Genomic DNA, 288,358 nt, shown 5'->3' with positions numbered 1-288,358 from the left:
TTCAATACATCATCTCGAACTTTTGCGGTTAACAGTCTGTAGCGAGATAAAAATCTGCTTTGTTTCCGACATTTATGGTAAGCCTCAGTTATTGTTTAAATACGTGTCGCAATGGTCCCAGTTGGTATCTTTTTTTTCTCGGAGGAAACGGTAGTTTTATAGCGTTTGTTATCCGCCCGATAGCCGGACGGTGGTCGGATGTTAAGTTGTTTATTGTCTTGAGGCGCGGATGAAACCTAATATTTCTCAGAATTGCTATATATAGAACATCCGGTCTATGATTGCTGCTCCGAGATATATGTGTGGGTCCCCCCGGGCATATGCAATTACATGGATCCTCACTTTCAGTTCCTATTTTTTCCCCATTCAGGCCGTTTCGTTTCTTTTCCTTTCAGGTTGTTTCACATCGAGTTCCGCGCGAAGTATTTTGCGTTCAGATCCCCGTATAGTATCACTTTATCAAATCCATCAAACATCTCGATAAGGTCGTTCTCGAGCAGTGGATGGTTTGGATATACATATGCTGCGATCAGCGTTATTGTACTGCAGATCACGGACATGATAACCGTCGTTGTCTATAGCGTATTCATACAGAAAAGTGAAGGAATCGACAGCAGTTTGTAGATCGACGGTAGCTTTGAAATCTGCACAGAGCTGTAGCCCACCCGAAGGCTTCCGCAGAATAACCAAACGGGACGCCCACTGACTCACAGGTCCAGGTTTAAGCACATCGCATTCCTACTAACGCTGCAACTCTGCTGCTACCGGATCCCGCAGAGCATGTGGGCTGTGAATTGTCTTGCCATGGGCCTCGAAGCCAGATGCTTTCCCTAAACCACCATCTAACAAGGAACTGTACTTCTCACACAACGCATCGACATTAGCAAGAGGTGCAGCAGAATTTACTTCCAACACATTGCCTTGAATTTACAATCAAAATAAATCAAACCAACCATTTCAATAATATTTTACCGTCTCGTAAACACAGGATATGAAAGAGAACTGTTTTCGTATGAGCGCGAAAAGTAGCAGGCAGACTAAACACGTCATAAACAGGAATTTTCTGTCCATTAAATGGTGATATTGTGGCGTTTGGCTGCTACAGCTGTAGGCTACCTCAATGTTGATACATGGCACGGCTGAACAACGTAACAGTAGCCCAGTGCCTAATGGAAACTTTACACTTCCATTCGCCGCACGAAAATGTATAAGCAATTTGTCATACTGCCAGCTGATCGCTGGAGACTGCTTGTCTGATAATCAGGTTGAGCTGTCAACTTGTCCGTGTGCTCAGGCATGGCAGAACTGGCACTAGACTGTTGAAGACACACTGCTCGGATGTGGCCCTGCTTGCCGCAAGCGTAACACTTTGCCTGCTGGCCCGGACACTGCGCTCTGTCATGTGCACTAAAACACCGTGGGCATGACTTCCTTGTTCGCGTGTGTTGCGTCGCGCACTGACGGCGGGACTTACTAGCACGAAACTGAAACCTCGGACGGTGCCCTGCCTGTCCTTGGGAGGGGAGGCTGACTTCTGAAGTTGCTCACTCTTCACCTAAGAAATAGCTGGCCCTTGCATTTCAAGTGCAATAACCTCTACTATGTCCTGAGATTCAGTTATCGACAACAAGGTGTTCAAGTCTAGGATCGGAAGCTTCAGTACAGAGGCCAGAATACGAGCGTCCAAAAAATTATGAATGATAACATTTCTAAGCATATGAAATGATCGTGAGTCCCACCTGGGGAAGTTCGGCCACCGAGTTGCAAGTCTTTGCAGTTGACACCACAATAGGTGACGATGATGAGGACAACACAATACCCCGAGCAGAGAAAATCTCCGACCCGGCCAGCGATTGAAACGGTGCCTGCTGCATGGCAGTTAGAAGCACTGACCATTCAGGTAAGGAGGCGGACATTCCTAAGCATAACGCCACTATAACATAAGCCACAAGAACACTTGAACTGAAATTGTCTTACTAACCCACAAAATTCTCCGACCCACTGTTTATAGGATAGTCCAGGTTGTTGTTTGAGGCGAAGCAATTTATACCTAGCAGCTGCCACATTTACTTCGTCAGGACGAACGGCCGAAAATACTTACACAGCCAACGATAAATTTCCACGTCCCCGTGGACAAGAAATGATCAATACACACCTGTGATGCTGTAAGCATGCTGTAAGCGAGGCCACATATTTCTCGTAGTCTTCGCCTTGCTCCACAAACTCGCGCAACTTAGTCACTTGAGCCTCTTGATGCACAGGTTGAACTTGAACTCGTGAGGGCGGCAGTTGTTGCTCTGCTGCTGCTTGCAACACTCCTTGAAGCGCTTGCAAGAGCTGGTCAAAACGCTGCCCCTATAACTCCAATATTTGAGTTAATGACAAGTCCGTCACCGGAATAGGGACAGAGTGCTTTTCACTCTTACTGAACTAACACACAAAAACATTGTTGAAAGAGACCACACTATGCAACAGCGAACGAAGAGAGCTTGCCTATTAGACGCCACTGCTGTATTCTCCTTTTGTGCATCTAGCTGGACGCAGAGAACGTCAGCTGATAAACACACTCACAGTCAGTAAACATGACTCTTTATTTAGTAATGACAGAACACTTACCTCTCATTGCTCTCGTTTCTGCTTTGACTGAAGTTAACAAGCGTGGTATTATATACAGGGTGAGTCACCTAGCGTTACCGCTGGATATATTTCGTAAACCACATCAAATACTGACGAACCGATTCCACAGACCGAAAGTGAGGAGAGGGGCTAGTGTAATTGTTTAATACAAACCATACAAAAATGCACGGAAGCATGTTTTTTAACACAAAGCTACGTTTTTTTAAATGGAACCACGTTACTTTTGTTAGCACATCTGAACATATAAACAAATACTTAGTCAGTGCCGTTTGTTGCATTGTAAAATGTTAATTACATCCGGAGATATTGTAACATACAGTTGACGCTTGAAACCACCGACGTTCAGTTGCGTGTTGTAACAAACACGGACCACGGTCGGCGAGCAGCATCTTCAGGAACATGTTTACGATGACGACCGTGTTTACGAGTGTGGCTGTAGTGCACTGTTGTGGTTTGGTCTAGCTGTCGCAGTGTCCGCATGTAGCTCTTGCTGCTATTGTTATTCTGCATTCGTCTCCGCACGCAGACCAACTGTAGTACACCGTGTTACCAAACGTATGTGATAGTGTAGTGTTGTAGGAACTGTGACCATGGTGTATTCGAACTCTGAAAAGGCGGAGATGATACTCATCTATGGCGAGTGTCGACGAAATGCAGCTGAAGCCTGCAGGGTGAATGCAGAACGGTACCCGGACAGAGAGCATCCAACGTGCCGCACATTGCAAAACATCTACCGCCAACTGTATGCAACAGGTATGGTCGTAGCACGCAAACGGGTCCGTAACAGGCCCGTCACAGGAGAAGCGGGTGCAGTTGGTGTGTTAGATGCTGTTGCCATGAACCCACACATGGGTACACGGGACATTGCGAGAGCCGGTGGACTGAGTCAAAGCAGTGTCATGCGCATACTGCATCGTCACCGTTTTCACCCGTTTCATGTGTCGCTACATCAGCAATTACATGGTGATGACTTTAATCATCGAGTGCAATTCTGTCAATGGGCATTAACAGAGAATGCGTTGCAGTTCTACCTGTTTACCGATGAAGCGGGTTTCACAAACCACAGGGCAGTGAATCTACGGAACATGCATTACTGGTCCGTGGACAACCCTCGCTGGCTCAGACAGGTAGAGCGACAGCGACCGTGAACTGTAAATGTATGGTGCGGAATCATTGGCGACCACCTCAGTGGTCCTCACTTCATTGCAGGGGCCCAAACAGCTGCAACATACATCGCGTTTCTACAGAATGATCTGCCAACGTTGCTCGAAAATGTCCCACTGGAAACGCGTCGACGTATGTGGTATCAGCATGATGGTGCACCTGCACATTCCGCAATTAACACTAGGCTGACCCTTGACAGGATGTTCGACGGGCGTTTCATAGGACGTAGAGGACGCATAAATTGGCCAGCCCGTTCTCCTGATCTTACACCTCTGGACTTCTTTCTGTGGGGTACGTTAAAGGAGAATGTGTACCGTGATGTGCCTACAACCCCAGAGGATATGAAACAGCGTATTGTGGCAGCCTGCGGCGACATTACACCAGATGTACTGCGGCGTGTGCGGCATTCATTACGCCAGAGATTGCAATTGTGTGCAGCAAATGATGGCCACCACATTGAACATCTATTGGCCTGACATGTCGGGACACACTCTATTCCACTCCGTAATTGAAAACGGAAACCACGTGTGTACGTGTACTTGACCCCTCATGGTAATGTACATGTGCGTCAGCGAAAAAGACCAATAAAAAGGTGTTAGCATGTGGACGTAATGTGCTGTTCCAGTCTCTTCTGTACCTAAGGTCCATCACCGTTTCCTTTGGATCCCTACGTAATTCGGTCCTCTCCGATACACACGATCGAACAGCGGAGGAGTGGTACTCAAGCGTCAACTTTAGGTTACAATATCTCCGGATGTAATTAACATTTTACAATGCAACAAACGGCACTGATTACGTATTTGTTTATATGTTCAGATGTGCTAACAAAACTAACGGGGTTCCATTTAAAAAAACGTAGGTTTGTGTTAAAAAACATACTTCAGTGCATTTTTTTATGGTTTGTATTAACCAATTACACTAGCCCCTCTCCTCACGTTCGGTCTGTGGAATCGATTCGTCAGTATTTGATGTGGTTTACGAAATATATCCAGCGGTAACGTTAGGTGACTCACCCTGTATACAGGGTGGTCAGAAAAAATCTGAAACGCTTGTAGTGATATTGTAGGGAAAGTTGTAGTGAGACGTAAATGTTAAGAAAAAATTCGATACGTTGCGACGTTGCCGAATTATTTAGCATTGAAGTTAGCCAATCAGATCGTCGCGCGCGTAAATTCAAGTTTCTGCTAACCAAACAGAGCACTCGTTGGGCAACACCGCCCCTGGCAGGCCGCTTGAATGTGAGCGCGCGACGCCCAGATTGGCTAAATTCTATGCTAAATAACTCGGAAACGGAGCAACGTATAGCATTTTTTATTAACATTTATGTCTCAGTACAACCTGCCCTACAACATCACGACAAACGTTTCAGACATTTTCTGACCACCCTGTATACAGAGTGAGTCAGGAGGAATGGTACATGCGTTGAGGGGTGATACTAGTGGTGATTCTGAATAAAAAAACTCCTGATAAACATATACCCTTTCCTTAACCGTTTCCGGGTAAACCAATGAAAACAACTAGGAACGGGAAACATGTAGCGTCGTACTTACTAATCGTGTCAGTACGCAGTTCACTTGCACTTGGTGCAGTTGTTTACCTCATGTCTCAGTACGACAGTGCTTATCGTAGTACTACAGTGTTGTTACGTGAACAACGAATACAGTTTTGTGTAGTGCAAATGCCACGGATCTTCACACATGCAGAGTATGCTGATGTGGTGTTTGTCTATGGTTGGTCCAATGGGAATTCCAGAGCTGCCTTATGAGAATACCAAAAACGATTTCCGAATCGCAGTGCCAGATAGCAGGGCGTTTCGCAGCGTGTTTCACGGATTGCGTGAGAGTGGTACGCTTCCCAGCGTAAATGTTGTCTCTGAACCTCCCCTACAACAAAATTACAATGACGTTGAGAATATTCTTCAAGTATTGGAACGCAATCCTACTACTAGCTCTAGAAGAATTGCTGCGCAACGTCTTATTCCACAAACACGAGTGATACGCACAGTACACGAGCACGGTCTGTATCCCTTTCATCGGCAGACTATACAACATCTGCATGAAGAAGCTGCTGCCGCCTGGCAAGAATTCTGTCATGGGATCATTGCCAATGAGCGATTAATTCCACCTATTCTGTTCATCGATAAGTTAACATTTACCCGCAATGGAGTCAACAACACGCGCAATTCTCATGTATGGCCAAATGAAAATGTGCACGCTACTGTGGGAACGAATTTTCCAAGACGTTTCTCAGGCAACGTGTATTATTTACGCCTAACTCATCCATCCATTTGTTTTAGATAACCGTCTTACTGGGACACGGTATCTTGAGTTTCTTCAAAATGTGGTACCGGAATACGTGGAGGATATCCCTTTGGCAACGCGAGCTCAAAAAAATGGCTCTAAGCACTATGGGACTTAACATCTGAGGTCATCAGTCCCCTAGACTTAGAACTACTTAAACCTAACTAACGTAAGGACATCACACACACTCATGCCCGAGGCAGGATTCGAACCTGCGACCGTAGCAGCAGGGCGATTCCAGACTGAAGCGCCCAGAACCGCTTGGCCACAACGGCCGGCAACACGAGCTCGTGTACACTTTCAGCATGACGGAGCTCCTACACATTCCGTACGGCCAGTGACGCAGTATGTCAACACAACGTATCCTGGTCGCTTAGTGGCCACTGGAACGCGAGGAAGGAGTCGAAAACACTGTGCTACGAGAGACAGAAAATCTGCAGTTCTCTAACGCTGCAAGTTTTAAGTGCAGTTACTACCAACTCTTGTCTAACTCTTGTCTCCTGGATACAGCTCAACATTCAGTACACTCTTGTTTGACATAAGCTCGGCAGAGTGAGGTTTCGACGATTCCATCCACTAGAAGCAGAAGTAGAACTCCCACGATCTGAACAGTCTCGCCTGTCTCACGTGGCCGTATTTCATAACCACTGCGTAGCGATGGTGCTGCAGAACACCGGCAGGCGTGGCTCAAGCCCCATCTAGATTGGCGCCACCCGTGACATACTGCATTTTTGAGGTGGTTAACTGCTGGCGTGAAGCGATCGACGATGTACGAAGCTGCAAGGCTAAAATAGAAAATGGTAAATGAAATTTCATTTCAGCTCCGGTAAAAGATCAGAATATCATGATTGACGCCTTCAGCGTTAAATATAGCTTTACGTTTCTCCTTAAGTGGAGAAATTAGGGCCACCACCTCCTCCCCTCGCAGCCTGCCTTGCTCATTCCAAATGTGCCTTTCTCGGTACAAACACTAGCTGCTACTTGTACGGCTTACAGTTTAAACTTAAATGCCAATCTTCTCAAGTGTCAATCGCAATGGGACGATGGGCTTTACGGCGCTTGCTGGTGCGGGGGAGCGAGACTGTCGACAGTCCACAGAGACATTATGACTTACTGATGAGTCCATTTCAGTTTCGTTACTATTTCACAACACGTTTACGAGTAAAGGAGAGTGGTATCTATTGAGATACCAGACAAATGTGTAGTTCCTGAGGATGGGTAGCAGCCTTTACAGTAGTTGCAGAGGCCTGGATGATTGAATGATACGCGCTGCTGTTACGGTCGCCGGTTCGAATCCTGCCTCGGGCATGGGTGTGTGTGATGTCCTTAGGTTAGTTAGGTTTAACTAGTTCTAAATCTAGGGGACTGATGACCTGAGATGCTAAGTCCCATAGTGCTCAGAGCCATTTGGTTGACTGACATCAACCAAAATTGCGTTGCTGTGCAGGTATTGTGAACGGCTTTTCCCCGAGGGCATGCAGTTCTACTGTAAGGCTAAATGATGATAGTGTACTCTTGGGTAAAATATTCCGGAGGTAAGTTAGTCCCTTATTCAGACTTCCGGGCTGACCTACTCAGGAGGATGTCGTCGTCAGGAGAAAAACAACCAGCGGTCTACGGGTCAGAGAGTGGAACGTTAGATCACTTAACCCGGCAGGTAGGTTAGAACATTTAAAAAGAGAAATGGATAGGCTGAAGTTATAAACAGCGTGTTTCATGATTCATGTTACACACTTCCAGAGGTTGTAGGGCGAACTTAATAGATCAAACTTTACGGAAGAACCCATGTCCGGAAATGTCTTGCAACGACGCTACAGGGCGTCAAAGTTATAGGCGCGGGCGCCTGTAAATGTATGTACTGGGTGCATCGGAAATGAATGTAGAAAATGAGAGAGCTGGTAGAGTGGGCATAACAAGCATAATCCGGATAGTAACCCATGAACGCATCCCTTAGCGTACAGCGCTAGGCATCGTTAAACAACACCACGCGCTGCCAAGACAGTACACACACAACATGCCATCCGAGCCGTCATAGTAGCAGATCTGCAATGTAACGTTTTCAATGTATTTGTGGCATCAAGGTAAATGAGTAGCGGGATGAAGTTTTATAACCTTTATTTGAAAACAGTTACAAAAAGTGCTCAAAATTACGCCATCCTGCTCGAATGGACTCCGTGCAACGACCTTGGAGTGAATGTCGCAATCTCTCAAACACGCATGTCAACGTTGGAATTGCATTGGAGGCTGCCATATTGCACCCTATCAGCGCTATATCAGTCTGAGTGGGTGCTTCATAGATAACTGGTTTCAGGTGGCCACAGACGAAAACGTCAGCGGATGTCATCCTGTTCTCATGAAAGGTTTCATCCAAAAGCACTCGCACTGCATGTGCATATTCCAACAACTCTGGCGGAGTTTCTCGTAAAAAGATTAAGCATCTGTTTTGCGTTCAGTCGCTTGGGGAACATGTATAGACCAACCAGATTATCGCCTACCAAGCGGCCCCAGATGTTGACAGCGAAGCGTTCTTGGTGGCCACGAACAAAGGCGGAGTGCGGATTTTCTCCTGTCCACACGAGTGGATTGTGGCTGTTGAACATAGCCTCTCGTGTAAAGGATGCGTCATCCGTAAAAGGCACACGTTTGGGAAAGTCCGGTTGAATGGCACACCTTTGCATAAACCACTGGCAGAACTGAATTCCACTTGGAAAATCGTCTGGGTTAGTGGCGTGAACCTGCTGTAGGCATTATGAGTGAAAATCATCTTCGTGCCACACACGCCGAATTGTGGAGTGGTTTGCACACATTTCCCGTGCACAGAACTGACACGTTTACCCGTCTCCATCATCCTTGAAAGTATTTTACGTACTCATGGAACTACCCTGTCCACAGATATTTTTACAGGCGCCGAACTTTGACGCGCTGTAGCGTCGTTGGATGACGTTTCCGGAGATGGGTTCCTACGGAAAACTTGATATACATTTCGAAAGATTTCTCGAAATATTTCCAGGGGCAGGTGTGGACTCTGATCACAATTTATTGATTATGAACTATAGAGTAAAACTGACGAAACTGCAAAAAGGTAGGAAATTAAGAAGATGGGATCTGGATAAGTTGAAAGAATGAGAGTTTAAGAGAGACCATGAGGCGACGGTTCACTAGAACAGGGGAGATGAACACAGTGGAAGGCGAATGGTTAGCTTTGAGAGATGAAATAGTGAAGTCAGCAGAAGATCAAATAGCTAAAAAGACAAGGGTTAGTAGAAATCCTTGGATACCATAGAAAATACTCAATTTAATTGATGAAAGGAGAAAATATAAAAGTGTAGCAAATGAATCAGACAAAAGGGAATACAAACGTCTAAAAAATACGACTAACAGGGAATGCCAAATGCCTAAGCAGGAATGGCTAGAAGAAAAATGAAAGCATTTAGAAGCACATTTCACTAGGGGAAAGGTAGATACAGGCTAATTAAAGAAGCCTTTGGAGAAAAGAGAAGAAGCTTTATGAATATCAAAAGCCCGGATGGAAAACCAGTCCTTTGCAAATAAGGGAAAGCTGAAAGGTGGAAGGAGGATATACATGGTCTATACAAGGAAGATGGACCTGAATGTAATATTATAGAAAGGGAGAGAACTTAGATGCAGATGGGACAGGAGATATGATACAGAACACTGAAAGCCCTAAGACGAAACAAGGCCCTGCAGTAGACGACATTCCATCAGAACTTCTAATAGCTTTGGGAAAAAACTATTCCCACTGGTGTGCAAAACGTATGAGAAAGGTGACAGAAGATTGTAATAATAGCAATCCACAGAGAACTGGTGCTGGCTGTGTCAACTAGTAATTTAATAAGTAATGGTGACAAAATAGTAAAACGAATTATTTGCAGAAGAATGGAAAACCTGGCAGTGGCTGAGTCCGGGGAAAATCATTTTGCATACCGGAGAAATGCAGGGACACGCGAACAGCACTGACCCCATGACATATCTTAGAAGATAGGCTACAGAAAGATAAACCTACGATTATAGCATTTGTACATTTGTAGAAAGCTGTTGACCATGTTGAGTGAATACTCTCTGAAATAAGAGCTGAGTGGCATGAAATGGAAGCAGTGGTTGAGAAGGGAGTTAGACAGGATTGTAGCCTATCCTCGTTGTTATTCAATCTGTACACTGAGCAAGCAGCAAAGGAAACAAAAAAAAATCTGGAGTGGGAATTGAGGTTTTCCGATGACATTGTAATAGTGTCAGAGACAGCAAAGGACTTAGAAGAGCAGTTGTACGGGATGGACAGCATCTTGAAGGAAGAATATAAGATCAGCTTCAACAAATGCAAAACAAGGATAATGGGATGTAGTCGAATTAAATCAGGTGATACTGAGGGAATAAGACCAGGAAACGAGACATTAGAAGTTGTAGACTAGTGTTGCTACTTGGGCAGCAAAATAGCTAATGATGGCCGAAGTAGAGAGGATATAAAATGTGGACTATTAATGGCACCAAAAATTGTTCTGAAGAAGAGTCATTTGTTAACATCGAATATAGTTAAGGTGTTAGGAAAGTATTTGTCTGACGTGGAGCTATGTGTGAGAGTCATTTATGGATGGTAAAATACACTCCTGGAAATTGAAATAAGAACACCGTGAATTCATTGTCCCAGGAAGGGGAAACTTTATTGACACATTCCTGGGGTCAGATACATCACATGATCACACTGACAGAACCACAGGCACATAGACACAGGCAACAGAGCATGCACAATGTCGGCACTAGTACAGTGTATATCCACCTTTCGCAGCAATGCAGGCTGCTATTCTCCCATGGAGACGATCGTAGAGATGCTGGATGTAGTCCTGTGGAACGGCTTGCCATGCCATTTCCACCTGGCGCCTCAGTTGGACCAGCGTTCGTGCTGGACGTGCAGACCGCGTGAGACGACGCTTCATCCAGTCCCAAACATGCTCAATGGGGGACAGATCCGGAGATCTTGCTGGCCAGGGTAGTTGACTTACACCTTCTAGAGCACGTTGGGTGGCACGGGATACATGCGGACGTGCATTGTCCTGTTGGAACAGCAAGTTCCCTTGCCGGTCTAGGAATGGTAGAACGATGGGTTCGATGACGGTTTGGATGTACCGTGCACTATTCAGTGTCCCCTCGACGATCACCAGTGGTGTACGGCCAGTGTAGGAGATCGCTCCCCACACCATGATGCCGGGTGTTGGCCCTGTGTGCCTCGGTCGTATGCAGTCCTGATTGTGGCGCTCACCTGCACGGCGCCAAACACGCATACGACCATCATTGGCACCAAGGCAGAAGCGACTCTCATCGCTGAAGACGACACGTCTCCATTCGTCCCTCCATTCACGCCTGTCGCGACACCACTGGAGGCGGGCTGCACGATGTTGGGGCGTGAGCGGAAGACTGCCTAACGGTGTGCGGGACCGTAGCCCAGCTTCATGGAGACGGTTGCGAATGGTCCTCGCCGATACCCCAGGAGCAACAGTGTCCCTAATTTGCTGGGAAGTGGCGGTGCGGTCCCCTACGGCACTGCGTAGGATCCTACGGTCTTGGCGTGCATCCGTGCGTCGCTGCGGTCCGGTCCCAGGTCGACGGGCACGTGCACCTTCCGCCGACCACTGGCGACAACATCGATGTACTGTGGAGACCTCACGCCCCACGTGTTGAGCAATTCGGCGGTACGTCCACCCGGCCTCCCGCATGCCCACTATACGCCCTCGCTCAAAGTCCGTCAACTGCACATACGGTTCACGTCCACGCTGTCGCGGCATGCTACCAGTGTTAAAGACTGCGATGGAGCTCCGTATGCCACGGCAAACTGGCTGACACTGACGGCGGCGGTGCACAAATGCTGCGCAGCTAGCGCCATTCGACGGCCAACACCGCGGTTCCTGGTGTGTCCGCTGTGCCGTGCGTGTGATCATTGCTTGTACAGCCCTCTCGCAGTGTCCGGAGAAAGTATGGTGGGTCTGACACACCGGTGTCAATGTGTTCTTTTTTCCATTTCCAGGAGTGTAGTATAGGCTTTTGAAATGTGGTGCTAGAGAAGAAATTGAAGATTCGATGGGTAGATCAGGTAATTAATGAGGAGATACTGTATAGAGTTTGGGAGACAAGAAATGCGTAGAGCAACTTGACTAAAAGAAGGGATCTGTACACAGGAATCACAAATTTAGTTCTGATGGGAAGTAAGGGGAGGGGGAAAGGTGGAGGAAAGGTAGAGGAATATCAAGAGATGAATACAATTAGCAGATGCAGATGGATGTAGGTTTCAGTAGTTATTCTTAGGTGAAGAAGCTTGAATGGGACAGAGTGGCCTGGAGAGATGCATCAGATCAGTCTTTGGACTGAAGACCACAGCAGTACGAGTAAAGAAAGGCAGCTGAAATTATTTGTTGACTCTGTTAAAAAGTCACATCGCTGAAATGGAGAAATGAGGGACGCCATCTACTCTTACCGCCCGCCATGCTCACTCCAAATGTGCCTTCCTCGTCACAAACACTAGCTGTTCTTTGCACGACTCAGGTGCTAATCTGAAACGGCAATCTTCTCGAGCATCATTCACATTGGAGTGACATGCTTTAGTAGGTTGCTGGTGGGGATGTAGGGAGACTTTCGGCATCCCAACAAGGCAGGGTGTTGTAGTGACAAATGCATTGCATTGTCATAAGTGTTTTGCAACATATATGCGAATACTGAAAATGGAAGATGAAATTTTGTGTCAACTCTGATACGGTGTGCAACAAAACAACGATATTGACGTCTATGAAATAGCCAACTATCTTGCTTTTTTCCCTATGAGACCAATTACCATCACTTTTCCGCCTGTAACCGAAATGAAAGTATGAAATGATAAGCTGTGGAGGGCAGAGATAAAAATCTCTCCGATGTGGCTGCTTATACTGGATTTCCCCCATGTTTTGTGTATCGATTCTCGGTCTCATGGGTAAGATTAAAAACTAGACACAAAACGTTATCAGGATAGTACCAGAATGAAGTAGTTTAAAACTCTGTAGATAGCCGATTATATCAATTCCCTATCATAAGACATGCTGCCAACGCCACCAGGCCATTTGGCTTAGCTCAAAGTGCAGACCCAAAACGTGAACCGCGAACTGTCACAGAGCAGCGGTAACAACCTGTATAAAATAGACACCTATTTCGTATTTTTGACTATGAGACCAATCGGTCTGTCGTATCTGCACTTCTTGGCCTTTATTCTAAGATGAAAGTGCTAACACAAGGCTTCGCTTTTCGACCTTTTGGCTAAGATCAATGGGTATCCAGGAAACATTATCAGACCAGTGCCGGAAACCAATGATTTCAAACATTGTGGAAAGTCGATTATCTCAGATTTTGCCCATGTGACCTGCTACCCTTGTTTCTAGGCATTTGGCTAAAATCAATGTGGGGACACAAAACGTGAACGCAAAAATTTCGCGGAGCGGTGATACTAGTCTGTATGAGAAACCTACCTATCTTGGTTTTTTGCCCATGAGAACAATTACCATAGCGTTTTGGCCTTGCCATAAGATGAAACTGTAGACACATAGCATGAAATTGAAGGGCGACGAGTCAGACCTATAAGCACTGGCTGCTTTTACCAGGTATCGCTCATGTGCCTTTTATTACCGCTCTTGACATTTAGGCTAAAATCAATGTTTAGCCAGTCAATGATAACAGAGAACAGCCAGAAACCAGTGATTTAAAACCCCGTGGCTAGCCGCCGATCATCTCGGATTTTGCCCATTTGTCGTTTATAGGCAATCTGCCTAAGCTCAAAGTGAAGACACAAATAGTGAACAGAAAAGTGCAGCGGATCAGAGATGAAACACTCTATGAAATAGTCTGTTATCTTGGTATTAAACGCTTGAGATCAATTACCATCACTTTTCAGCCCTTACTCTAAGATTAAAATGTAGACACAAACCATGGAAACGCAGGATCAGAAATGCAAAAATACAGCAGTAGCTGTTTGTACTGGGTTTCGTCTATGTGCCCTGTTACTATAGACCCTCTACCTTTAGACTAATATCGAAGTGTAGACAGTAAACCTTATCAGAGAGGTGCTCGAAAGCTGTGAATTAAAATTCTGTAGCTAGCCGATTATCTCGGATTTCACCCACGTCACCGCTTCCATCGATTCTAGGCCATTTGGCTGATATCAAGATGTAGACACAAAATGTGACCTGAAAACATTCACAGAGCAGTGATAAAAACCTTTAATAAATCTATCTCGTATTTTTGGGCTGATAACAATTACCATCGCTCCTCGAATTTTATTCTAAAGTTAAGTGTAGACACAAAATAAGAAGTGACTAGTTGTGAAGAGCAGCGGTACGAACCTCCATGTACTGGCTGCTTATACCATGCTTCAGCTACGTGTCCAGTTACAGTCTCTTCTCGACGTTTTGGCTACCATCAAAGCGTCGACGCAAGTTATAATCAAAGTGCAGACACAAAACGATATAAGAGATATGGCACAAAGCAGCGATTTAAAATTATGTCTGTAGGAGATTATCTCGGATTTCAGCATGCGACCTACTGCCATTGCTTCTAGGCCATTTGGGTAGTATCAACGTATAGACAGAAATCGTGAACAGAAAAATGCCATAGAACAGCGATAAAAACCTATATTAATTATACACTAAATGCCTACACTTTTTGACCTTTATTCTAGGGTGAAAGTGTAGACACAAAGTATTATGACTAAAAGAACACACTCAGTTACTGACACATGTATGTTTGTTACTCTCACCACAGAAATTGAAGTGAAATCCGCAAGCCAAAGTCCATTCCTATAAACAGTATACTGTTAGTCCATCCTCGCGTCACTTCTTTTCCTTCATTCTAAGATGAAAGTGTAGACACAAAGTATTATGACTGAAAGAACACAATCAGTTACTGATACATATATCTATGTTTGTCACACCACGAAATTCCAGTCGAATTCGGAAGGCAACGTCAGTTCCCATATGACAGAATATGTCAAGCGGTGGTCCAGCGCGTTAGTCGTGGCTCACGGCTCTCGATCGTCGGTGATGCGCGTCGGTGGTCGTGGCTCTCTATTGTTGGCGTCGGTGGCGGGGTGATCAGCGCTTGGTCGTGGCTCGTGGCTCTTGATCGTCTGCGTTAGTGGCAGTGTGGGTGGCCGTGGCTCTCGATTGTTAACATCGATTGCAGGATGGTGCTTTAGTTCCGATATGACAGATTACGTCAAGTCCTGGTCCAGCGGGTAGTTGTGGCTCACGGCTCTCGATCGTGGGTGTCGCGCATCGGTGGTCGTGGCTCTCTATTGCTGGCGTCGGTGGCGGGGTGGTCAGCGCTTGGTCGTGGCTTGTGGCTCTTGATCGTCTGCGCCGGTGGCAATGGGGGTGGCCGTCGCTCTCGATTGTTAACATCGATGTCAGGATGGTGTTTCAGTTCCGATATGACAGAATATGTCAAGCCGTGGTCCAGCGGGTAGTCGTGGCTCACGGCTCTTGATCGTCAGTGTCGCGCATCGGTGGTCCTGGCTCTCTATAGTTGGCGTCGGTGGCGGGGTGGTCAGCGCTTGGTCGTGGCTCGCGGCTCTCGACCGTCGGTGTCGCGCGTCTGTGGTCGGGGCTCTCTATTTTTGGCGTCGGTGGCGGGGTGGTAAGCGCTTGGTCGTGGCTCGCGGCTCTTGATCGTCTGCGTTGGTGGCAATGTGGGTGGCCGTGGCTCTCGATTGTTAACATCGATGGTAGGATGGTGCTTCAGTTCCGATATGACAGAATATGTCAATTCGTGGTCCTGTGGGTAGTCGTGGCTCACGGTTCTCGATCGTTGGTGTCGCGCACCGGTGGTCGTGGCTCTCTATTGTTCGCGTCGGTGGCGGGGTGGTCAGCGCTTGGTCGTGGCTCGCGGCTCTCGATCGTCTGCGTCGGTGGCAGTGTGGGTGGCCGTGGCTCTCGATTGTTAACATCGATGTCAGGATGGTGCTGCAGTTCCGATATGACAGAATATGTCAAGTCGTGGTCCAGTGGGTAGTGGTGGCTTACGGCTCTCGATCGTCGGTGATGCGCGTCGGTGGTCGTGGCTCTCTACTGCTGGCGTCGGTGGCGGGGTGGTCAGCGCTTGGTCGTGGCTTGTGGCTCTTGATCGTCTGCGCCGGTGGCAATGGGGGTGGCCGTCGCTCTCGATTGTTAACATCGATGTCAGGATGGTGTTTCAGTTCCGATATGACAGAATATGTCAAGCCGTGGTCCAGCGGGTAGTCGTGGCTCACGGCTCTTGATCGTCAGTGTCGCGCATCGGTGGTCCTGGCTCTCTATAGTTGGCGTCGGTGGCAGGGTGGTCAGCGCTTGGTCGTGGCTCGCGGCTCTCGACCGTCGGTGTCGCGCGTCTGTGGTCGGGGCTCTCTATTTTTGGCGTCGGTGGCGGGGTGGTAAGCGCTTGGTCGTGGCTCGCGGCTCTCGATTGTCTGCGTCGGTGGCAATGGGGGTGGCCGTCGCTCTCGATTGTTAACATCGATGTCAGGATGGTGCTGCAGTTCCGATATGACAGAATATGTCAAGTCGTGGTCCAGTGGGTAGTCGTGGCTCACGGCTCTCAATCTTCGGTGATGCGCGTCGGTGGTCGTGGCTCTCTATTGTTGGCGTCGGTGGCGGGGTGGTCAGCGCTTGGTCGTGGCTTGTGGCTCTTGATCGTCTGCGTCGGTGGCAATGTGGTTGGCCGTGGCTCTCGATTGTTAACATCGATGGTAGGATGGTGCTTCAGTTCCGATATGACAGAATATGTCAATTCGTGGTCCTGTGGGTAGTCGTGGCTCACGGTTCTCGATCGTTGGTGTCGCGCACCGGTGGTCGTGGCTCTCTATTGTTCGCGTCGGTGGCGGGGTGGTCAGCGCTTGGTCGTGGCTCGCGGCTCTCGATCGTCTGCGTCGGTGGCAGTGTGGGTGGCCGTGGCTCTCGATTGTTAACATCGGTGTCAGGATGGTGCTGCAGTTCCGATATGACAGAATATGTCAAGTCGTGGTCCAGTGGGTAGTGGTGGCTTACGGCTCTCGATCGTCGGTGATGCGCGTCGGTGGTCGTGGCTCTCTACTGCTGGCGTCGGTGGCGGGGTGGTCAGCGCTTGGTCGTGGCTTGTGGCTCTTGATCGTCTGCGTCGGTGGCAATGGGGGTGGCCGTCGCTCTCGATTGTTAACGTCGATGGCAGGATGGTGCTGCAGTTCCGATATGACAGAATATGTCAAGTCGTGGTCCAGTGGGTAGTCGGAGCTCACGGCTCTCGATCGTCGGTGATGCGCGTCGGTGGTCGTGGCTCTCTATTGTTGGCGTCGGTGACGGGGTGGTAAGCGGGGTGGTAAGCGCTCGCGGCTCTCGATCGTCTGCGTCGGTGGCAGTGTGGGTGGCCGTGGCTCTCGATTGTTAACATCGATTGCAGGATGGTGCTTCAGTTCCGATATGACAGAATATGTCAGATCGTGGTACAGCGGGTAGTCGTGGCTCACGGCTCTCGATCGTCGGTGATGCGCGTCAGTGGTAGTGGCTCTCTATTGTTGGCGTCGGTGGCGGTGACTTATTTGCTTTCAACTCTTTCTGTTGCTTCTCGACGCCAGCTTATTTCTATGTCGTCCACACGGGAGTCTGTTCGGTGGCTAAACAACTGTGTTTGTACGATTATCCTGAGTGAGTGATTTCTTAAATGTGAAATTTAAAACTTCTTCTTCTGTTTTGCTACCTTCAGCTGTCACCGCAGATTGGTCAACAAGTCACTGGATAAAATCCTTAGACCCACTTAGCGATTTTACAGAGTACTATAATTTTCTCTTGTTGTCTACCAGATCTTTTGCTAAGGTATGATTGTGGTATTCGTATGTCCTTCACGAACAGATCTTCTCATAGACACACGAATCTCTACTAACCATTGTTTGTTGCCATTTGCGCGTTCTCTTGTGAACCGAGAGTGCTACAGCTTCTGATTCTTCAGCATTTTTCCAAATTTCGTTATTAAACCATGGTGGAACATTTCCATTTTTTATCCACTTACTAGGCACGTAACTCTACAGACCGCGATTTACTATGTGCTTAAACTTTGCCCGTAATTCATCTACATCCATATTATTGGAACTAACTGATGCCAATTCACTGTCTAAATGAGATGTTAATAACTGCTTATGTGCTCTGTCTAGCAGAAACACCCTCCTGGCCTTCCTGACTGTGTTAACCATTCGTAATCATAGTTGCTATAATGACATCATGATCGCTAATCCTCGTTTCTACATAGATTTTGTCGATAAGGTCCGACCTGTTTGTAGCTATAGGTCCTATGATATTACCACTGCGTGTGGATTGCTGAACTAGCTGTTCATCACAGGTTTCAGGAAACATTATATAACAACGAGTCATTGAAAAGGGGGGTTCTCGGTTCTATAGCATTTTTCTCCTTAGTACTTGGTTCTATGCTCGGAGTAATTGTTCTTGTAGACGTTGTAAAAGCTGCGTGCAGTTAAGATTATGACCCGACAGCGAGTTTCTGAGGTACGTTTTATTAATTTTCATCGCAGAGAACCATTGTTCACAAACATACGTGAAACCGAACATTGACGTTGTTGCAGCAGCCTGTTTGAGAAAACGAGGAAATCTATTTTATGGGACGCGTCTATAGAATACCAAGATCTTTTTCTTGTACAGCCATTTGTCTTCGTCTTAAATCATACAATAGGTCAATAATTTCTAGTTGTAGTTCAGACTGAATATTTTCTATATTCGCTGAATGTGGCCAGTAGAACATATCGAAATCACTTTCTAATTCCATCACATCTTGAAAATGTTCCTCAAACTCTTCCTTAACGTAAACTAAAATATGTGAATAACGTTGAAAGTCTTTGTTCAGAACAGCATCTTGCACGGACGATAATTTAGGAAAATGAGGTTGATTTCCTTCTTCAAGCTGCCAATTTGCGTATCTATAGTTTTGAGTCAAAAGTTAATATTCCTCTTATACGGGTTTGAAATACGAAGATATTTCGGTATTACACACGACAGACTCGCCACTGCTGCTATGCCAAAGCTGACCCATATTTCACAGTTGGCGTCTCTCCCTCGTTGTCACGAACGAACGGCGCGGACGCACATTTCCCTCGCCCCCATCACGTCGCCGCTGCTCTGCTCGCGAGTAAGAGCGTGAGTAGGCGCGAGTGTTCAGACTCGGAATCTGCGTGCTGTTAGGCACTGGTCTTCGGTCAAAGCGTAGACACAAAACGTGAAGAGTGAAGTGCCGCAGGCCAGCGAGAAAAACATCTGTTCGATAGAGACATAAAACTTCCTTTTTTCATTGAAATTAAATACACTGAAGAGCCAAAGAAACTGGCACACCTGCCTAACTAATATCGTGTAGGGTCCCCACGAGCACTCAGAAGTGCCGCAATAGGATGTGGCATGGACTCAACTAATGTCTGAAATACTGCTGGAGGGAATCGACACCATGAATCCTCCAGGGCTGACCATAAATCCATAAGAGTACAAGGGGAAAGAGATGTCCTCTGTACAGCACGTTGCAAGGCATCCCAGATATGTTCAATAATGTTTATGTCTGGGGAGTTGGGTGGCCAGCGGAAATGTTTAAACTCAGAAGAGTGTTCCTGGAGCGATGCTGTAGCAATTCTGGACGTGTAGAATGTCGCATTGTCCTGCTGGAATTGCCCAAGTCGTAGGAATGCACAATGGACATGAATAGATGCAGATGATCAAACAGAATGTTTGCGAACTTGTCACCTATCAAAGTCGTATCTAGACGTATCAGGGGTCCCATATGATTCCAACTGCAGACGCCCCATACCATTACAGAGCCTCCGCCAGGTTGAACAGTCCCCTGCTGACATGCAGGGTGCATGGGTTCATGAGGGCGTCTCCATACTCGCACACGTCCAACCGCTCGATACAATTCTAAACGCGACTCGTCCGACTAGGCAGCATGTTTCCACTCATCGATAGTCCAACCTCGGTGTTGGCGAGCTCAGGCGAAGCGAAAAACTTTGTGTCATGCCGTTATCAAGGGCAGCTTATGAGTGGGCTTTCGGCTCCGAAAGCCCATATCGATAATGTTTCGTTGAATGTTTCGCACGGTGACACTTGTTGATGGCCCAGGATTGAAATCTGCTGCAACCTGCGGAAGGGCTGCACTTCTGTCTGGTTGAACGATTCTCCTGTCGTCGTTGGCCTCGCCCTTGCGTGATCTTTTTCCGCCAGCAGTGATGTCGCAGATTTGATGTTTTGTTGGAATTCTGATATTCGTGGTACTCTCGTGAAATGATGGTACGGGAGAATTCCCATTTCATAGCTACCTCCGAGATGTTGTGTCCCATAGCTCGTGCGCCGACTATAACACCACGTTCAAACTGTTATGTATGAGGCGAAACTATGGGCCTCATGGAAAAAGGGTGACCCGGCTGAGTCATGCAATTTGACTCTTAGTCTGATCACGAGGTGTGGCCATTAATTGCACGCGTTGATCACGTAGGCTGCCGTGAGGATCAATGAACTATACTTGACGGGATGTATCTGGAACATCTTAGGTGGTTAGAAAGTTAGTAGGCAGGAATACAATTAAATACTTAGGTTTAATTCAGCATCAGCAGTGAACGTCGATTTTGACTTTGCACAATAATATTTACAAGTGCAGTTATATACTGAACTGCGAATACTTCTTTACAATTCTGATTGCTTCACACATATAGATCAGTTGTCAATGCATAAACTGTATGTGGCGCCTGGCTAGGTCGTAACTACTGACTTGGCTGAAGCTTATGCTAACTACCGTTTCTGTAAATGAGATCTCTGAAGCTATAACAAGTGAACCATTCCTATTAAAGTGGTCTGTAGAACTGGCCAGTGCGCTAGCTTGTCTCGTAAGACCAGCCAAGTGGCGGCGCTCCGTCTGCTACCGTCGACAGTGGCGACTCGCGGGTCCGATGTGTACTGACGGACCGCGGCCGATTCGAAGCCTGCAACCTAGCAAGTGTGGTGCCTTGCTGTGACACCACGTTCAGACTCACTTAATTCTTGATAACCTGCCATTGTAGCAGCAGTAAGCTATCTAACAACTGCGTCAGCCACTTGTTATCTTATATAGGCGTTGCCGACTGTAATGCTGCGTTCTGCGTGTTTACATATCTCTGTATTCGAATACGCATGCCTATACCAGTTTCATTGGCGCTTCAGTGTATAATCCCTATTCTGAATTTGTTCTAGTATGAAGGCGTAGATATAACCCATGATAAATCAAGTCCTGATAGCAGCGGTACAAACCACTCAGCACTAACTTCTCACAGTAGGTTTCGATCGTGCCTGCTGTTACTTTCGCTTCTGGGAGTTTTGGCTAAGTCAAAGGAAGCTTCCAAAGTGTTATCAGGGAAATTCAGGAAAGCTATGGCTTCCTCTTCACCTCGTATTTCACCCATGTGACTTGCTAACATCGTCTTTTTGGCCATTTGGCTAAGATCGACGCATAGACGCAAAATGTGAACCGAAAACTGCCGCAGTGGAGCGATAAAAACCTCTGTGAAGTGATATGGTATATTGGCTTTTGGGCCGTGACACCAATTAACGTAGCTTTTTGCCATTGTTCTGTGATGTATGTGTGTCCCATAAAGCACAAATAGAGGAGTTCTGAAGAGCAGCAACACAAACCTCTCCTCAAAGGCTGCTTAAGTCCGAGTTCGCTCGCGTGTCCTGTTACTATCGTTTTTCCACCTCCTGGATAAGGTAAAAGTATAGACGCAAAACGCTGTCAGAACAGTGCCAGTATACAGTGATTTAAAATTCTTTGCCTAGCTCATTAACTTGGATTTTACCCACGAGACCTGCTCCCATTGCTTCTAGCACGTTTATCTAAGATCGAGGTGTCAACACAAACGTGAACAGCGAATGCTACAGAGCAGCGATAAAAACCTATATTAATTAGACATCTGTCTAGTTAGTTTGACCACGAGACAAATTACTTTCGCTTCTTGTCCTTTAATCTAACATGAATAAGTAGATACAAAGCAAGAAAGGACAAGTTCTGAAGAGCAGCGATACACTCTTCTATGCACTGGCTGCTAATAGCGGGTTTCGCCCTTGTCTCCTGTTTCTGTCACATCTCGCCCTTTTGGCTAAGATCAATGAGTAGGCACGAAATATTCTCAGAGAAGTGCAGGAAAGTAGCGATTTAAAACTCTATAGCTACCATAATTTCGGATTTCTTCTATGTGACCCGCTACCATCGCTTATAGTGCATCTGGTTAAGATCAAAGTGTAGATACAAAACGATATCAGAAATGTGCCAGAAACCAGTTATTTTAAATTCTGTGGCTAGCCGATTATGTCACACTAGCTTAGCGGCCGCTGGTTCGCTCGCGTAGACTTTATGGTCTGCAGAGATTTTTTTTTTTTTTGGTTTAATCAAATTTTTATGTTCACAACTTTCAACACCTACGTTTTTCACTCTAATAAGGCCATATGAACATAGTCTATTCCGAATGTACTTCTGACCAAAACGCTGATAGCTGGAGTCCAAAGTTTTAGTTAATCATGCCTTTTGCATTCTTGTGGAGACATTTCCGTACCAAGTTTCATCACCTAACAAATATTTCTCTACATATAACAGAGAAGTGAAAAACCAATTTTCATAAATTTAGCTTTAAAATTTATTTAACGTAACCAAATATTTTCTTAAAAATTTTAATCCTGTATTGCACTCCCTTAGGGGTTGAATTTCTACTAACACAGAAACAAATATTTTTTTTAAATTTCTAACCGAGAAGTCAAATACCTATTGTCGCAGATGTAACTGGAGAAATCCTTTGGTAGTTCTTTAGTAATTATTTATTTTCAAAAAAGGTTTCATCCACTGTTTTACCCCCTTAGTGGTTGCATTTCCAAAAATGCTGAAACATGTATTTTTTTGTTTTCTGACTGAGAAATGAAATACTAGTTTTCGTAGTTCTAGTTAGCTTTAAAATTTTTCTTAACAGCGACATTTTTTCATCCATTATTTCACCCCCTTAGGAGTGGAATTTCAGACAATCCCTTCTTAAACGATGCCTACAGCATAAGGTCCACACGCTCTCCAGACTTCAAGTTTCTATCGTTAGCGGTTTTGGCTCGGCGATGATGGCTCAGCGAACCAGCCCTGACCCTATTTCACCCCCTTAGGAGTTGAATTTCCAAAAACAGTGGCATGTCAATGTTGTTTTTTTTTTTTTTTTCTAACGGAGAAGCCAAATACAAATTTTCATAGATTTAGCTTCAAAAATGCTTGCAAGATGAAATATTTCCATAAAAACTTTCATCTCCCATTTCACCCCCTTAGGGTTTGAACTTCTAAAAACAGTAGAACACGTATTTTTCTTTTATTTCTGTGAAGCCAAATTTAAATTTTCAGAGATTTAGCTTTAAAAGCGCTTTCACATAAAATATTTTCATAAAAAAGTCTCATCCCCTATTTCAAACCCTTTGGGGTTCAATTTCCAAAATCCCTGACACACTTATTTTTTATTTGTAACCGAGAAGTCAAATACTAATAATCACAGATGTAGCTTTAAATTTACTTTCACCCACTTTTTCACTCTTATAGAGTTAAATTTCCAAAAATGGTGAAATACGTATTTCTTTATTTCTGACCGAGAAACCAAAAAACAGTTTTCATAGGTCTAGCTTCAAAATTGCCTTAATAGCGACACTTTTTTTTAAAAAAAGCCCTTCATCCCCTATTTCACCACCTTAGGGCTAGAGTTTCGAAAAATCCCTTCTTAAACGACGCCAACAGTACAAGATCCACACCTTCTCCAAACTTCAAGTTTCTATCGTTAGCGGTTTGGGCTGGGCGATGACGAGTCAGTCAGTCAGTCAGTCAGGACATTGCCTTTTATACATAGAAAAGTAGAAGATTTCACTCTCATGACCTGCCACTATTGCTTCTACGCCATTTATCTAAGATTAAGGTGTAGACACAGAACGTGAACAGAAAACTGACACAGAGAAGCGGTAAACCTCTGAAGTAAAGAGAAACCTATTTCTTTTCGTGTCCATCAGAGTACTTACCGTGGCATTCACTCTAAGATCACAGTATTGACACAAAGCATGAAAAGACAGGACATGATGAGCAACGATACGAACGTCTACGCATGGGCTACTTGTGCAGCGTTTCGTCGACGTGTTGTGTTGCTATCACTTTTCGACTTGCTGGCTGAGATCAACATGAAGACAAAACAATGTCAGGAATGTGCCAGTATGTAGTAATTTAAAATTCTGTGGTTATCCGATTATGTTGGATTTCACCAAAGTGGCCTGTCATTAATCGCTTCTAGACCATTTCTCTAAGGTAAAGGTGTAAGACGCAAAACCTGGACAAAATGTGCCACAGAGCTTTGCTAAAAATCGCTGTTATATTGACAAACATCTTGTTTTTTCCCCCATCGGACCAATTTCTATCGCTTCTTGGCGTTTATTCTTATATGACAGTATAGAGACAGAGCTTGGAAATACAAGTTCAGAAGAGCAGTGATACAAACGACCATGCATTAGCTGTTTTTACCGCACTTCGTCCATGTATTCTGATAGTATCGCTTCTCAGAATTTCGGTTGTGATCAAATTGTAGAAAAGAACCATTGTCAGAGAAGTGACAGAAAGCAGTAATTTAAATTTTTCTGGCTAGCAGATTATTAAGATTTTCCGTCAATGTGGCATGTTAGCATCGATTCTAGGCTATTTGCCTAGGATCAAGGTGTATACATAACTGCCTCAGAGCAGCGACAAAATCCTCTGTTAAATAGACATCTATCTCTTCGATTTTTCATATGAGGCAAATTGCCATCGCTTCTCGGCATTTGTTCTAAGATGATAGAGTAAACAAAAACCATGCAAAGACAATACAAATTGCTGTGAACATCTACATCTACATGGATACTCTCCAAACCACATTTACGTACCTGTCAGAGGGTTCATCGAACAATCTTTAAAATATTAATGATATAGGTTTGTGATTAAGTGGATTATTCCTACTACCTTTCATGAATATTGGTGTGACCTTTGCTACTTTGCAGTCTTTGGGTACTGATCTTCCGTCCAGCGAACGGTTGTATAGGATTGTTAAGTATGGAGCTAATGCATCAGCATACTCCGAAAGGAACCTAATCGGTATACAGTCTGGACCAGAAGACTTTCTTATATTAAGTGATTAAAGTTCCTTCATTAATCCGAGGATATTTACTTCTACGTTACTCATATTGGTAGCTGTTCTTGATTCGAATTCTGAAACATTAACTTCGTCTTCTTTTGTGAAGGCATTTCGGAAGGCTGTGTCTAGTAGCTCTCCTTTGGCAGCACTGTCTTCGATAATATCTCCATTGCTATCGCGCAGAGAAGGCATTGATTATTTCTTGACGCTAACATAATTCACATAAGACCAGATTCTCTTTGGATTTTCTGCGAGGTTTCGAGACAAAGTTTCGTTGGGGAAACTGTTATAAGCATCACGCATTGAAGTACGCGCTAAATTTCGAAGTGGGTGCTTATAACAAGTTTCACCAATATGTCCCGTTACTATCGCTTGTCTACCGTTTGGCCAAGGTCGAAGAGTAGACAAAAACCATTATCAGCGATGAGTCATTCTGTGGGCAGTCGGCTATCTCAAATCTGCCCATGTGATCTTTTACTATCGCTTCTAGTAAATTGGATGACATCATAGTGTAGACACACAACGTGAACCGAAAACTGTCTTATAGGAGCGATAAAAGACCTGTATGAAGTAGCATGCTATCTCCATTAACTGCTCACAAGACCAATTAACATAGCTTTTCGCCCTTTTCTAAGGCGAATATGTAGCCCATAAGGCATAAGAGGTAAAATCTGAAGAACAGCAACACATATCTCTGCGCATTGGCTGCTTACAAGGGGTTCACCCACGTGACCCGTTACTACCCACCCAAACTCTTCGGCAAGAATTAAAGAGTTGACACAAAACGATACCAGAGATGTGCCACAAAGTAGTGATTTAAATTTCTTTGTTAGCCAGTTATCTCGGATTCAAACCATGTGACCTGCTATAATCGCTTCGAGTCCATGGCTAAGATAAAGCAGCCGGCACGAAACGTCAACGTAGAACTGCTTCGGAAGAGCGATAAAAATCTCGATTAAATAAACTCCTATCTTGGTTTTTTTTTGTCCATGAGACTAATTACCATCACTTATTTGTCTTTATTTTAAGATGAAAGTGCAGACGCAAAGTCTGTAGAGCAGTGACAGGAAACTCTATGCACTGGCTGCTTATAACGAGTATCGCCTATGGGTCCTAGTACTACAGCTTCTCGTCCTTTGGTGAAGATGATAGTGTAGACACAGAATGTAGCCAGAGATGTGCCACAAAGCAGTGAGTTAAGATTCCGTGGCTAGCCGAGTATCACAGACTTCATTCATGTGACCTGCTAACATCGTTTCTAGGGGGTTGGGTTGGGTTGTTAGGGGGAAGAGACCAGACAGCGAGGTCATCGGTCTCATCGGATTAGGGAAGGATAGGGAAGGGAATCGGCCGTGGCCTATCAAAGGAACCATCCCGCCATTTGCCTGGAGCGATTTAGGGAAATCACGGAAAACCTAAATCATGATAGCCGGACGCGGGATTGAACCGTCGTCCTCCCTAATGCGAGTCCAGTGTGCCAACCACTGCGTCACCTCGCTCGGTAAAAGTCGCATGTTTCTAGCGCATGTGGCTAAGATCGAAGTGTAGCCACGAAACGTGAAGAGTGAAGTGCAGCACAGGAACGATTAAAACCTCTATTTAATAGTCACCTGGCTCATTTTTTTGCCAATAAGACCAATTACCATTGCTTTTCGACATTTATTCTAAAACGAAAATGTAGATATCTTGGATGAAAAGGCAAGTTCTGAAATGAGCGCTAAAAACCTCTATGCACTAACTGCTTATACTGTTTTCGTTCGTCCCTTCTGTTATTATCGCTTCAGGTACTTTTGGCTGAGATTGAAGTGTAGATAGAAAACGTTATCAGTGAATTGCAGCAACTAATATTCTTGTGGCATACTGATTACATCTGATTTCAAGCGTGTGACCTGCTAGCATAGCTTCTAGGCCAGTTGGCTTAGATCACGTTGTAGACACAAAACGTGAATAGAAAATGCCGCAGAGGAGCGACAAAACATATATTTAAAAATCCGTATCTCACTTTTTCCCGCATGAGAACAATTGCTATTGCTTCTTGGCCTTTATTCTGAAATTAGAGTGTAGACACAAGACATATAAAGGCAAGTCCTGACGAGCAGCGATACAAACTTCCATGCAGTCGTTGCTCATACCGGATATCACGCATGTGTGCTGCTGCTGTCGCTTCTCATCCATCCAAGATCGAATTGTAGAGACGTGCCAGAAAGCAGTGATTTAAAACCCTGTGTGTAGAAGAATATCTCCGGATTTGTCCGTGTGTCTAACTGCAATCACTGCTTTTTGTCTAAGATCAAAGTAACTCGAAACGCAAACGCAAAAGTGACGCAGAGCAACGATAAGAACATCTGTGAAACAGCTGCCCATGTGGGAGTTTTGCCCATGTGACCACTAAAATCAGTTTTCGGTTTTTAATCTAAGACGAATGTCTGTAATCAAAGCATGAAAAGACAAGTTCTGCAGAGAAGTGATACTAAAGTCTATGCACTAGATATTTTACGGAGCTTGACCCATATTTCTTGTTACTATCACTTCTCGACACTTTGGTTAAGATCAGTGTGTAGACAAAAAACGTTATCTGAAAAATGTTGGGAAGCAGTCATTAAAACTCTGTGACTAGTAAGTTATCTCGAGTTTTTGCCCCCGTAACCTTCTACAATCGGTTATAGGCCATTTCCCAAAGATCAAAGTGTAGACACAAAACGTTGAAGCGGTACTGTAGTACGCTCCATTTGAGCCTTTGAGGCTAATTTCTTTCACAAATTAATGTGCATTACGTGCAGCTACCTCTCTGGACATGGAAGGTTGTCATTGTAGTTTTATTTTTTTGCACACTTCGTTTATTCCTTCTTCATCCTTCCCATATGGACGTGAGTGACAAAAAGTAATTATTTTTGGAGTAAAAGTATGGATCATTAACGAAAGATAAGTGGTGGTGGTATTGAATTAGCAAATCTTTGGCGTCAGTTGGAGCAAGAGTAGAGTGGCAATAGCTTGCTCTAGTTTCACCTGTTTCTGGAGAACAAGGCAGGAAACAACCAATGAGCGGCGTATTCCTCGTTTCGTGTGAATAGGTGGTCGTTGGGGTTGCTTTCCCCACATGTTTGGCACTCTGCAGTGGGAAACCTAGGGTGAGGACGTGTCCCAGAAACTGGTGGAAATGCTGAGATAACCTGTTTAAAAATGACGTATATTGTGTTAGATGTTACGCGGAATCTTGCCTTTCAAGTAGAGCTTGGACAGCATACATCGAGAGATTCGACAATTTTAATTATTTTGCGATATTGGACTAGCTGCGGTAGCGAGAGCTCACCTATAGCAGACGGCATTTGCCTTCAGCATAGGACTTTAACTTTTAGTGTTTCTGTTATTTGTGTTTGTTAAATTAATAGTTCACATCAAATAATTCACGTTGACATGTGTTTTGAGAATATCTTTTGAGTTTAGAGGTATTTTTCCTTGTGGGTGACTGTTTACAAATTTTCGCGCCAAACCACTGTGGGTACAGAGTCGAGCACATGCATGGTTAGCGACACCTTCAGTGCTTAATTACGTCAATACGAACCAGTAAATAAAAATGCTTCTAGTCAGTGTGTGTGATGATATTTTCAGTGTTCTGCTAAATTATGTATTTTCGTATGTGTCCTTGGGTGACTGGTGGAGCCATGTGCTTTGCGCCAAATCATATTAAGGGATGGATGGGTTCTCACTCAATACTAAGGGGTTGATTATTAACATCGTAATGCTCAGGCAAAATTTTGCATCAAAATATGATGAAATTGTGTGTGGCTTGTGAAATGTGCCGTAGTAGAATTTTGAGTGCTAAGTGTGTTGATGTTGTTTGCGGTAGTTTTCAGAAGAGCTAATATGATGTTTAGTGATCATTACCTTCTGCTTTCTTTCTTTCTTTCTTTCTTTCTTTCGCTTACGCCATAGTCCCGCAGCGATCGCAGGGTCAGCGTGGTTACAACGGATTTGGCAATGTTAGTGTTAGGGTTTAGTGTTAGGTATGGCCGGATGCCCTTCCTGCCGCCACCCCGTACCCCCCAGGATGGAATCAGTGTACCCCGACTGTCTGCGTCTAGTGTAAATCGTGAAACAGTGCGGACGTGTTTCAAATGTCTGGGACGCGTGGAACGGAGGCGGAACGTGGGGACCAGCCCGGTATTCACCTAGCGGGATGTGATAAACCGCCTAAAAACCACATCCAAGCTGGCCGGCACACCGGCCCTCGTCGTTAATCCGCCGGGTGGATTCGATCCGGGGCCGGCGCGCCTACCCGAATCCAGGAAGCAGCGCGTTAGCGCGCTCGGCTACCCTGGCGGGTCTGATCATTACCTTCTGCATGATGCGGAAATGCAGCTGTGCTTGTGTGGGTCATGTTGAAATTTGCGAAAGTTAGGGCAGAATTTATTGTAACTCACACAGCCACTCCGACTCTCCTGCTGCACAGCTTATCCCACGTCTTTATTAGCCAGCAAAGCTTAGCATTTGTATGCAGAGTGTCTAGTGAAGAGTCTTAAATGTGCTCGGTATGCGTGGCACCCATACTTAATTAAATAAGGTCACCCTTTCGGTCCTAATAGTCCGGCAACCATTTTATTAACGTAGGAGAGCAATGGACGGTTGCTGATATATTTTATGGTGTCATCATCAGTTTGTCTATATTATTATGATTGCTGTTGAATTTGATTTGTGGAAGAACCTTTTTAATAGCTTGCTTGCCGAAAGTAATATTCGAATGATCATGTGACATTTAACTTTTATATAATAAAAACCAAATTTTGTTACTGAGCCAGCTGGTAAGCGCGATGTTACAGAGGAATTGCTGAACATTTTCCAGTTACAGATCATATAAAAGATTCGTTGCACGTTACGGGAAAGATTAGGTCTAGGTTTCTTAAAGAGCTCGTTCCGTGAAAGATCGGGCAATATATTACTTCACTTTCTGCAAAATACGTTACGCAAAATCGCCGTGACTCGAGAATCAGTTAAATTAGAATCTTATGCGGAGTCTTTCTGACAGTCACTCTCGCTATACACCCATCGCTGACTGAACGCGGAACGGGTAGGAAGATGTTCCTGTTACCAAAAGTATACTCTGCCAGTCCTCTTAGGGGACATCAGAATACAGATGAACTTAAAGATAATGATCAAGATGAACTGTATGTGGATTATGAAACACTGATGTAAATTTGCATGTGATGTTAGATAGCATGTAGAGTGTGCTGACAATACAAATGTAGATGTTTTTGCAGATACACTGTGAGGTTTCTTGTTAAGTACAGCTGTATATTTAGATGCTGATGAAAATGTAGGTGTAGGTGTAAGATGAAGACGAAGATGTAGGTGTAGATGGAAAGTGTGATATCTTGCAGAGTGCAGATGTGGATGTAAATGTAGACGTAGTAATTTAGCTTGTAGTGTATAGACAAAGATTTAGATGTAGAAGAATTGTACTTTTGTTTGCAAAGTGTAGATGTAGTAATTTAGCTTGCAGTATATAGATAAAGATGTAGATGTAGCAGAATTGTAAAGATGTCTGCAAAGAGTAGATGTAGATCTATGATGAAAATGAAGATATAGAAGTGGATGCAGTGGAAGTTAGCTTCCAGAGTATAGAGAAAGATGTAGATGCTGATGTAGCTGTAAATGTCAGCAATCATCTAACCATTAGTCCATTTGCTGAAGAGGAATACGATTGACCATCAATGGTAATAAGTAATCTGTCATATGCGATGTAGCGTAGTGGCTTGCTGAGTGTGGTTACCGTGGCTTGCGCCTTTCTGTCCTGCCACCAGCCAAACAGCACTGTGCCGCGTCGTGACGACTCGTAGGCGCTTGCAACTCACATGCAGCACACCAATCTTGTAGCAAATATTGCGGTAACTTCTGTCACCACATCCGACGGATACAGCTCTGGCAGTAGCTCGCGCCTCCACGATCCACGTAACGGTGGCAGGATATCCGGGTATTCCTCCGCCAGACGACCTCATAGGATACCACTCAGCCACTCTTTAGTCAGTCGGCACCGGGATTTCACAGTTACGGTTCTCTAGGTCAAGAGCCGACTGCGCAAACGGTCCCACAATCAGTCGGAGCGCAGCGTACGTCAGTCGGACCCAGAGTCATCGCACATCGCATTTAACTCCCCGGGGCATCGCTAGTGCATCGTTCACGGACTATACGGACTTGCCTTTGTTAGTGTTACTCTACTACAGGTCTGGCCAAGATTTGCAGGGACCGATGACCTCGCAGTTTGGTCCCTTCCTCCACTCTTTTAAACCAACAAACCAAGTTTTGCGCTTCGGGAGCGCGCTCGCGTTCCGCGAGCACAGTCAATTCTAACGCTCCAGCTTTCCCCGTCAATGCGCTACCCCGAGTAGGTGTCGAATGGGACGGCTATGTGCCAAAGGCTGTATACGCGGGTAGCTTAGGGAAACACCTTTTGAATACAGTGTACCTACTTCTAAGAGGCGACAACTGCAGCATACTTCTATTGAAAGGGTACAGTACCACCCGACATTGAAAATAGGTACAACATACTTAATTATTCTTGTCAGAACAACACATTTTTTTTGGTAAAAATAATTCAATTTCAATTAATACTGTGAAGCCGGATACCAGTGTGGGAAAGAATGACAATTTATTTATTTAATTGATCACATGTGCACTCCCACAAAATAAATCCATACATCCAGTTTTGTGAGATCTGTGAAATGAATGAATGTATGGTCGTCTGCTAACTGCAGATAGTGAATGTGAATATATGATCATCTTTGAGACGATCCTTTGGCCACCTTTGGTGGGACCAAAGAGATGAAATTTACCTGAGCTCTGAGCGCCTGAACTGTGGCTGACTAATACGGTATCAAGGTACTCCCCCACTTCGACAGAGGTGCGAGAGAACCTGAAGAACGGCCATGTTTCAGCACTCTGCCGCTGGATCTTGTGCTGTTAATACCTGTCTTAGTTGTGCTCCGTAAAGACAAGAGTGGAGACATGGTATGCATGTGGAATATTTAAGAGTAGTTTGAAATAATAATTTCTCTATTTCAGCAACTTTTGTGGGGAGAATTAAATGTCAGGCAGGTAATATTAATGGGATCCTATTAATCTTCAGAAGTGACCAACGGTCACAATGAAACCACGTGTAGCAATAAGATGAAATATTTCCGTGTGCTTAAGTTAAGCTGAATTACTAGCGTGTGTGCTATAAGTTGAAATATTTAAGAAATAGCGTGTGCAGGACTTGAAATTAGAGGCGAGTACTTCCACGTGGTGAGTACTGTGTGAGTCTCAATCCGTGTATGAGACAAAGGATAAAGATAAGTACTCGTCCATGGTATCAGTTGAGGACTCGTGTGTGTAATGAATATGTTCTTAATATTACTTTGCGAGATATGTTTCCGTGTGACGCTTGATTCAAACTATAATACTCTGAGAGAGAAACAAGGTGAGTCAGCCGTCTATCCAGCAACGCCACTTGGCTTGCATTGCACAGGAAGACGTGCATATATCTCCAGAGTTCATAGTAGGAAAGTAGAATTACGAAGTGGGGCAGTGTCGTGTGAAACTGGGATAAATATTAATTGAAGTGGGAAAGCTGAAAGTGATAATGTTGTGACTATTCCCTGTGTTGTATTTCATGTTGTAGTGTGGTGTATGTCATGTAATTTAAGTATGTGTAGTTTGCATGGGAGAGTGGCAAGGTAGTTTCAGAGATAGTGGGTTATTCGTGTTCCTTTTGTACTGCTCGGTCTGGAGGAAAGTTTCGTGATGATGATTGTGAGAGTCGAAGTGTGAGAAATAATAAAAGATCCACCATCCTATCCAGAAGGTGCAATGTAGCGTTAAATAATTACGAGATCATAAGATAGTGATTCACTAATGTAAAGCCAAGCCCACTGGGCGGAATTTCTCATGTGTTATTGTTGTAGGTTATAGAATTTGTGTGTTTAGGTTATAGAATTTATCGGAATAAATAAGATAGTGAAAAGAAAAAGATTGGTGGCCTTTTCCTTCGAATTGTACGTCGTCATGATATCCAGAATTTATAATGTGTGCGCCACTCACATTCAGTGCGATGGCCATGTGTTGATAAAAGCCGTTAAATAAAAAAAAAAAGAAAATGTGGTATTGCCAGTGCGTAGTGAACAGTCAGAGTTCAGTAAATTACTGATAGTCAGATGTGCGTTTCCGTTGCGTATTATTCATACAGGAGGATAATTTTTAACTTAATTGTGAGTACGAGAGTTCATGTTACTCGATAAATAAGAATGAATCCACTCGCTTGGCAGACCACTCATCTTGCAGGCCTGACTGCTTGATGCCACAGTATGAGCAAGGCATGTGGGTGCCTCTCATAATTTCGACCCTGCCAGGATTATTGCTGTTAAGATTTTTTTTGATGGAATATATTGTGATAGCGCTAAGAAGTAAAATTTTATTTGTTTGCAATTTCTTTCTGGATTGGTGAGGATCTTTTATTTTTTTATGTAATTAATTGCTATATCGTCCAAGGCTGGAAGATCGTTGCATAATTTTTGGTTGCGTAATGTCCGTAGTAACTAGGTTGCAGTCGAAAAGAGTAGTACCCATGGAGAATAGTGATTGTGGGGTGAACGTAGCAGTACAGGAGGAAGTAGGTGTCGATCTTGGGTTAATGAGCGAGAACGGCAAACACTCGGAAGGGGCTGAATTGTACAGCGGACCGCGGCTAGGTGATCCTTTATGCGGCGGGCTTTGTCCACGAACGGGGGCTTTTCTCGACGACGCGGGCGAGCCAGGACTAGGTCAGGTATGCAGTGAAGGTGAAGCTACCCTTGGCGAAGCTACGGTTTCTCAGGCGAACGAGGTGAGCGCACAGAGAGTAGCAAATGACAATGTGCTACTGCAGTTTTTACAGAGGATGGATAGAGATAATAAGGAAAGATTGGAAGCGATGAATAGAGATAATAAGGAGAGAGATAGGGAGATTATGGAAAAATTGGATGCGATGGATAAAGATAATAAGGAAAGATTGGAAGTGATGGATAAAGATAGTAAGGAAAGTATGGAGGCATTGGATAAGGGAAATAAAGAGGCAATGAGGAAGCTACACACAGTTATCGATGAGCGTCTGCCCGTAGTTAATAATCGGTTAGATGAGGGGGAGAAGAATCTGGGTGCGTTGAAGCAAGTATGTGGCACCGTGAAAGAAAAAGCCAATAATCTGGAGGTACGAATATTTGCAATAGAGAGTGATATTACAGAACGTAGGGACGTGTTGCCGGATGAGCGAATCAAAGAGATAGTGGAGGACTTACTTGCAGATAAACAAGGGGCATTAGACAGCGTGGAAGCTCAAGTCACCCGGCAGGAAGTGGCGCTAAATAAACACAGGGTTGAAGTTGCGGAGGTAGTGGTCAGAATGAATACGATTAGCGCAGATGTAGAAAAGATCAGTATAAGAGGCGAAACAGGCTCTGACAGTACGCAGCGAGAGGTTTATGCCGACCAGGAGGAGATACAATCACTATTACAGTTTAAAGAGGCACAATTAGAAACAAATAGGAAACATAGGGAAGAACTAGCACAGTTGCAATTAGTGTGCAGAAGCGAAGGTGAAACACCACCAGGTAGACTGCAGAGGGAGAGTGAGATAAATTAAAAAAACGAAAATAGGCAGAAAGAGAAGACGAACTCAGAGAGTTGGTAGAACGGTTGTGTCGGATAAAACAGGTGGCAAACCCAACTGGGTATAGTCCAAGGTCGGAAAACACAAATGCGGAAGAAGAATGTAGAAGGCACTTCGTGTCGGTACAAACGTACACTTGTTTTCCGGATCCTGATAATTACCAACATCCATGCCTGTGGCTGTCTCAATTTCAAGGTTCATTACCGTCATCGTGGGGACCGCTCCTCAAAATGAAGTTTGTGTGTAACCATTTGAGCGACGAGGCTAGAGCGAAAATGCAGGAAATTATTAAAGACTGTAGTAGCTACAAGAATTTTTGTGACAAGTTTTTAAATGAATTCTGGTCGAAAAGTAAGCAGGACCAGGTTAAGCAAAGCATATTGATGATGCCAAATTGTAACGAAGGTGGTATAAGGGATCCAGTGGCGTGCTATCAGGAAATGCTGAGACGAAATAGGTATTTGGATGTGCCATACGAAACTGGGGAGCTCATTAGGATCTGTATAACGAAGTTGCCAGTGAGATTGCGCAGAGATATAGTGATAGCAGGCAGAGGCTTAGACGATTCCGCGTCATTTCAGCACTTGTTACAGGAACTGGGCAATGAGAGCAACATTGTGAACGGCGGCACGACTCATAGGTCAGACAAGAGTCGAGGACAGGAACGGCAGAAACTATCAGAATGACAGGAGAGCATGGAATCCTGGCATTTCATTCTTGTCATAATGGATTGAACGATAGGAACGCAAATAGCATACTTCTGATCAGAGAATGAAACACCAGTAATGGCATCTGTTAGGCTGGTCTCTCAGAGCAAAATTTGCAAATTTTTATTTCGAACACTAAAGTAAAAGGACTGTTTCCTCAAAACAAACCAGTTACTAAACATGTTATGTAATAGTGCCAATGAGTCCAGTTTAATTAGTGCGATTTGACTATTGCAGGTACTTAACATGTAATATAAAAAGTCAACATTGTGATCGAAGTTTTTAGATTAGCTGCCATCTGATCGGTAGTATGTCATTGTCGTGGTGACAGTTATAATGAAGTGCTGTGTGTGGTTGTTCGGAATCTGGTGTTAGGGAAAGAGGCCACTAGCACCTAAGTTTCTAACACTTGGGCTGCCCATTTCTCCCAGCTTGTATATTCTCTGCACACATTTAATTTTCATGTAAGCTCAGATTCCTAACTAGCAAATTCTTTACTGTGTATAGTGGACCATTCAGAGTGAGGCGAATTGTCCAGGAAAATGCTGTACTGATTGAGACGATCAAGGGAAAACAATCTAGTGGGCTTCATCACATTTCTAACATCAAATTATGGAAAAGTTAAGGATAGATCGAAAGTAGGCAATTTATGGTAGATAGTCAGTGTATTTATTTGTGGTGTGTAACGTTGTGCAGGGTCAAAATCGAACATAAGAATTTTCAGGCGGGATGTCAGGAAGTATGACGGAATAGACTGGTCGAATGAGTCCTGAACAGGAGTCGTCAGAGTGGTGTATGTACGTAATTTTTGTCATATGAATAAGGATCAAGCAGAAACGACGTGATGATTAATGAGTGGATAAAGATGGTAGATAGAGAAGCGATGTGATAAATAGTAGTGGATAAAGGAGATATTTAAGGAGAGAAGCGACGTGAAGCAGTGTGATTAATAAAGAGAGATTCGACGTGATGAAACAAATAAAGGTGAGTAGAATTAATAATGTGGAGATGTCTTAGATGTATGTTACAGAGAGGCCTGGGTATGCTGCAATCGAGATTGATGCGAATGGCGAAGGAAGACCAGGAATTGATGGAGTAATGGATGGACAGAGAGCCGAAATACGAATGAAGAGATGAGGACAACTGCACAACGTGAAGGGACATAAAGGGAGTATGAGCTCCAGGTGGTGAACGTTGTGGAATACTGACGTAAGATGTAATATAAGTGTAAATCTAATTCTTACCATAACATTTGCAATATGAAAAAAAGTAATTTTTGTTGTTGTTGTTGAAGCCTGGTGCCAGTATAACTATTCAAAACGGTACCAAGAATGTGTACAGTTATTTTGCAGGATGAATAATTTGTGTATTTTTTGTTCTTAGATAAAATGTCGCAATTCTAAGTTGATGTTTAGCAGGATGAATAATCGGTAAAGTGAATGCAGAGGTAAGCCGATGGAGAGAGGTGCCAGAGTGAAAGGACGAATTCGGAGACTGGAATGCTATCTTCGAAACAGCTTAATGTGTTATGTGGTTGAGAATAAGGGAGCAAAGGTATGGTATGTTGTCGTGAGTGAGGTGGTGTTAAGGTTAGCTGACTTCTAGACCTATTCTGTTAGTGTATTAATGGATTGAATGACAAGGAAAACGTGATGTCTGGTGAGTGAGAGTCGTAGAGTAGTGTGATCAATGCACACACTACTGTAAAGGGGATGCTACCGATCTATAACTGAAACATTATTGGGCTTTATGGTTTGATTTGGATGAACTTCGATGGCAGGTGAGGATCTGACATCATGTGGATGGTTCATACATGTCCTAGAAATGTTGTTATATATAATAAAAAGGTAAAATATATAAAGAGATACTAATTTCAGTCTGTCACAAGCACAAAGGTGCATTGTATGTTGTAAATTTAGAGTCATCAGTTTCTAAAATGTTTATTGTGTTAGGATGTTAAAGTAGTTTACTATTTAATAACATGTGGTAGGTAATTGTGAGCTGTGTAGATTATTTCTTATTTTTTTGTTAGAACATTTTCAAGGGGTATTAATTTCAGTCTGTCACAAGCACAAAGATTCACTGTATATTGTAGTTTTAGAATCAACAGTTTCTAATATTTTCACTGTGATAGGATGTTAGAGTAGTCTACTATTTGATATTGTAATTATGAGCTGTATAGATTGTTTCTTATTCCTTTTTTTAACACTTTCATGTTTTGTATGAGGGACGACAGGTACAATCAGTATCACAAGTGTGGGCTGTATATAGAAAAGGGATAAATGTTGATGTTGTATGTGTAGAAAACTAGGGTGTATAATTTTATGCTTTTAGAACAAAGATTCTTTTATTACCAATGTATCTAATAGATCATACATGTAATCAATGAGTATTTAAATAATGTAAGAATATCCTTTTGTCTGTAATGTTGCGAGATGCACGGAAGGGTCTGACTGATTGGGTGTCGTAGTGCTGAGGTGCTATGCAGAACGCGCCCATACCGCTAGCGGGGCCAAGCTGACGTCGCCATGGGAGAGGCAACAAAGCCGGAGCGCTCCCCACTCCACTGCCGGTCGAGGTACACTCCACGCGCACACTACAGCAGGTCAACGGCCTGGGGCGACACGCACATACCACTGGCTGCCATTCATAAGTTCCGCCCGCCACCCTTACGACTGGAGACAGTGTCCCACGGAGGCAACAGCGGGTGGTTTCTTCTGCTCAACGGCGGAGCGACGGCAGAATGAATGACGCGCGGCAGAGTCCGGCAGGCATTTTTTACCAGCAACTATTAACTAGTACTGGACTGTGGAGCTGTGAAGCAAGATGACTGCTCGTATGTCTCCATAAGGTGGAAAGTGAAAGACTGGTGTTTCCACGTTGTGAGTGGTGGAAAAGATTTTGTCTTTAGCAGACAGGACGATTGTTTTGTTTTGTCTTGACCACTGAACGGTGGGATCCATAAACTTTTGGCAGTGACTTGTTAAGTGTGCTTTGTGAATTGCATGTGGGACGCTTGGTATACTTAAAGAGGACAGTTGTCGTTTGCTGACTAATTATTGTATGAACGCAAGAAACTAGAGTGGGACATTGACATTTGCGTTTGTAGTAGGAGACATTTCTTTAATTGGTGCGGGAATAAGTGCTGTTTGTTGGAACTGACGACTTTTAATTACACCATGAACTGAAAGGACAGAACCGTGGGTAATAGTAGTGGTAGGGCCATTTCTGGACGACCAGATTCGTGTGGATGGTACTCTGAGAGTGACTATGACATTTGTGTTTAATGTGAGATACAGTTTACTGTTCAGTGCGTGTTGAAAATGCCGATTTGAGTGACTTAAAGACTTTCGTGCGGGTAACCATGGGAGAGCTTTGACACCGAAGACAGAGTTTCTAGGGAACCTGTCAGCAACTTTTTTGACCCCAAGAAAATCACAGAATGAAATGATTCTGTGTGACTCGCGAGATAGGGAATAATGTATTTGTACTTGTAATTGTGTAAATTTTTTTATATGTTTCATTCCTGAAGGGGCAGCAAGTGTAATTGTATTTCATTAACATTTGTGTTTAGAATAGTTAGTGTTTTTTTTGTTTGTTCTGGGTTATCAAGTTCACGTAGCATGTTTATTAGAATATTTGGTACAATGATGCTTTAATTATTAGCCAGTGGCGTAATACGAACGTAGCGGCTCTTGTTGCATTGGTCAGTAAGGTTGTCACAGGGGACAAGAGTTTGCATTGCACAACAAATATCGGAATTAACTGATGCATTTTGATGTCGTGGACAATAATAATCTTGTTGGTGTGTTGACTGAAGCCACTTATTTGCATTATCACAGTGGTGATATTTCACATTAAAGTGTAATGAAGGCTAGTCGAATTGCAAGTTCTTGTCGCCTAAATGGGTAACAACAGAGAAATGAGCAGTAGAGTAAGATACGAGAGCTACTGGTGGATTCAAACTAACTATGTATTGCATGTATTGATCAAAGTTGATGGACTGACCAGCTCAGCAGCAGGTATTTGTACTGGTGGACAAGGATAAGGTTAAACTCACAGTCGAGTAGTGGTGGCAATTGCTTAAGTGATGATAGTTAATGAGGTATGACATGATGTCTTAGGTTGACTATATTACGTAACCAGTATGTAACTTGTGGTATATTTTATTGTTTTTCCTCAGTTTTATTTCTCTGTAGGTTTGATGTATATTTTAGAGTACTGATATGGAGCCTAACATTATACATGGAACTAGTGTGCGCAATTTTTTCTTTTGTTGATTTTGTTTTGTATTTAGACATTGCCGGGTAAAGATTATTACAACGCAATTTATGAATGTCAGATTACTTGTTCTGTGTTTGGACGGTGAGCTATTTAAAATTTCATGAGTACAATTAGTACGTTTTTTATTTGTCATAGAATTAGTAAAGTTTGGATTACTCATAAAAATAACAAAGATCCCAGTAACTAAGCAAATTTTTACCTCAACATTATTTTTTTATTTGTATGATGTAATGTTTTATTTGTCATGTGGATTATTGTAAATTTGTATGTGTACGTTACTCCGGATTGTGGAGAGTACAATAATGCAACAACTGTGTCAATAATTTGGTAAAGTAACAGCATTTGGTCGTCTATTTGAGGTCACCAGGGGCTAAGGTCTCCTCCTGGTTATTTTGATGACTTGCTATGTTTGTTCTAATACAGCTTTCTAAAAAAAAATGTTCGGAACTACCCTCCCATTGCAAGGATAGTACCGTGCCATATTTTTTGCATGGGTAGCCAGTGGTGAAGGGGTTCAGTACCGCCCGACATTGAAAATAGGTACAACATACTTCATTATTCTTGTCAGATCAACACATTTTTTTGGTAAAAATAATTCAATTTCAATTAATACAGTGAAGCCGGATACCAGTGTGGGAAAGAATGACTATTTATTTAATTGATCACATGTGCACTCCCACAAAATAAATCCATACATCCAGTTTTGTGAGATCTGTGAAATGAATGAATGTATGGTCGTCTGCTAACCGCAGATAGTGAATGTGAATATATGTATGATCATCTTTGAGACGATCCTTTGGCCACCTTTGGTGGGACCAAAGAGATGAAATTTACCTGAGCTTTGAGCGCCTGAAACGTGGCTGACCAATATGGTAGCAAGGTGCTCCCCCACTTCGACAGAGGTGCGAGAGAACCTGAAGAACGTCCATGTTTCAGCACTCTGCCGCTGGATCTTGTGCTGTTAAGACCTGTCTTAGTTGTGCTCCGTAAAGACAAGAGTGGAGACATGGTATGCATGTGGAATATTTAAGAGTAGTTTGAAATAATAATTTCTCTATTTCAGCAACTTTTGTGGGGGGAATTAAATGTCAGGCAGGTAATATTAATGGGATCCTATTAATCTTCGGAAGTGACCAACGGTCACAATGAAACCACGTGTAGCAATAAGATGAAATATTTCCGTGTGCTTAAGTTAAGCTGAATTACTAGCGTGTGTACTATAAGTTGAAATATTTAAGAAATAGCGTGTGCAGGACTTGAAATTAGAGGCGAGTACTTCCACGTGGTGAGTACTGTGTGAGTCTCAATCCGTGTATGAGACAAAGGATAAAGATAAGTACTCGTCCATGGTATCAGTTGAGGACTCGTGTGTGTAATGAATATGTTCTTAATATTACTTTGCGAGATATGTTTCCGTGTGACGCTTGATTCAAAGTATAATACTCTGAGAGAGAAACAAGGTGAGTCAGCCGTCTATCCAGCAACGCCACTTGGCTTGCATTGCACAGGAAGACGTGCATATATCTCCAGAGTTCATAGTAGGAAAGTAGAATTACGAAGTGGGGCAGTGTCGTGTGAAACTGGGATAAATATTAATTGAAGTGGGAAAGCTGAAAGTGATAATGTTGTGACTATTCCCTGTGTTGTATTTCATGTTGTAGTGTGGTGTATGTCATGTAATTTAAGTATGTGTAGTTTGCATGGGAGAGTGGCAAGGTAGTTTCAGAGATAGTGGGTTATTCGTGTTCCTTTTGTACTGCTCGGTCTGGAGGAAAGTTTCGTGATGATGATTGTGAGAGTCGAAGTGTGAGAAATAATAAAAGATCCACCATCCTATCCAGAAGGTGCAATGTAGCGTTAAATAATTACGAGATCATAAGATAGTGATTCACTAATGTAAAGCCAAGCCCACTGGGCGGAATTTCTCATGTGTTATTGTTGTAGGTTATAGAATTTGTGTGTTTAGGTTATAGAATTTATCGGAATAAATAAGATAGTGAAAAGAAAAAGATTGGTGGAATTTTTCCTTCGAATTGTATGTCGTCATGATATCCAGAATTTATAATGTGTGCGCCACTCACATTCAGTGCGATGGCTATGTGTTGATAAAAGCCGTTAAATAAAAAAAAAAAGAAAATGTGGTATTCCCAGTGCGTAGTGAACAGTCAGAGTTCAGTAAATTACTGATAGTCAGATGTGCGTTTCCGTTGCGTATTATTCATACAGGAGGATAATTTTTAACTTAATTGTGAGTACGAGAGTTCATGTTACTCGATAAATAAGAATGAATCCACTCGCTTGGCAGACCACTCATCTTGCAGGCCTGACTGCTTGATGCCACAGTATGAGCAAAGCATGTGGGTGCCTCTCACTATAACCAGGATTTAATCGGGGGTGCTTATTTTTAACTATTCATTTTTTTGCCAAAGTAATAACTTTTGTTACTTCAGTAAAGAAGTACATTACATAGTGCTAATACAGTGATTGGAACTACAAAAACTTTAGATACAGCAGATTACCATTAAGCTGTGATGTTTATACGTCTACACACATTTCGATTTTACAACATGTAATGTATCCGGTCTTAAGGTTCGCGATACAGTCAAGTACATGAAATTATACAGATTAAAATCTGTTAAAACTCGAACTTTGGTGGGACTTGATCAGTTATATAACAGATGAACAAAAATTCGCACACATGTTTTGAACCAAAACTGAACTTGACCGGCTTATCTGTGCGGTCGAGGACACTGCTCTTGGGGTAAAATTTTACAAAAGTCTTGCATGTCACTGGATTGGAAAACCGGTCGTTGCGCTTGGTATGTCTATCAGCTAAAGTTGGAAGTAATGAGGTGCATTATCAGCCAAAAGCGAGAACAATCTTACATAAATGGAAATCAGTCCTCATTCGTGCAGTGTCTTAGAATCTCTTTGAGAACTCATGATGAAACAATTCAATCATGTCTGGTCCACAAACGACTGCCTTGAGTCATGGTAAATGTTCCACCTCATGAACTTGGAGCTGATTTTTCAACTGAATTGGTTTTTGTTTGACAGAACGAATCTTGTCCGCCAAATCTGCTACTAAATGAGCCTCCCCTTGCATAAAGACATTTAATGAATTCAAATAACAGGTGATGTGGGCCACTTTAATTACAATTAATCCAGCTTTTTCCCTAATGGTTCAAATGGCTATGAGCACTATGGGACTTAACATCTGTGGTCATCAGTCCCCTAGAACTTGGAACTACTTAAACCTAACCAACCTAAGGACATCACACACATCCATGCCCGAGGCAGGATTCGAACCTGCGACCGTAGCAGTCGCGCTGTTCCGGACTGAGCGCCTAGAACCGCTAGACCAGCGCGGCCGGCTTTTTCCCTAATGTACGCCTTCAGTTCAGGCAGCATTCACTGTCGTTCGTCAGAAGACAAGGGCATCGTACCATCTTTCAGGCTGGTCGTGCAATGACGTTGCAAGGAATGTTTCCCCAGCTCATAACAGTGCGGGAGCTTATTAAGGAATTTGCACGTCCTTTAAATGCTAACTGGGACTGTTGATAGTTTTAAATATGTCGGGAATCCGATATATCGATATTTACTAAATTTCATTACCGGTCCACTATGTACTGGAAAAAGTATCGATTTATCGACGAAAAAATTATCGGCGCACGGGCCTATAAAAATATCGGCTGCACATTGTAAATATACTGCCGGTTTAAGCTCTATATGTTTAAGTACTGATTTAATGTTAAATGTTTTGTACATAAACAAGCTAGCCGCCAGCTTATCCCCCTCAGAGCGAGAATTGAAAGGCAAACAATGCACGTTCATGCTTGGTGATAACCACTTTGCTAACAATGGCAGCTGGCTGTAAGTGGCACAGTAATAGGTGTCCGATGGGTGTGTTCTTCGGTTTCATCACGTATCGGATTTGTCTGGAGCACTTCATGTCGACTTCTCTGTTTTTTCATTTCTGCAAACGTCAGTGACCTAGCAGCTGTTGGGACTAAATTTACGTGGTGAAGTTAAACGCTGCATTTCCTGCTCGTAGACTCGAGCCCCGATTACGTCAGCATACCTCTCACACGTCTCCGCCCATCGCAAAAACCAAGTCTTGTCATTTAGATTATGGTCCTCTTTCTCAGTAACTGTTTTTGAGTAATGCCAATGTGAAGAAATAGCACACTAAATGCGTTAAAATTTTTTAACGCAACTGGTGCGATATTTCTGCACGTGGGAAATCTTGTTATTCCAATCACACACCCAGCACCCAGTGCCACCTATACCTTCTTTGTGCCACCCATCCCTGCTTCACACAGTGAAGGAGAAAGACTGGACGTGATGGGAGGTGAAAAAGTAGTAAGATTCCTTCTCACAATGAAAGTCAAATTTCAGAAGAACAGTTGCATATATTTACTGAATATAGCAAAAAAAATAAATAAATAAATAAAATAAAGCGATCGGCACGGATATGGCCATTTCGATATCGATACACTGGTGAAAGTAATATCGCCGATTTATATCGATACAGTCGTGGAAAATATAGATCTATCGATACTTTCTCAACAACCTATTACTAATGCAGAACGAGGATCTAATTTAACGCAAGCAGTATTGTCAGCGAACTGCTTGAAGTCTGAATTGGCGAATACTTGGCTGTAGTGGCGCCCGGTTGCTGTCTTCATTTCCTCCTCGCCTCTTCACCTCACTCACCGCTGCGCTCCGAACGCTAGGCATGAGAATGGCCGGAGCGCTCCCGGACGCGGAGCGCTGTTTGGCCGGGCCTGCTCTAATAGGAGAGACAGTGTACTTCGCTTTGATACGTAGGGACTGTTGTAACGCTGGTGTTAAACTCTTATCCTCATATCACGACGATCCTCAGTTTTACTAATTCATAAACTGTTTCAGTTGTACTCGCATGCCGGCCAGTCTGGCCGAGAGGTTATAGGCGCTTCAGTCTGGAACCGCGAGACCGCTACGGTCGCAGGTTCGAATCCTGCCTCGGGCATGGATGTGTGTGATGTCCTTAGGTTAGTTAGGTTTAAGCAGTTCTAAGTTCTAGGGGACTGATGACCTCAGAAGTTAAGTCCCATAGTGCTCAGAACCATTTGAACCATTTTTGTACTCGCATTAGGTATTGATTAATAAAGTTCTGTAGTTTTTTGGCTGCCTGGGTACATCAGTTCATTGTAGCGTGCACCACCCACAACAGGATTTAGCATTTTCTGAAATTTTTTGACGTCAACAAACATTCCATCACTGTACTCGACGTTCCTAGACCTCTTGAAAGCGTCTAGAAAGATTATTCCATTCCATATACAAAAACAAATCATTCTAGCTCCAGTACCTGAGTTAGTACAACACATTACATTATTAACTGTGTAACAAAATGGTCTTCCTGCCTAGTACCACTCGCGGAATCTCTTGTTTCGATGGCTTGAACCATTCAGGAAATACACTGAAGGGCCCAAGAAACTGATATAGGCATGCGTATTGAAATATACAGATACGTACACTTCTGGCCATTAAAATTCCTACACAATGAAGATGTGCTACAGACGCGAAGTTTAACCGACAGGAAGAACATGCTGTGATATGCAAATGATTAGCTTTTCAGAGCATTCACACAAGGCTGGCAGTCGAGTTCGCGATGCCGACGAGCGAGGACGATGCGCGCGCGGCCGGGGCAGCTGCCTCGGACGCGCAGGAGTCGGCCGCTGGTCGGTCGGTTGGGCCTGGCCCGCCGGACGCTCCAGCGGCCGCTCCACACAGGACGGATCCCAGGTTGACGACCCAGGCTACGGCACCGGTTCATGACAGGATAGAACGACGATCGATAGGCGCTATTCGACCGCAGAAAACTACACACCACACGACGAAACCGTATTCGGACGTCGGCCATACATCACATCACGACGGACGCAGCAATGAAGACGACCGCCAGGACTACGCCAGAAGACTCGATATATGTCGGGAGGAGGACAAAGAAACGCTGAGGGACATACAACGCCTTATCCGCTATTCACGGGAAACGCAAGAGCAGGATAACGACACCTGTCTGGCATCTCCATCTGTGGACTCAGATGTCGAATCACAGCACTCCCACCAAACGGTCGACGACGCGGAGATGGCAGCGGCCTTTCCAGCAGACAACGACAACGACTCCCTACACGCAGAGGGGGACTTTACGCTCGTGCACAACAAACGGCGCAGAAGCAACGCATTAGCCAAGGTTAGGTTAGGTTAGGTTAGTGTTGTTTAACGTCCCGTCGACAACGAGGTCATTAGAGACGGAGCGCAAGCTCGGGTTAGGGAAGGATGGGGAAGGAAATCGGCCGTGCCCTTTCAAAGGAACCATCCCGGCATTTGCCTGAAACGATTTTAGGGAAATCACGGAAAACCTAAATCAGGATGGCTGGAGACGGGATTGAACCGTCGTCCTCCCGAATGCGAGTCCAGTGTGCCATTAGCCAAGGACTTAGCCAACCCGGCTAAGAGACGAACGGAGACCATCCCCACAACGAACCGATTCGCCCCACTGACACCTCAAGCTGCGCCTCCATCAACCACCAACAAGCCGCAGGCACAAACTTCTAATGCCGCAGAAGCCGTGGACAGAGACAAGAATGTGCTTCGCAAAGTGCCCCCAGTCACAATTTATTACACAAAGGATTACGTTCACCTCAATGAAACGCTCAACGGACTTCTAGAGGGCAACCTTAAAGCTATATACCAAAAGAACCGCATCAAATACCACTTTGAGTCCTTCGAAGACCAAAGGCGTGCAATAAAATTCGTCACGAACCACAACTTCTCCTATTTTACACATCAAGCGCCAGACGACAGGGAACTGAAAGTAGTTGTCAAACGCCTTCCGGCAACTCTACTATGCCCTCAAGGAAAAAGGCTTCAAAGTGCTACAAGTCTACCAATTTAAGGAACGCGACGAGAAGACGAAACAATTGATACCGCAACCTGTGTACCGAGTCACCCTCCCATCCGGAAAAGACAGTGACAAGATATATGATGTCAAATACCTGCTCTACACACGAGTGATAATCGAAACCTATAATAGTAAAGAAGGACCAGTCCAGTGCCGACACTGCCAACGTTTCGAGCATACAGCGAACTACTGCAGCATGCCAGCACGCTGCGTCCGCTGCGGTGGATCCTATAAATCATCGAATTGTACCCATCCTAGGACGGCGCCCCCAAAGTGCGCCAATTGTGAACAAGAACATCCAGCGACCTTCCGTGGCTGCCCCAAATTTCAAGAACTCCTACGGAAATATACTAGAAGGACACCAAAGAAGTCGACCCCACAACGGCCTATAATTTTTAAGAACTCGGCCATGGCAGCGATTCCGGCCACCCAACAACAAGCGGCACCTCTCCCTGTGGAAACAATCGCCTCTCGACCACAACCGGCACCCAGAGTGACCCTACGACAGACAAGACAACAGCGCTCGTACTCCGAAGCAATACATGCCCATCCGCCGACTCCAACCCCAGCGGAGACGTCATCTGCCTGGTCGACCACCTTTACACCAGCGTTAACAGATATCCTTCAACTACTCACCGCCCTCCAGCAGAAGCTGACGTCTATCCTCTCACTTGTAGAAAGCGTACTGACAGCTTTTCAAACACCCTAAATGGATAGACGGCATCACGCGAGGAATCTTAGCTTCTGCATTTGGAATGCCAACGGCCTGAAACTGAAGAAAATAGAATTCACGGACTTCTTACATCGCCACAAGATAGACGTAGCATTTGTCTCCGAAACACATCTCCGCGAGTCAACCGATCTCCGCTTGAGGAACATGCACATCTACCGGACGGACAGACGGGACCAACGGGGTGGAGGGACCGCAGTTCTGATCAAAAAATGTATTCGTCACCACCAAGAACGTTTACCCCAACTCCAGACTTTAGAGGCCACGGCAGTAACAATCCACATGACGCTCGGAAACATTACCTGTATTGCGGCTTACCTTAGCCCAAAGAAGCCTCTCCACCCAGAAGATCTTTACTCCGTTACAGAGGGTTACGACAAGACCCTCCTTGGAGGGGATCTTAATAGTAAACATGTTGCCTGGAATTCCCGTAAGACTAACCCAAAAGGACATATGTTGTTTGCACTGGCTGAGAATTTACATGTTTCCGTCCATGGACCACGGGAACCGACGAGGATACCTTACGTCCAGACACAAGACGCTGATATTCTAGACATCGCCATAATCAAGAACATCAATCCGAATCTCCATCTGCGGACGCTGGATGATCTTTCGTCGGACCACAGACCGGTGTTAGGACTCATAGAGAGGGCTACTTTGCAACTCCCACTGCCGACGACAAGAACTTACGACTGGCAGCAGTTCCAAGCGTACCTCAACAACAATGTGCGACCAACCCAGGTTGTTACTACCAGAGAAGCGATTGATGTGGCAGTCGCAGTACTCACGAAGAAGATTACCAGTGCGAAACAACGAGCACTCACGGAGCACCTGCAACCAGAAGTCAATTATGATGAGTTTCCACCACCACTGCAGGAGCTTAAGACAAGGCGCAATCGCTGTCGGAAACGATGGGTCCGTTACCGCCATCCGGACGATAGACGGGAAACTCACAGACTAACCCGAGAACTCCGGCGGAAGGTTCAGGACTGGAAGCAACACACGTGGGAACTCAAAATGGACAACTTTCTATTACGCGCCAAAGATGAATGGCGAATAGTTAAAAGTCTCAGACAGCAACAGCCCCCCAAAAGGGCAATTCGCGGACCCCATGGCCTCTTGTACGACTCACTGGCGCAGGCGGAGCTGTATGCGGATACATACCAACAACAGATGACTACGCCCCCCACGGAGGATGGAGATGATGCACTCCACCGTGCCGAGGAGGACACAGCGGCGGAATGGGAAGCTATTCGGGACGCCCCGACTAACACTATGCCCCGGCTGACAACGCCGGAGGAAATTCGGAGGATTATCTAGTAAACACACCTCACCTGGAGCAGATAGAATCAGCAATACGGAATTGAAACACCTCCCGAGAAAGCCTGTTGTGCTTCTCACCCGGATAGTGAACAGCTGCCTCAGGACTGGATACTTCCCAGAGGCATGGAAGATTGCCAGAATAGTGCCAATACCAAAACCGGGCAAGGATCTCTCACACCCTGACAGCTACAGACCCATACGTTTACTGCCGACGCTGTAAAAGGTACTGGAACGTGTCCTACTGAAACGCATGCTGGACATCCTTGTGGCACACAACATCATCCGATCGGAGCAGTTTGGCTTCCAGGCGAAGCTGTCGGCTAAGTTACACTACTGCGCATCACGGAATCTATCCAAGACAATTTCAACAAGAAACGACATACTATTGGAGTCTTTCTCGATATAGAGAAGGCTTACGATAAAGTACGGCGACGCAACTTGATCGTCAAGCTCCGACGAACCACTCCCCTACCAGACTGCTATTTAAAACTTCTTGACAATTTTCTTCAGGATCGTAGATTATATGTTCGCATTGATGACAAGAATTCAACAACACGGCCTGTCCTTGAAGGACTTCCACAAGGATCGGTCATCTCTCCACTGCTGTTTAATTTATATATTAACGACCTTCCGACGGTGCCACATGTTACTGCCAGTTTCTATGCCGACGACACAGCGCTCCTGACTGCAGGCACCAGAATGGCCCACCTCACCACACGGATGCAGCGCCAACTAGATTTAGTGGACCACTGGACCCACATGAACAAAATAACGGTCAATGCAGAAAAAACCAAAGTTATTGTCTTCACACGTCGGAGACCCATCGTCAATGACCGCCTGCGAATATCAGACCAGCCACTCCCCTGGGCAACAACTGTAAAATACCTGGGAGTGCATCTAGACGCCAAACTGTTGTATAGTCATCACATTATGGAGAAGAAGACGTCTGGCCTCAAAATGCTGGGAACACTCCTCCCCTTTCTGAAGAGCTCATACCTCAGCCAACGCACGAAACTCCAGTTTTACCATGCCACAGTCGAACCATCTATTTTGTATGGATCGACCTCTTGGGGTACTACGTGTGCCACTAACTACAAGAAGTTACAGGTTGTACAAAGCAGATGCCTACGATGGATCACAGGAGCCCAATGGTGGATCCGAAATCATGACATTCATCGAGCCTTACACGAATCTTACCTCTCAGACAAGGTCAAGGAGAAGGCACGAACCTTATTTCGGAAGTTGGACATGATACGTGACAGTACACCACAACTCACCACAGTAGGTGCGGTAGAACCCTTACGCAACCACAAATATAAAGTACCGAAGGCCATAGTATTTGAGCCTCCGTAAATGATATCCCTACGTAATTCTCCATAATTTAAGGACATATCGTCCTTTAGCACTTCTACACACATGTTTTCAAACACACACCAAAAGCAGCGAGTTAAAGGACCCTTCTGTGTGCCCAAACTAAAGCTGAAAGAAGAATAAATAAATAAAGAGAAAATTTTTACCCCTTCCATTCCCTACAGAAGTAAAAATCAACGAAGTTGATCAGACTTCAGCACCACAAAAAAAAAAAAAAAAAAAAAAAAAAAAAAAAAAAAAAAAAAAAAAAAAGGCTGGCGCCGGTGGCGACACCTACAACGTGCTGACATGAGGAAAGTTTCCAACGGATTTCTCATACACAAATAGCAGTTGACCGGCGTTGCCTGGTGAAACGTTGTTGTGATGCCTCGTGTAAGGAGTAGAAATGCGTACCATCACGTTTCCGACTTTGATAAATGTCGGATTGTAGCCTATCGCGATTGCGGTTTATCGTATCGCGACATTGCTGCTCGCGTTGGTCGAGATCCAATGACTGTTAGCAGAATATGGAATCGGTGGGTTCAGGAGGGTAATACGGAACGCCGTGCTGGATCCCAACGGCCTCGTATCACTAGCAGTCGAGATGACAGGCATCTTATCCGGATGACTGTAACGGATCGTGCAGCTACGTCTTGATCCCTGATTCAACATATGGAGACGTTTGCAAGAGAACAACCATCTGCACGAACAGGTCGACGACGTTTGCAGCAGCATGGACTATCAGATCGGAGACCATGGCTGCGGCTACCCTTGGCGCTGCATCACAGACAGGAGCGCCTGCGATGGTGTACTCAAAGACGAACCTGGGTGCACGTCATTTTTTAGGTTGAATCCAGGTTCTGTTTATAGCATCATGATGGTCGCATCCGTGTTTGGCGACATCTCGGTGAACGCACATTGGAAGCGTGTATTCGTCATAGCCATACTGGCGTATCACCCGGCGTGATGGTATGGGGTGCCGTTGGTTACACGTCTCGGTCACCTCTTGTTCGCATTGACGGCACTTTGAACAGTGGACGTTACATTTCAGATGTGTTACCACCCATGGCTCTACCCTTCATTCGATCCCTTCGAAACTTTCAATTTCAGCAGGATAATGCACGACCGCATGTTGCAGGTCCTGTACGGTCTTTCTCTAGATCTCTGACCAATTGAAAACGTCTGGTCAATGGTGGCCGAGCAACTGGCTCGTCACAATACGCCAGTCACTACTCTTGATGAACTGTGGTATCATGTTGAAGCTGCATGGCCAGCTGGACCTGTACACGCCATCCAAGCTCTGTTTGACTCAATGCCCAGGCGTATCAAGGCCGTTATTACGGCCAGAGGTGGTTGTTCTGGGTACTGATTTGTCAGGATCTATAAACCCAAATTGTTTGAAAACGTAATCACATGTCAGTTCAAGCATAATATATTTGTCCAGTGAATACCCGTTTATCATCTGCGTTTCTTCTTCGTGTAGCAATTTTAATGGCCAGTAGTGTAAACAGGCAGCATACGGTGCTATGGTCGGCAACGCCTATATAAGACAAGTATCTTGTGCAATTGTTAGATCGCTTACCGCTGCTACAATGGTAGATTATCAAGATTTAAGTGAGTTTGAAAGTGCATTATGGTCGGCGCACAAGCGATGGGACACAGCATCTCCGAGGTAGCGATGAAGTGGTTCTTTCCTGTACAGCCATTTCACGAATGTATCGAGAATATCAGGAATCCGGAAAAAACACATCATCTCCGACATCGTTGCGTCCGGAAAAAGATGCCTCAAGAACGAGACCAACGACGACCGAAGACAATCGTTCAAAGTGACCGAAGAGCAACCTTTCTGCAAATTGTTGCAGATTTCAGTGCCAGGCCATCAAAAAGGATCAGCGAAACATGATCGAAATGATCTTTCACAGCCGAAGGCCCACTCGGTGCACCCTTGATGACTGCATGACACAAAGCCTCGCCTGGGTCTGCCAACACCGGCATTGGACTGTTGATGACTGGAAACATGTTGCCTGGTCGGATTGAAACCTTCCCGGCTCCTCTATATGTCTTTTTTTTTGTTACGCAACTTTTCCTTCTACAATAACCTATGAAACCTTTCCTTAGGATTTCTATCTCTTGCTTAATAATAACAAATGAAATCTTCCCTTTGAAATTTATTCTCTTCCTCAATCTTCGCATACAAATTTAATTGTTGCTTATTAAAAGTGATTTTCTGATTATTTCGACGAAACATAGAATGTGTCGTCGTCTTGGCCCTCAGTCGTTATCTGCAATAACCCAAAACTGTTCCTTACCTTTTTTATTGTTACTGGATCGCCATCTGACTGCTACATCAAACTGCGACATGAATATACTTACTTTGGTTTACTATAACCTATTAACTGCTGGTGGGCTGTCATAATAAATGGCTGTATTTATTACCAAAGCTGACATTATTCTTTAATAGCAAAGCTGACGTTACTCTTTAATTAATTTGACTGAAGTTACGTAATTCATAGTTACACTTTTTCTTGACAACAATAAAATTTTTGCAAAGTTTTACGTTGATGGTTTTTGGGTTGGATTATAATCAGTAACGCAACATTGCTGGCAAAAATTAATTATATTCTGAAAACGTTTCTTCAAATATTTACTGCTGGTAATGAAATGATTTTACAAACGTTCAAATGGGACTTACTTTTTACAATAATCTTACAACCAGCATTGCGCAAACATACCTTCAGTAGTCTTGAGTTTCGCAAAGAAAATAATTCAATAACATTAGTTCCTCTTATGATAATAGTTAGCTGATGTCTCTGTACATCCGATTATAATCTCTTGTAAATCATAGCTGGTGGCTGGCAGGCACACCGCTCCTCTCAACCTCTCGCTTCAGACCTGTTACCGACTCGCTTCACTTCTCGCTTACTACTGATTTCCTACGAACGCTAAAGTGCGGTATCTCCTGCCAACAATGCTTTCTGGTGCAGACAATCCCTGCTACCATTAAAAAAATGTATCAGTACGCGGTCTTTCCCGCTCTTTTCTTAAAATGTATTCATACGCGGTCTCTCCCGACCTTTTTTAAAATTAAATCAATGTGCGGTCTTTCCTGCCAACAATACTTTGGTGCAGACATTCCCTGCTATCACAATTATTTCCAACATTCATAAATTGTGGTTTGACAATAGACAATAGAAATATACACGTCTTACAGGATGAGACTCATTTCAAATTGTATCGAGAGGATGGACGTGAATGGGTATGGACAATCCATGACCCCGCATGTCAGCGAGTGACTGTTCAAGCTGGTTGAGGCTGTGTAATGATGTGGGGCCTGTGTAGTTGGAGTGATATGAAACCCTTTATACGACTCTGGCAGGTGAGACGATCGTAAGCATACTATCTGATGAGCAGCATCTGTTTATCTTTGTTGATCCATTATGGACTGTGGGACAACGGTTGACATGTATTTCTTGATACAATAAGTTACCAACAGCCGTACAGATTGTAGAAATTTATTTCATGAACTTCTTGTATGCAACCAGTTTCGGCATTACATTGATGCCATCTTTAGGCCCTTGTACAATGAGTAGCACAAATGTACTGTTATAAAAATATAGAACATACGTTAAAAATTGACAGGTATCTATGTTAACTATGTAAGTGGCTCAAAAGGAGATATTGTATATCATTAAAATTATATGTAATACTAGGGCAAATATGCTTCTGCTTATGTCAAGTTGTTGTTAATAGTTTGCATCGTTTTACTCGAATATAGCATAATAGATGAACATATCTATACGCTATTATTCATAAATCCGTCCCACACAGTTGTAATAGGTCATGCATCACAACAATCAAATGTACTGTATACAATCATATGCCCAGTGGAATAAATAATTTTTTTATATTGTAGTAATTAACTAATGAGTAATAAAATAAATTAAAATACAGTAAAATGTGACGTAACCATGTCAGAATACATAAGTTACGTTGTGTAACCTAGGTCGTGTTATGTGTGGTACAATTAATAGCTGCCGCAATATTAACGATAAGAAGTTTAAAAAAGTTTGTCTTCAAATCCAGTTGCATTCACGAATTAAACCAGTGCAATCGTACTATAAGTCATCAAAACCTAGTTCCGTAGGCACCATATTGGAACCCCTATGTAAGACCATCTCGCAGTGTGCTGAGTGGATTAATGCAACGACAGTAGAGGCCTCATATAGTCATAGTGAAAAAGAAGATTCTCAATCGATATACACTCCTGGAAATGGAAAAAAGAACACATTGACACCGGTGTGTCAGACCCACCATACTTGCTCCGGACACTGCGAGAGGGCTGTACAAGCATTGATCACACGCACGGCACAGCGGACACACCAGGACCCGCGGTGTTGGCCGTCGAATGGCGCTAGCTGCGCAGCATTTGTGCACCGTCCGTGGCATACGGAGCTCCATCGCAGTCTTTAACACTGGTAGCATGCCGCGACAGCGTGGACGTGAACCGTATGTGCAGTTGACGGACTTTGAGCGAGGGCGTATAGTGGGCATGCGGGAGGCCGGGTGGACGTACCGCCGAATTGCTCAACACGTGGGGCGTGAGGTCTCCACAGTACATCGATGTTGTCGCCAGTGGTCGGCGGAAGGTGCACGTGCCCGTCGACCTGGGACCGGACCGCAGCGACGCACGGATGCACGCCAAGACCGTAGGATCCTACGCAGTGCTGTAGGGGACCGCACCGCCACTTCCCAGCAAATTAGGGACACTGTTGCTCCTGGGGTATCGGCGAGGACCATTCGCAACCGTCTCCATGAAGCTGGGCTACGGTCCCGCACACCGTTAGGCCGTCTTCCGCTCACGCCCCAACATCGTGCAGCCCGCTTCCAGTGGTGTCGCGACAGGCGTGAATGGAGGGACGAATGGAGACGTGTCGTCTTCAGCGATGAGAGTCGCTTCTGCCTTGGTGCCAATGATGGTCGTATGCGTGTTTGGCGCCGTGCAGGTGAGCGCCACAATCAGGACTGCATACGACCGAGGCACACAGGGCCAACACCCGGCATCATGGTGTGGGGAGCGATCTCCTACACTGGCCGTACACCACTGGTGATCGTCGAGGGGACACTGAATAGTGCACGGTACATCCAAACCGTCATCGAACCCATCGTTCTACGATTCCTATACCGGCAAGGGAACTTGCTGTTCCAACAGGACAATGCACGTCCGCATGTATCCCGTGCCACCCAACGTGCTCTAGAAGGTGTAAGTCAACTACCCTGGCCAGCAAGATCTCCGGATCTGTCCCCCATTGAGCATGTTTGGGACTGGATGAAGCGTCGTCTCACGCGGTCTGCACGTCCAGCACGAACGCTGGTCCAACTGAGGCGCCAGGTGGAAATGGCATGGCAAGCCGTTCCACAGGACTACATCCAGCATCTCTACGATCGTCTCCATGGGAGAATAGCAGCCTGCATTGCTGCGAAAGGTGGATATACACTGTACTAGTGCCGACATTGTGCATGCTCTGTTGCCTGTGTCTATGTGCCTGTGGTTCTGTCAGTGTGATCATGTGATGTATCTGACCCCAGGAATGTGTCAATAAAGTTTCCCCTTCCTGGGACAATGAATTCACGGTGTTCTTATTTCAATTTCCAGGAGTGTATATCAAAGAACGTCTACCTGTAGGTATACGATCCCCATGAATAAGGGTACCACATATAACCATGTCAAACCATTCTCAAGGTTGAATTCAGGCCGGGTGTAGTAACGCATAAGATGACTGTCAGGATCTTAATTGCATCATTCAATGTCGTCATATTCTGTCTAATGATCTTAATGAGTTGGGGACTGCCTGCATGGGCCTAAATATCCCGGTACCTAAAACCTAGACAGATTATTTGACTAGCTAAAATCAAACAATAACGAATTTATACCCATCAGCTAAGTATCAAGGAAATTCAATGTTACATCAAGTATAAAACTGCTTAAGTAGGATATTCAAGAGTGCAACGACAGGTGAACAGTACAGTAGTCCAACGGGGTTAGAAAATGATGTTGACAACATTTGAAAGTTAACGTAGTGGACAACCTCCACAGGAGGTAAAAAAGTAAGGTGTTGACCCATATATGCCTTATATTGGCAAATATCAAAATAGCATCTAACTATAGTACGCAGAGTTCCAAAATATTATACTAGAGTACTCATAATCATCAGTATTCAAGTATTATAAGTATCCCATTTGAAGATGTATGGAACCTTGACCTAACAATATCTATGAAAGTGTAAGTAATTTTGCTGATGCTACAGTTTTCTAGTAATATTCAATAACGGATTGCTTTCCTATTTTTCCAGGACACTGGATTTCTAAAAAAATTTCAAGCCTACACTTGGAAAGGGCGTCTAGGCACACGTTGGTCAGTTGCACACACTCGCCTGTTTCTGAAGCACAAAAAGTCATTAGGAATTAAAGGTGACATTTAATTAGGTAGTTTAGAAACTTGAGTATTTCCTTATCTAATTCTTAAACAAACGTTATAAATCATTGTTTATTTCTACTGTACAATAGCAATTGCGTCCCATATAAAAAGAATTCAGAATTGAATTTTTGAGTTTGAAGTTTCCTTGGGGATAATTTATTTGGTTAATGCTCTCAAAATATAGTGATTAGCTTCAAAAATGTGTCTCGGCATCCAGACACTTCCCTCGAAGGTTGTTTGCGGGCGAATTATTGCGCTAGTACCGAAGAATGTCAACGTTTGGTCGTTACTGATTCTACAGCGTTTACATCGTAAGTTGCGTACAAAAATCTGATAATTATCAGTATGCCAAATAGAACACAGATGTATACTGAGACCTTATGACGATTCTCAAGAACTAATTGCTAATGAAAGAAAGCCTTTGATGAGGAGTTACATGTTAGCAGCGTAAGCAGTTTCAGTGTACATTAGGTCTATAGAGCAATTCATCTCCAGATTCAAAGCTATGGAGTAAGTATCCAGATATCCTGCGTTTATTCGTAATGTCGGCGATCACACAAACTGCAAGACTGTCACGACCGCCGTGGCTCCAGAAATACTCAGGCCAGGGCGAGGACGGCCGAGTGGAGAGCTCAGGCACACACAGTAGTCCGCGGAAGTGGCTGCCAGCGCAGGTACACACATTAGGAGGCCCCAAGGGCAGGCTTGGCACGGCCAGCAGCACGCACCGGTGCAGCACTCAAAGGGTTAAAGAAATTTTTACTAGTCCACCTTTGCTAATATATCAGGATTTTGAAAAACCTTTCATTCTTTAGCTGGACGCATCAGATTACACTGTTGGAGCTGTTTAAGTCGGGAATATAATGGTGACGCAATACCAATTGGTTACGCCTCCAGACAAATCAACTCAGCAGAAATAAATTACAATACTACCGAGAACGGGTCGCTAGCTCTCATGTTTGGAGTAAATTACTTTAAGTAGTACATGTACGGACCTCATTTCAGTGTGGTCACGGACCACGCTAACACCAGCCCAATGAGGTTTCCGAAAGCATCGTTCTGCCGTTGGGCATCTTGTTGCTCTCTCCACTTATATCATGAACAATTTTCTCAGGAAACGTCAAACAGCAGCAATATTTTTTGATCTGGAGAGAGCATACGATACCTGTTGGAGGACAGGCATCCTCCGCACACTGTTCTCTTGGGGCTTTCGAGGTCGGCTGCCCCTTTTTCTTCGTGAATTTATGGCAGAGCGCACATTTAAGGTGCGGGTGAACACTACTCTCTCCCGTACTTTCTCCCAAGAAAACGAGGTACCCCAGGGCTCCGTGCTAAGTGTTGTACTGTTCCTGTTTGCCATTGCCATAAATCCAATTATGGAGTGTCTCCTTCCCGATGTCTCGGGCTCCCTCTTTGTGGACGATTTTGCGATCTACTGCAGCTCTCAACGTACCAGCCTTCTTGAACGACGTCTTCAAGGATGTCTCGATCGCCTCCACTCTTGGAGCATCGAAACCGGCTTCCGCTTTTCTCCCAGTAAGACCGTTTGTGTCAGTTTTTGTCGTCGTACGAAGTTTCTTCAACCTTCCTTACATCTAGGTCCTGTCAACCTTCCGTTCGCGGACGTCGCTAAATTCTTGGGTCTTATGTTTGACAGAAAACTGTGCTGGTCCTCCCACGTTTCCTATCCTTCGGCTCGCTGTCTGCGATCCCTCAACACCCTCTGTGTCCTGAATGGTACCTCATGGGGAGCGGAACGAGTCGTCCTTCTCCGCCTCTATCGCACCTTAGTGCGCTCGAAGTTGGACTATGGAAGCATAGTTTACTCCTCTGCTCGGCCGTCTATTCTTCGGCGTCTAGACTCTGTCCACCACCGTGGATTACATTTAGCGTCTGGAGCTTTTTACACCAGCCCTGTGGAAGGCCTTTATGCTGACATGGATATGTGGTTGCATCCATTTACTCTGTTGCCGACTGAGATCTAAATTCGGAATTACGATGACATACATAGAGAGTTTCACTGAGAAGTGTAGAACTGAGTATTCTTTCCTTTACTTTCTTTGGAAGTAATATACTATATTTTAATTTTTTATTAATTATTTACTGCTCTTTCCATAAAAGTGTAACTGACTCATACAAAACAGAGTTAGAACTTTGCCTATTTTTCTTTATCGGCAAGTGGAAGTTATGATATTGTCGCATCCTTTCACTGATCTTCCGACAGAGATTTATATGTAGAATAAACGTTACATACGCAGAAATCATCAGTGATATTCGTCGAACTGGGTATTCCGATGTTCTCTTGGTAATATTGTTGATAATGCAACATTTTTAAGAATTATACGCTATATATTCATTCAGTAAACAGTAACACGACGTAGTAAAAATTTCATCTCCATTCCTTGTTCAACATGTTTAAATGGATCAATGTTTGCTTGTATTTGCTCGGCTGCCGACTGAATTTTAAGTCCATAATGAGGATGACATGCACAGAAAGTTTCACTGAGACGTGTGGATCATGAGTATTGAGTTCTTTGTCTTTGTATGTATTTAACTATATTCTAATATTATAAGTATTATTTATTGATCGTCCTACAACATATAGCTGACACCATACGTATTAACAGTTTCTCCTATTTTTCTTCATCAGCTGGTTGACATTGTTATATGGTTGCATACTTTAACTGACCTTCCGACTGAGATTTATATGCAGAATAAGTGTAACATGCATAGAAATCGTCACTGATTTTCGTCGAACTGAGTATACTGATCGTTTCTCCAGTTTGTCTGACGAACCGGTTTCAGGCTCTGTCTCCGGCTGATACTGATCTTCGGCTGGATATGGCTGCTTGTCCTGTTCCAGAGGTTGCCCCTCAGTCTGCAAGATCCGGGCGGTCGCAGAGGGTGGGCTTACTGGTAGTTGGGAGCTCCAACGTCATGCGCGTAATGGGGCCCCTTAGGGATATGGCTGCAAGGCAGGGGAAGAAACCCAATGTGCACTCCGTGTGCATACCGGGGGGAGTCATTCCAGATGTGGAAAGGGTCCTTCCGGATGCCATGAAGGGCACAGGGTGCACCCATCTGCAGGTGGTCGCTCATGTCGGCACCAATGATATGTGTTGCTGTGGATCTGAGGAAATCCTCTCTGGCTTCCGGCGGCTATCTGATTTGGTGAAGACTGCCAGTCTCGCTAGCGGGAAGAAAGCAGAGTTCACCATCTGCAGCATCGTCGACAGGAAAGACTGCGGACCTTTGGTACAGAGCCAAGTGGAGGGTCTGAATCAGAGGCTGAGACGGTTCTGCGACCGTGTGGGCTGCAGTTTCCTCGACTTGCGCCATAGGGTGGTGGGGTTTCGGGTTCCGCTCGATAGGTCAGGAGTCCACTACACGCAACAAGCGGCTACACGGGTAGCAGGGGTTGTGTGGCGTGGGCTGGGCGGTTTTTTAGGTTAGATGGCCTTGGGCAAGTACAGAAAGGGCAACAGCCTCAACGGGTGCGGGGCAAAGTCAGGACATGCAGGGACCAAGCAGCAATCGGTATTGTAATTGTAAACTGTCGAAGCTGCGTTGGTAAAGTACCGGAACTTCAAGCGCTGATAGAAAGCACCGAAGCTGAAATCGTTATAGGTACAGAAAGTTGGCTGAAGCCAGAGATAAATTCTGCCGAAATTTTTACAAAGGCACAGACGATGTTTAGAAAGGATAGATTGCATGCAACCGTTGGTGGCGTGTTTGTCGCTGTTAGTAGTAGTTTATCCTGTAGCGAAATAGAAGTGGATACTTCCTGTGAATTATTATGGGCGGAGGTTATACTCAACAACCGAGCTAGGTTAATAATTGGCTCCTTTTACCGACCTCCCGACTCAGCAGCATTAGTGGCAGAACAACTGAGAGAAAATTTGGAATACATTTCACATAAATTTTCTCAGCATGTTATAGTCTTAGGTGGAGATTTCAATTTACCAGATATAGACTGGGACACTCAGATGTTTAGGACGGGTGGTAGGGACAGAGCATCGAGTGACATTATACTGAGTGCACTATCCGAAAATTACCTCGAGCAATTAAACAGAGAACCGACTCGTGGAGATAACATCTTGGACCTACTGATAGCAAACAGACCCGAACTTCTCGACTCTGTAAGTGCAGAACAGGCAATCGGTGATCATAAGGCCTTTGAAGCATCCCTGAATATGGAAGTAAACAGGAATATAAAAAAAAAGGGAGGAAGGTTTATCTGTTTAGCAAGAGTAATAGAAGGCAGATTTCAGACTACCTAACAGATCAAAACGAAAATTTCTGTTCCGACACTGACAATGTTGAGTGTTTATGGAAAAAGTTCACGGCAATCGTAAAATGCGTTTAGGACAGGTGCGTGCCGAGTAAAACTGTGAGGGACGGGAAAATCCACCGTGGTTCAACAACAAAGTTAGGAAACTACTGCGAAAGCAAAGAGAGCTTCACTGCAAATTTAAACGCAGACAAACAGAAGGTAAACGATGTCAAAGTTAGCGTAAGGAGGCCTATGCGTGAAACCTTCAGTGAATTATAAAGTAAAATTCTATGTACCGACTTGACAGAAAATCCTAGGAAGTTCTGGTCTTACGTTAGATCAGTAAGTGGATCGAAACAGCATATCCAGACACTCCGGGATGATGATGGCACTGAAACAGAGGGTGACACGCGTAAAGCTGAAATACTAAACACCTTTTTCCATAGCTGTTTCACAGAGGAAGACCGCACTGCAGTTCCTTCTCTAAATCCTCGCACGAACGAAAAAATGTCCGACATCGAAATAAGTGTCCAAGGAATAGAAAAGCAACTAAAATCACTCAGCAGAGGAAAGTCCACTGGACATGGGATACCAATTCGATTCTACACAGAGTACGCGAAAGAACGTGCCCCCCTTCTAACAGCCGTGTACCGCAAGCCTCTAGAGGAACGGAAGGTTCCAAAGAGGAACGGAAGGTTTCAAATGATTGGAAAAGAGCACAAATAGTCCCAGTTTTCAAGAAGGGTCGTCGAGCAGATGCGCAAAACTATAGGCCTATATCTCTGACATCGATCTGTTGTAGAATTTTATAACATGTTTTTTGCTCGCGCATCATGTCGTTTCTGGAAACCCAGAACGTACTCTGTAGGAATCAACATGGAATCCGGAAACAGCGATCGTGTGACACCCAACTCGCTTTATTTATTCATGAGACCCAGAAAATATTAGATACAGGTTCCCAGGTAGATGCCATTTTTCTTGGCTTCCGGAAGGCGTTCGATACAGATCCGCACTGTCAACTGATAAACAAAGTAAGAGCCTACGGAATATCAGACCAGCTGTGTGGCTGGATGAAGAGTTTTTAGCAAACGGAACACAGCATGTTGTTCTCAATGGAGAGACGTCTACAGACGTTAAAGTAACCTCTGGCGTGCCACAGGGGAGTGTTATGGGACCACTGCTTTTCACAATTTATATAAATGACCTAGTAGATAGTGTCGGAAATTCCATGCGGCTTTTCGCGGATGATGCTGTAGTATACACAGAAGTTGCAGCATTAGAAAATTAAATGCAGGAAGATTTGGAGCGGATAAGCACTTGGTGCCGGGAGTGGCAACTGACCCTTAACATAGACAAATGTAATGTATTGCGGATACATAGAAAGAAGGATCCTTAATTGTATGATTATATGATAGCGGAACAAACACTGGTAGCAGTTACTTCTATAAAATATCTGAGAGTATGCGTACGGAACGATTTAAAATAGAATGATCATATAAAATTAATTGTTTGTAAGGCGGGTGCCAGGTTGAGACTCATTGGGAGAGTCCTTAGAAAATGTAGTCCATCAACAAAGGAGATGGCTTACAAAACACTCGTTCCGCCTATACTTGAGAATTGCTCATCAGTGTGGGATCCGTACCAGGTCGGGTTGACAGGGGAGACAGAGAAGGTCCAAAGAAGAGGGAGGCGTTTCGTCACATGGTTATTTGGTAAGCGTGATAGCGTTACGGAGATGTTTAGCAAACTCAAGTGGCAGATTCTTCAGGAGAGGCGCTCTGAATCGCGGTGTAGCTTGCTGTCCAGGTTTCTAGAGGGTGTGTTTCTGGATGAGGTATCGAATATATTGCTTCCCCCTACTTATACCTCCCGAGGAGATCACGAATGTAAAATTAGAGAGATTCGAGCGTGCACGGAGGCTTTCCGGCAGTCGTTCTTCCCGCGAACCACACACGAGTGGAACAGGAAAGGGAGGTAATGACAGTGGCACATAAAGTGCCCTACACCACACACCGTTGGGTGGCTTGCGGAGTATAAATGTAGATGTAGATAAGTATTGTCGGAAATGCAGCATCTTTAAGAATTATATGCTACATATTCACTGAATATTTAACTGGCTGACATGCATCTTTGGTTGCATCTATTTACTCTGCTGTCGACTCATATTGAAATCCGAAATGAGAAAGACATATACAGAAGATTACACTGAGATGTGTGGAGATGAGTATTACGACCTCTTTTGGTTGTGTAGTTTACTATATTCTGCTTTTTAAGCATTATTTACTGCTCTTTACACGGCGGCCGCTGGTGGCCGAGCGGTTCTGGCGCTACAGTCTGGAACCGCGCGACCGCTACGGTCGCAGGTTCGAATCCTGCCTCGGGCAGAGATGTGTGTGATGTCCTTAAGTTAGTTAGGTTTAAGTAGTTCTAAGTTCTAGGGGACTTATGACCTCAGCAGTTGAGTCCCATAGTGCTCAGAGACATTTTGAACTGCTCTTTACAAAAATATTACTGACTCTTACAATACGCAATACCAAAGTCTCCACTTTTTCATCATCAACAGGTTGACGTCGTGGAATGGTGGCATCCTATCACAGACCTTCCAACTGAGATTTATATGCAAAATTAACGTGACATACACAGAAATCGTCACTGATTTTCATCGAACTGACTGTTCTGATCTTCACTTGGTAACTATTGTCAAAAATGCAGCATTTTCTAGATTTATATTCTACATATTCACTCAGTAATGAATAATGTTACATGACGCATTAACAATTTCACCACCATCCTTCATCAGCATGTTGACATGGATCTGTTGTTGCATCTATTTACTCTGCTGCCGAGTTAGAATTAAATCCGAAATGAAGATGAATTGCACAGAAACTTTCACTGAGATGTGTCGAAGTCAGTAATCCGTTCTGTTTTGGTCATAAAATTTATTATATATTCTACATTTTTAAGTATTTTTTACTGCTCTTTCTATAAAGTATAACTGACTCATACAATAAGTAGTAAAAATTACTCCTATTTGTCTCAATCAGCAGGTTGACGTTGTGGTATGGTCGCAATCCTGTCAGAGACCTTCCGACTGAAATTTATATGAAAAATAAATGTGACATACACAGAAATGGTCACCGGATTTCAGTTCCTCTCTTGGTTAGTACTGTCGAAAATGCAACATTTTTAAGAATTATATGCTACATATTCACTCAGCGAAGAATAACTGTCAGATGACGTATTTACAATTTCATCTCCATTCCTTCATCAGCTGTTTGATATGAATCTGTGGTTGCATCCATTTACTATGCTACCTACTGAGAATTAAATCCGAAATGAGGATGACATATACAGAATACCTCACTGTGAACTTTGGATCTGAGTATTCTGTCCTTTTCTTGTTAGCGATTTACTATATTCTAATTTCTAAGTATTATTTACTGCTCTTTCTATAAAGTATAATTGACTCTTACAATCCGTAGTAACAACTTCTCAAATTTTTCTTCATCACCAGACTGACATTGTGATATGGTCTCATCGTCCCTCTGACATTACGACTCAGTTTTATATTCTAAATAATCGTTACATACATAGAAATCAACACCGATATTCGTCGAACTCAGTATTCTGATCTCCTCTTCGTAATTATTGCATAAAACCCAACATTTTAAAAATTGTATGCTACATATTGACTCAGTAATGATTAACTGTCACACGACGTAGTAACAATTTCATCTCTATCCCTGCATCAGCAGGTTGACATGTATCTGTGGTTGCATCCATTTACTCTGCTGGCGACTGAGATTAAAATCCGAAATGATAACAACATACACAGAAAGTTGCACTGAGAATTGTGGAATGAATTTTCCGTCCTTTTCTTGGTAAGTGATTTCCTATATTCTAATTTTTTAGTGTTATTTACTGCTCTTTCTGTGAAATACGAATGACTCTTAAAACATGTAATAACACATTTTCCTGTTTTTCTTCATCTACATGTTTAGGTTGTGATATGGTGGCATACTTTGACAGACCACCCACTGAGATTTATATGCAAAATAAACGTGTCATACACTGAAATCATCACTGATATTCGTCGAAATGAGTATTCGAATTTTATCTTGGTAAGTATTCTCGAAAATGTAATATTTTTAAGAACTGTGTGCTACATAATGACACAGATATGAATAACTAACACATTATGAACTATCAACTTCACTTCATCTCCATTCCTTCATCAGCAGGCTAAATAGGATCTGTGGTTGCAACCATTTACTCTGCTGCTGACTGAGATGTAAATCCGTAATGAGCATGATATACACAGAAAGTTTGACTGAGAAGTGTGGAACTAAGTATTCTTTCCTTTACTTGGTAAGTAATTTACTATATTCAAATTTTTTAAGTATTATTTACTGCTCTTTCTAGAAAGTATAACTGACTCTTACAATACATTGTAACAACTTCTATTTTTCTTCATCAACAGGTTGACATGGTGATATAGTCGCATCTCTTAACTCAGCTTTAGGCTGAGATTTAAATGCACAATAAATGTGACATTCAGAGAAAGCGACATTGGCATGCGTGGAGCTGAGTATTCTTATATTCTCTTCGTAAGTAATGACAAACATTGGAATTTTTTTTAGGTATTATATGCTACATGTTCACTTACTATTGAATAACTGTCGCTACAATATGGTCCAATCCTTTCACTCACCGTTTGAATTGGGAAAAGGTTATCTATGGTGCAGTATTTCAGAGCGCACATTTACAGCCAGACGCAGGCCTGTTGACAGTAAGTTACACTACCAGCGGTTTTGAAGTAGAATGGAGGCCACAGGGCCGTAGACCAGCAGAAAAGAGTGTACGCAACAGTTTGCATGGCGCAAGTTACAGGGAGAAGGGGCCCACTGGCCAACCCAGGTGTTTTGAGTACGTACCGCAGAGCGGCGTGTTAGCAAAACAGAGGCGCACAGCCACGTATAAATACGCGCCAGTTCACTAACAAGGCATTCCAGTGTGGAAGCTCACCCAAGGCGGTTGGGCGTGTCCCAATACTGGCTATATGCAGCAGCAGATAGAGCACGAGTGCTCCAGTGCACAGCAAGTCGCTGGTTCGACCCTCTGAGACCAACGTGGGGTCCGCAGTCAGCCAGTGGTGGGCCATGCCACGGCTTGCTACTGTGGGCAGTCATGTTGGCTCCCGACACACACTGGAGGCATTCCGAGGCGAGGGCCACAGCTTTGGACCCTGGATCGTGGGTGCATGCTGTCACCATGATTTTAGCCACACCAGTGAGGAAGCACGCCGTATCACTGAGGCGGCAGGGATGGAGACCACTGAGTTGACAGCCGGTGCATCCTGGCATCATCACAACTCTGTGGTTGTACGAGGAGGACACACTGCATGGCATTGCATGGGTCCTGAGGCAGCCATTTGGCGCCAAGCCGTTTTACAGACAGCGAGTGGTGTCCACAGCATTGCGGAACCCGGTGATATAGACCGAGAGGAACAGGGCCACTGTAGCTGGAAATAATAAATCACTTGGGAAACTCGGACAGTTTTAATATGGCACATCCTGACGGTTTCCATCCTCGTCCAACATTCCTGTACAATATCACATGGTCAACATGCAGATGAAGAAAAGTAGGAGAAATTGTTACAAAATGTTGTAGCAGTCAGTTATACTTTATGGAAAGAGCAGTAAATAACACATAAAAATTACAATATTTTAAAATACTTACTAACAAAAGAACAGAATAATCATTTCCACAGATCAAAGTCAAACATTTTCTGTATGTCATCCTCACATCGGATGTAAACTCAGTCAGCAGCAGAGTACATGGATGCAACCACAGAATCATGTCAACCCGCTGATGGAGGAAAGGAACAGAAAGCATTACTATGTCCTGCGACAGTTATTCAATAGTAAGTGAACATGTAGCATATAATACCTAAAAAAAATTCCAATTTTTGTCATTACTTACGAAGAGAATATAAGAATACTCAGCTCCACGCATACCAATGTCGATTTCTCTGAATTTCACATTTATTGTGCATTTAAATCTCAGCCTAAAGCTGAGTTAAGAGATGCGACTATATCACTACGTCAACCTGTTGATGAAGAAAAATAGAAGTTGTTATAATGTATTGTAAGAGTCAGTTATACTTTCTAGAAAGAGCAGTAAATAATACTTAAAAAATTTGAATATAGTAAATTACTTACCAAGTAAAGGAAAGAATACTTAGTTCCACACTTCTCAGTCAAACTTTCTGTGTATATCATGCTCATTACGGATTTACATCTCAGTCAGCAGCAGAGTAAATGGTTGCAACCACAGATCCTATTTAGCCTGCTGATGAAGGAATGGAGATAAAGTGAAGTTGTTAGTTCATAATGTGTTAGTTATTCATATCTGTGTCATTATGTAGCACACAATTCTTAAAAATATTATATTTTCGAGAATACTTACCAAGATAAAATTCGAATACTCATTTCGACGAATATCAGTGATGATTTCAGTGTATGGCACGTTTATTTTGCATATAAATCTCAGTGGGTGGTCTGTCAAAGTATGCCACCATATCACAACCTAAACATGTAGATGAAGAAAAACAGGAAAATTTATTACATGTTTTAAGAGTGATTCATATTTCACAGAAAGAGCAGTAAATAATACTAAAAAATTAGAATATAGGAAATCACTTACCAAGAAAAGGACGGAAAATTCAGTTCCACAATTCTCAGTGCAACTTTCTGTGTATGTTGTTATCATTTCGGATTTTAATCTCAGTCGCCAGCAGAGTAAATGGATGCAACCACAGATACATGTCAACCTGCTGATGCAGGGATAGAGATGAAATTGTTACTACGTCGTGTGACAGTTAATCATTACTGAGTCAATATGTAGCATACAATTTTTAAAATGTTGGGTTTTATGCAATAATTACGAAGCGGAGATCAGAATACTGAGTTCGACGAATATCGGTGTTGATTTCTATGTATGTAACGATTATTTAGAATATAAAACTGAGTCGTAATGTCAGAGGGACGATGAGACCATATCACAATGTCAGTCAGGTGATGAAGAAAAATTTGAGAAGTTGTTACTACGGATTGTAAGAGTCAATTATACTTTATAGAAAGAGCAGTAAATAATACTTAGAAATTAGAATATAGTAAATCGCTAACAAGAAAAGGACAGAATACTCAAATCCAAAGTTCACAGTGAGGCATTCTGTATATGTCATCCTCATTTCGGATTTAATTCTCAGTAGGTAGCATAGTAAATGGATGCAACCACAGATTCATATCAAACAGCTGATGAAGGAATGGAGATGAAATTGTAAATACGTCATCTGACAGTTATTCTTCGCTGAGTGAATATGTAGCATATAATTCTTAAAACTGTTGCATTTTCGACAGTACTAACCAAGAGAGGAACTGAACACCGGTGACCATTTCTGTGTATGTCACATTTATTTTTCATATAAATTTCAGTCGGAAGGTCTCTGACAGGATTGCGACCATACCACAACGTCAACCTGCTGATGAAGAAAAATAGGAGTAATTTTTACTACTTATTGTATGAGTCAGTTATACTTTATAGAAAGAGCAGTAAAAAATACTTAAAAATGTAGAATATATAATAAATTTTATGACCAAAACAGAACGGATTACTGACTTCCACACATCTCAGTGAAAGTTTCTGTGCATTTCATCTTCATTTCGGATTTAATTCTAACTCGGCAGCAGAGTAAATAGATGCAACAACAGATCCATGTCAACATGCTGATGAAGGATGGTGGTGAAATTGTTAATGCGTCATGTAACATTATTCATTACTGAGTGAATATGTAGAATATAAATCTAGAAAATGCTGCATTTTTGACAATAGTTACCAAGTGAAGATCAGAACAGTCAGTTCGATGAATATCAGTGACGATTTCTGTGTATGTCGCGTTAATTTTGCATACAAATCTCAGTTGGAAGGTCAGTGATAGGGTGCCACCATTCCACGACGTCACCCTGTTGATGATGAACAAGTGGAGACTTTGGTATTGTGTATTGTAAGAGTCAGTAATATTTTTGTAAAGAGCAGTAAATAATGCTTAAAAAGCAGAATATAGTAAACTACACAACCAAAAGAGGTCGTAATACTCATCTCCACACATCTCAGTGTAATTTTCTGTATATGTCTTTCTCATTTCGGATTTCAATATGAGTCGACAGCAGAGTAAATAGATGCAACCAAAGATGCATGTCAGCCAGTTAAATATTCAGTGAATATGTAGCATATAATTCTTAAAGATGCTGCATTTCCGACAATACTTATCTACATCTACATTTATACTCCGCTAGCCACCCAACGGTGTGTGGTGGAGGGCACTTTACGTGCCACTGTCATTACCTCCCCTTCCTGTTCCACTCGTGTGTGGTTCGCGGGAAGAACGACTGCCGGAAAGCCTCCGTGCGCGCTCGAATCTCTCTAATTTTACATTCGTGATCTCCTCGGGAGGTATAAGTAGGTGGAAGCAATATATTCGATACCTCATCCAGAAACACACCCTCTCGAAACCAGGACAGCAAGCTACACCGCGATTCAGAGCGCCTCTCCTGAAGAATCTGCCACTTGAGTTTGCTAAACATCTCCGTAACGCTATCACGCTTACCAAATAACCATGTGACGAAACGCCTCCCTCTTCTTTGGACCTTCTCTGTCTCCCCTGTCAACCCGACCTGGTACGGATCCCACACTGATGAGCAACATTCAAGTATAGGCCGAACGAGTGTTTTGTAAGCCATCTCCTTTGTTGATTGACTACATTATCTAAGGACTCTCCCAATGAGTCTCAACCTGGCACCCGCCTTACCAACAATTAATTTTATATGATCATTCTACTTTAAATCGTTCCGTACGCATACTCCCAGATATTTTATAGAAGTAACTGCTACCAGTGTTTGTTCCGCTATCATATAATCATACAATAAAGGATCCTTCTTTCTATGTATCCGCAATACATTACGTTTGTCTATGTTAAGGGTCAGTTGCCACTCCCGGCACCAAGTGCTTATCCGCTGCAAATCGTCCTGCATTTCGCTGCTATTTTCTAATGCTGCAACTTCTGTGTATACTACAGCATCATCCGCGAAAAGCCGCATGGAACTTCCGACACTATCTACTAGGTCATTTACATAAATTGTGAAAAGCAGTGGTCCCATGACACTCCCCTGTGGCACGCCAGAGGTTACTTTAACGTCTGTAGACGTCTCTCCATTGAGAACAACATGCTGTGTTCTGTTTGCTAAAAACTCTTCAAACCAACCACACAGCTGGTCTGATATTCCGTACGCTCTTACTTTGTTTATCAGTTGACAGTGCGGAACTGTACCGAACGCATTCCGGAAGTCAAGAAAAATGGCATCCACCTGGGAACCAGTATCTAATATTTTCTGGGTCTCTTGAATAAATAAAGCGAGTTGGGTTTCACACGATCGCTGTTTCCGTATTCCATGTTGATTCCTACAGAGTACGTTCTGGGTTTCCAGAAACGACATGATGCGCGAGCAAAAAACATGTTATAAAATTCTACAACAGATCGATGTCAGAGATATAGGCCTATAGTTTTGCGCATCTGCTCGACGACCCTTCTTGAAAACTGGGACTATTTGTGCTCTTTTCCAATCATTTGGAACCTTCCGTTCCTCTTTGGAACTTTCCGTTCCTCTAGAGCAGGCTGTTCCAACCGAGCTCCAGGCAGCCGGAGCGCTCCGGAGCGCTCACTGCGTCAGCTCGGAGCCCGTGTGGAGGGGGAAAGCGAACTCACTGCCCCCTGGCCGCATGCAGCCGCAACTGACGCAATAATTCGTGTTCAATGACAGCTATGACTAGCCGTGGGAGCCCTGACCTCTATTGAAGGATATCTTTCTATTCATTGAGAGGGATGGTCGTCCGCAGTGTCTTGTATGTCATAAAGTATTTAATTCTGCGAAGAGGTACAATATACAACGACATTATACACGTCTTCACGCAGTGCACTACTATTAGGTAGAAGGTGTTGCTTGCAGAGAACTGGTAGCCAGGCTTAAGAACGACATACCAGAAGAAGTAAGTTTAAAAACGGTTTCGTAATACGGAGGGTATCAAAACATGCAACATAGTTCGTGTTCTGTAATGCGTTTATAATTTTCAGGTGAATGAAAGAGGAGAAAACACAACTGAATCTGCAATTCGAGCAAGCTACAGGGTCGCTCACATTATTGCGACGAGTGGCAAGCCGTTTTTGGTGGGACCACTCGTAAAATCGTGCATGGTAGCAGTTGCAGAAAGTTTGTTTCCAAGGGAGGTGCAGGCAATTGAAGGGGTAATTGAAGGGGTTTGCCTGTCGAAACAAACAATGTCTCGTCGAATCCTGGACATGATAGCAGATTTAGAGACACAACTCAGGAAAAAGGCGGAGAGCTTTGTTGCATTTTCGCTAGCGCTTGACGAAAGCACCGACATATCGGACTGTGCTCAGCTTGCAGTCTTTGTGCGTGGTGTCGACATGGAGCTGCAAGTAACTCAAGAACTCTTGGATGTGGTACTACTCGATTACACCGAAACAGGACGTGACATTTTTGAAGCTGTTTGTGAATCAGTGGACAATATGAATTTGCCGTGGGATAAGCTCCGTTCTGTAGCGACAGACGGTACACCAAAAATGATCGGGCGTCACCAAGGTTTGGCTTCTCGTTTGAAAAATAAACTCACGGACAAATTCTGGAGAGACATTTTGACTCTTCATTGTTTTATTCACCAAGAGGCACTATGTGCTGAAACAGTAGAGCTAGGTGGCGTAATGAAAGATGTCGTGAAGTGTGTGAATTTTGTGCGGCGTCACGGTATGAATCATCGCCAAATCAAAGGATTCCTGAAAGATATGGAAGCTGAGTATGGGGATATACCTTACCACAGTACAGTTCGTTGGCTGAGTCGGGGAAAAGTTCTTGATGTTTTCTTTGCCATTCGTGAGGAAATATCCTTTTTTCTCGAAATGAAACGGGAAGAAATGCGTTGTCTCAAAGATACAAAATGGATGTCAGACCTGGCGTTCCTAGCTGACATAACTATGCATCTGAATAATTTAAATCTGTCATTTCAGGGCAAAGAGCAGCTAATCGTTGACATGCAGACCAGATCAAAGCGTTCATGGAAAAGTAACGTATATTTGAGAGGCAGATTAGTGGACATTTAACGTTCTTCAATCGTCTTGCTTCTTTAAAACTACCTGAAGGTACTACTTTCGGCTATTACTAAGCAAAGTGAAAGCAGCTCATCGCGTCGTTTGAAACACGATTCCGAGACCTCACTAGTTTGAAAATGGAACTTCAGGTGTTCAGCACTCCTTTTTCAGTTTCCCCCGATGATTTATCATCGTCACTTCAATTATAGATTACTGATTTGCAAAATTCAACTTAGTTGAAAGAGAGGTACTAAAACACATTGGATTTGTCACGATGGTATCGTACATTACAGCGAAAAACATTTCCCAAGCTTCACAACAATGCCGCTCAGATCATGTGCATGTTTGGATCTACGTATTATTGCGAGCAGCTTTTCTCAGCAATGAAAAGAGTAAAAAGTAAGGAACGATCGTTTCTTCAGGATGCAACAATGAAGGCCATCCTCCGCATTAACCCTCCGAACACTTTGACGCCAGTTATTTCCGATCTTGTAATGAAAAGAAAATGTCAAGCATTTAGTATGCAACTTCTTGTAAAACAGTTGTTTCTTACTTATTTCCTGAACATCGTATTTCCTGGTCTAGCATGTCACCACGTCGTAGCAGCAGAGAGTATGAGGTTGTCAATCTTGTAAGACGCAGCTGGCACATCAAAACGCTTGCCTTGCCGTGCCGGCCCACTGGAATGGTCACAGCGAGCGACGCGGCTCCCTGGAGCAGGGAGCGCTCCACGGCTCACAACGGAGCCGACGAGCTGGAACAGCCTGCTCTTAGAGGCTTGCGGTACATGGCTGTTAGAAGGGGGGCACGTTCTTTCGCGTACTCTGTGTGGAATCGAATTGGTATCCCATGTCCAGTGGACTTTCCTCTGTTGAGTGATTTCAGTTGCTTTTCTATTCCTTGGACACTTATTTCGATGTCAGCCATTTTTTCGTTTGTGCTAGGATTTAGAGAAGGAACTGCAGTGCGGTCTTCCTCTGTGAAACAGCTTTAGAAAAAGGTGTTTAGTATTTCAGCTTTACGCGTGTCATCCTCTGTTTCAGTGCCATCATCATCCCAGAGTGTCTGGATATGCTGTTTCCATCCACTTACTGATCTAACGTAAGACCAGAACTTCCTAGGATTTTCTGTCAAGTCGGTACATAGAATTTTACTTTCGAATTCACTGAAGGTTTCACGCATAGCCCTCCTTACGCTAACTTTGACATCGTTTACCTTCTGTTTGTCTGAGAGGTTTTGGCTGCATTTAAATTTGCAGTGAAGCTCTCTTTGCTTTCGCAGTAGTTTCCTAACTTTGTTGTTGAACCACGGTGGATTTTCCCATCCCTCACAGTTTTACTCGGCACGTACCTGTCCTAAACGCATTTTACGATTGCCTTGAACTTTTTCCATAAACACTCAACATTGTCAGTGTCGGAACAGAAATTTTCGTTTTGATCTGTTAGGTAGTCTGAAATCTGCCTTCTATTACTCTTGCTAAACAGATAAACCTTCCTCCCTTTTTTTATATTCCTGTTTACTTCCATATTCAGGGATGCTTCAATGGCCTTATGATCACCGATTCCCTGTTCTGCACCTACAGAGTCGAAAAGTTCGGGTCTGTTTGCTATCAGTAGGTCCAAGATGTTATCTCCATGAGTCGGTTCTCTGTTTAATTGCTCGAGGTAATTTTCGGATAGTGCACTCAGTATAATGTCACTCGATGCTCTGTCCCTACCACCCGTCCTAAACATCTGAGTGTCCCAGTCTACATCTGGTAAATTGAAATCTCCACCTAAGACTATAACATGCTGAGGAAATTTATGTGAAATGTATTCCTAATTTTTTCTCAGTTGTTCTGCTACTAATGTTGCTGAATCGGGAGGTCGGTAAAAGGAGCCACTTATTAACGTAGCTCGGTTGTTGAGTGTAATCTCCACCCATAATAATTCACAGGAAGTATCCACTTCTATTTCGCTACAGGATAAACTACTACTAACAGCGACAAACACGCCACCACCGGTTGCATGCAATCTATCCTTTCTAAACATCGTCTGTGCCTTTGTAAAAATTTCGGCAGAATTTATCTCTGGCTTCAGCCAACTTTCTGTGCCTATAACGATTTCAGCTTCGGTGCTTTCTATCAGCGCTTGAAGTTCCGGTACTTTACCAACGCAGCTTCGACAGTTTACAATTACAATACCGATTGCTGCTTGGTCCCCGCATGTCCTGACTTTGCCCTGCACCCGTTGAGGCTGTTGCCCTTTCTGTACTTGCCCAAGGCCATCTAACCTAAAAAACCGCCCAGCCCACGCCACACAACCCCTGCTACCCGTGTAGCCGCTTGTTGCGTGTAGTGGACTCCTGACCTATCCAGCGGAACCCGAAACCCACCACCCTATGGCGCAAGTCGAGGAATCTGCAGCCCACACGGTCGCAGAACCGTCTCAGCCTCTGATTCAGAGCCTCCACTCGGCTCTGTACCAAAAGTCCGCAGTCTTTCCTGTCGACGATGCTGCAGATGGTGAACTCTGCTTTCATCCCGCTAGCGAGACTGGCAGTCTTCACCAAATCAGATAGCCGCCGGAAGCCAGAGAGGATTTCCTCAGATCCACAGCAACACATATCATTGGTGCCGACATGAGCGACCACCTGCAGATGGGTGCACCCTGTGCCCTTCATGGCATCCGGAAGGACCCTTTCCACATCTGTAATGACTCCCCCCGGTATGCAAACGGAGTGCACATTGGGTTTCTTCCCCTGCCTTGCAGCCATATCCCTAAGGGGCCCCATTACGCGCCTGACGTTGGAGCTCCCACTACCAGTAAGCCCACCCTCTGCGACAGCCCGGATCTTGCAGACTGAGAGGCAACCTCTGGAACAGGACAAGCAGCCATATCCGGCCGAAGATCAGTATCAGCCGGAGATAGAGCCTGAAACCGGTTCGTCAGACAAACTGGAGAAACGATCAGTATACTCAGTTCGACGAAAATCAGTGACGATTTCTATGCACGTTACACTTATTCTGCATATAAATCTCAGTCGGAAGGTCAGTTAAAGTATGCAACCATATAACAATGTCAACCAGCTGATGAAGAAAAATAGGAGAAACTGTTAATACGTATGGTGTCAGCTATATGTTGTAGGACGATCAATAAATAATACTTATAATATTAGAATATAGTTAAATACATACAAAGACAAAGAACTCAATACTCATGATCCACACGTCTCAGTGAAACTTTCTGTGCATGTCATCCTCATTATGGACTTAAAATTCAGTCGGCAGCCGAGCAAATACAAGCAAACATTGATCCATTTAAACATGTTGAACAAGGAATGGAGATGAAATTTTTACTACGTCGTGTTACTGTTTACTGAATGAATATATAGCGTATAATTCTTAAAAATGTTGCATTATCAACAATATTACCAAGAGAACATCGGAATACCCAGTTCGACGAATATCACTGATGATTTCTGCGTATGTAATGTTTATTCTACATATAAATCTCTGTCGGAAGATCAGTGAAAGGATGCGACAATATCATAACTTCCACTTGCCGACAAAGAAAAATAGGCAAAGTTGTAACTCTGTTTTGTATGAGTCAGTTACACTTTTATGGAAAGAGCAGTAAATAATTAATAAAAAATTAAAATATAGTATATTACTTCCAAAGAAAGTAAAGGAAACAATACTCAGTTCTACACTTCTCAGTGAAACTCTCTATGTATGTCATCGTAATTCCGAATTTAGATCTCAGTCGGCAACAGAGTAAATGAATGCAACCACATATCCATGTCATCCTCCTGATCAAGTAATGGAAATGAAATTGTTACTACTTTATGTGACAGTTATTCATAACTCAGTGAATATGTAGCTTTTAATACATAGAAATGTTGCAATTCCGGCAATACTTACCAAGAGAAGATTAGAATACTCAGTTCGACGATTTCAGTGACAATTTCTGTGTATGTCGCCTTTATATTGCATATAAATCTCAGTCGGAAAGTCGGTGAGAGAATGCGACCAAATCACCACACCTAACTGATGATGAGGAAAAATAGGAGACATTGTTATTACGTATTGAAAGAACCAGATTTACTTCATAGAAATAGCAGTAAATAATACTTAAAAATTAGAATGTAGTAAATTACTTACCAAGAGAAGGACAGAATACTCAATTGCACACTTCTCAGAGATACTGTCTGTTTATGTCATCCTCATTCCGGATTTAGTTCTCAATCAGCAATACAGCAAATGGATGCAACCACAAATCCATGCAACCTGCTGATCAAGCAATTAAGATGAAATTGTTACTATTTCACGTGACAGTTACTCGTTACTGAGTGAATATGTAGCATATAATACATAAAGATGTTGCATTTTCGTCAATACATACCAAGAGAAGATCAGAATATTCAGTTCAATGATTATCAGTGACAATTTTTGTGTATGTCGTGGTTATATTGCATATAAACCTCAGTCAGAAAGTCAGTGAAAGTATGCGAAAATTTCACAACGTCTACTTGCTGATGAAGAAAAATAGGAGAAGTTGTTATTACGTATTGTAAGAATCAGATATACTATATGGAAACAGCAGTGAATAATACATTAAAAATTATAATATAGTAAATTACTTACAAAGAGAAATACTTAAAAAATTATAATATAGTAAATTACTTACAAATAGAGGGACAGAATACTCAACTTTACACTTATCAGTGAAACTATCTGTTTATCTCATCCTCATTCCGGATTTAGATCTCAATCGGCAAAAGTGCAAATGGCTGCAACCACAGATCCATGCAACCTGCTGATAAAGTAATGGAAATGAAATTGTTATTATTTCATGTGACAGTTATTCATTACTGAGTGAATATGTAGCATAAAATACATAAAAATCTTGCATTTTCGGCAATACATACCATGAGAAGATCAGAATATTCAGTTCAACGATTATCAGTGATGATTTCTGTGTATGGCGCGTTTATATTGCATATTTATCTCAGTCGGAATGTCAAAGGATGCGACCATATCACAACATCTACCTACTGATGAGGGAAATTAGTACATATTGTTAATACATGTCGTAAGAGTCAGATTTACTTCATAGCAACAGCACTAAATAATACTTAAAAATTAGAATATACACTCCTGGAAATTGAAATAAGAACACCGTGAATTCATTGTCCCAGGAAGGGGAAACTTTATTGACACATTCCTGGGGTCAGATACATCACATGATCACACTGACAGAACCACAGGCACATAGACACAGGCAACAGAGCATGCACAATGTCGGCACTAGTACAGTGTATATCCACCTTTCGCAGCAATGCAGGCTGCTATTCTCCCATGGAGACGATCGTACATATGCTGGATGTAGTCCTGTGGAACGGCTTGCCAGGCCATTTCCACCTGGCGCCTCAGTTGGACCAGCGTTCGTGCAGGACGTGCAGACCGCGTGAGACGACGCTTCATCCAGTCCCAAACATGCTCAATGGGGGACAGATCCGGAGATCTTGCTGGCCAGGGTAGTTGACTTACACCTTCTAGAGCACGTTGGGTGGCACGGGATACATGCGGACGTGCATTGTCCTGTTGGAACAGCAAGTTCCCTTGCCGGTCTAGGAATGGTAGAACGATGGGTTCGATGACGGTTTGGATGTACCGTGCACTATTCAGTGTCCCCTCGACGATCACCAGTGGTGTACGGCCAGTGTAGGAGATCGCTCCCCACACCATGATGCCGGGTGTTGGCCCTGTGTGCCTCGGTCGTATGCAGTCCTGACTGTGGCGCTCACCTGCACGGCGCCAAACACGCATACGACCATCATTGTCACCAAGGCAGAAGCGACTCTCATCGCTGAAGACGACACGTCTCCATTCGTCCCTCCATTCACGCCTGTCGCGACACCACTGGAGGCGGGCTGCACGATGTTGGGGCGTGAGCGGAAGACGGCCTAACGGTGTGCGGGACCGTAGCCCAGCTACATGGAGACGGTTGCGAATGGTCCTCGCCGATACCCCAGGAGCAACAGTGTCCCTAATTTGCTGGGAAGTGGCGGTGCGTTCCCCTACGGCACTGCGTAGGATCCTACGGTCTTGGCGTGCATCTGTGCGTCGCTGCGGTCCGGTCCCAGGTCGACGGGCACGTGCACCTTCCGCCGACCACTGGCGACAACATCGATGTACTGTGGAGACCTCACGCCCCACGTGTTGAGCAATTCGGCGGTACGTCCACCCGGCCTCCCGCATGCCCACTATACGCCCTCGCTCAAAGTCCGTCGACTGCACATACGGTTCACGTCCACGGTGTCGCGGCATGCTACCAGTGTTAAAGACTGCGATGGAGCTCCGTATGCCACGGCAAACTGGCTGACACTGACGGCGGCGGTGCACAAATGCTGCGCAGCTAGCGCCATTCGACGGCCAACACCGCGGTTCCTGGTGTGTCCGCTGTGCCGTGCGTGTGATCATTGCTTGTACAGCCCTCTCGCAGTGTCCGGAGCAAGTATGGTGGGTCTGACACACCGGTGTCAATGTGTTCTTTTTTCCATTTCCAGGAGTGTATATATGTCGGAGTCGGAAAGTCAGTGAAAGTATGCGACCATATCACAGCGTCACAGGCTGATGAAGAAAAATAGGAGAGGTTGTTGAAACACCAGTAAATAATACTTATAAAAATAGGACATAGTTGTTACTTAGCAAGAGAATAACAGAACACTCAGCAGTACACTTCTCAGTGAAACTGTCTGTGTATATCATCCGCATTCTGGATTTACATCTTAATCGGCAATAGAGCCAATGGATGCAACCACAGATCCACGTCAACCTGCTGATCAAGTAATGGATATAAAATTGTTATTATTTCATGTGACAGTTAATCATTATGAAGTGAATACGTAACTTATAATACGTAAAAATGTTGCATTTTCGACAATACTTAACAACAGAAGTTCAGAATACTCAGTTCGATGAATATCAGTGACTCTTTCCGTATATGTAGCGTTTATACTGCACATAACTGTCAGTCGGAAAGTCACTGAAACTGTGAGACCATATCACAATGTCTAAGGGCTGACGTACAAAACTAGAAAAACTTGTTATTACGTATTGTAAGATATACATTTACTATATAGAAACACCACGAAACAAAATTTAAGTAATTAAATAATAATATATTACTTACGAAGAGAAAGACCGAGTTCCCAGTGGTAAACTCTCCGTGTGACTGTCTCTGTATGTCTACCTCATTCCAGATATAGATCCCAATCATCGACAGAAATATCGGAAGCGAACATAGATCCATGTAAACCTGACGATCAAGTAATGGAGAAGAAATAGTCATCATTTCATGTGACAGTTATTCATTACTGTGCGAGTAGTAGCATAAAATACATAACATTTTGTATTTTCAACAATACTACCCAACAGAAGGTCAGAATACTCAATGCTGCGAATATCAGTGACAATTTCTGCGTATGTCGCGTTTATAATGTATATAAATCACAGTCTGAAAGTCAGTGAAGTTATGTGAACACATCACAACGTGTACCTGCTGATGAAGAAAACTGGGAGAAGTTGTTATTACGTACTGTAAGAGTCAGATTAATTTATAGAAATATCAGTGAATAAAACTTAAAAAAATGGTATCTAGTAAATTCCTTTCCAAGAGAAGGACAGAATACTCAGTTGTACACTTCCAGTGATACTGTCTGTGTATGTCATCCTCATTCCGGATTTAGATCTCAATGCAAACAGAGCAAGTGGATGCAACCGCAGATCCATGTCAACCTGCTGATCAAGAAATTGAGATGAAATTGTTACTATTTCATGTGACAGTTGTTCATTAGTGAGGTGACTTGTACCTTGTTGTTGTTGTGGTCTTCAGTCCTGAGACTGGTTTGATGCAGCTCTCCATGCTACTCTATCCTGTGCAAGCTTCTTCATCTCCCAGTACCTACTGCAACCTACATCCTTCTGAATCTGCTTAGTGTATTGATCTCTTGGTCTCCCTCTACGATTTTTACCCTCCACGCTGCCCTCCAATGCTAAATTTGTGATCCCTTGACGCCTCAAAACATGTCCTACCAACCGATCCCTTCTTCTAGTCAAGTTGTGCCACAAACTTCTCTTCTCCCCAATCCTATTCAGTACCTCCTCATTAGTTACGTGATCTACCCACCTTATCTTCAGCATTCTTCTGTAGCACCACATTTCGAAAGCTTCTATTCTCTTCTTGTCCAAACTGGTTATCGTCCATGTTTCACTTCCATACATAGCTACACTCCATACAAATACTTTCAGAAACGACTTCCTGACACTTAAATCTATACTCGATGTTAACAAATTTCTCTTCTTCAGAAACGATTTCCTTGCCATTGCCAGTCTACATTTTATATCCTCTCTACTTCGACCATCATCAGTTATTTTACTCCCTAAATAGCAAAACTCCTTTACTACTTTAAGTGTCTCATTTCCTAATCTAATCCCCTCAGCATCACCCGATTTAATTCGACTACATTCCATTATCCTCGTTTTGCTTTTGTTGATGTTCATCTTATATCCTCCTTTCAAGACACTGTCCATTCCGTTCAACTGCTCTTCCAAGTCCTTTGCTGTCTATGACAGAATTACAATGTCATCGGTGAACCTCAAAGTTTTTACTCCTTCTCCATGAATTTTAATACCTACTCCGAATTTTTCTTTTGTTTCCTTTACTGCTTCCTCAATATACAGATTGAATAACATCGGGGAGAGGCTACAACCCTGTCTCACTCCTTTCCCAACCACTGCTTCCCTTTTATGCCCCTCGCCTCTTATAACTGCCATCTGATTTCTGTACAAATTGTAAATAGCCTTTCGCTCCCTGTATTTTACCCCTGCCACCTTCAGAATTTGAAAGAGAGTATTCCAGTTAACGTTGTCAAAAGCTTTCTCTAAGTCTACAAATGCTAGAAACGTAGGTTTGCCTTTTCTTAATCTTTCTTCTAAGATAAGTCGTAGGGTCAGTATTGCCTCACGTGTTGCAACATTTCTACGGAATCCAAACTGATCTTCCCCGAGGTCCGCTTCTACCAGATTTTCCATTCGTCTGTAAAGAATTCGCGTTAGTATTTTGCAGCTGTGACTTATTAAACTGATAGTTCGGTAATTTTCACATCTGTCAACACCTGCTTTGTTTGGTATTGGAATTATTATATTCTTCTTGAAGTCTGTGGGTATTTCACCTTTCTCATACATCTTGCTCACCAGATGGTAGAGTTTTGTCATGACTGGCTCTCCCAAGGCCATCAGTAGTTCTAATGGAATGTTGTCTACTCCCGGGGCCTTGTTTCGACTCAGGTCTTTCAGTGCTCTGTCAAACTCTTCACGCAGTATCTTATCTCCCATTTCATCTTCATCTACATCCTCTTCCATTTCCATAATACTGTCCTCAAGTACATCGCCCTTGTATAAACCCTCTATATACTCCTTCCACCTTTTTGCCTTCCCTTCTTTGCTTAGAACTGGGTTGCCATCAGAGCTCTTGATATTCATACAAGTGGTTCTCTTCTCTCCAAAGGTCTCTTTAATTTTCCTGTAGGCAGTATCTATCTTACCCCTAGTGAGACAAGCCTCTACATCCTTACATTTGTCCTCTAGCCATCCCTGCTTAGCCATTTTGCACTTTCTGTCGATCTCATTTTTGAGACGTTTGTATTCCCTTTTGCCTGCTTCATTTACTGCATTTTTATATTTTCTCCTTTCATCAATTAAATTCAATATTTCTTCTGTTACCCAAGGATTTCTATTAGCCCTCGTCTTTTTACCTACTTGATCCTCTGCTGCCTTCACTACTTCATCCCTCAGAGCTACCCACTCTTCTTCTACTGTATTTCTTTCCCCCATTCCTGTCAATTGTTCCCTTATGTTCTCCCTGAAACTCTGTACAACCCCTGGTTCTTTCAGTTTATCCAGGTCCCATCTCCTTAAATTCCCACCTTTTTGCAGTTTCTTCAGTTTCAATCTGCAGTTCATAACCAATAGATTGTGGTCAGAATCCACATCTGCCCCTGGAAATGTCTTACAATTTAAAACCTGGTTCCTAAATCTCTGTCTTACCATTATATAATCTATCTGATACCTATTACTATCTCCAGGATTCTTCCAGGTATACAACCTTCTTTTATGATTCTTGAACCAAGTGTTAGCTATGATTAAGTTATGCTCTGTGCAAAATTCTACAAGGTGGCTTCCTCTTTCATTTCTTCCCCCCAATCCATATTCACCTACTATGTTTCCTTCTCTCCCTTTTCCTACTGACGAATTCCAGTCACCCATGACTATTAAATTTTCGTTTCCCTTCACTACCTAAATAATTTCTTTTATCTCGTCATACATTTCATCAATTTCTTCATCATCTGCAGAGCTAGTTGGCATATAAACTTGTACTACTGTAGTAGGCATGGGCTTTGTGTCTATCTTGGCCACAATAATGCGTTCACTATGCTGTTTTATAACATATAAAATGTCGCATTTTCGGCAATACGTACCGAAAGATCAGAATAGTCCGTTCGACGAATATCAGTGACGATTTTTCTGAAGGTCGCGTTTAAAATGTATATAAATCACAGTCGGAAAGTTAGTGAAGGTTTGCGAGCATATAACAACGTCTACCTGCTGATGAACAAAAATAGAAGAAGTTGTTAATACGTATTCTAAGAGTCAGATTTAGTTTATAGAAACAGCAGTAAGCAATACTTAAAAAATTAGAATCTAGAAAATTACTTACCAAGACAGAGACAGAATACTCAGTTGTACACTTCCAATGAGACTGACTGTGTATGTTATATTTATTGAGGATTTTGATCTCAATCGGCAATAGAGCAAATGGATGTAACCTCAAATCCATGTCAACCTGCTTATCAAGGAATGGAGACGAAATGGTTACTATTTCATGTGAAAGTTATTCATTACTGTGTTAACATGTAGCATATAACACATAAGATGTCGCATTTACGGCAATTCTTACCAACAGAATATTAGCATTATCAATTCGACAAATAACCGTGCCGATATTTGTGTAGGTCACGTTTATAATGAATATAAATCTCAGTTGCAAAGCCAGTGAAGGTAGCGACGATATTACATCGTTTACAAGCTCATGAAGAAAAATAGGAGACGGTGATACTACACATTGTATGTTATACTCATTGCGGATTAGAACTCAATCGGCAACAGAACAAATGGATACAACCACAGATGCATGTCAACCAGCTGATCAAGGAATTTAGATGAAATTGTTACTATTTCATGTGACAGTTATTCATTACCTAGTTAACATGTAGCATATAATAAACAAAATGTTGCAAGTTCGGCAATACTTACCAACATAAGATCAGAATAATCAGTTCGACGAATATCAGTTACGATTTCTGTGTAGGCTGTGTTTATAAAGTATATTAATCACAGTCCGAAAGACAGTGGAGGTATGGGACGAAATCACAACGTCTACCTGCTGCAGAAGAATAATAGGAGAAGTTCTTAATACGTATTGTAAGCGTCAGATTTACTTTATAGAAACAGCAGTAATTAATACTTAACAACTTAGTATATAGCAAATTACTTGCCAAGAGAAGGACAGAGTACTCAGTTGTACACTTCTAATGATACTGTCTGTGCATGTTATACTCTATCCGGAATTAAATCTAAATCGGCAACAGAGCAAATGGATGCAAACACAGATCCATGTCAACCTGCTCGTCAAGGAATTGAGACGAAATTTTTACTACTTCATGTGACAGTCACTCAATACTGAGTTAACATGTGGGATATAACACGAAAAATGTTGCATTTTCGGCAATACTTACAAAGAGATGATCAGAATAGTCAGTACGACGAATATCAGTAGCCACAATACGAAGCTGGAATAGAAGGGAGAACCGATAGAGGTACTCAGGGTACCCTCCGCCACACACCGTCATGTGGCTTGCGGAGTATGGATGTAGATGTAGATGTAGATTACTGTGTATGTCTCGTTTCTAATGTGTATAAATCTCAGTCGGAAAGACAATGGGATTATGCGACCATATCACAACGTCTACCTACTGAAGAAGAGAAATAGGAGAAGTTGTTAACACATATTCTAAGAGCCAGATTTACTTTATAGAAACAGCAGTTAGTAATACTTAAGAAATTAGTATGTAGTAAATTACTTACAAAGAAAAGGACAGAATACTCAGTTGAACATTTCCAATAATACTGTCTGTGCATAGCATCCTGATCCTTGATTTAGATCTCAATCGGCAACAGGGCAAAAGGATGCAACCACAGATCGATGTCAACCTGGTGATCAAGGAATTGAGATGAAATTGTTACTATTTCATGTGACAGTTATTCATTACTGAGTTAACATGTAGCATATAACACATAAAATGAGCAATTTTGGCAATACTTGGGAGAAAAGATCAGAATAGTCAGTTCGACGAATATCAGTGACGATTTCTTTGTAGGTCGAGTATATAATGTATATAAATCTCAGTCAGCACGTCTATGAAACTATGCGAACATATCTCAACATCTACTTACTAATCAAGAAAAATACGAGAAGTTGTTAATACGTATTGTAAGAGACAGATTTAAATTATAGAAACAGCAGTAAGTAATACTTAAAAAATTAGTATCTTTTAAATTACTTACCGAGAGAAGAACAGAATACTCAGTTGTACACTTCCAGTGAGACTTCTTCTGTATGTAATACTCGTCCGGATTTTGACCTCAATCGGCAACACAGCAAATGGATTTAACCGCAGATCCATGTCAACCTGCTTATCAAGGAATGGAGATGAAATTTTTTCTATTTCACGTGACAGTTATACATTACTGAGTTAACATGTAGCATACAACACGTATAATGTCGCATTTTCGGCAATACTTACCAACAGAAGATCAGAATAGTCAGTTCACCGAATATCAGTGACGATTTCGTTGTAGGTCGCGTTTATAATGTATATAAATCTCTGTCGGAAAGTCAGTGGAAGTATGCGACCAAATCACAACAACTACCTACTGATGAAGAAAAATAGGAGAACTTGTTAATACGTTTTGAAAGAGTCACATTAATTTATAGAAACGGCAGTAAGTAATACTTAAAATGTTAGCTTCTCGTAATTACTTACTACGGCTACCTGCTGATGAAGAAAAATAATAGAAGTTGTTAAAACGTATTGTCAGAATCAGATTTAGTATATAGATACAGCACTAATTAATACTTAAAAATTAGATTCTAGAATACATACCAAGACAAAGACAGAATACTCAGTTGCTCACTTCCAATGAGAATGTCTGTGTATGTGACCCTACTTCCGGCTTTAGATCTCAATCGGCAATAGAGCAAATGGATGCAACCGCGGATCCATGTCAACCTGCTGATCAAGGAATTGAGACGAAATTGTTATTATTTCATGTGACAGGTATTCATTACTGAGTTAACATGTAGAACATAACACATAAAATGTCGCATTTTCGGCAATACTTACCATCAGAAGATTGAAATAATCAGTTCGGCGAATATCAGCGACGACTTCTGTGTAGTCCTGGTTTATAATGCATATAAATCTCGGTCGGAATGACAGTGAATATTGTGACCAAATCACAACGTCCATCTTCTGATGAAGAAAAATAACAGAAATTGTAAATAGGTATTGCAAGAGTCAGATCTACTTGATAGAAACAGCAGCAAGTAATACTTGAAAAATTAGTTTCTAGTAGATTACATACCAAGTGAAGGACAGAATACTCAGTTGTACACTTCCAATGAGATTTTCTGTGAATGTAATACTCAAACCGGATTTAGATCTCAATCGGCAACAGAGGAAATGGATTCAACCACAGATCCATGTCAACCTGCTGATCAAGGAATGGAGATGAAATGGTTAATATTTCATGTGACAGTTATTGGTAACTGAGTTAATATGTAGCATGTAACACGTTAAATCTCGCATTTTCGGCAATACTTACCAACAGAATAACAGAATAGTCAGTTCGTCCAATATCAGTGACGATTTCTTTGTAGGTCGCGTATATAATGTATATAAATCTCAGTCGGAGAGTCAGTGAAAGTTTGCGAACATATCGCAACGTCTACATGCTGTTGAAGAAAAATAGGAGAACTTGTTAATACGTATTATAAGAGTCAGATTTAGTTTAAGGAAATAGCAGCAAGTAATACGTAAAAATATAGTATGTAGTTAATTACTTACCAAGAGAAGGACAGAATACTCAGTTGTACACTTCCAATGAGACTGTCTGTTTATGTCATCCTCATTCAGGATTTAGATCTCAATCGGCAATAGAGCAAATGGATGCAGCCGCAGATCCATGTCAACCTGCTGATCAAGGAATGGAGGTGAAATTGTTACTATTTCATGTGACAGTTATCCATGTAACACCTAATATGTCACATTATCAGCAATACTCACCAACAGAAGATCAGAAGAGTCAGTTCGTCGAATATCAGTGACGATTTCTTTGTAGGTCGCGTTTATAATGTATATAAATCTCAGTCGGAAAGTCAGTGAAACTATGTGACCATATCACAACAACTACCTGCTGATGAAGAAAAATAGGAGACGTTGTTAATATGTATTGTAAGAGTCACATTAATTTATAGAAACGGCAGTAAGTAATACTTAAAATGTTAGTTTCTCGTAATTACTTACTAAGAGATGGACAGATACTCAGTTGTACATTTCCTATGAGACTGACTGTGTATGTCATCCTCGTTGCGGATTTAGATCTCAATCGTCAATAGAGCAAATGGATGCAACCGCAGATCCATGTCAACCTGCTGATCAAGGAATTAAAATGAAAATGTCACAATTTCATGTGACAGTTATCCATTACTGAGGTAACATGTAGCATGTAACACATAATATGTCACATTTTCGGCAATATTGACCAACAGAAGATCAGAATAGTCAGTTCGTCGAATATCAGTGACGATTTATTTGTAGGTCGCGTTAATAATGTATATAAATCTCGTTCGGAACATCAGTGTAAGTATGCGACCATGTCACATCATCTACCTGCTGATGAAGAAATATAGGAGAAGTTGTTAATATGTATTGTAAGAGTCACATTAATTTATAGAAACGTCAGTAAGTAATACTTAAAATGTTAGCTTCTCGTAATTACTTACTAAGAGATGGACAATATACTCAGTTGTACATTTCCTATGAGACTATCTGTGTATGTCATCCTCATTGCGGATTTAGATCTCAATCGTCAATAGAGCAAATGGATGCAACTGCAGAACCGAGTCAACCTGCTGATCAAGGAATGGAGTTGAAATTGTTACTATTCAATGTGACAGCTATTCATTACTGAGGTAACATGTAGCATGAAACACATAATATGTCACATTTTCGGCAATGCTCACCAACAGAAGATCAGAAGAGTCAGTTCGTCGAATATCAGTGACGATTTCTTTGTAGGTCGCGTTTATAATGTATATAAATCTCAGTCGGATAGTCAGTGAAAGTATGTGACGATATCACATCGTCTACCTGCTGATGAAGAAAAATAGGAGAAGTTGTTAATACGTATTGTAAGAATCAGATTAATTTTTAGAAACAGCAGTAAGTAATACTTAAGAAATTACTTTCTAGTAAGTTACTTACCAAGAGAAGGCCAGAATACTCAGTTGTAGACTTCCAATGAGACTCTCTGTGAATGTAATACTCGTTCCGGATTTAGATCTCAATCGGCAACAGAGCAAATGAATTCAACCGCAGATCCATGTCAACCTGCTGATCAAGGAATGGAGAGGAAATTGTTACTATTCAATGTGACAGCTATTCATTACTGAGTTAACATGTAGCATATAACACGTTAAATGTAGCATTTTCGGCAATACTTACCAACAGAAGATCAGAATAGTCAGTTCGTCGAATATCAGTGACGATTTATTTGTAGGTCGGGTTTATAATGTATATAATTCTTGGTCGGATAGTCAGTGAAAGTATGAGACCATATCACAACAACTACCTGCTGATGAAGAAAAATAGGAGAAGTTGTTAATATATATTGTAAGAGTCGCATTAATTTATAGAGATGGCAGTAAGTAATACTAAAAGTGTAAGTTTCTCGTAATTACTTACTAAGAGAAGGACAGAATACTCAGTTGTACATTTCCTATGAGACTGTCTGTGTATATCATCCTCATTGCGGATAGATCTCAATCGTCAATAGAGCAAATGGATGCAACCGCAGATCCATGTCAACCTGCTGATCAAGGAATTAAAATGAAATTGTTACTATTTCATGTGACAGTTATCGATTACTGAGGTAACATGTAGCATGTAACACCTAATATGCCACATTGTCGGCAATACTCACCAACAGAAGATCAGAACAGTCAATTCGTCGAATATCAGTGACGATTTCATTGTAGGTCCCGATTATAATGTATATAAATCTCGGTCGGAAGCCAGTGAAAGTATGAGACCATATCACAACAACTACCTGCTGATGAAGAAAAATAGGAGAAGTTGTTAATATATATTGTAAGAGTCGCATTAATTTATAGAGATGGCAGTAAGTAATACTAAAAATGTAAGTTTCTCGTAATTACTTACTAAGAGAAGGACAGAATACTCAGTTGTACATTTCCTATGAGACTGTCTATTTATGTCATCCTCCTTGCGGATTTAGATCTCAGTCGTCAATAGAGCAAATGGATGTAACCGCAGAACCATGTCAACCTGCTGATCAAGGAATTAAAATGAAATTGTTACTATTTCATGTGACAATTATCCATTACTGAGGTAACATGTAGCATGTAACACATAATAAGACACATTTTCGGCAATACTTACCAACAGAAGATCAGAAGAGTCAGTTCGTCGAACATCAGTGACGATTTCTTTGTAGGTCGCGTTTATAATGTATATAAATCTCAGTCGGAAAGTCAGTGAAAGTATGTGACCATATCACATCGTCTACCTGCTGATGAAGAAAAATAGGAAAAGTTGTTAATACGTATTGTAAAAATCAGATTTAGTTTTTAGAAAGAGCAGTAAGTAATAATTAAGAAATTACTTTCTAGTAAGTTACTTACCAAGAGAAGGACAGAATACTCAGTTGTACACGTCCAGTGGTACTGTCTGTGCATATATTACTCGTTCCGGATTTAGATCTCAATCGGCAACACAGCAAATGGATTCAACCGCAGATCCATGTCAGCCTGCTGATCAAGGAATGGAGAGGAAATTGTTACTATTCAATGTGACAAGTAATCATTACTGAGTTAACGTGTAGCATATATCACGTTAAATGTCGCATTTTCGGCAATACTTACCAACAGAAGATCAGAATAGTCAGTTCGTCGAATATCAGTGACGATTTATTAGTAGGTCGCGTTTATAATGTATATAAATTTCAGTCGGAAAGTCAGTGAAAGTATGCGACCATATCTCAACATCTGCCTGCTGATGAAGAAAGATAGGAGAAGTTGTTAATATGTATTGTAAGAGTCACATTAATTTATAGAAACGGCAGTAAGTAATTCTTAAGATGTTAGTTTCCCGTAATTACTTACTAAGAGAAAGACAGAATACTCAGTTGTACATTTCCTATGAGACTGTCTGTGTATGTCATCCTCATTGCGGATTTAGATCTCAATCGTCAATAGAGCAAATGGATGCACCCGCAGATCCATGTCAACCTGCTGATCAAGGAATTAAAATGAAATTATTACTATTTCGTGTGATTTCTATCCATTACTGAGGTAACATGTAGCATGTAACACATAATATGTCATATTTTCCGCAATACTTACCAACAGAAGATCAGAAGAGTCAGTTCGTCGAATATCAGTGACGATTTCTTTGTAGGTCGCGTTTATAATGTATATAAATCTCAGTCGGATAGTCAGTGAAAGTATGTGACGATATCACATCGTCTACCTGCTGATGAAGAAAAATAGGAAAAGTTGTTAATACGTATTGTAAGTATCAGATTTAGTTTTTAGAAACAGCAGTAAGTAATACTTAAGAAATTAGTTTCTAGTAAGTTACTTACCAAGAGAAGGACAAAATACTCAGTTGTACACTTCCACTGATACTATCTGTGCATGTATTACTCGTTCCGGATTTAGATCTCAATCGGCAACAGAGCAAATCGAATCAAACGCAGATACATGTCAACCTGCTGATCAAGGAATGGAGAGGAAATTGTTACTATTCAATGTGACAAGTAATCATTACTGAGTTAACGTGTAGCATATATCACGTTAAATGTCGCATTTTCGGCAATACTTACCAACAGAAGATCAGAATAGTCAGTTCGTCGAATATCAGTGATGATTTATTTGTAGGTCGCGTTAATAATGTATATAAATCTCGGTCGGAAAGTCAGTGAAAGTATGCGACTATATCTCAACATCTGCCTGCTGATGAAGAAAAATAGGAGAAGTTGTTAATATGTATTGTAAGAGTCACATTAATTTATAGAAACGGCAGTAAGTAATTCTTAAGATGTTAGTTTCCCGTAATTACTTACTAAGAGAAAGACAGAATACTCAGTTGTACATTTCCTATGAGACTGTCTGTGTATGTCATCCTCATTGCGGATTTAGATTATCGGCAATACTCACCAACAGAAGATCAGAAGAGTCAGTTCGTCGAATATCAGTGACGATTTCTTTGTAGGTCGCGTTTATATTGTATATAAATTTCAGTCGGAAAGTCAGTGAAAGTATGCGACTATATCTCAACATCTGCCTGCTGATGAAGAAAAATAGGAGAAGTTGTTAATATGTATTGTAAGAGTCACATTAATTTATAGAAACGGCAGTAAGTATTACTTAAAGTGTTAGTTTCCCGTAATTACTTACTAAGAGAGAGAGACAGAATACTCAGTTGTACATTTCCTATGAGACTGTCTATTTATGTCATCCTCCTTGCGGATTTAGATCTCAGTCGTCAATAGAGCAAATGGATGTAACCGCAGAACCATGTCATCCTGCTGATCAAGGAATTAAAATGAAATTGTTACTATTTCATGTGACAATTATCCATTATTGAGGTAACATGTAGCATGTAACACCTAATATGCCACATTATCGGCAATACTCACCAACAGAAGATCAGAAGAGTCAGTTCGTCGAATATCAGTGACGATTTCTTTGTAGGTCGCGTTTATAATGTATATAAATCTCAGTCGGAAAGTCAGTGAAAGTATGTGACCATATCACATCGTCTACCTGCTGATGAAGAGAAATAGGAAAAGTTGTTAATACGTATTTTAAGAATCAGATTTAGTTTTTAGAAACAGCAGTAAGTTATAATTAAGAAATTACTTTCTAGTAAGTTACTTACCAAGAGAAGGACAGAATACTCAGTTGTACACGTCCAGTGGTACTGTCTGTGCATGTATTACTCGTTCCGGATTTAGATCTCAATCGGCAACAGAGCAAATGGATTCAACCGCAGATCCATGTCAGCCTGCTGATCAAGGAATGGAGAGGAAATTGTTACTATTCAATGTGACAGGTATTCATTACTGAGTTAACATGTAGCATATAGCACGTTAAATGTCGCATTTTCGGCAATACTTACCAACAGAAGATCAGAATAGTCAGTTCGTCGAAAATCAGTGACGATTTATTTGTAGGTCGCGTTTATAATGTATATAAATCTCGGTCGGAAAGTCAATGAAAGTATGCGACCATATCACAACAACTACCTGCTGATGAAGAAAGATATGAGAAGTTGTTAATATGTATTGTAAGAGACACATTAATTTATAGAAACGGAAGTAAGTAATACTTAAAATGTTAGTTTCTCGTAATTACTTACTAAGAGAAAGACAGAATACTCAGTTGTACATTTCCTATGAGACTGTCTGTGTATGTCATCCTCATTACGGATTTAGATTATCGGCAATACTCACCAACAGAAGATCAGAAGAGTCAGTTCGTCGAATATCAGTGACGATTTCTTTGTAGGTCGCGTTTATATTGTATATAAATTTCAGTCGGAAATTCAGTGAAAGTATGCGACTATATCTTAACATCTGCCTGCTGATGAAGAAAAATAGGAGAAGTTGTTAATATGTATTGTAAGAGTCACATTAATTTATAGAAAAGGCAGTAAGTAATACTTAAAATGTTAGTTTCTAGTAATTACTTACTAAGAGAAGGACAGAATACTCAGTTGTACATTTCCTATGAGACTGTATATTTATGTCATCCTCCTTGCGGATTTAGATGTCAATCGTCAATAGAGCAAATGGATGCAACCGCAGATCCATGTCAACCTGCTGATCAAGGAATTAAAATGAAATTGTTACTATTTCATGTGACAGTTATCCATTACTGAGGTAACATGTAGCATGTAACACATAATATGTCACATTTTCGGCAATACTCACCAACAGAAGATCAGAAGAGTCAGTTCGTCGAATATCAGTGACGATTTCTTTGTAGGTCGCGTTTATAATGTATATAAATCTCAGTCGGAAAGTCAGTGAAAGTATGTGACCATATCACATCGTCTACCTGCTGATGAAGAGAAATAGGAAAAGTTGTTAATACGTATTTTAAGAATCAGATTTAGTTTTTAGAAACAGCAGTAAGTTATAATTAAGAAATTACTTTCTAGTAAGTTACTTACCAAGAGAAGGACAGAATACTCAGTTGTACACGTCCAGTGGTACTGTCTGTGCATGTATTACTCGTTCCGGATTTAGATCTCAATCGGCAACAGAGCAAATGGATTCAACCGCAGATCCATGTCAGCCTGCTGATCAAGGAATGGAGAGGAAATTGTTACTATTCAATGTGACAGGTATTCATTACTGAGTTAACATGTAGCATATAACACGTTAAATGTCGCATTTTCGGCAATACTTACCAACAGAAGATCAGAATAGTCAGTTCGTCGAAAATCAGTGACGATTTATTTGTAGGTCGCGTTTATAATGTATATAAATCTCGGTCGGAAAGTCAATGAAAGTATGCGACCATATCACAACAACTACTTGCTGATGAAGAAAGATATGAGAAGTTGTTAATATGTATTGTAAGAGACACATTAATTTATAGAAACGGAAGTAAGTAATACTTAAAATGTTAGTTTCTCGTAATTACTTACTAAGAGAAAGACACAATACTCAGTTGTACATTTCCTATGAGACTGTCTGTGTATGTCATCCTCATTACGGATTTAGATTATCGGCAATACTCACCAACAGAAGATCAGAAGAGTCAGTTCGTCGAATATCAGTGACGATTTCTTTGTAGGTCGCGTTTATATTGTATATAAATTTCAGTCGGAAAGTCAGTGAAAGTATGCGACTATATCTTAACATCTGCCTGCTGATGAAGAAAAATAGGAGAAGTTGTTAATATGTATTGTAAGAGTCACATTAATTTATAGAAAAGGCAGTAAGTAATACTTAAAATGTTAGTTTCTAGTAATTACTTACTAAGAGAAGGACAGAATACTCAGTTGTACATTTCCTATGAGACTGTCTATTTATGTCATCCTCCTTGCGGATTTAGATGTCAATCGTCAATAGAGCAAATGGATGCAACCGCAGATCCATGTCAACCTGCTGATCAAGGAATTAAAATGAAATTGTTACTATTTCATGTGACAGTTATCCATTACTGAGGTAACATGTAGCATGTAACACATAATATGTCACATTTTCGGCAATACTCACCAACAGAAGATCAGAAGAGTCAGTTCGTCGAATATCAGTGACGATTTCTTTGTAGGTCGCGTTTATAATGTATATAAATCTCAGTCGGAAAGTCAGTGAAAGTATGTGACCATATCACATCGTCTACCTGCTGATGAAGAAAAATAGGAAAAGTTGTTAATACGTATTGTAAAAATCAGATTTAGTTTTTAGAAAGAGCAGTAAGTAATAATTAAGAAATTACTTTCTAGTAAGTTACTTACCAAGAGAAGGACAGAATACTCAGTTGTACACGTCCAGTGGTACTGTCTGTGCATATATTACTCGTTCCGGATTTAGATCTCAATCGGCAACACAGCAAATGGATTCAACCGCAGATCCATGTCAGCGTGCTGATCAAGGAATGGAGAGGAAATTGTTACTATTCAATGTGACAAGTAATCATTACTGAGTTAACGTGTAGCATATATCACGTTAAATGTCGCATTTTCGGCAATACTTACCAACAGAAGATCAGAATAGTCAGTTCGTCGAATATCAGTGACGATTTATTTGTAGGTCGCGTTTATAATGTATATAAATTTCAGTCGGAAAGTCAGTGAAAGTATGCGACCATATCTCAACATCTGCCTGCTGATGAAGAAAGATAGGAGAAGTTGTTAATATGTATTGTAAGAGTCACATTAATTTATAGAAACGGCAGTAAGTAATTCTTAAGATGTTAGTTTCCCGTAATTACTTACTAAGAGAAAGACAGAATACTCAGTTGTACATTTCCTATGAGACTGTCTGTGTATGTCATCCTCATTGCGGATTTAGATCTCAATCGTCAATAGAGCAAATGGATGCACCCGCAGATCCATGTCAACCTGCTGATCAAGGAATTAAAATGAAATTATTACTATTTCGTGTGATTTCTATCCATTACTGAGGTAACATGTAGCATGTAACACATAATATGTCATATTTTCCGCAATACTTACCAACAGAAGATCAGAAGAGTCAGTTCGTCGAATATCAGTGACGATTTCTTTGTAGGTCGCGTTTATAATGTATATAAATCTCAGTCGGATAGTCTGTGAAAGTATGTGACGATATCACATCGTCTACCTGCTGATGAAGAAAAATAGGAAAAGTTGTTAATACGTATTGTAAGTATCAGATTTAGTTTTTAGAAACAGCAGTAAGTAATAATTAAGAAATTACTTTCTAGTAAGTTACTTACCAAGAGAAGGACAAAATACTCAGTTGTACACTTCCACTGATACTATCTGTGCATGTATTACTCGTTCCGGATTTAGATCTCAATCGGCAACAGAGCAAATCGAATCAAACGCAGATACATGTCAACCTGCTGATCAAGGAATGGAGAGGAAATTGTTACTATTCAATGTGACAAGTAATCATTACTGAGTTAACGTGTAGCATATATCACGTTAAATGTCGCATTTTCGGCAATACTTACCAACAGAAGATCAGAATAGTCAGTTCATCGAATATCAGTGATGATTTCTTTGTAGGTCGCGTTTATATTGTATATAAATTTCAGTCGGAAAGTCAGTGAAAGTATGCGACTATATCTCAACATCTGCCTGCTGATGAAGAAAAATAGGAGAAGTTGTTAATATGTATTGTAAGAGTCACATTAATTTATAGAAACGGCAGTAAGTAATTCTTAAGATGTTAGTTTCCCGTAATTACTTACTAAGAGAAAGACAGAATACTCAGTTGTACATTTCCTATGAGACTGTCTGTGTATGTCATCCTCATTGCGGATTTAGATCTCAATCGTCAATAGAGCAAATGGATGCACCCGCAGATCCATGTCAACCTGCTGATCAAGGAATTAAAATGAAATTATTACTATTTCGTGTGATTTCTATCCATTACTGAGGTAACATGTAGCATGTAACACATAATATGTCATATTTTCCGCAATACTTACCAACAGAAGATCAGAAGAGTCAGTTCGTCGAATATCAGTGACGATTTCTTTGTAGGTCGCGTTTATAATGTATATAAATCTCAGTCGGATAGTCAGTGAAAGTATGTGACGATATCACATCGTCTACCTGCTGATGAAGAAAAATAGGAAAAGTTGTTAATACGTATTGTAAGTATCAGATTTAGTTTTTAGAAACAGCAGTAAGTAATAATTAAGAAATTACTTTCTAGTAAGTTACTTACCAAGAGAAGGACAAAATACTCAGTTGTACACTTCCACTGATACTATCTGTGCATGTATTACTCGTTCCGGATTTAGATCTCAATCGGCAACAGAGCAAATCGAATCAAACGCAGATACATGTCAACCTGCTGATCAAGGAATGGAGAGGAAATTGTTACTATTCAATGTGACAAGTAATCATTACTGAGTTAACGTGTAGCATATATCACGTTAAATGTCGCATTTTCGGCAATACTTACCAACAGAAGATCAGAATAGTCAGTTCATCGAATATCAGTGATGATTTCTTTGTAGGTCGCGTTTATATTGTATATAAATTTCAGTCGGAAAGTCAGTGAAAGTATGCGACTATATCTCAACATCTGCCTGCTGATGAAGAAAAATAGGAGAAGTTGTTAATATGTATTGTAAGAGTCACATTAATTTATAGAAACGGCAGTAAGTATTACTTAAAGTGTTAGTTTCCCGTAATTACTTACTAAGAGAGAGACAGAATACTCAGTTGTACATTTCCTATGAGACTGTCTATTTATGTCATCCTCTTTGCGGATTTAGATGTCAATCGTCAATAGAGCAAATGGATGCAACCGCAGATCCATGTCAACCTGCTGATCAAGGAATTAAAATGAAATTGTTACTATTTCATGTGACAGTTATCCATTACTGAGGTAACATGTAGCATGTAACACATAATATGTCACATTTTCGGCAATACTCACCAACAGAAGATCAGAAGAGTCAGTTCGTCGAATATCAGTGACGATTTCTTTGTAGGTCGCGTTTATAATGTATATAAATCTCAGTCGGAAAGTCAGTGAAAGTATGTGACCATATCACATCGTCTACCTGCTGATGAAGAGAAATAGGAAAAGTTGTTAATACGTATTTTAAGAATCAGATTTAGTTTTTAGAAACAGCAGTAAGTTATAATTAAGAAATTACTTTCTAGTAAGTTACTTACCAAGAGAAGGACAGAATACTCAGTTGTACACGTCCAGTGGTACTGTCTGTGCATGTATTACTCGTTCCGGATTTAGATCTCAATCGGCAACAGAGCAAATGGATTCAACCGCAGATCCATGTCAGCGTGCTGATCAAGGAATGGAGAGGAAATTGTTACTATTCAATGTGACAAGTAATCATTACTGAGTTAACGTGTAGCATATATCACGTTAAATGTCGCATTTTCGGCAATACTTACCAACAGAAGATCAGAATAGTCAGTTCGTCGAATATCAGTGATGATTTATTTGTAGGTCGCGTTAATAATGTATATAAATCTCGGTCGGAAAGTCAGTGAAAGTATGCGACTATATCTCAACATCTGCCTGCTGATGAAGAAAAATAGGAGAAGTTGTTAATATGTATTGTAAGAGTCACATTAATTTATAGAAACGGCAGTAAGTAATTCTTAAGATGTTAGTTTCCCGTAATTACTTACTAAGAGAAAGACAGAATACTCAGTTGTACATTTCCTATGAGACTGTCTGTGTATGTCATCCTCATTGCGGATTTAGATTATCGGCAATACCCACCAACAGAAGATCAGAAGAGTCAGTTCGTCGAATATCAGTGACGATTTCTTTGTAGGTCGCGTTTATATTGTATATAAATTTCAGTCGGAAAGTCAGTGAAAGTATGCGACTATATCTCAACATCTGCCTGCTGATGAAGAAAAATAGGAGAAGTTGTTAATATGTATTGTAAGAGTCACATTAATTTATAGAAACGGCAGTAAGTATTACTTAAAGTGTTAGTTTCCCGTAATTACTTACTAAGAGAGAGACAGAATACTCAGTTGTACATTTCCTATGAGACTGTCTATTTATGTCATCCTCCTTGCGGATTTAGATCTCAGTCGTCAATAGAGCAAATGGATGTAACCGCAGAACCATGTCAACCTGCTGATCAAGGAATTAAAATGAAATTGTTACTATTTCATGTGACAATTATCCATTATTGAGGTAACATGTAGCATGTAACACCTAATATGCCACATTATCGGCAATACTCACCAACAGAAGATCAGAAGAGTCAGTTCGTCGAATATCAGTGACGATTTCTTTGTAGGTCGCGTTTATAATGTATATAAATCTCAGTCGGAAAGTCAGTGAAAGTATGTGACCATATCACATCGTCTACCTGCTGATGAAGAGAAATAGGAAAAGTTGTTAATACGTATTTTAAGAATCAGATTTAGTTTTTAGAAACAGCAGTAAGTTATAATTAAGAAATTACTTTCTAGTAAGTTACTTACCAAGAGAAGGACAGAATACTCAGTTGTACACGTCCAGTGGTACTGTCTGTGCATGTATTACTCGTTCCGGATTTAGATCTCAATCGGCAACAGAGCAAATGGATTCAACCGCAGATCCATGTCAGCCTGCTGATCAAGGAATGGAGAGGAAATTGTTACTATTCAATGTGACAGGTATTCATTACTGAGTTAACATGTAGCATATAACACGTTAAATGTCGCATTTTCGGCAATACTTACCAACAGAAGATCAGAATAGTCAGTTCGTCGAAAATCAGTGACGATTTATTTGTAGGTCGCGTTTATAATGTATATAAATCTCGGTCGGAAAGTCAATGAAAGTATGCGACCATATCACAACAACTACTTGCTGATGAAGAAAGATATGAGAAGTTGTTAATATGTATTGTAAGAGACACATTAATTTATAGAAACGGAAGTAAGTAATACTTAAAATGTTAGTTTCTCGTAATTACTTACTAAGAGAAAGACACAATACTCAGTTGTACATTTCCTATGAGACTGTCTGTGTATGTCATCCTCATTACGGATTTAGATTATCGGCAATACTCACCAACAGAAGATCAGAAGAGTCAGTTCGTCGAATATCAGTGACGATTTCTTTGTAGGTCGCGTTTATATTGTATATAAATTTCAGTCGGAAAGTCAGTGAAAGTATGCGACTATATCTTAACATCTGCCTGCTGATGAAGAAAAATAGGAGAAGTTGTTAATATGTATTGTAAGAGTCACATTAATTTATAGAAAAGGCAGTAAGTAATACTTAAAATGTTAGTTTCTAGTAATTACTTACTAAGAGAAGGACAGAATACTCAGTTGTACATTTCCTATGAGACTGTCTATTTATGTCATCCTCCTTGCGGATTTAGATGTCAATCGTCAATAGAGCAAATGGATGCAACCGCAGATCCATGTCAACCTGCTGATCAAGGAATTAAAATGAAATTGTTACTATTTCATGTGACAGTTATCCATTACTGAGGTAACATGTAGCATGTAACACATAATATGTCACATTTTCGGCAATACTCACCAACAGAAGATCAGAAGAGTCAGTTCGTCGAATATCAGTGACGATTTCTTTGTAGGTCGCGTTTATAATGTATATAAATCTCAGTCGGAAAGTCAGTGAAAGTATGTGACCATATCACATCGTCTACCTGCTGATGAAGAAAAATAGGAAAAGTTGTTAATACGTATTGTAAAAATCAGATTTAGTTTTTAGAAAGAGCAGTAAGTAATAATTAAGAAATTACTTTCTAGTAAGTTACTTACCAAGAGAAGGACAGAATACTCAGTTGTACACGTCCAGTGGTACTGTCTGTGCATATATTACTCGTTCCGGATTTAGATCTCAATCGGCAACACAGCAAATGGATTCAACCGCAGATCCATGTCAGCCTGCTGATCAAGGAATGGAGAGGAAATTGTTACTATTCAATGTGACAAGTAATCATTACTGAGTTAACGTGTAGCATATATCACGTTAAATGTCGCATTTTCGGCAATACTTACCAACAGAAGATCAGAATAGTCAGTTTGTCGAATATCAGTGACGATTTATTTGTAGGTCGCGTTTATAATGTATATAAATTTCAGTCGGAAAGTCAGTGAAAGTATGCGACCATATCTCAACATCTGCCTGCTGATGAAGAAAGATAGGAGAAGTTGTTAATATGTATTGTAAGAGTCACATTAATTTATAGAAACGGCAGTAAGTAATTCTTAAGATGTTAGTTTCCCGTAATTACTTACTAAGAGAAAGACAGAATACTCAGTTGTACATTTCCTATGAGACTGTCTGTGTATGTCATCCTCATTGCGGATTTAGATCTCAATCGTCAATAGAGCAAATGGATGCACCCGCAGATCCATGTCAACCTGCTGATCAAGGAATTAAAATGAAATTATTACTATTTCGTGTGATTTCTATCCATTACTGAGGTAACATGTAGCATGTAACACATAATATGTCATATTTTCCGCAATACTTACCAACAGAAGATCAGAAGAGTCAGTTCGTCGAATATCAGTGACGATTTCTTTGTAGGTCGCGTTTATAATGTATATAAATCTCAGTCGGATAGTCTGTGAAAGTATGTGACGATATCACATCGTCTACCTGCTGATGAAGAAAAATAGGAAAAGTTGTTAATACGTATTGTAAGTATCAGATTTAGTTTTTAGAAACAGCAGTAAGTAATAATTAAGAAATTACTTTCTAGTAAGTTACTTACCAAGAGAAGGACAAAATACTCAGTTGTACACTTCCACTGATACTATCTGTGCATGTATTACTCGTTCCGGATTTAGATCTCAATCGGCAACAGAGCAAATCGAATCAAACGCAGATACATGTCAACCTGCTGATCAAGGAATGGAGAGGAAATTGTTACTATTCAATGTGACAAGTAATCATTACTGAGTTAACGTGTAGCATATATCACGTTAAATGTCGCATTTTCGGCAATACTTACCAACAGAAGATCAGAATAGTCAGTTCATCGAATATCAGTGATGATTTCTTTGTAGGTCGCGTTTATATTGTATATAAATTTCAGTCGGAAAGTCAGTGAAAGTATGCGACTATATCTCAACATCTGCCTGCTGATGAAGAAAAATAGGAGAAGTTGTTAATATGTATTGTAAGAGTCACATTAATTTATAGAAACGGCAGTAAGTATTACTTAAAGTGTTAGTTTCCCGTAATTACTTACTAAGAGAGAGACAGAATACTCAGTTGTACATTTCCTATGAGACTGTCTATTTATGTCATCCTCTTTGCGGATTTAGATGTCAATCGTCAATAGAGCAAATGGATGCAACCGCAGATCCATGTCAACCTGCTGATCAAGGAATTAAAATGAAATTGTTACTATTTCATGTGACAGTTATCCATTACTGAGGTAACATGTAGCATGTAACACATAATATGTCACATTTTCGGCAATACTCACCAACAGAAGATCAGAAGAGTCAGTTCGTCGAATATCAGTGACGATTTCTTTGTAGGTCGCGTTTATAATGTATATAAATCTCAGTCGGAAAGTCAGTGAAAGTATGTGACCATATCACATCGTCTACCTGCTGATGAAGAGAAATAGGAAAAGTTGTTAATACGTATTTTAAGAATCAGATTTAGTTTTTAGAAACAGCAGTAAGTTATAATTAAGAAATTACTTTCTAGTAAGTTACTTACCAAGAGAAGGACAGAATACTCAGTTGTACACGTCCAGTGGTACTGTCTGTGCATGTATTACTCGTTCCGGATTTAGATCTCAATCGGCAACAGAGCAAATGGATTCAACCGCAGATCCATGTCAGCGTGCTGATCAAGGAATGGAGAGGAAATTGTTACTATTCAATGTGACAAGTAATCATTACTGAGTTAACGTGTAGCATATATCACGTTAAATGTCGCATTTTCGGCAATACTTACCAACAGAAGATCAGAATAGTCAGTTCGTCGAATATCAGTGATGATTTATTTGTAGGTCGCGTTAATAATGTATATAAATCTCGGTCGGAAAGTCAGTGAAAGTATGCGACTATATCTCAACATCTGCCTGCTGATGAAGAAAAATAGGAGAAGTTGTTAATATGTATTGTAAGAGTCACATTAATTTATAGAAACGGCAGTAAGTAATTCTTAAGATGTTAGTTTCCCGTAATTACTTACTAAGAGAAAGACAGAATACTCAGTTGTACATTTCCTATGAGACTGTCTGTGTATGTCATCCTCATTGCGGATTTAGATTATCGGCAATACCCACCAACAGAAGATCAGAAGAGTCAGTTCGTCGAATATCAGTGACGATTTCTTTGTAGGTCGCGTTTATATTGTATATAAATTTCAGTCGGAAAGTCAGTGAAAGTATGCGACTATATCTCAACATCTGCCTGCTGATGAAGAAAAATAGGAGAAGTTGTTAATATGTATTGTAAGAGTCACATTAATTTATAGAAACGGCAGTAAGTATTACTTAAAGTGTTAGTTTCCCGTAATTACTTACTAAGAGAGAGACAGAATACTCAGTTGTACATTTCCTATGAGACTGTCTATTTATGTCATCCTCCTTGCGGATTTAGATCTCAGTCGTCAATAGAGCAAATGGATGTAACCGCAGAACCATGTCAACCTGCTGATCAAGGAATTAAAATGAAATTGTTACTATTTCATGTGACAATTATCCATTATTGAGGTAACATGTAGCATGTAACACCTAATATGCCACATTATCGGCAATACTCACCAACAGAAGATCAGAAGAGTCAGTTCGTCGAATATCAGTGACGATTTCTTTGTAGGTCGCGTTTATAATGTATATAAATCTCAGTCGGAAAGTCAGTGAAAGTATGTGACCATATCACATCGTCTACCTGCTGATGAAGAGAAATAGGAAAAGTTGTTAATACGTATTTTAAGAATCAGATTTAGTTTTTAGAAACAGCAGTAAGTTATAATTAAGAAATTACTTTCTAGTAAGTTACTTACCAAGAGAAGGACAGAATACTCAGTTGTACACGTCCAGTGGTACTGTCTGTGCATGTATTACTCGTTCCGGATTTAGATCTCAATCGGCAACAGAGCAAATGGATTCAACCGCAGATCCATGTCAGCCTGCTGATCAAGGAATGGAGAGGAAATTGTTACTATTCAATGTGACAGGTATTCATTACTGAGTTAACATGTAGCATATAACACGTTAAATGTCGCATTTTCGGCAATACTTACCAACAGAAGATCAGAATAGTCAGTTCGTCGAAAATCAGTGACGATTTATTTGTAGGTCGCGTTTATAATGTATATAAATCTCGGTCGGAAAGTCAATGAAAGTATGCGACCATATCACAACAACTACTTGCTGATGAAGAAAGATATGAGAAGTTGTTAATATGTATTGTAAGAGACACATTAATTTATAGAAACGGAAGTAAGTAATACTTAAAATGTTAGTTTCTCGTAATTACTTACTAAGAGAAAGACACAATACTCAGTTGTACATTTCCTATGAGACTGTCTGTGTATGTCATCCTCATTACGGATTTAGATTATCGGCAATACTCACCAACAGAAGATCAGAAGAGTCAGTTCGTCGAATATCAGTGACGATTTCTTTGTAGGTCGCGTTTATATTGTATATAAATTTCAGTCGGAAAGTCAGTGAAAGTATGCGACTATATCTTAACATCTGCCTGCTGATGAAGAAAAATAGGAGAAGTTGTTAATATGTATTGTAAGAGTCACATTAATTTATAGAAAAGGCAGTAAGTAATACTTAAAATGTTAGTTTCTAGTAATTACTTACTAAGAGAAGGACAGAATACTCAGTTGTACATTTCCTATGAGACTGTCTATTTATGTCATCCTCCTTGCGGATTTAGATGTCAATCGTCAATAGAGCAAATGGATGCAACCGCAGATCCATGTCAACCTGCTGATCAAGGAATTAAAATGAAATTGTTACTATTTCATGTGACAGTTATCCATTACTGAGGTAACATGTAGCATGTAACACATAATATGTCACATTTTCGGCAATACTCACCAACAGAAGATCAGAAGAGTCAGTTCGTCGAATATCAGTGACGATTTCTTTGTAGGTCGCGTTTATAATGTATATAAATCTCAGTCGGAAAGTCAGTGAAAGTATGTGACCATATCACATCGTCTACCTGCTGATGAAGAAAAATAGGAAAAGTTGTTAATACGTATTGTAAAAATCAGATTTAGTTTTTAGAAAGAGCAGTAAGTAATAATTAAGAAATTACTTTCTAGTAAGTTACTTACCAAGAGAAGGACAGAATACTCAGTTGTACACGTCCAGTGGTACTGTCTGTGCATATATTACTCGTTCCGGATTTAGATCTCAATCGGCAACACAGCAAATGGATTCAACCGCAGATCCATGTCAGCCTGCTGATCAAGGAATGGAGAGGAAATTGTTACTATTCAATGTGACAAGTAATCATTACTGAGTTAACGTGTAGCATATATCACGTTAAATGTCGCATTTTCGGCAATACTTACCAACAGAAGATCAGAATAGTCAGTTTGTCGAATATCAGTGACGATTTATTTGTAGGTCGCGTTTATAATGTATATAAATTTCAGTCGGAAAGTCAGTGAAAGTATGCGACCATATCTCAACATCTGCCTGCTGATGAAGAAAGATAGGAGAAGTTGTTAATATGTATTGTAAGAGTCACATTAATTTATAGAAACGGCAGTAAGTAATTCTTAAGATGTTAGTTTCCCGTAATTACTTACTAAGAGAAAGACAGAATACTCAGTTGTACATTTCCTATGAGACTGTCTGTGTATGTCATCCTCATTGCGGATTTAGATCTCAATCGTCAATAGAGCAAATGGATGCACCCGCAGATCCATGTCAACCTGCTGATCAAGGAATTAAAATGAAATTATTACTATTTCGTGTGATTTCTATCCATTACTGAGGTAACATGTAGCATGTAACACATAATATGTCATATTTTCCGCAATACTTACCAACAGAAGATCAGAAGAGTCAGTTCGTCGAATATCAGTGACGATTTCTTTGTAGGTCGCGTTTATAATGTATATAAATCTCAGTCGGATAGTCAGTGAAAGTATGTGACGATATCACATCGTCTACCTGCTGATGAAGAAAAATAGGAAAAGTTGTTAATACGTATTGTAAGTATCAGATTTAGTTTTTAGAAACAGCAGTAAGTAATAATTAAGAAATTACTTTCTAGTAAGTTACTTACCAAGAGAAGGACAAAATACTCAGTTGTACACTTCCACTGATACTATCTGTGCATGTATTACTCGTTCCGGATTTAGATCTCAATCGGCAACAGAGCAAATCGAATCAAACGCAGATACATGTCAACCTGCTGATCAAGGAATGGAGAGGAAATTGTTACTATTCAATGTGACAAGTAATCATTACTGAGTTAACGTGTAGCATATATCACGTTAAATGTCGCATTTTCGGCAATACTTACCAACAGAAGATCAGAATAGTCAGTTCATCGAATATCAGTGATGATTTCTTTGTAGGTCGCGTTTATATTGTATATAAATTTCAGTCGGAAAGTCAGTGAAAGTATGCGACTATATCTCAACATCTGCCTGCTGATGAAGAAAAATAGGAGAAGTTGTTAATATGTATTGTAAGAGTCACATTAATTTATAGAAACGGCAGTAAGTATTACTTAAAGTGTTAGTTTCCCGTAATTACTTACTAAGAGAGAGACAGAATACTCAGTTGTACATTTCCTATGAGACTGTCTATTTATGTCATCCTCTTTGCGGATTTAGATGTCAATCGTCAATAGAGCAAATGGATGCAACCGCAGATCCATGTCAACCTGCTGATCAAGGAATTAAAATGAAATTGTTACTATTTCATGTGACAGTTATCCATTACTGAGGTAACATGTAGCATGTAACACATAATATGTCACATTTTCGGCAATACTCACCAACAGAAGATCAGAAGAGTCAGTTCGTCGAATATCAGTGACGATTTCTTTGTAGGTCGCGTTTATAATGTATATAAATCTCAGTCGGAAAGTCAGTGAAAGTATGTGACCATATCACATCGTCTACCTGCTGATGAAGAGAAATAGGAAAAGTTGTTAATACGTATTTTAAGAATCAGATTTAGTTTTTAGAAACAGCAGTAAGTTATAATTAAGAAATTACTTTCTAGTAAGTTACTTACCAAGAGAAGGACAGAATACTCAGTTGTACACGTCCAGTGGTACTGTCTGTGCATGTATTAGTCGTTCCGGATTTAGATCTCAATCGGCAACAGAGCAAATGGATTCAACCGCAGATCCATGTCAGCGTGCTGATCAAGGAATGGAGAGGAAATTGTTACTATTCAATGTGACAAGTAATCATTACTGAGTTAACGTGTAGCATATATCACGTTAAATGTCGCATTTTCGGCAATACTTACCAATAGAAGATCAGAATAGTCAGTTCGTCGAATATCAGTGATGATTTATTTGTAGGTCGCGTTAATAATGTATATAAATCTCGGTCGGAAAGTCAGTGAAAGTATGCGACTATATCTCAACATCTGCCTGCTGATGAAGAAAAATAGGAGAAGTTGTTAATATGTATTGTAAGAGTCACATTAATTTATAGAAACGGCAGTAAGTAATTCTTAAGATGTTAGTTTCCCGTAATTACTTACTAAGAGAAAGACAGAATACTCAGTTGTACATTTCCTATGAGACTGTCTGTGTATGTCATCCTCATTGCGGATTTAGATTATCGGCAATACCCACCAACAGAAGATCAGAAGAGTCAGTTCGTCGAATATCAGTGACGATTTCTTTGTAGGTCGCGTTTATATTGTATATAAATTTCAGTCGGAAAGTCAGTGAAAGTATGCGACTATATCTCAACATCTGCCTGCTGATGAAGAAAAATAGGAGAAGTTGTTAATATGTATTGTAAGAGTCACATTAATTTATAGAAACGGCAGTAAGTATTACTTAAAGTGTTAGTTTCCCGTAATTACTTACTAAGAGAGAGACAGAATACTCAGTTGTACATTTCCTATGAGACTGTCTATTTATGTCATCCTCCTTGCGGATTTAGATCTCAGTCGTCAATAGAGCAAATGGATGTAACCGCAGAACCATGTCAACCTGCTGATCAAGGAATTAAAATGAAATTGTTACTATTTCTTGTGACAATTATCCATTATTGAGGTAACATGTAGCATGTAACACCTAATATGCCACATTATCGGCAATACTCACCAACAGAAGATCAGAAGAGTCAGTTCGTCGAATATCAGTGACGATTTCTTTGTAGGTCGCGTTTATAATGTATATAAATCTCAGTCGGAAAGTCAGTGAAAGTATGTGACCATATCACATCGTCTACCTGCTGATGAAGAGAAATAGGAAAAGTTGTTAATACGTATTTTAAGAATCAGATTTAGTTTTTAGAAACAGCAGTAAGTTATAATTAAGAAATTACTTTCTAGTAAGTTACTTACCAAGAGAAGGACAGAATACTCAGTTGTACACGTCCAGTGGTACTGTCTGTGCATGTATTACTCGTTCCGGATTTAGATCTCAATCGGCAACAGAGCAAATGGATTCAACCGCAGATCCATGTCAGCCTGCTGATCAAGGAATGGAGAGGAAATTGTTACTATTCAATGTGACAGGTATTCATTACTGAGTTAACATGTAGCATATAACACGTTAAATGTCGCATTTTCGGCAATACTTACCAACAGAAGATCAGAATAGTCAGTTCGTCGAAAATCAGTGACGATTTATTTGTAGGTCGCGTTTATAATGTATATAAATCTCGGTCGGAAAGTCAATGAAAGTATGCGACCATATCACAACAACTACTTGCTGATGAAGAAAGATATGAGAAGTTGTTAATATGTATTGTAAGAGACACATTAATTTATAGAAACGGAAGTAAGTAATACTTAAAATGTTAGTTTCTCGTAATTACTTACTAAGAGAAAGACACAATACTCAGTTGTACATTTCCTATGAGACTGTCTGTGTATGTCATCCTCATTACGGATTTAGATTATCGGCAATACTCACCAACAGAAGATCAGAAGAGTCAGTTCGTCGAATATCAGTGACGATTTCTTTGTAGGTCGCGTTTATATTGTATATAAATTTCAGTCGGAAAGTCAGTGAAAGTATGCGACTATATCTTAACATCTGCCTGCTGATGAAGAAAAATAGGAGAAGTTGTTAATATGTATTGTAAGAGTCACATTAATTTATAGAAAAGGCAGTAAGTAATACTTAAAATGTTAGTTTCTAGTAATTACTTACTAAGAGAAGGACAGAATACTCAGTTGTACATTTCCTATGAGACTGTCTATTTATGTCATCCTCCTTGCGGATTTAGATGTCAATCGTCAATAGAGCAAATGGATGCAACCGCAGATCCATGTCAACCTGCTGATCAAGGAATTAAAATGAAATTGTTACTATTTCATGTGACAGTTATCCATTACTGAGGTAACATGTAGCATGTAACACATAATATGTCACATTTTCGGCAATACTCACCAACAGAAGATCAGAAGAGTCAGTTCGTCGAATATCAGTGACGATTTCTTTGTAGGTCGCGTTTATAATGTATATAAATCTCAGTCGGAAAGTCAGTGAAAGTATGTGACCATATCACATCGTCTACCTGCTGATGAAGAAAAATAGGAAAAGTTGTTAATACGTATTGTAAAAATCAGATTTAGTTTTTAGAAAGAGCAGTAAGTAATAATTAAGAAATTACTTTCTAGTAAGTTACTTACCAAGAGAAGGACAGAATACTCAGTTGTACACGTCCAGTGGTACTGTCTGTGCATATATTACTCGTTCCGGATTTAGATCTCAATCGGCAACACAGCAAATGGATTCAACCGCAGATCCATGTCAGCCTGCTGATCAAGGAATGGAGAGGAAATTGTTACTATTCAATGTGACAAGTAATCATTACTGAGTTAACGTGTAGCATATATCACGTTAAATGTCGCATTTTCGGCAATACTTACCAACAGAAGATCAGAATAGTCAGTTTGTCGAATATCAGTGACGATTTATTTGTAGGTCGCGTTTATAATGTATATAAATTTCAGTCGGAAAGTCAGTGAAAGTATGCGACCATATCTCAACATCTGCCTGCTGATGAAGAAAGATAGGAGAAGTTGTTAATATGTATTGTAAGAGTCACATTAATTTATAGAAACGGCAGTAAGTAATTCTTAAGATGTTAGTTTCCCGTAATTACTTACTAAGAGAAAGACAGAATACTCAGTTGTACATTTCCTATGAGACTGTCTGTGTATGTCATCCTCATTGCGGATTTAGATCTCAATCGTCAATAGAGCAAATGGATGCACCCGCAGATCCATGTCAACCCGCTGATCAAGGAATTAAAATGAAATTATTACTATTTCGTGTGATTTCTATCCATTACTGAGGTAACATGTAGCATGTAACACATAATATGTCATATTTTCCGCAATACTTACCAACAGAAGATCAGAAGAGTCAGTTCGTCGAATATCAGTGACGATTTCTTTGTAGGTCGCGTTTATAATGTATATAAATCTCAGTCGGATAGTCAGTGAAAGTATGTGACGATATCACATCGTCTACCTGCTGATGAAGAAAAATAGGAAAAGTTGTTAATACGTATTGTAAGTATCAGATTTAGTTTTTAGAAACAGCAGTAAGTAATAATTAAGAAATTACTTTCTAGTAAGTTACTTACCAAGAGAAGGACAAAATACTCAGTTGTACACTTCCACTGATACTATCTGTGCATGTATTACTCGTTCCGGATTTAGATCTCAATCGGCAACAGAGCAAATCGAATCAAACGCAGATACATGTCAACCTGCTGATCAAGGAATGGAGAGGAAATTGTTACTATTCAATGTGACAAGTAATCATTACTGAGTTAACGTGTAGCATATATCACGTTAAATGTCGCATTTTCGGCAATACTTACCAACAGAAGATCAGAATAGTCAGTTCGTCGAATATCAGTGATGATTTCTTTGTAGGTCGCGTTTATATTGTATATAAATTTTAGTCGGAAAGTCAGTGAAAGTATGCGACTATATCTCAACATCTGCCTGCTGATGAAGAAAAATAGGAGAAGTTGTTAATATGTATTGTAAGAGTCACATTAATTTATAGAAACGGCAGTAAGTATTACTTAAAGTGTTAGTTTCCCGTAATTACTTACTAAGAGAGAGACAGAATACTCAGTTGTACATTTCCTATGAGACTGTCTATTTATGTCATCCTCCTTGCGGATTTAGATCTCAGTCGTCATTAGAGCAAATGGATGTAACCGCAGAACCATGTCATCCTGCTGATCAAGGAATTAAAATGAAATTGTTACTATTTCATGTGACAATTATCCATTATTGAGGTAACATGTAGCATGTAACACCTAATATGCCACATTATCGGCAATACTCACCAACAGAAGATCAGAAGAGTCAGTTCGTCGAATATCAGTGACGATTTCTTTGTAGGTCGCGTTTATAATGTATATAAATCTCAGTCGGAAAGTCAGTGAAAGTATGTGACCATATCACATCGTCTACCTGCTGATGAAGAGAAATAGGAAAAGTTGTTAATACGTATTTTAAGAATCAGATTTAGTTTTTAGAAACAGCAGTAAGTTATAATTAAGAAATTACTTTCTAGTAAGTTACTTACCAAGAGAAGGACAGAATACTCAGTTGTACACGTCCAGTGGTACTGTCTGTGCATGTATTACTCGTTCCGGATTTAGATCTCAATCGGCAACAGAGCAAATGGATTCAACCGCAGATCCATGTCAGCCTGCTGATCAAGGAATGGAGAGGAAATTGTTACTATTCAATGTGACAGGTATTCATTACTGAGTTAACATGTAGCATATAACACGTTAAATGTCGCATTTTCGGCAATACTTACCAACAGAAGATCAGAATAGTCAGTTCGTCGAAAATCAGTGACGATTTATTTGTAGGTCGCGTTTATAATGTATATAAATCTCGGTCGGAAAGTCAATGAAAGTATGCGACCATATCACAACAACTACTTGCTGATGAAGAAAGATATGAGAAGTTGTTAATATGTATTGTAAGAGACACATTAATTTATAGAAACGGAAGTAAGTAATACTTAAAATGTTAGTTTCTCGTAATTACTTACTAAGAGAAAGACACAATACTCAGTTGTACATTTCCTATGAGACTGTCTGTGTATGTCATCCTCATTACGGATTTAGATTATCGGCAATACTCACCAACAGAAGATCAGAAGAGTCAGTTCGTCGAATATCAGTGACGATTTCTTTGTAGGTCGCGTTTATATTGTATATAAATTTCAGTCGTAAATTCAGTGAAAGTATGCGACTATATGTTAACATCTGCCTGCTGATGAAGAAAAATAGGAGAAGTTGTTAATATGTATTGTAAGAGTCACATTAATTTATAGAAAAGGCAGTAAGTAATACTTAAAATGTTAGTTTCTAGTAATTACTTACTAAGAGAAGGACAGAATACTCAGTTGTACATTTCCTATGAGACTGTCTATTTATGTCATCCTCCTTGCGGATTTAGATGTCAATCGTCAATAGAGCAAATGGATGCAACCGCAGATCCATGTCAACCTGCTGATCAAGGAATTAAAATGAAATTGTTACTATTTCATGTGACAGTTATCCATTAATGAGGTAACATGTAGCATGTAACACATAATATGTCACATTTTCGGCAATACTCACCAACAGAAGATCAGAAGAGTCAGTTCGTCGAATATCAGTGACGATTTCTTTGTAGGTCGCGTTTATAATGTATATAAATCTCAGTCGGAAAGTCAGTGAAAGTATGTGACCATATCACATCGTCTACCTGCTGATGAAGAGAAATAGGAAAAGTTGTTAATACGTATTTTAAGAATCAGATTTAGTTTTTAGAAACAGCAGTAAGTTATAATTAAGAAATTACTTTCTAGTAAGTTACTTACCAAGAGAAGGACAGAATACTCAGTTGTACACGTCCAGTGGTACTGTCTGTGCATGTATTACTCGTTCCGGATTTAGATCTCAATCGGCAACAGAGCAAATGGATTCAACCGCAGATCCATGTCAGCGTGCTGATCAAGGAATGGAGAGGAAATTGTTACTATTCAATGTGACAGGTATTCATTACTGAGTTAACATGTATCATATAACACGTTAAATGTCGCATTTTCGGCAATACTTACCAACAGAAGATCAGAATAGTCAGTTCATCGAAAATCAGTGACGATTTATTTGTAGGTCGCGTTTATAATGTATATAAATCTCGGTCGGAAAGTCAATGAAAGTATGCGACCATATCACAACAACTACCTGCTGATGAAGAAAGATATGAGAAGTTGTTAATATGTATTGTAAGAGACACATTAATTTATAGAAACGGAAGTAAGTAATACTTAAAATGTTAGTTTCTCGTAATTACTTACTAAGAGAAAGACAGAATACTCAGTTGTACATTTCCTATGAGACTGTCTGTGTATGTCATCCTCATTACGGATTTAGATTATCGGCAATACTCACCAACAGAAGATCAGAAGAGTCAGTTCGTCGAATATCAGTGACGATTTCTTTGTAGGTCGCGTTTATAATGTATATAAATCTCAGTCGGAAAGTCAGTGTAAGTATGTGACCATATCACATCGTCTACCTGCTGATGAAGAAAAATAGGAAAAGTTGTTAATACGTATTGTAAGAATCAGATTTAGTTTTTATAAACAGCAGTAAGTAATACTTAAGAAATTACTTTCTAATAAGTTACTTACCAAGAGAAGGACAGAATACTCAGTTGTACACTTCCACTGATACTGTCTGTGCATGTATTACTCGTTCCGGATTTAAATCTCAATCGGCAACAGAGCAAATTGATTCAACCGCATATCCATGTCAACCTGCTGATCAAGGAATGGAGGTGAAATTGTTACTATTCAATGTGATAGGTATTCATTACTGATTTAACATGTAGCATATAACACGTTAAATGTCGCATTTTCGGCAATACTTACCAACAGAAGATCAGAATAGTGAGTTCATCGTATATCAGTGACGATTTATTTGTAGGTCGCGTTTATAATGAATATAAATCTCGGTCGGAAAGTCAGTGAAAGTATGCGACCATATCACAACAACTACCTGCTGATGAAGAAAAATAGGAGAAGTTGTTAATATGTATTGTAAGAGTCACATTAATTTATAGAAAAGGCAGTAAGTAATACTTAAAATGTTAGTTTCTAGTAATTACTTACTAAGAGAAGGACAGAATACTCAGTTGTACATTTCCTATGAGACTGTCTATTTATGTCATCCTCTTTGCGGATTTAGATGTCAATCGTCAATAGAGCAAATGGATGCAACCGCAGATCCATGTCAACCTGCTGATCAAGGAATTAAAATGAAATTGTTACTATTTCATGTGACAGTTATCCATTACTGAGGTAACATGTAGCATGTAACACATAATATGTCACATTTTCGGCAATACTCACCAACAGAAGATCAGAAGAGTCAGTTCGTCGAATATCAGTGACGATTTCTTTGTAGGTCGCGTTTATAATGTATATAAATCTCAGTCGGAAAGTCAGTGAAAGTATGTGACCATATCACATCGTCTACCTGCTGATGAAGAGAAATAGGAAAAGTTGTTAATACGTATTTTAAGAATCAGATTTAGTTTTTAGAAACAGCAGTAAGTTATAATTAAGAAATTACTTTCTAGTAAGTTACTTACCAAGAGAAGGACAGAATACTCAGTTGTACACGTCCAGTGGTACTGTCTGTGCATGTATTACTCGTTCCGGATTTAGATCTCAATCGGCAACAGAGCAAATGGATTCAACCGCAGATCCATGTCAGCGTGCTGATCAAGGAATGGAGAGGAAATTGTTACTATTCAATGTGACAAGTAATCATTACTGAGTTAACGTGTAGCATATATCACGTTAAATGTCGCATTTTCGGCAATACTTACCAACAGAAGATCAGAATAGTCAGTTCGTCGAATATCAGTGATGATTTATTTGTAGGTCGCGTTAATAATGTATATAAATCTCGGTCGGAAAGTCAGTGAAAGTATGCGACTATATCTCAACATCTGCCTGCTGATGAAGAAAAATAGGAGAAGTTGTTAATATGTATTGTAAGAGTCACATTAATTTATAGAAACGGCAGTAAGTAATTCTTAAGATGTTAGTTTCCCGTAATTACTTACTAAGAGAAAGACAGAATACTCAGTTGTACATTTCCTATGAGACTGTCTGTGTATGTCATCCTCATTGCGGATTTAGATCTCAATCGTCAATAGAGCAAATGGATGCACCCGCAGATCCATGTCAACCTGCTGATCAAGGAATTAAAATGAAATTATTACTATTTCGTGTGATTTCTATCCATTACTGAGGTAACATGTAGCATGTAACACATAATATGTCATATTTTCCGCAATACTTACCAACAGAAGATCAGAAGAGTCAGTTCGTCGAATATCAGTGACGATTTCTTTGTAGGTCGCGTTTATAATGTATATAAATCTCAGTCGGATAGTCAGTGAAAGTATGTGACGATATCACATCGTCTACCTGCTGATGAAGAAAAATAGGAAAAGTTGTTAATACGTATTGTAAGTATCAGATTTAGTTTTTAGAAACAGCAGTAAGTAATACTTAAGAAATTACTTTCTAGTAAGTTACTTACCAAGAGAAGGACAAAATACTCAGTTGTACACTTCCACTGATACTATCTGTGCATGTATTACTCGTTCCGGATTTAGATCTCAATCGGCAACAGAGCAATTCGAATCAAACGCAGATACATGTCAACCTGCTGATCAAGGAATGGAGAGGAAATTGTTACTATTCAATGTGACAAGTAATCATTACTGAGTTAACGTGTAGCATATATCACGTTAAATGTCGCATTTTCGGCAATACTTACCAACAGAAGATCAGAATAGTCAGTTCGTCGAATATCAGTGATGATTTATTTGTAGGTCGCGTTAATAATGTATATAAATCTCGGTCGGAAAGTCAGTGAAAGTATGCGACTATATCTCAACATCTGCCTGCTGATGAAGAAAAATAGGAGAAGTTGTTAATATGTATTGTAAGAGTCACATTAATTTATAGAAACGGCAGTAAGTAATTCTTAAGATGTTAGTTTCCGTAATTACTTACTAAGAGAAAGACAGAATACTCAGTTGTACATTTCCTATGAGACTGTCTGTGTATGTCATCCTCATTGCGGATTTAGATTATCGGCAATACCCACCAACAGAAGATCAGAAGAGTCAGTTCGTCGAATATCAGTGACGATTTCTTTGTAGGTCGCGTTTATATTGTATATAAATTTCAGTCGGAAAGTCAGTGAAAGTATGCGACTATATCTCAACATCTGCCTGCTGATGAAGAAAAATAGGAGAAGTTGTTAATATGTATTGTAAGAGTCACATTAATTTATAGAAACGGCAGTAAGTATTACTTAAAGTGTTAGTTTCCCGTAATTACTTACTAAGAGAGAGACAGAATACTCAGTTGTACATTTCCTATGAGACTGTCTATTTATGTCATCCTCCTTGCGGATTTAGATCTCAGTCGTCAATAGAGCAAATGGATGTAACCGCAGAACCATGTCAACCTGCTGATCAAGGAATTAAAATGAAATTGTTACTATTTCATGTGACAATTATCCATTATTGAGGTAACATGTAGCATGTAACACCTAATATGCCACATTATCGGCAATACTCACCAACAGAAGATCAGAAGAGTCAGTTCGTCGAATATCAGTGACGATTTCTTTGTAGGTCGCGTTTATAATGTATATAAATCTCAGTCGGAAAGTCAGTGTAAGTATGTGACCATATCACATCGTCTACCTGCTGATGAAGAAAAATAGGAAAAGTTGTTAATACGTATTGTAAGAATCAGATTTAGTTTTTATAAACAGCAGTAAGTAATACTTAAGAAATTACTTTCTAATAAGTTACTTACCAAGAGAAGGACAGAATACTCAGTTGTACACTTCCACTGATACTGTCTGTGCATGTATTACTCGTTCCGGATTTAAATCTCAATCGGCAACAGAGCAAATTGATTCAACCGCATATCCATGTCAACCTGCTGATCAAGGAATGGAGGTGAAATTGTTACTATTCAATGTGATAGGTATTCATTACTGATTTAACATGTAGCATATAACACGTTAAATGTCGCATTTTCGGCAATACTTACCAACAGAAGATCAGAATAGTGAGTTCATCGTATATCAGTGACGATTTATTTGTAGGTCGCGTTTATAATGAATATAAATCTCGGTCGGAAAGTCAGTGAAAGTATGCGACCATATCACAACAACTACCTGCTGATGAAGAAAAATAGGAGAAGTTGTTAATATGTATTGTAAGAGTCACATTAATTTATAGAAAAGGCAGTAAGTAATACTTAAAATGTTAGTTTCTAGTAATTACTTACTAAGAGAAGGACAGAATACTCAGTTGTACATTTCCTATGAGACTGTCTATTTATGTCATCCTCTTTGCGGATTTAGATGTCAATCGTCAATAGAGCAAATGGATGCAACCGCAGATCCATGTCAACCTGCTGATCAAGGAATTAAAATGAAATTGTTACTATTTCATGTGACAGTTATCCATTACTGAGGTAACATGTAGCATGTAACACATAATATGTCACATTTTCGGCAATACTCACCAACAGAAGATCAGAAGAGTCAGTTCGTCGAATATCAGTGACGATTTCTTTGTAGGTCGCGTTTATAATGTATATAAATCTCAGTCGGAAAGTCAGTGAAAGTATGTGACCATATCACATCGTCTACCTGCTGATGAAGAGAAATAGGAAAAGTTGTTAATACGTATTTTAAGAATCAGATTTAGTTTTTAGAAACAGCAGTAAGTTATAATTAAGAAATTACTTTCTAGTAAGTTACTTACCAAGAGAAGGACAGAATACTCAGTTGTACACGTCCAGTGGTACTGTCTGTGCATGTATTACTCGTTCCGGATTTAGATCTCAATCGGCAACAGAGCAAATGGATTCAACCGCAGATCCATGTCAGCGTGCTGATCAAGGAATGGAGAGGAAATTGTTACTATTCAATGTGACAAGTAATCATTACTGAGTTAACGTGTAGCATATATCACGTTAAATGTCGCATTTTCGGCAATACTTACCAACAGAAGATCAGAATAGTCAGTTCGTCGAATATCAGTGATGATTTATTTGTAGGTCGCGTTAATAATGTATATAAATCTCGGTCGGAAAGTCAGTGAAAGTATGCGACTATATCTCAACATCTGCCTGCTGATGAAGAAAAATAGGAGAAGTTGTTAATATGTATTGTAAGAGTCACATTAATTTATAGAAACGGCAGTAAGTAATTCTTAAGATGTTAGTTTCCCGTAATTACTTACTAAGAGAAAGACAGAATACTCAGTTGTACATTTCCTATGAGACTGTCTGTGTATGTCATCCTCATTGCGGATTTAGATCTCAATCGTCAATAGAGCAAATGGATGCACCCGCAGATCCATGTCAACCTGCTGATCAAGGAATTAAAATGAAATTATTACTATTTCGTGTGATTTCTATCCATTACTGAGGTAACATGTAGCATGTAACACATAATATGTCATATTTTCCGCAATACTTACCAACAGAAGATCAGAAGAGTCAGTTCGTCGAATATCAGTGACGATTTCTTTGTAGGTCGCGTTTATAATGTATATAAATCTCAGTCGGATAGTCAGTGAAAGTATGTGACGATATCACATCGTCTACCTGCTGATGAAGAAAAATAGGAAAAGTTGTTAATACGTATTGTAAGTATCAGATTTAGTTTTTAGAAACAGCAGTAAGTAATACTTAAGAAATTACTTTCTAGTAAGTTACTTACCAAGAGAAGGACAAAATACTCAGTTGTACACTTCCACTGATACTATCTGTGCATGTATTACTCGTTCCGGATTTAGATCTCAATCGGCAACAGAGCAATTCGAATCAAACGCAGATACATGTCAACCTGCTGATCAAGGAATGGAGAGGAAATTGTTACTATTCAATGTGACAAGTAATCATTACTGAGTTAACGTGTAGCATATATCACGTTAAATGTCGCATTTTCGGCAATACTTACCAACAGAAGATCAGAATAGTCAGTTCGTCGAATATCAGTGATGATTTATTTGTAGGTCGCGTTAATAATGTATATAAATCTCGGTCGGAAAGTCAGTGAAAGTATGCGACTATATCTCAACATCTGCCTGCTGATGAAGAAAAATAGGAGAAGTTGTTAATATGTATTGTAAGAGTCACATTAATTTATAGAAACGGCAGTAAGTAATTCTTAAGATGTTAGTTTCCGTAATTACTTACTAAGAGAAAGACAGAATACTCAGTTGTACATTTCCTATGAGACTGTCTGTGTATGTCATCCTCATTGCGGATTTAGATTATCGGCAATACCCACCAACAGAAGATCAGAAGAGTCAGTTCGTCGAATATCAGTGACGATTTCTTTGTAGGTCGCGTTTATATTGTATATAAATTTCAGTCGGAAAGTCAGTGAAAGTATGCGACTATATCTCAACATCTGCCTGCTGATGAAGAAAAATAGGAGAAGTTGTTAATATGTATTGTAAGAGTCACATTAATTTATAGAAACGGCAGTAAGTATTACTTAAAGTGTTAGTTTCCCGTAATTACTTACTAAGAGAGAGACAGAATACTCAGTTGTACATTTCCTATGAGACTGTCTATTTATGTCATCCTCCTTGCGGATTTAGATCTCAGTCGTCAATAGAGCAAATGGATGTAACCGCAGAACCATGTCAACCTGCTGATCAAGGAATTAAAATGAAATTGTTACTATTTCATGTGACAATTATCCATTATTGAGGTAACATGTAGCATGTAACACCTAATATGCCACATTATCGGCAATACTCACCAACAGAAGATCAGAAGAGTCAGTTCGTCGAATATCAGTGACGATTTCTTTGTAGGTCGCGTTTATAATGTATATAAATCTCAGTCGGAAAGTCAGTGAAAGTATGTGACCATATCACATCGTCTACCTGCTGATGAAGAGAAATAGGAAAAGTTGTTAATACGTATTTTAAGAATCAGATTTAGTTTTTAGAAACAGCAGTAAGTTATAATTAAGAAATTACTTTCTAGTAAGTTACTTACCAAGAGAAGGACAGAATACTCAGTTGTACACGTCCAGTGGTACTGTCTGTGCATGTATTACTCGTTCCGGATTTAGATCTCAATCGGCAACAGAGCAAATGGATTCAACCGCAGATCCATGTCAGCCTGCTGATCAAGGAATGGAGAGGAAATTGTTACTATTCAATGTGACAGGTATTCATTACTGAGTTAACATGTAGCATATAACACGTTAAATGTCGCATTTTCGGCAATACTTACCAACAGAAGATCAGAATAGTCAGTTCGTCGAAAATCAGTGACGATTTATTTGTAGGTCGCGTTTATAATGTATATAAATCTCGGTCGGAAAGTCAATGAAAGTATGCGACCATATCACAACAACTACTTGCTGATGAAGAAAGATATGAGAAGTTGTTAATATGTATTGTAAGAGACACATTAATTTATAGAAACGGAAGTAAGTAATACTTAAAATGTTAGTTTCTCGTAATTACTTACTAAGAGAAAGACACAATACTCAGTTGTACATTTCCTATGAGACTGTCTGTGTATGTCATCCTCATTACGGATTTAGATTATCGGCAATACTCACCAACAGAAGATCAGAAGAGTCAGTTCGTCGAATATCAGTGACGATTTCTTTGTAGGTCGCGTTTATATTGTATATAAATTTCAGTCGGAAAGTCAGTGAAAGTATGCGACTATATCTTAACATCTGCCTGCTGATGAAGAAAAATAGGAGAAGTTGTTAATATGTATTGTAAGAGTCACATTAATTTATAGAAAAGGCAGTAAGTAATACTTAAAATGTTAGTTTCTAGTAATTACTTACTAAGAGAAGGACAGAATACTCAGTTGTACATTTCCTATGAGACTGTCTATTTATGTCATCCTCCTTGCGGATTTAGATGTCAATCGTCAATAGAGCAAATGGATGCAACCGCAGATCCATGTCAACCTGCTGATCAAGGAATTAAAATGAAATTGTTACTATTTCATGTGACAGTTATCCATTACTGAGGTAACATGTAGCATGTAACACATAATATGTCACATTTTCGGCAATACTCACCAACAGAAGATCAGAAGAGTCAGTTCGTCGAATATCAGTGACGATTTCTTTGTAGGTCGCGTTTATAATGTATATAAATCTCAGTCGGAAAGTCAGTGAAAGTATGTGACCATATCACATCGTCTACCTGCTGATGAAGAGAAATAGGAAAAGTTGTTAATACGTATTTTAAGAATCAGATTTAGTTTTTAGAAACAGCAGTAAGTTATAATTAAGAAATTACTTTCTAGTAAGTTACTTACCAAGAGAAGGACAGAATACTCAGTTGTACACGTCCAGTGGTACTGTCTGTGCATGTATTACTCGTTCCGGATTTAGATCTCAATCGGCAACAGAGCAAATGGATTCAACCGCAGATCCATGTCAGCGTGCTGATCAAGGAATGGAGAGGAAATTGTTACTATTCAATGTGACAGGTATTCATTACTGAGTTAACATGTATCATATAACACGTTAAATGTCGCATTTTCGGCAATACTTACCAACAGAAGATCAGAATAGTCAGTTCATCGAAAATCAGTGACGATTTATTTGTAGGTCGCGTTTATAATGTATATAAATCTCGGTCGGAAAGTCAATGAAAGTATGCGACCATATCACAACAACTACCTGCTGATGAAGAAAGATATGAGAAGTTGTTAATATGTATTGTAAGAGACACATTAATTTATAGAAACGGAAGTAAGTAATACTTAAAATGTTAGTTTCTCGTAATTACTTACTAAGAGAAAGACAGAATACTCAGTTGTACATTTCCTATGAGACTGTCTGTGTATGTCATCCTCATTACGGATTTAGATTATCGGCAATACTCACCAACAGAAGATCAGAAGAGTCAGTTCGTCGAATATCAGTGACGATTTCATTGTAGGTCGCGTTTATAATGTATATAAATCTCAGTCGGAAAGTCAGTGTAAGTATGTGACCATATCACATCGTCTACCTGCTGATGAAGAAAAATAGGAAAAGTTGTTAATACGTATTGTAAGAATCAGATTTAGTTTTTATAAACAGCAGTAAGTAATACTTAAGAAATTACTTTCTAATAAGTTACTTACCAAGAGAAGGACAGAATACTCAGTTGTACACTTCCACTGATACTGTCTGTGCATGTATTACTCGTTCCGGATTTAAATCTCAATCGGCAACAGAGCAAATTGATTCAACCGCATATCCATGTCAACCTGCTGATCAAGGAATGGAGGTGAAATTGTTACTATTCAATGTGATAGGTATTCATTACTGATTTAACATGTAGCATATAACACGTTAAATGTCGCATTTTCGGCAATACTTACCAACAGAAGATCAGAATAGTGAGTTCATCGTATATCAGTGACGATTTATTTGTAGGTCGCGTTTATAATGAATATAAATCTCGGTCGGAAAGTCAGTGAAAGTATGCGACCATATCACAACAACTACCTGCTGATGAAGAAAAATAGGAGAAGTTGTTAATATGTATTGTAAGAGTCACATTAATTTATAGAAAAGGCAGTAAGTAATACTTAAAATGTTAGTTTCTAGTAATTACTTACTAAGAGAAGGACAGAATACTCAGTTGTACATTTCCTATGAGACTGTCTATTTATGTCATCCTCTTTGCGGATTTAGATGTCAATCGTCAATAGAGCAAATGGATGCAACCGCAGATCCATGTCAACCTGCTGATCAAGGAATTAAAATGAAATTGTTACTATTTCATGTGACAGTTATCCATTACTGAGGTAACATGTAGCATGTAACACATAATATGTCACATTTTCGGCAATACTCACCAACAGAAGATCAGAAGAGTCAGTTCGTCGAATATCAGTGACGATTTCTTTGTAGGTCGCGTTTATAATGTATATAAATCTCAGTCGGAAAGTCAGTGAAAGTATGTGACCATATCACATCGTCTACCTGCTGATGAAGAGAAATAGGAAAAGTTGTTAATACGTATTTTAAGAATCAGATTTAGTTTTTAGAAACAGCAGTAAGTTATAATTAAGAAATTACTTTCTAGTAAGTTACTTACCAAGAGAAGGACAGAATACTCAGTTGTACACGTCCAGTGGTACTGTCTGTGCATGTATTACTCGTTCCGGATTTAGATCTCAATCGGCAACAGAGCAAATGGATTCAACCGCAGATCCATGTCAGCGTGCTGATCAAGGAATGGAGAGGAAATTGTTACTATTCAATGTGACAGGTATTCATTACTGAGTTAACATGTATCATATAACACGTTAAATGTCGCATTTTCGGCAATACTTACCAACAGAAGATCAGAATAGTCAGTTCATCGAAAATCAGTGACGATTTATTTGTAGGTCGCGTTTATAATGTATATAAATCTCGGTCGGAAAGTCAATGAAAGTATGCGTCCATATCACAACAACTACCTGCTGATGAAGAAAGATATGAGAAGTTGTTAATATGTATTGTAAGAGTCACATTAATTTATAGAAACGGAAGTAAGTAATACTTAAAATGTTAGTTTCTCGTAATTACTTACTAAGAGAAAGACAGAATACTCAGTTGTACATTTCCTATGAGACTGTCTGTGTATGTCATCCTCATTACGGATTTAGATTATCGGCAATACTCACCAACAGAAGATCAGAAGAGTCAGTTCGTCGAATATCAGTGACGATTTCATTGTAGGTCGCGTTTATAATGTATATAAATCTCAGTCGGAAAGTCAGTGTAAGTATGTGACCATATCACATCGTCTACCTGCTGATGAAGAAAAATAGGAAAAGTTGTTAATACGTATTGTAAGAATCAGATTTAGTTTTTATAAACAGCAGTAAGTAATACTTAAGAAATTACTTTCTAATAAGTTACTTACCAAGAGAAGGACAGAATACTCAGTTGTACACTTCCACTGATACTGTCTGTGCATGTATTACTCGTTCCGGATTTAAATCTCAATCGGCAACAGAGCAAATTGATTCAACCGCATATCCATGTCAACCTGCTGATCAAGGAATGGAGGTGAAATTGTTACTATTCAATGTGATAGGTATTCATTACTGATTTAACATGTAGCATATAACACGTTAAATGTCGCATTTTCGGCAATACTTACCAACAGAAGATCAGAATAGTGAGTTCATCGTATATCAGTGACGATTTATTTGTAGGTCGCGTTTATAATGAATATAAATCTCGGTCGGAAAGTCAGTGAAAGTATGCGACCATATCACAACAACTACCTGCTGATGAAGAAAAATAGGAGAAGTTGTTAATATGTATTGTAAGAGTCACATTAATTTATAGAAAAGGCAGTAAGTAATACTTAAAATGTTAGTTTCTAGTAATTACTTACTAAGAGAAGGACAGAATACTCAGTTGTACATTTCCTATGAGACTGTCTATTTATGTCATCCTCCTTGCGGATTTAGATGTCAATCGTCAATAGAGCAAATGGATGCAACCGCAGATCCATGTCAACCTGCTGATCAAGGAATTAAAATGAAATTGTTACTATTTCATGTGACAGTTATCCATTACTGAGGTAACATGTAGCATGTAACACATAATATGTCACATTTTCGGCAATACTCACCAACAGAAGATCAGAAGAGTCAGTTCGTCGAATATCAGTGACGATTTTTTTGTAGGTCGCGTTTATAATGTATATAAATCTCAGTCGGAAATTCAGTGAAAGTATGCGACCATATCTCAACATCTGCCTGCTGATGAAGAAGAATAGAAGAAGTTGTTAATAGGTATTCTAAGAGTCAGATTTACTTTATGGAAACAGCAGTAAGTAATACTTTAAAAGTTAGTATCTAGTAAATTACTTACCGAGAGTAGGACAGAATACTGAATTGTACCCTTCCAATGAGACTGTCTGTGTATGTCATTCCGGATTTAGATCTCAATCGGTAACAGAGCAAATGGATGCAACCACAGATTAATGTCAACCTGCTGATCAAGGAATTGAGATGGCAGTTATTCATTACTGATTGAATATGTAGCATATAATGGATAATGTTTAGTATTTTCGGCAATTCTTCGCAACAGAATATCTGAATAGTGTGTTTGACGAATATTAGTGACGATTTCTGTGTATGTCGCTATTATATTGAATATAAATTGCAGTCGAAATATCAGTGAAAGTATGCGGTCATATCACCACGTCAACGTGATGATGAAGAAAAGTAACAGGTATTAAGAATGAAATTTTCACTCTACAGCGGGGTGTGCGTTGATATGAAACTTCCTGGCAGATTAAAGCTGTGTGCTGGACCGAGACTCCAACTTGTGACCTGTGCCTTTCGCGGGCAAGTGCTCTACTGACCGAGCTACCCAAGCACGACTCACGCCCCGTCGTCACTGATTTAATTCCGCCAGTACCACGTCTCCTACCTTCCATACTTCACAGTAGCTCTCCTGCGAACCTTGGAGAACTAGCACTCCTACCTATTGTAACATTCAGTTACACTTGATAGAAGGAGCATTACCTAATACTTTGGAATTTTTTTACTTACTTACCAAGGAAATGTCAGATTTCCCATTTCCACGGATATCAGTGAATCTTTCATTGTATATCTTCTTTATTTCCCATTTAAAGCTGAATCGACAGCAGAGCAAATATGTGCAACCACAATAACACGTTTAGCTGCCTGTGAAAAGCTGAGTGATGGATATGCTACCTACATCGATATTGGACTATCAGACAGCGTCCGTTCCAATGCTTCACGATCCCGAGTCGTTATGCCAATCTAGCGAAATCTCCGTGATCATTCAGACAATCATTCCACAGATGCATGAGGTTTGACGAAACGCTGTGTCCCGCTACGTGAAATACTCTGTAGCTTCCTGCTTCATTGATCGTTTAACCTTCAAGGCGTTTTTTAAGGGAGTGAATGTGTGATAATAATGTGGTTAGAGATCAGTACTATAGGAAACGTTCTTAAGTGTCTGCCATTTGAGTTTGCATAACATCTGCGTTACGACATTTGCGGTATGAGGAGCCTGCGTTACGATGAAGCATGAGCACCCGTTGTCACAGTTTTTATTCAACAACAGTTATTTGCGATAGATATGCTACTCCATACACATTCTTCATTTTCCGTTGGATATCTATCTGAGTTCGTCTTCCGGCAGCCAAGCAAAGGTAACAACACGTTGGACTCGTTTGAACGGCTTTAGTAATAACGCTGCCATATTTCACGTTTCCGCATTCACTGCAAGCACATCGGAATGACTCCAATGCCACAATGATTTTTTGCCTAAATATCGCTGAATATATACTCGCAATGGAATCGCGCTAATTTGCATATACGCTGCATCAACGCCCTCAGACGGAAACGTTTTGATCGCCCCTTATATTGATAATTAGTAATGGACTCGAGTGCACAGAATTTGCATTTAACTTTATATCACTACTGGCCATTAAAATTGCTACACCACGAAGATGACGTGCTACAGACGCAATATTTAACCGACAGGAAGAAGAAGCTGTAATATGCAAATGATAAGCTTTTCGGAGCATCCAAACACGGTTGGCGCCGGTGGCGACACCTACAACGTGCTGACATGAGGAAAGTTTCCAACCGATTTCTCATACACAAACAGCAGTTGACCGGCGTTGCCTGGTGAAACGTTGTTGTGATGCCTCGTGTAAGTAGGAGAAATGCGTACCAACACGTTTCCGACTTTGACAAAGGTCGGATTGTAGCCTATAGCGATCGCTGTTTATCGTATCGCGACATTGCTGCTCGCGTTGGTCGAGATCCAATGACTGTTAGCAGAATATGGAATCGGTGGGTTCGGGAGGGTAATACGGAGCGCCGTGCTGGATCCCAACGCCCTCTTATCAGTAGCACATTGGAAGCGTGTATTCGTGGTCGCCATACTGGCGTATCACCCAGCGTGATGGTATGGCGTGCCATTGGTTACATGTCTCGGTCACCTCTTGTTCGCATTGACGGCATTTAGAACAGTGGACGTTACATTTCGGACTTGTTACGACCCGTGGCTCTACCCTTCTTTAGGTCCCTGCGAAACCCTACATTTCAGCAGGATAATGCACGACCGCATGTTGCAAGTCTTGTACGGGCCTTTCTGGATACAGAAAATGTTCGACTGCTGTTCTGGCCAGCACATTCTCGAGATCTCTCACCAATTGAAAACGTCTGGTCAATGGTGCCCGAGCAACTGGCTCGTCACAATACGCCAGTCACTACTCTTGATGAACTGTGGTATCGTGTTCAACCTGCATGGGCAGCTGTACCTGTACACGCCATCCAAGCTCTATTTGATTCAATGCCCAGGCGTATCAAGGCCGTTATTGCGGCCAGAGGTGGTTGTTCTGGGTACCGATTTCTCAGTATCTATGCACCCAAATTGTGTGAAAATGTATTAAAAAATGGCTCTGAGCACTATGGGACTTAACTTCTGAGGTCATCAGTCCCCTAGAACTTAGAACTACTTAAACCTAACTAACCTAAGAACATCACACTCATCCATGCCTGAGGCAGGATTCGAACCTGCGACCGTAGCGCTCGTGCGGTTCCAGAATGAAGCGCCTACAACCGCTCGGCCATCGCGACCGGCCTTACTCAGCAGGTCAGTCTCATACAGTTCACATATTTCCATCACACACGAATATTAAAACAAAGAAGACGTCATCATGTTAATAATTTGCTCGGGATCACTCACCTGTGCGTTAGTTATGGTTATGGCTTTGAGCCAAGCAAAGTATTGTCGGGCGGGGTGATGCTGCACGGATTTGGTGCGTTTCATTTCCAGACAGTGGTTGGTGTATAGGAGGAGGCAGCTGTGTCATCGCGTGGTGGTGCGTGTCGTCAGCAGACGGAAGCGACAGGCGGTTGCTGCGAGCGTTGCCCGTGGCTCAGGTCTGCTAGCAGTCACTCTCACCTACTGTCGTTGCTTAAACTCAGACCAAAGCTTTCACTGAGCTGCCAGTCGATGTTGATATGCTTCACCTAAAGTCTAGGAGGCGTTGTACCTTGCACTTCTAATTAAAAGCATTGGGAAGGACATTAGTTATATCGTCCACTTCAGTCTAGACCCGAGCGTCCAACATCACTCTCTACCCTGGTTTCGGCTCTTGAGGAAAAGTGGCCTCCCATCCCTCCACAGATATTTAAATACCTTACTGAAATTCTCTTCAGCAGAATTCAAGCCGTCATAAAGGCGAACATATCCCTTTTTAATGTCCAACAACAGCTGGACGGATACTTTTGATCAGATTGCTCCCGCTACATGTTCCCACAACAAGAGCGTCACCGGAACGACTTCCCTCCACGCAAAAAGTGAAAGGGTATATCATCTGCTGTCTTTCCCTCACTCCTCCGGCTCTTTGCGTCAGAAATAGTCCACCAATCAGCGTTACTCTTACAAATGTGAGAATGGCTACGCTGACCAATCCGGAAATAAACAGCATCTGCGTTAGGCGTTTACTGTCCTTTTCTGAGAACTCTGAAACTGCGCACTAGGTCCATAAAAAAAACCATTACATCGTGTTTTGCTTTTAAGGTGAACACTCAGGCCATTATCCCTTTTCTCTGGCAAAAACTGTTTTGGTCCATGGGCAGGTGGCCGGCCGGCGCAGCTGCGTGCTAACCCATCCTCCCACGGACTTTCCAGCGGGCTGGTTGCCTCCGCTGAACAAAAACTCCAGCGGCCATTGTGTCTTCAATGTTTGCGTACGCCCGCTTCGACTTTTTAATCTCTGTGCGCACTTGAAATTTATTTATTAGATTTGCATATCGATTAAATGGAAATACGTAAAATTGACTCTACCCTACCGAGTTTGGGCTCGAATGAAATGTCTTGATATGCAGAATACGATGGTGAGGTCGAAATATGTAAGAAATGAAGGTCAGGAGACCACGCCACTTTACAATATGGGAAATTCCAATTCGGATATCATTAGAGAATTCAGTACTCCAAGATGCACAGAGTCAAGAATGTGCCAAGAATTCTAAATTTCAGGCATAACCTCTCACCAAGGACAACACAGTGGCTGACGGCCTTCACTTAACGCACGAGAGCAATGGCATTTGCGTTGAATTGTCAATGCTAACAGACATGCAACACTGCATGACATAACCACAGAAGTCAATGTGGGACGTAAGACGAACCAACGTATCTCTTAGCACAGCAGAATGAAATTAGGCATAAATGGGGTGTGGGAACAGATGACCGACATGAGAGCCTTTGCTGACAGCGCGAAATCTCCTGCAGTCTCTCTCTTGGGCTCGTAACCATATTGGCTAGACCATCGACGAATGGAAAACCGTACCCTGGTCAGATGAGTTCCGATATCAGTTGATAAGAGCTGATGGCAGGGTTCAAGTGTGGCGCAGACCCAACGAAGCCACGGACCCAAGTTGCCAAGAAAGCACTATGAAAGCTAGGGGTTGCTCCATAAAGATTTGAGCTGAGTGTACATCGAATGGACTGGATCCTCTGGTCCAACTGAACCGATCGTGGAGACCATCTGCAGCCATTTATGGACTTCATGTTCCCAAACAACGATGTCACGTCACCGGGCCACAATTATTCGCAACTTGAATGAAGAACATTCTGGACAATATGAGCAAATGATTTGGCTATCCAAATTTCCCGACGTGAATCCCATCGAACATTTATGAGACATAAACGAGACGTCAGTTCGTGCACATCGTGCACTGCCAATACTCTCGTAGTTATGGAAGGCTATAAAGGCAGCATGGCTCAATATTTCTGCAGGGGGCTTCCAATGACTTTGGGCGTCCATGCCATGTCGAGCTGCTGCACTACGCTGAGCAAAAGGAGGTCCGACACGATGTTAGGAGATATCCCATGAGTTTTGTCACCTCAGTGTGAGTGAAGTTGGTAAGCTGGAAAGATGTTGAACGTCAACTTTCATTAATAACTCGAAAACGAAGTATTTGGGACATACGTTTACACGAAGTTTTTCCTTGTTTTGAGGTAAGAAACTTGTTCTCAGAGATCGCAAAGGTATTCTTGAAACATCTTATATATATATCCATGTAGACAAGAAATGAAATCGGGTAGTGTCTCATCAAACCAGTGGGAGATACTCATGACTCAAAAAATATATATATTCATCGTGGAGAAACCTCTGTGGAGTCTGGACGGCGTCAAAAAAATGTGTGCAAGGTGAGCCGATGTCAATGAAACAGGCCAGGTGCCTGCACTGAGCTGTGGCGCTTTTGATTGGCTGCACCGCGTCCACTGCGGGTATAGCACCTGTTTGGACAGCTACGAAATGGAGGACCCCTTACATGTTCGATATGTTGGGGCAGGAGATGTACAATCAGACTTTCAGAAAAATATCATTCACATAATTCCGAGGGCACCACGGCAGATAAGCTCCAGTATCGCACAATCAGTCTAACAGCTTATGCATCCACGTTGCTGACAAGAATAATAAACAGAATAGTGGAAAATAAAATTGAGGAACCTGTTCGATAACGAATAGTTCGGGCCTGGAAAACGTAAAGGTACAGGAAGGAGCGTCATGACGTTGCGCTTAATAATCGACGTGAGACTTTAGAAAAACCCGGACAGGAATTGTCGACTTATGAAAAGCGTTCGACAATGTAAAATGCTGAAAAATGATCGAAATTCTCACATAAATAGTAGCAGTCCGAATGGAAAGACGGGTAATGTACACTATGCATAGTAATCTAGTGGGAAAACAAGAACGTAAGACAGAGACCGAAGTGCTGTGATTAAAAATAGAAAAAGATTGGGATTCAGTCATCTTCCCCTACTACTCAATCCATACATTAAAAATGCAATTGCAGAATTCAAAGAGAGGCTCACGGACGGGATTAAGATTCAGAATGAAGCAGTATAAACGATGAGATTCACTGATGACCTTGATATCATCAGTGAAAGTGCGGACATACTGAATCGAATGAACAGACAACTGGTCGCAAATTATATTTTGAGAGTAGACCGAAGAGAAACGAGTGTGGCGAGGCGCAGCAGGAATGAGATCAGTGTGATGGCCATTATCAGAATTTAAGACCTCGGCTGTAGGCAATGGAAATCGATGTGCTTTATTCATATTAGTTGATAGTTGCACGATAGACTGAGAAGTGGCAGGCAGCTCTGTCTCTAATTATAGATTCTCGCTAGTGGAAACTTTGTCACAGTGTATGTGCTTAAACAGAGGTTTCAAAAACATGGTTGCCAATAGTATTAACGCATGCGGCAGTCGTTCCAGGGAAATACTTTTCGGGGACGATTTGTACGAATCTGAGAATTGTATGACTAACAGATAAAGATACTGCATATGATCCCAAACACAAAAATACGCTCCGAAAGTTGTTGCTAATCAGGTAAATATAAATATTTAACTAAGCAAGTAAACAACGTTGTGTCCATTGCTACACTTCACGTGAATTTACGTGGTAGGGTGATGGTAGAGATGTTAAGGGCAATCCTTAATATTATTTATGTGCTGTAGTAAAGAGCTTGTTGAAATTAATTTTATGTCACCCTGAATCATAGATTAATCTTTGAGGTTATAATGCGTTATTATTGAAAAATGTTAATGTGAATTCAGGTCTTTTAAATATGTACTTCTGAGAAGTTGCGCAGTAGAGCTTCGTTATTGCACCCAGCGAGTAAAGAGGGGTACGTCAATGCTAACCTAGGTTACATGCACTCAGTTAGCAAATAAACATTGTTAAACAACTAATGAAAAATTTTTAAGAATAAAATTTAGAGTATCATTTATCATTCTAAAAATAGGTCGTATGTTTGAAACAATGACTTGTCTCAATAAAAAGGAAAAACACGTTGCATGTCCCACGAAATAGACGAAGTGAAGGACTTCTGCTATCTTGGAAACAAAATTACGTATGACGGACGAACCAAGGAGGATATAGAAAGCAAACTAGCACAGGAAAAGATGCTATTTCTGGCCAAAATAAGTCTACTAGTGTCAGACATTGGCCTCAAATTGAGGTAGAAATTTCTAAGAATGTACGTTTCAAGCAGAGCACTGTATGGAAGTGAATCATGAACTGTAGGACAAGCTGAGAAGAAGAGAATCGAAGCATTTGAGATACGATGCGAGAGAAGAATACTGAAAATTAGACAGACTGACAAAGTAAGGAATGACAGGGTCCTCAGCAGAATCGACACGTTCAGGAATTTATTTTATTTATTTACACGTCAAGTTCCGTAGGACCAAATGGAAGAGCAAATCTCGAAGGTCATGGAACGAGTCAGTACGTGAAATTACAACATAAAAGTAATAACAAATAAAAATAAATGTTTATCAACCCGAAAAAAGTAAGTCCATAAGTTTAAGATAACGCAATGAACAATACAATAAGAATCATCTTAATTCTTCAAGGAACTCCTCGACAAAATAGAAGGTGTGCCCATGAGGAAACTCTTCAGTTTCAATTTGAAAGCGCGTGGATTACTGCTAAGATTTTTGAATTTGAGTGGTAGCTTATTGAAAATGGATGCAGCAGTATACTGCACACATTTTTGCACAAGAGGTAAGGAAATCCGATCCAAATGCAGGTTTCATTTGTGCCGAGAATTAACCGAGTGAAAGCTGCTTATTCCTGGGAATAAGCGAAATTGTTAACAAGAAATGACAGTAAGGAATATACATACTGAGAGGCCAATGTCAAAATACCAAGACTCGTTAACAGGGGTCGACAAGAGATTCGTGAACTTAACACCACTTATTGCCCGAACCGCCCGTTTCTGAACCAAAAATATCCTTTTAGAATGGGAAGAGTTACCCCAAAATATACTACTATACGACATAAGCGAACGAAAATAAGCAAAGTAGACTAATTTTCGTGTCGAACGATCACTCACTTCTGATACCGTTCGAATAGTAAAAATGGCAGTATTAAGTCTTTGGACAAGATCCTGAACGTGGGCTTTTCACGACAGCTTACCATCTATCTGAACATCTAGAAATTTGAACTGTTCAATTTCACTGATCATATGCCCATTCTGTGAAACTAAAACGTCAGGTTTTGTTGAATTCTGTGTTAGAAACGGTAAAAACTGATCTTACTGTGATTTAGCGTTACTTTATTTTCTACAAGCCGTGAACTTAGGCCATGTGCTGCACTATATGAAACCGAGTCAATGTTGCACATAACATTCTTTACTACCAAGCTAATGTCATCAGTAAACAGAAATATTTTAGAGTTACCCGTTATACTAGAAGGCATATCATTTATATAAATGAGGAACAGGAGTGGCCCCAACACTCATCACTGGGGCACCCCCGCACTTGACAGTACCCCACTCAGACCCCACATCACACCCGTTACCAACATTGTGAATAATGACCTTTTGCTGCCTGTTGCTAAAGTAAGAGATGAACCAATTGTGAGCTGCTCCCTGTATTCTGTAATGATCCAACTTCTGGAGCAATATTTTGTGATCAACAAAATCAAATGCCTTAGTTAAATAAAAAAAATATGCCAAGCGTTCGCAACCTTTTGTTTAGCCCACCCAGTACATCACACGGAAGAGAGAATATAGCATTTTCAGTTGTTAAGCGACTTCGGCAGCCGAACTGTACATTTGATAGCAAATCGCGTGATATGAAATGATCAATTATCCTTACATACACATCCTTTTCAATAAGTTTTGCGAACACTGGTGGCATAGAAACAGATCTAAAATTGTCTACACTATCCCTTTCTCCTTTTTTATAAAGCGACTTTACTACTGAGTACTTTAATCGCTCAGGAAACTGACCATTCCTAAAGGAAAAATTACAAATATGGCTAAAAACAAGGCTAACATGCACAGCACAGTACTTTAACATTCTGCTAGATACTCCATCATAACCATGAGAATCTTTAGTCTTCAGTGATTTAATTATTGACTCAATCTGCCTCTTGTCTGTATCACAGAGTAGTATTTCAGACACCAATCTCGGAAATGCGTTTTCAAAGAGAGTTTCATAATTCCCTGTACAAACTAAATTTTTATTTAATTCACCAGCAATGCTCAGAAAATGATTGTTAAATACTATACCTATATCTGATTTACCAGTAACCGAAATATTTTTACTACGGACTGACTTTATATCGTCGACCTTGTGCTGCTGACCAGATACTTCCTTCACAACTGACAACATGGTTTCAGTTTTATCCTCTGAATTAGCTATTCTATTTGCATACCACATACTCTTTGCCTTCCTAATAACATTTTAAGTGCCTTACAATACTGTTTGTAATGGGCTACTGTAGCTTGATTGTGACTACTTCTAACATTTTTATATAATCCCGCTTTGTTCTACAAGATATCCTTATCCCACTAGTCAGCCTCCTAGGCTGCCTATTACTGCTAGAACCCCGTTTAGAACGTTCTAATGGAAAGCAGCTCTCAAAGAGCATGAGAAATGTATTAAGGAAAGCATTGTATTCATCATCTGTGTTATTGGAACTATAAACATCCTGCCACTCTTGTTCCTCGACAAGATTTAAAAACTATCTGTTGTTGGGTTAATTCTCCTACATAGTTTGTAATTATATATGACATTCATTTCAGTACAGAAGCCTTTTAGTGTTAAAATTTGTGCATCATGTTCTGAAAGGCCATTCATGCTTTTACTAACAGAATGTCCATCTAGTAATGAAGAATGAATAAAAATATTGATTGGCGACTCCATGCAGTGCTGTGTGCACAACGACCATATATGTTAAATTAAAAGGAAGGTCAGCGTTGGCCGTAATATTGATGGTTTACTGGTAGCAAAATCAATTTTCAATCACATAGTGATCATCTTCAGTGCTGGCAGTTAAAATTTCAAATAGCGATCAGTGAATAAAAAACAAAAACCACAAATACACCGGAGTATAAACGAACCATTGGAAAGAACATACCTGTGGTGTACAAATTAAACTCATAGGCACTGGTATCAAGTTATTATCAGTAACCAAAATGAGAAACGATCACAATAACTGAAGCCGCGGTGTACATTCACCTATACAGCAGACTTCAGTGTGACAGGGTCTTGGAACGCCCTCTATGTGGCGTGTGTGACGTGAAGACTTAACAATACTTTATTTGGCAAGAGATTATCACAATTACCAAAGTACACTTGCAAATCATTAATTCTTTGCAATTTGTAACAGTAGTTTTCACTCACGAGTGCGCTAAATGATCTCTGCATCCACAATGTGCTTTTAAAACATTCTGCTTTCATAATTACGATGATTTTTTTAATGTGTATAATGTGTTCACATGTCCCAACGGGACGAATGAGATGTATCATCACGTGGTTAAATACGATAAAAAATTGTTAGTCTGCACCAAAAAAACACGTAATGCGTTTCATGGCATTTTGACCTGCTATCTTGTATAATTACCACTATTTATGTATTTGACTTCTTGGTTTCAATGCAATATTTTACGTAAATTAAGAACTTTACATCTCTGACTCCCTACGCCAGATGGCGCTTACTGTGTTATAACACAGTCCTGTAATCTGACACCATATAATTTTACCTGTTGATTTTTATTCTTACATGTTTTTTTAAGTTGTTTGAAAATAACACGCCAGTGTATGTTGGCAAGATGTGCATTTCCCCATTTCTTTTTTGCTATGCGTTTTTAATGTACAATTTTAAAATGATTTGCAAGTGCACTTTGGTATTTTGTGGTAATCTCTTGCCAAATAAAGTACTGTTAGGTCTTCACGTGACACACGCCACATAGAGGGCGTTCCAAGATCCTGTCACACCGAGATCTGCTGTATAGGTGAATATAAACAGCGACTTCAGTTATTGTGATCGTTTCTCGGTTTTGGTTACTGATAATAACTTGATACCAGTGCCTATGAGTTTAATTTGTACACCACGGGTATGTTCTTTCCAACAGTTGGTTTATACTCAGGTGTGTTCGAGGTTTTTGTTTTTTATTCACTAATTGCTATGAGAAATTTTAACTTCCAGCACTATGTTATTGAAAATCGATTTTGCTGTCAATAAACCATCAATATTACGGCCAACGCTGACCTTCCTTTTAATGGAAGTATTGCCTATGGCTGTACTACTGTTCCCCTGCACTCTAGTTGGAAAAAAACACAACCGGCATCAGATCTTATGAATTTAGGAGATCTACCAACATCCGTTTTCTTGCACTATCATATACAAAATTAGTATTGAAGTCACCACATATAACTAATTTCTGGTACTTCCTAGAAAGGGAATCATGAACCCTCTCTAGCTTGAGCAAAAATGCTCTGAAGTCGGAGTTAGTTTCACTAAATTCAACTGCCCCTGCACAACATTCCAATATCTGCTCAGTGTAGTGTCGTGATACATCTAGGGGCCTAAATGGAGCATGTTTTTACATACATAGCCCCTCCCCCACCCCACAAGGAACTCCTTGAGGAACAGCCAGCTAATTTGTATCCTGGTAATGGAAGCCTCTGAATTGTCGAATTATTTGAGTGATGCTCTGATATACCAATAATTTCAGAGTCAATATCTATAAGCAGTTCACTAACTGTACCTCTAATACCTCTTATATTTTGATGAAATATGCTAACCACTAGGAAACATTACATCCTCAGAAGGTGAGCCCTTAGTTAGAGGGACTTCCTTTAAGCAGGTGTACCTATCAGCTGACTTCAATCTAAAAAGGGTGCAGCTCTAACACCAACTACTATAGGAATTTTTCCATGAGTGACCCCCACCACCACCACCACCACCCACTACAGTGTCACCTATAAGTTTAGCCAGTCTCCCCTTCCCATTCCTATTGAGGTGCAGGCCATGCCTGGTGATACCCGATCTACTGATAGACCCAACTGGCATCACTGAGATGTGACCCATACCCTCCGCCATCAGCGCCCTCCCCACTCCCATGTTAACGCGCCTAACAGCCGCATTAAGGTGAGGCCGATCAGGAAGCTGAAACAGTTGCACAAAATGCACATTAGTGCTACCAGTTTGAGTAGCTACCTTTGCCAGGTCACCAACTACATCATATTCCCCGGCCCTATCAAGACTGTTCCCTGCTCCACCCACTATCACTACATGATCCTCCTTCGTAAAGTTCCTACATAACTCCCCTATGCTGTCAGTCACTTGAGCCAAACGTTCACTAGGCTTCACAATGCTGGTGACCTGGTACTCACTCCCCAAAACTTCCTGCAACTGCTGGCCCACACCTCTACCGTCAGAACTACCTAGCAGCAGAACCTTCTTCTTTCTGCTAGACTTTGCAGCTAACCTAGGCCTCCTAATTGCTGAGGACTGCTGCATTTTCCCTTCATCTTCAGCTACACGAGCCTCCTCTCCACTCAACTCTGACAGTTAGTGAAATCTATTGCATATACGCAAAGTAAAACTGTCTGAATACCTTCTCTTCCTAGCTGCCTTCTTACCAACTGCCAGATCCCATTCCTCACTACCCTTCACCCTCGTCAACCTATCTAGTTCCACCTTGGCGCGGTGTAAGTGCACCTGAAGGGCACGGATCTTACGCTGCTGCTCCTCTATCAACTTATTTGTACTACAGATTCTGCATTCCCAGGAGAGGATCTCACTAAAATGACCACTGGCTTCCCCACTGCATTCTCCTCAATGAAAATACTTCGAACAAATCCCACACCGTAACCCACTACTAACAAACCTACGACAGATCCCACAATTCTCACTCGTGGTAAAATTTTAATGTTACTGAGAAAAACTATACGTCTACGTTACCAATGTACAGTTACACCAGTAGAACTACTTATAGAACTAACAATAATGGTCTCGAAATTCTCCGCCTTCTAAGAAAGCAACTACTTGTATTAATACTACTACACGACAGTTATTACCAATACCAACAAAACTTCACAAAATTATTTGCTAAAACCAAAAAATTCTAACGGCCACTGACACACTAAACGAAGTTAAAACACTGAATGAAAATTTTACTGAAATATTTTACTAGAAACAATACGAAACGCAGGAGAGTAGTTCAATACTATTGACCCATCTGCCTGGCAACAAGACGCGTATGTGTTTGTATGTTCCAGGTTGCCGCAATGCATGTTAGTCACGCCGTTGCTACCGAGCGAGGTGGCGCAGTGGTTAGACACTGGACTCGCATTCGGGAGGACGACGGTTCAATCCCGCGTCCGGCCATCCTGATTTAGGTTTTCCGTGATTTCCCTAAATCGCTCCAGGTAAATGCCGGGATGGTTCCTTTCAAAGGGCACGGCCGACTTCCTTCCCCATCCTTCCCTAGTCCGATGAGACCGATGACCTCGCTGTCTGGTCTCCTTCCCCACAACAACCAACCAACCACGCCGTTGCTAAACTAGTTTGAGATGAATGTAGTTAATACGTGTACAATTAGAAAAGCACAACTTACAAACTCACTCAAAATTGCAATAACTACATCCCCTTTTCATTCCGATTCGTCTACCAAGCCATGCTCAGTCGCACTGAAAGAAAATACTAACTGTGTCAGTATTAAGTGCACTTCTAATACCCTAAATCAACAATAGCCTGAAAGCTGAAAATAACTCACTCACATACCTCTATCTGGTTGGTGTCTTGCAAGAAACACGAGCTAACCACAATGGAACGGATTAAAACCTTCTCACTAATAATACACCGTATGTTGTAAGTAAGGCGTTTCAAAAGCACTTAGAAGTCCTACAGAGACATTTTCTCCTAATTCTCCTCTAAAACAGAGAACAGATCAGTTGGTAAAATAGCCACTGTTCTTTTGTCTGAAAATGAAATACACCCACTGAAAAGGTGGCTTACGGGAATCTGCATGCAGCAGTACACCATTTGATCTTAAAGACCGAAATTGTATTATGAAATTAAAAACTTTCTATAGTCAATTACGAATATAATTTTTTTTTAATTCTACATGACTGTGAACCCCAGCAATGAGAAGTTAATCGACTAAAAGTTTATTTCATTCGCAGGGGTACAGAAAATGCTCTAAAACCCGAACTGGCTTGGAGTTAAACATCAAGTATCCTGGGAAAACGTACTTACTAAATATAGAGAAATTAAGTGAGAAATCCTAGATACTACAGCCCCACCGTATCGAAACCGTAGTAACCATGCAGAAAAGATTAGATTAATTGGAGCATCCTCAGAAGCGCTTAAGTAGCCATTCTCTCCTCGCTCCATACGTGAATGGAATTTGAAGAAGCACTAATAGGTGCTACAATTGGAAGTACCCACTGCCATGCACTTCACGGTGATGTGCAATTTATTGATTTAGATACAGAACAATCTTTTTGAATCATTATATTCGTCAAATTATAAACGTTCAAATATCGTTAAAAACATATGGTTCCATTTTTTAAAAAAGCAAAAACCACTCTTTCGTCAGTCTCGGTTGATAAAAAAGTTGAGAGTATTAACTGCTTAACAAAATTAAACTGTCGCTTGTGGGCTGTCATCAGGCTAAAACTAAGTTTCGATACCTGGAAATTGGTGACACGTTTGAGTTGTTTTGACATTTAGATACATACACACACAGATACGCATTCACGCACACACACAAGCCACGTACACACAAACACCTACGCTATGTCACCGCCGTGAAGTCGACCAGTTCCCAACACAGAATTGTCAGTATCTCTGGTGCTGTCGAGAGGAACCACTTACCTTATGAGACAAGGCGGCTCCATGTTGCATACCCTCAGGCTCCCGGCGAATGTCGTCGCAATAAGGACCACATACCACAACCACGTACGGGCGTCGCCACAGCTGCGAAATGAATCCCGAAACAAATAATCAGTGCCCTTCCTTCTAAGTGTCACCATCAGTTTCCAAAGAAAAGATAAAACAAACGTACTGCAAAAGTAAAGCAGATAGATCGATGAGGCGAGTATGTCAACATTCTCCACTGCATTTGTCTCTTCCCATCAATTACCATGGAAACGTCCACGACTTGTATCAACAAACTACTTCTGTCGAACTTCTTTTGTTTCCTAAATGGCTGCGGTTTATTTCGAATATCTCGCATTTTTAAGTTCATTTTTAATAGAAGTGTGGCTCATCCTTTAATGCAATATATTTGAATTTTACTTTTTAAGTCCATGTTCAAAAGCATTGTGTAACACCTGTGTGTGTGTACGAGCGTGCGCATATGTGTGTGTGTGTGTGTGTGTGTGTGTGTGTGTGTGAAGGAAAGAAGTAAGACAGCTGGATTAATGGTTGTAAATTTACACTAAAACCTACGTACATTCACAGTCTGAAATCCACTGTGAAGTGCATGACAGAGGGTACTTACCAAGCACCATGTCAGCGTTTCTGCCCAAACCACCAAGGGATGAATTACACCTTAAATGTCTTTGTACGAAATGTAATTATTTTCCATACGGTTCTTACAGGAGAGATAAGTAAGGGGCTTCAGTACAATGTGGTTATAATTAAAATTCGTTACTTTAGCCAGTTTAGACAGAAATTTTTTTTCGTTATGGGTTCCCAACTTTATAGGAATGCTGTTCACACTTGCGCTGTAGGATTTGCGTCGTTAATGGTGTTAGAGTCATGACTTGGCAGTAATGGTGTGGCGACGTAGGGCTGAAATGTAAACATCAGTGTTCATTACCGTTGCAGACAGTCAACTTGGGCCAGGACAACATGAACAGGGCCTTAGTCTTACAGCTATTTCGTCAAATAAGCAGCGATAGTACTGCTGCTCTTCACAAATATCGACTCACTAAAAAGAATTCGGAAAGATCCTCTTTCCGTCTAGGGTTCAAAGATATGTTTCGGAAGTTCGAATCAAATTACGATTTGGGAACCGCTTCTGGGAGAAGCCGACGGTCAATTGCGCTACAAATTGTTGAAGAAGTTATTGTTGCCATGGCTAAGAATGCTGGACGCCATGTGCGATCTTCAAGCAGTGCACAATCTATGCCACGACAGCTGAAGACTCTATGGTCTACCTGAGATGTTCCGGCAGCAGTAAAGCAATCTCTAGTGCGGTTACAGGCTCGCATGGATGCAGATGGTCGTCTCATTGAGCAACGTTTGTGATCTGGAGAATAAACTCGGTACGCAATTAACAAATACTACACTGTCTTCGAAATTAAAATGTGTTTCCTTCAATGACTTATTCGTTATTTGTCTTCCGCAAGTCCTTAAAAATGTTTTCACAAAGTTTCATTGGCCTGTGACCGACCATTTTTTCATCGGGGCCCTCTCAAGTAGCGAAAGTTTAATTATAACCACTTTGTATATTCCTATATTCCCACTTGTTAAAGGTTCTAGAAACTTTGTAAGTAAGCTTTCGTGGCATGTTGATGCCCGTCTTCGAGAAGCTGTCAGTTCACACATTGCAGCATATGTGTTACGCTCTCCTGTGGTCCTGACAAGCCTGTGCCCTTCGTACTGCCCTTATTTGTATATCAGGTATTTTCTGCTATTCCTGTTGTATAGTTCCCGAACACTTGGCCGGTGTTCTATTACTCGTCACTCGAGTGTTTTGTAAACACCCTACTTTGTAGACTGATCGCATTTTTCGCAATATCCTAGCAATGAAACCAAGTATGTCAGCTACTTTCCCTATGAGTGGGACTTTGTGCTCATTCCATTGTGAATCCCCCACAGATTTTTACACTTAGGTATTTGTATGAGCTAACTGATACTAGATGTGACTCACTGACACTGTTAGCATAGGGTACTATGTTTTGTAAAATGGGTAATTTGATAATTTTGAACATTTAAATCAAGTTGCTGATATTTACAACACACTGAAATCTTATCGAGATCTGACTGGATATATGTGCAAATGTATCTTATAGTTATTATTATACAGAGTGAACCATAACTCCAGCGACAAAATTTCAAAGATTGTTCAGGGGTAGTGGCCGAGCGGTTCTAGGCGCTTCAATCTGGAACCGCGCGACCGCCACGGTCGCAGGTTCGAATCCTTCCTCGGGCATGGATGTGTGTGATGTCCTTAGGTTAGTTAGGTTTAAATAGTTCTAAGTTCTAGGGGACTGATGACCTCAGATATTAAGTCCCATAGTGCTCAGAGCCATTTGAATTTTTTTTTGTTCAGGGATATTTGTTGATTGTTTTATTGTGAGAACCCGTGCTCTCCGGTGATTTGTTTCAGAGTACTTGCATTTCGTTTGATTCCTTGCTCTTATTTATCTTTGTATCTGTACTGCATTGAAAATAGCCACATAATAGTGCAAATGTATGTCTTATTCGGAAATACTTGCTCCATTCAATCATGGTACATGTTGTCGACAACAGCAAATCCAACTTTACTCTTAGACCTCAAGACTGGATTCAGTACCGCTCGGTAGAAACAGAACCCTTATTAGATTACTTCGTTGTCTGTCCGTCTGTCTGTCTGTCCGACCGTTAAGACCCTTTTTCTCAGGAACGGGTGAGGTACCAAGTTAAAATTTATGTCACATACTACAGTCTATGGTCCGTTAGCAGAGCGAAAAATTTAAGCTCCCAAGTCAGTGCAATCAAAAGATACAGCCAGATATGTTACATGTTTTGACACTACCAAAGTCACTCATCACAACCTATAGATGAACTATGCACGTATATGTCAGACCTGTTCGGCAGCGACAACGAGCGACCAGCAGCTCCCGAAAGCCAGAATGGGTAACTACCTGTATGAAACTAACATGAGATCACGTAGACAGTGTGCAATTGAATACGAACGAGTCAGTCTACTATTTGGAAATTCGCTCTGTCTTAGTGTACGAGCGAGTAATCTGTGAATGTACTGATCACTTTGAGTTAACGTTAGCAACTGGCTCTGTCGCAAACTTTACCATTAGTCCAGTCGAAGGCAGTTTGACAAATGTGCGTGTCTTTAACATCCCCTTGGAGGTTCGAAACGAAGTTATAAAACTCAAATAGCAGCCTCAGGGAAAATTTCGTGCAATTCGGAACGAGGTCTGGGCAGATTTTTATCCTTCCCCGTCCCTATTGGAATCAGCTCTATCAAAATGGAAGTTAAAACACCGATCCCGTCTGTATTCAGTATTGGCTCACATAACATACATGGGGCAACTACTTGCATGCTTCATATGCAATAAAACAGATCACGTTAAACAAGACTGCCTCAGCCAAAAATTCCGTCTTGAACTGAATATAACTAAACGTAAACCCTTATTTTCAGGCCCCGTAGCAGAAGTAACGAGGAATACTGAAACATTACTTGACAGCCACTGACATGCCAGCAATGTAGCTGAGGTTCATAGCAGAGATCGTACTAGCATTGTCGTGTCAACAGAAGGTAAACAATTCGACCCTCAAAGAGAGATTGTGGCGGTGCGGTTCTAGGCGCTACAGTCTGGAACCGCGTGACCGCTACGGTCGCAGGTTCGAATCCTGCCTCGGGCATGGAAGTGTGTGATGTCCTTAGGTTAGTTAGGTTTAAGTAGTTCTAGGGGACTGATGACAAAAAAAAATTGTTCAAATGGCTCTGAGCACTATGGGACTTAACATCTATGGTCATCAGTCCCCTAGAACTTAGAACTACTTAAACCTAACTAACCTAAGGACATCACACAACACCCAGCCATCACGAGGCAGAGAAAATCCCTGATCCCGCCGGGAATCGAACCCGGGAACCCGGGCGTGGGAAGCGAGAACGCTGGGACTGATGACCACAGATGTTAAGTCCCATAGTGCCCAGAGCCAAAGAGAGATTGGAACTGCCCTCGGACACTTATAAAGCAATTTCGTAAACAATGTTTGTACTTACAGTGTGATCATCCATTGCTTTTTGGCTTTAAGTGGCATTTGCACAAACATAAATATCACTGAAAGTCCAAAGTCGTTGAAAAGCCACGTATAACTGATCGTGCGGAAAAACAGAATCTGATAGATACTGTCCTACCCTTGGAGTCGTCTGACTTTGTACTTTACTAATGGCCATAAGGAAGGTTACTTTTATTGCACAGTGTTTTCTTATCATTTTCAAGCAGTACACAACGCATGCTCGAAGAAAGTAAACAACTCTAACCGCTGTTGTACATAATAGTAAAAGTACACAGTCGTTAGATGGCGCCTTTTAAATTCTTTACATTGATGTTCATGACCGAAATCGTGTGATAGATAACGCATGTATAAAGATTCTAGACAGATGTAACGGCTGTCGTGCGTGTTGAATAGATTCTCAATACTTGAGGCCTTCTACATTATTTTCATGAAAATGTCTTCGAAACAAAGTTTTTTAACGAAAACGGTAGCTTTAAACTATTTGTGTATTTCTTGTCATTATTGCTGAACGATATCTTGAAAATGATGTCTCAGTCATTAATTTTGATCAAGTAATACGTGAGAAATGGTGTACCGACAAAAACTAAAACACGGTTGAGAAATAGTGCATATGATGATTTATGCAAAATGCAAAAATTGCTAGTACACAGTGTCCTAAAAAGATCAAAATTCAGCTCTACGAGCTTGACAAGTATACTTCTGAAAAGAATTCGGCCAGAAAGCCAAGTAGCACTCGTCAATATTGGCAAAATACGTACGATACCGTTTTCTCAGAAACGCCATAGTCGACAACAGCTACGTATCCCATCAAGACACAATGTGCAGTCCATGATATGATATCATCATATTAAGATACATTTACTTCCTATCAGAACGGAAACTAAATATTCTCATGTTTATTGGTCCGGTTTGTGAAAGAACATTCACAACAAACAGCTGACGTCAAATGTTAGGACACAATGGTATAAAGTTGTCAATGGAACGTTTCCAGCACGCACAAAGTTATGCTCTATCCATCTTGCGGATTCACCAATTTCTGATAGGAGTAATGAGAAGGATACACTTATACACTGGTTTACATGTAATCACGCAAGCGAAATCTGGGAATGGAGTACAAAAAAAAAAAAATCATCACTACTGCGTACGGCACCGCAATACGCAAAGACACAGAAAGTTGTGACACCAGACCCAAAGCCACACTCCAACCAGAGAAACACTATGGTAATCTGGTTATCGGATCAATTCGTATACTACGTGATACCAACAGAAACACTAAGTGTAAACGAATTTAAGTTTAGGCTCACAACATTACACCATGTGTTACAAAACAAACGAAATTATGAAAACAAGTTTGCAATCAACGCAAGAGCATCGTATCCCTGCATCTGAGTTATTAAGGCCAATGTATAGGTAGCTGAATACTCTCGTTTTACTTTTTAATTACGATTAATACTCTTCCCCCCCATGAACCATGGACCTTGCCGTTGGTGGGGAGGTTTGCGTGCCTCAGCGATACAGATAGCCGTACCGTAGGTGCAACCACAACAGAGGGATGTCTGTTGAGAGGCCAGACAAACGTGTGGTTCCTGAAGAGGGGCAGCAGCCTTTTCAGTAGTTGCAGAGGCAACAGTCTGGATGATTGACTGATATGGCCTTGTAACACTAACCAAAACGGCCTTGCTGTGCTGGTACTACGAACGGCTGAAAGCAAGGGGAAACTACGGCCGTAATTCTTCTCGTGGGATTGCAGCTTTTCTGTATGGTTGAATGATGATGGCGTCCTCTTGGGTAAAATATTCCGGAGGTAAAATAGTCCCCCATTCGGATCTCTGGGCGGGGACTACTCAAGAGGACATCGTTATCAGGAGAAAGAAAACTGGCGTTCTACGGATCGGAGCGTGGAATGTCAGATCCCTTAATCGGGCAGGCAGGTTAGAAAATTTAAAAAGGGAAATGGATAGGTTAAACTTAGATATAGTGGGAATTAGTGAAGTTCGGTGGCAGGAGGAACAAGACTTTTGGTCAGGTGAATACAGGATTATAAATACAAAATGAAATAGGGGTAATGCAGGAGTATGTTTAATAATGAATAAAAAATAGGAGTGCGGGTAAGCTACTACAAACAGCATAGTGAACGCATTATTGTGGCCAAGATAGACACGAAGCCCATGCCTACTACAGTAGTACAAGTTTATATGCCAACTAGCTGTGCAGATGATGAAGAAATTGATGAAATGTATGATGAGATAAAAGAAATTATTCAGGTAGTGAAGGGAAAAGAAAATTTAATAGTCGTGGGTGACTGGAATTCGAGAGTAGGAAAAGGGAGAGAAGGAAACATAGTAGGTGAATATGAATTGGCGGTAAGAAATGAAAGAGGAAGCCGTCTGGTAGAATTTTGCACAGAGCATAACTTAATCATAGCTAACACTTGGTTCAAGAATCATAAAAGCAGGTTGTATACATGGAAGAATCCTGGAGATACTAGAAGGTATCAGATAGATTATACAATGGTAAGACAGAGATTTAGGAACCAGGTTTTAAATTGTAAGACATTTCCAGGGGCAGATGTGGACGCTGACCACAATCTATTGGTTATGAACTGTAGAATAAAACTGAAGAAACTGCAAAAAGGTGGGAAGTTAAGGAGATGGGACCTGGATAAACTGACTAAACCAGAGGTAGTACAGAGTTTCAGGGAGAGAATAAGGGAACAATTGACAGAAATGGGGGAAAGAAATACAGTAGAAGAAGAATGGGAAGCTCTCAGGGATGGAGTAGTGAAGGCAGCAAAGGATCAAGTAGGTAAAAAGACGAGGGCTAGCAGACATCCTTGGGTAACAGAAGAAATATTGAATTTAATTGATGAAAGGAGAAAATATAAAAATGCCGTAAATGAAGCAGGCAAAAAGGTATACAAACGTCTAAAAAATGAGATCGACAGGAAGTGCAAAATGGCTAAGAAGGCATGGCTAGAGGACAAATATAAGGATGTAGAGGCTTATTTCACTAGGGGTAAGATAGATACTGCCTACAGGAAAATTAAAGAGACCTTTGGAGAAAAGAGAGCCACTTATATGAATATCAAGAGCTCGGATGGAAACCCAGTTCTAAGCGAAGAAGGGAAAGCAGAAAGGTGGAAGGTGTATATAGAGGGTCTATACAAGGGCGATGTCCTTGAGGACAATATTATGGAAATGGAAGAGGGTTTGGATGAAGTTGAAATGGGAGATATGATGCTGCGTGAAGAGTTTGACAGAACACTGAAAGACCTAAGTCGAAACAAGACCCCGGGAGTAGACAATATTCCATTAGAACTACTGACGGCCTTGGGAGAGCCAGTCCTGACAAAACTCTACCATCTGGTGAGCAAGATGTATCAGACAGGCGAAATACCCTCAGACTTCAAGAAGAATACAATAATTCCAATCCCAAAGAAATCAGGTGTTGACAGATGTAAAAATTACCGAACTATCAGTTTAATAAGTCACGGCTGCAAAATACTAACGCGAATTCTTTACAGACGAGTGGAAAAACTGGTAGAAGCCGACCTCGGGGAAGATCAGTTTGGATTCCTTAGAAATGTTGGAACACGTGAGGCAATACTGACGTTACGACTTATCTTAGAAGAAAGTTTAAGGAAAGGCAAACCTACGTTTCTAGCATTTATAGACAGAGAAAGCTTTTGACAATGTTGACTGGAATACTCTCTTTCAAATTCTAAAGGTGGCAGGGGTAAAATACACGGAACGAAAGGCTATTTACAATTTGTACAGAAAGCAGATGGCGGTTATCAGAGTCGAGGGGCATGAAAGGGAAGCAGTGGTTGGGAAGGGAGTGAGACAGGGTTGTAGCCTCTCTCCGATGTTATTCAATCTGTATATTGAGCAAGGAATAAAAGAAACAAAAGAAAAATTCGGAGTTGGAATTAAAATCCATGGAGAAGAAATAAAAACTTTGAGGTTCGCCGATGACATTGTAATTCTGTCAGAGACAGCAAAGGACTTGGAAGAGCAGTTGAACGGAATGGACAGTATCTTGAAAGGAGGATATAAGATGAACATCAACAAAAGCAAAACGAGGATAATGGAATGTAGTCGAATTAAATCAGGTGATGCTGAGGGAATTAGATTAGGAAATGAGACACTTAAAATATGTAGTAAAGGAGTTTTGCTATTTGGGGAGCAAAATAACTGATGATGGTCGAAGCAGAGAGGATACAAAATGTAGACTGGCAATAGCAAGGAAAGCGTTTCTGAAGAAGAGAAATTTGTTAACATCGAGTATTGATTTAAGTGTCAGGAAGTCGTTTCTGAAAGTATTTGTATGGAGTGTAGCCATGTATGGAGGTGAAAAAAAAATGGTTCAAATGGCTCTGAGCACTATGGGACTTAACATCTGCGGTCATCAGTCCCCTAGAACTTAGAACTACTTAAACCTAACTAACCTAAGGACATCATACACATCCATGCCCGAGGCGGGATTCGAACCTGCGACCGTAGCGGTCGCGCGGTTCCAGACTGAAGTGCCTAGAACCGCTCGGCCAACTCGGCCGGATATGGAAGTGAAACATGGACGATAAATAGTTTGGACAAGAAGAGAATAGAAGCTTTCGAAATGTGGTGCTACAGAAGAACGCTGAAGATTAGGTGGGTAAAAAAAAATGGCTCTGAGCACTATGGGACTCAACTGCTGAGGTCATTAGTCCCCTAGAACTTAGAACTAGTTAAACCTAACTAACCTAAGGACATCACAAACATCCATGCCCGAGGCAGGATTCGAACCTGCGACCGTAGCGGTCTTGCGGTTCCAGACTGCAGCGCCTTTAACCGCACGGCCACTTCGGCCGGCTGATTAGGTGGGTAGATCACATAACTAATGAGGAGGTAGTGAGTAGAATTGGGGAGGAGTTTGTGGCACAACCTGACAAGAAGAAGGGATCGGTTGGTAGGACATGTTCTGAGGCATCAAGGGATCACAAATTTAGCATTGGAGGGCAGCGTGGACGGTAAAAATCGTAGAGGGAGACCAAGAGATGAATACACTAAGCAGATTCAGAAGGATGTAGGTTGCAGTAAGTACTGGGAAATGAAGAAGCTTGCACAGGATAGAGTAGCATGGAGAGCTGCATCAAACCAGTCTCAGGACTGAAGACCACACAACAACAACAACAACAACAACAACACTCTAACTCTATGTTACTTGCACAGGGTGTTTATAAATGAATATCGGGGTTTTAACGCTTTATAACATTTATTACATTAAACTTACAGTAATAAATGATACGTCAAATGAGAGAGCAGCTCAAACAGCTGTGTTTGGCACCAGTGCGCATGCGCAGCGCGCAATGTTTCCGCCGCAATCCACTAGAACTTCACTGTACCCAGGTGCTGGATAGGCTGCAAGGATCCCAATGACAGGGCTTGCTTTGCATGACCTCCACGTTCACCCGACCTAATGCCATGCGATTTTTTCCTTTGGGCCTTCATCAAGGATAGTGTGTACGTGCCTCCGCTACGAGCAGACCACCCATAATTAAGAAACCGGATTGAAGCAGCTGTTGCTACAATCACTGAAGAACTCGGCTATAGACTTGATGTATACCGTGTGACAAATGGTGCTCACTTTGAACATTTATAAGGTTCTTGGTATAACTGTTTGAGTTGCTGTTTCATTTGACTTATTATTTATAACTGCAAGTTTAATTTAATAAATATTATAAAGCGTTAAAACCCCGATATTCATTTATAAACACCCTGTATTTTAGATGTACCTCACGATCTCGAGGCGGTATACAGGTAGTCGAAGGAAATATGATGCAACGAAGGGGAAGAAATTTATTTTATTTATTTCTCTAATTTTCCTGACAAATAAACAGGAACCACAGTTACTATAGATGATAAGCGACTGGATTTAGGCAAAATATTACATTTTCTTTGCATGTATAAAAGAGCATACGACTTTTAGAAGGAAGAAAGAGATGAAGGAAGAGATGCGGGATCTAATCCCAATAGGACCACGGATTTTTTGCAATCTTCGTTTTAAGTATTATTCACCTCAGCGATGTGAGGAGTTGTCAGAAACAACGCGTGGTTCGAATTCCACGTCAAACTGTAAGTCCCCTTTCCTTGGTTGGGAAACTGGGGTAGGTTAGTAACACTCAAGTCACCGAAGTGGCGTCCAGACCACTGAGCCACAAGGAATTATTACTATTATTATTATTACTATGTATTATCTATATACATAATTCAATTTGCATGAAACCCTCAGAGCGCGAGTGCTACTCGCACTTCTCCGGCTTTTTTTTCTGACTGAGTTAGTTGTTCGTTAATGGTGATACAGAGTTTCACTAATGGAGACTTTGCCGAAGTGTTCCTCGTTTACGGATTTACTGAGCGAAATGGAACAGCGGCACTATGACGCTATGCTGAGTTGTTGTCCCATCGACGACAACCCCTTTAGATGTGTCTGGGGGGTTTTTTAACTGACGCCATATTTGCTTTTAGAGCTTACTGTTTCTATTTTACTATTGCAATTTCAACATTTGTGCCATTTTCAAACACAAGGATTTTGACATGCTTATTCTTCAAAATGGGACAAAAGTCAAAACTTCAATAATAAAATAGAAACAGTTAACACCTAAAAGCAAAAATATGATATCATTCAAAAGATTTATAGAAGCTGTGGACTCATATTACAAGAAAGTAATGGTTGATGGTTCCTGCATTACTCTATGTTTTGTGCTGCCGTATTAAAGACTTTTTCAATGTCGTGAAGGTATTTTTCCATAAACAAAAGTATGTGATATGACGAAACGAATAAATCACAATTATATCATTACTCTGTAACGAGCCACCAGAGATCACGTCTCCCTTATATCAAAATACTCAGACAATATCCCTGAACAACCTTTGAAATTTTGTCTGTGGAGATCTGGTTCACTCTGTAGATAACAACATCACCTGCGAAAAGTCTGAGGATACCATTAATATTGCTTGCCAGGATATTAATGTACAAAATGAGCAGCGAGGGTTCCAAAAGACTTTCCTGGGACAGGCCTAAAGTTAGTTCTAAATTTGTCGATGATTCTTCATCCAAGATAACATTCTGCGTCCTCCCTATTTAAGAAAAAATGGTTCAAATGGCTCTGAGCATTATGCGACTTAACTTCTGAGATCATCAGTCGCCTAGAACTTAGAACTAATTAAACCTAACTAACCTAAGGACATCACACACATCCGTGCCCGAGGTAGGATTTGAACCTGCGACCGGAGCGGTCGCTCGGCTCCAGACTGTAGCGCCTAGAACCGCACGGCCACTCCGACAGGCCCTACTTAAGAGTTCTCAGTCTATTACAGATCTCGTTTGATACCCCACTTTATGAGATTTTCTTTAGTTAGCGTTGATGTGATACCGAGACCATTGCTTTTCCGAAATCAAGAAATATGGTATCCACCAGCCTGCCTTGAGTCATGTCTTTCAGGGTGTCATGTTAGAGAAGCGTGAGGTGGGTTTCAGATGAAGGACTTTTTTTAATCAATGCTGGTTGGCATGCAGGAGGTCATTTTGCTTAATAAAGCTGAATACGTTTGAGTTCAGAATTTTCTGAAGCTCAAAGAGGTAACATGCCGCAAGGTAGCTTCTAAATCACTCCTGTTACTCTTTCCATTGGCGGGTGTGACTTGTGTTGCCTTCCAGTCAGTGCGCACAGGTTTTGTTCGAGAGACGTACAGTTCATCGTAGTTAGAAGGGGAAATAAATCGTCTGTAAATTATGTATAAAAGTTGACGATGATTCCATCAGTTTCTGGGACCTTGTTACTTTTACCGAATTTTAGATGTTTGCCAGCGTCACCCACGCTAATATTTGTACCACTCAACTTTCCAGTGGTGTGAGAACAAGACTGGAGCCGTACTCTTGGATCTTCCTCTGTAAAGGAACTTTTGAAAATGCAGTTCAGTGTGTTTCCTTTTTCTTTTCTGCCTTCAGTTTCGGTCTTTACGAATTCTGAACTCGAGCAATCTGGTATGGGATATGTTGCGAGTGTCTTTTGAAAAATTAGTATTAATCATGGTATTGGAAGAACCGTGTAAGAGGAATACTGTTGATATTGTTGATAGGAAGGCTAGTAGACCAGAATCTAGTACGGCGGATCTGGACAATATGACAGGTAGACCTATCGTAATATGCTGAATAAGAAATAGTTTGAGAAAAACTGAAAGGAACACTATGAAAGGACAAGAAAGGGACAACCGGGTATGTTGCGAGAATTCTGGAAGGGTGGTCACTCTATAAGATGAGAAACCTGTCGTCAAGGAAGAGAGAATTTTCCTGTCACTAGACTTAACACCCTGTGAATATCTAATAAGCGACAAGTAGGTAAAAAATTTTCTTTTTGATGTCATGATTTTGTGAATATAACGATCTTCATTATCCTATTTCATATATTCCAGTATTGGATAGTGGCCAGAATCACTCACGCAGCGTTGAGTTGTCTATCTGATGATGCGACTTGGAGGCAATCCAGACATGGTACTGAAACAGGGAGTCACCGAAACAACTCAGTCATCTAACTTATGGCTTAACGTATATAGAAAGGGAGATCCCGAACAGATACAGTAGCTCAGTAACGGTTTATAATTCAGTAGATTGTTGGTGATTTTTTCCTTCTATTTCTTTATAGCATGTTGCATCGGCAGATTGACGGGTTACGATGGTAGGAGGAGATAACCAATTAGAAATTAACCTTAAACAGTTGGGACAGTAGTACCCCCGAAAAATAATGCGTCATCTTAAGATGTTATAATAAGCATTTTATTTCCATTATCAACAATTTTTGATGGCCAGTAGTACGCGCGTCAGTTTTTGCCTTTTTCCCAAAGACTGAAGAATGAAGCTACCATTTTTAAAATGATAGTGTTTTGTTACACCCTATCTGTAAATAAAAATCTTATCATATCTGCTTGTGTCCCAGAATGAAAAGGGTTTTGAGACTGGTTTTCTATAAACGTTATTTAGTTTAATGGATGAGATGTGGAGTTCAGACGCCACTCGGGCGATAACTGTTTTTACACTTTCCGTGTAAATTCGGAGTTTGGTTTGTTCTGTGTATGCCGAAGTTACCAATACGTTACACTGCAGACGGAAAAATACTTACAATATGGGTGTCCAATTTTATAGGAGTGATGTCCAGACTGTGCACTGCAGGATTTGCGTTGTTTGTAGTATTAGTGTCATGCTTTTACGTCAGGCGCCGCTATTGGTACCGTGAAATAGGACTGAAACACAAACATTAGTGTGCATTACAGTTGCAAACAGTAAACATGTATCTGGAAAAGATGAGCAGAGCTTTACTCGTAAAGCTGTTTTATCAAAACAGCAGCAAATAGTGCTGCTGCTCTTTGCAAGTATCGTCGCACTAAAAGGAATACGGAAAGGTCCTCTTTCCGCACCAGGACTGAAGAACATGATACGGAAGTTCGAATTAACTGGCGAATTGCTCCTGGGAGACGCCGACGACTAATTACCCCAAAGATTACTGAAGAAGATACGGTTGCCATGGTTGGAAATGCTGGACACAATGTGCGCTGTTCAAGCAGTGCACGAGCTGTGTCACGACAGCTGAACATTCCATTGTCCACCGTTCGAAAAGTGCCGCGAACAATATTGTGAAATGGTGTCTCTGGTGCAATTGCAGGCTGACATGGATGCTGATGGTCGTCACACTGACATCAAAACCTCCAGATGTTAGGCACTCAGAACGTTGTATGTCGATAGATTATCAACCGAAACTCCGATTTTGTTCGTACTATGTGCTATCGCCCAGCAGAACGGGTGTAAACGTTAGCTAAATGTAACACCAGAGCTACGGATCACAGGAAAAGCATAACTCTGCGTAACTGATGTGTATAGTTTCCGTGGGGAAATTGGTAGGGCGTTAGATCGTCGTACTAAGGGTCCTTGATTCATACCACATTGATGACTATTTTTGTTTTAGTATATAGTGTGTACGTCTATATTTCTGAAACCAATAAACATATACAATAAATTTTGTTTTTTGATGAACGGGAAACTCAAAAAGCTTTTTTTATATACCTTTTCATAGGTGTTCAATATACCCACCTTGAGATGCACGGCGCATGTCAGTGCGGTATTCAAACTGTTCCCACACTGCATCGAGTATGTCTTGAGTTAACAGCTTCCACAGCTGCTGTTATGCGATGTCTCAGTTCATTCATTGTTGTTGGTCACGGAGGCACATAAACAGAGTCTTTTATAAACCAAACAAGAAATAATGACATTCAGCTAGGTCCGGTGACCTTGGATGTCAGTAATGTAGGCTGAATAATTTGATCCAGTGCGACCGATCCATCGTTCAGTAACCCTTTGATTTAAAAATCCCCGCACTTCCAGATGTCAGTGTTGCTGTGCCCGATCCTATTGGTAGATGAAGTCGTTCGAATCAGTCTCCAACTGTGGGAAAAGAAAGTTCTCAAGCATGTTGAGATATGTGTTTCCTGGGAAAAGAAAGTTCTCAAGCGTATCGAGATATGTGTTTCCTGTAACAGTGTTCACGGCAAAGAAAAACGGACAATACTCCTTTTCCCGCAAAACTGCACATGACATTAAATTTTGGAGAGTCCCTCTCATGTTGTACATTTTCATATGGTGGTTTCGCATCCCAAATTCTCACATTACGACGGTTCACCTTTCCATGTGTCAGCTAAAAAGGACCTGCAATTTAAGCGGCCGAACACCTCGCATGGGGTCTCCCGGCCAACAATGCCGTACGGTCATTTCATTCACCACTAACAAAGTTACGGTATCCGTGTCTCGAATATATATATACAGGGTGTTACAAAAAGGTACGGCCAAACTTTCAGGAAACATTCCTCACACACAAATAAAGAAAAGGTGTTATGTGGACATGTGTCCGAAAACGCTTAATTTCCATGTTAGAGCTCATTTTAGTTTTTTCAGTATGTACTGTACTTCCTCGATTCACCGCCAGTTGGCCCAATTGAAGGAAGGTAATGTTGACTTCGGTGCTTGTGTTGAGATGAGACTCATTGCTCTACAGTACTAGCATGAAGCACATCAGTACGTAGCATCAACAGGTTAGTGTTCATCACGAACGTGGTTTTGCAGACAGTGCAATGTATACAAATGCGGAGTTGGCAGATGCCCATTTGATGTATGGATTAGCACGGGGCAATAGCCTTGGCGCGGTACGTTTGTATCGAGACAGATTTCCAGAACGAAGGTGTCCCGACAGGAAGACGTTCGAAGCAACTGATCGGCGTCTCAGGGAGCACGGAACATTCCAGCCTATGACTCGCGACTGGGGAAGACCTAGAACGACGGGGACACCAGCAATGGACGAGGTAATTCTTCGTGTAGTTGACGATAACCCTAATGTCAGCGTCAGAGAAGTTGCTGCTGTACAAGGTAAGGTTGACCACGTCACTGTATGGAGAGTGCTATGGGAGAACCAGTTGTTTCCGTACCATGTACAGCGTGTGCAGGCACTATCAGCAGCTGATTGGCCTCCACGGGTACATTTCTGCGAATGTTTCATCCAACAATGTGTCAAATCCTCATTTCAGTGAAAATGTTCTCTTTACGGATGAGGCTTCATTCCAACGTGATCAAATTGTAAATTTTCACAATCAACATGTGTGGGCTGACGAGAATCCGCACGCAATTGTGCAATCACGTCATCAACACAGATTTTCTGTGAACGTTTGGGCAGGCATTGTTGGTGATGTCTTGACTGGGCCCCATGTTCTTCCACCTACGCTCAATGGACCACGTTATCATGATTTCATACGGGATACTCTACCTGTGCTGCTAGAACATGTGCCTTTACAAGTACGACACAACATGTGGTTCATGCACGATGGAGCTCCTGCACATTTCAGTCGAATTGTTCTTACGCTTCTCAACAACAGATTCGGTGACCGATGGATTGGTAGAGGCGGACCAATTCCATGGCCTTCACGCTCTCCTGACCTCAACCCTCCTGACTTTCATTTATGGGGGCATTTGAAAGCTCTTGTCTACGCAACCCCTGTACCAAATGTAGAGACTCTTCGTGCTCGTATTGTGGACGGCTGTGATACAATACGCCATTCTCCAGGGCTGCATCAGCGCATCAAGGATTCCATGCGACGGAGGGTGGATGCATGTATCTCCGGCCGTGGTGGTCTCGCGGTTCTAGGCGCGCAGTCCGGAGCCGTGCGACTGCTACGGTCGCAGGTTCGAATCCTGCCTCGGGCATGGATGTGTGTGATGTCCTTAGGTTAGTTAGGTTTAAGTAGTTCTAAGTTCTAGGGGACTGATAACCACAGCAGTTGAGTCCCATAGTGCTCAGAGCCATTTTTTTGATGCATGTATCCTCGCTAACGGAGGAAATTTTGAACATTTCCTGTAACAAAGTGTTTGAAGTCACGCTGGTACGTTCTGTTGCTGTGTGTTTCCATTCCATGATTAATGTGATTTGAAGAGAAGTAATAAAATGAGCTCTAACATGGAAAGTAAGCGTTTCCGGACACATGTTCACATAACATATTTTCTTTCTTTGTGTGTGAGGAATGTTTCCTGAAAGTTTGGCCGTACCTTTTTGTAACACCCTATATATATATATATATATATATATATATATATATATATATATATATATATATATATATATAAGGTGTACAGCCTGAATAGAACTTTATAATGCGACTTTCTACTGTGCGCATACCACTGTGTATTTGTGAAGTTATTAAGAGAGACATGGAAAGACATGCCGAAGGTTACTGAATGATACAGTAAAAGAAAAAAATCTGATTGCCAAACTGTGTAGCAAACTAATAATTATGAGTGTTGTGCTACGATTAGACTATTTTTTTGTATTTTTACTACAGGAACATCCTTAGTATTAACTCTGATTATTTAGGTGAAGCGTACACAATTTTGTAACAGACATTGTTAACTACAGTACAGTAATTAAGTATTTTTATACAGTGCAAAATACGCATGAGCGATACTTTGAAAGGGCAGTTACTCCTTCTCTGATTTTTCATCTTTTTGAGCGGCATGTTTTCATAACTAAATAATTACCTTTAAAAAGTCCTCTTGCAGATAGTAACATTCGTGCCGTATGAAGTTTTGTAAATTTTTGAATGAGTTCGATTAGTAATGTGATTCGTCGTTATATAGTTTATGAACTTTGTGTTTCTTGTAATGAACATGTCACTTTTTGTATAAAAGTTTTGTATGTATATACTCTATAATTAGAACGTTGAGGGGAAATTTTAATAGTTAACATGTGGATTAGTGGATCACATTGCTGATATAACAAATGGATAACTGTAAAATTGAAAGAGTGAATGCGTTTGTCCTCGGCAAGGATGCAGTATTTTGTGAAGTGATTACTGCAGGCCAAGAATTAAAGATCTGCGAGTCTTTGCCCACATCATAGTAAGAGTCAGTTAATGTGTGAATGAGATTGATTCTGGCGCTTTGTTTATGTATGTATAAATTAACCTCAAGTACCTGAACTTTAAGCAATCAATGGAGTGAATGAAAGAGTATTTAGAAATAAACAATAAATAAAAACTAACAAGGCTCCACACTCCTTCATCCTTACCCCAAATCTGAAGAGGTGGCAGGTTCTGCCTGTCCCATTCAACAACGAAATATACAGTGGAGATGAAAAACTGTTTATGTACGTCACAGTGTAACACTTTCAGCGAGGCATCCACTGACACACTTTTTAATCAGGTGCAGGAGGTGATGCAATGGTCCGGTCAATTCCCACAAGCTCAGATGTTTAACATCCTTACCCACCTCTGCTTAATATTTAATTTCTGTCCCCCTGTAACTGAAAAGGATAAGCACTTGATAACAGTTAGCAAGAGAAATTTTAGAAGATCTGTAAATAGTACCTCAGTTATCCCAGCTTCATATTTTAAACGCATCTTATAGTACAGGCAAATCATGGGCAATTATGATCACTGTTTATAAGAGAGCAAGAAATTTAAAGTTAATTTTAGCCTTACGGCCTCCAGTCATGGCTGTTCTCAATCCATATTGAGGGAGAATACGGTATGTCAACCGAGACGGCTCTACACCAAGTTGAAACTGATTTCTGTAGACAGGAACAACGCAAGAACTGAGTCCACACTACAGGGATGCCCACACACAAAAACTATGTAGTCTTTATAGGTGGTCTGACTCTTTTCAAGTGTTTGACTCACTAGCGTCGATGAGGCAAGGCACCATTGGCTGGGACACGTCCGTACTTTGTCTAATAATGCCTTCGACAAAGTCATTGTCACCGATGGGATGCGAAGGACGGGGTTAGGCAAATATGTCTCCTCAGTAGGCATCTGAAAACCACTCGGGCTAAAATAGTGGCAGAAGAAGAGTTACTGCGTAGCTTTCAAAACAAGCCTATCAACAGGAGCGTTTTAAAAGGACTTAAAATTTTTAAATGACGAGGTGCCAGAGAATTGGTCACGCAAACACCCACTGCCTCTAGAATGAGATTTTCACTCTGTAGCAGAGTGTGAGCTGATATGAAACTTCCAGCAGATTAAAACTGCGTCCTGGGCCGAGACTCGAACTCGAGAACTTTGCCTTTTGCGGGCAAATGCTCTACCATCTGAGCTATCCAAGCATGTCTCACGACCCATCCCCACAGCTTAAATTCTGCCGATACCTTTTCTCCTGCCTTCCAAACTTCACAGAAGCTCTTCTGCGAACCTTGCAGAGCTAAGACTTCTAGAAGAAACGATATTGCGGAGACACGGCTTAACCATAGCCTGGCCTGCAAATTGGTCAGTTTTATCGATTTTCATATTTGACTCATAATTTGCTACTAATTTGCCAAAGCCCCACCAATTTTACGGCAAATTTTCCGGTTTTACCAATTTCCAGGTCTGTCGTAAAATTACTTACGATCCTCCCACTAAAGAGCACAAACCTAGAATGGAGATCAAATTGCCCCCCCACCCCCCTGCGACTAGCCAGCGAGCATGACCACACTGACGTAAAGCAATTGGCCGAGTCGACATCAAGGGGGGGGGGGAGGGGAGGGGAGGGAGAAGAAGTGGTGGGGACGATTTGAATAGATTAAGAACAATTGCCTCATCTGTAATCTGACACCGGATGCAAAAGAAAAGTGCTGATGTCAGTGATCTTCTCCAGAACTGACAGTTTGTTTGTTCCTACTATAAACAACCTCTGGTTGTTTCCGTTTATCTATGTCTCATCTCCTACCTTACTCCAATTCCTTCAGTCTTAATCTGCATTTCATAACCAATAATTTATGGTCAGAGTCCGCATTGCCCCTGGAAATGTCTTACAGTTTAAAGTCTGGTTTCGGAATCTCTGTCTTGCCACTATATAACAATTCTGAATTTTTAGAGAGTCGTCAGGTCCCTTCCGCGTGTAAAGCCGTTTTTTATGATTCTTAGACGAAGTGTTAGCTATGATTAAATTAAGCTCTGCACAAAATTCTACCGGATGGCTTCCTTTCCTGCAGTCCACGTTTTTCTGTTCCTTTCCCTTCTCTTCCTTTTCACAGTGTCGATTTCTAGTCACCAAATAGAATTAAATTTTCGTCTCCTTTAACTGTCTGAATAATTTCCCATGTCTCATCATACATTCTTGCTATCTCTTCATCGTCTGCGGAAGTAGATGGCATATGGCATGTAAACCTGTACTACTATGGTGTCTGTTGGTTTCATGTCTAACTCGGATACGATAATGCGATCGCTACGCTGTTCGTAATAGCTCACATTCATTCCTATTTTCTCATTCTTTATTTGGTCTGCTACTACACTACTGGCGATTAAAATTGCTACACCACGAAGATGATGTGTTACAGACGCGAAATTTAACCGACAGGAAGAAGATGCTGTGATATCCAATTGATTAGCATTTCAGAGCATTCACACAAGGTTGGTGCCGGTGGTGACATCTACAACGTGCTGACATGAGGAAAGTTACCAACCGATTTCTCATACACAAACAGCACTTGACCGGTATTGCCTGGTGAAACGTTGTTGTGATGCCTCGTATAAGGAGGAGAAATGCGTGCCATCACGTTTCCTACTTTGACAAAGGTCGGATTGTAGCCTATCGCGATTGCGGTTTATCGTATCGCGAAATTACTGTTCGCGTTGGTCGAGATCCAATGACTGTTAGCAGAATATCGAATCGGTGGGTTCAGGAGGGTAATGCGGAACGCCGTGCTGGATCCCAAAGGCCTCGTATCACTAGCAGTCGAGATGACAGGCATCTTATCCGCGTGGCTGTAACGGATCGTGCACCCAAGTCGCGATCCCTGAGTCAACACGTTTGCAAGACAACAACCATCTGCACGAACAGTTCGACGACGTTTGCAGCAGCATGGACTATCAGCTCGGAGACCATGGCTGCGGTTACCCTTGACGTTGCATCACAAACAAGAGCGCCTGCGATGGTGTACTCAACGACGAACCTGGGTGCACGATTGGCGAAACGTCACTTTTTGGGATGAATCCAGGTTTTGTTTACAGCATCATGATGGTCGCATCCGTGGTTGGCGACATCTGGGTGCACGATTGGCGAAACGTCACTTTTTGGGATGAATCCAGGTTTTGTTTACAGCATCATGATGGTCGCATCCGTGGTTGGCGACATCTCGGTGAACGCACATTGGAAGCGTGTATTCGTCATCGCCATACTGGCGTATCACCCGGCGTGATGGTATGGGGTGCCATTGGTTACACGTCTCGGTCACCTCTTGTTCGCATTGACGGCACTTTGAACAGTGGACGTTACATTTCAGATGTGTTACGATCCGTGGCTCTACCCGCCATTCGATCCCTGCGAAACCCTACAGTTCAGCAGGATAATGCACGACCGCACGTTGCAGGTCCTGTACGGGCCTTTCTGGATACAGAAACCGTTCGACTGGTGCCCTGGACAGCACATTCTCCAGATCTCTCACAATCTGAAAACTTCTGGTCAATGGTGGCCTAGCAACTGGCTCGTCACAATACGCCAGTCACTACTCTTGATGAATTGTGGTATCATGTTGAAGCTGCATGGGCAGCTGTACCTCTACACACCATCCAAGCTCTGTTTGACTCAATGCCCACGCGTATCAAGGTCGTTATTACGGGCAGAGTTGGTTGTTCTGGGTACTGATTTCTCAGGATCTATGCACCCAAATTGCTTGGAAATGTAATAACATGTCAGTTCTAGTATAATATATTTGTCCAATGTATACCCGTTTATCATCTGCATTTCAAAAAATGGTTCAAATGGCTCTGAGCACTATGGGACTCAACTGCTGTGGTCATCAGTCCCCTAGAACTTAGAACTACTTAAACCTAACTAACCTAAGGACATCACACACATCCATGCCCGAGGCAGGATTCGAACCTGCGACCGTAGCAGTCGCGCGGTTCCGGACTGCGCGCCTAGAACCGCTAGACCACCGCGGCCGGCTCATCTGCATTTCTTCTTGGTGTAGCAATGTTAATGGCCAACAGTGTACATTACCTCTATTTGATTTTGTGTTGATACCCTGTGCTGCTTTGACCAGAAATGCTGTTATTCAGCAACTGCACTTCACTAATTCTGACTATATCTAACTTCAACCCATCCCTTATCTCTTTTTAATTCTCGAGACTACTTGCCCAATCAGGGTACCTAATATTCCACTCTGACCGTAAAATGCAAGGTTTTGGTTTTTCTGATGACGATATCCTCCTGAGCAGTCTCCACCCGGAAATCCGAATGGTGGACTATTCTATCTCGGGAACATTTCACCTAGGAACATACCATCAACATATAACCATACTGTCGAGTTGCACGCCGTAGGGAAAAAAATAACGGCTGTAGTTTCCCCTTGCTCTCAACTGTTCACAATGCCAGCACAGCAAGGTCAGGTTGACTAATATAACAAGGCCAGACCGTAGGCCCTGGAACTATTGAAACCATCGATAGAACTATATTTATTATGAAAATACTTACAGTAATGAACTTAATTAATACAGTACCGTTAGTCTTTTGATAAATAAGCTACTCATAAAGAGTAACTATTAGATAATAATAGCACCTGGTTAGGAAATTTTTTTTTTGCAGTCTTTCGTAGAACGTATGTACATATGAAGTAAGCATAATTTTCTTAATTTGGTAAGATTTCATACTACAGTTATAGTTTATTGTTTGTTTTTTAATCCTTCGTCGCAATTTAAGAATATACTACAATAAAAAATCGTATCCATACAATAATATCTCATTTGATGGAAAAGTTCTTTTATTTGGAAAAGTTTCAGATTTTAAAAATCCAGGTTTTGGAAGTCTTTTATTATTGCCTTAATTTAAAGAGAACGAAAGCCATGAGATGCAGTGAGAGTTGAAGGAAAAACAATACTACAACAAACATTTTTTTCCATTGTTTTCTGTGTGTTTTCTTTTGTAGATATATTTAATTGCTAATGTAATTCCTCCAATCAACAATAAGAGAGCAAATATATGCTTTGTTGAAAAATTAGTTACTGACATCACAACAGAACAACAGAATTTGAAGCTACTCACATCTTCGTTTTAAGAAAAAAAAGTTAGTGTTGTCACTAATGAGTCTCTTAAAGCTAATACAATGAAGGCATACGTTGTAAGTCGTCTACTGAAAGATAAAAGTCCATTTTTCACATTAAGTGGACATTTCCAGGCTTCCATACTACTAGTACAGTTGATCTAGTATCGATAAGCATCAGTTGCTTAGTATATCCAGTCACAGATAAGCGTATTTGTTGCTAAATGTGAGCTATTGGGGAGGATAAAAGTCAGAATTGGTGTACTTGCATCTCCAAACATGTTCAGAATATAAAACGTCAAACATTATCCAAGATGGTGCAAATCGATATTCTCTGAAGAACATGCAGAAATTAGGAATTTACATTTTCCTTCTTGTGCCAAGTGTGTTGACATTGACGGCTACAATGCGGAGAAATATTACTGAACACAACAGCGTACTATTACCTAAGAGCGAGTAATAAATACATTTTAATACTGGCTTAGATGTGGTTATCAGATTCTATCCTTATCAACACAGATGTTCAACAGTCACTTTTGAGGGCTGCGTGTCATTGTAGGAGATTTCTCTGTGCTCTAGACAGGTATTATTTCATGCCAGAAATCCATTCGCTGCTGGTACACGTTCTGCTTCATTTCAAAGATATTAGTGATGTGCATGTAATTCTGGTCGCTGTTGTTGAACGCCGTCCATTCGATTGATTCACCCTCGGGGGACGGTGTGCTGGAACAAAAAGGAAAAGGGTACTGTACTACATCAGAGTCACAATGTTACAGGATTATACAACCTGAAGTGCACATTCCTCTTGCAACTCTCGCTTTGATAAGACACTGGACGGTGCTTCAAAAACCCGTGTAGTCATTAACATTTAGATTTACCGTGATTTCCTAAACCACTTAAGACACTCCTTTTCACTATAGCCCTCTCTATAGAGTAGCAAGATTTGGCATGGGTCCTGGGAGCGGGAGGGCTCGCCGGTACAAGACGTGTCAGGTGTATTGCCGAAAGAAGCATACTGCGCGCAGTGGGTCGAAGATCCAGCAATTTTGGTTAATGGTATCTTAAATTAAAGACAGCAATTGCAGTTTAAGTTGTAATAAACAAGTAAATGTTCTGTTGAGTAATATGAGATATGTTGATAAACATGACCAGCATTTAAGGAAGTAGTTAATTACAATTAACATAATTACTAATAGGTTACAATGTAAAGGAAACAGCTGAAAGTAAAAATATGACACGAAATAAATGTAAGAACGAATTAAATGAGTAAGCTAATCACTGATCTCTTCATCCACAGTTAGCTGACTACAAGACAACACAGGGAAACCAAAACGCATTAAAAGACGCAAAATTAGTAAATGCTAGTATTTTATTATTTTTAAATGCGAACATTTTAGGTTAGACTTTACCGTGACTGTTACTGACATTAAATGAAACAACAAGTTTACTGTTACCAGTCACCGTTTTATTATTTCCACGACGCGTTTCAAAGGTTTAAACCTCCATCATCGGGTGGATTTACATTAGTTAGAATGACATTTGTGTGTGTGTTATGTTACGCTTTTTTGTCTTTTAATCCCAATCAAATAGTGTCATCTATATATGATTTTAATGCTGTAGCCAATATGATTATTGTAGTTCAAATTTGTAACATTTCACCTGACTGTTATTAATTAACAAGTATGAAGTTTAAGCTATTCTAACATTTCACCTGATTGTATAAACGAGTACGAATGTTAAGCTGTTTTAAATTGTCAAAATAGGATTTATATGCCACCTGAAGTACACACACTTATATTCGACATCTCAAAGCAAACATCTCCAAATGCTTTAAACAATTATTCTGTAATAATGTTGTTACTTTGCATATTCTTTGCACTCTGCGATTATGTCTTCTCTTCTGATATACGAACCTTGCACCCAGCAGATTCCAGACGCCATATTTGTTTACAAATGTGACAGTATACATATGATGTGTTACGACAGTGAAAGGAACCTGTGACCACTGGAGGTACTCTTGTTTATTTATTTAATATTTAACATTAGATATCACTTTAATTTTCGTCAGAAGAAATACAAAACCATGTTCTGAAATAGTGTCTTGTTTCTCCACTAGGCAGTACCACAAGTTCCTCCAAAAAAGCGTAACACAACACACACACAAATTTCATTCTAACTAATGTAAATCCACCCGATGATGGAGGTTTAAACCTTTGAAACGCGACGTGGAAATAATAAAACGGGGACTGGTAACAGTAAACTTGTTGTATCATTTAATTTTATTATTTCTTCTTCGATTTCTTTGCCTCTCCTCGTACAAGATTCTCAGGAACGACTGAATGAGCACAATCTCAAATAATATTTCAAATTATTCTGTGATATGGAACATCTCAGACACAGTATCCATATTTTCATCAGGGAAAACTGATCTGAGTCATTCCTTCATTCGAATAAACTAAGCATGCGTGCTGCAGAGGTATGAAATTTCGGGATAAATGTTTATAGAGGTCACTTAGAATCTTTCTGGTCTGATATCTGTCTTTTAATTCCATATGATTGGATTTCAACGATCTACATTTGTAGTACGTGGCTGACAGACTCGTGATCAACAGTGCACTTCGTGGCAAAAATTCCTGATATGTGTCGTCAGAACCTTTTCCCAAATTCGTTACGCAACTTTCTTAGAAGGGTTAAACACTCTCCAAACTTTATATCAGTGGCAACGTTGCTCGCTGCAGACAATATTGGAAAGTATGTGAGATTTCTAGCCTCCATTCGCCTTTCCCAGAGAAAGAGAGAGTTTCACCTCTTCGTGCCGGCCGGTGTGGCCGTGCGGTTAAAGGCGCTTCAGTCTGGAACCGCGTGACCGCTACGGTCGCAGGTTCGAATCCTGCCTCGGGCATGGATGTGTGTGATGTCCTTAGGTTAGTTAGGTTTAATTAGTCCTAAGTTCTAGGCGACTAATGACCTCAGAAGTTAAGTCGCATAGTGCTCAGCGCCATTTGAACCATTTTCACCTCTTCGTGTCGAGGTCGTCGCAAATTTTATGGCATATTAAACATTTTGCATAATTACCACCACCGGAAGTAAGGTGCAGATCTTCCCATGGGCTACTGGAAACAGTTGGCATTCAAGGTCTGCTGTTAGAGAAACACGCAACGTTTGCCATTTAGCAGTGCACGAACTTTTGTTCATAAGAGTGCCTGTGTTTACCTGTGTGCCGTAAATTTCAAATTCGCGGGACGTTCCCGCCCAGCCAAGTGTGGTTGCACTATTCTGGCGCTTGACCTTAGCCAAAGGGCACGATCAGCGGAGTTTGTGCTGCAGCTAGCACCGCGCGGAGGTGAGCCGGGGCGGTGGGAGACGATGGACGTCAGTCACCTGCCCCACTTGAAACGCAACGCCGTGATAGCCGTGGCGTGGTCGGCAATCCTGCAGCGGGTCCCCAACGATCAACATGGGGCCTGGCCGAGTTGTGGGGCGGTTGTCGACGTTGGTGGAAGTGGGATGAGCTAGGAGACGTGGACAATGGAGCGGGAGTTGAGGGACATCTAAGAGAGCCTCCACCAGAGGCTACTGGGGCAAGCAGCAAACGAGTCCCGAGTGGCGTCGTGCCTGGTAAGGGCCATTGGCTCGATGCGTCTGAAGGACTGAAGCATCTCAGTGGGTCACAGCTGAAGCTGTGAGGGTGAAGTGAAGCAGTCTGCAGGTCACTGGGAAAATAGTGAACTCTAAAAAGATCGTCTGTGAGCTGGTGGGCTGAAGTGCCTGGTTATTTGAAATCTTTATAGGTCGATGCAGGGTGCGCCCTTCTGGTGTGGCGTGGACACAATCGGCTAGGAACGTACTAAGAGTTTTTACTCGGTGACGAGAGGATGGCGGCTACAGGATAGGTTCAGACCAGGGCTTCGGTGATCGCTTTAGTGGCTGGCAGTCATTTTGGTCAGCTGGTCAAATTATGTCTTATGGAAAATTAGTACAAGTTAACGGATGTTGGGAGTTGTATTTCGCATGACAGGACCATAAACACAGCATTGTGTGTTTGGTTTGGTGCATTTTCTTGCACGCAGAGAGTACGCGTTTATACCTCTCGTGAGGATGGCTCTGTGATCATTACGCTGCGAGCTTGATTAACACTACATGTAGGGGAACGGCGGTTAGTATGGGCACCGGGTAATATGAATCGCTTCGTAGTTCTCTAGTTTACCGCATAACAGCGGACGCATGCAGCGTTTGGAATAAAGTGGAATAAAGTGCAGACATCTCTCTAGAATTTTGTGGAACATGTGTGATGCAGTCATTAATTTTGTGTTACAAGCAAATTTTATTTGCTTCCGAGCATCGTAGCTCGTAAACGGTGTTTACACTTTCCAAAGTAAGAAGTATTTTATCTCACGAGGATTAACAATAATTAAGTAGTCTGTTGTAGATTGTAAAGCGATAATGAAATTCTGCCTACTCAAATCAGTTTCTGTTTCCACCATGTTTTAATGTGCAATATTAGGTAGTACAGGCCATACCACAGTCGGGTGGTAATCAACATATAGCTACGTAACTTTTTATTTTGTTTTTCAGGCTGGAGAAGGAGCGTACTGGTGAGATAGAGGGGAGTGGTGCCAGAATGTCCTGAAACAAGAGGAAGGCGAAATTGAAATGGTTTTTGTCTGTTGTTTTAATAATCGTAAAAGGAGATGAAAACCACTGTAGAGAATCATCAGATATTTGTGACACCTCATATGGGTTTTTTCGAATCAACATTTGTAGAAAACTGCGAAGAAATGCATGTAGCACGTTCGAGGAAATTTGATTCCATATTAATGCCGCGCGCTAAGATTCTGTCTCAGAAGTTGGCTTACGATTTGACAGAAAGTTTAAAACTGACTCACAGATTTAACAGAGAAGAGAAATTGACAGTTAAAAATTTCTGTCAAAACTTAATGAAGAAGCACTGGAAACTGTGTTGTAGAAAACTTCAGTTCACAAACATAATATATTGTGTCAGTTTCAACCAACAACAAAGTTGAAAGGTTTTCCAACGAACTGTTCTTTTACTATATTGTATTTCTGATATATAAACAGATTAATTTATTCGTGAACCACAAAAAACCTTTTCTTATTTTATAACGTGTATTTTGTTTTATGGCGCATCCTACTCGACACATTTTTTAACATCTAGCACTGTAAGATTTAGAAAATGTTTTCTTGCTGTGTGTCTTTTTGGTTATAAATCTTCTTTTTCACCATTTACAGGGTTATTACAAATGATTGAAGCGATTTCACAGCTCTACAACAACTTTATTATTTGAGATATTTTCACAATGCTTTGCACACACATACAAAAACTCAAAAAGTTTTTTTAGGCATTCACAAATGTTCGATATGTGCCCCTTTAGTGATTCGGCAGACATCAAGCCGATAATCAAGTTCTTCCCACACTCGGCGCAGCATGTCCCCATCAATGAGTTCGAAAGCATCGTTGATGCGAGCTCGCAGTTCTGGCACGTTTCTTGGTAGAGGAGGTTTAAACACTTCACCATTAAGAAAAAATGTTGCTTCATCACTGAAAACAAGTTTCGCACTGAACGCATCCTCTTCCATGAGCTGTTGCAACCGCGCCGAAAATTCAAAGCGTTTGACATTGTCATCGGGTGTCAGGGCTTGTAGCAATTGTAAACGGTAAGGCTTCTGCTTTAGCCTTTTCCGTAAGATTTTCCAAACCGTCGGCTGTGGTACGTTTAGCTCCCTGCTTGCTTTATTCGTCGACTTCCGCGGGCTACGCGTGAAACTTGCCCGCACGCGTTCAACCGTTTCTTCGCTCACTGCAGGCCGACCCGTTGATTTACCCTTACAGAGGCATCCAGAAGCTTTAAACTGCGCATACCATCGCCGAATGGAGTTAGCAGTTGGTGGATCTTTGTTGAACTTCGTCCTGAAGTGTCGTTGCACTGTTATGACTGACTGATGTGAGTGCATTTCAAGCACGACATACGCTTTCTCGGCTCCTGTCGCCATTTTGTCTCACTGCACTCTCGAGCGCTCTGGCAGCAGAAACCTGAAGTGCGGCTTCAGCCGAACAAAACTTTATGAGTTTTTCTACGTATCTGCAGTGTGTCGTGACCATATGTCAATGAATGGAGCTACAGTGAATTTATGAAATCGCTTCAATCATTTGTAATAGCCCTGTACATTAAAACAAATATTCAAGTAAAGGTCTTATACAGCTGTGTATTATGTCAAAACAACAACAAAAGCAATTAGGACTAGCAGTAGTGAGTGTGGAGGGAGAAGTGGATTTTATTATGAGTACACACTGATGTAAAGTTGGAGGGCTGCTAGTGTGACTTTGTGCTTGTAATTATTTTCGCATTAAGTGATTATCGTTATTTTCTGCTTTACTATGTTTTATGCACCAAGAGGCCGAGTATTGTGAGATGTACATTGTTTTGTTACTGTCCTTGAATTTTGCTGTTGTTGGGAAGGTATTTAATATCAGATTCGCTTACTACTGTATTGGAAGAAATTTTAATTTTTTTACAGTTGGTTGGTGCCGAGTTTCTCAAGGACTGTAGCTGGCAAGATACTTGAGTTTATTCTGGCTAATTTTAAATTTTTGTGAATTGTTGGAGAATATGTTTGTGTTTAATAAATATGTATTTTATAATAAGGCCACTCCTGCAAAACACTCAGCCCAAACCCGACTCTACCCAGATGCTACCCTACACCTCCGACTGTTCCGTGTTCCTGATCACCCCAGCTGAATTGCTCTGGCATAAGGTAAATGACGGGATGGTTCCTTTGGAAGGGCTCAACCGATTTCTTTCCCTGCAATTTTTACCTGTGTATAGACTTATGGTGATTGCACACATTCCTCTCAGTCATCTTAGCTAACGAAATGTAGTGTGTACCCATACATTTAAATTTCTATTTCATATTTGTACTGTTTTCATTTAAACTTCCTCACACTATTTCCAAGATATTTCGAGCAGATTTGTTTAATTCAGCGCATTCAGTCAATTCGTATTACCTTTACTTAAAACTGTTACTGTATCTTTAAACAGTTGTCTTTCTCATGTTTGAAAACGGATATTATACAGACATAATCGAAGAAGCAGTTCCTTAACAATACAATAAAAGGTGCTGCAGACACGAGAAAAGCAAATGAAAAGAATACTTCAATTAGAAAAAGCATATCTTGCATAATCTTTCATTTTCCATGTGCAAGTAGTATCTGACTTCTTAAATGTCGTATCTTTATTGATTTGTCCTATTTGGGTAACGGAGCAACAAAAGAACAGTACTGTGAATTTAATAATTATTCCAAATTATGCAAAACTGTAAAGTAGAGTAGCCTAAGGCTGTAAAACCTATTAACCTCATCGACTACCTCCATCCCCGATCCCAACCCCATGTTAACTGATCGACGTTACCTCCCCACCTTAGTAAAAATATCGGAACCACAATTACACAGAAATGTAACTTGGCTCTATCAGACCAGCAAAAGAGACTAATTCTACGAGTTTCCCTAAGAACGACTGAGTTGTCAGATACGTTCCTCGCTTAACCAGCACGCTGATAAGTAGGGAAAATATTTTGATTTACTTTGCATTTTCTGAGTCAATATTAATTACTTTTAATTTACTTTAGGAGGCAAAACAGTACATAAATTCTGATTATGAAGGTAGCAACATTAAAATACAGAGGGCGAAATGTAATCTTCGATTTATATAAAAACCAGAATTCACTTGTAAGAGACGATGGACATAAAAGAGAAGCAGTACTTGAGAAAGGAGTGAGACACGATTGTACCCTCTCCCACTGTTACTCAAACTGTCAAAGACCCTAAAGGATTTGGAACATCAATTGAAGGGAATGGAAAATTTCATGAAAATGGGTTACAAGTGGAGCAAGGATAATACTCGTAGAACGCACTCACTGAAATCTGACGATGCTGAGGGAAGTAGATTAGGAATTGAGGCACTAAAAGTAGTCTATGAGTGTTGATATTTCGACAGAAAAATGGCTTCAGCAGAAAGATTATAAAATACAGACTGGCAAGATCCAAAAAATTTTCCTAAATAGAGAAATTTGTTAACAGTTGGAAGTCTTTTCTGAAGTCATTTGCCCAGAGTGTAGCTTTGTATGGAAGTGAAATGTGGACCATGAGCTGTTCAAAGAAGAACAGAATAGTAGCTTTTGAAATGTGGTGCTACGGAAGAAAGCTAAAGATCAAATAGGTACATCGGATTACTATTAAAGATATACTGAATCGACTTTGAGAGAAAAAAATGATGAGGAAACCTCACTAAAGGGGCTGTTGACGGGATACAATGTCTGTTTAGTAATGAAAGGTTAGAATAATAAAAGGAGACCAAGGTGTGACTAAGTAAGCACAGTAAAACAGATGTAAGATGCAGTAGTTACGCAAAGATGAAGGGGTTTGTATAGGATATACTGACCTGGAGAGCTGAGCTGTATCAAACCAGTCTTTTGACTGAAGACTACATTAACAACAACGAAAAAATCAGTTATGTTGTAAGAAACGAGGTTCTTGGCACATGCTATGCTTACCCGTACTTCACGAAGTTGGCCCACAATCTAACCATGTTTGTCCTTAGCTGGATGAATTCTTCGTCAGGGTTCGTGACTATTCCTGAAAAGAGCACTGACCGTTGTGATCCATGAGGCGTTCCTGTGAGAAAAGAAGAAACTTAGCAAGCACATTCTCATACACGCATTAAGCTTGAGAACTCTAAAACACAATGTATCAAATTCCATTTTATCGTTGTATTTGTTGTATGAAACGACGAGCTTTCAGTGAATATCAGTGACCATTAAACTTACTCAAGGAAGGGAAAATTACATTTAACACTCATCAGAGACTGCTAAACTAAAATCAAACTATAGTTAATATCAACACATATATTGTAACTGTATCATGTATTATGGTCTTTGTTTAATATCGTAACTATGGCCAATGTTTCGTTTTCTTTCTTCCCATACTGATCCATTTAGGGGGGCTTTGCACATGTTCAGCTAACTACATTCGTAAATGTGGCCTTTCGTATGATATGATTTTAGGAACGAAAAAAGAGAATTAGAGACTGGCGACGCACAGAAAATGAGGTAATTGGACGGAATATTAACTGAGATGGACAAAGCTCTGATAGGAAATCGGGGGTTGTCTTGTAAAGTACTTCAGCATTTATCTGGAGTGACTGATGAGAGGGCGAAAAATCTAAACCGGAGTGGCCGAACGGCAGTTTGCACTACAACTGATATTTCAAATGTCATACAGCCACATAAAATCAGTATGTGATGTAAGATATATATTTTTCGATAGTAAAATTATAAATGTAAATATCATAATCTAATAATCAAAACTTTATATATTATCACACTTTTTTTTTACATTTTGTTTGACGGAAAACAAGTGAACCCACTGCATTGGTGAAACTTCAGCGAAATATATTTGGGTGTTAATGAAGAATACCTCGTGTTTTCTCTAGGCATAAACGTATTTCCATGACTATTCTGTATATTAAAAGACAAAATATGAGATCCAGCAGCAAGATGAATATAGAATTCAGACTTAACTTGGCCATTGTGCTAACTTCAACGAAATATATTTGGGTGTTAATGAAGAATACCTCGTGTTTTCTCTAGGCATAAACGTATTTCCATGTCTATACTGTATACTAAAAGACAAAATATGAGATTCAGCCGCAAGATGAATATAGAATTCAGACTTAACTTGGCCATTGTGCTAACTTCAACGAAATATATTTGGGTGTTAATGAAGAATACCTCGTGTTTTCTCTAGGCATAAACGTATTTCCGTGACTATACTGTATACTAAAAGACAAAATATGAGATTCAGCCGCAAGATGAATATAGAATTCAGACTTAACTTAGCCATTGTGCCAACTACATTTATTTATTTGTTCAGACCAAGTTACTGCATACTTTCTTTAATTTATTTATCCTGTTATCAGTTTTATCGGTTTAGCTGGTTCTTGTCAGACGAAACCTATTTTAGGCAGCTGGTGCTGTTATTAGGGCACAGATGTAACAGTGTACGACTCACCTCCAAGACATTAATGAAGTTCTACAATCAGTTCGAGAACACTGACGCCACACATCTTGATATATTTCTTAGTTTAGGGACACATTTCGGCACGTATGAGGTCTGCCGCTTGGGTTTTGAAGACCATCCTTGGCTCCTTTCGCCAGAAGGCTGAATTGGTGAAGGTAATTAGCATCGCAGGCGTGGCGCAAGCTAAGCCGTCTGTTTGTAGCATCGTGCCCAGGGCCGATCGCGGTCCTCTAGTTTGGAGCAGAGTGGAAGGCTTAAATCAGAGCTCATACGACTCTGCAACTGTATGGGATGCGAATTTCTCGAACTCCGCTATCGAGTGGAGGAAGCTGATACTAGTGTATCGGAGTACGTGTGGCGTGAACATGGGTAAAAATTAGAGAAACCCCCCACGTCCTCATAGATCGGGTGTAGAAAAGGTTAACATAATATTATTAAACTGCAGGAGCAACGAAGGAAAAGTATTATTGGAGGTTATAATGCCCAGATAGTAATGGGAACAGAAAGGTGGTTGACACCGGAAGTTATTAGCGGCGAAATCCTAAGTCCAGGTTGGAACAATTATCGTGAGTATAGGTTACTTGCCAATGGTTGTGGCGTATTTATTGCATTAAAGAACTGGAAAATGGCTAGCGAGGTTACCACGGATCCCGAAAGTAACTCAACCTAGGTAAAGTTAAGCGTCAGAATCTGGTAAAATATGGTAATCGTATGTTTTCATAGACCACTTGGGCCAGGAGCTGTAGAGGTATAGCTCTTCAGAGATAGTGGTATAGCTCTTCAGAGAGAACTCGCAGAATATCGTTAATGATTTTCCTGATCATGCTGTTGTAATGGGAGTGACTTCAGCTTGCCAGCTACAGATTGGAAGATTCAAGCTATCAAAATTTGTGCCATAGACAGGTTTTCGTGTAACATTATTCTGGATGTCTTCTCTGAAAATCGCTTTGAACAGATAGAGAACCAATTTATGAAAGTAACGCCTTTGACCTCCTAGCAACCGACAGGTCAGAACGTATGAGTTTACGTACAGAAAGGGATCAGTGAGCATCAGGTTTTAAGAGAGGCTATGACTACGGGTTTTACAGGATGTTAAGATAGGTATGAATATTTCTTTGCTTAGCAAGAGTGACAAGAAAAAATTGCAAAGTATTTGAGTAGTCAGAATCAGATATTTATTGATAAGGACGAAGATGTGGAGAGCAAATGGAAGAAATTCATAAGCGTCGTTCAATATGTCTTAAACAAGTATGTTCCGAACAAGGTCTTATGGGATCGGAATGACCCACCGTGCTAGGAAACTGCTCGGTAAACAAAGAGAACTTCGTCTCAGATTGAAGAAAAGTCAAAACACAGCTGACAAACAAAAGCTGAATGATGTGAAAATGAGTGTACGGAGAGCAATGAGAGAACATCTCAATGACTGTGAAAGTAAAATTTTGTTTACTGATCTGAATAAGATCTCTAGGAGGTTCTGATCTTACGTGAAATCCGTAAGCGGTTGTAAATCATCTATTCATCTCACTCAGAGACTATACTGACACTGAAACAGAAGATAACAGAGAGAAGTCCGAAATACTGGATTCGATCTTCTGAAATTGCTATGCCGCGGAAGATCGTAATGCAGTCCTTTCTTTCGATCTTCGTACAAACGTCAAAATGGTAGATTTTGAGATTACCGATAGCAGATCAGAAAAGCAACTACAGTCGCTTATTAGTGGAAAGGACCAGATGAGATACCTATGAGAGTCTACAAAGATTATAAGAAACAAGTTGCTCCCTTTCTAGCAGCAGTATATCGCTGGAGCAACGAAGGGTATAAGCGACTGGCAAAAAGCGTATGTCATTCCCGTACGACAGATGCACACAATTATAGATCTAAATCGTAGACCTCCATCTGTTGCAGATTTATGAAACATGTTTTATGCATAAATATTTTGAAGTTTTTGGAGAACGAAAATCTCCTCTATAAAAGTCATCATAAATTCTGCGAATAGAGAGCTTGTGAAACTCCTCCATGAGATCCATAGAGCTGTAGACAACGGTGTATAGCGTCCCCAGTGCTATATTACGAAAGAACTTGAAAAACAGTATTTATAAATTGAATAATATGTTTTTATCGTGTAGCAGTAAAATAATAATCTCTCTGTCCAAGTTTCAAATGCAAAGAAATAATTTATGACAAAATGATCTAAAGAGACGACAAGATACGCTCTTTTGTTAATTTTTTAGTCATCTTCTCTTCTTCTTTTGTCTTTAATGTGTTTAGAGGGACATCTTGCGAGTGCTGGCAAATGTAAGCATATTTGTATGAGTTAAGCATATAATACAGGGTGATTCAAAAAGAATACCACAACTTTAAAAATGTGTATTTAATGAAAGAAACATAATATAACCTTCTGTTATACATCATTACAAAGAGTATTTAAAAAGGTTTTTCTCACTCAAAAACAAGTTCAGAGATGTTCAATATGGCCCCCTCCAGACACTCGAGCAATATCAACCCGATACTCCAACTCGTTCCACACTCTCTGTAGCATATCAGGCGTAACAGTTTGGATAGCTGCTGTTATTTCTCGTTTCAAATCATCAATGGTGGCTGGGAGAGGTGGCCGAAACACCATATCCTTAACATACCCCTATAAGAAAAAATCGCAGGGGGTAAGATCAGGGCTTCTTGGAGGCCAGTGATGAAGTGCTCTGTCACGGGCTGCCTGGCGGCCGATCTATCGCCTCGGGTAGTTGACGTTCAGGTTTATACCAACGTTTAATACACCACCTATCAGGAGGTTTAACACCATACTTCGTTCGAAATGCACGCTGAACAACTGTCGTCGATTCACTTCTGCCGTACTCAATAACACAAAAAGCTTTCTGTTGAGCGGTCGCCATCTTAGCATCAACTGACGCTGACGCCTAGTCAACAGCGCCTCAAGCGAACAAATGTACAACTAAATGAAACTTTATAGCTCCCTTAATTCGCCGACAGATAGTGCTTAGCTCTGCCTTTTGTCATTGCAGAGTTTTAAATTCCTAAAGTTGTGGTATTCTTTTTGAATCACCCTGTATACTGATTTAATATTATTGTGCACTTTTAATTTGTAACTTGTTTTCCCGATTTCATGTCCGCCTTCCTTGAATTAACCTGCATTCAAGTAATTTACAGTTCAACAATCGCAGCAGCCGATGCAGCCAACGACGCCATTACGTGGCGATATTAACTTATGAAAAATTAGCGGAAGCGGAAAACTCGCCCGCTATTAACATAGTATTAATTTTTCTCCACAGACGCCCGACGTTGCGGAAAATACTTAGCTTTAAGATTCTTATTTTCAGTACCATAGCCGAGACCCAGAGCCTCTGACTACAATACAATGGTTAACGGAGGTAAGAAAAATACTCTCGCGCGTGTGTGGGCCGCAATTGTAATTAATAACTAAAGATCTTATGCTTTAAGGTGAACTGACTAGCCGAGGAAATTAATATGAAAAGTTTATTACATTGTACAACTTATATGCTCATGTTTTAAGATTCAGGGAGTCTAACATTCATTAACGTAACGAATAATTTGAAATTAATATTGTTAAAAAGGAGAACTTCAGGAAAGCATTTAATCGTAAAATCAAAATTAAATCGAATATCATTTTTATTAAGGCCCACCACGTAAGTCGGCAACAATCAAAAAATAATAATAACCATAACAATATATATATTAAATTACGACGGCCGATGGACGCGAGAGGTGCTCGGGTTGATACCGTGTTCCTTGGCTTCAGGAAGGCATTTGACACCGTCCCGCACTGCCGTTTAGTGAAAAAATGTACGAGTTTATCAAGTATTGGACCAGATTTGAGACTACATTTGAGACTTCCTTGCAGTCAGAACTCAACACACCGCTATTAAGGGAACAAAATCGGTAGGTGTAAAAATAAGTTCCGCAGTATCCTTAGAAGTGTGACGGGACTGTTATTGTTTACCATGTATATAAATGATCTAGAAGGAAGCGTCGGATGCTCTTTAACACTGTTCGCAGATGATTCGATTACCTGTAACAAAGCAGCAACGCCAGAATACATGAAGGTGATCGCTCATGATAAGCGGGAAATCCGATTTCGAGGCCCTGTGCGGGTAGTATATCTATACCTAATATATACGTAGTATATCTATACCTAATGAAGATGATGCCAAGAAATCCGCAGTCGGCGAATATATTTCGAACAACGCAAGGAAGTCTTGCCTATGGTGTTTCCCAGCGCATGATCGCAACAATATCTATATCTGGAAGCAAAGTGTTCTTTGTGCGGCAAGCAAGGGTTTATTCAAAGCTTGTGTCTTCAAAACCCCACGCAAGGTAATTTTCAAGGTCGAATTTAAACTCTGTGTCCTCGAAAGTGAATGATGTTATTGCCACGCCTATGCACAGTGACCCTCAGCGGGTCAACCCGTTTGTCAGTGCAGACGATCTCAAGGTTAAATGGTTATTTGACACTTCAATAGTGAAGCCATGGTCACAGTACATAAAACTTTTCTTTTTTAAAAAAAAAAGGGTTGTTACATTACCGGTTTCAACGAACTACGTCATCATTTACAAATGTAAAACGTCAGTTAGAGAATATACAGGGTGTTACAAAAAGGTACGGCCAAACTTTCAGGAAACATTCCTCACACATAAAGAAAGAAAATGTGTTATGTGGACATGGGTCCGGAAACGCTTACTTTCCATGTTATAGCTCATTTTATTACTTCTCTTCAAATCACATTAATCATGGAATGGAAACACACACCAACAGAATGTACCAGCGTGACTTCAAACACTTTGTTACAGGAAATGTTCAAAATGTCCTCCGTTAGCGAGGATACAGGCATCCACCCTCCGTCGCATGGAATCCCTGATGCGCTGATGCAGCTCTGGAGAATGGCGTATTGTATCACAGCCGTCCACAATACGAGCACGAAGAGTCTCTACATTTGGTACCGGGGTTGCGTAGACAAGAGCTTTCAAATGCCCCCATAAATGAAAGTCAAGAGGGTTGAGGTCAGGAGAGCGTGGAGGCCATGGAATTGGTCCGCCTCTACCAATCCATCGGTCACCGAATCTGTTCTTGAGAAGCGTACGAACACTTCGACTGAAATGTGCAGGAGCTCCATCGTGCATGAACCACATGTTGTGTCGTACTTGTAAAGGCACATGCTCTAGCAGCACAGGTAGAGTATCCCGTATGAAATCATGATAACGTGCTGCATTGAGCGTAGGTGGAAGAACATGGGGCCCAATCAAGACATCACCAACAATACCTGCCCAAACGTTCACAGATAATCTGTGTTGATGACGTGTTTGCACAATTGCGTGCGGATTCTCGTCAGCCCACACATGTTGATTGTGAAAATTTACAATTTGATCACGTTGGAATGAAGCCTCATCCGTAAAGAGAACATTTGCACTGAAATGAGGATTGACACATTGCTGAATGAACCATTCTTCGTTCTGGAAATCTGTCTCGATACAAACGTACCGCGCCACGGTTATTGCCCCGTGCTAATCATTACATCAAATGGGCATCTGCCAACTCCGCATTTGTAAACATTGCACTGACTGCAAAACCACGTTCATGATGAACACTAACCTGTTGATGCTACGCACTGATGTGCTTGATGCTAGTACTGTAGAGCAATGAGTCGCGTGTCAACATAAGCACCGAAGTCAACATTACCTTCCTTCAATTGGGCCAACTGGCGGTGAATCGATGAAGTACAGTACATACTGACGAAACTAAAATGAGCTCTAACATAGAAATTAAGCGTTTCCGGACACATGTCCACATAACATCTTTTCTTTATTTGTGTGTGAGGAATGTTTCCTGAAAGTTTGGCCGTACCTTTTTGTAACACCCTGTATAATGTATATACAACTGATGTTATACATTTGAAAATGACGACGTCGTTCGTTGAAACCGGCAATATAACACCTTTTTTTAAAGAAAAATTTTATCTACTGGTTTTTCTGGTTTCGCTATTATAGTGTCTAATAAAGATTTAACTGACTATAGTCACACTCCTTTACGACAATTATATCGGAATATAGAATCGATTTCAAGGTGTCAAACGACAGGTAAGTAAGTTATTTGTTCATGTGCGTGTGACTAATCGCGATGTGAAATTACAGTTAGGTACTGGTACAGTGCTTAACCACGCATCGTATGAATGATTACGTAGTCCTCGGCTACAACAGCCTCTTGACACAATGTCACCTCTTGATGATGAGGGTATCCCTGTATTGGGAGTGTGTAGTCTGCCTATCACTCTTCGCAATACTACAAAAACAGGACGTTCCAGTGTAATATGTTCTCCATTTTCGGTTTGGGGATATGTGATTTATTTGGTTTGTCTATACAAGGCAATGTCCTTCAAGTGAATGCGGCTGTGCCTCAAGCTAGCATTGATGCATTGTGCCCTGAACACAGTCAGTTTTTGGAGGTTTAGGCAAGGAATCAGACTTTGAGGCTCATATCTCTCTGAACGACAACGCGCAGCCCACGGCGTGTCCCTTATGCTCTTCAGGACAAGGTTTCTAAAGAGTTACAGCGATGGCGAGACTGCGATGTGATAAAACCTGTGTCAGCTAGCCGGTGGACGCCCTCTTGGTCTTTACGAAGCCGTCGGATGGGTTAAGGCTACGTGCAGATTTTAAGGCTACTGTGAGTTCACAAACCGTCAGTAATTCGTTCCCGTTGCCCCACACAGACGATCTCATGAACAGAGTGGAACACGGTCACATTTTTCCCAAAAATTGTCTTGCAAGACGGATGTTTGCAAGCGCCATTGGACGAGACATCCACGAAGCGTTGCAGCTAAACAGCTGTCTTTTAGAAATAAAACTCCAAAGTAGTAACACCTATAAAACAATGAATGCTGAATATATCAGGGTCTATTCCAGTTTCAAAGATTGCATTTTGGCAGGGTCTCAGTGCACACGATCTCTGGGAGGCTTTTAGAGCAGCTTACGTCAGAAGTAGCTCACTGTGCTTATTTGTTGGATGATACAGTAACTTCTGGCCGGACACCAGCTGAACACTTGCAGAATTTAGATTCGTTGTTCAAAGTGTTATCAGAAGTAGGTGTAAAGTGCAACAGGTCAAATTGTTCCTTTTTCAATACTGAAATGGAATACAATTGTACATGTCGTTAATGCACAACCCATTCATCCGTTACAGTCTCCCTTGAGTGCTATGGGGCGGTTTGCCTGCACCCAAGACTGTCAAAGAACTGTAAGCAATGATAGGCAAATCATGTTATTACATTCTTTTTATTCGTCACACAGCAAAGATCACTGCTCCTTTGAATCCCTTGCATCGAAAACGGGATTCTTTTGCGTGATCTAAAGACTGTCAGACCAGTTTTCAGCACTGAAGGATGTCCTATTGAGAGATGGTTGTCTGATCCATCTCGACACTAAGAAACCAGTTGTCCTTGGTGTGGGTGTCTCACCTTGTCATACCGGCGCTGTGTTGTCAAACAGAATAGGATCCACAGACGTCCGAAACTCTGTACAAGGCGCAATGCGATTATAGTCAGTGAAAAGAGACGGCCGTCCTCGTCATCTATGGCGGTTGGAGGGGGTGGGGGGGAAGGGAGGGGGGTTACCAAATTTCACCAATATTTCTCTTGGGGACGTTCCTGTTTTATCATGGACGGCCCAATTTAATCAATCAAAGCTAGTCCGTCCTCAGAAAGCCCCGAAGGTGGAGTGACGGGCCTTTCTGTTTTCATATTATCAATATGAACTGATGTATTGGCCCACTGCTAAGCATTCACATGCTGATCTTCTACTGCAGCTACCAGTGCTTCCAATGAGATGTCTGACTCCTCTGAATGCTCCTGTATTTAAGTGGATTCCCAAGATCGGAACGTTTTGGAGGACTTTCCTTTGAACTTTCCTCGAGTAGCAAGTGAAATTGCATCTGAGCCGGCTCTGAGGGTCATTTTGGAATGTGTTCATGGAGGGTGTGGCCTGGCACTATTACAGAGATCAGTCATCCCATGGTACGCGACTTCTATACGCTTCGTCCAGGAATTTCAGTGCAGATGCGAATGCCACTTATCCGTACGGGAAATGGTGATGCCCGTGTTAGAGTCCCACAGTTCCTCCAGTTGGTAGTTTTGAAATTTACATCGAGGTCATTGGGGCATTGTCCGTACTAAACAGTTGGCAAGACGCAGTTGTACACGACCAGGTATGAACAATCATATCGAACAGATGACTTCTCAGTGTACAGCTTATTCAAAGCATCAGGCCGCGACCCTCAGGACCAAGGCAGACAAGGTTGATCCATTCCGGAACGCCAGATGGTTGTTAGCAGTGGATGTTTTCAGCAAATTCCCGCTTGTGCCAATGAACTCCAGCACAGCAGCAAGTACACTGTCGGCACTTACTTCAATATTCTGCATTGAAGGGTTGCCTGAAGCGACAGATTCAGATTGCGTTCCATAATTTACCTTTCAACAATTCCAACGGTTTAGTAGTGACAATGGTATTCCGCATATTCTTACGCCCCTTCCACTCACAGTCAAATAATGAGGTAGAACGGTTTGTTCGGACCTTCAAATCACTGATGGACATGTTACGCTCTGCAGACTCAAGGAACGAAACCCTCAAGGAATTCTTTTCTGTGTATCGCTCCTTGACAAGAGACGGCAAATGGCTTGTGGAGCGTCTCCATGGACACCGTCATCGTACATTGTTGCATCATGTGTCTGCCCCAGCAGGTTCACAGTCTGCTACACACATGCAAGTTTCAGCTTCAGCAAGCAGTTCACTTTCGAGTGTTCCGCAAGTGTCACAGTTTGCTGCGTAGTAACTGAAGTTTTTCCCAGTTGCTCCACACCGACTTGTGTTCGCAGTCCCAATTCGTCGCCACAGTCTGCAGTAGCCACCTTCACCGTCTCAGTTGCCTCCACCTGCAGCGTGGTCATTTCCCCTGTCGGAAACCCCTACGGAGATCGATGTGAAAGTGCCTTCAGCGTCGCAGCTGGCCTGGCAACCCGCGCCGCAGCCAGTGGGGAAGTTGAGTCCAGTCAGTTGGCCAGGCGCTTGGGAGTTTCCCGTCGCCGTATCCGACTCCAATCTGTTTCAGCGCCAATGTCTTCCTCTGCGGACTTCGACGTGCTCCCTGTGGCCGTTTTTCCAGTTGGAGTTTGCGGCCACGTGGAGGGTGAATTCCGGGGTGCTGGTAGGAGCATATCGCCGGCTTCAGCGTCGGTTCCTACCCCCGCAACTGCGTCGGTGTTCCGTCCTTCTCCGCGCCAGCGTTCTTAACTTTTGTATACGACGGCGGTGCGGAGGGTTCCGAGGTAGGTGTGCGGTGAAGTCGACTATCGAAACTCAAGCAAAAGGTCGACAGTCGCAAACAAGCTGAAAGCCAGCACAGCATCAATGGCAGGGTCAATCCGAGCGAGCCTCGGGCCACAGCCTCGGAGCCCAGTTATAAGTCCTCGCTATGAAGACGGCCGCTGCAGACCAGCAGTCTAATGTAGCGGTAGTCGTCGCGCTGCGTTAGTGTAGCATACACTGAAGTGTGCCTCGAGCGGTATTAGTTTGTTACCATCGTAGAGCTAGTTCAGAGTACTGTCAGGCTGATGAGTGGAACGGATCTTGTTGTGCACCAAGCATACAGATCTTAGCAGTATTCACTGTACTGCTGTACGTTATAGTACTGTCTTCAATGATAACTCATTCCGAGCAGCATTGGAGTGAACTTTTCAGACCACTGTTACCTTTCAGCACGGTTGCTGTTTGCGTGTTTCATCCTTGAAACACTTCGGCCACCAAGTATCAAACAACCACACACTACTACAAACTGCCACAGCTGGGGCAATCCCTGAAAGATACGTTCTTCCTTAATTAATAAAGTGTTTGTGTTTCACTTAATTGTACACCGATTTCTTTCTTTAGCTCGTACACAGCTGGAAGAGTACAGTCATCTTAATTTTTGACTGTGGGAACCTGTGCGTTATAATTGAGAACTATGGCTGTAGCTATTATCAGAATAAAAGACGCAGGGAAAGATTCTGATAACGTAGTTACTTTCTTGATTCACTGGAGTTTCAGGTAGTGCCCACATATATCTGAATTTTTTTACGTGCTGCTCAAACGTCTCCCTCATTAATGCGACATTTTAAATCTGTCACACCCGTCTCGAGTACGAAAATGAAAATACGTAACATTAACATTATTTCTGCTCTGAATTTACAACATTATGATTTGAAGAGATAAATGTAAGCTCCACTAGAAAGAAAAGGAGTCTAATGGAAGAATCGCACGCAAAGCTATTGCCTGTAGTCTGCTGATAAGTGTGACTTCATACCGTAGGTGGAGTTCCCTATGGAAGGTCCGCGATAGTCAAACAGGTGGTAGAAGATGGGAGCGGCGTCAGACTGGTTAGCCATGATCCTCACTGCGGTGTCTGATGGCTCCACGAAGCCGAAGTCTGTCAGCATCTGTCAACATAAACATCTATGTCAAAAAATGACGTGTACGATTACCTGGAAATAAGGAGTCAGTTTACACTTAATGTAAAAAGATGAGTAACCTTTTAGCTTCACAATATACATTACGTTTCAAAAGAGTACCAGAGTTTTACAATGAATATTATGTTCTTGATGTGGACTACGACATGCAATGTACACTGTCTGATCAGAAGTATCCGGACACGTCTATGGAATGCAGAATTGATCAGCAGATGAGACGAGAGACGGACTTGCCAGCATACTGTGCTGTCAGTAGAGAAGCACTAACAACAGTGTGGGTCATTCAGAAGAGCTCAGTGACTTCGAACGTGACTGGTCAGGAGATGTCACGTGAGTAACAAATCCATCAGAGACACTCTAACGCTTCCAAAGCTGCCCAAGGCGACTGCTGGTGATGTGACTGTGAAGTGGAAACGCGAAGTAACGACCACAGCTAAACCAAGACCTGCCAGACCTACTGTACTGACGGACAGGGATCGTGGAGTATTGCGGAAGGTCGCGTTACAAAATCGCATAAAATTACCGGAAGGAATCAATCGCGAGTTCAAAAGTGCTATTAGCAGTTCACCTAGCACCGTGAGTTGTGTAGGGAACTAAAACGAATGACGTACAGTGATCGAGCAGCTCGTTATAAGCCACATGTTTTCTGCAGTCAGTTCTAAGAGATTCTTGAGACGGTATAAGAGCGACACCACTATACAGTGGACGACTGGAAACAAGTGATCTGGAGTGATGAATCCCGCTATACCGTGTAACAATCCGATGGAAGGGATTGGATTTGGAGAATGCATGGAAAACGTTACGTGCAGTCACGCTCAGGGTGATTTAGCTCCCCCTACCAATGTCATTTTATGCAACCCGCTATGTTATATGTGGCCTTGATAAACCACGTGAGAGATTTTCATATTCACTCGCTCGCTACACCCAAACTACACTTATGCTCATAAATTAAGGATAATGCTGATACATGGTGAAACAACACTCTGGTGGGTGGTTTGCGGGTTTGAATCACCTTGAGGTGTGACCATAGGGTACATTTAACATGCGGTCGTCGCAAGGTGCCGCTGGCAGCAGTCCACATACACAGAGGTGTGTTGGTGCATGCCAGAGTACGGTGCAGCGAGTAAGTGTGCAGTCGTTTTCAGACGTGCTAATGGTGACTGTGTGTTGAAAATGGCTCAAAGAACACATACTGATGACATTATGAGGGGTAGAATAGTACGGGACGACCACAGTGTACAACACCACAAGAAGACCGATATCTCACAATCAGTGTCCGCAGACGGCCACGGAGTACTGCAGGTAGCCTTGCTCGGGACCTTACCGCAGCCACTGGAACAATTGTCTCCAGACACACAGTCTACAGACGACTGAACAGACAAGGTTTATTCGCTGCAAGGTGTATTCCACTGACCCCAGGTCACAGGAGTGCCCGTAAAGCCTGGTGTCAAGAACACAGTACATGGTCACTGGAACAGTGGTCCCAGGTTATGTTCACCGACGAGTCCACGTATGGTCTGAACAGTGATTCTCACCGGGTTTTCATCTGGTGTAAATCAGGAACCAGATACCAACCCCTTAATGTCCTTGAAAGGGACCCCTATGGAGGTCGTGGTTTGATGGTGTGGAGTGGGATTAAGATTGGTGCACGAACACCCCTGCAGGTCTTTGAGAGAAGAACTATAACAGGTCACGGGACGTCATTTTGCACCAGTATGTCCATCTTTTCAGGTGTGCAGTGGGTCCCATCTTCCTCCTGATAGATGATAACGCACGGCCCCAACGAGCTGCCGTCATGGAGGAAAACCTTGTACAGAAGATATCAGGTGAATGGAGTGGCCTGCCTGTTCTCCAGACCTAAACCCCATCGAAGACGTCTGGGATGCTCTCGGTCGACGTATCGCTGCACGTCTTCAAACCCCTAGGACACTTCAGGAGTTCCGAAAGGCACTGGTGCAAGAATGGGAGGCTATACCCCAGCAGCTGCTCGACCACCTGATCCAGAGTATGCCAACCTGTTGTGTGGCCTGTGTAAGTGTGCATGGTGATCATATCCCATATTGATGTCGGGGTACATGCGCAGGAAACAGTGGCGGTTTGTAGCATATGTGTTTCTGGACGGTTTTCTCAACTTATCACCAATACCGTGGACTTACAGATCGGCGTCGCGTTTGTTCCCCATGTGCCTATGCTATTAGCGCCATCTGTGTGTAGTGCGACGTTGTGTGGCACCACATTCTGTTATTATCATTAATTTATGAGCATGAGTGTATTAGTCCTGCTGAAAAATCGAACAGGACTTATTTGTACGAAATTTAATAAAGTTAAATATTGCACTGGGATACATTTTCGACTTATTCAAGAATAACGTACAAAACTGACCTTACAATGCACCCACACTCACACCCCACCTATCAGGATTTCTAGTATGTTGTTAACGGCACTCCTTCTGCCACTGCTAAAAAATATGCTATTGCACGAATTATTTCCGGCATTCGACCTTTTTCGGTCTTTATTGATGGGCCTTATTACGCTAACGGCTTCATCGAGGACTTACAAATTTTAAAACTGACGTTTGTGTTAATCTAAAAGTTTTGCGAATGTTACTAGCAAAAAATAAACAATTACATCGTTGTATTCGTCAGGCCTTCAACAGCCCAATCAATGCAGACTGAGAAAGGTCGAATATCTGGAATGGTTTATGTAGTCAGAAATTTTTGAACAGTGGTACAAGGGACTGCCATGAACAACATCCTAGAAGTCCTGACTGGTGAGGGGTGAGTGTGGGGGTGGAGCTGCGTCTGAAGATCACTTCTGTACATTTCCGTTTAATAAGTCGAAAACCGTGATCTCCAGCGAAAATGTATTCTGGGTCCATATTCAACAACATTAAATTTCCTACAAAAAGATCCAGTTCATTTTTTCTGTAGTGCTAATAGTTTGCGTGCAGCGAGCGAGAGAACATGAAAGTCTCTAGCTTGGTTTTTTAAGGCCAGATATGGCATTGCGGGTTGCCTAAAACGGCATCGGTAGGGGCAATTTAATCACACAGTATAGAAGCAACTGTGAAGTATGGTGTAACGGTAGGAGGATGTTTTTTGTGGATAGGGTGTGGCCCACAATGTGGACGGGTGTAACCACATTTTAGAACATTATCTACCGAGTACAGCAAAGAAAAAGTTCGGAGACGATGACTCTATCAGCATTACAATGCACCCTGTCATAAAGCAAAATCTGTGATAAAATGATTCGTGGATAGTAATGTTCCTAAAATGGGCTGCCCTGCCCGGAGTCCCGAGCTGAACCCAATGCAATAGTTTTGGGATGAGTTGAAATGTAGCCCAAGACCCCAGAGTACATCACTACCTTCGCTGGTTTCGGCTCTTGAGGAAATATGGACTGCCATTCCTCCACATGCATTCAAGCAGAGTTCAAGGCGTCATAAAGGCGAAGAGTAGACACATCCCACATTAATGTCCTCTAATAGGTGTCCAGGTTTTTTGATCAGATAGTGTGCCTAATGTCGACAACACAACAATGGTGTGGTATCTATTAACGGTAGTTGGGAACTCCAACGTCAGGCGCATAATGGGGCCCCTTAGGGATATTGCAGCAAGAGAGGGGAAGAAAACGAATGTGCACTCCGTGTGCATACCGGGGGGAGTCATTCCAGATGTGGAAAGGGTCCTTCCGGATGCCATGAAGGGTACAGGGTGCACCCATCTGCAGTTGGTCGCTCATGTCGGAACCAATGATGTGGGTCGCTATGGATCGGAGGAAATCCTCTCTGGCTTCCGGCGGCTATCTGATTTGGTGAAGACTGCCAGTCTCGCTAGCGGGATGAAAGCAGAGCTCACCATCTGCAGCATCGTCGACAGGACTGACTGCGGTCCTTTGGTACAGAGCCGAGTGGAGGGTCTGAATCAGAGGCTGAGACGGTTCTGCGACCGTGTGGGCTGCAGATTCCTGGACTTGCGCCATAGGGTGGTGGGGTTTCGGGTTCCGCTGGATAGGTCAGGAGTCCACTACACGCAACAAGCGGCTACACGGGTAGCAGGGGTTGTGTGGCGTGGGCTGGGCGGTTTTTTAGGTTAGGTGGCCTTGGGCAAGTACAGAAAGGGCAACAGCCTCAACGGGTGCGGGGCAAAGTCAGGACATGCGGGGACCAAGCAGCAATTGGTATTGTATTGTCAACTGTCGAAGCTGCGTTGGTAAAGTACCGGAACTTCAAGCGCTGATAGAAAGCACCGAAGCTGAAATCGTTATAGGTACAGAAAGTTGGCTGAAGCCAGAGATAAATTCTGCCGAAATTTTTACAAAGGTACAGACGGTGTTTAGAAAGGATAGATTGCATGCAACCGGTGGTAGAGTGTTCGTCGCTGTTAGTAGTAGTTTATCCTGTAGTGAAGTAGAAGTGGATAGTTCCTGTGAATTATTATGGGTGGAGGTTACACTCAACAACCGAGCTAGGTTCATAATTGGCTCCTTTTACCGACCTCCCGACTCAGCAGCATTAGTGGCAGAACAACTGAGAGAAAATTAGGAATACATTTCACATCAATTTTCTCAGCATGTTATAGTCTTAGGTGGAGATTTCAATTTACCAGATATAGACTGGGACACTCAGATGTTTAGGACGGGTAGTAGGGACAGAGCATCGAGTGACATTATACTGAGTGCACTATCCGAAAATTACCTCGAGCAATTAAACAGAGGACCGACTCTTGGAGATAACATCTTGGACCTACTGATAACAAACAGACCCGAAATTTTCGACTCTGTATGTGCAGAACAGGGAATCAGTGATCATAAGGCCGTTGCAGCATCCCTGAATATGGAAGTTAATAGGAATATAAAAAAGGGGAGGAAGGTTTATCTGTTTAGCAAGAGTAATAGAAGGCAGATTTCAGACTACCTAACAGATCAAAACGAAAATTTCTGTTCCGACACCGACAATGTTGAGTGTTTATGGAAAAAGTTCAAGGCAATAGTAAAATGCGTTTTAGACAGGTACGTGCCGAGTAAAACTGTGAGGGACGGGAAAAACCCACCGTGGTACAACAACAAAGTTAGGAAACTACTGCGAAAGCAAAGAGAGCTTCACTCCAAGTTTAAACGCAGCCAAAACCTCTCAGACAAACAGAAGCTAAACGCTGTCAAAGTTAGCGTAAGGAGGGCTATGCGTGAAGCGTTCAGTGAATTCGAAAGTAAAATTCTGTGTACCGACTTGACAGAAAATCCTAGGAAGTTCTGGTCTTACGTTAAATCAGTAAGTGGCTCGAAACAGCATATCCAGACACTCCGGGATGATGATGGCATTGAAACAGAGGATGACACGCGTAAAGCTGAAATACTAAACACCTTTTTCCAAAGCTGTTTCACAGAGGAAGACCGCACTGCAGTTCCTTCTCTAAATCCTCGCACAAACGAAAAAATGGCTGACATCGAAATAAGTGTCCAAGGAATAGAAAAGCAACTGGAATCACTCAACAGAGGAAAGTCCACTGGACCTGACGGGATACCAATTCGATTCTACACAGAGTACGCGAAAGAACTTGCCCCCCTTCTAACAGCCGTGTACCGCAAGTCTCTAAAGGAACGGAAGGCTCCAAATGATTGGAAAAGAGCACAGGTAGTTCCAGTCTTCAAGAAGGGTCGTCGAGCAGATGCGCAAAACTATAGACCTATATCTCTGACGTCGATCTGTTGTAGAATTTTAAAACATGTTTTTTGCTCGAGTATCATGACGTTTTTGGAAACCCAGAATCTACTATGTAGGAATCAACATGGATTCCGGAAACAGCGATCGTGTGAGACCCAACTCGCTTTATTTGTTCATGAGACCCAGAAAATATTAGATACAGGCTCCCAGGTAGATGCTATTTTTCTTGACTTCCGGAAGGCGTTCGATACAGTTCCGCACTGTCGCCTGATAAGCAAAGTAAGAGCCTACGGAATATCAGACCAGCTGTGTGGCTGGATTGAAGAGTTTTTAGCAAACAGAACACAGCATGTTGTTATCAATGGAGAGACGTCTATAGACGTTAAAGTAACCTCTTGCGTGCCACAGGGGAGTGTTATGGGACCGTTGCTTTTCACAATATATATATAAATGACCTAGTAGATAGTGTCGGAAGTTCCATGTGGCTTTTCGCGGATGATGCTGTAGTATACACAGAAGTTGCAGCATTAGAAAATTGTAGCGAAATGCAGGAAGATCTGAAGCGGATAGGCACTTGGTGCAGGGAGTGGCAACTGACCCTTAACATAGACAAATGTGATGTATTGCGAATACATAGAAAGAAGGATCCTTTATTGTATGATTATATGATAGCGGAACAAACACTGGTAGCAGTTACTTCTGTAAAATATCTGGGAGTATGCGTGCGGAACGATTTGAAGTGGAATGATCATATAAAATTAATTGTTGGTAAGGCGGGTACCAGGTTGAGATTCATTGGGAGAGTGCTTAGAAAATGTAGTCCATCAACAAAGGAGGTGGCTTACAAAACACTCGTTTGACCTATACTTGAGTATTGCTCATCAGTGTGTGATCCGTACCAGATCGGGTTGACGGAGGAGATAGAGAAGATCCAAAGAAGAGCGGCGCGTTTCGTCACAGGGTTATTTGGTAACCGTGATAGCGTTACGGAAATGTTTAACAAACTCAAGTGGCAGACTCTGCAAGAGAGGCGCTCTGCATCGCGGTGTAACTTCGTCGCCAGGTTTCGAGAGGGTGCGTTTCTGGATGAGGTATCGAATATATTGCTTCCCCCTACTTATACCTCCCGAGGAGATCACGAATGTAAAATTAGAGAGATTAGAGCGCGCGCGGAGGCTTTCAGACAGTCGTTCTTCCCGCGAACCATACGCGACTGGAACAGGAAAGGGAGGTAATGACAGTGGCACGTAAAGTGCCCTCCGCCACACACCGTTGGGTGGCTTGCGGAGTATAAATGTAGATGTAGATGTAGATATTTGGTTCGACTTTCCATGATGTAAATTGTAGAAAGTGCTAATATTGAAAATGACAACAAATCCGGAAATATCAGATGCAACCAGAAGGATCTGAAATAATAGTCAGATGACGAAAGCATTTAAACAACACGAATTGACTGTTAATCCCGCATTATATACATTTTTTCTCAGACAACTTCAGTGTAAACCAACTGTGTGTATCAATATAAGTGCCATACTTTATTCGGGAGAGGGGACTCTTTTAGAAATGTCTTGCCCTGTACATGAAACAAGTGCAATATCTATTAATGACATTACTGGCCATTAAAATTGCTACACCATGAACATGATGTGCTACAGATGCGAAATTTAACCGACAGGAAGAAGATGCTGTGATATGCAAATGATTAGTTTTTCAGAGCAATCACACAAGACGGCGCCGGTGGCGAGACCTACAACGTGCTGACATGAGGAAAGTTTCCAACCGACTTCTCATACACAAGCAGCAGTTGACCGGCGTTGCCTGGTGAAACGTTGTTGTGATGCCTCGTGTAAGGAGGAGAAATGCGTACCGTCACGTTTTCGGCTTTGATAAAGGTCGGATTGTAGCCTATCGCGATTACGGTTTATTGTATCGCGACATTGCTGCTCGCGTTGGTCGAGATCCAATGACTGTTAGCAGAATATGGAATCGTTGGGTACAGGAGGGTAATACGGAACGCCGTGCTGGATCCTAACGGCCTCGTATCACTAGCAGTCGAGATGACAGGCATCTTATCCGCGTGGCTGTAACGGATCGTGGAGCCACGTCTCGGTCCCTGAGTCAACACATGGGGACGTTTGCAAGACAACAACCATCTGCACGACCATGGCGAGACCATGGCTGCGGTTACCCTTGACGCTGCATCACAGACAGGAGCGCCTGCGATGGTGTACTCAACGACGAACCTGGGTGCACGAAGGGCAAAACGTCATTTTTTCGGATGAATCCAGGTTCTGTTTACAGCATCATGATGGTCGTATCCGTGTTTGGCGACATCGCGGTGAACGCACATTGGAAGCGTGTATTCGTCATCGCCATACTGGCGTATCACCCTGCGTGATGGTATGGGGTGCCATTGGTTACACGTCTTGGTCACCTCTTGTTCGCATTGACGACACTTTGAGCAGTGGACGTTACATTTCAGACGTGTTACGACCCGTGGCTCTACCCTTCATTCGATTCCTGCGAAACCCTACATTTCAGCAGGATAATGCACGACCGCACGTTGCAGGTCCTGTACGGGCCTTTCTGGATATAGAAAACGTTCGACTGGTGCCCTGGCCAGCACATTCTTGAGATCTCTCACCAATGGGAAACGTCTGGTCAATGGTGGCTGAGCAACTGGCTCGTCACAATACGCCAGTCACTACTCTTGATGAACTGCGGTATCGTGTTGAAGGTGCATGGGCAGCTGTACCTGTAAACGCCATCCAAGCTCTGTTTGACTGAATGCCCACGCGTATCAAGGTCGTTATTACGGGCAGAGTTGGTTGTTCTGGGTACTAATTTCTCAGGATCTATGCACCCAAATTGCGTGAAAATGTAATCGCACGTCAGTTCTAGTGTAATATATTTGTCCAATGAATACCCGTTTATCATCTGCATTTCTTCTTGGTGTAGCAGTTTTAATGGCCAGTAGTGTAATTTTAAACCCTAGAAAGGGAGTGATTTTAAACTCTAAAGGAAGTCTGAGGGAAGGAGAGTCCGCCGCGAACTCACGTCGACGACAGCCTGCGCGTCCTGCAGAGTGATGCTGGCGTTGCCGAAGTAGAAGTCTCGGATGCGCAGCGCTGCGTCCTGGCGCTGCTCGGCCGTCGGCAGACGCACCAGCGGCGCCGCCGCTTCCACGAAGTGCTCGTCCAGCTGCTCCAGGGCCGCCTCGCTGCTCAGGTAGCCCTTCCCTGCACACACAGTGCAAGCATTCGTCTCACCCACCTTCTCAAAAATCCAACCTTCACCGTTGGAGATTGCGCATCCACAAAAGAAGGAAAATCTCCATTGCAAGAAGATAACATACCAACTGGAATAGGGGTTGAGAACAGAGAGAAAGAAAGTATTTCTGACAATAATAGCTACTGCCTGACCGATATAGACGAGTCAGCTCGTGCTATTAACCCTTTCGTGAGCCGTGGGAAACATGCTTCCCACTACAATGAACTCGCTCCTAGTCCTGTGGGATTCTCAGGTCCCACCTCTGTATGGTGCTACTACCTAGTGAACAGTATAGGTACTACTTCCAATCGGAAGTTCCCGCCGTTTTTACTGTACCTTCACGCAGAGGCATTGTACAGCTGACAAGGGAAAGGCCTCAGACACGGCCAACCGATTCAGCTCAAATTTGGCAGGTCGTTTGTGTACAACCTAAAACGAGGGAATCTAAGATATTTTGGGTCAACACCCCCGAAATTTTGAGAAAATCACCCCTAAAGGTTATGACGAGCAATCGACTCAAAATTGGCGGTTTGATAGATAATTGTAAATAGAGCATTTTTCATCATCAGGTATAGGGTCCGAAAATGCATACTTTTCCAGAAATCGAGGTAAGAAACTTTTACTACTCCCGCTTCTGTACCCACACAAGTAAACACTTTTTGCCGACAGCACCGATAGCGCAACGGCCACGGTAACTGGCTGGGACTTGGAGAACCCGGGTTCGAATCACGAAGAAACCTTGCGGATGTTGTTCTTTTCGTTTGTATTTTTCCATATCTCAGTTAATAGGGATAGGAGGGTTAATAAGGTAAGTATTATTATCATTCCTTATTGATTTACTTACCTTATTAACCCTCCTATCCCTATCAACTGAGATATGGAAAAATACAAACGAAAAGAATAACATCCGCTACGTTTCTTCGAGATTCGAACCCGGGTTTTCCGATTCCCAGACAATTACGTTGGCTATTGCGCTATCGGCGCTGTCAGCGAAAGGCGTTTACTTGTGTGGGTACAGAAGCGGCAGTTGTAAAAGTTTCTTTCCTCGATTTCTGGAAAATTTTGCGTTTGTGGACCCCATAAAATGCTCTGTTTACAATTATCTATCGATCCCGCCAATTTTGAGTCAATTGCTCGTCATAACCTTTAGCGGTGATTTTCTCAAAATTTCGGGGGTGTTGACACAAAACTTAGAGTCCTTCGTTTTAGGTTGTACACAAGCGACCTGCCAAATCTGAGCCGAATCGGTTGGCCGTCTCTGAGGCCTTCCCCTTGCGAGTGTTGCTCTGTAGAGGAGCCTTTCAGTGCGGTTTGCGTGACATTTTTTGATTTTTTCCTCAAAGCTATGGTATCAGTTAAATAATTTTGATTTACCCAAATTTATGAAGGAAAACGTAAAATCGCAACGAGGAGAATTCTAGAATGAGATTTTCAGTCTGCAGCGGAGTGTGCGCTGATATGAAACTTCCTGGCAGATTAAAACTGTGTGCCCGACCGAGACTCGAACTCGGGACCTTTGCCTTTCGCGGGCAAGTGCTCTACCAACTGAGCTACCGAAGCACGACTCACGCCCGGTACTCACAGCTTTACTTCTGCCAGTACCTCGTCTCCTACCTTCCAAACTTTACAGAAGCTCTCCTGCGAACCATGCAGAACTAGCACTCCTGAAAGAAAGGATATTGCGGAGACATGGCTTAGCCACAGCCTGGGGGATGTTTCCAGAATGAGATTTTCACTCTGCAGCGGAGTGTGTGCTGATATGAAACTTCCTGGCAGTCACTTTCCTGTCCTCAATTCATGACCCATGAGAAACAGCCACAGTGAAAAGGAAAAACAAGGACGGTACTAGTACAGAGATTTCTTGTCCTGAAGTTGTGGCAGAATGCCACAAAATAATGGGTGGTGTCGATAAGTTTGATCAATTACGAGAAAGGTATGCTATCGGCAAACGTTCTGTAAAATGGTGGCACAGAATATTTCATTTCCCGGTGGAAGTTGCTGCAGTGAACAGTTTTATTCTGTGGCTAATAAGTAAAAGAGAAAGTGGACAGCATGATCAGCTCACATACAGGATCCATCTAGCCAGACAATTGATCGCTGGCTTCTCATCTCAAAAAAGGAGTGGCCAAAAACCTGTCTTTCTGGCAAAAAGGGGTAAAGTACCTGAAGATTTTCGTCATGTGGCTGTAGCGGAGCATCAACCCATTTTAGGAGAAACCTACTGGACGTGCCGTCATTGTAGTACCAAAGCTGCGGAAAAGAGCACTAGCTGTATTTATACATATTGTCAAATACCACTTTGCATAGATCCATGTTTCAGAAAATTTCATGGCAAGTAATTTTGAACAATCATTGTAAAAAGAGAACTAAATTTATGAAATAAATATGACATATACTGAAAAAAGTTGTTTTTGTCATTTAACTCCAAGAAAGGGCAGTGGGAAGAATTCTTCCCATCCTGTTGTGTGACCTCACTTTCACAGTTGGAGCAAATTTGATATTCTGTATGATAAACATACCTATCTGTTAACTAATATCTCCTCTCCATTCATTAAAAAAAATGCTCAATAATTTTGCCCATGAAAGGGTTAAGAAACACAGAACTGAAGTGTACAAGTGCCTAGAAGAGCAAGCGCAAAGAATGCGGAAGTGTTCAGATCGCTGCTTTCCAACAGTGGAAAAGAGCTGAACTGTAAGAATTCCAATTCCCGACTTCGATAGGGAAAGAGGAGATGCTGGGTCGATCTTGGGTGTCGTCCTCGAGACAACAGCCGATGGCTTCTGCCGAACCGGGAAGAAATGGTTCAAATGGCTCTGAGCACTATGGGACTTAACTGCTGTGGTCATCAGTCCCCTAGAACTTAGAACTACTTAAACCTAACTAACCTAACGACATCACACACATCCATGCCCGAGGCAAGATTCGAACCTGCAACCGTAGCGGTCGCGCGGTTCCAGACTGAAGCGCCTAGAACCGCTGATTATGAAATAAATGCAAAAAGAGGCGACTCACTGATTCAATGACATAAACGTTTTGTTATTTATCCACTGTCCCTGACGTAAAAGCTATGTTATAAATCAATATACATGGTAATACTCGCACTCATAGTATATCTCAATTAAAAGTGTGGCTTACTGTCTGCTTGGAGCGCAGCTGTCGCCTTGTACACTGAAGCGCCAAAGGAACTGGTACAGGCAAGCGTATTCGAATACAGAGATAAGTAGGAAGGCAAAAGACGGCACTGCGGTCGACAAAATGGTTCAAATGGTTCTGAGCACTATGGGACTTAACATCTGTGGTCATCAGTCCCCTAGAACTTAGAACTACTTAAACCTAACTAACCTAAGGACATCACACACATCCATGCCCGAGGCAGGATTCGAACCTGCGACCGTAGCAGTCGCGCGGTTCCGGACTGCGCGCCTAGAACCGCTAGACCACCGCGGCCGGTATGCGGTCGACAACGCCTATATAAGAAAAGTGTCTGGCGCATCTATTAGATCGGTTACTGCTGCTACAATGGCAGGTTCTCAAGATTTAAGTGAGTTTCAACGCGGTGCGCACGAGCGATAGGACCGTAGCGGTAGCGCGGTTCCAGACTGAAGCGCCTAGAACCGCTCGGTCACACCGGCCGGCTGAACCGGGAAGAGACATCGTGTGCTGAGCCAACTATACATACGTTAATAAATTGTTTGTTCTTAAATAATTATGGAACGGACGATACGATATGCCATTGCAACTATAACTACAAATTTTGTTTCAGGTTCTAGTTCAGTACTTGCCCTCTAAGAATAATCTCAGAGGAGGAAGTTCCAGCAGAGAAATCTGTTGCCCTGACGACAGTTGCGACGTCTCAATCGATGGGAAGCGGCCAGTGATTCTTCAAATACAACTGACAGCTATAATGTCAGGCTCTGAGATGCTTTTGCAAGAACAAAAATGTGTTGTGCAGTTCAAAGTGCCGTGGTGCACGTCCTTGCTTTCGACACCGTTCTTCACAAGCGTCTTCTAACGAAACTGCGCGCCTACGGAGTATCGCCTCAGTTGTGCGACTGGATTCGTGATTTCCTGTCAGAAAGGTCACAGTTCGTAGCAATAGACGGAAAGTCATCGAGTAAAACAGAAGTAATATCTGGTGTTCCCCAAGGAAGTGTTATAGGCCCTCTATTGTTCCTGATCTATTTTAACGACGTAGGAGACAATCTGAGTAGCCGTCTTTGATTGTTTGCAGATGAGACTGACGGAGACTTTTACTTGGTGGGAGCATAGATACGGGGTGCGCTCAGCTTCGTCAGGCTTGAGATTTCCTTGTTAAAAGCTGGAAATGGTGTCCATTGTGCCCGCCCCACTTCATCGCTATCTCGGAGATGCTGTGTCCCATCGCTCGTGCGCCGACTATAACACCACGTTCAAACTCACTTAAATCATGATAACCTGCCATTTTAGCAGCAGTAACCGATCTAACAACTGTCATTTACCGTCTTGTAAAGTCATCAGATGATCAAAACGACTTGCAAAATGATTTACATAAGATATCTGTATGGTGCGAAAAATGGCAATTGACCCTGAATAAAGAAAAGTGTGAAGTTATTCACATGACTACTAAAAGAAATCAGCTAAATTTCGATTACGCGATAAGTCACACAAATCTGAAGGCTGTAAATTCAACTAAATACTTAGGGATTATAATTACAAATAACCTAAATTGGAACGGTCAGATAGATAATATTGTGGTTAGAGCAAACCAAAGACTGCGATTCATTGGTACAACACATAGAAGGTGCAACAGGTTTATTAAAGAGACTGCTTACACCACGCTTGTCCGCCCTATTCTGGAGTATTGCTGTGCGGTGTGGGATCCTCATCAGTTGTGACTGACGGATGATAGCAAAAAAGTACAAAGAAGGGCAGCTCGTTTTATATTATCGCGAAATAGGGGAGATAGTGTCACATACATGGGACTGAACTGGAGTGGCAATCATTGAAACAAATGTGTTTTTCGTTGCGACGGGATCTTCTCATGAAATTTCAATCACCAGTTTTCTCCTACAATTGCGAAAGCATTCTGTTGTCACCCACCTACACAGGGAGAAAAGATCATCCCGATAAAATAAGAGCAATCAGGGCTCGCACAGAAAAATTTAAGTGCTCGTTTTTCCAGCGTGCCAATCGAGAGTGGAACGGTAGAGAGACAGCTTGAAGCTGGTTCATTGATCCCTCTGCCAGGCACTTTATTGTGAATAGCAGAGTAATCACGTAGATGTAGATGTAGAAATGAATTTTACATAATATGACTATATTTTCAAAGTACAGGTGATATATGCAACTTTCGAAGTACGACTGTTTTGTTATACCCACATTCCTTACCTCTTGGCAGTGAAGGTACACATTCACTAGTGATAGTGCACTATCCCTAGTCAATGTGTATTGTTTTACAGAACTGCAATCAGTAATCCACTTTCACTAAATGCACCAGTGAAGTTGCACTATCACCAGTGATGGTATACTTCCCCTGAAACTTCCTCTATAACTTGTGCACATTAAAATGTCTGCCGAATGTGTGTGCAGGACAGACGACGTTATTATAACACTCAACCGCTATCGTGACAAACAAAACGTTCAAAATTTGTCTCGTGGTCGTCCACGGTCAACAACACCAGCTTACAAGTAACACAGACAGTCCGCGCAGCGAGGATGAAACAGATGCTGAAAATCAGATTACCATTGACACAAGTTGACGACCACTCACCTTGCGCTCCAATCACGCCGTCGCCTGACGTGTAGCCCACGAGGATGGGCATCCTGCTGAAACGGCCGGCCTTCAAGCTGCTGATGGGGTCCTCCAGAATTACGGTGCCGTCGATTACGGGACCCCAGGCGACGGCGACAAGGCGGATCAATTCCTGTGAGAAACACGACTTAATTTCAAAACATTAACCAAAACAAAACTTTCGGGGCGGACATAAATTTGAAGGTATGAAAGCCTCCGAAGCAAATTCTATACTAAATGCACGATATTGAATTTCATGTATCGCCAATACCGACGCTAAAAGTAGTTAGCCCTCTTATTACTCCTGCTTGCTCTTTACCTTAGTGGTATTTTTTGCTGACATTAGTCTCCACTGAATCATTGCCCTAAATACTACCATTCCGTACGAATCCCCCTCGACCATTGTCAGACGGTAGCTAAATGCCATGTGGCTTCTGGTCTCGCCATTATATAGCCCTGGTAACGGCTGTGACGTCACTGGTGCTCAGTCCGTGCTACATACACAATGTTCCCATCGTCGTGTCTGTCGCGCTCACTGTAACTCCGCGATGAATGGGTACCATAATGCAACAAGCCACAAGTCACTGTATCTGTTGAGGGTATTATTAGATATTTTGATGTCTGTAGTTAGTTTTATTACGCTATCCAAGAAACAGTTAGTCCTCCTGATGGTGGAAGGTCGCTGGATGAAACTTTTTTATGTTGTCATTCTGTTTCCATTCCTGCTGCAACCAAAATATATCAATAAAGCAGTGTGGGTGGCGAAAAAGAATTGTTTCTTTTTAGCGCGGGATATTTGCAATTTATAAACATTTGCGATAAGGTTGAGTACCGAGTCAGGACTTGGACAATGATCCACGCAGAGTGGCACAATAGATTCTTCCCGAGCTGAACTGGAGAACTGATTCAGACGAAATGTAGACGCAGGCTGAATCGGTGGTTCGCGCAACTAGAAGCGAACTGTCCGAAGAACATTGGTAGCTGACCCTATACGTAAGTAAACCAAACGTAATGTGCATAAATAGACCAAGAGATCCGATATCGTTTGACTATGCAAGTGAAGTCAGTCTTATCCTTCAAGTATCTAATAAGCGTATCTGTCTGTAGCGATTTAAGATGAAACGACCACATAATCCAGTCGTTGTGAAAGCAGAAACCAGCCAACGATTTATTCGGAATGTAGTTCATCCACGAAAGAGGTCGCTTAGCAGAACCGGGCGCTTAGTAAAAACCTCGTTCGACAAATTCTTCAGTATTGTTCGTCGGTCTGGATCTTTACCAGGTTGGATTAACGGACGAGACAGAAAAGATTGAAAGAACAGCCTTACACTTCGTCTCGGTTTTGTTCACTTTGCCCGAAATTATCGTAGACATGCTCAACGAACTGGAGTTGCAGATGTTACAAGAAGACTTTGTGAATCGCGGAAAGCCTTGCTCACAAATTTATTAGAGCCCTTGTTCCAAAAAGAGTAAAAAATCATACTAGTTCCTCCGAAATATGTGTTGTGTAATGACCCTGACGGTAGGTTGCAGATATATATTTTAACGGTTTTTGTGATAATATTTACTATATAAGTGACTTATTAGTGGTTTCTTCATTCACCTCTGTCTTTCTTGTGTTGTGACCTGATATTTGTGTGTGTTTCGTATCGAGCAACTTAACCTCTTACCCGTGTTTACATTCCGCGCTGACCAGTTGCAGCTGTAGCGGCGCATCGAAAGCTAAGTACTAATTAATTGTTTGTGTATAGTAGTTTATTTAGGAACTTTAGTAGTCTTCGATTTTCTTCCTGTGTTAGTATTTTGTTATATTCTCATTTGTTGTTGATTAATACTGTCAATAATAGTAGTTACTTTCCTTGTGGAGCAAGTTTGTGATTATTGTAGTCAGTTTTTAACATCTTCTTATTGTAGTAGCGGAACTTAGATAAAGTTGTTTTCTTGTTTCAATAACTGTAAAATTTTATCATGAGTGAGAAGTGTGGGCTTTGCCGTAGGTTCGTGAGTAGTGGATTGCGGTGTGAGACTTGTTCGAAGTATTTTCACTGGTGGGAATGCAGTGGGGAAGCCAGTGGACATTCTGGTGAGATCCTCTCCTGGAACTGCAGGTTATGTAGCAAGAGTAAGTTGATAGAGGAGCAGGAGCGTAAGATCTGTGCCCTTCAGGTGCAGTTGAAAAACGCACAGGAGGAGCTAGATAGGATGAGGAGGGAAAAGGGGGTTGGGGAATGGGAGCTGGCTGTTGGCAAGAGATCTGCTAGGAGAAGGAGATTTTCAGATAGTTTTACTATTGGTGTTTGTAATAGATTTGACCAACTGTCAGAGTCTAGTGGAGAGGAATCTCTAGTAGCTATAGATGTAGGAAGTATGCAGCAGACCTCAGCAGTTACGGTGGCTAGGACAGTTGCAAAGACTAAGAGAAAGAAGAAGGTTCTGCTGTTAGGTAGTTCTCATGGTAGAGGTGTAGGCCAGCAGTTGCAGGAAGTTTTGGGGAGTGAGTACCATGTCACCTGCATTGTGAAGCCTAATGCAGGATTGGCTCAGGTGACTTTTAACATAGGGGGGTTATGTAGGGATTTTACAAAAGAGGATCAGGTAGTGATTGTGGGTGGGGCTGGTAATAGTATTGATAGGGATGGGGAGTATGACATAGATGGTGACCTGGATAAGATAGCCACTCAGACTGGCAACACGAATGTGCATTTCGTGGAACTGTTTCAGCGTCACGATCGGCCTCATCTTAATACAGCCGTTAGGCGTAATAACATGAGACTTGGGCGTGCACTAATGACAGAAGGCATGAGTCACATTTCAGTGGTGTCGGTGGGGTCTATCAGCTGGACGGGTTTCACTAGACATGGCCTGCACCTCAACAGGTATGGAAAGGGGAGGTTGGCAAAGCTTGTAGGTGACAGCATAGGTGGGGGTGGGGGGATCACTCATGGGAAAATTCCGGTAGTTGTGGGTGTTAGAGCTGTACCTTTTTTAGATTGAAGTCAGCTGACAGGTATTCCTGCTTAAGGGAAGTCTCTCTAACAAAGAAACCACTTTCGACAAAGCTTAGGTATCCGATTAATGAGGGAATTAGTATATTTCATCAAAACATACAAGGCATTAGAGATAAAGTTAGTGAACTACTTATAGATGTGGACTCTGAAATTATTGGTATATCTGAACACTTCTTAAATAAGGAGATAATTCAGAGGCTTCCTTTACCAGGATACAGGTTGGCTTGCAGCTTTTCTAGGAGCTCTTTGCGGTGTGGGGTAGTACCCATGTATGTGAAAAACGGTATCCCATTTGAGTCAATTGATGTTTCAAAGTACTGCACTGAAAAGGTGTTTGAATGTTGTGCAGGTGTGGTTAAATTTAGTGGAGCTAAACTCCTTACTGTTGTTATTTATAGATCCCCAGACTCCGATTTCACAACATTTTTGCTAAAGCTAGAGGAGGTTCTTGGTTCACTTTATAGGAAATACAAAAAGTTATTTATATGTGGTGACTTCAATATTAATTGTATAAGTGATTGTGCAAGGAAAAGGATGCTGGTAGACCTCCTTAATTCATATAATCTTATGCAAACCGTATTCTTTCCAACGAGAGTGCAAGGGAACAGTAGAACAACCATAGACAATATTTTTGTTCATTCGTCATTACTAGAAGGGCATTCTGTTAGCAAAATGGTGAATGGCCTTTCAGATCATGATGCACAAATTTTAAGTCTAAAAGATTTTTGTGCTGCAACACATGTTAAATATAGTTACCAACTTTTTAGGAAAGCTGATCCAGTTGCTGTAGAGACTTTTGTAAACCTTATCAAGGAACAAGAGTGGCAAGATGATTATAGTGCTGATACAGTAGACGATAAATATAATGCTTTCCTCAATACTTTTCTCGTGCTCTTTGAAAGTTGCTTTTCGTTAGAACGTTCAAAACAGGGTACTAGCACAAACAGGCAGCCCGGGTGGCTGACTAAAGGTATAAGAATATCTTGTAGAACAAAGTGGCAATTATATCAAAACGTTAGAAACAGTCACAATCTAATTGCAGTAGCCCATTACAAACAGTATTGTAAGGTGCTTAAAAAGTTATTAGGAAGGCAAAAAATATGTGGTATGCAGATAGAATAGCTAAGTCTCAGGATAAAATTAAAACCATATGGTCAGTCGTAAAGGAAGTGGCTGGTCTGCAGAGACAGGTGGAGGATATAGAATCATTGTGTAGTGGGAATGTCCGTGTTACTGATAAGTCGCATATATGTACAGTATTTAATAATCACTTTCTGAATATAGCCGGTGAACTAAATAGAAACCTAGTCCCAACAGGGAATCATATAGCGCTCGTAGAAAAAAAGAGTTCCGAGACTGTTACCTGAAATGCTCCTCCATGATACTGACAAGAGGGAGATTGAGTTAATAATTAAATCACTAAAGACCAAGAACTCTCATGGATATGACGGGGTATCTAGCAGAATACTGAAGTATTGTTCTATGTATGTTAGCCCAGTACTTTTCCTTTAGGAGCGGTCGGTTTCCTGACCGATTAAAGTACTCGGTAGTGAAGCCACTTTATAAAAAGGGAGACAGGGATAATGTTGATAATTATAGACCTATTTCTATGCCATCGGTGTTTGCTAAAGTTATCGAGAGGGTTGTATATACAAGGTTACTGGAGCATTTAAATTCACATAATTTGCGGTCAAATGTACAGTTTGGTTTTAGAAATGGCTTAACAACTGAAAATGCTATAGTCTCTTTTCTCTGTGAGGTTTTGGACGGATTAAATAAAAGGTTGCGAACGTTAGGTGTGTCCTTTGATTTAACGAAGGCTTTTGACTGTGTTGACCACAAAATATTACTGCAGAAGTTGGAACATTATGGAGTAAGGGGAGTAGCTTACAATTGGTTCGCCTCTTACTTTAAGAACAGAAAGCAGAAGGTAATTCTCCGCAATATTGAGAGTGGTAATGATGTTCAGTCCCAATGGGGCACTGTTAAATGGGGCGTTCCCCAAGGATCGGTGCTGGGGCCACTGCTGTTTCTTATTTATATAAATGATATGCCTTCTAGTATTACAGGTGATTCAAAAATATTTCTGTTTGCTGATGACACCAGATTGGTAGTGAAGGATCTTGTGTGTAATATTGAAACACTATCAAATAATGTAGTTCATGAAATAATTTCGTGGCTTGTGGAAAATAATTTGATGCTAAATCACAGTAAGACTCAGTTTTTACAGTTTCTAACTCACAATTCAACAAGAACTGATATTTTAATCAGACAGAATGGGCATGTTATAAGCGAGACGGAACAGCTCAAGTTCCTAGGCGTACGGATAGATAGTAAGCTGTTGTGGAAAGCCCATGTTCAGGATCTTGTTCAGAAACTAAATGCCGCTTTATTTACCATTAGAACAGTATCTGAAATAAGTGACATTTCAACACGAAAAGTAGTCTACTTCGCATATTTTCATACGCTTATGTCATATGGTATTATTTTTTGGGGTAATTCTTCTGATTCAAAAAGGGTATTTTTGGCTCAAAAACGGGCTGTTCGAGCTATGTGTGGTGTAAGTTTGAGAACCTCTTGTCGACCCCTATTCAATAGTCTGGAAATTCTGACATTGCCCTCACAGTATATATTTTCTTTATTGTCGTTTACTGTTAGCAATATTAGCTTATTCCCAAGAGTTAGCAGCTTTCACTCAGTTAATGCTAGGCAGAAATCAAATCTGCATGTGGAATGCACTTCCTTGACTCTTGTGCAGAAAGGAGTGCAGTATTCTGCTGCATCCATTTTCAATAAGCTACCACAAGAACTCAAAAATCTTAGCAGTAGCCCAAACGCTTTTAAGTCCAAACTGAAGAGTTTCCTCATGGCTCACTCCTTCTATTCTGTCGAGGAGCTCCTGGAAGAGCTAAAAAATTAAGCAAATTCCAGAGTTACATTCCTGATTTTCTTTATTTAAACTAACGACGTGTCATCTGAATATGTTTCTTATATTTCATTTTATCTGTTTCTACAATCGTGTTATAATTTCGTGTATTGACTCGTTCCATGACCATGGAGACTTCTTAATGTGGTCCCACGGAACAATAAATAAATAAAATAAAAAAAACATAAAAAAATAAAGTTAGAGAAATTCGGTATCATGCGGAGTGGCACAAAGAACCTTTCTTCCCCCATCGTTTGGCGGCTGTGGCCGAGCGGTTCTAGGAGCTTCAGTACGGAACCGCGCTGCTGCTACGGTCGCAGATTCGAATCTTGCCTCGGGCATGGATGTATGTGATGTCCTTAGGTTAGTTAGGTTTAAGTAGTTCTAAGTCTAGAGAACTGATGACCTCAGATGTTAAGTCCCATAGTGCTCAGAGCCATTTGAGTTCAAATGTGTGTGAAATCTTATGGGACTTGACTGCTAAGGTCATCAATCCCTAAGCTTACACACTACTTAACCTAAATTATACTAAGGACAAACACACACACACCCATGCTCGAGGGAGGACTCGAACCTCCGCCGGGACCAGCCGCACAGTCCATGACTGCAGCGCCTAAGACCGCTCGGCTAATCCCGCGCGGCTCAGAGCCATTATATGCTGATGAGATATACAGGAACTAGAAGATAATTTACAAAGACCTGTGCATAGATTGAGCCAAAATGCAATATGCTACTATTCAACTACATCTGCAAGTAAGACAAAGATCATCGTCTTCAAAGGGAAGAAACCAGTCATACAGAAAATAATAATAAATGAGAAAATTTTAGAACAGGTATCCCACTTCAGTTACCTAGAATGTGAGGTTAGTTTCAACTATGGCAAAGACATTGAGAGAGATTAGTACATTTCAAGCTATAAGCGGAATATTTGGAAGAAATTTAATGTTTCCATCAGGTTAGAACCAACAGCCGTTAAGTACTTTAGAAAATACATTTTAATCATCAGCTGTTTTATTTAGATGATATGTAGTTTAAGTAAGACAGCTGATGATTAAAATGTATTTTCTAGAAACGATTGGAAGAGCTTTGGGAAGAGGAACAAGAACGGAAACACAAATGAAATCTTGCAAAGGTATGGTTGTACTTACTCTTGCATGTAACTTCGAATTATGGACAGTAAGATCAAACAAATTGCGTGTACAGGCAGCAGAGATGAAGTTCATCAGATATGTAAGGGTGTATAATAAAATGGATAAAATAAGAAATGAAAAAATAACATCAGACTTAAAAATCATTTCAGTTAATTACAAGATAGGACGGAATAGAATGAAGTGGAAGGATCATATTGATAGACAAATAGAAAATAAATTGTCAAAAAGTAATGAATTATCGGTCGTCTGGGAAGAGAAAACTAAGTAGACGTCTTAGAATGCGAGTGGAAGATACTGCCTCACCTCTGGAGGAATGACGTCACCGTCGTGTGTGATGAGGTCAGCCGCGTCCTGAGTCCTCAGGAAGTCGACCAGCTGCTGCGAGTCGTTGGTGCTGAGCCCCAGCGCCTCGCCCAGGGCGAACGCCCTCCGCCGTGGGTCCGACACGATGCCCCACGGGCTCACCGCCTCGCCACTGATGACAGTCGCTTGTTGGAACAGCCCTGCAAGAACGTGTAGCCCGCTGAGTAGTGACTCCCAGTTTTAGTTTTAGTTTTAGCTATGTCATGTTTGGTAGATCATTAGCCCGATTATTTTATCGACATGATGTGGAACAAGTCAGATTACAAGATATGCAGGGTGGGCCATTGATTGTGACTGGGCCAATATCTCACGAAATAAGCGTCAAACGAAAAAACTACAAAGAACTAAACTCGTCTAGCTTGAAGGGGGAAACTAGATGGCGCTATGGTCGGCCCGCTAGATGGCGCTGCCATAGGTCAAACGGATAATAACTGCGTTTTTTTAAAAAAGGAACCCCCATTTTTTATTACATATTCGCGTAGTACGTAAAGAAATATGAATGTTTTAGTTGGACCACTTTTTTCGCTTTGTAGTAGATGGCGCTGTAATAGTCACAAACATATGGCTCACAACTTTAGACGAACAGTTGGTAACAGGTAGGTATTTTAAATTAAAATGCAGAACGTAGGTACGTTTGAACATTTTATTTCGGTTGTTCCAATGTGATACATCTACCTTTGTGTACTTATCATTTCTGAGAACGCATGCTGTTACAGCGTGATTACCTATAAATACCACATTAATGCAATAAATGCTCAAAATGATGTCCGCCAACCTCAATGCATTTGGCAATACGTGTAACGACATTCCACTCAACAGCGAGTACTTCGCCTTCCATAATGTTCGCACATGCACTAACAATGCGCTGACGCATGTTGTCAGGCGTTGTCGGTGGATCACGATAGAAAATATCCTTCAACTTTTCCCGCAGAAAGAAATCCGGGGACGTCAGATCCGGTGAGCGTGTAGGCCATGGTATGGTGCTTCGAAGATAAAATCCACCTGTCATTAAATATGCTATTCAATACCGCTTCAACCGCACGTGAGCTATGTGCCGGACATCCATCATGTTGTAGCTACATCGCCACTCTGTCATGCAGTGAAACATTTTGTAGTAACATCGGTAGAACATTATGTAGGAAATCAACATACATTGCACCATTTAGATTGCCATCGATAAAATGGGGGCCAATTATCATTCCTCCCATAATGCGGCACCATACATTAACCCACCAAGGTCGCGGATGTTCCACTTGTTGCAGCCATCGTGGATTTTCCGTTGCCCAATAGTGCATATTATGCCGGTTTACGTTACCGCTGTCGGTGAATAACACCTCGTCGCTAAATAGAACGTGTGCAAAAAATCTGTCACCGTCCCGTAACTTCTCTTGTGCCCAGTACAGAACTGTACACGACGTTCAGAGTCTTCGCCATGCAATTCCTGGTGCATAGAAATATGGTACGGGTGCAATCGATGTTGATGTAGCATTCTCAACACCGACATTTTTGAGATTCCCGATTCTCACGCAATTTGTCTGTTACTGATGTGCGGATTAGCCGCGTCAATAGCTAAAACACCTACTTGGGCATCATCATGTGTTGCAGGTCGTGGCTGACGTTTCACATGTCGCTGAACGCTTCCTGTTTCCTTAAATAACGTAACTATCCGGCGAACGGTTCGGTCACTTGGATGATGTTGTCCAGGATACCGAGCAGCATACATAGCACACGCCCGTTGGGCATTTTGGTCACAATAGCCATACATCAACACGACATCGACCTTTTCCGCAATTGGTCAACGGTCCATTTTAACACGGGTACTGTATCTCGAAGCAAATACCGTCCGCACTGGTGTAATGTTACGTGATACCACGTACTTATACGTTTGTGACTATTACAGTGCCATCTATCACAAAGCGAAAAAAGTGGTCCAAATAAAACATTCATATTTCTTTACGTTCTACACGAATATGTAATAAAACATGGGGGTTCCTATTTAAAAAAAAAAACGCAGTTGATATCCGTTTGACCTATGGCAGCGCCATCTAAAGGGCCAAACATAGCGCCATCTGGTTTCCCCCTTCAAGCGAGACGAGTTTCGTTCTTTGTAGTTTTTTCGTTTGATGCTTATTTCGTGATATATTTGGCCCGTTCATTATCAATGGACCACCCTGTCCATCTGTGATTATTACTTTACGTATGAAATATTCCATTGCAGATTAACAAAAATGAATTTCTTTGAATATTCCGAAATAATGACTCAAGTTTTACTTTTATTCAACTACTAAAGCTGTTTGTGCAAGAATGAAAATATTATTGTCCATCGAACTTAGCAAACATTTTCACGTTGCAGTGGATTTTTGTTTAACTGGATATACCCCTCCTAGCTTTGAAGCATAAGACTATCTTTATCATATGAAAATGTTTTCTTTTATATTGCTAGGCTCTCCTGAAAAATTATCCACTTTTAAATACACTTTACGATATGTTCAGAATTGACCATTTTTTGAATGAAAGTTTATAAAAGCTGCAGCTTGTATCCACCTGTGAATGCACAAGATAAAATCTACTATCTCCTTTTATTCTACGTCTGGAATGCTGTGAATAGAAACACGTTATTGTTTTCGTTCACCTCTACCTGTACCCCTTTCAGGATGTAGTCGTTATTGCGATCGTATATTTAAATCTGCCCGTGCTGCAGACTGATCGCTCGCGGCGCAACTCCGCACCGCCAGCGATATCCAATAAAATGCTGAAATTTCTTAAAGAAAATGGGTAATGTCCGGTGCGAACTTTGCAGTAATTGTGACAAACAGATTTTACTAGATAAATATATTTTAACAGAAACAATTAGAATCTTTACACACCTTTTACAATGCCAGCTACAAATGGCGTCGATCATCGACTTATGACAAATGAAGACTACCTAAGAGCCTAACGCAATGTCACGGGTTCCTCTCCCATTCAGTCCGTCCAGAAGACAAGCGATTCTATTACGATATACTGCCTATTTATATCTTAACTAATTTTTCTACAGTCTTTGTCATTTCTCGTTACATACCGCTTCTTCTGTGGCTGGTTTCACATCCTCCGCCACAGATAGTATTTCACACTCTTTGAATAATCATTTATAATAGCAAAATTCGTAATTATACTTTTCCTCACAAAGTGTCCTTTTGAAATTCATTTAACAGAAATACATATAAATCATTTGTTACAGTAAGCATTATACATCGAAATGTTCTTTTAACTTTCACTTTGGATGCGTGCTGCCAGAGAACGTTACAGATGTTAACACTATTGTGATTATATGTCTTACTTATTTTCTTGATTTAGATACCGCATGTTTGTATGATGATCTGAAGATGAACGTTTATGCCGTTTAAAACTGGTAATCACTGTTTTCTGTGTTGTCATCTTGGCCAAATAAAACCTTGATAAAATCTACAACAATCAAAAGAATTACCTTTTCGAGATAAATCGAAATATCATGAAATAATAAACAGTTTACTGTACTTCGTTTTCCTCGCATCTGTCTCATTTTCGTTTAACTGTCCCTTATACAGGGTGTCCCAGCTATCTTGTCCAACCAAAATATCTCTGGAACAATAACAGCTATTGGAAAACGACTTTCACCGGTATCAATGTAGGGCTGGGGCCCATGAATGTACATATTTGGAAACATTCTAAAACGAAAGCATATGTGTTTTTTACCACAAACTTATGTTTTTTATATGGACCTACTATATTTTTTCTTCAGCAACCCATAGCATGACAAAGCACATACACAATGGCGTTGATTGCATCGGAATATTCCCATTACATACAGAGATATTAAGACGCGAAGTTGACGCTTGAAACACCCGACATGCGCTGCTAGCGCACGTCCTGAGGCTCAGGCGTGAACCCCATGCTGCCCGTAATCGCGATGTGATTGACATGCGTAATCACACTTCCATACTTACCCAGAGGTCCGAAACGAATAATACGGTCTGCTGCCATCCTGCTGCGATTACGGGCAGCATGGGGTTCACGCCTGAGCCTCAGGACGTGCGCTAGCAGCGCATGTCGGGTGTTTCAAGCGTCAACTTCGCGTCTCAATATCTCGGGATGTAATGGGAATATTCCGATGCAATCAACGCCATTGTGTATGTGCTTTGTCATGCTATGGATTGCTGAAGAAAAAATATAGGAGGTCCATTTAAAAAAACATAAGTTTGTGTTAAAAAACACATATGCTTTCGTTTTAGAATGTTTCCAAATATGTACATTCATGGACCCCAGCCCCGCACTGATACCGATGAAAGTCGTTTTCCAATAGCTGTTATTGTTCCAGAGATATTTTGGGTGGACAAATAGTTAGGACACCCTGTATAAACAAAAATATCGGAGTAGCGTTCTCGTAAAACAAACGTCATAATGTTGGTACGTCGCAGTTGGTCTAAGGAAGGTATTTTGAGACGTCGATAACTATCAGGGATACCGAGCGAGATGAAGAGGTGATTAAGCTATTGGGTTCGCAAGCAGGACAGCTTGTTTCCAACTTTTCTAGTTGATACGTCAGTGTTATTGATTTTGTTTACTACAGACAGCTAAGCGGAGCTCGTTTCTTACCATTCCGCACAATTTATTTGTGTGCTTCGGAAATTGAAAATGAAGGCTTCAATCGAATAATTGTCAATGGAAATTCACGATGCTTAACTTCGCCAACATACCGCTCCAATGTTCATTGTAGAGAAAACTGGGTTTGGGATACATGAAAAAACGATAGCTCAGTACCGTTTACTTACTGCAGTTTTTGTAAATTAATTTATGTTTATCACACCCCTTCTCTCGTATTTTACCAGTTTTTTAAACACGTTATGTTGATGACTTGTTTCCTTACTAATTGTCTGTTCTAGAAGTACATTTTAATGTCATGTTACTCTACGTCAAGATTCCTCTTTGTACATACATTTTATCGATCATTTATTTTATTTCATTTTATTGGAAACTACGGCTGATTTGTGGATCATATTTATTTTACTTTTAATTTGAAAAGTAATTAATATGATGTAATCATGGTTTTTATCGCCAGAGTGCACGGTTTATCATGTACTATTCTCTTGTATACCCACGAACAAACTCTTTTACATGCCACGTTAGACAGTCCGACAACGGACAGATGTCAAGTGGCCCTGTTGTGGTGCAACATTTGGCATTGCTAGATCCAGCGTGCGGTCTCGACACAGAACGAGAGTAATGTGTGGTTTGTATCACTAGCGACAAGGTGAGTAGAGACTAATTGCATTAATAGTTTGTCGTTAACGCAATTCTGTGGAGTAGGGAACTTGGAGAAGGGAAAACAAGAGTCGGCCTCCTGTCACCTATGCAAAAGGTTTATTCTGTGTGGAGTGCAATTATTGAAAACAGCTCCAAGTGACCCAGCGCTGAGCATATTCGACAGGCAGATACTAACAGAGTGAAGGCGGTGCAAGATCAGCTTCTGACTTCATACCACACGGGCGGCCACCTTCTCTTTCTCATTGTTGTCTTCTGGTTCGTCCAATACGGCTACCATCTGTACTGTAGTGCATCTGCGAAATGCCAACGAACACACTGTCCCATGAGAAGAGGACTGTATTCCAATAATAGCTCATCCTTTGCGAACCGTCCATCAACCGCGGAAAGTTTTGGAACGACAAATATTGGAACTTTCGGTTTCTGCCTCTCGTGGTGAGTTCTCTAAGATGCCGTCCTGGCTATGTACTTGAGCTGACTTCTTCAGACCGGAAACACGCCACGTAGCCAGTAGTGCCTGTTTAATGCAGCTGTGCCTGGCCCAGCACAGCAGGTAAGAGGATGTGCCAGCCTTTCTGTGGTGTCACCGCCAGACACCACACTTGCTAGGTGGTAGCCTTTAAATCGGCCGCGGTCCGTTAGTATACGTCGGACCCGCGTGTCGCCACTATCAGTGATTGCAGACCGAGCGCCGCTACACGGCAGGTCTAGTCTAGAGAGACTCCCTAGCACTCGCCCCAGTTGTACAGACGACTTTGGTAGCGATGGTTCACTGTCTACATACGCTCTCATTTGCAGAGACGACAGTTTAGCATAGCCTTCAGCTACGTCATTTGCTACAACCTAGAAAGGCGCCATATTCATTTACTACAATTACTATCTTCAAGAATGTATTCTCAACAAATAATATTGTGAATCATGTACCGTTAAGAGCGACGTTCATCATCAATGGATTACAGTTAAGTATCAAACTAATTACGTCCGCTTTGTGAATTCTCATTCTTTGTCATGTTCCAGACCTCACGTCAGTATAGTTCTTTCCTCCTCACGCCAGCCTGCGTGAGCTAAAACGCGTGCATTTCAGCCTCCACTCGTAACACGGTGTTGGCTCTTCTGCTAACACAAAACGTTCTCTCTGCAACTTTTGCCTGTGCCCGGTGTGGTGTCACCGCCAGACACTACACTTGCTAGGTGGTAGCTTAAATCGGCCGCGGTCCATTAGTACATGTCGGACCCGCGTGTCGCCACTGAGTGATCGTAGACCGAGCGCCACCACACGGCAGGTCTAGAGAGACGTACGAGCACTCGCCCCAGTTGTACGACGACGTTGCTAGCGACTACACTGACGAAGCCTTTCTCTCATTTGCCGAGAGACAGTTAGAATAGCCTTCAGCTAAGTCCATGGCTACGACCTAGCAAGGCGCCGTTAACCATTTGTAACGTTGCATGTACCTCAAGATAGAGTCTCACTTGTATCATCCAGAATGCTGTATACCAAAGGACAATATAAAAGTTAAGTGTTCTAGTAGCTACGTTCTTTTCTTTATCACATTCATTACGAATCCTGTTCCAGACTTAACGCCAGACGGCGTGAGTTGACGCGTGCCCTTTCGGCTACTTCACTGTGGACTGGCTGCCTTAACAGTCCACTACACCCGGCACAACGGTATTTTAAGTCTTTTCACGTTACCATGTTACTGTTTGTTTGTTGATCGAAATCAGTTTGATTTACATTGTTTATACATTGGAAATGAAGTCCCATGATTCTTGACAGAGCGTAGACAAGGTCCTAATGGAGGTGGTTTGCCGTTGCGTTCCTCCGACCTTAATGTGGATGAATGATGATGATGAAGACGACGCAACAACACCCAGTCATTTCGGGGCAGGTGAAAATCCCTGATTCCGCCGGGAATCGAACCCTGGTCCCCGTGCTCGGCAAGCGAGAACACTACCGTGAGACCACGAGCGGCGGCCGTGTTTATACATTACTGTTCATTAAAAATGCAACACCAAGATGGCGATATGCAATAAACATCAAACTGCCATGAAGTGTATTAAAAGGGTTCGACAAAATCGTGGAAACAAATAAACACAGCACATTACCGTGCCTAATACGGTGTAGGAAAACCGTTGGCATTCAAAAGAACTTCCAGTCGTCTCGGTGTGGATAAGGACAAGTCCTATGTGATTATAAGCAGAATCTTAAACCATTCTTCCTGGAAAATAGTGGCAAGTTCAGGTAGTGACGATGGATAGCGATCACACACCCTTCTCTCCAAAGTAGACCGCAAAGGCTCAATAACGTTGAGATCAGACTGCGGTGGCCGAGGGATATGTGATAATTCGTTTTCGTGATCAGCAAAGCAATCCTGCACAATGCGAGCTGTGTGGACACGGGCCCTGTCATCACGAAACGTAGCATTACCATTGGGCGATAAAAACTGTAGCATGGGACAGAACTGATCAGTCAAAATATATAATCGTTGGCAGTAACGCGATCTTGCAGAGTAACCTTGCAGTCTATGGGATATCAGAATATGGCTGCCTAAATCACTATTGGCAACAAGCAGTTTGCATCAGAGGCTTAGAGTGGCGTGCGGGGATCAGTTATTAGGGTTTCTTCCTGCTCCATTACGTAGAAGGAGCGCGGGAAGGATGACTGTATGAATTCCTTTGTGTGTGCAGTATTTATTGTAATCTTATCGTCACGATCCCTATGTGAGCGATACGTACGAGATTGTGGAGTAGTCATTTAAAGCCGCTTCTTGAAGCTTCGTTAATAGATCGTTTACGTCTGTCTTCAAGAGTCTTCCAGTTCAGTTTCCTCAGTATCCGCGTGACAGAGTCCCATGGATTAAAAAAAACCTGTGGCCATTTGTGCTGCCATTCTCAGTGTACGTTCGATACTCCATGTTACTCCTATTTGCTACGGCTCCCACACACATAAACAATATTCTAGAACCGGACGCACGAGTGATTTGAAAGCAATCTCTTTTGTAGACTGATTGCACTTTCCCAGTATTCTACCACTACGAAGTCTACCACCTGTTTTACACACGAGTGAACCTACGTGCTCATTCTATTTCATATTCCTACAAAGTGTTACACCCAAGCATTTGTATGAGTTGGCCGATTCCAAAAGTGACAGATTGATATTATAGTCATAGGATACTACGTTTTTTCCTTTTATGAAGTGCGAAATTTTACATTTCTGAAAATTTAGAGCAAGTTGCCAATCTCTGGACCACATCGAAATCTCATCAAGGTCTGACTGAATATTTGTGCAGCTTCTGTCAGATAGTGTGAAACAAGACTAACGCGACCAAATTACTTTCTTTAGTTATTCCATAGACCAGGTTTTGTGGTTTCTGCAACATGTTTTTCTGTTACGGGCATTTGCATCCCTGGTGAGTGGTTTTGAAATTCCAGCTCCCACTGCGATTCCCTGCTTATGGAGATTCCATCGTGATGCTTTTGGCGTTGACTGTGTTGGCGCGTACGACTTTAGTAATGCAGCGACTTTTGTAGCAGCCGTCCTCTTGTCTTTCGTTAAACCCTCTTCAAGTACATACTTATGTGGATATGGTGTCTGTTCTTTCGGACATGTCCGAAAGAACAGACACCATATCCACATAAGTATTTAGTTCTGGCAACACCAGCCATGACCTTCTTCTGTGCGGATGCACACATATCCTCCAAACTCTTACGGGACTTGGTAAGAATGTCTTCCACGAGTAATGAGTGTGTTGGGGTCGGATACTACGAATGTAGCGTGTGGACATACAAGGTGAGAATGTGGGTCTCGCGGAAGGCGTGCGCGAGATAGTCCCTGCAGTCGCGCTATACTCTGTGCCCTTGGTGGCTCAGATGGATAGAGCGTCTGTCATGTAAGCAGGAGATCCAGGGTTCGAGTCCCGGTCGCGGCGCACATTCTCACCTGTCCCCGTTGATATATATCAACGCCCGTTAGCAGCTGAAGGTATTAATATAATTCAAATTTCGCTCTTCAATTACCGTCCGTCCCAATCACTCAACACACACTTTCATCGGCGTCGTGACTTAGCGGATGAGGTTTCCCGCTTTCCCTGTATGCGGTATAAATCTTCGATGTACTGCCTGTTGAAACATGAATCTGTTCTGTATCTTAATTACAGAAGCACCCCACTACACGAGCATTAATAATTTCCCCACGTTGAACTTCATTAAGCACCGCCATCATGCACTCACATCTACACAGGACACAGTTCTCGCCACGACTCACACTTGGAAAATATTGAAGGTGTTCCTCAGGCGCTGATCGTGGTCAGACACAAGAGCGCTGCCTGCAGGCTTGGCCAACATCTGCATTTATGTTCAGGCATCCATTGCTCGTGATGTTTTCATATTTTTGTCTAACCGCTGTATGCCTTAACATGCAAGTGATCAGCATTTCGGTGCAACTGCACGAAGGACGTACCAGTAACGCTATGTACATTCCAGAACGATATTTTCACTCTGCAGCGGAGTGTGCGCTGATATGAAACTTCCTGGCAGATTAAAACTGTGTGCCGGACCGAGACTCGAACTCGGGAGTCGTGCTTGGGTAGTTCAGTTGGTAGAACACTTGCCCGCGAAAGGTAAAGGTCCCAAGTTCGAGTCTCGGTCCGGCACACAGTTTTAATATGCCAGGAAGTTTCATATCAGCGCACGCTCCGCTGCAGAGTGAAAATCTCATTCTGGAAACATCCTCCAGACTGTGGCTAAGCCATGTCTCCGCAATATGCTTTCATTCAGCAGTGCTAGTTCTGCAAGGTTCGCAGGAGAGCTTCTGTAAAGTTTGGCAGGTAGGAGGCGAGATACTGGCAGAAGTAAAGCTGTGAGGACTGGGCGTGAGTCGTGCTTGGGTAGCTCAGTTGGTAGAGCACTTGCCCGCGAAAGGCAAAGGTCCCGAGTTCGAGTCTCGGTCCGGCACACAGTTTTAAACTGCCAGGAAGTTTCGCTATGTACATTCTTTGTATAGGGAAAGATTACGCAACGTTCTTATTCAGAAACTGCAGTTGGATGTCGGTTGTTTGTGAGATGACGGTATTATGCCTTCTGTATGGACGTACCGGAATTCAGTAGTGGTACAATTGTGGCCTACCGAGACCGTTTATCGTTCCGCGGTATTGCTGCTCGCACTGGATGGATACCACATTTGTCTTTCGAATATCGAATCTATAGATTCTGGAGGATTATATACACCGCGTTTCAGGAATTCAACTGCGGCGAGAGGACAGGTGTATTGCTCCCTCGGCCATTTTGGATCTTACAGCGATGTCAAGCACCATGAATCAAAATACGGGGTGATTATAATTAAAGTCAAACTTTCAAAACGCTGTAGAAATAACACCACTAGTCAGAATGACGTCAAATTGCAACGGAATATAATCGGAGAACTAGGAAAACGTATGGCAGAAGAAAAAAATTGTGTGAAAATTGATCAATAGATGGCGCTGTATGTGTCAGAATACGTAAATAAAAACACCTGTCATGCGTACGACCCATTGAAGTTGGTATACACACGCCGGGTACACGATTAGTCCTCCTTTTGCGTCTGCGAAGTTCGACATGACTGTCTCAATGCAGGATCGCGTTTTGCTTGTAAAGCTGTATTACTGTGCACACGTCGCTGAGCAGAAGTTCCGGACACTAAAGGGTTTGAAAAAATGCGTTGGTCCGATGACTGCCGTGGGTCTGGAGAAAATGATTCGTAAATTCGAAAAGTCGGCTTCTTTTGGTGTGCAACCTGGTAGAGTGAGGCAAAGAATTGATTCGACGTCAGTGGAAGCAGTGGCCACAGCAATGCAGGAGGAGGCGAGTGGTGGCGTGAAAACGTGTAGTGCACGGAGAATTGCCCGAACATTGGACATACTCGTGAGCACGATGCGTAAAATCCTACGAAACATCCTTCTTTGCTATCCATTCAAAATTTCCCATGTGCACAAGTTACTTCCTGTTGACCTGCCAGCGAGAGATACCTTTGCTTCAGAATTTTTTGCTCGCATGGAGGTGGACAATGATTAGCCGTCGCAGATTGTTTGGACAGACAAAGCCCACTTCCATCTGACAGGATTTGTCAATACACAGAAGTGTCGAATATGGGCAACGGAAAACACACATGCAAATCAATCAGTACCACTTCATACTATAAAGGGGTTCACGGCATCATTTATCATAGGGCCATATTTTTTCTAAGAGACAGGTGCTTCCGGTCCTGTTAGCTGTACCGTCACTGGTAAGCGCTATGAGTGTCTTTTGCGCAACCACGTCATGTGTGGATGGGATCATTTTTATGCCTGATGGCGCACCCCCGCACATTCAAATCCAGTTAAGCAGCTGCTGAAGCGTCATTTCGGATTTGCTAGAATTATCATCCGCCATTTCCCTACAGCCTGGCCGTCCCGATCACCTGATCTTAATCCGTGTGGCTTCTGGCCGTGGGTCTACCTGAAAGATGTTGCGTTCAGTGATCCCACTGCACTGAAGGCACACACTGCGCAGCACATTCTGAACGTGACCCCGGGAACACTTCGAGCAGTTGTGGAACATGCTGTTTCTCGATGTCAGCTTGTTGCAGAAAACGGTGGACAGCAAAATGAACATGTTTTGCGCCAGCATTAATACCCCTATTTGACTTTGATTGATGCTTTTCATGTGGGTTTTGGCCTGGAGACAGTTTTTGCTCTCAGGAGAATTAAAAACTGGTATGAGTGATGCTTTTTACGCGATTTGTGCCCTCAGGACAGTTAGAAACCGGTTTTTCCCATCCTATGTGATATGACCTTGTCATGGTGGATGGGCTTACGTAACTAACAGTATCACACCTGTACACCGATGCACACTGAGCAGTACAGTTTGTTTATCGTCAAACGTACACCTCAGGCATTGTTGTATGATTCATTTGTGATTTTTGGTCGATCATTATTAAATTATGACCTTACTACGCCATCTATTTGTAGCTATTTCTTTTTCTTTTGCCATACACTTTCCCCCTTCTCCGATAATATTCCGCTGCAATTTGACGTCATTCTGACCAGTGGTGTTGCTTCTACGGGCAGGTTTGCAGCAACGAAAGTATGCTCACGAATTGTGCGGCTCCGTTGACTTTCCCACCGTGGCGTTTCCGACTCTCGTGCAGGTGCTGCATATACTGTGGCACTTTCCACTAGCCAATTTTCCACTGTGCTACTTTCGAGCAATGCCTCCCTCAATGTTGCGGCTTCCTTCGACAGTCTAGAATGTCATGGCTAAAGTATTTGTAGTTGGGGACACCACGTTGACGCACGAGACCGCAGTGTACGGTCTGCAAGTCAACGACAGTGTGCCGGCATATGGAGCACCACGGACTGTCGTCTCGACGAGCATTGTTGCGGTTTCCTTTGACGCGGCAGCAGAGAGAATCTCGCCGACGTTAGTGTCTTCAGCAATGACGCACGGGACACAAGAACAGGTCCACGTCGTCTTTTCAGTCGAGTGTTACTTGTGTGTACGCTAATTCGTTGGACATACTCGTGTGTCGAGGTTCCGAAGAGAATGAACGATACCGATTCCATTCGTCACCAAGATGCGGACCTAACGTGTGGCGTGGTGGTGTCGGATAATATTGGACACGCCACACAGTCACCTCTGGTTCATATAGCCGTTAATTTCGACAAAAGGCTTTATATTTGTGACATACTGAACCTGACACCTGGTCACAGGTTGCCAATATACTGGCACACTGAACACTATGTTTGAGGTTAAGCTGCTTGGAACATGTATCTGTCTATCAACACAATTCGGCGTGATATCCATCCATGTTAGAGCCATTGTTACTGCCAGATGTACTTCATTTGGTGCGCGCACGGTTAGTACAATTGGCAGTCATTTCTGGAAACCTTTAATATCCCGTTATCTGCTCTCCTTCGGTGTGTTTCTAATGGCCAGCAGTGGTAGATCTGAAGTTGATCTTATAGTAGAAATCAGCTGTGGTATGACTAAGAGATGTGATTATCGTCTGCCTAAATAAAAGGGAAAAAGGATGTAAATGAATAATTGTCCGAATACTCTCAGATGGGTCGTGGTGAACGTGAGGTGAGCGGGCGGCAGACTACCTGCTGCTGCTGGCGAGATGATGAGGTCTCCCACGGAGCAGCCGCCCGCGCTCTCGCCGCCGACCGTCACCCTGGCAGGGTCGCCACCGAACGCCGCGATGTTGCGCTGCACCCAGCTCAGCGCCAGCATCTGGTCCCGCAGGCCTGCGTTGCCGGGAGCCGCCTCGTCCCCGGTGCTCAGGAAACCTGCGTCAAGGGACATCAGTTCTAAGTGTAACGTGTAAACACTTGTACCAAATCTCTACCGCCATAGCACGGATAGTGATCTCGATGCGGGCACTTCCATGTTTACAGACTGTAATTCTACATCTACACTACTGGACATTAAAATTTCTACACCACGGATATGACGTGCTACAGACGCGAAATTTAACCGACAGGAAGAAGATGCTGTGATATACTAATGATTAGCTTTTCAGAGCATTCGCACAAGGTTGCCGCCGGTGGCGACACCTACAACGTGCTGACATGAGGAAACTTTCCAACCGATTTCTCATACACAAACAGCAGTTGACTGGCGTTGCCTGGTGAAACGTTGTTGTGATGCCTCGTGTAAGGAGGAGTAATGCGTACCATCACGTTTCCGACTTTGATAAAGGTCGGATTGTAGCCTATCGCGATTACGGTTTATCGTATCGCGACATTGCCGCTCGCGTTGGTCGAGATCCAATGACTGTTAGCAGAATATGGAATCGGTGGGTACAGGAGGGTAATACGGAACGCCTTTCTGGATCCCAACGGCCTCGTATCACTAGCAGTTGAGATGACAGGCATCTTATCCGCATGGCTCTAACGGATCGTGCAGCCACGTCTCGATCCCTGAGTCAACAGATGGGGACATTAGCAAGACAACAACCATCTGCACGAACAGTTGTACGACGTTTGCAGCAGCATGGACTATGAGCTCGGAGACCATAGCTGCGGTTACCCTTGACGCTGCATCACAGACAGGAGCGCCTGCGGTGGTGTACTCAACGACGAACCTGGGTTCACGAATGGCAAAACGTCATTTTTTCGGATGAATCCTGGTTCTGTTTACAGCATCATGATGGTCGCATCCGTTTTTGGCGACATCGCGGTGAATGTACATTGGAAGCGTGTATTCGTCATCGCTATACTGGCGTATCACCCGGCCTGATGGTATGTGGTGCAATTGGTTACACGTCTCGGTCACATCTTGTTCGCATTGACGGCACTTTGAACAGTGGACGTTACATTTCAGATGTGTTGCGACCCGTGGCTCTACCCTTCATTCGATCCCTGCGAAATCCTACATTTCAGCAGGATAATGCACGACCGCATGTTGCAGGTGCCGTACGGGCCTTTCTGGATACAGAAAATGTTCGACTGCTGCCCTGGACAGCACATTCTCCAGATCTCTTACCTATTGAAAACGTCTGATCAATGGTGGCCGAGCAACTGGCTCGTCACAATACGCCAGTCATTACTCTTGATGAACTGTGGTATCGTGTTGAAGCTAAATGGGCAGCTGTACCTGTACACGCCATCCAAACTCTGTTTGACTCAATGCCCAGGCGTATCAATACCGTTATCACATCCAGAGGTGGTTGTTCTGAGTACTGATTTCTCAGAATCTATGCACCCAAATTGCGTGAAAAGGTAATCACATGTCAGTTCTAGTATAATATACGTGTCCAATGAATACCCGTTTATCATCTGCATTTCTTCTTGGTGTAGCAATTTTAATGGCCAGTAGTGTATGTTGGCGTGAGCAGAATCGCTCGGCAGTCAGCTTCAAATGCCGGTTCTCTAAATTTTTTCAATAGTGGAAAAGAACGTCGCGTTCCCTCCAGGGATTCCCATTTGAGTTCCCGAAGAATCTCCATAATACTTGCTGTTGGTCGAAGCTACCGCCAACAAACCTAGCAGCCTGCCTCTGAATTGCCTCAATAACTTTCTTCAGTCCCACCTACTTCAGATTCCAAACACTCGAGCAGTACCAGCGACCTATATGTGGTCTCCTTTACAGATGAAGCACACTTTCCTAAAATTCTCCCAGTAAACCGAGATCAACCATTTGCCATCCCTGCCACAGTTATCACATGCTCGTTCCACCTCATATCTCTTTGCAACGTTACGCCCTGATAGTTAAACCATTTGACTGTTTGAAGCAGGACACTAGTAATACTGTATCCGAATATTACAGATTTGATCTTCCTACACATTCGCATTCATTAACATTTTTCCACTTTTAGGGCTAGCTGCCATTCATCATACCAACCAGAAATTTTGTGTAAGTCGTCTTGTATCTTCATACAGTCACCAAACTGCGACTCCTTACTGTACACCTCAGCATCATCAGCAAACAACCGCATACTGCTGCCCAGACTGTCCGCCAAATCATTTACGTAATTACCGATGGAGTTAGAGATACTGATGTTCGTTGTAGCTTCTAGCACATCATAGGCAACTCATGGCTCTAAGGACTACAGTCTGATGACCGTCCAAAAGCCACTTACAGGAAACGAATTTCTACGGGAGTGGGCCAAACCGTGGACGTTCACCCAAGTTTTGAAGTGGAGAAAAAAGGAACATTGAGATTTAATGTGCCATCAAAGACTACATCATTAGACATGGAGCACAAGCTTCTTCTTTCAGCGAACCTTAAATGATGTAAGGGAAATACAAGAAATCTAAATTTGTATGGCGGACGAGTATTTGAAGCTCAGACCTCCCAAGTACGGGGATAATGTCGTACCACCGTGCTACCGCCCTCGGTTGTTTAAGCTCCGACAAGACAATAAGTGATACACTTACGTAAGCTTCTCCTACCGGGGTAAATTTCATTAAAATCGGAACGAGTAATTCCACCTTATGCAAGACACATTTCTCTGTTTTGTTTTGTTGGTGTCTTGCATAAGGCGGGATTTTCTTAGTAAGCACGGACATAACAAGAAGAACTGCAACACCACACGATGATTATTCATTAAAATCCTTCTAGGATGGGTGGCATATTCAAGCCCAGACGATGCGACAGATAGAGTAGCTACAAAATCCAGTAAGAAAAAAGACAGATGAAAAAGACGAATAATTCCCACTAGCTCAATTACCTTGAAAGCAATACAAACCACTATCATTTATGCGAGTGGCTATGCACTTTCGTGACTCAAAAATGCTATAGTCAAAATCCTGTTTACTAAAAATAGTTTAGTCTTCAGTTGGGTGGTGTAAGGCACTTTGACGTTGGGTCGCGCCAGCCAGTCATATTGCTTGGTGCCAAGACTTGAGTACCCCAGTGTAAGCAACATTCTTTTTCGCCTGCGGCTGTGAACATCTTCTACCTGTTGCCAACTTGTGAAGTATAGACATCTGTACTGTGGTACTTAAACGGTCATTTTTAAGCTATATCGTCCAGGATTACTGGTGAGACAGTTGCCTCCTGCTTGCACTGTACTGACGTAATTATATGTTCGTGCTTTTTAATATTTATTCATGTGACCTGCTTTGCAGTTGGGATCTACCTGAGCAAGATTATTTCTTCGTTCGATTTGCGTCTTTGTCAGAATACGTATGGATCAATATGAACTTTTCGTTGAGTCATCCGAGCATATCAGCTGCTTGTCACACTACATTCCCAGTCGTTAAATAATATCACGGGTGTTGTTATGAATATGGGTCTATTTTTCTCTTTTTCGTAAGTGCGTATCTCTGTATCACCACGTGTCCCGTTGGAAAACATTCGTATGTATTATTCATGAGCGTCTGTGTCTATTTTCTCAATAATATCTCAATTTAAATTCGGATGTCTCGGAATCCTTTTCTTCACGAAGTCCTTTTTACTCCTCCGATCTTTGATGCTCGTCCGTGCATGTGCTCATTCAGGTTTTGTAGATGAAAGCACCAAACTTACGTACAACGTATTTGAAATAGTTCCTAAACTATCTTCAGCATAGACGAGTTCTAATGGTCTTCAAGACACGTGCTGCAGCGAAGAATTCTTCGAGACTTTGCTTTAAAATGAGTCATTTTCCATTCGTTAGGTATTATATAATACTGTGTGTATTTACATTTGCATGGCACGTATGACTTCTACAGGAAGTGATAGATTAACTCTGGCAGGTTGTAGTAGAACAGTCGAAGATTTAGGATGCAGAATATATTGATTTGACTTGCGTTAAATGCCCCTCTATTATTTCGTTGTGTTGGGTGGTTCAGTTCCGCGTGTTTCACTAATAGCATTCACATTGCATTATTGCTCATTTATGGGTCAAATTTCATATAACGGGTTATGTTTCCAGGACATTAGAATCAGAGACATAATATGCTGTGTACTCTTAGGTTAATGGGAGTTTTACTATATTTGGCCCGAAAAAAGCATGTTCTTTGAGGGTTTTTTTTCTCGAGTTGTGTTGTAGATATCAATGTCAAATTTGGTCAAAATGTTTATTGATATTTCCTCGGCAAACTGGAATTTTTCGACCGAAAATGTCGAAGAGCAAAGGCTGAAATGCCGTCGGAACGAATCAAAATTTCGATGTAGACCTCCACGCGCGGTACGTCACAGGTAAGCCGGCTCGTCTGGAATCAAAACTGAGTTGACGTTAGCGAAGTATATGAGATTCCTTAGGCGTTGTACCTCGCTTAAGTTATTTGGACCATAGGAAACAAAATGGAGGCCATTTAAAAAAAATATGGTTTTGCCATCGATTTTTCGACTTGGTCGGCCAAGTAAAAATATTTATAGTTGATGGATCGGAATAAAAGTGGTACAACTCCTAGACAATTTAGTTAGCTACGCCGGAAACAAAGAATCATGCCAATCAGTTCAGTAGATTTGAAGTTACCATAACGCGCGATAAAAAAACATCATTTCGAGAAAAATGCCTTTGAAGTTTTGACTACATATAAATGCAACGTACGTTGAATCTGCTATTCCGGGTCCTTAAACTAGTCCTTCCTCTTCCTCATAGAGGGCGTTCTGCTCGATCTGGGCCATCCTGCGCTGTTCCGGAGCCGCTCGTACGGCCGGTGACAAGCGGTTTTCGGCCGTTTGAATACGGTGGTCGTCCGAATGCTTGGCGAACTGCGTCGAATAGAGTCCCAGGGTGTCGTCGATCGTTGTCATGATCTTCAGAATTGCTGAATAACCTTCGTTGAAGCTGCTCACTGACAGGAAAGTCGCAATCTCCACAGTCTTCACTCCAGAATGCAAATACTGGGGGGTCTAACTTTCAAACACACACGTTCAAACTTTCATTAGAATTTTGTGTGTTTTCTCCCAAGCACCGATACAATAACTCGCCCCCGAAAGAAAAAAAACTGGTGCGTGAAAAATGCCTACTTCAGGCAGGTGCATTTTTTTGTACAACGACAAATAACAAATATTTCCGTTCCGTATTCGGAAAACCCGTTTCAGGGGTGGATTCTAAGCACTTTTATGGATGCAACAATTCAATTTAAAAAATCGATTTTTTTAACCAAGAGATAGTAAACCTCCCCTTAATGTTAGAACCTAGCAAACGCTTTCAACTTTATACACAGCTGAGTCAAAAAATTGTGGCTACTGCGCATTACGAGACAAAGTCGCGTTGAAGGCATGTAACGCGGTAAGCAAAATGTATAAGCGTAGCAGAGATGAATGGGAAACCATGCCATTGACGATACGAGTCAGAAATCCAATGACGTTAGCAATTTTGACAGATAGTTATGGCCCGACTCCTGTCAACGAGCCCGCATCTCGTGGTCGTGCGGTAGCGTTCTCGCTTCCCACGCCCGGGTTCCCGGGTTCGATTCCCGGCGGGATCAGGGATTTTTTCTGCCTCGTGATGGCTGGGTGTTGTGTGCTGTCCTTAGGTTAGTTAGGTTTAAGTAGTTCTAAGTTCTAGGGGACTTATGACCACAGCAGTTGAGTCCCATAGTGCTCAGAGCCATTTGAACCATTTGAACCTGTCAACGAACATGTCGAAAACTGGGAAGCTATTCCGCTGTTTGGGTGCTACAGTTGTGAGCATCTATGGAAAGTGCTTGAAGGACGGTGAACCCACTACTAGGCGACAAGATGTTAGACGTTCATGCCCCGTCTCAGAACGTGGAGGTCAGAGGGTTTTCCGCTCTGTAAAGCGGGATAAATGGCGATATATGGCAGATTGGATGACAGGCTACAATGCTGGTGCATGGAGAAGTGTCTCGGAGCACATCGTTCAGCGCACACTGCTGCAACGCATAAGGAACTCTTATCAATCGGCAGCGCTGCGTCCACAAACCACCAGTCCGTAATTTATGGAAACTGCGTGACCTGTGCATAGACATTTAGTGCCACATACCTCCGGAAATCCGCCAAGGACTTATCGAAGTTATGATAAATAAAATGCGAGCTCAGTGGTAGACTAGCATCTCATTGAGCGGATGGTCCTAACGTTTTGTTTCACCAGTGCAGTGGGTGAAAGGCGTCGACGAATAGGCAACAATCCCTCCCTGGGGAAGAATCAAATCAATTTTCCGTAAAGGCCGCAGGGTCTAGCATTTACGAATTATAGGATTTCAAATCAAACACCTTTCATCCGTCTACTTTCCAAGCTTATTTTATTTGGCTACCAGTTTCGGCGATTTACAACGTCATCTTCAGGCCTCTGACCGATGTGTTGGAGGATTTCTCCTCGGTTCTGGTCAAAACAGGGGCCAGAAACGAGACGAAATCTTCCTGCACGTCGGTCAGGGGCCTGAAGATGGTGTTGTACATCACCGAAACTGGTAGCCAAATAAAAGGCTGGAAGGTGTTTCATTTGATATCCTGTATCGCACAGCCGAGTCCAGCAGCCATCTCCGGAAAAATGTACATACAGAGACTTGAAGAATTATATTTCGGGCACTGTACCACCTACGTTGGGGAAGCTGGGAGGCCTGTTAGCCCCGTGAAACAAAACACGAAGGCAGTGTTCGATCAGGGCAGCATAACATATCGGCGCTAGGGCAATCCCATTTTGATTATGGGTAAACTTTTTACTGATTTCATATCATCCGCCACGACTTCCTCTTCTACGGCAGTCTCAGCTCAGAATAGCACTTATAACCGAAGTCTTGCATAATTTGTTGCAAATTTTGTAACACTGCCTTCCCATACACTTTTTGATCCCTAAGACTTCTTCAAGTAACTTGAAAGCTATTCTTTGATCTCTTAACGCAGGTCCTATCATCCTGTCCCGTATTCGTTTTTTTTTATTTTTATTGTAATTTTAAGCACCTCATACAAGGCGGGCTGGCAGCAGCATAATACGCTGCTCTTCAGCCTTAAGGGGTACAATAATACGATATATAGGTGACACAGACAATACAAAAAAATGGCGGGCAAAGAATGTAGATACAAAAACAATAAACACGAAGCCGTTCACGCTGGACGAAAATACACTAACACTCGTTGACACGGCGCACAGAAGACGGACGACGGCGACGGCACACGTGAACAGATGAGGCGTGACGACGAAGAACACTAAAACAGACGAAGGCACACACACGAGACACTGATGGCGATGATCTCCGGCGCGCGAATGTTCACTGAGCGTGTGCGAGTCCGGGGACCTGCCAAGGGAGGAGGAGGAGGAGGAAGGGGAGGGGGAGAGGGAGAGGGAGAGGGGAGAGCAGAGCAGAGCAGAGATGCCAGGGGCACGGGAGAGAGGGGGAGGGGGGAAGGTGGAGGGGAAGCCCAGGGGAAGAGGGGTGGAGGGAGGGGATGGGGGAAAAGGAAAGAGAAGGGAGGGAGGGTGCCTAAAGGAAAGGACATCGGAAGTGGGGGGGGGCAGGGTCAAAGTTGATAGGAGGGGTAGATGGAGGGGAGGAGGACATCATCAGGGAGGGGGAGCTGGCGGAAGCCACCTTGGGAGAGGGTAAGGAGGGTGGAGAGATGGAGACCGGGTGGGACGTGGGAACCGTATTCTAGGAACGCTTTTCCTTATATTCATTTTCTCCCTGATTCTACATCAGATCTCACTCTTTAACAGTCTACTTAATTTTCAGCATCCCTGTATAATACCACATTTGAGACGCTTAGCCTATAACGTAGTCCATAAAGGTACAAGAAACCCAATCGCTTGGAGACAACCGTGAAGGACCCACGCAATATAAGAAAGGTAACAATCTCTTGAACTAGCTCAGCGTTAACAGAGACAAAGGCCACCATCTCTTAATCCGGAAGATGACAGCAGCTGCGGCACAGATATCGACATACTGGAGCAACGAGTTCAAACATTCACCAGTAGATGGCGTCCGACGAATACCATGTGGACAGAAACGCTTAATCAGCAAGTGTGAGAGACAGAAAGTGCAGGGAGATGGAGCAGCAATCGACCTCCACACCATAGCCTCTCTTCTTCTTCTTCTTCTTCTTCTTCGCCCTTCCCTGTATCTCCACTTTTTTTCCTTTATTGATTTCCGATCCCCCCCCCTCCCCAAAGGGGGAGGGGCGGGCTGACAGCAGCTTAGTACGCTGCTCTACAGCCGAAAGAAGAGTTAAACAAACAATGGTAAGATAACAAACAATATTAAAAAGGCGATAAAACGGCGAATTCGCTAATAACACTAAAATAGGGGACAAGTCACCGAATTTGAAATATAAAAAACATGAAGACACACAGTAAGTAGACAGGCAGAATTAAAAAAACATGGCGACAGTCTGGTGTCTACTCGCACAAGATAAAAAACACAACGACGACAGTATGGTGGCTGTTCCCAACACTGACAGGGGTCGCACAACACTGAACATTCACTGAAAACAGCACTGTAGGCGACACAGCGGCAGGGGCGGGGGGGAGGGGGGGGAACCCGACCGATGAGGGGGAAAAAGGGGCAGGACTGGAAAAGAAAAAAGGGGGGGAGCCGATGGAGGAAGAGGACATAGAAAAAGGGGAGCTAGAGTGGATGTGAGAAGGAGTGGGGAAGGCAATGGAGGGGAAAGCAAAAGGACTTGGGGGAGAGAAGGGAGTCAAAGAAAGGATAGGTGAGGAAGAACAGGATGGAAGGAGGGAAGGGAGAGGGAGTCTGGGAAAAGGACAGAGGGAGGGAGGGGGAGGTGAGGATCAGAGTTGATAGGAGGGACAGATGGAGGGAGAGAGGGCATCATCTGGGAGGGGGAGCTGGTGGAAGCCTCCTTGGGAAAGGAGATGAATGGCGTAAAGGTGGAGGATAGGGGGGACACAACAGGGAAGGCGCAGCAGTGGGCAGTGGTGGGAGAGGAGAGGAGCAACCATGGGATGAGGGGGATCAAGGCTGCGGGAGGTGTAGAAAAGGAGCAGATGGGGGAAAGGTATCACATCATAGAGGATCCACATGGGTGACAGGAGGCGAATATGGAAGGCGAGGCAGAGTGCATGGTGATTGAGGATCTGGAGAGACTTACAGAATTTGGGGGGGGGGGGGCAGCGGATATCCAGGTGGGACTGGCTTAACAGAGGATAGGACGGATTAAGGATTTGGAGGATGGTAGAGGGATTCAACCCCCATGTCTGGTCAGAGAGGAGTTTAAGGAGTCAGAGGTGGTTGTGGGCTTTGGATTGGATAGAGCAGAGATGAGGGATCCAGGTGAGGTGACGGTCAATGGTGAGGGTGGGGGAGAGGCGGACAGGACAGGGGCAGATGGTAAGGTTCAAATGGCTCTGAGCACTATGGGACTTAACTTCGGAGGTCATCAGTCCCCTAGAACTTAGAACTACTTAAACCTAACTAACCTAAGGACATCACACACATCCATGCCCGAGGCAGGATTCGAACCTGCGACCGTAGCGGTCGCGCGGTTCCAGACTGCAGCGCCTAGAACCGCTCGGCCACTTTGGCCGGCGCAGATGGTAAGGGAGAAATCAAGGAGCCAGAAGGAGTGAGTGGTACAAACTACGATGATTGCGTAGGTCTTGGAAGGATTGATTTTCAGGAGCCACTGTTTACACCATGCGGCAAAAAGGTCAAGGTGATTCTGGAGAAGGCGTTGGGACTGTTGAAGGGTAGGAGCGAGGGCAAGGGAGGCAGTGTCATCGGCATACTGCAGGAGGTGTACTGGAGGGGGGGGGCATATCTGACGTATACAGGAGGTAGAGGAGAGGGGAGAAGACAGAGCCCAGGGGCACACCCACAGAGGGGTAGAAGTTGCGGGAATCGGCGTTATAGATGGTTGTATCCCCACGGGATCGGCACTGTTATATGGGTTTTAGCTATGACGCCGTTCCTAAGGCCAACACTAACATCAGGACGGAATGCGTCTACCCCATCTGTCTGCGTGTAGAGTAAGTTTTACGTTCAAATGTGAGAACGTTTTGCTAAATGTTTGCATAGGGTGTATCTGAGGTGGGACTTGGTAACAGCGCGGCATTTACCTAGCAGGATCTGGAAAACCGCCTAAAAACTACATCTAGGCTGGTCGGCTCGCCAGCCTTCATTGTTAATACGCGAGATGATTTGATGCAGGTCTGGCTCGTCTCCCAGAATCCCGGAGGCAGCGTCATAGCGCTCGGCTATCAGGGTGGGTCCTCTACACCACATTTTATTGCTGGGCAACTTCAACAGGCTCCATCTTACTGATCCGAAAATCTGCTCTAATCCCCATAAAGTCTCCTTAGAGCAAGGCTCCAACACCTTTCGGAGCATCCTGACACACACTCGCTCCTTCTTGCTCTGGCTACAGTTGTTTATAGGTCTCTGTTCCCAGCCCAGTGTTACCTCCTACTGCTATTTATCTGCACTGTTCTACTCCTGTCATTTCTCTATCCTCCCAACAATGCACTCATCGTCTGTTGGGAAATCACTTCAAAGGACGTGCCGGATTTTTCCATGACAATCGTCATCGCCTTAACACCGACTACAACATCACCCTCTCTATTTTGCAGTAAAGTACCACACACACTCATTTTTATTCTACTTTAAACTTATTTTTTAATATCTCAACCGTATAAAAGGTTATGTGCATGTTTAACGTATGCCAGCCTGCCCCAAAAAATCATTAATAAATCCAAAGTGTAACGCAGATGGTGTGAAACTGATCACCGCAGACCCATAGAAATAAATGTGTACAATGTACACTGTTGTGTATTAAAATTGCATACCCATGAAGGAAACGTGCAGCAAATGCCAAAGTGGTACAAAATACGCCATGTACTTGCATATGCAAATGATTAACGTTTCGGCACAACAGCGCATAGCAGTTAGGAGTGTATGAGGAAACATTACGAAATGAGTTAATTCAGATCTCGCGTGTGAATCTTGGTTGTATGTGAGAAGATCGTGTTACGTCTCGTCTAAGGAAGAGAAACATCCAGCAGCGTGTTGGAACTCGACAGCAGAAAGTTCGTGGCCCGTCGACAATGTGCTTTACCGCTTTTTGATATTGCTGCTCCCGTTAGTCGCGATACCACGACTTTCATACGAATATGGAGTATTGGATGCTGGTATTGAGATCTGCCTAAGCTTTTGATCAGTAAATGCAATAATTTCATGTACTCCAAAGGTACTGGATGCTGGTATTGAGATCTGCCTAAGCTTTTGATCAGTAAATGCAATAATTTCATGTACTCCATAGGTACAGGATTATTCGTAACTACCTCCGGGAAGTCTGAAAACGACTGCGCGGAAACTACAATATGTAACGTCTCTTAGCAAAAGACATATTATGTGATAAAGAGAAAAACATTGTGTATCATGTTTTGTTATTGTATAAAATTATGTACTTTTTTTATTATTTATTTTAGATAATATCTGTGTCGGCGGGTACTGAAACCGCCACAGACGATAAATATCAAACAAAGATGAGAATATGTGACTAGTATAAATAATACAGAACGAACATTAATTTCTCTGTCTTCTTCTTGGAGTTACGAGAGAAGGATAGCCTGTGACGTGATATTGTATGCTAGCGTAGCATTCTTTTGTCAAGTTTGTAAGAGGGACGCCATTAAGCGAGATGTTAAAAAGGTGTGTAATAATTAAGATATTTAAATGTTTTGAATAGAGTTATTTAGTGAAACCTTGCATTATAATTTCTGTCAAGCTTGCCTGGTATTTTATCCCATCCCTTTAAGACATTTTCAGTTATTTAAATATTATTCGTGGTGCAGAGCGGCGCTACGAACGAGCCAGCCGCTGCCGCGGTTCATTTAAATTGCGGTAAATGAAATCTATCATACCGCAAAGAAGCGGTCAGGTAATAGTGAAGTAAAAAATTATTTCTTTCAGCTTTCGAAGTCGCAGAGCAGAGCAGCAGATTTTATGATGTGTTTTACAGGTTGACGCGGGCTGCTGATAATATAGTACTAATAGTGAAAAAAGATAATTTATTTTCATCACATGAAAGAAATCTTGCTGTGCGTAGTTCTGGTCTGGCAACCTTATAGTAAAAACATCATTTTTCTCCGATAATAGTCTCATGTTCTCGTGTTAGCCGTGGTACTTATTGTTGTTTTACTATTAACAAAAATCCACTGCAGAATTATGATGTTGAACAATCATTGCATACTATAACTGCTTAATAGAAAGCCAGATACAGAACAATTGGAACATAATACATTTTGTTTTGTTGAAAATTAATGATCTAAAGAAAGGCATAGCACAACATCACTAAAAGGTATTTCGGGTCTCTTTTCGTAGTAACATATTTCATTTAATATATGAGTTGTTAGGCGAATAAAACTAAACAAATAATAAAAGAGACGAGAAGTGAAACTGTCGCCCAAAAACGCGGGGCCCGAATTTGCAGTGGCCACGAAAATAAGAATGTTTTATGTATTTTCTTTCAGTGTCTATTGTTATATATATGTATGTATTTAGTGATAAATGTATGTATGTGTATCATGATTAATGCCTTGTATTAATGAATGTACAAAAATTCTTTCATGAAAAAACGCACCACTGCAAGCGAGTCAGAGGAAACGATCCTGATAGTACTGAGAAACTGTAACGACTACATAATCCGGGGGCAGCCGAACCCCGAAATCAGATAAACTAAAGGTAAGACTACAGTGTGGTTGTCCTGTTTGTAGAAGCTTAACTCCAGTGTAGTGATCTCATATCGCTAGTGGTGTGCGTAGTTTGACGTTAATGTTTATAATAGGGCAAAGTTGAGTGTAGATAGTAATTTTTAGTGTGCAGTGTATTGTAGATAACATATTTTGTATGCAAGTGGAAAAACTCTCAGATCTTGTGTTCGAGTAGGTAATTTATGAATATGGTTAAATTGCGTAGTCAACGTCCGAGCAATATGGATACTGAGGAACAGCCATTAGTTAGTGCAGGAAATGTAGAAACGGGTGCATTAAGCAGTACAAGTACTCTCTTTGAGGATATACCATGCGAAAATGTGGGGGCAGGGGCACAGGAAGTGATGCCACCGCCCACCAGTGCTCAAGGAGATGTAGATAAAGAAATTGCGCCAACCCCAGAACAGCAGGAACCAGAGACTGGTAATTTGCCTGGTGGGTATTCACTTCAGGCGATATTAGAGCGCGTGCTGGATTACCAGTCAAAATTTGCGCAACAACAAGCTGAAAAGGACGAAAAAATTGAGATCTTTCTCGCACAGCAAGCTGAGCGAGATCGCCAGCTAGCTGAGCGAGATCGACAGCTAGCTGAGCGGGACCAGCAACTTGTGCAATCGTTAGAAATTATGAAAAAAGAGATTGCCTGTATGAAACAGAATTATGAGGTGATACCTAAGGCCGTGCAGGAGTTGACTGTACAGGTAAACAACCTGCAAATAGCAAACACTAACATTGTAGACGAGATAGGTGTCTTAGCCAACCGATTAGAAAAGCTAGAGATAGATTCCAAACAGCTTGTAGAGCAGAAGTGGAACGAACAAGCGACTAAAATTGAAACCGAATTCAACTCATGGCTAGAAGCGAAGGAGAGTGAGATCGACAAAAATATTAATTCTAAGGTACAAGCAGCCATGGCAGATAGAGATTCCGAATCGTTCAGTACCGCAGCAAATAGTCAGGTACAGAACGACGTGCAAGCCATCAAACAAATACTCAGTGAGGATATTCCGCAGTGGCAAGTGAATATTAACAAACGGATATCCGACTTGGAAAAGGGTTTAGCCCAGAGCAGCAAACATCTTGAACATGAAACTATGTCGCCAACAGCCAATGTTTTTGGCAACGCACAAACTTATACGCGACGCAACAATGGTGAATCTTTAGGCGATAATGCGAAGAGCTGTAGCTTCTGTTCGGAGCACACAGCCTATGTCCCAGGAGCAAACCAGTATAGTCCAAAAATATTGGTTGAAGAAAGTTTGATAAAAAATAGGCAGTTTCAAACGTTTACTACTGAACGGAAGTCAGTACACCCAGTAGTATTCATAAAAAGCTTTAAAAATATCTTGCCTAGTGTGTGGAACGAAGCACAGAAAATTCAATACGTAATGTCATACATTCAGGGTGATGCAGCGTTGTGGGCTACCGAAGTAGCGGACAGCTGCATGACGTATGAACAGTTCGAAATGGCGTTTTTGTCGAAATACTGGTCGCCTTGTATACAAGAGCGGCTAAGAAAAGAAGTATACAATCCCGAACCGTACTCACCCCGTCTTGGGAATCTGAGACGGTATTTCGAGAAGTATATAAACAAAACGCGCTACTGGGACGAGCCTATCTCACCAAGAGACATAATAAGACTCCTAAAATCACATTTACCCATTCATATCAAAGAGAAATTAATACACGTACCAGAAAGCGACATGGAACATTTCCTGTCTGTCTAGATTCAATAGACTTAATCCAGGAAGACGCAAAAGCAGCGTGTGATCACTCGCGGAATAATGGATCAGGGTGTAAACATGACAGAAATAATAGTGCACAAAACCACAACCATGGAAATGGTGGGGGTGGTAACAAGCGGCAAGAGCACTCGCAAAATTGTAATAATGGTAGAAGTCAGAACGGGTATGGTCAACCGTCCCATAATAAAAAGCGTCGATTTGACGACCGGTATGATTCCGGACTGCCAGGGACCAACCGCTGGAAAAATGCGCGAGGTCAGTGGCATAGCAATTACAGTGACAGTAATCGCAATTGGAATCAGAATCAGCGACCAAGCCCAGAGCGGCAGGGTAATGACCGATACGAAAACAACAGACCACCACTGCAAAACGCGCCTATTGCGCAGTCGTGGCGGCCTACGAATCAAAACGTAAACACAGTAGAGGTCGCGGACAATAGCCGTCCAAGTACCTCGCAAGCAAGCCATTCAACAAACTAGAATCGGCCTCGATATGCTCTCCATCGCTGGCCGAGGGGTGGAGTGAGAGCAACACGAATGACAATAATATCCCTGGAATACATGTGCTGCGATACAACGACGGTATCAGTATGGATAAAGATCTACTGACCGAACCGCATGAATGTAAGAAAGATAGCAACGAGAATGTGCAAGCCATAATAGAAGCGAAAATCAATGATGTTGCAGTGAATATAATCATTGACACAGGTGCCTCAGTGAGTGTAATGAGTACAGAATTGTTTAAAGCGCTGCGGAAGGGACGTAGCATACCGACTTTCCCGGTTAATAATTGCAAGGTGTCTGGAGCTATAAGTGCACAGAGCCAATTAGTTAAGTACCAGGTGCAGGTGGAGATTTGTATGGAGGGCGAAGCCATAGTGAGCTCGTTCCTCATTGTTAAAAGGTTAAAGGTGGCCTGCATTCTGGGAGTAGATTTTCTCCGTGAGAGGGACGCAGTGATCGACCTCTCCTCGGGAAAACTAAGCATAGTTAATAAAGGTAGGAGGATTGAGTTGTCTATGATGAAATCGAAGGAGGTACTTGTGCCATGTTGCAACCGCATTAATATCAAAAGTAGAAACCCCTGGGTACTACACCTCAATGATTATTCACCTGTGACAGATCTCTATTATCCGAGTATAGAAGATAGAAATTTTGAAACAAATGTTCTTGCATTTCAGACCAAAGTACAGGAACCTGTAAGTTTAAGCAACATACAAAAGCACCAGTTGACGCAGCTGCTATCGGAATATACAATGGTATTTACCGACCGACCAGGAATAGTCAAGGGGTACCACTATCACATAGAGGTGATGCCCCACAAAACATACTGTCGCGCAACTTACTCCATCCATTGGTCGAGGAGGGAAGTAGTGGCTAGAGAGATTTGAAAGATGTAAAATTATTTATTCAATGACATGTCAGATGTAAATAGTAGTAGTTATGAGAAGATTTCAATTGTGTTTTAGAGTATAAGTGTGTTAGTTTTAAGAAAGAAGTTGTGTGTAGTTAAAATTTTGAGGAAGCAAGACATAAATAAGTAAGCATAGCATGAAACTAGAATCAGTAAACTGAGCAATAACATGCAAATGGAAGACTTTGTTTACAGACAATTAGTGTCATTAAAATACTATATGCTCATCAAGCAATGAATAATCTTTTTGTTGATAAAATAATGATTAATTTCTTGAATCATTTTTCATTTGTAGTAAGTAAGTACAATTAATGATGCAATCCCATATAGTAATGTAACAGATGTAATTGTGTTAGAATTAAGGAACCCTGAGAGAGAGTCTCTACTGGCCAAAAGTTGACTTTGTAGTACGACACAATTATGTGATGTAACGTTTACTGCCAATAGTGATCTGAGAACGACACTGGAGTAGAATTCAATCAAAAACAAACCCGTTCCGTGTAACCTACGCTTTATATGTATCGATGCTTCAATTGAAGCCCGTGTACTTGGTACACGTCCTTAAATATTAATTACGCGGTACGCGAATCAAGTCAATCAACGCGGAAACTACACTGTAGTCCTGTAGGACAGAACATTAAAAATAATACTAGTACTAAATGAAGTATTTATTGAGCAATATGCCCAAGTCCAGCTGTCATGCACATGATAAAATCTGTTTGCTAGATGGGTGATAACCTGGCAAGCTACACTGAAAAAAGGAAAAGAAAGCTATGTACCAAAAATCACACACCTTTAAATAATTACAAAAAAGCTATATATGCCTAGTAATAGTATTAAAAGTGTGTAATGACATGTTAAACACAATGGACTCAATGTAGGTGAGAGTGATTATGCTAAGAACAGTTGATATGCATTAAAAATAAAATGTGTGCATCAACAATCTAGGAAAGGACGGAATATTGTGTGTAGTAGGGACAGAAAATGACTGTTGTATCTGCACCAATATATACGTCGGTATAAGTCAAGTGTTGAGTGGGCTAACTGTCATAGTGCAGTGCTCAACGAACAATAAATTTACTGTGCGTAAAAACGGTAGTTAGTGATCCGTTCGGAGTCGATTCAAGCAAACATCGCTCGACGGAAACATTTAGTGTGTGTGAACCGAAACATTTTCGCGTGTTGAGAGACGCTCTGGCAGCGTATCGACCGTGAGAACAAATGAAAGTGTGTAGTACAACGTATGTGTGACGAACCCTGAATACCAGTGTCACAATGCGATTGACTTGTGAAGCCACAAGAAACCTGTTATCACGCCAAAACATCCTGTGCATACCAGCGAAGCGACGGCATACTGAACAATAAACGCTTTTAACCAAGTTGCATTTTCTTCCACAGCTAATAATCTGTATCCTTAAAGACAGTACACCGTTGTGGAATATTTGTTTCATGCGTTACGACGGGAAGCCATGCGGAGAAGCAGAGACGGGTGCCGTGCCGCCAGCCAGACGGTCGTGGGAAACCACTGCAACACGCCGACATTGGTGAATGGTTCGGCGCGGTTCGCGACTGCTCGGGCGCCACCCCAGCACGCCGTCGCTGTTACTGCGAGCAGATCGTCGACCCCCGCGGTCGTTGACACGCCGCGTTCCAGACGACGCTACGCAACAATTGCTTCGCGCCGCCCGCTCCGCACAACATTGTTGACATTCAACCGAACTTTCCCAACTACACTGTGAATGTACTAATATGAAAACGATTTATTGGACACGGGATTACGGGACAAACATTTTTCTTTCTTTAATTTACTGTGTATAAATTCAAAACATTCACTTGTTCGATGTTATATGTTATATGTTTTCGTCATATTAGTGAAGCAAAATGACACGAATGCCATACCATGGTAGAACATTTGTCGTAAGTGCAGAGACAATCCATTACACTACTGTAAAACTGTTTAACGATTGACTTTCAGTGTGACACAGAACACAAATGAGAAAGAGTGTAGTAGGTACATTTTTAACAAGGAGACTAAAAGTTTAACATTTTGTCATAAATAACCTTAGTTATCTGTGAACATTGGATAAATTCCAACCTTTTTTGATGAACAATCAAACTGTGTTTTAAGACAAACCAGGCGAGATGACCATGGCTCCGGCGCAGTTTTCCCAGGTTTTCTGACCGCACGTAGCCCGAATGGGGGAGCCAGAAAACAGTAATGACCCTGGGACTAGGTTTACGGTCACCTCGCAAAGTGTGAGAAAACCATAAAGAGTGTGATTAAAACTGTAGTGCAAAATAGCAAACAAGTGAATAGTGAATATTCCAAATAAGCTGACAGACAATGACAAAACGAACGTTAGTGGCAGCATATTGCCGAACATTCTTAACGTTAGTCAATTGCTGCCAGGGGGCATTGTAACGTCTCTTAGCAAAAGACATATTATGTGATAAAGAGAAAAACATTGTGTATCATGTTTTGTTACTGTATAAAATTATGTACTTTTGTTTATTATTTATTTTAGATAATATCTGTGTCAGCGAGTACTGAAACCGCCACAGACGATGAATATCAAACAAAGAGGAGAATATGTGGCTAGTATAAATAATACAGAACGAACATTAATTTCTCTGTCTTCTTCTTGGAGTTACGAGAGAAGGATAGCCTGTGACGTGATATTGTATGCTAGCGTAGCATTCTTTTGTCAAGTTTGTAAGAGGGACGCCATTAAGCGAGATGTTAAAAAGGTGTGTAATAACTAAGATATTTAAATGTTTTGAATAGAGTTATTTAGTGAAACCTTGCATTATAATTTCTGTCAAGCTTGCCTGGTATTTTATCCCATCCCTTTAAGATATTTTCAGTTGTTTAAATATTATTCGTGGTGCAGAGCGGCGCTACGAACGAGCCAGCCGCTGCCGCGGTTCATTTAAATTGCAGTAAATGAAATCTATCATACCGCAAAGAAGCGGTCAGGTAATAGTGAAGTAAAAAATTATTTCTTTCAGCTTTCGAAGTCGCAGAGCAGAGCAGCAGATTTTATGATGTGTTTTACAGGTTGACGCGGGCTGCTGATAATATAGTACTAATAGTGAAAAAAGATAATTTATTTTCATCACATGAAAGAAATCTTGCTGTGCGTAGTTCTGGTCTGGCAACCTTATAGTAAAAACATCATTTTTCTCCGATAATAGTCTCATGTTCTCGTGTTAGCCGTGGTACTTATTGTTGTTTTACGATTAACAAAAATCCACTGCAGAATTATGATGTTGAACAATCATTGCATACTATAACTGCTTAATAGAAAGCCAGATACAGAACAATTGGAACATAATACATTTTGTTTTGTTGAAAATTAATGATCTAAAGAAAGGCATAGCACAGCATCACTAAAAGGTATTTCGGGTCTCTATTCGTAGTAACATATTTCATTTAATATATGAGTTGTTAGGCGAATAAAACTAAACAAATAATAAAAGAGACGAGAAGTGAAAAATATACGCGGAAAAATGACACGTACAGGCAACGAGCAAAAATTTGGAAATATCGCGTGAGATACGTTCGTGAACATAAATGCAGGTGCTAGCTAAAACTGCAGGTTGCGCTGTTGTATGCGGCCACAAATGGTACCTGTACCATGTCCTCAGTGGTTTGGAACTGTCAATTGTGGTCAGAACAGTCTCCTTCTTAGCTAGAAGTTCATTATGTAGGAGCTAAGTGAATTCGAACGTGAGAAAATTGTTGGTGCTCGTATGACTGGTGGTTCTGTTACCAACGAGCCGAAGAGTCTGATGTTTAAAGAGGCACTGTGCCGAAGATTTATGCGGCATGCAGGGAAAGCAGAATGTCATCCGCTATGTCACTATGTGAAGATGATATGAAGATGGTATCTTATACCATACATATACCATCTTCATACAGTTAAGGCTAACCGGCCATTGACCTTCTTCTTTTGTGTTGCATCCACACGCATTGGCCGAACTCTTACGGGACTCGGTAAGATTGTCTGCCGCGAGTAATGAGTGTAATGGGCAGGGACACTACGAATGTAGTGTGTGGACATTAAGTTGGGAATGTGGGTCTCACGGAGAGCGTGCAAGGTATAAATCCCTGCAGTCGCACTATCGTCTGTGCCCTCGGTGGCTCAGATGGAGAGAGCGTCTGCCATGTAAGCAGGAGATCCCGGGTTCGAGTCCGGGTCGGGGCACACATTTTCAACTGTCCCCGTTGATGTATATCAACGCCTGTCGACAGCTTAGGGTCTTGATTTATCATTTCATGTCACAATGTAGTCGAAATTGTGCTTTGAGTGATCGTCACGGACGGTCAGTGAAGAGGTTTGTGACGAAAAATGTCGCAATCGTGAACCATGTCAGCACCAAAATAACACTAAGGGATATCTCTTAGCTGGGAATTGCGGGGCGTGCTGGAAATTCCAAACGACTCAAAAGTGATATTAGTTGCCTTAAAACGAAATTGTGGTGCTGAACGAATAATATCTGGATTATGGAACAACGTAATGATGCCATTTCGCCGGGCGAGTCTTGTTTCACATTATTTCCTGCTTCTGGTCGGGTTAACGCCTCATGAGTGAAACGTGTTCGTGTTTCGGTGGTGACCTGGGCCACCGTATTGTGCTATTAGGTCCCACGATTGATTTTGCAGGGTCGCAGTACTGCCAAGGATTGCATGACCATTTTGGCTGATCTGCTTCGTCCCAAGATAAATTGTTTGTGCCCTAGGTGACGCTTTGTTCCTAGGCGACAGGCCTCCTGTTCACACAGCTCGATTCGTCAGGTGTTCGGGTTTTAGTGATAACCTGGCCACCTTATTGTGGTACTCCATAGGTCCCATGATTCCTTTCGCAAGATCGCATTAGTGCCAAAGATTATATGCCCATTTTGGCTGATCTGGTTCATCTCGAAGTAAATTGTTTGTTCCTCAGGTGACGTTTTGTTCCTAGACAACAGGCCTTCTGTTCACTCAGCTCGTATCGTTGAGGAATGGTTTCCTGTGCCCGAGGATGTTGTGTCGCATTTCCCCTGCTACCACAGTCACCAAATGTCAGTATTACTGAGCCTTTGCCGTCTACGTTGGAGAGAGGTAAGAGTGATCGCCATCCACCTCCATCATCGTTACCTGAAATTGCCACTATTTTACAGAAAGAATTGTATAAGATTCCCTGGAAAACCATACAGTTCTTGAAACTACCTGGCAGATTAAAACAGTGTGCCGGACCGAGACTCGAATTCGGGACCTTTGCCTTTCGCGGGCAAGAGTTTCTGTGAAGTTTGGAAGGTAGCAGACGAGGTACTGGCAGAACTGGAGCTGTGAGGACGGGTCATGAGTCGTGCTTGGGTAGCTCACTTTGTAGAGCACTTGCCCGCGAAAGGCAAAGGTCCCGAGTTCGAGTCTCGGTCCGCCGCACAGTTTTAATCTTCCAGGAAGTTTCATAACAGCGCACACTCCACTGCAGAGTGAAAATCTCATTCTGCATACAGTTCTTGTATTTATCCAATCCTAGTCAAATACCTTCTGCCTTCTTACATCGTTTTAGGTGTGGAATGCGTACTGTTTCCACACTTTTGTCCACTTCTTCTATCAGCGGATATATCTTCTCGCCAAGTTTCGATTTGTAATACGCGATGTGACGTAGTTGCAGAGTACACAACTAGGAGGCAGGTATTTCAGAATATGTAGACATATCATCCACTCTACAATCAGTTATCGTCTGCCGATAGGCAACCCAGTGAATATACACTACTGGCCATTGAAATTGCTACACCAAGAATAAATGCAGATGATAAACGGATATTCATTGGACAGATATAGTATACTAGAACTGACATGTGATTACATTTTCACGCAATTTGGGTGCATAGACCCTCAGAAATCAGTACCCAGGCCAACCACCTCTGGCTGTAATAACCTGAACACCTGACCTTCATACGCCTGGGCATTCTGTCAAACAGAGCTTGGATGGAGTGTACAGGACAGCTACCCATGCAGCTTCAACACGATACCACAGTTCATCATGTGTAGTGACTGGCGTATTGTGACGAGTCAGTTGCTCGGCCACCATTGATCAGACGTTTTCAATTGGTGAGAGATCTGGAGAATGTGCTGGCCAGGGCAGCAGTCGAACATTATCTGTATCCAGAAAGGCCCGTACAGGAGCTGCAACATGTGGTCGTGCATTATCCTGCTGAAATGTAGGGTTTCGCAGGGATCGAATGAAGGGTAGAGCCACAGGTCGTAACACATCTGAAACGTAACGTCCACTGTTCAAAGTGCCGTCAATGCGACCAACAGGTGACCGAGACGTGTAACCAATGGCACCCCATACCATCACGCCGGGTGATACGCCAGTATAGCGATGACGAATACACGCTTCCAATGTGCGTTCACCACGATGTCGCCAAACACGGATGCGACCATCATGATGCTGTAAACAGAACCTGGATTCATCCGAAAAAATGACGTTTTGCCATTCGTGCACCCAGGTTCGTCGTTGAGTACACCATCGCAGGAGCTCCTGTCTGTGATGCAGCGTCAAGCGTAACCGAGCTGATAGTCCATGCTGCTGCAAACGTCGTCGAACTGTTCGTGCAGATGGTTGTTGTCTTGCAAACCTCCCCATCTGTTGACTCAGGGATCGAGACGTGGCTGCACGATCCGTTACATCCATGCGGATAAGATGCCTATCATCTCGACTGCTAGTGATTTGAGGCCGTTGGGATCCAGCACGGTGTTCCGTCTTACCCTCCTGTACCCACCGATTTCATATTCCGCTAACAGTCATTGGATCTCGACCAACGCGAGCAGTAATGTCGCGATACGATAAACAGCGATCGCGATAGGCTACAATCCGACCTTTGTCAAAGTCGGAAACGTGATGGTACGCATTTGTCCTCCTTACACGAGGCATCACAACAACTTTCCACCAGCCAACGCCGGTCAACTGTTGTTTGTGTATGAGAAATCGGTTGGAAACATTCCTCATTTCAGTACGTTGTAGGTGTCGCCACCGGCGCCAGCCTTGTGTGAATGTTCTGAAAAGCTAATCATTTGCATATCACAGCATCTTCTTCCTGTCGGTTAAATTTCGCGTCTGTAGCACGTCATCTTCGTGGTGTAGCAATTTTAATGGCCAGTAGTGTAATTTACAAAGCGAGTTGATATCGTTGTAGTTCTAAGGGCAGCAATGAATTGCATGCACTAGTTCGTCCACAGGTATCAACGGCTGCTGCGTCACAAAGAGTGGCTATACTGGATACCTGCAACGTGAATTAAAAGCTACAGAGATTTTTTATCCACTGATATGTTTCTACTTTCTGTATGGCCTGTAGTTTTCGCACGGTAGTCTTCGAAAACTCCAGAGATGCTTATGAATAACTTTGTGTTGTTTATACAGTAAATTTAGAGTGAACTGGAAAACTCTCAAGAAGTGTTCTGATTTGTGGCAAAATCTGTGACTTTTTGTTGTTCAGTGACGTACTGATGTACTGTCCTTTTGTGAATGATGTTTTCACATATTTCTTTCTCTCAAGAATCTAATCCTCGTAACGTGATTACGTCATATTCACCGAGCCCATGAACCTGACGGTAAACGCACAGTTGCCCTCAACTGCGGGAAGACTAGGGAAACATTCAGTCCGACAACTGTTTCTAATACTTGTAAAATCACGTTTGCAATGAAGAAAATTTCCATTTCAGTGATATAACAAGAATTAAACATGAATTTCTAGACAGGGTTACGCAACTCTCATTTTCTTTTATCTGCAGTTGGACACAAAAACTTCTCACACTTGAAATATGACATGATCTAGAGTGGAATATGTATGATTATATCGGATAAAGATGCTTTTAGTACAGAACAAACGGAGCTACACTATCTTCTTCGGTGAAAATGAGACTCAATAAGTGTGGGACAAGAGTTATCTCAACAGAGATTGCTTTGAGATAATAAGTTTCTAGACTTTGATTGCTTTCCTGGATCTCATTAATATCGTACCCATTACAAGTGACAGTAGGCTCTAGCACAGTTGCGATTCGATTTGTGTGAATGTGTTGGCAGTAACATCTCATGAGAATTTTTCTGCTGATGGCATAGCTGTCCTAAAAGAAAGTGATGAATAATTTACAGGACCTATTGAATAGACTGAACAGTCTAAAGAATACAGAATATGAACACAAATTATGGATTGCGAGTAAACGAAGGAGGATGAGAGTAACGAGGAGCAGCAGAAACGTGACTAGCGACAAAGTTAACATTAAAATTGAAGAACACCTCGTAGACGAAATAAAGGAATTCTGCTTCCTTGGAAGCAAAATAACCCATGACGAAGCAAGAAGGGCATAAGGAAGGGTCTAGCACAGACAAAAGAAACATTGCTCACGAAAAGAAATCTACTAACATCAATCAACGGTCTTAATTTGTGAAAGAAATTTCTGAGAATGTACATCTGGACTATGAAGAGAATCATGGACTATGCGAGAAGTTGAAAAGGAAGGGATCGAGATGTATGAGATGTGATGTTAAAGAAGGATGCTGAAAATTAAGTAGGTTGATAGGAAATGAGGAAGACTATCCACAGAACCGGTGAGGGAAGGAATCTACATCTACATCTACATGATTACTCTGCAATTCACATTTAAGTGCTTGGCAGAGGGTTCATCGAACCACAATCATACTATCTCTCTACCATTCCACTCCCGAACAGCGCGCGGGAAAAACGAACACCTAAACCTTTCTGTTCGAGGTCTGATTTCTCTTATTTTATTTTGATGATCATTCCTACCTATGTAGGTAGGGCTCAACAAAATATTTTCGCATTCGGAAGAGAAAGTTGGTGACTGAAATTTCGTAAATAGATCTCGCCGCGACGAAAAACGTCTTTGCTTTAATGACTTCCATCCCAACTCGCGTATCATATCTGCCACACTCTCTCCCCTATTACTTGATAATACAAAACGAGCTGCCCTTTTTTGCACCCTTTCGATGTCCTCCGTCAATCCCACCTGGTAAAGATCCCACGCCGCGCAGCAATATTCTAACAGAGGACGAACGAGTGTAGTGTAAGCAATCTCTTTAGTGGACTTGTTGCATCATCTAAATGTCCTGCCAATGAAACGCAACCTTGTCTCACCTTCCCCACAATATTATCTGTGTGGTCTTTCCAACTGAAGTTGGAATACACTCTCTAGAGGAAGAGATAGGTTCAAATGGCTCTGAGCACTATGGGACTTAACTTTTAAGGCCATCAGTCCCCTAGAACTTAGAACTAGTTAAAGCTAACTAACCTAAGGACATCACACACATTCATGCCCGAGGCAGGATTCGAACCTGCGACCGTAGCGGTTGCGCGGTTTCAGACTGTAGTGCCTAGAACCGCTCGGCCACCCCAGCCGGCAACAGATAGGATGATAAAACCTGAACCATATCGCATATAATATCAAGAAACACATTTTCAAGGTAGTGCGTATGTACGAGTGTTATTCAGAAAGTAGCTTCCGATCGGTCGCGAAATGGAGACCACAACGAAAGTCATAAATCTTTTAACTCCGACAGTTAGATACGCCTTCCATCAACTTTTCTATATAGTAACAACTCCGACTTAGACGTTTGTCGGTGCGTTGTACCAAATTTCCATTTCCCTCATCATAGGAGACAGCCGTCTGTCTCTTTTCCGCCAACTCTCTACGCTGGTCTGCAGCTTTGTTTTTGTGCCAGAATGGTGTCTTCATAACGAACGGTTCACGAGAGCCACTTCCGGGCTGTATGGTGGGTGATCGAACACTGCCCATCGAAAACGTTGCAGGAGCATCCTTATTGCGCCTCCATTGTGCAGCCGAGAACTGTCACGAAGAAAGAAATGAGCGACAGTTACGTTATGCGGGGTTACATGAAATCAGGTGAAATCTCTCGGTATGCACCCATACTTGGCGGAAGACACCATTTCCTAGACATCATTAACGCTCATTGTGCGCTCAGAAATGCAAAGAGCGGCGTGATACGATCGACGTCCATAATAGTAATATCTATGCATAGCTTCATGGGATTTTTACTGTGGTTTTCATTTCGCGTTCGATCGGAACTTATTTTCCGGACGCCCCTCGTGCTTGATAAACTGGTATATGTTGGTGGAATGTGGTATGTTGGTTATTTACTCTGTGTAGTGTAAAATTTTTACTACTCTGTTTGTGTTTCCTGTGTACAACGTAGATATTGTATACCTTTAAAGCCTCGTTACCCCAGTACTTAAAGGTAATTATTTTCCATAACACTATGTGATACTTCCGATGTGTATCTTACAAAACTATGAAATTATCTAAGTGTGCAGGCTTTCTTGGCCATTGTCATTGACAATAAAACCTGAGTCATTAGGACGCGTTATATTCTTCTTCGTACTACTTCACTTCCCTCCCAGGGGACACCGCTTTATCGTAGGCACATTCAGTGTCGGGCGGGAGGGTTTGCGTGCTCCGATGAAGCCGATATCAGTGCCGGCGGTAGCGTAGCTACTGGCAGGGACACCCAAGCCGGATTGGTCTCGTCGGAGGAGGCAGACGAAGTGTGTCCTGCTACACAGGACAGGGGAAGAGGGGCTCTATGGGCGTAGGGAAACCAGCCGTCCTAGGGGAGTGAACACTTTTAAATCCAGGTCCTCTAACATGGGGGGGGGGGGGGGGGGGTCGGCCTGAGGCTAACAACGTCGCCCTGGAAAAAAGAGCTTGTTACGGAACCAAAGGACTAAGAAAGCAGGATGGATGTAACGGATAAACGGCCTTGCCAACGGAAACGGCAAACGAATTGGTATTTAGCGACATGGAATGTGAGAACACTGAACAAGGCTGGAGGACTACAGAACCTGAAAAAGGAAATGAAGAAATATAATGTGACAATGGCGGCAGTACAAGAAGTGAAATGGAAAGGAAGTGGAATATTAGCGTCTCGGACACACACACTGTATTACAGCTGTGGAAGCAGAGGATATGGAGGCACAGGTTTCCTGGTTGATAATGCTCAAAAGGCTGCCACATTGAACTCTGAGCCTGTTAGCGGAAGAATCTGAGTATTACGAATGAAAGCCCGCTTCTTCAATATATCCTTCATATGAAAATATTCACCAGCAGAAGATGCAGGGTTGGTGGAAAAAGATGTACTCTATGTGCAACTGGAGCAGGAAATAGCATGGGTGGCAAAGCATAATGTTAAGGTGGTTATAGAGGACTTCAATGCCCAAGTAGGAAAAAAATCGCATACCGGAAAACAGCTGGTAGAGAGAGTCCGCATGAAATTCCTACTGATAATGGTATCAGCCTATTTGATCTTGCCATGAGCAGTAACCTGGTTATTAAAAGCACATGGATGGAAAGGAAGGATAGAAAGAAATTTACATGGAGCTTCCCAGATGGGATCACAAAAAATCATATTGATCACATAGTCATAGATAGACGACATACTTCAGATATTTAGAGGAGGGTAGCTGTCGTGGTTCGGTTAGAGATAGTGATCATTATTTGGGGTAAGAATCAAATACAGACAGAGGATAGCCAATTGCAGACATACCAAGAAAGCTATTATGCCAGGATTTGGTGATACCAAGTTAAAAAATGATGAAAATACGGTACAACAGTATAAAACTGTCTTGACAAATAGTCTTAATGAAGTCGAAGAGCGGACAGAAGAGGATATTGAAGAGAGATGGGAAACGGTTGAAGGAATTATACATGAGACAGCGAAAACTGTACTGGGCAGAAAGAGGCAATTGAGAACCCAGAACTGGTTTGATGAAGACTGTAGGAGGAAGACAGAAGAAAGAAACGAGGTTCAAATGGCTCTGAGCACTATGCGACTTAACTTCGGAGGCCATCAGACGCCTACAACTTAGAACTAATTAAACCTAACTAACCTAAGGACGTCACACACATCCATGCCCGAGGCAGGATTCGAACCTGCGACCGTAGCGGTCGCTCGGTTCCAGACTGTAGCTCCTAGAACCGCACGGCCACTACGGCCGGCAAGAAATGAGGCAAGAAAAAGAATGCTACAGAGGAGAAGTAGATGTACTGTAGAAGAATTCCAGGAGAGAAGAAGGGAAGCAGATAAGGAATGTAGAAGGAAAAAGAGAAAATTTGAAAAACGGTGAATTGGTGGGTTAGAAGAGAGAAGTACTGCTCAAGAAACAAGAAAATTCTATATGAGCGTTAAAGATGTAAGGAGAGGATTCCAACCCAGAGCAGTTTTCGGTAAAGATAAGGAGGGAAATATGATTGGAGGAAAAGAACAGATTTTAGACGGATGTGTGGAGTATTTTAGTGAACTACTGAATGCAGAATCGGAAAACGAAGGTGGGTTGATGCCGGTATGGCAGAAGAGGTGGAGCAGGAAGTACACAGAGATGAAGAGCACAAGAGATCAGTAGCAGAACCCACAATGGAAGAAGTTAAACTTAGTATCAAGACTCTTAAAAACAATAAAGCTCCTGGAGAAGACAATATTACAACATAAATGATAAAATATGGTGGAGAAAAACTAGTAAGGGTTCTGCATGAGATTATAGTGGAACTATGGCGGAAAGAAAAGATGCGAAAACAGTGGAGTACAGCAATACTCTGCCCTACACAAAAGAAACATAACAAAGCTGACTGCTGGAATTATAGAGGAATTGCACTATTCTGTATAGTATATAAAGTATTAGGAAAAATCGCCGGCCGGAGTGGCCGAGCGGTTCTAGGCGCTACAGTCTGCAACCGCGTGACCGCTACGGTCGCAGGTTCGATTCCTGCTTCGGGCATTGATGTGTGTGATGTACTTAGGTTAGTGAGGTTTAAGTAGTTGTAAGTTCTAGGGTACTGATGACCTCAGAAGTTAAGTCCAATAGTGCTCAGAGCCATTTGAACCATTTATTAGGAAAAAACATGGTTGGGCGGTAAAGAACATATGTAGAAGCGTATCTAGGAGACTACCAGTGTGGTTTCAGAACTAATAGATCCACTACAGACCAGTTTTTCACTGTCAGACAGATCCTTCAAAAATGTTATGAGTACAACATAGATGTCCACCAGCTGTTCATTGACTTCCAACAAGTTTATGATAGTATCAAAAGAGATCAGCTTTGGAAGGCAATGCAAGAGGCAGGAGTCCCTAACAAACTGGTAAGATTAGTTCAAAAGACTTTGAGAAGAACGGTATGCAAAGTAAAGATCGAGTGCACTTTATCAAAGGCATTTGAGGTTAACCAAGGACTGTGGCAGGATTATGTGCTCTCCACCATTCTGTTTAACGTCGCCGTGGAGAGTGCAATGCGAAAGACACAAGGCAACAACCCTGTGGGAAACTGTTTAATAGAGTGACGCAGGAGCTTGCATATGCGGATGCTATTGATTTGTTATGCAGAAGGAAACAGGACCTGGAAGAAAAGCTTGAAGAAGTAGAAAGATATGTTGCGGAGATGGCGCTGACCATTAATCGGTCAAAGACCAAGTATATCTTAACATCTAGGAAAAGATATAGTGAAGGAGAAAGAAGCATGAGTTTGAACGGAAAACAATGTGAACGCTGTGAGAGCTTTAAATATCTTGGGTCACTGCTAACTGAGAACAATGATATGAGAGCAGAAAAACATGCAAGGACTGCAGCTGGTAACAGGAGCTACTTTGCACTGGTTAAAGTGTTTAAAGCAAGGATCTGTAGTAGACACCTGAAGCTGACTGTGTATCGTACAGTAGTTACACCTGTGATGTATGGTTCGGAGACCTGGACTATGACACAAAACGATGAGGAGTTGTTGCTGAGATGGGAAAGGAAGGTACACTACTGGCCATTAAAATTGCTACATCACGATGATGACGTGTTTCAGAAGCGAAATTTAACCGTCAGGAAGAAGATACTGTGATATGCAAATGATTAGCTTTTCAGAGCATTCACACAAGTTTGGCGCCGTTGGCGACACCTACAACTTGCTGACGTACGTAAACTTTCTAACCGATTTCTCATACACAAACAGCAGTTGACCGGTGTTGCCCGGTGAAACGTTGTTGTAATGCCTCGTGTAAGGAGGATAAATGCGTACCATCACTTTTCCGACTTTGATAAGGGTCGGATTGTAGCCTATCGCGATTGCCGTTTATCGTATAGCGACATTACTGCTCGCGTTGGTCGAGATCCAATTACTGTTAGCATAATATGGAATAGGTGGGTTCAGGAGGGTAATACGGAACGCCGTGCTGGATCCCAACGGCCTCGTATCACTAGCAGTCGGGATGACAGGCATCTCATCCGCATGGCTGTAACGGATCGTGCAGCCACGTATCGATCTCTGAGTCAACAGATGGGGACGTTTGCAAGACAACAACCATCTGCACGAACAGTTCGACGACGTTTGCAGCAGCATGGACTATCAGCTCGGAGACCTTGGTTGCGGTTACCCTTGACGGTGCGTCACAGACAGGAGCGCCTGCGATGGTGTACTCAACGACGAACCTGGGTACACGAATGGCAAACCGTCATTTTTTTCGGACGAATCCAGGTTCTGCTTACAGCATCATGATGGTCGCATCCGTGTTTGGCGACATCGCGGTGAACGCACATTGGAAGCGTGTATTCGTCATCACCTAGCGTGATGGTATGGGGTGACATTACACGTCTCGATCATCTCTTGTTCGCATTGACGGCACTTTGAACAGTGGACGTTACATTTCAGATGTGTTACGACCCGTGGCTCTACCCTTCATTCGATCCCTGCGAAACCCTACATTTGAGCAGGATAATGCACGACCGCATGTTGCAGATCCTGTACGGGTCTTTCTGGATACAGAAACTGTTCGACTGCTGCCCTGGCCAGCGCATTCTCCAGATCTCTCACCAATTGAAAACGTCTGGTCAATGGTGGACGAGCAACTGGCTCGTCACAATACGCCAGTCACTACTCTTGATGAACTGTGGTATCGTGTTGAAGCTGCATTGGCAGCTGTACCTGTACACACCATCCAAGCTCTGTTTGACTCAATGACCAGGCGTATCAAGGCCGTTACTACGGCCAGAGGTGTTTGTTCTGGGTACTGATTTCTCAGGATCTATGCACCCAAATTGCGTGAAAATGTAATCACATATTAGTTCTAGTATAATATATTTGTCCAATGAATACCCGTTTATCATCTGCATTTCTTCTTGGTGTAACAATTTTAATGGCCAGTAGTGTACTTAGAAAAATCTACGGGCCAGTGAATGACAGGGGGTTTTGGAGAATCGTAAGTAATAAGGAGATCAGAGAGTTGTCCAACAAACCAGAGATCGTGACTGAAACAAACAGTAATAGGCTACGTTACTTGAGCATGTAGAAAGGATGGTGGAGAACAGCACAGTCAAGAAAGTTTTCAGAGTAAAACACGGTGGATGTCGTACCTGTATAAGGACCAGATGGCTAGACAAAGTGGAGGAGGACTTGAGAAGGATGGGACTGAGAAGATGGAGAGCCAAGGCAGCCAGCAGAGAAGAGTGGGCGGAGGTTGTCCGGGGGCCAAGGCCCTACAAGTGTTGTAGCGCCAAGGAGTAGTAGTAGTAGTAGTAGTAGTACTTCTTCACTTCTCGATATTTCGATCCCTCTTCTGGAATCTTTTTGAGAACTTCACTGGTGTCCCAGGATGGCTGGGCGCTATCGTAAGACGGAGTCGCGTTCACTTTTTTTTACCCAGTAACTCTGTTCCTCCGAAAAAGCGAGGGTAAATATCCTCTTGTAAGTGAACGCGACACAGTCTTACGATAGCGTTCAGCCATCCAGTAGTACCAGTGAATCCCGAAGACCCGAGAAGAGGGTTCGAAACATCGAGAAGTAAAGAAGTTTGAAGAGGAACCAAGAAGCAGTAGAAAAAGGCGGCCGGGTAGATGCCGTGTTCTTTTGATGTCTGGAAGGCATTCGGAACAGTTACGTACCGCCACCGTATGGAATATCAGACCAACTGTGTGACTGGACTGAAGAGGTTCTGAAAAATAGAACACAGCATTTCGTTCTGGATGGGGAGAACTATTCTGTGGTAAAAGTAGCTCTGGTTGTGCCCCAGTGGAATGTTATAGTATCCGGACACCTGGCTGAAAAGACTTACAAGTTAGTGGCGCCCTCCATCGGTAATCCTGGAATTCAATATGGTGTTGGTTCACGTACAGAAATATGAATGTTTTAGTGGGACCACTTTTTTCGATTTGTGATAGATGGCGCTGTAATACTCACAAACGCGTAAGTACGTGGTATCACGTAACATTCCGCCAGTGCGGACGGTATTTGCTTCGTGATACATTACCCGTGTTAAAATGGACCGTTTACCAATTGCGGAAAAGTTCGATATCGTGTTGATGTATAGCTATTGTCATCAAAATGCCCAACGGGCGTGTGCTATGTGTGCTGCTCGGTATCCTGGACGACATCATCCAAGTGTCCGGACCGTTCGCCGGATAGTTACGATATTTAAGGAAACAGGAAATGTTCAGCCACATATGAAACGTCAACCACGACCTGCAACAAATGATGATGCCCAAGTAGGTGTTTTATATGCTGCCGCGGCTAATCCGCACATCACTAGCAGACAAATTGCGCGAGATCGGGAATCTCAAAATCGTTGGTGTTGAGAATGCTACATCAACATCGATTGCACCCGTATCATATTTCTGTGGACCAGGAATTGCATGGCGACGACTTTGAACGTCATATACAATTCTGCCACTGGGCACGAGAGAAATTACGGGACGATGACTGATTTTTTGCACGCGTTCTATTTAGCGACGAAGCGTCTTTCACCAACAGCGGTAAGGTAAACCGGCATAATATACACTATTGGGCAACGGAAAATCCACGATGGCTGCGACAAGTGGAGCATCAGCGATCTTGCCGGGTTAATGTATGGTGCGGCATTATGGGAGGAAGGATAATTGGCCCCCATTTTATCGATGGCAATCTAACTAGTGCAGTGTATGCTGATTTCCTACGTAATGTTCTACCGATGTTACTACAAGATGCCCCACTGCACGACAGAATGGCGATGTACTTCCAACATGATGGATGTCCGGCACATAGCTCGCGTGCGGTTGAAGCGGTATTGAATAGCTTACTTCATGACAGGTGTATTGGTCGTCGTAGCACCATACCACGGCCCGCACGCTCACCGGATCTGACGTCCCCGGATTTCATTCTGTGGGGAAAGTTGAAGGATATTTGCTATCGTGATCCACCGACAACGCCTGACAACATGCGTCAACGCATTGTCAATGCATGTGCGAACATTACGGACGGCGAACTACTCGTTGTTGAGTGGAATGTCGTTACACGTATTTCCAAATGCATTGAGGTTGACGGACATCATTTTGAGCATTTATTGCATTAATGTGGTATTTACAGGTAATCACGCTGTAACAGCATGCGATCTCAGAAATGATAAGTTCGCAAACGTACATGTATCACATTGGAACAACCTAAATAAAATGTTCAAACGTACCTAAGTTCCGTATTTTAATTTAAAAAACCTACCTGTTACCAACTGTTCGTCTAAAATAGTGAGCCATATGTTTGTGACTATTACAGCGCCATCTATCACAAAGCGAAAAAAGTGATCTAACTAAAAAATTCGTATCTCTTTACGTACTACACGAATATGTAATAAAAATGGGGGTTCCTATTTAAGAAAACACAATTGATATCCGTTTGGCCTATGGTAGCGCCATCTAGCGGGCCAACCATAGCGCCATCTGGTTTCCCCCTTCAAGATAGACGAGTTTCGTTCTATGTAGTTTTTCCGTTTGACGCTTATTTCGTGAGATATTTGGCCCGGTCACCATCAATGGACCACCCTGTAGAGAATTCTGGTCAGGACTCTGTACAGGCAACATCAATTTTGTCGTCGTGTAACCACTCCGCCACAGGCCTTGCATTATGAACAGGTGCTCGATCGTCGTGGAAGATGCAATCGCGATTCCCGCATTGCTCTCCAACAGTTGGAAGCAAGAAGGCGCTTAAAACATCAGTGTAGGCCTGTGCTGTGATAGTGCAACGCAAAACAACGAGGGGTGCAAGCCCCACAATGAAAAACACGACCACACCGTAACACCACCGACTCGTAATTTTACTGCTAGTACTACACATGCTGGCAGATGACGTTCACCGGGCACTCGCCATACCCACACCCTGCCATTGGATCGCCACATTGTGTACCGTGATTTGTCACTCCAGACAACGTTTTTCCACTGTTCAATCGTCCAATGTTTGCGGTCCTTACAACAAGCGAGGCGTCGTTTGGTATTTACCGGTGTGGTGTGTGGCTTATGAGCAGCCGTTCGACCATGTAATCCAAGTTTTCTCGCCTAGCGTCTAACTGTCATAATACTTGCAGTGGATCCTGATGCATTTTGAAATTCCTGTGCGATGGTCAGGGTAGATGTCTGCCCATTACACATTAGGACCCTCTTCAACTGTCGGCGGTCTCTGTCACTCAGCAGACGAGGTCGGCCTGTACGCTTTTGTGCTATACGGGTCCCTTCACGTTTCCAGTTCACTGACACATCGGAAATATTGGACCTAGGAATGTTTAGAAGTATGGAAATCTCACGTACAGACGTATGACACAAGTGACACCCAATCACCTGACCACGTTGGAAGTCCGTGAGTTTGGCCGGCCGGTGTGGCCGTGCGGTTAAAGGCGCTTCAGTCTGGAACCGCGTGACCGCTACGGTCGCAGGTTCGAATCCTGCCTCGGGCATGGATGTGTGTGATGTCCTTAGGTTAGTTAGGTTTAAGTAGTTCTAAGTTCTAGGGGACTGATGACCACAGACGTTAAGTCCCATAGTGCTCAGAGACATTTGAAGTCCGTGAGTTCCGCATAGCGCCCCATTCTGCTCTCTCACGATGTCTAATGACTACTGAGGTCGCTGATACGGAGTACCTGGCAATGCACCTAATATGAAAATCGTATGTTTTTGGCGGTGTCCGAATACTTTTGATCACATAGTGTGTATATGACCTAGTGGATAACTTGAGAAGTTCCACGAGGCTTTTCGCGGAGGATGATGTTGTATACAGCGACGTTGCGAAGCTGTAAAATTGTAGAAAGCCAAGAATACCTGCAGAGGATCGATGCTTGGTGCAGGGAATTGCAGTTGACCCTTACCATATAAAAAAGCAACGTATTACGAATGCAGAGACAGAAATACTGTTTGTTTTACTACCGCAAAATTGCAGAACAACCCCTGGAAGTAGTTGAAATGAAATGATCGTATGGCATTGTTTGCTTGGTTGTCCCATTTGGGTTCGGCCGCCAAGTGCAAGTCTTATTGCAGTCGGCGCCACACTGGGCGATATACGGCCGCTGATGAAGCTGAAATGATGATGAGGACAACACAATACCCAGTCCACGAGCGGAGAAAATCTCCGACCCGTCCGTGAATCGAACCAGGGCCTAGTGCATAGGAGGGAAGCATCTTACCACTCAGCTAACCAGGCGCACACTGGAAGTAGTTACTTCCATAAAATAACTAGGAACGGATCGATGTGAAGCGGAACGACGACACAAAATTAGTCGCGAGGCAGGTTCCAGACTGAGATTCACTGGCAGAATCCTCAGGAAATGTGATCCATCAGTTAAGGAAGTAGCTTACACAACTATCAGTTTGACCAGTACTTGAATATTGTTCGTCAGTATGGGATCCTTACCAGATAGGACCGATAGAGGAAATAGAGAAGATCCAAAGGAGGGCAGCACGTTTCCTTACATGTCCATTTAGAAAGCGCGAAAGCGTCACGGAGATCTCATGAACCCCATTGGCAGGCGCTGCAAGAGGTGTGGTCTGCTATTTAAGTTCCGTTGGAGTTCATTTCTAAAAGAGTCACCCAATATGTTGCTTCCTCCTACGTACTCGTATACCTCGCGAAAAGACCATCAAGATAAAACTAGAGAGATTCGACACCACACAGAGGCTTACCAGCAATCGGTCTTCTCGTGAACCATACGCAAACGGAAGAGTAAAAGGCGGAAGTGACACTGATGTAGTGGGAGTAATCCACTAAATTACAGGCCCTTATCATTAACGTCGGTCGATATGCAGCAGGATTTTAGAACATATACTGCGTTCGAACATTATGAATTACATACAAGAAAACGGTCTGTTGACACACAGTCAACATGGGTTTAGAAAACATCGTTCCTGTGAAACCCAACTAGCTCTTTATTCACATGAAGTGTTGAGTGCTATCGACAAGGAATTTGAGACCGATTCCGTATTTATGGATTTCCGGAAGGCTTTGACACTGTACCACACAAGCGGCTCGTAGTGAAATTGCGTGCTTATGGAATATTGTCTCAGTTATGTGACTGGATTTATGATTTCCTGACAAAGAGGTCACAGTTCGTAGTAACTGACGGAAAGTCATCTAGTAAAACAAAAGTGATTTCTGGCGTTCCTCAAGGTAGTTTTATATGCTCTTTGCTGTTCCTTATCTATATAAACGATTTGGGAGACAATCTGAGCAGCCGTCTTCGGTTGTTTGCAGATGACGCTGTCGTTTATCGACTAATAAAGTCACCAGAAGATCAAAACTATGGTACCGCACGCCGCGGAATTTGAATCCCCGCCAGGCGTCATGGACGTCGAAGACCCATAGAGGTCTCTGCACCATGGCGCCGTAAGCTGTGGCGGCGCGCGCCTCCTGGCCCGCATGTAGAGTGAGGGAGCCACAGTGGAACACGTGGTTGCAGCGGCCAATAGCGGCGTCCCCGATCGAGTACTTAAGCGCCTGCCTGTCGCTCAGTCTACCAGTCTAACCTCGCGTGCGTCTCAGTATATATCGCCTCGCATCAGACAGCGTATTGACACGACTGAACGCCACCCTCCCTATCAACTCCTCCAAGTACTGGTCCGCCATCCATCGCCTTACTGGTTCCCTTTCCGCTCCCCACTACCCCCTTCTCCATAACGATCGCCCCCTTCCTAACAACCTCAGTAAGGCCAACCACTTCGCTTCCCACCTTTCCGAGGTCTTCTCCATCCCCGATGATCCCCACTTTGATTATTCTCTTTTCCCCACCGTCATGTAACGTGCCAATACCTCGGTCGCTCCACTTGCTCCTAGTCTCCAGTACTTGGGGCAGTTGGCCCCCTCTGACATAAACACTCCCATCACAGCACAAGACATTAAACTTATCCTCCGGTCCAAACGCAACATGGCCCCTGGTCACGACTGTGTCGCCTACCGTCACCTTCGAGAAAGCCCCTATTCCTTCCTGACTGTCCTCGCCCATCTCTATAATGTCATCCTCTCTACTGGCTTCTACCCTGACTTGTGGAAGACCTCTCGCATCCTCTTATTCCTCAAACCCGACAAACCCCCTTCTGCTGCCTCTTCCTATCGTCCCATCTGCCTCACCTCCATCTTCAGTAAGATCTTTGAACCTATCCTCTCCCACCGTATCCATCAGCACCTTGCTCAACCTCCTCCCCCTTACCCAGTGTCGCTTCCGAACCCCCTTCTCTGCTGAAGACCAACTCCTCAACCTCGTTCACCTTCTGTCCCTCCAGCTCAACACCCGTCGCTCCGCCATTTTTGTTTCCCTTGACCTCCAAAATGCCTATGACCGTGTATGGCATCCCGGTATCCTCTTTAAACTCCAAATCTACGCCCTACCTATCAATTTTGTCCATCTGGTCGCTTCCTTCCTCTCGCACCGTCCTTCCTATGTCACCCTCCACAACACCAACTCCCGTATCTTTCATCCCACAGCTGGTGTCCCCCAGGGTTCTGTCCTCTCCCCTCTCCTTTATCTCTTGTATATGGCTGATATGCTCAAGCCACCCCCACCAGTCCACCTTCTCCAGTATGCTGATGACACCGCCTTCCTGGCTCCCTATCCTACCCTTCAACAACTCCAACGTACCCTCCAAACCCACCTTAACCAGTTCACCACTTGGTGTAACCAGTGGTTCCTCCGTCTCAACCCCTCCAAAACCCAGGCAATCATCATAGGCTGCACAACTCGCTCCTTTCGCCTCCATGATTTCTACCTCACCCTTTATGGTCATCCCATCCAGCTCACCCCCACCCTGAAATACATTGGCCTCACCCTCAACCGACACCTCACCTGGACCCCTCATCTCCAGACCATCCAGCAGAAAGCCCATTCCCGCCTCCAACTTCTGAAACTCCTGTCTGGCAGGACATGGGGATTGCATCCTTCTACCATCCTCCACACCTACAAATCTCCCATCCATCCTATCCTCTGTTATGCCAGCGTTGCCTGGATCTCCACCCCCACCCACTTTTACAAGGCTCTCCAAATCCTTGAACGCCATGCGCTCCGCCTTGCCTTCCATATTTGCCTTCCTTCCCTACACGGCTCCTGTATGAACTGATCCCCTTCCCCCACCTCCTCCTGTTCTGCCAACATTTCCGCATCCTTTACATTGTCCACAGGCTTGATCCCCCCACCCTCTGGTTTCCTCCTTCCTCTCCACCCCCCGCCCATTGCCGCGCCTCTATCGCTGTATCCCTCCCTCTCTCCACCTCCACACCCTCCATCTCCTTCATCAGGGCAATTTCCAACGCCTCCCCCTCCCAGATGATGAACTTCGCCGTGACATCTACCCTTCCTTCCAACTATAACCTGGCCTTGTTCCCCCCCCCCTCCCCAGGGCCCCCTTTTTCCTCTCCCCTCCTTCTCCAAGAGCGGATTTTCCTCCTCCCCCCCCACTGAGACCCTGCACCCCATACTTGCCTCTTTCCTTCCCACATCCCTCCCTACCTGGCCCTCTTCAGCGCGCCCCCCACCCATCACCCCCCTCTCTTCCCCTCCCTCCCTTCTTCCAGTCTCCCTCATCTCCTAGTGCCTGGCAGATCCTCCATTTTGATCATTGTCAGTGTGCCACATCAGTTTTGTGGTTAGTGCTGTTTCTCCTGTGCATCAAGAGGTGTGATTTTAATTGTGTACTGCCTTGAGGTTTGCTGTCAGTGTTTGTTATGTGCTATGCCATCCGTTGATACCTTTTATGCTCCAGTCATACTGTGCCTTGTGTTCTTTTAATTGTCGCAGTGTGTGGCTTTTGTGTGTGCTACTTTTAAACAGTTTTTTATCGCCATTTTACAGTCACCCCGTTTTTTTGTCTATTGCCTTCCATGATGTTCCCCTTTTTTTATATCTATGTTCACCGTATTCTCTCCTTTGTTATTTTTAAATGTCTTCTATTGTTTGTTCTATGTCTTTCGGCTGAAGAGCAGCGTATATGCTGCTGCCAGCCCGCCCCGATGGGGAATTGAAATACAATAAAGAAAAAAAACAGCGTATTGACTTTCGTGTTTTGTTTACGAGTGGACTTGGTCGTCTTGTTTGGTTCGTGACTCTGTTGTCTGTTCTTGTTGTGTCCTAAGGTCCTTCGTTGGTCGTGTCCATCCTCTCCCGCTGTGTTGTTGTTCGCGGGCCGCTCCGCGGGTCCCGCCGTGTTTCCGTCACTACAGCCCGGCGACCGTTCCGGTCGCCGTTACAACAAAAACAAACTGCCAAACGATTTAGAAAAGATATCTGAATGGTGCGAAAAATTGCAGTTGACCTCTTTTAGAATACTACTGCGCGGTGTGGGATCCTTACCAGATAAGACCGACGGAGTACATCGAAAAAGTTCAAAGAAAGGCAGCACGTTTTGTATTATCTCGAAATATGGGAGTGAGTGTCACAGAAATTATACAGGATTTGGGCTGGAAATCGTTAAAAGATAGGCGTTTTCCGTTGCGACAGAATCTTCTCCCGAAGTTCCAATCACCAACTTTCTCCTCCGAATGTGAAAATATTTTGTTGACACTGACCTGCATAGGAAGGAACGATACCACGATAAAATAAGGGAGATCAGAGCTCGTACGGAAAGATATAGGTGTTCATTATTTCCGCGCACTATACGAGATTGGAATAATAGAGAATTGTGAAGGTGGTTCGATGAACCCTCTTCCAGGCACTTGAATGTGATTACAGAGTATTCTTGTAGATGTAGATGTAGATGTAGATGTAGATGCACCAAGTATCCTACGGCACACACAGAAAGGTGGCTTGGGGAGTATAGGTGTTGATGCAGATGTAGATATGAGAATGACGCGGTCTAGCGACTCGGATTTTATCATGTACTAAATTTTCGGTTAACTCTTGTTGATAATGGTACAACAGGTATCGAATCAGAATAATCATTTCAGTAATAAACGTTTGTAGCCTCGGAGGAACCAGACTGAGACTAGTGCTGACTCGACTGGAAGAGTAGTCGTTACTACGTACCCAGCGATCCGAGCCGGTAGTTGAAGGCGACTAGTATGACGCCCTCGGCGACCAGGAAGTCGGGTCCCTCATACTCGCTGGTGCCCACCGTGAAGCCGCCTCCGGGTATCCAGGCGAGCACGGGCGCCGCGGCGGCGCCCAGCGGCACGAACACGTTCAGGTAGAGGCAGTCCTCCGACGTCACCCGCCCCGTCCTCTGCGGACAGGCGGGCGCCTGCTGCAGCGCGTCGCGCGTGCCGTCCCAGGAGGCAGCCGGCCGCGGCGCCTGTGGGGACACGGCGGCGCCGTTAACACAGCGTCTCCCAAACTCGCAGCAAACATCACTCTCATGATCATTCATAGTATAATAATGACAATAATAATAATAATAATGTTGTTGTTGTTGTTGTTGTTGTTGTGGTCTTCAGTCCTGAGACTGGTTTGATGCAGCTCTCCATTCTACTCTATCCTGTGCAAGCTTCTTCATCTCCCAGTACTTACTGAAACATACATCCTTCTGAATCTGCTTAGTGCATTCATCTCTGGTCTCCCTCTACGATTTTTACCCTCCACGCTGCCCTCCAGTACCAAATTGGTGATCCCTTGATGCCTCAGAACATGTCCAACGAACCGATCCCCTCTTCTGGTCACGTTGTGACACAAACTCCTCTTCTGCCCAATTCTACTCAATACCCCCTCATTAGTTACGTGATCTACCCATCTTCTCTTCAGCATTCTTCTGTAGCACCACATCTCATATGCTTCTATTCTCTTCTTGTCTAAACTATTTATCGTCCATGTTTCACTTCCATACATGGCTACACTCCATACAAATACTTTCAGAAATGACTTCCTGACACTCAAATCATTACTCGATGTTAACAAATTTCTCTTCTTCAAAAACGCTTACCTTGCCATCGCCAGTCTACATTTTATATCCTCTCTACTTCGACCATCATCAGTTACTTTGCTCCCCAAATAGCAAAACTCCTTTACTGCTTTAAGTGTCTCATTTCCTATTCTAATTCCCTCAGCATCACCCGACTTAATTCGACTACATTCCATTATCCTCGTTTTGCTTTTGTTGATGTTTATCTTATATCCTCCTTTCAAGACACTGTCCATTCTGTTCAACTGCTCTTCCAAGTCCTTTACTGTCTCTCACAGATAATACTATTTATTCAATATTCAATAATCAAATACAATCATTGGAAATAATACAGTTTCAGGACATCATGCACATTATTCTTCTGAATACTTCAAAATGGCTAAGCAGGGTTGGCTAGAGGACAAATCTAAGGATGTAGAGGCTTATCTCACTACGGGTAAGATAGATATTGCCTACAGGAAAATTAAAGAGACCTTTTGAGAAAAGAGAACGACTTGTATGAATATCAAGAGCTCCGATGGAAACCCAGTCCTAAGCAAAGAAGGGAAATCAGAAAGGTGGAAAGAGCATATAGAGCGTCTATACAAGGGTGATGTAGTTGAGGACAATACTATGGAAATGGAAGAGGATGTAGATGAAGATGAAATGGGAGATATGATGCTGCGTGAAGAGTTTGACAGAGCACTGAAAGAACTGAGTCGAAACAAGGCTCCGGGAGAAGAGAACATTCCATTAGAACTACTGACAGCCTTGGGAGAGTCAGCCATGATAAAACTCTACCATTTGGTGAGCAAGATGTATGAGACAGGTGAAATACCCTCAGACTTCAAGAAGAATATAATAATTCGAATCCCAAAGAAAGCAGGTGTTGATATGTGTGAAAATAATCGAAATATCAGTTTAGTAAGTCACATCTGCAAAATACTAACACGAATTCTTTACAGACGAATGGAAAAACTGGTTGAAGCCGACCTCGGGGAAGATCAGATTGAATTCCGTAGAGATGGAATACGTGTGGCAATAATGACCCTACGACTTATCTTTGAAGAAAGATTAAGGAAAGACAAACCTACGTTTCTAGCATTTGTAGACTTAGAGAAAGCTTTTGACAATGTTAACTGGAACACCCTCTTTTAAATTCTGAAGGTGGCAGGGGTAAACTACAGGGAGCGAAAGGCTACTTACAATTTGTACAGAAAGCAGATGGCAGTTTTAAGAGTCGAGGGAGATGAAAGGGAAGCAGTGGTTGGGAAGGGAGTGAGATAGGGTTGTAGCCTCTCTCCGATGTTATTCAATCTGTATATTGAGCAAGCAGTAAAGGAACCAAAAGAAAATTTGGAGAGGTATTAAAATCCATGGTTTAGAAATAAAAACTTTGAGGTTCGCCGATGACATTGTAATTCTGTCAGAGACAGCAAAGGACTTGGAAGGGCAGTTGAACGTAATGGACAGTGCCTTGAAAGGAGGATATAAGATGAACATCAACAAAAGCAAAACGAGGATAATGGAATGTAGTCAATTTAGTCAGGTGATACTGAGGGACTTAGATTAGGAAATGAGACACTCAAAGTAGTAAATGAGTTTTGCTATTTGGGGAGCAAAATAACTCATGATGGTCGAACTAGAGAGGATATAAAATGTAGACTGGCAATGGCAAGGAAAGCGTTTCTGAAGAAGAAAAATTTATTAACATCGAGTGCAGATTTAACTGTCAGGAAGTTCTTTCTGAAAGTATTTGTATGAAGTGTAACCTTGTATGGAAGTGAAATATGGACGATAAATAGTTTGGACAAGAAGAGAATACAGTAGAAGCATATGAGATGTGGTACTACAGAAGAATGCTGAAGATTAGATGGGTAGATCACATAACTAATGAGGAGGTATGGAATAGAATTGGGGAGAAGAGGAGTTTGTGGCACTACTTGACTAGAAGAAGGAATCGGTTGGTAGGACATGTTTTGAGGCATCAATGGATCATCAATTTAGTATTGGAGGGCAGCGTGGAGGGTAAAAATCGTAGAGAGAGACCAAGAGATGAACACCCTAAGCAAAATCAGAAGGATGTAGGAGGCAGTAGGTACTAGGAGATGAAGAAGCTTGCACAGGATAGAGTAGCATGGAAAGCTGCCTCAAACCGGTCTCAGGACTGATGACCACAACAACAACAACAACGTCAGTTTAAAAGTTACAAACTGAAGATTTGTTTGTATTAACAAATTTTAAGTCTTGATTCAATTTATATTTGGTAATAAACAAATAACGATGTTATAACTATGTTACTGCCTTCTTTTACTCTTCCACTCGTGTGTGGTGCACGAGAAGAAAGATTGCTGGTAAGCGTCTGTATGGGTTCGAATCTCTCTTATTTTATCCTGATAGTCTTTCCGCAAAATATACGAGTACATAGGAGAACGGAATACATAGATCGGTTGTGAGTTACTTAAAACTATGAGCTTAACACACTTACAAAGCACTTTTCATCAAGATGAAGTACCCAGCTAGGGAATAAAAAGGATTTTCAATTATGATTATTTCTAGCTGGTCTTTTAATATGTTAGTAGGAAGGCCTATGAAACATTTTGGAAGGGCATTGGCAAGCTTCAGCCCAGCAAGAAGTGCATTTTTTAAATATAAAGCTGTTCTGTGGGTATTTACATGGTACCTGAATTTTTATCTTGTATCATGCTAGTGCAGGTCACAGTTGAAATTTGGATCTATTGTTTTCACGAGTAATATAACTTTCAATATGTATACACCTACAATGATAAGCACACCTAATTTTGGGAACAGGTCCCAACATGATACCCAAGGTTTGGCAGCACAAATAATTCAGATAACTTTTTTTGTAGTGTTAATAACTTGCTTAGGTTGCTTGAGTTGTTGCACCAGATATTTCTACAGCATGGTTGACATTTAATGAGAATAGTGCTTGATAAGCAGCTTTTAGTACACACATATCCTTGCAATATTTGCTAATCATGTTTGTCGCAAATACATTCTTTGACAGCTTATAGGCTAAGGAATCTATATGCATGTCCCATTCGAGGTTGTTCTCTGTTGTGATTCCCAAGAATTTGTTTCGTTGTGTTACACTCCGTTATTGCAGTCTTTGAAACACTTACATTTAGATGGATTTCATTGACTATTTCATTGGTTACAGTGTTGCGCAACACCTTCAGACTGTCATAGGCTCTGTGTTTGCAAATGGTTCAAATGGCTCTGAGCACTATGGGACTTAACAGCTATGGTCATCAGTCCCCTAGAACTTAGAACTACTTAAACCTAACTAACCTAAGGACATCACACAACACCCAGCTCTGTGTTTGCACACAATTCATGTATCGTCTGAATATAATATTTTTTTGAGGCACTCCATATTCGATATCAGTAATTTTGGATTTAAAAGACCCAATGTTTGTCTTATTTAATACAAATTGTTTTCTGTTGATCATATACGATTTTCCTAACTCATAGACAGTTCCTTTAATACCCAAGTTCCACAGTTTGTCAAGTAATATAAAGATGTTGACACAATCAAAAGCTATTTTCTAGATCAAGGAATGCTCCAGTAACATACTCCTTTTTCTCTATGGCTTTTATTATTTTATCTATTAAATATGCTGCGGCTACTAAAGTTGACTTGCGTTTAATAAATCCATTAAGATTTTCAAATACTAAATTGTGTTGACGCAGAAATGTCATTAGTCTAGTATAAATAACTTGAACTACCTTAGAAAATGCGGGTAAGACTCAGATGGGGCGGTAGTTTTCACTTTTATGTTTATCACTTTCCTTGTGAATTGAGGTTACTTGTGCTATCTTTAGGTTATCTGGGAAACAGCGTGGTGCAATTACATGATTTACTACTGTGGCCATGGCATCAGGTATATTGTCTGTGCATCTTTTCAGTGTGTTGATAGACAATCCATCATAGCCTCCTGATTTTGTATATTTTAATGACCTTAGCATGTTTTTTTTATTTCCTTGCTTCTAGTTGTTCAAATGGTCATTAACGGATTTTCCAACAGAAGAAAAGTACTCATTAAAAACATTTGCGATCTGATATTGGCATTTCACGACACACCCTTTATGGTTTGTATTTAGACCACTAGTTAATTTGTCCTTACAACCACTAGTTAATTTGTCCTTAAAATTCCTAAAGCTATTTATTACTTTCCAAACAGCTAAGCCAGTGTTAGTAGAGTTTCTTAACATTGTGGTCACGTGTTTACTTTTAGTTTCTAGCAGTAGATCTTTATAATAATCATGATAGTACTTAATTCTACGTTTAGTCTGCTGTCATTGTTATTATTTAGCACTGAATATTGGAAAAGTGTAAGTTTTTACTTCATTATTTATCTAGTTAATTCTTGATCTTTTTACAGTCATTTACTGGCAAGCTCATTCCTGGACATCTGACACTGGAGCAATAATAAAAATATGATGCAAACTCACTGAAAGTAACTCTGTTTTTTTTTTACCCCATTGTAAGCTTTTCAACAAACTGTTGAGATCTTTAACACAGTCATCAAGGGTAGTTCTTTTTGTCACATTACTTTATCTTCTGTGCGTCGCATTTATTACAACGGGAACCAAATAAAGACGGAACGTTGCGAAAGTAGTTTTTCACGGCGACATCCACACAAACGATTAAAATGGATATACCGTGCATATGTATGTATGATCCATATCTTCTCCAACCAACCAAAGAAAGGATTTCAACCAAACTTGGTACACATATCATCTGCTGTCAGCGAGGAATCTCTGTACAGGTAAGAACCACTCACCTACAAAAGGAATGAGGGTGGGGATGAAAAAGCGGTGTAGCCCGCGAAGCGAGAATACCCATACATTAGTTATCCAGTATTTGAGGATGACAGCACTTAGAGACTTCTAATAAACTTTACACATAATTTCAAACCTTCACGAAACTTCTTCTCGCTGGTGAACCCCACAATATGAAAGGATGTAGATACTAGATTTTCACTGTTCATGGAATAAAACTGTCATATGAAGCATGACGTTTTAATTTATTTCTTCTTTACTGTTACCTGTATTCGTCACGCATTTAGCAGACAGTATTCACGTATGCTACTCAATGCACCAGAAAAATTACATCATTGTATGTCATTTAGTTCAGAAGATACGACATCATAAACATTAAGCTGCTTGAAAATGAAACTGCAGGGTGAAATTAGCTTGATATACAGCTAAAATATGTGCGAAATATGTTTAAAATGTGCTATGCGAGAAAAGACATGGGTAAGTAGCACCCTTAAGTCACTGGCATGATTTTAACCAAATTTGGTAGCCGTATTAGCTATAATCTGAAAAGAAATGCTGTAGGGGTAAGAACCACCATCCTCCTACTGGGGTGAATGTGATTACATGCAGAGAGAAGGGAGGGCGAGGAAATGGATAGACAGCGAGAGGGACGGAGGAGAAGATGCAGAGAGACAGGGAAGGGGGAAACGGTCAGAGAGAGGGGAGAGAAAGATGAGAGAAGGATTTGGACAGAGACAGGGGGAGAAAGAAAGGCACAGATGTGGGGGAGGAAGGGATGAACAGGCAGAGGGGGAAGAGGGAACGCACACAGAAAGGGAAGAGGAGGAGATGGACTGAGAGTGGGGAGAGGACGAGATGGACACAGAAACGAAAGCGGGGGAGATGACCAGGGAGGGGGGGAGAAGGATACAGACAGAGATGAGGACGAGATGGGCAGAGAGAGGAGGAGGAGAAGACTGACAAGGAGGGAGGGAGAGGAAATGGAATTAGATGGGGAAGAGGAGATGGATAGAGGGGGAAGTAGACGATTTACAGAGGGGGAATGAGCTGATAACAGAGGGAGAACATCAGATTGAAAGAGAGAAGCAGAAGGGGAAGATGAACGTAAAAAGGGGCAGTAGGAGATGGACAGAGATTGGGGAGTGCAGGATATGGACAGAGAGTGGAGATGGCCAGAGGGAGGAAGCGATGGAGGTGATTAACGGGGAGAAGAGGAATGGATAGAGAGAGGAGGGAGGAGAGATGGATAACGAGAGAGAGGATGGGTAGAGAGAAGGGGGAGGAAGAAGAGGTTCATAGATAGAGGGGGTAGGACAGAGAGAAGAGGGAGGTGGAAATAGGCTAATAGAAAACTGGAGTACATAAATATCCGAGAAACGGGGGTTTCTCAGCATGTCATTTAATAAATGCTTCATGGAGTTATTTGGAGCGTCAGATTTGTCAGTGTCGAGCTTTCGACGAGTTCGTCCATCTTCATAACCAGGCAATATTTCAGTATGTTTTTAGGTACTTCAGTTAGCCGAATTATGTCATGGAGACTTCACAGAGGCGTGGAATCTCCATATTCGTGAAAGATTATGTCGATGTCTGTGACTAAAGAACATTTACTGATTTCATTAGATTGTGGATGACTCAGTTGTTTCTCTACTGCCCTTCAGTAGTTAAATTGGTCAGACAATACGGAGGATTTCAGGATACTAAACAAAACACCGACGCTAAATTAAATATAGTGATTTCGACAAATTTTCCGTTGTCGAACACAACCTTATGGACAAACATACGATAATCTTTGATGAAACGGAAATATTAAGCCGTTAAAATCAGAATACGTAACAATAGCTCAAATCGGTGCCGTGGCCACACCTAATGCACGGGAGTTTGCGCTGGATGCTGAAAGACAACAGAGGAATAAGTGAGTTACCCACTATCTAATGAACAGGTTCGCTACCAACGTTCTTCAGCCACAACCATCGACGTAATCTCTGTTAGCATATGGAAGTTCCATAATTTCGTGACGTTTCGATAATTCGGTCAACTAAAACATCTAACGATCAACTGCAACCTGTCTCGTGACGATAACGACCGAGGACGTCGTCGAAAGCTTGAGACTAGCAAATCTGACGCGGCAACTGGTACTTGTTGCCGTTGCTCGTGTATTAATTCCGGTCTTTTATTAGGCCGTCTCTTCCTTCCTCTTCTTTCTATCCATCTCCTCCTTCCTCCTCTCTCTATCATCCTCCTCTTCTCCCTTCTCTACCCATACTCTCTCTCTCTCTTTATCCAAGTCTCCTCTCTCCTCTCTCTCTCTCTGTCTCTCTCTCTCTCTCTCCATCCCCCTGTCCCTGTCCATAACCCCCATCCCTTCTTCCCTTTGCCACCTCCACCACCCTATCACCCTCCCTCTATTCTCCCCACGTTCTCGGCATGAAATTCTTCTAGCGGCCGCGACCAGAATCCACTCACTTTTGGCGATGTGCTACTAGCGAGGCAAATTACGCGACTGTCTACTGCACAGATCTATTCGGCACTATTTAAGTAGCTGTCATCAAACTGCGATGCTTGGCCCGTCCTATAAATCGGGTATAGGCTCCTTATTCATTACAGCTCATGAAATCTAGAAGTGATTCTCTGCGACTGTACTAAACAGCAGCTTTACCATTTCGGAGGACGACGGGAAATATTGTGACTTGAGCAATCATTACATACTTAGGGGTTTTTCTCTCGCACTGTTCACGGGAAGTTATGCTGATTTCTTGCTGAGGCGGCGGTTGGGTGCTTTTCCGCAGTCAGTATGGATGTGAATGTTAACACAAAAGTGCCAAAATAGTGTACTGTATTCTCTGCCTCTTTCCCGTACAGAAAGGCACCGGTCCATCTCTGTGTCGCACGGATTCTCAGCACGACATAAACATGGGATCAGTATACTCCCCGTCACCCGTTAGCAATTCTCTAAGAAGTAACTTGTCTCCTTGATGTATAACGGAATTTCAACAGTAGTTTACCGTTTGTATGTGGACGAAGATGAGCCCATGATTGCTTGCAATTTCTGCAACCAGTATGCATCAATCGCAAAGAGAAAATAGCATTTTCTGCTCTAGAAAGAGGAAAAAAGAGTGAAATTTCAAGAACGAAAGGATTTTCTCTCAAGGAATTAAGATTTTCTTAAATCAGTGGTATGTAACACAACACCATGTGCAGTTATAGAGTTGAGAATTCTGCATTTCAGTTGTCTGCTGAAAATACCTTTTAGCACACTCTTAAAAATACCAACGCACATTCAAGAAAGTTTATTACAAAAGAGTGTGCATTTTATGACCCCCAGGAAAAATTTAAAATACGTATTTCGCTGATTGTTGTTTACTTTTACTTACAACATAGTTTTCAAACAGATGTTGATGTGTAAGTAGGGTCCTGAACTTGAATATATGGAATATGACATTTATTGTGAAAAGTCACATCTGCTACTACGACTTAAATTATGGGTGAAGTTAAAAAGAAATATTTAAAACTTTGTGGAATCTGGTAGGATACTTCATTAAAAGCAATAAATAATTTTTTTCAGGGTTTTAAAATGTAAAAGTACATGAGTACAATATTTTCGAAAGGTGGACATAAACTACCCACCCCCTTGGAATTTCGGTCGTTAATGAGACATTTTTTGTTATTTTTGTTAAATCTCTACAGCATTTTCTCCATGTTATTTTTTTCAATTGCCTGGTTTTTAATTTTGGTTTCCACCTAATGTTATGAGACTATAAAAAAATTTTGTGACTGTTTCCGTGGTTTGTAAGGGAAACGGCGTAACGGATACCACTCCAGTTTACCAACTGGGAGCCCCCCTCACTCACGTTTAAGCCAATTCAGTCGCCTTTATGTCGGCACACCTTCTCTTCTCATACTGTTTCAGATAACTTTATAAAATCACTTCAGCCACTACTGGTCATTAAAATTGCTACACCACGAAGATGACGTGCTACAGACGCGAAATTTAACCGACAGGAAGAAGATGCTGTGATACGCAAATGATTAGCTTTTCAGAGTATTCACACAAGGTTGGCGCCGGTGGCGACACCTGCAACATGCTGATATGAGGAAAATTTCCAACCGATTTCTCATACACAAACAGCAGTTGACCGGCGTTGTTTGGTGAAACGTTGTTGTGATGTCTCGTGTAAGGAGGAGAAATGCGTACCATCACGTTTCCGACTTTGATAGTCGGATTGTACCCCATCGCGATTGCGGTTTATTGTATCGAGACATTGCTGCTCGCGTTGGTCGAGATCCAATGACTGTTAGCACACTATGGAATCGTTGGTTTCAGGAGGGTAATACGGAACTCCGTGCTGGATCCCAACGGCCTCGTATCACTTGCAGTCGAGATGACAGGCATCTTATCCGCATGGCTGTAACGGATCGTGCAGCCATGTCTCGATCCCTGAGTCAACAGATGGGGACGTGTGCGAGACAACAACCGTCTGCACGAACAGTTCGACGACGTTTGCAGCAGCATGTACTATCAGCTCAGAGACCATGGCTTCGGTTACCCTTGACGCTACATCAGAGACAGGAGAGCCTTCGATGGTGTACTCAACGACGAACCTGTGTGCACGAATGGCAAAACGTCATTTTTTCGGATGAATCCAGGTTCTATTTACAGCATCATGATGGTCGCATCCGTGTTTGGCGACGTCACGGTGAACGCACATTGGAAGCGTGTATCACCCGGCGTGATGGTATAGGTTGCCATTGGTTACACGTCTCGGTCACCTCTTGTTCGCATTGACGCCACTTTGAACAGTGGACGTTACATTTCAGATATGTTACGACCCATGACTCTAACCTTTATTCGATCCCTGCGAATCCCTACATATCAGCAGGATAATGCACGACCGCATGTTGCAGGTCCTGTCCGGGCCTTTCTGGATACAGAAAACGTTCGACTGCTGCCCTGGGCAGCACATTCTCCAGATCTCTCACCAATTGAAAACGTCTGGTCAATGGTGGCCGAACAACTGGCTCGTCACAGTACGCCAGTCACTACTCATGATGAACTGTGGTATCGTGTTGAAGCTGCATGTTCGTACGGCCAGAGGTGGTTGTTCTGGGTACTGATTTCTCAGGATCTATGCACCCAAATTGCGTGAAAATGTAATCACATGTCAGTTCTACTATAATATATTTGTCCAGTGAATACCTGTTTATCATCTGCATTTCTTTTTGGTGTAGCAATTTTGATGGCCAGTAGTGTACAATTAGACTTATCCTCTGCACTTTTTTGCAGTGTGTCTTATCGTGAAATTAGAATTAGTCCTCCCAAGCGTTTGACTACCGTCTGCTTTGCTCTCGCTCACCTGGAAACGCAGTTCCCCTAGCGGCGGCTCCGCGTAAGGCACGCCCCTGAAGCTCGCGTACTGCTGGCCCAGCTCGCTGGTGACCATGGCGCCTCTGAGGGTGCCCTGCTCCACCGTCGCGTACACGTATTCTCCCTGTGAGCACACCAGAGACTTAGTTAGTGTTACTTCTATGGCAATTGTGTCAACTTATACACTCATGGTCAAAAGAGCTAGAAACACATACGTAGCAGCGCATAATAGCACTTTTCACCTTGACAACGGTGGGGAGACGTCGTTGCATGGAATATACGTGAGACCGAACGTGTTCTGGAACAATGGTTCACTGACAGTGCTGTGAGGGCGAGTTGTAAACCAGATGGCAGTTATAAGAGTCGAGGGACATGAAAGGGCAGCAGTGGTTGGGAAGGGAGTGAGAAAGGGTTGTAGCCTCTCCCCGATGTTATTCTATCTGTATATTGAGCAAGCAGTAAGGGAAACAAAAGAAAAATTCGGAGTAGGAATAAAAATCCATGGAGAAGAAATAAAAACTTTGAGGTTCGCCAATGACATTGTAATTCTGTCTGAGACAGCAAAGGACTTGGAAGAGCAGTTAATCGGAATGGACAGTGTCTTGAAAGGAGGATATAAGACAAACATCAACAAAAGCAAAACGAGGATAATGGAATGTAGTAGAATTAAGTCGGGTGATGCTGAGGGAATTACACTCCTGGAAATGGAAAAAAGAACACATTGACACCGGTGTGTCAGACCCACCATACTTGCTCCGGACACTGCGAGAGGGCTGTACAAGCAATGATCACACGCACGGCACAGCGGACACACCAGGAACCGCGGTGTTGGCCGTCGAATGGCGCTAGCTGCGCAGCATTTGTGCACCGCCGCCGTCAGTGTCAGCCAGTTTGCCGTGGCATACGGAGCTCCATCGCAGTCTTTAACACTGGTAGCATGCCGCGACAGTGTGGACGTGAACCGTATGTGCAGTTGACGGACTTTGAGCGAGGGCGTATAATGGGCATGCGGGAGGCCGGGTGGACGTACCGCCGAATTGCTCAACACGTGGGGCGTGAGGTCTCCACAGTACATCGATGTTATCGCCAGTGGTCGGCGGAAGGTGCACGTGCCCGTCGACCTGGGACCGGACCGCAGCGACGCACGGATGCACGCCAAGACCGTAGGATCCTACGCAGTGCCGTAGGGGACCGCACCGCCACTTCCCAGCAAATTAGGGACACTGTTGCTCCTGGGGTATCGGCGAGGACCATTCGAAACCGTCTCCATGAAACTGGGCTACGGTCCCGCACACCGTTAGGCCGTCTTCCGCTCACGCCCCAACATCGTGCAGCCCGCCTCCAGTGGTGTCGCGACAGGCGTGAATGGAGGGACGAATGGAGACGTGTCGTCTTCAGCGATGAGAGTCGCTTCTGCCTTGGTGCCAATGATGGTCGTATGCGTGTTTGGCGCCGTGCAGGTGAGCGCCACAATCAGGACTGCATACGACCGAGGCACACAGGGCCAACACCCGGCATCATGGTGTGGGGAGCGATCTCCTACACTGGCCGTACACCACTGGTGATCGTCGAGGGGACACTGAATAGTGCACGGTACATCCAAACCGTCATCGAACCCATCGTTCTACCATTCCTAGACCGGCAAGGGAACTTGCTGTTCCAACAGGACAATGCACGTCCGCATGTATCCCGTGCCACCCAACGTGCTCTATAAGGTGTAAGTCAACTACCCTGGCCAGCAAGATCTCCGGATCTGTCCCCCATTGAGCATGTTTGGGACTGGATGAAGCGTCGTCTCACGCGGTCTGCACGTCCAGCACGAACGCTGGTCCAACTGAGGCGACAGGTGGAAATGCCATGGCACGCCGTTCCACAGGACTACATCCAGCATCTCTACGATCGTCTCCATGGGAGAATAGCAGCCTGCATTGCTGCGAAAGGTGGATATACACTGTACTAGTGCCGACATTGTGCATGCTCTGTTGCCTGTGTCTATGTGCCTGTGGTTCTGTCAGTGTGATCATGTGATGTATCTGACCCCAGGAATGTGTCAATAAAGTTTCCCCTTCCTGGGACAATGAATTCACGGTGTTCTTATTTCAATTTTCAGGAGTGTAGATTCGGAAATGAGAAACTTAAAGTAGTAAAGGAGTTTTGCTATTTGGGGAGAAAACTAACTGATGATTGTCGAAGTAGAGAGGATATAAAATGTAGACTGGCAATGGCAAGGAATGCGTTTCTGTAGAAGAGAAATTTGTTAACATCGAGTATAGATTTAAGTGTCAGGAAGTTCTTTCTGAAAGTATTTGTATGGAGTGTATCCATGTATGGAAGTGAAACATGGACGATAAATAGTTTAGACAAGAAGAGAATAGAAGCTTTTGAAATGTGGTGCTACAGAGGAATGCTGAAGATTAGATGGGTATATCACATAACTAATGAGGAGGTATTGAATAGAATTGGGGAGAAGAGGAGTTTGTGGCACAACTTGACAAGAAGAAGGGATCGGTTGGTAGAACATGTTCTGAGGCATCAAGGGATCGCCAATTTAGTATTGGAGGGCAGCGAGGAGGGTAAAAATCTTTGAGGGAGACCAAGAGATGAATACACTACGCAGATTCAGAAGGACGTAGGTTGCAGTAGGTTCTTGGAGATGAAGAAGCTTGCACAGGATAGAGTAGCATGGAGAGCTGCATCAAACCAGCATCAGAACTGAAGACCACAACAACAATCTCGATAGCTGATTCGTTCAAAAATTTTCAAATATTTGTGAGTTCTTAAGGGACCAAACAGCATAGGTCACTGGTCCCTAGACTCGTACACTACTTAAGGTAACTTACGCTAAGAACAACACACACATCCATGCCTGAGGGAGGACTCGAACCTCCGGCGGGATGGGACGCGCAATCCGTTACATGGCGCCTCTAACCGCGCGGCCACTCCATGCGGCTCAGTCGTTCAAGCCATTGCTTGCAAAATGCAAATTTCCAGGCTACAGTCCAGTTCATTACACATATTAAATCTGTCAGGAAGTTACAATACAACGCCCACTCCACTACTTTTTAGGGGCTGAAGGGAGGGGGGGGGGGGGGGAGGGAGGATAGCTTGCACAGTGATTCCTAAACAAAGAGTTTTCAAATGGAAAGGAGCTCAAAAAATGGCTCAAATGGCTCTCAGAACTATGGGACAACATCTGAGTTCGTCAGTCTCCTAGACTTAGAACCGCTAAAACCTAACTAACCAAAGCACATCACACACATCCATGCCCGGTGCAGGATTCGAACCTGCTACCGTAGCAGCAGCGCGATTCCTGACTGAAGCACCTAGAACCGCTCGGCCACAGCGGCCAGCTGGGAAGGAGCTCTGACGTGGTGATAGAATGAGTAGGCGTTATAAGACATGGTGTAGAAACTGGACCAATTTTCTTTGGCAGAGGATACTGAGAGGGTATAGGTGAATTGCTGAATGGCAGTGTTGTTCTGCGCACAACAGAGAACCAGAACCTGAGAATAAAGAAGAATCAGTTAGATGTCGGAACCTGTAGGGTATATGTAAGTCTGTACAACGAACAGTATTGGAAAGGCGTATGTCTAGAACGAACTGGTAATAGAGTCATGTGTCAGAGGCTAAGCGAAAGCACAAGTGAGGCGTTCCTGAATTTGGGAGCATTTGTTTAATTCTGGGTATATTTGGAGTCCCCCCCCCCCCATGAACCAATGACCTTGCCATTGGTGGGGAGGCTTACGTGCCTCAGCGATACAGATGGCCGTACCGTAGGTGCAACCACAACGGAGGGTATCTGTTGAGAGGCCAGACAAACGTGTGTTTCCTGAAGAGGGGTAACAGCCTTTTCAGTAGTTGCAGGGGCAACAGTCTGGATGATTGACTGATCTGGCATTATAACACTAACCAAAACGGCCTTGCTGTGCTGGTACTGCGAATAGCTGAAAGCAAGGGGAAACTACAACCGTAATTTTTCCCTAGGGCATGCAGCTTTACTGTATGGTTAAATGATGATGGTGTCCTCTTGGGTAAACTATTCCGGATGAAAAATAGTCCCCCATTCGGATCTCTGGGCGGGGACTACTCAGGAGGACGTCGTTATCAGGAGAAAAAAAACTGGCTTTCTACGGATCGGAGCGTGGAATGTCAGATCCCTTAATCGGGCAGGAAGGTTAGAAAATTTAAAAAGGGAAAGTTAGATATAGTGAATATTAGTGAAGTTCGGTGGCAGGAGGTACAATACTTTTAGTCAGGCGAATACAGGGTTATAAATACAAAATCAAATAGGGGTCATACATGAGTAGGTTTAATAATGAACAAAAAAACAGTGGTGCGGGTAAGCTACTACAAACAGCATAGTGAACGCATTTATGTGGCCAAGATAGACACGAAGCCAACGCCTACTACAGTAGTACAAGTTTATATGCCAACTAGCTCTGCAGATGATGAAGAAATTGATGAAATGTATGATGAGATAAAAGAAATTATTCAGGTAGTGAAGGGAGACGAAAATTTAATAGTCGTGGGTGATTGGAATTTGAGAGTAGGAAAAGGGAGAGAAGGAAACGTAGTAGGTGAATATGGATTGGGGCTAAAAAATGAAAGAGGAAGTTGTCTGGTACAATTTTACACGGAGCATAACTTAATCATAGCTAACACTTGGTTCAAGAATAATAAAAGAAGAATCCTGGAGGTACTAGAAGGTATCAGATAGATTATATAATCGTAATACAGAGATTTAGGAACCAGTTTTTAATTGTAAGACATTTCCAGGGGCAGATGTGGACTCTGACCACAATCTATTGGTTATGAACTGTAGATTAAAACTGAAGAAACTGCAAGAAGGTGCGAATTTAAGGAGATGCGACCTGGATAAACTGACTAAACCAGAGATTGTACAGAGTTTCAAGGAGAGCATAAGGGAACAATTGACAGGAATGGGAGAAAGAAATACAGTAGAAGAAGAATGGGTAGCTCTGAGGGATGAAGTAGTGAAGGCAGCAGAGGGTCAAGTAGGTAAAGAGCCGAGGGTAAGTAGAAATCCTTGGGTAACAGAAGAAATATTGAATTTAATTGATGAAAGGAGAAAATATATAAATGCAGTAAATGAAGCGGGCAAAAAGGAATACAAACGTCTCAAAAATGAGATCGACAGGAAGTGCAAAATGGCTAAGCAGGGATGGCTAGAGGACAAATGTAAGGATGTAGAGACTTATCTCACTAGGGGTAAGATAGATACTGCCTACAGGAAACTTAAAGAGACCTTTGGAGAAAAGAGAACCACTTGCATGAATATCAAGAGCTAGGGTGGAAACCTGGTTCTAAGCAAAGAAGGGAAAGCAGAAAGGTGGAAGGAGTATATAGAGGGTCTATACAAGGTCGATGTACTTGGGGACAATATTATGGAAATGGAATAGAATATAGATGAAAATGAAATGGGAGATACGATACTGCGTGAAGAGTTTGACAGAGCACAGAAAGACCTAAGTCGAAACAGGGCCCTGGGAGTAGAACTACTGACGGCCTTGGGAGAGCCAGTCCTGACAAAACTCTACCATCTGGTGAGGAAGATGTATGAGACAGGCGAAATACCCTCAGACTTCAAGAAGAATATTATAATTCCAATCCCAAAGAAAGCAGGTGAAGAGAGATGTGAAAATTACCGAACTATCAGTTTCATAAGTCACAGCTGCAAAATACTAACACGAATTCTTTACAGACGAATGGAAAAACTGGTAGAAGCCGACCTCGGGGAAGATCAGTTTGTATTCCGCAGAAATTTTGGAACACGTGAGGCAATACTGACCTTACGACTTATCTTAGAAGAAAGATTAAGGAAAGGCAAACCTACGTTTCCAGCATTTGTAGACTTAGAGAAAGCTTTTGACAATGTTGACTGGAATACTCTGTTTCAAATTCTAAAGATGGCAGGGGTAAAATACAGGGATCGAAAGGCTATTTACAAGTTGTACAGAAACCAGATGGCTGTTATAAGAGTCTAGGGGCATGAAAGGGAAGCAGTGGTTGGGAAGGGAGTGAGACAGGGTTGTAGCCCATCCCCGATGTTATTCAATCTATATATTGAGCAAGCAGTAAAGGAAACAAAAGAAAAATTCGGAGTAGGAATAAAAATCCACGGAGAAGAAATAAAAACTTTGAGGTTCGCCGATGGCATTGTAATTCTGTCAGAGACAGCAAAGTACTTGAAAGAGCAGTTGAACGAAAGGACAATGTTTTGGAAGGAGGATATAAGATGCGCAACAACAAAAGCAAAACGATGATAATGGAATGTAGTCGAGTTAACTTAGGTGATGCTGAGGGAATTAGATTAGGAAATGAGACACTTAAAGTAGTAAAGGATTTTTGCTATTTGGGGAGCAAAATAACTGATGATGGTCGAATTAGAGGAGATATAAAATGTAGACTGGCAATGGCAAGGAAAGCGTTTCTGAAGAAGAGAAATTAGTTTACATCGAGTATAGATTTAAGCCTCAGGTAGTCGTTTCTTATAGTATTTGTATGGAGTGTAGCCATGTATGGAAGTGAAACATGGACAATAAATAGTTTGGACAAGAAGAGAAGAAAGCTTTCGAAATGTGGTGCTACAGAAGAATGCTGAAGACTAGATGGGTAGATCACATAACTAATGAGGAGGTACTGAATAGAATTGGGGAGAAGAGGAGTTTGTGGCACAACCTGACAAGAAGAAGGGACCGGTTGGTAGGACATGTTCTGAGGCATCAAGGGATCACAAATTTAGCATTGGAGGGCAGCTTGGAGGGTAAAAATCTTTGAGGGAGACCAAGAGATGAATACACTACGCAGATTCAGAAGGATGTGGGTTGCAGTAAGTACTGAGAGATGAAGAAGTTTGCACAGGATAGAGTATCATGGAGAGCTCTATCAAACCGCTCAGGACTGAAGACCACAACAACAATAACATATTTGGAGTTCCTATTTTATTTATTTCGTAGCTAAATGAGCACATATGGCGGGGGTGGGGGGAGGGGTGCTGTCAGTTGCCACGCTGCCGCTCCTCAGAGTTTGGTTAAAGCCATAAAATACCGTGACAGTAATAAAAACAATGACCTGTATAATGATTATGTGATAATATTAGAAGTCTCCATACCGGAGAGTATGATGGCCCTGTGAGTTTCAAGCAACATTTCCTAAGTGAAGGGTTTGGATGCAGATGGGATTGGAGAGGAGGGGCTATGAGAAAGGATGCCGGATGAGTACTGGTAAAAGTAAGAAGGAAATTAGGTGGTAGGAAGCAGATGGGTAGGATTTAAGTTATGCATGTGCATTGGACCCTTCGTTTGAAGTACAAGAGCTAGTGTAAATGATAATTGACGGGATGAAATGATCTCAAGGAAGATTTCATGGTCTCATAGAGGAACGCAGTCGAAACCATCCGGGACACGGACACGGATTTTATGGCGATGTAAGGAAGATTGTACCCGCGGTCTAGGGGTAGCGTCTTTGATTCATAATCAAAACGTCTTCGGTCCCGGGTTCGTTCCCCGCCACTGCCTAAATTTTGATAAATAATCAGCATTGGCGGCCGTAGACTTCCGGCAAAAGAAATCAGCCTCAACGGCCTTGTCAAAGTGGGCGGAGGTGCGGATAGAGGTTCAGGGCACTCTCTTGTCCAAGGGGTGGGAAATTGCCCCTAAAGGCGGAAGAATCAGCAATGATCAACGACTAACGTGTATCCACAGGACATGTGGCCTGTAATTGAAGAAGTGTCATGATGATCTCTCCATTGGCAAAAGATTCCGGAATAGTCCCCCATTCGGATCTCCGGGAGGGGACTGCCAAGGGGGAGGTTACCATGAGAAAAAGATTGAATAATCAACGAAAGGATAACGTTCTACCAGTCGGGGCGTGGAATGTCAGAAGCTTGAACGTGGTAGGGAAACTAGAAAATCTGAAAAGGGAAATGTAAAGACTCAATCTAGATATAGTAGGGGTCAGTGAAGTGAAGTGGAAGGAAGACAAGGATTTCTGGTCAGATGAGTTTCGGGTAATATCAACAGCAGCAGAAAATGGTATAACAGTTGTAGGATTCGTTATGAATCGGAAGGTAGGGCAGAGGGTGTGTTACTGGGAACAGTTCAATGACCGAGTTGTTCTAATCAGAATCGACAGCAGACCAACACCGACAACGATAGTTCAGATATACATGCCGACGTCGCAAGCTGAAGATGAACAGATAGAGAAAGTGTATGAGGATATTGAAAGGGTAATGCAGTATGTAAAGGGGGACGAAAATCTAATAGTCATGGGCGACTGGAATGTAGTTGTAGGGGAAGGAGTAGAAGAAAAGGTTACAGGAGAATATGGGCTTGGGACGATGAATGAAAGAGGAGAAAGACTAATTGAGTTCTGTAACAAGTTTCAGCTAGTAATAGCGAATACCCTGTTCAAGAATCACAAGAGGAGGAGGTATACTTGGAAAAGGCCGGGAGATACGGGAAGATTTTAATTAGATTACATCATGGTCACACAGAGATTCCGAAATCAAATACTGGATTGTAATGCGTACCCAGGAGCAGATATAGACTCAGATCACAATACAGTAGTGATGAAGAGTAGGCTGAAGTTCAAGACATTAGTCAGGAAGAATCAATATGCAAAGAAGTGGGATATGGAAGTACTAAGGAATGACGAGATACGTTTGAAGTTCTCTAACGCTATAGATACAGCAATAAGGAATAGTGCAGTAGGCAGTACAGTTGAAGAGGAATGGACATCTCTAAAAAGGGCCATCACAGAAGTTGGGAAGGAAAACATAGGCACAAAGAAGGTAGCTGCGAAGAAGCCATGGGTAACAGAAGAAATGCTTGAGTTGATTGATGAAAGGAGGAAGTACAAACATGTTCCGGGAAAATCAGGAATACAGAAATACAAGCCGCTGAGGAATGAAATAAATAGGAAGTGCAGGGAAGCTAAGACGAAATGGCTGCAGCAAAAATGTGAAGACATCGAAAAAGATATGATTTTCGGATGGACCGACTCAGCATACAGAAAAGTCAAATCAACCTTTGGTGATATTAAAAGCAACTTGGTAACATTAAGAGTGCAACAGGAATTCCACTGTTGAATGCAGAGGAGAGAGCTGATAGGTGGAAAGAATACATTGAAAGCCTCTACGAGGGTGAAGATTTGTCTGATGTGATAGAAGAAGAAACAGGAGTTGATTTAGAAGAGATAGGGGATCCAGTATTAGAATCGGAAAAAGAGCTTTGGAGGACTTACGGTCAAATAAGACAGAAGGGATAGATAACATTCCATCACAATTTCTAAAATCATTGGGGGAAGTGGCAACAAAACGACGATTCACGTTGGTGTGTAGAATATATGAGTCTGGCGACATACCATCTGACTTTCGGAAAAGCATCATCCACACAATTCCGAAGACGGCAAGAGCTGACAAGTGCGAGAATGATCTCACAATCAGCTTAACAGCTCATGCATCGAAGCTGCTTACAAGAATAATATACAGAAGAATGGAAAAGAAAATTGAGAATGCGCTAGGTGACGATCAGTTTGGCTTTAGGAAAAGTAAAGGGACGAGAGAGTCAATTCTGACGTTACGGCTAAGAATGGAAGCAAGGCTAAAGAAAAATCAAGACACTTTCATAGGATTTGTCGACCTGGAAAAAGCGTTCGACAATATAAAATGGTGCAAGCTGTTCGAGATTCTGAAAAAAGTAGGGGTAAGCTATAGGGAGAGACGGGTCATATACAATATGTACAACAACCAAGAGGGAATAATAAGAGTGGACGATCAAGAACGAAGTGCTCGTATTAAGAAGGGTGTAAGACAAGGCTGTAGCTTTTCGCTCCTACTCTTCAATCTGTACATCGAGGAAGCAATGATGGAAATAAAGGAAAGGTTCAGGAGTGGAATTAAAATACAAGGTGAAAGGATATCAGTGATACGGTTCGCTGATGACATTGCTATCCTGAGTGAAAGTGAAGAAGAATTAAATGATCTGCTGAACGGAATGAACAGTCTAATGAGTACACAGTATGGTTTGAGATTAAATCGGAGAAAGACGAAGGTAATGAGAAGTAGTAGAAATGAGAACAGCGAGAAACTTAACATCAGGATTGATGGTCACGAAGTCAATGAAGTTAAGGAATTCTGCTACCTAGGCAGAAAAATAACCAATGACGGACGGAGCAAGGAGGACATCAAAAGCAGACTCGCTATGGCAAAAAAGGCATTTCTGGCCAAGAGAAGTCTACTAATATCAAATACCGGCCTTAATTTGAGGAAGAAATTTCTGAGGATGTACGTCTGGAGTACAGCATTGTATGGTAGTGAAACATGGACTGTGGGAAAACCGGAACAGAAGAGAATGGAAGCATTTGAGATGTGGTGCTATAGACGAATGTTGAAAATTAGGTGGACTGATAAGATAAGGAATGAGGAGGTTCTACGCAGAATCGGAGAGGAAAGGAATATGTGGAAAACACTGATAAGGAGAAGGGACAGGATGATAGGACATCTGCTAAGACATAAGGGAATGACTTCCATCGTACTAGAGGGAGCTGTAGAGGGCAAAAACTGTAGAGGAAGACAGAGATTGGAATACGTCAAGCAAATAATTGAGGACGTAGGTTGTAAGTGCTACTCTGAGACGAAGAGGAATTCGTGGCGGGCCGCATCAAACCAGTCAGTAGACTGATGACCAAAAATAAAAAAAAAAAAAAAAAGGAAGATGAGGTGTGATGATTGAGCCGCACCGGAAAGCTACAGTTCTCAAGGAGCAATATGTACAATGCGGTGTTGGAATTCTAGTCTGAGGGAGACATAACACTGGTGAACGTGTTCGAGATGTTTGGGGAGATGGAAGTTAGTCAACTGTTTAGGCTACTGATGAGTGAGAGGAGACGGATATGGAAAGCAAGGCAAAGTCGTCAAATTCAAGGATTTGGAGGAAGTGATAAAACTTGGAAGTGACGGATATCTATGCAACAGTTGCATAGATGGGGATGGGACCGAGGAGGGTCTTGTAGGTACGTGTAACAATCGATTTGTTTAGATCCTGTATTATACCGGTTGATAGTTCTTATACTAATCTGTGGTTTCTTTTGACTGTGGGGGTTCCAAGTTATCTTTCTGTAGACTTTTAATTCGAGGAATTTCAAGTTTTTAGTACTGATTTGGTCGACAGAAGACTGTTAGGTAGAGGTCTCGAAAGCTTGGGTGGTTTATATATAGTTACTTCCTTGGTTTTTGCACGATTGATTGAGAAGTACAAATGGCTAGACCAGATGTGACGTTATTGGGTTGGAGTTGGAGTGATTATTGAGACGAATGGAGCGTGGCATGGACAGAAAAGAAAACAGTCTGTCAGCATATTGGCGTATGTAAGCGGGAGGGGACGATTTAAAAAGGTCGGCTGTGTATGTGAGATAAAGCATTTGATTCAGGACGGATGTGTAAGTGGAATTCACGGTGGTGCCCAGAGATGTAACGAATGAATAAGCAGTCATCTATTGTGAATGCACACTATGAGTGGTGTCTGCGACAGGTGCCATTGAACACTGAGTATTTTGAGCATGACTTGTAGAATAAGCGACAGAGCTGCGCGCGCAGTCTCACCTCTACCACCAGCGGCGACGCCTGCACTCCGGGTCGTGTTGCTTCAGCACTGGGGCGAAGTGTTGCCGAGATTCCAGGCTGTGACTCGGCAGTGTGGGGCCCCTGATGCAAGTACCGGCCCTGCAAACACACAAAACTGCTGCTAGTGCCGTCTCGTCTGCAGATAGTACTATCGTAACTATATCTTCAGAGTACTGTCACAGAGTAACATAATTATACAGTCTTGACATTATTGCTGTCAAAGTTTCTAACCTCTGGCAATGGGAAATACACTAGCGCCACAGACGGCGAGAATGCCAGTCGTGAGGTTAGTGTTTTTAAATACTTTTCTATTTAATTTACAAAATAATTGCTATAGTTGTGCAGTACAAGCGACAGTAAATTATCAGATTGTTCAAATGGCTCTAAGCGCTATGGGACTTAACATCTGAGGTCATCAGTCCCCTATACGTAGAAATACTTAAACCTAACCAACCTAAGGACATCACACACATCCATACCCGAGGCAGGATTCGAACATGCGACCGTAGCAGCAGCGCGGTTCCGGACTGAAGCGCCTGGAACCGCTGATTATGAAATAAATGCAAAAAGAGGCGAATCTCACTGATTCAATGACATAAACGTTTTGTTATTTATCCACTGTCCCTGACGTAAAAGGTATGTTAAAAATCAATATACATGATAATACTCGCACTCGTCGCATATCTCAATTAAAAGTTTAGCTTACTGACTGCTTGGAGCGCAGCTATCGCCTTGTACAATGAAGCGTCAAAGAAACCTTCCGTTCCTCTAGAGACTTGCGGTCTCTCTTTCGCGTACTCTGTGTAGAATCGAATTGGTATCCCGTCAGGTCCAGTGGACAAGTGAGTTTGAAGTGGGGATTTTCCCGTACGACCATTTCAAGAGTGTACCTTGGGTATCAGCAATCGTATAAAACATTAAATCTCCGGAAAAAGATCCTGCAAGAACGGGACCAACGACGACTGAAGAGAATCGTACAACGTGACAGAAGTGCAACCCTTCTGCAAATTGCTGCAGATTTCAGTGCTGGGCCGTCAACAAATGTCAGCGTGCGAACCATTCAACGAAACATCATCAATATGGGCTTTCGGAGCCGAAGCCCCACTCGAGTACCCTTGATGACTGCACGGCGAAAAGTTTTACACCTCGCCTGGGCCCGTCAACATCGACTTTGGACTGTTGATGACTGGAAACATGTTGTATGGTCGAACGAGTCTCGTTTCAAATTGTATCGAGCGGATGGTCGTGCACGAGCATGGAGACAATATCATGAATCGGTGGACCCTGCATGTCCTCAGGGCTGGTGGAGGCTCTGTAATTGTGTGGGGCGTATGCAGTTGGAGTGATATGGGTCCCCTGATAAGTCTACATACGACTCTGGAAGATGACACGTAAATAAGCATGTGCATTGTGCATTCCGAGGAACTTGGGCAATTCCAGCAGAACAATGCTATAGCCCACTCGTCCAGAATTGCTGGAGAGTGGCTCCAGGAACACCCTTCTGAGTTTAAACATTTCGATTGGCCACCAAACTCTGCAGACACGAACATTACTGAGCATATCTAGGATGCCTTGCAATGTGCTTTTCAGAAGAGATCTCAACCCCCTAGTACTCTTACGGTTTTATGAACAGCTCTGCAGAAATCATGGTGTCATTTACCTCCAGACATTAGTAGAATACGTGCCCCGTCGTGATGTGGCAAAAAAATGGCTCTGAGCACTATGGGACTTAACATCTGTGGTCATCAGTCCCCTGGAACTTAGAACTACTTAAACCTAACTAACCTATGGACATCACACACATCGATGCCCGAAGCAGGATTCGAACCTGCGACCGTAGCAGTCGCGCGGTTCCGGACTGAGCGCCTAGAACCCGTGATGTGACAGTTCTGTGTACTCGGGAGGGTGGGGTGGGGGTGGGGGGGGGAGGAGTCCTACACGATATTAGGCAGGTGTACCAGATTGTTTGACTCTTCAGTGTAGAAGGATGGTGTCAGAATGCCGGTGTGGATGCGTTTGATTCCATTTTCTGACTTCTCCTAATACAAGATCGAATCAGATTTGTTAACAACATTGTAATAAATCTGTTTGCCGACACTCAGTTTTCCGGAATTACGTGTTATTCATACACTAAAAAATCTACTCAAATTAGTTAAGGATTTTATATGTGATATTTCGGGGAAATTGCAACGTTTAGTAAGTATACTGTTAGGATGTTCCATATTCAAAAGAAATCATCATCGGAGAGCTATCGGCTCATCTGCTCTCCCAGTCCTTGATCTGCCAACCCAATGGATCAGCCACGAAATTTAGCTACAGTGAAAGAACGTTGTGAGTACACCGCTTGCCATACACTGTGTGATGGAGGATGCAGAGAAGAACAGAAAATGTGTACAGTATGAATAGCCGTCTGAGAGAGAATGCAAGGGAATACTTGTAGTAACAGCAATATCATGATGCTTGAGTAGTCCACAAGTTCAGGGGCAGTCTGCAATTCCGAGGACCGAATTGTCCCATGGTTGGCGGGAGGGGGGGATAAATGTTGCGGCATCGGCCTTAGACGAGCCTTTGAACCAGTGAAGAGGTATGCAGGCCAGTCAGCTACATGATTTTGTAGTTAGGCAGTGCAGTAATGCCTGGCGTAGCGTGCAGTAACGAGGCCTTATACCATCAGCAGTGGACTAGATTGCAACATGCCACAGCACGACGCTGCGTTTCGGCAAGCCACTAAGTGACGCGATGCTACCTCACATCACATCCGGCCAGAGTGAGTACGTAGACCCCCAACTCATCTTGTGGCAGCAGATTCCATCGGCACCATGCATTTGATTGGTGTAGTCTCCGTGCCAGTCATCGGTCGAATGTGCCTCACAGATCACCATCATCAACTATGTGAGTCGCTAGTCTTTGAGCCGACATTTAGCACTGATGGTTCTGGGCTTCAGTCGAGTCGTGGCCACCCATTGAGTGGCGTTGCTTTCTCAGTTTTCACTTGGGGCATCGGGGCGTTCCAGCCGCCTTGGTCGCGCGCAGTACACGTCGCTAGGATGTCCTTTATTTTCTGACTTCAGTTTTTTAGAACGCTCGCCCCCCCCCCCCCCCCCCATTACTGCTTGGATGACTCTGAAACATCTCTGTACAAAATTCTGTGGTGGCCGAAGCACTATAACCCCTTGCCCACTTCAGCGCGTAAGGAACATGATCTTCCACATTGCTCATAGATGTCACGCTCAGCTTAACAGTACGTGCACGTGCAGTGCAGTCAGTTGTTTATTTGTTGCCATTCGCGTCGCATTATATTTTTGGACAAAGCAAGAATTCTGACAAGAGCTATTCAGCATTGTACTCAAAAACTTATTAATCGGCTTTCGAAGTGGAGAAACTAGCAAAAAGCGCGAAAAGATGTCAAGATGTATTCAAACGCCGTCAAATTTATGAATAATTTGGACAATTTATTTGATATCGCACTTTTCAATGCTCTACAAACAATCAAGCTGGAAAAAAGACATAATGTTTTTACTTCGACAGTGAGTGCCAGGTCGTAAAGCTTGATTTTCAGTAGTAGATGGTGCAGCTGTAGATACGAAAGTAGGGGTGAATGCAAAGAAAATTGGAATAAGAAAAACGCAAACGAAACAAAAGTGTACTCCATCTACGTCTACATTTTCTGCTTTACTTCCTTCTTCATCATCTCCAGAATCAGATATGACATTTTCAAGTTAAGGTGAAATTAACGTTCCTGTTGGTGCGTTATTAGAACGTACTGACAGTTTGTTGGAGAATGCTGCAATTCAAGGAACCGAACAGTGCTGAAAAATTAGCCGTTTCTTTCGATAGATGACATCTGAACGTAAGAGATTCTGGATAAATTCGGCAACAGCAGAGGGACTTGGTCACCATAATGGTTCAAATAGCTCTGAGCACTATGCGACTTAACTTCTGAGGTCATCAGTCGCCTAGAACTTAGAACTAATTAAACCTAACTAACCTAAGGACATCACACACACCCATGCCCGAGGCAGGATTCAAACCTGCGACTGGAGCGGTCACTCGGCTCCAGACTGTAGCGCCTTGGTCACCATAATTTAGAGCTCTGTATTAATAATCACCTCTTTATAGAGACGGGCAGAAGAAGAGATGAGAACAGTCTGAAACAATAAAGCCAGGTTTGTAGAACGATATTTCTACAGTTCTTACCATTCATTGGGAAGGTAAACTGTAGCCATTATCACTGTTAAGTTTGGGGACAATGAACAACTCATTGGCTTTCCGGTGCTGAGGGCAACGTACAAACCCTCTGCTGCGGCACAACTGCCTTAAGCAATGGCCGCCCCAATGAGGCATGCATCGTACTCGAACAGAAAATTGACAGGGAGTTGTTGTATCTACTATACCGTCATCACTTTCGTGAACTTATTTGGTGAAGGACACGGTGAAACAAGCAATCGTGACATACCAATTACCAAACTTTTGAGGGAAAACCAGTGTCAGTAATTTTGATTCAGGAAAGAAGATTGTGGATTTTTTCTTTTTTTTAGTGAGTAAGAAATTAAGGAGATGTTAGGCTTCTATGAAAGTGAATTGGAGACTGCAAAAGTGAGAGGTGATTACCGTCAACTCGCAGATCTCTGTGTAAAAGTTTTGGAAGCAGACTTTAGAAAAACTCGAAATCTACTCTGCTGGAGCAATACGTCAAGAAAGATGCATGTTAAAAGCAATTTATTGCTTAATATGTTTCTGCTAATATCGTAGCTGAAACTATCCGCTAAAAATAAAAATACATTGAGAGATGTCTTTGTTTTCATGGTGACTGCTTATGTCAAATAGTGGCTGCAGTGCAATGGAGCTGTAAAAGTTCCTCATCCGAATCTCCGCTTATTAGAAGGGCTGAAATGGTATGAACGGACTGGTTCTACGATATCAAAACCGTCTGTAAAGAAATTTAATCATCATTTGTCATATTTATCAGAATAGTTCTCTCCTTTATTGCTCTTTAATGATAAACCAAACGTGCAGACCGACATCAAAAAGGCAGTAAATTTGGACAAGGAGAATCCACAACTCGTAAACAGATATATTTCTTTCTATGGAGAACTGGATGGACGACTAGATGGTAATCTTAATATTATTCTGATTACCATTTGTTACTGGATTTCATTCTTAAAGTTATATATCCTTACTCAAGCAAGTTCCATTTCAAGAAAGAGTAGGCCTCTGTTCTCCTCCTTGAAGATTATGGAAGTTAGCTTTATTCAAGAATGCTCTCATGGGAGCTGAACGAACAACACTTTATATTTGGACTCTAAACGGACAGTTAAGGAGTTAAAGACTGTTGATGACCCTGCTGAAGTGTGTGTTAAATTAATGCAAAATTTGTACGGATTGTTGACTGTAGGCAAAGAGCAAAAGGAATTTGTATTCCGCAGTGTTCAAGAATATTGTAGACCGTACCCCGATTGCAAGAAAGAACCACTGAAAAGAAAATATTTTCAAGAACACTAAAAGCATCCCGAAAAGCAAATAGGTATTTCATTTTGATGTATACAACCTTCAATAACTTTTGCACGGACTAAAAATAAAATTATCTATATTAAAATTTGTCCCTCCAGTTGGCAAGGATTAATGTCATCCTACTGAGATGAAATTTTTTCGTAGCCGGCCGCGGTTTCCGAGCGGTTCTAGGCACTTCAGTCCGGAACAGCGCGACTGCTACGGTCGCAGGTTCGAATCCTGCCTCGTGCATGGATGTGTTTGATGTCCTTAGGTTAGTTAGGTTTAAGTAGTTCTAAGTTCTAGGGGACTGATGACCTCAGATGTTAAGTCCCATAGTGCTCAGAGCCATTTGAACCATATTCGACTCCTGTATATTCTACATTTTCGAAATAACTTTATCAGTCACGTTAGACATGTTACGCTACAATACGTCTCGTACGAAGGCAGATAGTAATGACAAAAAAGTAGACAAAGAAGAGGACCACACCGATACAATTGTATGAAATGTGCTGTGACACAAGGAACTACTAGGTAATGATTGCAGGGCATATACTGCTCCACAAATGCAATCTGATAACATGTTTACCGTTAATGAAAATCGACGAGATAAAACATTTGATTTATATCCCTTATCTTCTCTACCGCGAAGGATAATGTGTTCCGGGTAACATGGATTCTCTGATATTTCATAAACTCTGCAAGATGCCGAAACCATGTTTCCCGTGACTCAAACTACACAAAAGGCAGAGAATTTTGCAATACACACTAAAACACTAAAGCATTTGTACCTTTTGCAAGAGGAAAAACATACACTCCTGGAAATTGAAATAAGAACACCGTGAATTCATTGTCCCAGGAAGGGGAAACTTTATTGACACATTCCTGGGGTCAGATACATCACATGATCACACTGACAGAACCACAGGCACATAGACACAGGCAACAGAGCATGCACAATGTCGGCACTAGTACAGTGTATATCCACTTTTCGCAGCAATGCAGGCTGCTATTCTCCCATGGAGACGATCGTAGAGATGCTGGATGTAGTCCTGTGGAACGGCTTGCCATGCCATTTCCACCTGGCGCCTCAGTTGGACCAGCGTTCGTGCTGGACGTGCAGACCGCGTGAGACGACGCTTCATCCAGTCCCAAACATGCTCAATGGGGGACAGATCCGGAGATCTTGCTGGCCAGGGTAGTTGACTTACACCTTCTAGAGCACGTTGGGTGGCACGGGATACATGCGGACGTGCATTGTCCTGTTGGAACAGCAAGTTCCCTTGCCGGTCTAGGAATGGTAGAACGATGGGTTCGATGACGGTTTGGATGTACCGTGCACTATTCAGTGTCCCCTCGACGATCACCAGTGGTGTACGGCCAGTGTAGGAGATCGCTCCCCACACCATGATGCCGGGTGTTGGCCCTGTGTGCCTCGGTCGTATGCAGTCCTGATTGTGGCGCTCACCTGCACGGCGCCAAACACGCATACGACCATCATTGGCACCAAGGCAGAAGCTACTCTCATCGCTGAAGACGACACGTCTCCATTCGTCCCTCCATTCACGCCTGTCGCGACACCACTGGAGGCGGGCTGCACGATGTTGGGGCGTGAGCGGAAGACGGCCTAACGGTGTGCGGGACCGTAGCCCAGCTTCATGGAGACGGTTGCGAATGGTCCTCGCCGATACCCCAGGAGCAACAGTGTCCCTAATTTGCTGGGAAGTGGCGGTGCGGTCCCCTACGGCACTGCGTAGGATCCTACGGTCTTGGCGTGCATCCGTGCGTCGCTGCGGTCCGGTCCCAGGTCGACGGGCACGTGCACCTTCCGCCGACCACTGGCGACAACATCGATGTACTGTGGAGACCTCCCGCCCCACGTGTTGAGCAATTCGGCGGTACGTCCACCCGGCCTCCCGCATGCCCACTATACGCCCTCGCTCAAAGTCCGTCAACTGCACATACGGTTCACGTCCACGCTGTCGCGGCATGCTACCAGTGTTAAAGACTGCGATGGAGCTCCGTATGCCACGGCAAACTGGCTGACACTGACGGCGGCGG

At 42.3% G+C, this 288,358-nt stretch overlaps 1 protein-coding gene across 1 annotated transcript; it reads right to left on the bottom strand.

Annotated features, from left to right (window-relative positions):
- Window positions 1-161,309: 161,309 nt before the first annotated feature.
- LOC126199573 (acetylcholinesterase-like) lies at window positions 161,310-269,390 on the bottom strand. Its single transcript, XM_049936496.1, has 10 exons — window positions 269,379-269,390; window positions 269,153-269,287; window positions 258,149-258,413; window positions 217,731-217,916; window positions 204,277-204,476; window positions 196,868-197,021; window positions 190,905-191,086; window positions 182,023-182,155; window positions 170,137-170,257; window positions 161,310-162,291 (listed from the first exon to the last, which is right to left on the bottom strand). Exons 1-10 carry the CDS (start codon window positions 269,388-269,390, stop codon window positions 162,144-162,146), a joined length of 1,536 nt encoding a protein of 511 aa, XP_049792453.1. The 3' UTR covers window positions 161,310-162,143.
- Window positions 269,391-288,358: the final 18,968 nt, after the last annotated feature.

Source organism: Schistocerca nitens, chromosome 8 (genome assembly GCF_023898315.1).
Source record: "Schistocerca nitens isolate TAMUIC-IGC-003100 chromosome 8, iqSchNite1.1, whole genome shotgun sequence".
Taxonomy (NCBI): domain Eukaryota; kingdom Metazoa; phylum Arthropoda; class Insecta; order Orthoptera; family Acrididae; genus Schistocerca; species Schistocerca nitens.
The sequence above is the reverse complement of the archived record's forward strand: the minus strand, read 5'-3'. Positions and strand labels throughout refer to the sequence as shown.

Coding starts and splice junctions, on each gene's coding strand:
- LOC126199573 (XM_049936496.1), bottom strand. Junction 217,917..258,148: donor CTACCGGCTCGGATCGCTGG/GTACGTAGTAAC, acceptor CCCTTGACGCAG/GTTTCCTGAGCACCGGGGAC. Junction 191,087..196,867: donor CGGCGTGATTGGAGCGCAAG/GTGAGTGGTCGT, acceptor CTGTGTGTGCAG/GGAAGGGCTACCTGAGCAGC.